We start from the raw sequence: 282,705 nt of genomic DNA, 5'->3' as shown, positions 1-282,705 counted from the left end.
TCGCACTGTGCGATGTCTGGGAGCGCCTGCTTTCGCATGGTTTGCGCTCGACAGGCTCGATGCTGCAAAACGTCGTCGAATTGGTTGGTGGAGGAGTAGGAGCGGGAGGAGCTGCAGTAGGAATAGGCAACGGTTCCGGCGATGGGTCGTTTTTTTGGGACTTTGCCTTTCGTCATCTAACGAACCACGAAAAGGAACGCTTTAGCAGCCTGCGGCATGTAAAAAACCGACGTGGCCGGGGTCGGGCGCTGTTGCGTGCCATACTGAACGAGCGGGCGCTCGAGCGGTACGTGCTGATATGGCTAGGTGATGAACAGCTTCTCACCGAATGTTACGAACCGTGGGCAGTTCTACGCGATGCGGAGGTACAAAGTTTGCTGCCGAACATGGCAGCCGGGTTGAGCACGATTCTTTTCGCCATTGCCATCGATTTGCCGGAGCTGAACGTGGCTTCGGCGGGCCGCCCCGTGGAGGACAAACCGGAACCGATCATCGCGACCCGTCGGCCAGTTGGGCCGGTACGCAAGATCAATGCAGTCAAGCGTGAAATACTCGAAGATATACCGCAACAACCCACACGCCGCACCGGGGTTTCCCCATCGGCTGTCGATACGACAAGCCAGCCGCAACCGAATCCAGCGTATGTGAACCGGAGCGACAGCATCGATATCATCCGAGAGCACACGCACAGCCCAGTCGAGCGGGAGGACACGCGTGGGGAAGCTTGCTCAGTCGAGGAGGCATTAAAAAGCCTTCATCTGACCCGAGAATCCGGCCGTGGGCGCCAGGAGAGCAACTACGGAGAGGATGAGGAACAAATTACACTTCGCTACCGAGCAGTTGCGAATAAGGAAGATGCGATTGCTTCCGGATCGGGGGCGCAATCGCCCGAAACGGCCGAAGACAGCATGCTATCGGGCTACGTCTGTAGTTATTCGATTACGACAACGACAACGGCGACCACCTCCACCGGGACGTCGGAGAGTGGTGAATCGGTGGGTGAGCAATGCAATCGGCAAACGCGAGACGACCGAGACGATCGGCTGAACGACCTGGTAACGCTAGCAGCATCGAATCGCCACGATCTGGACCGATACGACAAGCTGAAACATAAGTATCACGAACTCGAAGAACGCTGCCATTTGCTAGAGTCCCGCGTGGCCGAACTGAGTCTGTAAGTCTAGGATTGTACAGTAACGTATAAGTTCTGCCTCTTTGACTAAATCCATACACACACATTTATTTCTTCACAGGGAAAATCATCGACTGCGAATGCTGACACGATCCAATCGGCTCTCGATCGCATTCTTCACGTTCAGCATTCCGAAAGCGATTCAGCGTACACCAGGCAGTAGTCGCACCAGGCGCCCTTATCACGTCTACGAAATTCGCATCACGCCCTCCGGTGTCAGTGGGTCAACATCCGGTAATGAGAGCTGGTGCGTATATCGACGCTACAACGAATTCTACCGGCTGCACCGACGCCTGCAGAAAGAATATCCGACGGTCAAAACGCTCGACTTTCCGCCGAAAAAGAAGCTTGGTAACATGGTGCGTTCACTCTCTAAATACCTTCCTTACACTTTGGGGAGATTTACTTACTTTATGCCATTTCTTTACCGATGCAGAATGCAGACTTCGTGGAGCAGCGACGTCAGCGACTGCAGGTGTACTTGAACAGTCTGTTCGTGTCCGTGCTACCGGAGGTGTCCACGTGCAGTACGCGTACGCAACTCGAAGAAACGTTTCCGTTCTTCTGCGACCAACCGACGTAGCTAACCTGTGATGGATGATAAAAGCTTCCTCTTTCCTGTCCGCGGAGTATTGAAGCATTGGCGATATTTCGAATCATCGCCACGTGTTGCGAAGGTTTATTTCTATATTGTTTTTTTTTTCTTTTAAAACCACTGTCCCACGATATCACACGCTGCTGGAAAGAGTGCACGTCCGAAGATCAGAATATTCATCTTAGACGAATACTTCTTATGAATTTGTAATCCAACAGTGGACAGTTCAGTGCGCGTTTAAAATGTGGCGAAAACATTTATGGTAGGAGGATGTATATCTGTGAATTTGCTTATCACTTGTAAATGTAAACTAGGCTAAGGTTTCACGATATTATGGCTACGTGTTAATGTTACTCGAATCAATGAAATTTAATATAAATTAAAAAGAAATACTTTATACTTTTTTCCAATTTTGAACTTCATGAATTTGATCGACGGGTATAGCAGGCATCGCCAATGTTGAGGTAAGCTAATGTTTTTGTTTATTGTCATCTGATTTTCGATAGGGCACTCGCACCCCCCGGGGCTCTAGTGGTTTTGTTATTCTGCGAAACGTCAGAAACGGCTGTTCTACGAAAAACAACATAAGCATCAAACACCGGGTAATTTGAAGACGCTAAATCGCGGGACATGTCGATTGTCTTTACTAAAATGTTTACTACTTCCTTTCTATATCGAATAGACGAAAGATAACCGTTTGAATCAATTATACACACCAGCATAGTGTTGTGTCTCCTCGAACAAGTGGTCAACGTGTCCTTTCGATTGCGTCAGTAGTAAGGGGTTTTGCTCAGAAATCTAACGTGATTTATCCAATTGATTTTGATAGCAGTGGAAACATGTACATCATGCAACGAAGGTTTTCTACTATAAATCGGATGGCCCGTTGCTGGTTCAGGATACCATCTTCAGTATGCGAAGGGCAAATGAAAACAGCGTCGGAACCGCCTCGACTATTGCCACCAGCAGCACCATTCTGCAGCGTTCGACGATGGTCCAGCTCCGGGATGAATCCTAACGATTTCATCGCCACATCCCTGATCGATTCGGTCACTTATGAAACCGTCTGCTCGGACACGCTCGAATCCTTGTGCGATTACTTCGAGGAGGTGATAGAGGAAACAGCGGCTCTAAAACATGCAGACGTCACATACGGAGTAATCACCGCGCATACTAGAAAGCATCTTTCGACGATCTTTAACGATACCGTTTGCTATATTTTTTTTTTGTAGGATGGCGTGCTTACCGTGAAGTTTGGCCCACCGCACGGAACGTACGTAATAAATCGACAATCGCCCAACCGCCAGATCTGGCTCAGTTCGCCGACGAGTGGACCGAAGCGGTACGACTTTGTGCCGAACAAACGGACCATCAACGAGGGCTACTGGTTATATCGTCACGACGGTATGACACTGCATCAGCTGCTACAGCAGGAAATAAGCGCCATCGCGGGTCGTGAGCTAGATTTCTTTGCCCTACCACACAGCCAGCCTCCGAAAGCTGCTTGATGTGATGTAATGTAAGTATGAGCCAGAAGACTTCTTTCTGTTAGCAACCTCGTTTCTATGTTCTAGAGAATATTACCCAGTGCACAGATATAGCCTTTGTTTTGCTACAAATTTTCCTAGTTTAGAATCTGCAACCAACTTCATAAAAATCGAATCGATTGTCGTTCAAGCACGTGAAAAACAGAAATGAGTAGTCCAAAATGAGCTGAATATTGTGCATAACTATGTTCAACGATTTTTTAACCGTTTTGTTCAGTTATCAATTAAAAGGCTATTTTTAATGAGTGACAAAATACAAACCATAACATAAAAGTTCTAAAGAAGGGTTTCTTCTTTCTATGAATAAAATGCCGAACAATGGAGCGTGATTTCCTCGCTACGTACTCGTAAACCATAAAGAATAAATATATTTATTGTGTTTATTTAAACTCATAATATATGCATACATATGCTGCCGTGCATATGCATATATACATCTGTATCGAATATTTGTGATATTGTTTTTATGTGTTTTTCAGGTCAGGATTTATCCTTGCCCGGCCCTTTTTTTCCTGGAGCGTGTTTCTTTTATGCTTATTTCTGCTCGCGTACACAAAAATAAAACTGAACTTTTCGCTACCTTCCCATAGCATTTACCATGCTCTTAACACTATTCGGGTTCAAACACAAGTGAAGAACGTGCGTCTGTTTCCTATCGGCTGTGGTACAGGCTTCAGCATGTTTATATATAATTTCCTAATGGTAAATTTGTATTTCCATTGTTTTTACTATCCACCGTATTCTTTTAACGAACAGTTTAATATGTTTAAAATCGCTTTCTGTGACTGACATTGCTTGCGACTGCTGCTCGCTGCAGGTTCTGATTACTTTATTATATGTATCCCGTTTTATTATGCTTGTTTAGCACTGTAGATCGCTGTTCGAAGGTTGTTCGTTATGCGCTGATTTTTGTTTTGTTTTGTTGCCAGGCAATATATGTTTAATCTATTTTCTCTTGCGTTTAATATTACTGATGCTGACGTCTTTAGCTTCCCGGTTTTCTGGACCATACTGCCGGCATTTGATTTAACTTTAACCGTTTTTTTCTTGGCCTTCAGAAACATTCGTTCGATTTTATTATATATTGTTCTTTACACACTGGCCCCGATGATCTTCACCAGCGAGCCCTACAATCGCCGTGTGCGCCGACAGGTCTGATCGTTAAGTTCCACCCTATGCCCAACTCCGGATCTTGCTGCGCTGAAGCCGACGTAACCTCGCACTAATGATAATAGTGGTATTATTTTCAATATAATATATAATAATATTAATAATAGTTTTTACTATATTAATAGGTTGCATCATTACTCTAGTAGTGGTAGCAGCAGTAGCAGTGGAGGTGTATTGAACTCATATATGATCGTTACACTGTACGCTTGTAGCATAATTTAATGCTTGCTAATGTTCATCTTCGATAGTGCTGTGGGTTTGATTTGCTACTATTTACTTTCATAACGGATTCGGTTGATTTGATACACACTTGGAAGGCTAGTTGGAATACTAAAACATTAAGTTTGTGGCAATTCCGTGACATAAGTCCCAAGCGTGTGAGCAGCATCATAAGTACAGCTGAAAGTAAGACAGTGTACATAGAGAAACATAATCTTTAGCACACTTTCTTCCTATTGATGTTCGATAACGATCCGGAGTGTCTGAACTGTCTCTGATATTACAGTAGTGGCTTTGTTGCGACGAGCTGCATGCTTAGCAGTTCGTGTGTGTCCGGAAAGCCTATTAGTCTGAATTTACATTCAGGTTTCTCTGCAATTTTTCTCTCCACTTATTTCGGGGCATATTGAAGTGGGCATTGCCAGTGAACAATGTGTGTTTTTGTTTGATAAATTGGTTCATCCGTTTTCGAGATAGTCAGGAACAGAAAATATTAAACCACCCCAAACCGGGACGGCTCGAGGGGTTCATGTTTAAAGAAACATCCGGACTCGCGTGAAACAAAAAAATATAATCTAACTATTTCGAATAAAAGTTTTGCTTGCTCACTTTAATATCGAACTCTCGAAAACTTGGTTACATTATTTGACCTCTCCACCACTATTGCTATAAGTCGATCGGTTCTCGTGAAGCGTGTCTACTGGTCCGTCAGATTTTATGTCTTGTGAATGTTGCGACCATTTGGGATCAGCTAATTTTATTCAAATCAAAGGACAATTAAAAAAATGCCCCATTTGCTACGTCTCGTCCTTTCGTTTCTGGCTCGCTCTTCTGCTCTGAGACGCTGTTTCTTGCTAGCATTCATCTAATTGACTTGTATGTAAGTAAACTTTTCTGTTCATCACCAGCTTATTTATTTTAACCATTATGTCCATACCAAGGTAGCGTGATTTCATTTCCAAGTTTCCAATGATGTCATATGATTCGATGCATGTTGGAAACTGCAAAGACTTTTTCGTCATACTTGGGGCATGTTCTACGTCTCAGAGACGGATCGTGACGGTAAGAGTTCCCTACACATAACACTGCTACATAACAGATGGTACAACTTCGTACGACGTACGACGTGCAGCAAAACTGACTCTTAAAAAAAACTGTATTTATTTGTTGCAGATGTGCAGATACCGTAGAAGTTTTCATGATTTGACGCGGCACTGCATCTTTTTTTCTATACACAAAGCGCTTGCCACGAAGCACTCGACTTTACCATTTCACAACGCCCTAACGACGACGAACCGGTTCGGGGGCATTTGCTTCGAATACGATATACCGCGAACCATCCGTGGCTGGCTATCGAACCGGCCGGGATTGCGTTGGCACGATCTACTCGATCGCACGTAAACTTTCGGGGCCAGAACTTACAATATTTACAAAATATACTTTATAAATTTAGGTACATTGCTGTACGGCCCGGCCGCATAAACTATTAACAAACAGAAATATATAATTTAAAAAATTAGCTACGTTCTGTGACGGTTCATATGGGCCAAGATCCGACGTGATGCCGGTTATGGTTTTAGACACAAAATACAAAACAAATAATCACTTTGCTGGTCGGACTGTAGATGCCGATGGGGTGGAACGAGAACACCTGTCTTGGTTTCTCGCCCTTGACGCTTCCGGCAGCGCCAATATGCGGTAAAACAAAAAGCCCTGCGAATTTAAAACGTTTCCATCAGCGCCGGGGGAAGCTACTAGGGAGGGGGCACACGCTGGGTAATATAAGAACCCGAAACCGAACATGCAATCAGAACGAACTATCGCTTATATCCCGCACTACAGTGTAATGTACTAACGAAGGCCATCATTTTTCGGCGCACGCTCAAACTGTTGCGATGGCGCTCTTATGCTGCGGGGTGCACTACGACTACAGAATGACGATAACGGTGTACCGACGGACTACGACGGAGCGGAGGATCGCTCCACTATTGATCCGGTGCCGGTTTCAGCTCCTTGATCTGCTTGATCAGGTAGGCCTTCTCGTCGTTGAATTGTTCGTCCTCGGAACGATCGGTGTGGAACCGCGTCAGGAAGTCAACCAGCTTTTCCTGATTGCGTAGCAGTATGTCGAGGATGGGCTTCGGTTTATTCGGGTTTGCCACGAACACCTGGAAAGAAGGCACATGAAAAGATGTTTGTTTCTCAGCTGGATCCTCGCGTTCCGGCTAGCGGCATGCGCACCTTAAAGACGTGGAACGCCTCAAACTGTATGTTGCGTGATTTCTCTTTCAGCATATTCATCATCAGCTTTAGGTTATCCGGGTTGGAGATGTATTTCGTCATGACCTATAGGGATAGGCAGGATAGTGGAGATGAGTTGCACATTGAAACATTACTTGTGAACTCAAATCCGTTTGGTAGGTCTCGCTCAGCATGTTGCCAGAAATGATGCACGTGTAATTTTCGCCTGACCGTATTGCACTACCGATAAGTTAGACGTGCCACCACCTCTATCATTCAAGTTTTTTAGCAACCATGAAAGGTTTTGTAGGTGTACAACACAGGAATGCCCATATTCACAGTACAGCGGTTTCTCGGACCGGTCGGGTTTAAGAAAATCGGTGTTCTGTCAAAACATTCAATTTTTTACATTCGACCATGTCAAAAAACGCTGACGGTTTGCTTCCGGGCTGACGCGTAGTTTACAATGCCATCCTGGCAATCGGCACCACATTTAGAGCGGAGATAGCTAGGAACCGTCCGTGTTTGAAATACGCGTCTGGATCTGTGTGGCCATAGTTTTCCATAAATATGACCGGAACGTTCGCTTCACGCAGATTTCTCGTGAAACAATTATCTCCTCCAAATCAGGGGCTGTTGCCAGGATAAGCTTAAGGTAGTGTCGTAAGCGCTATGTGTTCTGCGAGGACACGCTCTATTCACAATTATCCAGTTTCTATGTCAAATAAACAATGTTAAAAGTACTTCGAACCACCTGTTACCAGTTTGTATTGCCTGCTAAACCACGTAAAAAGATATTTGAACAGTTGTTTACCAATTTTCGAGTCAAACATACCATCTACCACATAATCCAACCTGATCTTAATTCACTTGTAAGTCAGACAAAACATATAACGAGTAATTCTAACTACTTTAGCCCAGATTTTCCGCCAAACAAACCATGTCACACCAAATGTTTCGCACATACAACCCAATTTCTTCCACTGTTTATGTTAGACAAACCATTTGAATATTAATTCAAATCATTTTAAACCAGCCCGCCCTTCAAATAAAGCATGTTATGAGCAATCCACCAACTTTTACCATTTTCTATATCAGACAAGCCATGTAACAAGTAATTCAACACAATTTCATCCGGTATATCAGAGTGTTTCCCATTGCGTACGTTAACGCACCTATGCAAAAAGGAGATTGAAACTCTTTTTACATGTTATTTTCCACATTTTCCATGACATCCAAACCATGTAACGAATAATTCAAACCACTTTCTCCTAGTTCCTCTGTCATAAAAAAAAACATGTTCCTGCTAAAAACGTCCTACGGGCGGAAAAAACGTTCTACTTTTTTTTGAAAGATGAAACAAATGCAGGACGTCTTCGAGCCGTCGTCCTACTTTGTCCTACTTCCCATAAAAACCTCGATGTTTGTTTCACTTTAGGACGTTTTTACAACGATTGCTCGAAACCGCCAAGCGGGTTTAGGTGCTAGACGACGAAATCTAGTCGCGGGTAGCAATTTTTTCGTGTTTCCTCCTGTGTACTTTACTTTTTGTATGAGGTTTTCGCAGAAAGCCGTGTCGAGAAAGCTGATAGTTCTTGTCGTTGAGACTTCTACCGAAAGTGCCAGTTATTGCAAAATTTCTATGCATATTTCGATGCAACATTGCAGAGATCGAACTAGGGGGGTTAAGCATGGAACTATTGGAATAACTGTCATTTTCAGCAGAAGTGTTAAATTTTATTTCATCGCAGTGATATACTGCATCCGTGTTCTACTAGCAGTTTTAGAGTTAATCCAGACCGTGTTGTGCCTTGTTACAAATAATCCAAACCTGTTTTAATCATTTGTGTATCAGCTTCACCAATTTTCCTCTTCAGTAAGCATGTTGCAAATAATTCCAAACTGTTTGTACCATTCTGTATTGCAAACATGTAAAAAGTAACTCAGTCCACTTTTTACCAGTTTATAAGTCAACGAAAATACCTTCTCTCTGTTTATATTCATTCAACAAACCATGTCGGGAGTTTGGAACAAGTTGTGTTAAACCTTGTGTTTAAAGACTATTTGATGCCGGTGAGTAACGTTTGTATTGTTGGATTTAATATTATCTCGTTGCCGTCTGCAACCGTTTTCGGAGGCAGAACGAACGGAGTACAAAAGTAAATGACGCGCTTCGCTTTTCGGGCGACTAAGGATGAGCTTGACGGTGCCTACATACAGCTTCCATACTGAAATGCCTCTGACCGGGCACAACACGCAAGCGCAGAAGCGCCGGATCGCAGACTATGTATTCGTCTCCGGTCTGCCTGGAGACAAAATCTACGCTCCTTGTGTTTGAAAAAGCCCTAAAACCACGTTGATCGTTTCTGCAACCAGGCAGCTACGTTCTGGTAGACTTACACACACCTACTTGGGACGCAACAACCTCTGTTAGAGTTTGACACCTTAAGCCGCGTAAATGTTAGTCGATTGTTCATCATGTTGCCTTTTTTGTTTGCTTATTATGATGTTAACGTTTCATGTATTATCCAGTGCATGTTGAGTGCATGATTCCGGCGAACATACAAGCTGAACAGATATATACAAATATACAATGCGGTACAATCTGTGGAAAGCGGAAAGAAGGATCGTAGAGTAAAACATACGGTGAAATTGTGCCGATCGAGTAGCAGTTCACCCAGCAGCTTAAGGCTCTGTCGTCTCGTCACGTAATTCTCCGAGTTGAGGAGCTGCTCGTAATGGTTGAACACCTTGTCGTAGTTCTGCTCAAGGAACTCGGCGCACAGGATCTTGTGACGGGTGAGCAGCTCCTTGAAGGTCGAAAATGCATCCGATGCGATGTCGAACGTCGACACCTCGACGTAGCGGAAGAAGTTGAAGAACTCGTCCGAGTGGAGCATAATTTTCGCTAGCGCCTCGTACCGGGCGCACTCTCGCAGCATCGTGCCACAGTTTAGGGCAATCTCCTGGTGTTCGTAGCTGCAAGAAACGGAAACGGTCAGCAGCAATGATACTAACATCCGAATCCGACGGCTTATGCGCTTACCCAGCCATCAACGTGAACAGGATCTCGGGTTTTGTGCAGATGTATTCGACCGTCGGCGACCGGGTTCCAATCTGTCGTCTGAGGACGTTGTTGAAGATCTGGGCCACATCCTTCTTGCCCTCGAAGTCGATACGATTCAGATTCTGTTGTTTGGAGGATAAGAAAAAATAAGTATCCATTATTATGGCATACCATGTGGTCGCCTTCCTTGCAGGAGGATCCTGAATCCTCACCTGGATCAAAAGCAGCAGAAGATTAGTACTGTAGAGCTCGTGAGCCAGCTGTGAAACGACGATTTCGGTCTGTGGTTCTGCGTCAGATGTACCGTACAGCATATTTTTAATCAGTACCTGTTAAAAAATACAAAAAACAACATAGTTCAATGCATCAAAAACTGTAAACAGTTACATCTCCACCGGAGAAAATCAATTGGAGGAGTGGAAAAAAGAAACCTGAAACGGCGTACACAAACTCCGACTCCTCCCCGGCCAAAAAGTAAACAAGTACAACACAACAAATCTAAGACTGTTCTCCATGAGAATATATGGAATGAGCAAAGTCAGCAACTACAAAATCTTAGCAAGTTGCTAAAGTAACAAGCAAGAAACAAGAATACAGAGTGAAGGCCTCGCGGGGCACAAGTGAGAAGAGGGCATAAACAAATCTTTTGCCGGTTGAGATTGTCGACCGTATTGTGAATAGTTTTTCATCAGGGCGAACACGCAAAACCGTGTCTATAATAATCACTGCTGCGGTCATATATCTATGGTGCATGGTGCATCTACTTTGCATTTCTCTTTTTATCTTCTTTTAGTCGTGCCGTGCGGCACATGCTACTTGCATCAAGTATAGCAAGTAAAGGCAAGGGACATATGCAAAATGTCTTATATGAATGAAATATATATCCTAAGAATGCGGGAAACGGAAATAACGGAAGCGCGAGTTCATTGCACCCGCATGGACCTCACATCATCGAACTAGAGTTTTATCAGCGAAAGGATTTATCTTCCTATGGCCAATATAACCAACAAAATCGGTTGAGATACGAAGCTATATAGCGAGTTGATGGAACATAAGCGGAAGCCGTTTGAAGAGCGTGCAATTCTGACCGGGACTCGAAATTAGTTGACGATCAACCATAGGTGTACAACCGGAAATGCCATGAGAAACAAAGAGTCAGTTAGTGTATCTGAAAGCTCGGGTTCAAATCTCAACTGAGACGGAGTGACTATCTACGTACATAAAGGGTACAAGTTTAGTAAGCCCTTAACGAACAGGCATGACCAAAGACGGTCGTTACGCCACAAACAAGAAGAAGTGCATCCGACCACCAACAGTACGGCAACGCCCGTCGTACCCAAACAAATAAATAAATAAATAAGCAAATAAATAAATAAATAGATCTGCGAACTCTTAAAGAAATCAACATATTTGGGTTATTCCAATAAAACTAAGATAACAACGCTACGAGTGTGCTGCAGCTGCAGGAACAATTAACCCTCGCGCTGCAACGGAAAGCATTTGCGCTCAATCTTACCCGCCCGAGAAAGGGCGAGGTATTGGGCGGAAAAAAAGGTGAAATCGTTGCCGAAATCGCGAACATACACAAAAAAACCCCACCCCAGGGGGGTTGCACCCACAACCACCATGCCACAAGCGCCATCGACCGGTCGTCGGTTTGCCGTGGTCGGCTGACTGGCCCCGGGAAGGAGTATCTAGTCCGGAACCGGATCGGTCGGAAAGCGTTCGAAGAAAATGAGCTAAAAAAAAAGGAAAAACATACCGCCCAACAGCGAAGGAAGAGAAAACAGTATGGAAAATGAAAACGGAAAACGAGCGAGCAAAAGAAAATGTAATTTTCGTCACACCTGCAGCACGATCGTCGGGCGGTGGGCCAAATCGTAAAATGCGACCGATTTTCCATCCGCTGGGAAAAGATAGATGGTGAGAAAACTAAATAAACACCAGGGTGGTGGTGGTGGTGGTGTGCCAACAAGAAGCTGAAAACTGTTTCAAGATCAGGGTTTTAGCGAGCCGGTGTACACTTGTATGTGGGCGCGTAAGACGAGCTGTGATCAACAGCAACATATAACAAGCTGGAGGAAATCCCTTCTCGAGTTAAAAACGTAAAGAGAAACTAGTAAATTTAAAAATGCATTTCTTATCGTGCATGCACTCAAGAGTTCTGGAAAAAAATGTAAATTTTAAGACACATGGAGATTAGTGTTGAGAAAGGAGCGAAAGAGCTGGCAACCACGCTCCGCTCCTCGAAAGGAGCGAAAAAATCGCTCCTCATTTGTGAGCGAAGCTAGCTCCAAAAAATGTTGCACGACATTCTCGCTCCTTTGCGCTCCTTTCGCTCCTTTCGCTCCTTTGCGCTCCTTTCGCTCCTTTCGCTCCTTTTCGCTCCTTTTCGCTCCTTTCGCTACTTTTGCTCCTTTCATGCCTTTCGCTCAATGCGCTCGTTTCATTGCGCTCCCTCATACCCTCATCCTCATTTCGACAATTTGCTTTGTCCGTGCTGTCCGGTGCCGGGTTTGCACACCGTAATCGACTGTATTGTTCTATTCTTTTGTATGGCCGTCAGTGCTGTATCGTTATTTTTCATTACTTTTCGCGTTTGGGGGGACGAAACTTACGTTTTTTTCGACATACTGACGACTAATCTCACCGGTGTCGGTTCAATGCTATGCACTTGAATGCTTTGTTTAATTCTTTTGTATTGTCATGAAGTACGGTAGCACTGCTGCCATCGTGGTTAATCGTTATACAGTTATTGCTTTTCATAGATTTTGACATTGCTCACCTAGTTCGAATGACGTTTTTACAACATGTTCATGGTGTAGACACGGTATCGACCCCACTGGTACCCGTTTTAACTGTTATCGGTTTTCACACATTCCGCCAGCGCTCTACAACCAGGTCATAACAGAGCGCAAAGGAGCGGAAGGAGCGAAAGGAGCGAAAAGGAGCGAAAGGAGTAAAAAGGAGCGAAAGGAGCGAAAGGAGCGGAAAGGAGCGGAAAGGAGCAATAATGTCGTGCAACACTTTTCGGAGCTAGCCAGCTCGCTCCGCTCCTCTTGGTGAGCGAAATATGTCCACTCCGCTCTTCAAAAAGAGCAGATTTTCACAACACTAATGGAGATGTTCAACAATTATCCGTCTTGTTCCAGCCGGCAACAAAGGGAATGCTGCTAAAAACTACGTCTTTCCTCGGAATCGGAATCACGAGGAGGAGCACACTCCGCGTCGTTTGCAAGTAATGGTCACATTCCATTCGCACACTGCAAATTGAATTCACGTCATTACAAATAATGTTGATATCATTCGTCACCCTCCCATCCTACTATTTCCAATTCCCGAAGCCGCACAATGTTGAATATCACACGTTAACGACGTGTGAAGAAACCGTAGTGCATTTGATGGCCTTTGCGCTGAAACCGTGCTAAATTTCACTAACAAACTTTCAACCCTATATAATGATGGGGGGCGACCCCCAACTTACCAGATTTTTGCTGACATCTTCTTGGGCCTTCTCGGCTTTTTTATCACCCCGCTCCAGCGAGTTGACCGCCTCCTTCAGCGCCTTTACTAGCTCCTGTGGGCTTTTCTGTGATTTGCCAAAAAGAGGCATTTTGAAATGGTCGTTGTCGCGTTCACTAGTTGCTAAAACCCGACACTTATGCGTAAACACAGAGTTTGGTTGCTTTTGAATGCCCGGCCACTATTTCTGTTTGGAGAGGAAGGAACGAAAACTCATCAGTCCGGCAGAGAAACGCTTATTTCAAATCCCCCTCTTGTCTGCGCTCCAGATTGATTGATCCGCGGGGGGATCGTTTATGGGTGAAATTTTTGATAGCAGCGTGGAGCAACATAACAGGCACAGAAACGGTGGGGACTAAGGCGGACACGCAGCGCCTTCGAGTAACAATTTCCACTCAATCACCTTCAACCGCGAATGCAAACGAAAAACCACAACCGCACACTTCAGCGCACGATAAGAGAGTGAGAAGGAAATCATCATCTGCTGTGGCGCGGTCATGATCATGTGGGTTGGTTGGGATCGCGTTATAGTGAAACACAACCATTTACAAACGGGGCGACCCGACGTACGCTGCCAGTAGAAAGCCAACGTACGCTGCAATATAGACACAATAGACAAACAAATTGAGTCCTTGTCCTGCACGTTAGTTTTCCCCCTTTCAGCCGATTAACAGCCATCCAAACAACAAACAAAAATTGGGTACTAATGCTCTGTTCGGTATACCGACTTAATTGGGCATTCAAATTTTATTGCAAATGAATGTGAGAGCTTGCATTACCAATTAATAATTTCGAGCAGCAACTATACTGCTGTATATTATTTTCAAGTGAACCAGATGCATTTTATTTCCTTCTACTTTATTTCCATCTCTCTCAAATGCTGATGTTTTTTTTTTGTGAGATAAACTTGTTATTATCAGATGTGATGAGCGTCTGGAGATGTAAATTAAATACGAAAAAAAAGTTAAACGACTGTAACTGTTATCTGGGACGCCAATGAGTGCAGCTGTTTAGCAAGACAAAAGTTCTATAGCGCACAAGTGCACAGCAAACGCAAAAGCCAAGACGAAAATAATAAGCCCACGGTAGGGATTTAAAAGATTAAATTTGAAATAGCTAAATCGCAAATGTTTTCAGTGAGGAATTAAGAGTTCATGAACAACAATTAAACATCCTGCAATTTTGTTTCACTCAGGATTTCTTAAAATAAACTTAAACCTTTAAACTTGTTTTCCTCTAATGGCTAGATGGACATGGCATTTTAAAGATTCTATTCTTTATTTTTGTTTCGTTGTTATTCCTTGGTGTAATGATTGTCTTCAGTTGTGTTTGCAGATATTGAGGGTTGAATAGACTTTTTTCCGTTTGCGTGCCTCGCCTCGCGAGGACCTGCAGGATTGCAGGCTCGGGTGGGATTCGAACCCACGAAAAGGATGAGCTAAGCGCGCTCATAACCGCACGACTGCATCATACTCGATTATCCAATGTTATTAATTTTGTTTTTTGCAGACTGTCCAGGACCGGCCTTGGTTGAGATGAGGACCCAAGCTGGCGCGGCCGCTCAAGGGTCGTGCTTGAGCCGGCGTACGCGCGTTGCTGCCCTGGAACCCTATGCTATATCGAACCCCGAACATTCAAAGAAGGTTCACCCCTTCTAGCTTTGGCCGGAAGAGTAACTAGCCACGGTAAGTGGACGGTGGCTTTCCGGTGGGGCAAGGAGCCCTTAACTGTCTTCGATGTAGCATTATTCAGCTGCCTCGGTGAAAAATGGCTTTCTTCAGCTGAGTTTTCTATTCCGGATGGAAATCCGAGAGGTTCTATTGCAAACCATCATCATCAGCTGGCCGGAAGTACACACTCAGGGGAAAACGACGAAAGTGTTGGTTGGATGTGTAGGATAGAAGTGACAGATGCGAAAGCAACTGCACACACACAATACACAAATACCTGCACACACTCACACACGCGCGCACTCAGCAATGCCATACACGGACTTCTGATTGCTTCGGAAGGCTTTTAAAGCACGAAAAGATCATTGCGAGCATAACTCATAGGTCCGTAAGCATGAGTCGCCCGTGTGACGAACATTCTTCACCATTTGACACTTATTACGTTAGCGAAAATAACATCACTGGGCCAGACGAATCTAACAGATAGCTATCGAACTTCTTTTTGCGTAGATGACTGGGTTGTGGTTCACATAGATATTTTCTTAGATATTTTATCTTTTATGTAGCTCATACATACACACAATGTATACTGTAAGGCTGCTACCGAACACGGCACACAAGGCTACCCGTCACACAAACAGAACAAACAAACACAAACGCGAAGCTTTCGTAGCAAAACTACCACAAGGTGATGGGGTCAATGTTGAATGAAAATGATTATAATTATACGAAAAGCAACATTAGTTTTCCTGTGCAAGCAGTGCCGAGGATTGTTGCGTCTTTACTATTGCTTATTCGACCACCACACACTGCCCCCAGCACACTGAATTCACCCAGTACTTCCTAAACACTATTGCACACGACGAAGTACTTCAAAGCGAATGAAGAGAACTCTAATTCAGAACCATGAGTCAATTCCGATCCATAAAGTCCGACCGTACCGTGAATCCTGCATGCTTCCGACAATCTATAAACATTGAAATTTGTAAGTGGCAATATCTGAGCCTAGTTGCTCATTTTGTCAGTAGAGTAAAAATTATATAGTAAGAAAATTATGTAGTCCCTTAACTAAACTAATAATTTAATTGGATCTTAGGATTGAATCTATGGAACAGATAGCATTCGCAATAGGAATCCCTCGGATTCATTCCAAAAATATCGTTACTCATTGGCTGATGTTCAACGCACGTTCTATCTTCGTCTCATAGACGAAGCTGATTCAATTGATCTATAAACTTCGGCAATTCTTTTCATGTGCCTGTAATTTTTCTTAAACGCTGCTCTTATCAATCTAGTTTTGTGAATACATATTGGCAGGATCGTGATTATTTTCTATTTTGCTTTATTTCATGCAGTTAAAGGCGAAACCAAAGAAAAACTTTCTTTGCTAATGGTTTTGGTTTATTTGCCCAAAAGAACAAGATTTGGTAGATGGTAGTAGCGATTGCACCTCATTTAGTTATTCTAAGACATTGCAAAAAGCAACTTTCGAATATGATCCGCCGTCTGCCAAAGAATTCGCGAAGCATTTCAAACGAGCTACGGAGTCGAATTTTCATTCAAAACCGAACAGCTGTGCAGTTAGTTGCTTTGTTTTCAATCGACCTGCTAATCACGAAGGCAAGGTTAGGCAGAATTTTAGCATTTAAAAAAATAGCAGCTGACCTTCATGAAATTTTTTTGTCGCTTAGAGACCCCTACAAAAACATAACTAAGGCAAAGCAAAAGGTAAAATGCTGCCAGTCGGTAAGTCAACTAACAAAGTCGGAGCAAATATGTTTTTCGGCAGTAAAATTTGTAACAGTAAATCAATTATCAAAATGTGCGCACTTACTATTGAGCTCGAGCGTACGAAACATAGTTGTTTGTAATTATATATAATGTTTGTTGATGGGACACAGTGAACACATTACTTCTCCGTTGCTTTTTAACTTTTGCGCTTCGTGTAAAGTAAGCTTCAGGATAGATTTGAAGCTGCAGCAAGTAAAATATCAAGTGAATCAAATAAAATATATTATACTTTTATTTTGTTTTGCTTTTGTAAACTGGTTTTAGTTAGAGTTTTATTGACATTTTCAAGCAAAAAACTGAAAGAGTCGAAGCATTTTTCTTAAGCATCGTTTCGAAGCTACAAATCTTTGCTTCTCGTTTTTAAATCCCATGGCTCTCCAGAGCTTTCATGAAAGCTAGGTGGTGCAGAGAACTGCTTATGTAGACCACTTTATTCCGCTTATGCCAGCGCTACTGGAAGTGTGGTAGGTCAGCAGCGTTGCTATCTGTCAATGCTTGCGTGTCATCAAAGTTGTTTTGAATCTGCTACATCGTAAACAACCGGCCCTATGTTCCCTCTAGCTGGTAAGCATACAAGATTTGTTTAAATATCTTCATTCTTATTTTCAAATCTTTTTTTTATGTTGACCTACATCTCCTAGTCGGACCAGGCGTTTTTTCCGAAGAGACTTACATGGGACGTATGGCCTTAGTTGCCGGTCCTTAATCCCTTAGAGATCTACATCACCAGATAAGGTGTTTCCTCTTATGTTCCGCATTTATTGAAGGGATAAAGCATGAAAAGAACGCACTGGGGGTCCTTTGAGGACTCCTCAAACTCGTGGAAAGAAACGGAAGCGAGTCAAATAGTTCTTCCGATCAGCAAAATGGAAAAATTCCAGCAGATAAAGCTACCGTACATTATAACCAGAGAGAAACGGTTCGTATTAACTCCCGTCAATGTAATGTTTTTCGTGAATAGCTTGACCCTTACTTAGTTTGTTACGCTTCACAGAGTGCCACTCAAAAACCCGCTAGTGACGCAGACCGTCGAAGTGATGAAGCAAACTGAGATGATCCAGACGCTTATCGATACATACTCGACCAAGTCTGGTTGCAATTACATTTTGAATCCGTGCCAGCTTATGCCAACGGTCCATTTCCCCTCGAGCAATGTGGTGGATTTGACACGCGCAGAAAAAATCACACGCCCGCTGTGGTTCGTGAATCCAGCCAGCAGTGCGTTTACCCGTGGCGATCCAAAAAACTTCGTCAAACTATCGAAACCGGCCGTACTGCAAGCTCTGCGCAAGGCAGCCTGCGGTCTTCTGTGCATGGAAGGTTTCTCGGAAATAAACGAATCTGCCCTTATCATGATCGTGGACGGGTTAGACCAGTTCCTGCGCCTGCAGGTCGAGGCCATGCGGTCGGTGATAATGGAGGAGAGCAAAGAGGTTGGTGCGGTGGCCGATGTGCTGATGGTAGAACGAATGTACCACTCGGTTGGGCGAACCAGTGTGTGCGATTTGCACAACTACTACAAGCGACTGATGAGGAAAAATCGCACCGAGGTGCGAGAATTCAAGGACATCTACCAAGAATATGATAGACTGCTGCAGGAAAACCAGCTATCGGTGCAGAATATGCAAAAGCTAGGCGACTCGCAAGAGGATGACTACATGAGCTTTCTCGACCCGCAATCTCACTCATCCAATGGTACCACGATTGATGGGTCAACCATGAACATTATCAGTTTCATCAATGGCGAATCTGTCAATGGGTAAGCAAAGGCATGTGGAGATTAATACGAACTTTACACTAACAATTCATTCCTTTTTTCTAGTTTTAAGGATATTCTAGAAGGTGAGCTGCTAGAGACAAACAGCACGCAAGATTCAACAGATCAAATGAACAATCAACAGTTCTATCAGCAAGAAAACCCACCATCTGTATTCGTTCCAGCAGGCCAGAATAACATTTAGCAGTGGTTGAAATCCAACGTCCAACAACGTTTCGCGTAACGGCCCTCTTGCATCAAGATGTTTCCTTGCAGCTTAGGTTGAAGCTAGCCATTAAATTAAGCGTCGCTAAACTTACACTACGATGTGGATTATCTGCAAATATCATATTTTATCTCAATACAAGTAAAGAACACTAAATTGTATAATAAATATGGAACTCTTTCCTCTTCTAAATTTGTAGATATTTGTAGTACAAAATGTACAGATTAGTTGCTTGCCGTATGGATGAATTCTAGTTTGAACGGGTTCCTTCTTCCAATCGTTCGTTACAAAAGGTAATTTACCGGATCCGTATCTCAAACCAACAACAATACGTTTTTAAATAGGTGATCACATGTACGATTTATTTAGTTTATATTTTTGGTTAGGGGTTTATTTCGGTCCAAGCATAACATTCATAGAGTAAATAGGAAAAAAGGTAACACGGCAAAGAAATCATATTCACTCCAACCGCCTAAGGAACAACAAAAATTAAGGAATGCAGTTGCGGAAGTCATGTGTATAGTTTCATGGTAACGAAATTAAATGCTACCAGTTAATCTTCCTGGCCGTGAGATCTCAAACAGGTTGCTTGCAGTAGATTCACGCAATGTGTTTGTAAGCTTTGCGAGCGCTAATCGTACCGAGAGAAAAACAAGAGTTTCATGTCAGGTGAGTTTTCTGATTGTGAGTTCAATTGTGGTGCTACGGAATGCCGGCATTGGTAGCGGCGTTCGCGGAAGCAACTACCGCAGTGCTACGCCGATCGAGTAGTTCCGCTTCCTTGCCAATTTCTATCACACTGTTACTAGAGGATTGCGATACGATTTCTGCTGTCGGTATCACTCTCTTCGATGGCGAATCCCGTGTACGGTAGTTTCTAGTGGAAACCTCCTTCTGCTCGGCCAAGGCCATTTCATCACTGTCATCGCTGTCATCGTCAAAATGCACATCTTCTGCCCCAAGTGAGCCGGTGACCAGCAAATTATCAGCGGTTTGCGACGAGTTTGCGGCCGCCTGTGGTGCCGACGAGATTGATGTCCACCAGCTCGAGAAGGCACCCTTGGCAGTGGTGAGTGCATCGCCTACGGCACGGCTCGTGTTCTCGACCACCTGGTTCAGCTTGCGTCCACTTTCGCTGTTTTGCATTGTTCTGGAATTAACATTTTAAAGATGTTCTATTAGATTGTTCTTAACATTCACGACATATTTTAAGTACGTGTTAATTTAAATTTGAAACAACGAACAGATGATACTTACTGTGCCAGTCGTAGTCGCATATCGGCAACAGATAGAGTGCCGGCGAATGGATGTCCACCCGCCAATCCATCGAATGCCGGGACTGCTCCGCCACCAGTGCGCTCATACCAGTCCTGATAACATCGCGTTGCCTTGAAAGCGGCAATAAATTGTGCGTTGAAATGATCTATCTCCTTGCTTCCATCTATTGAAAAAAAAAATGCTGAATTAGCGATAATGTTTTCCAACCACTGGAGTGATCATGATCCCTTACTCGGAGTTAGCGAAGTCTTCAGTAGTGCCACCGTGTACCCGTACAGCTGATCTCTTATCCATGCCTCACTACCCTCTGCGCCTTCCTTCGGCATTTGTACGTGACGCACGATAAAGTCGGCGAAGCGTAGATCCTCGGTACTGAGTTGAATCTCGCGCTTTGTTTCCAAGTCTAACACGTCTATAATCGCCGCGTCGACGTCGATCATAACGTCTGCGAGTTGGCGCTTGTGCTGGAAAAGCACATTCGATGCTCCCACAATATAGCCCTTCACGGCCGGGTCGGACAATAGATCCATATACGGTAGCGAAATGTACGGAAGACATAGGTTGCCCTCGTGAAAAATGCGCAACGGAGCACCCCACTCGGTGGGTTCGATTGCGCAAAGACTAGAAAAATTCGATGCTATTGTATCGACGCTCGTTTCCCGCATTATTGCTCTGCCTGCTCGCGTGCCCGCTAGATTAATGCCCTCATCCAGCAGACCATCGGGTTCTACCGATTCCGACGGTGTAGCTGACGATACCGATGAGCTAGAGGTGCTGCTCGGTGTTCCGTCGGCATTTGCTTCGTGGGCGCTAGCAATGCTCCGCCCGCCGAATGCTGGACTGTCCAATTCTTCCCTATCTTCAACTGTGCACTCTTTTGTCCTATCAGATTCACCCGGCTTTGCTCTGTAAGTACTACCCGAGTTATGAACGAGGTTGATTTTGGGCACGGCTACAGCCTGAGAGACATGAGCGACTCCCACGTGCACTGGTTCCTCCTCGTTCGGAGTATCGAACGTCGGCATTGGGGACATCGGTCGAGACGTTCTGAAAAGCAAATAAGCGTAGTAAAATAGTTTTCAAACATGCTTTGTAAAAACGGACTTACTTGACGCATGCCACTTGTTGGAATCCTTTGCTAATCAGCTCGGGTTGCAGTGATGCAATGCCAAGGATCAGTGCCCCCGTAGGGTGCACTGGCGATCCGAAACAAACCACCCGTTTCTGCAGTAGCAGCAGCTTAAATAAGATTAGGATTTTGTGTCGCCATCTAGAAGGGTGATTGCAGAGAGATAAACACGAAAGCACAGCCGGGAACCATGAAAACATACGCAAAACAAGGGTAAATTTTAGCAGCAGATACAATTTGAGTGTGACTGAGAGAAGGGAGATGAAATATGGGATTCATTTGGAAAGAACGATAAACGATGAAATGAATCACAACTCAATCACGAAATTTGTGCGAATGACTCACTTGAGCAGCAATTCACGCAGTGGAATTCCTATGAAATAGAGTTGCGGTGGGAGCATTGATTGCCGTTCCGGGGATGTCAGGACAGCATTCAGCTGATCGTACGCCTTAACTAGTATGTCGGTGGTGGAGAAGTCGCCCTGTTCGAAGAATGCTTGCGCTATGAGCGATAGTTTGACCTCAATGTAGCCATAGATAGGTAGCGACAACAAGGTACAGACGGACTTCTGTACCGTGCTGCGTGTCAAATCGGCCGTCCGTATCTTCACATCCTCCAGCGCAATCTGTCGGTAGCAAGATATGCCGTACACGGATTGCTGGGGATCGGTCAGGCTGGGCAGATTGAAGCTAACGAAATCACTGTTGAAGTTGTGCGAACCATCGGGGAGGGCAAGCGTGGGCAAGTACTTCCATCCCGATGGGCATTCGCTCTTACCCTCGGTGCCGGCCACCAGTGGAGGATAGGAGAACTCCACCTGAAAAACGTCCAACCAGATACGATCAACTGTACTACAGATATTGCTTACACCATATGAAAAGCTTGCGATAGAAAATGGCTTACCTGGCATCCTTTTTTGTGATGAAATCCTACCACAAGTATGTGGAGAACCGGTTTGGCATTTTCCATTTCGGGTTCTGGATCAGTCCTTATCGTTAGTATATTACAGATTTTGTTTTGCAAACACTTTGCAAACGGTAGCAAGCTCTTTCGAGCGCAAATCGTTCGATTTCGGTATCGAACAGAAGCCACTAGGCAAATAGGCAGCGCCCAACCGATGGGCACGAAACGAATGGAGTTTCAGTTGTGATTTTCAACGATAGTTCAACGACGAACTCATCATCTTAATGCTTCAACGAAGGGAAAAGACCTAGTGCTCGAAATCCTCTAATAAACTTAATTTCTCTTTGCTTCCGTGTTCACGGCACATTACACATTCGTATTAGAACTTGACTGATCTATAGAAGCGCAAAATTTGTGAAAATACTGACAGCTGGTACTGGTATTCTGCTTTGTTTACCTCCAAGCGGTACCACGGTCCGTTCCTGAAGGGTGTTATCGCTTGCAATGTCATTACACAAATGAAGCAGCTGATTTGTTTGGAAAACAGTAAAAATGAAAAGTACATATTTACGACACCGGCCCTACGAATTGCGTATAAAACTCTCAATTCAATAATTTTTCCTATACTGGAAACACAAAACCTAAGATCACAACCTTTAAATTTAAAAAGCTCGACTTTAGTAACCAAAGTTGCTCATATTATAGTTTGAAGAAAAAATTTAAAAATTGACGGATAACTTTATTGAATGAGTATCATAAATTACGTTCTAATTACCATATCACTTAAAATAGTTTACTCAACCAGTCGAAAAAGGCAAACAACAAAAGTGACGTCATTTGCATTGGGAACGTCTACACTAGTGATGAGAATAATAGCTCAGTTTAGAGATTTGATCATGATAGTTTGAATTTTTTAGTCTGCCTCAGCACGGACTTCGATCGAATGTAGCTTTCAATTTGCATACATATCGAGTGAAACGAACTGAACCTTTTAACTGCCTATTATGTAAATCTCTGTTTGGAATTCGAACCCCTACTTTGGGTTCGACTCACTCGTTCATTCTTCGTCAGTATACACATCACTAATCAACACACTTGCTCGAAGTTGTCATTCCGATTCTCGATCATATTCAAAGGAGTTTGTTTTAATTTGGTGCTGCCTTGAATATAGTGAGTCACCCGAACCAAACCAAGGGCTACGACATCACTGGCACTTCGGTTTCCATAGGGTTTTCCGACATCCTGAATAGCACCCTGCCGCCGCGATGAAATTGAACGAGAAAAACCTGTGCATGTTCGCCACTACGCCTCCCGTGGACCTCGAGGGATGGCTTAACAAACGTGGTGAACTGAACAGAAGTTGGCAGCGGCGCTGGTTTGTGCTGAAAGGGAATCTACTTTTTTACTTCGAGAAGCGTGGCGATAAGGAACCGCTCGGTATGATCATCCTTGAAGGCTGCACCGTAGGTAAGTACGCTGGTCGCCTTCACTGCTGATTGGCATTTGGGAAAAATGTTCCATGTTTAACAATTGCTTTTCTTTGATACAGAACTAGCGGAAGACAGCGAGCAGTACTGTTTTCAGATAATATTTCACGGCCCACACAATCGTACGTACTTTCTGAGCACGGAATCGCAATCAAACATGGAGCAGTGGATGAAGGCGCTTACGTGCGCGGGCTACGATTACATGAAGATGATGGTAGCCGAGCTGCAGCGCCAGCTGTATGAAATCGAAGGGCAGTGCAAGGAAAAAACGCCCGAAAGTACACCCCAGCACGTACCTCCGAAGGCACCACCGCGGCGCCAAAATCCGTTCAACAAACCACTATCTACCGAGTATGCATCGAACGCAGGTAATAATATTCAAATACGTATTTGTTCACCTTCCCACGGCTTTCTTTCCAAACAAACCACCAAATATGTTTCTCCTGGGAAACGGTCCTTGGACTCTGATTCGATTTGTTTCATTTTGTTGTCCGGGAATTTTTGTAATGTTTCATCTACTGCCCGTTTGTGCATCTGCTATTTTTCCATGAGACGCGGGAAAACAGTTGTTTTATCCGTTTTTTAAGTTCTTTCTAAATGCTACCGGTACACAGCGTAGCATTCGTTTTGTGTCATTCGTTTGTTTGTGTCCTGTGTGGAAACACAATTTTCCTAACCCTATTGCCCTGCCGGTAGGATTGGGCAGCTACAGCCTAACGTTCGTGCATCGTCCTGAGTTGTGATTAACTGTATGTTCGTGTCGATTGACTAATTTCATAATGTTTTGGTACTAATCAGCGTGCTACACGCATAATCGGCACGGTATTTTCATTTCTGATTTTGGCGTTTAATAGAGGAAAACGCCAATTGCACATACCCATCATCGAACATCCCACTGGCCTTTCATGCATGAATCGAAAAACAGCCAAAAAAGAACAAATCGATTTCTACCACTACTCATCTAATGTAGATGTCAGCAGCAGTAGCGGCAGCCCCAACAGCAACGCCAACGAGCACAAACTCAGTCATACAGATAATGGCAACACGACGACACCTATTCCACTGCGCCGAAAAGCTCCGGCACCACCAGCGGTGTCCCAGCCGGCCAAAGCAGTTCTCTCCTCCACAGTCTCCAGCACTAATCCGTCGCTAGCGGGAGCAGCGACCCGGACAGCACCGTCAGAGTCAATTCCTGCTGCGGGAGCCAATTCCTTGGAGGAAGCGACTCGCAAGCTCATCGAGGACGAGATGGACGGAGCAAACCAGGGCGAGGGTGTGGTAAAAAGTCGCCGTCAGGTTGTCAAGGCAACGAAATCGAGTGATGCCATTGCGACCATGGCCATAGATCGCAACGACGGTTCGGCAGCAACGGCGGCATCACGCAGCGTTGACCAAGTCGATGGCATCGGTGAGCAGCATCGTCCGATTGATCGTGGCGCTGTCGCTTCGTTTTCGTTTGAGACGATGCATTCTGCCCTCGGCATACCGGTGCTGGCTGATCTAAGCAAATGGAATGCGGGACAATTGAGCCAACCACCGTCTGAGGCGGCTTCCGTTGAACTCACGACAGAGACGCTCTAGATTGTGGTGGAGACCCGGACTGTGCTTTTTGCACCATCCATAGTGATACCAGGACGCAGCGACGGCAGTGATATCGACGTCGTCGATAAGCACACATATTTAACCTCGAAAGAACATTTTGTTCAATGTTGACATTTTAATTTTTACCATGAACATTCTCTTATTACGCTTCGTAACGTAGTGCGGTGGAAGGAGCTGGTGAATATAGTGAGCTGGTATTCGTATACATACACAGTATACATGTAGTAGAACAATATAGATCGTTATAACGAATTAGAATAAGGGCAAGGCAGGAATGCAAGCAGCGTAGAAATAGGGTATCAATGTTTGTCGGAAACGCTAGATGAGTGAGCAGTTTTTTTTCCAGTCTTGTTTCCTCGATTCGCGAAAAAGGGCGTGATTTCTTTTTCAAACAAAACACTGACAAAAGTTTAGGTACTTACAATTACTGCCTGAACATGGTAGGTTCCCAAATGCTTATTCCTAACATGCTTTACTCTTTTTTAACATTCTTCAGTTTTGCTATCTTCATTCCGCTACCGTCTCACGTTGCCATTTTATCTTTAATGTGTTTATTTTTACCTCCATTATCAAAGCTTCTCACTGTCCAACACCAACTGCGAATATCGCTGTATGCTGAAAATTGTTTTCCTTCCATTTATGCCCCATATGGTATTAACCCCTTGACACCTCTGGTTGCTGTTTGTGCCTTGTTTCTTGTATGTTATTTAATAGTTTAAGTTTTAAACGCATTGATCCGACGATAATGTGTCGGCATTTATTTAAATACCTATTTTACTATTAAATTATACCTCTTCGCTATTACCCATTACCCATTCGCCATTCCGCCATCCATCCTACTTCTTCACCACCTGCGCGGTATCGGCTTATCCGGTTCGGACAGCGGTCAAACGGGCGCGAAAGCGGAAGCCGCTCGAGTCGCATCTGTAGATTATAGTTCGCTCTATGAGCATGTCAAAGGAGTATGCCACGTTGCCCCAACCAAGCTCACCAAGCGAGAACGTAAGAACGAATGGAAGCACCATCGCAAACATACACATTCGCCAGATCGTACCATCGAATAAGATTGTTGTAGGAAATTAAACAAATGCCAAAAAACCATTACTTCATCGGAGCGACATCAACGAATTCATATCGATAAAGTTCATAACTGAGGATGTAAACGCTAAGCGAGACGATACAGCTGAAGGTAGGAAAAACAGGCGCGGAAAGCAGCGATCCTTTCGAACACTTCCTTTCGACTGCAACGACTGGGAACGCAAGTGATGAGTAGTGTGCCAAAAGTAACGCTAGGTCGAGGTTGAGAAGTAGCTGCAATTTACAATAAACGATAGAACGTTTCAGTGCACGCGACAGAGACCGGTAGAATAGTGCAAGGGTTGCCTCGTCAAACAGCTAGGACAACGTATTTTGTTATCGATCATACGACGCTATCTATACCGGATGGCGAATGATTTCTTGTGCCAAATTACTGCGCTATACTTAGCATCTTATAAAACAGAGTGTTTCCTTTTATGGGCACCCAATGATACTTGCGGTTGGACCGAGAAGGACACCGTTGGTTGACAACAATAAAGTCAGTAAATAAAGCGCGAATTCGTACGATACTTCAAATACTAGATTACGAGTAACAAACATTTTTTGTTTCCGAAAGTTCACCTGTGGTGTGTGTTTTTCTTTTCGCAGAGAATGAAGTAAACATTATTAACTCATCTTTAAGTTTGTATCTCACTGATGCGAATCCGGAGGAGCCGGAGCAACCGTTTGTGCCCTTGGAATGCGACGTGGACCACCAGCAGATGGATGTTTCGCTTCAGTCGGAACAACGGCCAGCCATACTTTCGGTTATCAGCGGCGTCCTGCAGACGATTACAATCGACTACTGGTTGGTTTCGCTTATCCTGCTCCTCCTGGCAATCTCGTTCATGACGTTGTACTACGCACAGCGGATGGTCCCGGAAGACTGGGCATGGAAGGACCCTAGTCGCAACAGCTTCGAGCCCGAAGATTTACTTTCAAAAAAACAGATGCTCAAATTAAAAAAGACTTTCTGCCTAGAGGCGGTTAAACAGCTCAGTATACTCTTGCCCCCGACGTGCAAGACTACTGAAATATTGATCGCGGCCATTGGCCTAGCAGTGTAGGTCACTAACTAGCTACTACCTTGCACTACCTTGCACTAGCAAGAAATTATAAATTTATTCATATTAACCTGTCTTATTATCTTCTAATATTAAATTTCATTTTTCATTAACATACTATTCGCTGTTTTACTTGCTTGATTTAATGCTTCAACTTACTTGGTAATCAGCAGCGAGCAATAGTTTTTCATTGTTGCATACCACGGCATGCATTTCGTCCGGTGTTGTAGTAAACCGATGATTAATACTTGATGCGTATGCGACATGTGAAAATGTAACTGTTTACTTTTTATTTTAATAAATTTTCATGCTGCTCAGACTGTCCATTACTTCACCACTATGGTATACACATTGCCCTGTTTGCTCAAATTTGGTTCTTGGTTTTTTTATTCACTGGATTACGCACCTTCTATCGCAATCGCTTGTTCACCGCAAGTCCAGGTTCTGTCTTCCTTGCAATGGCGTTGAAGAAAACTTGGCTACGTTGACGTCCAATGCCGACGCAATTTTGGCAATCGATCGAGTGTAAAGGGGATTGACAAAGGAGCGGCGAGAATGGGGGGAATCGTGGTGCGGGACGGTAGGTTCTTTTAGTTTGGTGGCATGTGCAAAGTAAGACATTCGCGTAATGTAATATACTTTTCGTATGAAATATTATAATATTTCATACAATATATTTTGTCATAAAGCTAAATAAGAAATTGTATAAACTGTATGCATATTTGTAGTTATAATATTATCCTTAGCATAATCAGTGTAGTATCTTATTGCTCCCTATCCTTTTTTGGAGGTTTTTCTTCTTGCTTCTGTTGTCTTTCTGCACGTACTGGTATCATCATCATCAGCTCTTCATATGCTAACTTTCGCACTGTAACCGGACAGGGAAAGTTTTGTTCCGACAACCCTGTTCGTTTGCGTTTTCTCACCACGTGCTCCACGGGTTTCGCCTGCCAATCCCTCACAAACCATTGCTCAGAAAGAATACAATTCACAGAAGAATTGTAACAAGAACATGCTATCAAAAAAGTGTCTCAAAACCATGTACATTTGTGGGGCGTTCCTTGCTTCCTTCCTTTTCATCGCTTGTCCAGTGGGTTGGGCTTCTCGCTCCCTTGTGTTCGTGTTCCCTGTCACCAGTGTTTTTTTTTGTATATTAACTCTTCTTGATGCCGGCCGCCGTGGCATCTCATTCCGCTACCGTTCTGGTCATCTAAGCTATTTCCCAAGCGTCAAAAGGTCTAACGAATCCGCCACACTCCAAACTCGTCTTACTCTCGAATACCCTTCCAAATTCATACTGTATATATATATATATATATATATATATATATATATATATATATATATATATATATATATATATATATATATATATATATATATATATATATATATATATATATATATATATATATATTTTTATATTTTTTTTTTTATATTTATATATATATATATATATATATATATATATATATATATATATATATATATATATATATATATATATATATATATATGTGTGTGTGTGTGTATGTGTGGGCGTTTTAATTTACCTGCTAGCTTCAATGCTAGGCTCTTTGTTTTGACTCGTTTTTTTCATTATCAATATATCAATGGTTTTAAGTATATAATAATGTCTAATTAGATGCCATAGTTGCTTAAAGATTGCATTACCACTTTTGTTTTTAACTCATCGTCCGTTTTTCACCTGCACCGGCAAATGCTACAACGGCGGGCGCCAGCGAAAAAAGGACTCTTTGAAAGGCTCATAGAGCAAGAGGGCTCTAGGGTCAGGTGTGAGGCTGATGGTGGAGAGGGGGATGGAGGGATGGGAGGGGGTTGGGGTTTGATGGATGTGTGGTCGGTGAGAAATGGGAAGGTGTTAAGAAAAATCAGTTCTGGCCACACGGCGGCGCCATGACCCTGCTACTGGTTAGTCTACTTCAGCCGGGCCTGTAGAAAGCTGTACAGGATGCCGGCTTGCGTCATCACATCTGCTGTGCTCGATTCGAGCAGGTCCTTCTGCTTGGTGGCGGACGGCCCTGGCCGTAGCAGCGTCGGACCGAACACCATTGCCAGATTGTGCAGCGACATTTTGTTTTCTATCTCCTGCTGGTGTACCCTGGAGAGGAGCAATACAAAACATCAATAGGTAGTTAAAAAAATACGGTTATGTTAGGCTTACCGCATCAAATGATCCAGAAGCAGGTTAATGGTGGCCTTGTTTGATTGCGGCAGCTCGACAAAAATGCGCTGCAGCTCCTGGATGCGGGTCGCCTCGCTCAGGTTCGAGTGGCGATTGAACACCTCGAAGAACTTCGGATAATACTGGTCGGTGAACAGGGCCTCCGGCAGATCGCGCAGGTACGACTTCAGTATGCCGGTGACCGAGTGGATGTCGACCTCCTTCAGCAGCTGCTCCGCCTCGTACGCGTTCGTTTCGAACGATTTCTTCAGCTTGGCCACGTCCGATGCCGAGCCGGACACGCGATAGATGCCTACTTCGGTCATGCCGCGCCGCTCGACCTCGCGCACGCACGCGCTCACGATGAACGGAATGTCTCGCTTTTCCCGTCTGCATGAGTAAAATTAAGTAAGCATTAGGAATGTGTCTTTCCTTGTCAGCGGGGCGGGCAATGGAAGAACTCTTACTTGATCACCTGCTGCAGCTTAGCTCCGAATAGGGCGCCCGGTTTCGAGGTGGGCACACGACGCAGCGTTACCTCACCTGGCACGAACCGTATCACCGTACTGATGCTCAGCGTCTCGGACAGTTTGAGCACCTTTCGGGTGGCCGTCTCTTGCAGCCAGCTGCGGCTCAGCTACAAAGAAGAGAAGTAAACAAAACGTTAATACCAATATAACAAAAGACATAAATGACGCGAAGCGAGCAAACCTTGAGGATGTGCTTTGCCCGGAGTATTGGCCGCTGGACGTGATCCTGGTACAGCAGGATGCGCAGGTTCTGACTGCCCTCAAGTTCCAGCACGAACGATTCGTTCCACTGCGGGGTGGCGCTGCAGCAGACGAGCTTCGTCTTTGCCTTGCGGAAGTAGTGTCCGTACGAGTCGATCTCGACGCACACGAACAAATCGCACGGCTGTTCGAGACCGGCGAGCCCCTGGATGGTAAGGTGCAGGTCGCCCACGAGCAGACTCTCGTCGCGCGCGTTCCGCATCAGGTAGGAGCCCATCTCCGTTTTGATCAGCGCCTGGCAGGCGGTGATCCACGCCTGAAGGTCGTAAATCTGCACCGGCATGTGTCCGGGCAGGTTGCACGATTGCTGCGTGAACGAAGAGAAGGCAAACGGGGTAGAGAAATGGTACAAATCATATCGCGAGCAACAGTCCCACCCCCCGGATGCTTTGCGTACCTGTAGCGACAGAATCGACTCGATCCATTGCGTTCGCTCGAAGTCGGAGCTGAGGAAGAACGTGAGCGTCTTGCCGGTCGCCTTGTTGCCGATCTTGAACACCAGATTGGGCGAGGCGAGCACCAGTTGCGCCTCGAGGTCGGCCAACTTCTTGCGGTGTTTGTCGCCGGCCCGGCTGGAGCCGCCCGGCCGATCCTTCTCATCGAGCAGGATCTGATCACGCACCGTACACGCCTGCGACTTGAGGTGCACAATGTTGATCGGGCTCGTTTCCTTCGGGTCGTTGGATGATTCCTCGCAAATCAAAATGTCACGCAGCGGAATGAACCACTTCAGCTCGAACTCGAACCCGTTCCGCTCGCCACCGCCGCGCCCGACGGCCTTATACTTGGCGCACGCGATCACGTCGTTGAAGAGAAACAGATGGCGTAGCTTCCGGTGTCCGTCCGCCAGCTCGACGATGAACGAGTTCTTCACCAGCCGTCGCAGAGCCTTGTCTTCGCTCTAAAGTGGGGAGGGAGGAGAGAGATAAGCATAAAATCAAAACTACACATAAGCAACGACACCTTCCTGGTGGATGTTGCACTCACCGGGAACATGGATCGTGTTTGCACCACGTTGAACTCGGAAAGGAAGTTACGAATCGTCTTGGACGCCTGCCGCAGTGGATGGTAGTCCGGGTGCTGCTCGGGAGTCTGATTGAGCAGGTCCTCCAGGACGAGCGCGTTCTTTTGCACGCGCGCGACCGGCTTGTGCAGCAGCTCCTCCAGCGAGAGCTTCTGCTCGTTCTGGTTCTTGAACACGATGTTCGAGACAATCTCCTTGAACTGCTGGCTGTTGGTGCTGCACATCTTCACCGTATCGATCGCGCGCCCGTAGTTGTGCAGGAAGGCGCCATAGAGATGGATCTGGGCGGCCAGCTGGCGGAACGGTTCGCCCACGCAAAGGCCTTCGGGCGCCGCGCCCGGATCGCCGTCCGGTGCCGCTAGCCGGTCCTGCAGCTCGGCAAGGAACTTACTGTGCACCTCGTGCAAGTCCTCGATTTTGAAGAAGATCGTCTGAAACTCTTCCTCCGATATCACAGGTTGCGAAGTGGTTAGCGTCGCCCGGATCGCTTTCATGTACTGCTTCATCTTGTTCAGGCACTCGACGTACAGCGTCTCGCTGGTGATGATGCTGGTAACGATGTGCCGGATGATGGTGTTTCGGTTGGCGTTCTGCAAAGACAATCGTGATCGTGAGTCAATGGGCAGCCGAAACAAACAAAACTATGACCGGTCTTACCGATATCTTCCGGAACAGACCGCTTCCTTTGCCGGGTGCGCCGCCACCGACCGATTCGAGTGCGACCCCACCACCGGCACCACCACCGTCCGTGTCGGTTGAAATGGCCCGCATCAGCATGGGCGGTACGCCGTCCCCCTCGCCGTCGCTGTCGAGCGAGCTACTGTGATTTTCGTGGTGCTGACTGGAGCTGCAAGAGATTAAGCAGGAGCGGCAAGTTAGTTGGGCTAGCCGAACAACGATTGGCTCACGATTGCACTCACTGGATGAAGTACTCGATGTTCACGTAGTTGCTGCTGCGGCCCGGAGATTCTGGTTCCAGCTGGACGCTGGTCTGGCTGCTGTTGTGGCTGCGTGGATGCGACGGCATCAGCAGCGTGCTGGCGTTCTCGACCGCCGAAATATCGTCCCGGCTGGAGCTCGAGCCGGTCGTTCCCGTGCCGACGCCACCGGGCTGAATGTACACGTAATCGCCGTCGCCATTATCCAGCGGTACCGTGTCGTAGTAGTGCTCCTGTTCGCGCTCTCGCTCGCGCTGCTGCAGCTGCTGGTTGTACCCCGCACCACCCGCCCGCATGCTGTCCGAGCTGAGCGACGAGATCGATTCGTAGCTTTTGATCTGAAGAACGAGAAAAAAGTGTGATTAGTTTTCTTAGCTAATCGGGCCAGCTCTACTGCCCCCCATGCCCCCCCCCCCCCCCCCCCTTACCCGCTCGGATATGGTCCCAATACCGGTAGACCCTCCAGCTGTCCCAGGCCCACCGCCCTCGCCAACGCCACCTCCTCCCGTCGAAGCGAGCGACTCCTTCGAGCCAACCTGCTGCTGGTGTTGTTGTTGGTGGTGATGGTGGTGGTGATGATGGTAGGGGTGATTCTGCTGATGCTGCTGCCCCGCCGGTGTACCGACCTTGCCGAGGCTACCGGTGGGACTGTCGCTGTTGCTTCCACCCCCGCTCCCGCTCATCGCCGTCGGCAGCTTGCTCAAACTTCCGGTCGGCGATGCGCCGGCCACCTTCCCCAGCGATCCGGTCGGGCTGTCCGTGCTGGACGACTTCGATTTCAAGCTGTCCGACTTGGGCAACCGGCCGTGCGCACCGGCTAGCTTCACGTCCAGCGAGTCGGACGACTTTTGGCGGTAGATTTCCGATGGCTTAACGTTGCGCTCCAGCGAGCTGCTCAAACCACCGGCAGCCGCCGCCCCTCCCGGACTCTCCGGCGTGCCCGGGGTGTCGGACAAGCTGCTCTCGCGCCCGCCCGTCCTGCCATCTTTGCTGCGTAGGTTCTGCATGGCCATCGTTGGCACGGTCGGCGGTTCGACTGGGGCCGCCCGCCGGACAAACTTCGGTGGTGGGCTGCAAAAAAAAAACACACAAACAACATACACGGGTGTTCAATATAGTCACGTACGAATTCAAACATCACTTATTTCGTAACACTAGGTTATATGTTAGTGCTTAGTGTTTTCATTCAATTTTCAACAAAACGCCGTTTCATGCGCCACGAACGACTTTTTCCTCTCAAATTTGAAAGACTGCCGGCAATGAAACGGGCCACAGTGGACAAGTTGTGCCTGTTTGCATTTGATAGCAAATATGGCCACTCAACATTATTGATTAAATTGAGCTGTGGCGAGCTGGCAGTCAAGTTTTTCTGAATAAAAACGAAAAGTTAATTTACCCGTGTTATCAGTTATGGATCAGTGGTAAGAAGTGTTTAAACGCCTTATCGTCCGTTCGCTACATGGTTCCTATGTTTGCGATCTCGACAAGCCGCAAATTAACGCATTACAGAGCGTAGAACGTTGACTTTGCCCTTTTCGGATAAAATCATGCGGCACAACAAGCCGGGTAAGAGTGTTTGGAAAATTGAAGTTAGCAATATTAATATACGGAAATCCTTGGACCATTATGACCTAGTTATCCGTAGTTTTAAACAACCTGGGACGGCAACAGCACAAATAGCTTTCATTGGAAAACACAAACATACTGCTGGCATGCCGTGAAAGCAATTTTTTTTCATCTCATCTCGGGACATTTCGCCTTTTATTAAATATGAACAGTGAATTTATGTCGTGTGTGGGTTAAAAATTATTTAAAAAATAAGTAGAGTAAGCCTGGTTTCAGTGCTTTACCGCGTCAGGTTTTGACAGGCCAAAATGTATGCGATTTGACTGACGCTGACGTCTGAAAAAATATCGTACGATAAAGTAACTACCATCCCAAAAGTACGAACTGTACTGTGTCCACTATGGTTCGATTGAAAAGTGTACGGGGGTATGTTGGACATCGTGTATATTTTCAATCGCCATTGCCATGCGAATCGAAGCCGACATTCTTAGTGACGCACGTATTAATACAAGTTGTGTCTTCTTCCGCCCCTCCACACAAACTTGTTGGAAACAAATCACCACACGACAGAGGTGCACTCGGAACGGGTTGCATACGGACGAATCTCACGGTTTCACCTTTTAACGTACCCCAGCTTACATGCTTACTTGCTGGAGGGTTATGAGCGCTAATCATAGCAATATGCGTGGGGTTGGCAAACCATCTCATCGATCTGCGCGAGGTGCGTAGGAGCCGAGTGGAAAACAAAACCAAACGAATCTGTTTTCTGTGGCGATGCTGTTGTTTTTGTTCCGGTAAATGGCAAATGACAGTTCAATTTCTTGTGCGTCGCACACTTTAGCAATGAAAAAGTCACCCAAAAGGCGTGAGGAATCCCGTTCCGTTTGGGAACCGCATGCTGCTCATCCGGGTGGATCCATACTGGATGTGCGGACGGCGATGAAATTCCCGAAGAATGGGTTCTTCCGTTTCGAGCCCCGAATCCGTTAGCTCCAGTGCTTCCATTTCCAGAAGCGACACAAATCGATTCGTTCACGCTTTGCTCCGATTGCTAACTAATCCAGGGCGGGACGGTGTGGCATTCGGACGGACTGAACTGTGTGAAACGATGGGAAACATTGGGGAAGAAATTACGACACCAGCCAGCAAGCGGAAGGGCTGCTAATCAGCCGAAATTGTCGTCAGTAGCCCTTGGAACGAGCAGAAGCTCCGGTGGAACGGAATTGTTTTGCTGGTTTAAAGTTTTCGTCAATGTTTTGCCTACCGGCTGGTGGTGGTTGAAGTAGGAGTATAGTAGGTAAACATGCGATGTAGCGAACTCGGTGGGCTTTGGCGGTAGCAGAGCCAGCTGTCAGTCTCACCATTCGAGGCCGGTTAGAGCATTCCGCAAGTGAGCGATGAAGAAGAGCGGCACACGTCAGGCGTGACCGCAGCAGCTGAGGCGCTGCTAGTTCCATAAATTTACGAGATAATTCTCTATTTTTTTTTTCCTCCAGTACCAATCCGCCAGCTAGCCAGCCAGCCAGCCAGCCGCCAGCCAATTAGCTATCGCACGTGCCCCAAGCAGCTCCAAACAGCAAACGAACGAGAACGGGGGTGGAGGGGGAGAGTTAGCTCGCGCTCGCCGTGAAAAATTTAGCTGCGTGAGCTGCCACACACTGGTGGAAGCGATGGCGAAAATGGGAATACTGGGCCACGGCACACCTTTTGGCTGCTGCTAGGGTGCTACCGGTTCGGTAGACCGGTGTGTTGCGATGAATGGATCATGGGAATGTGACAAGGGGTCGGGGTAGACGGGGCGAGGGTGGGCGGATTGGTAGGTTGTGTACACGTTGCAGCAATTTCCTTTTTCCTTCCTTCTGCCACGGTGAACCCCGAACGGAAGCCCCGGTGGAAAAGAGAGCGTCGTGGGCGAAAAGATTTCGATTTGAAGAAAAATCGCGCACCTCGGAGAGAGGGGAGGGGGGAGATGAAAGCCACGGCCACTAGCATCCAAGGAGGCACAGTACCAACCAACTTTACATCGGAGGCCCGCTCGGCGCAAAGATAGTTGAAATGATTGATAAAACGAACGCTCTATTCCAATTGCAACTAACCGCGAAATACAGAGAGTTTCCACTGTCTATACAGCTTCGAACTTCCTTTAACAATCCCAGACAACTTTTCATGCAGGTAGAGAGAACATTTCAAGAGCATAAGGAATACTTTCAATCGGTTTAGCGAACTTTGTAATCATATAGTGGAAATGTGTCAGACAGCTAACGGAAATGTACATACCAAACGGAGAGCTTTGCAACCGGTTAGGGGAGCAAGTTGTCAACCTCACAAATGGTCTCGTTTGCTGTAGTTTGTATGTTTACTTTGATCCGCGCCGCTATCAACTACGTTTAATTGAATTAATTACAATGTATTTTTACTCGTCTACTAATTCAATTTAAATTTGTATCTTTGATACCGGTTGAGAATATCCCCTAAGCTTTAGAAATGTTCATTCTACCTGTTGAAACATTCCATTATACGGATCGAAACCCTGGAACATCGCACCGATACAGGGGTACGGCATATTTGAATCAGTCGGTAAACTGTTTCAATTCGATACAGGAATACTATAAACCTCCTCTGGAAGTTTGTAATCGTATTATTGAATGTTGCATACATTTCCTGGAGGTATGCAATCCTCCCCTCTGCAACAATGCAAAAAGATGTGAAGTTGTATATAGGGGTTTGAACCGTTCTTTCGAGCCTTACGAATGCCATGTTGCAACAGGTCTCAATGTTGTTTGTTTTCATTGCGCCAGAGTCTGGTAATATACTTTCAAACACAGGAAAAAGAAGGTAATGAAACCAAATGTTTTTGTTCAACTGACCCAATGATGACATTTGTAGGGTGCGACAGAACTCCACATCTAGTTTTTGCTTCAGAGATTCCGTACCTCCAGGAAATGTATGAACCGTTCCATAATATGATTGCAAATTTCGTAAGCAGGTTTTCATCATTCCTGTGTCGATGTAAAACATTCCTAGAACTGATTGAAGTGTTCCATTATATGATTCGGAAACCTGTATTACAGTTCCAGAATCTATGACGTGGCCAAGAACACAGTCTTATAATAATTTTCCAGGCCGACTGTTGATACGCCCTAGCGTGAATTTTCCATTTCTAGTTCTCCTGGATGTGCTGTTGCACCGGTCAACGCGAGCAGCGTTGTTACGGGCGAGGTGAGATTCGGGGTACGGCGTCGTTAAAATCGGAGGGTAGAGAAAAACAAACCGGCGCTCAACTGGCCTAATTCGGCACCGGCGTCTAACATTGGTGACCTCAAAAGACGCCACCAACCAGCACCACCACCACAAGAGGCAGGATGCAACCCGGACCGGGGGGGAGAGGAGTTCGTGCCCTCACCAACACACCGTTAAGCTGGTAGGCAGGAAGCATACCTACAAGAAAGCAAAAAAAACGAAGGAGGAAATTAACCGGACACCTGCTTCCACACACTTTGCATTACGCCCTGCCCTGGCCTGGTGTGTCCAGCGGAAGTCGGTGGTGCAGCTTTTTACGATCTCCTTTCGCGACCAGATCGCGTTCTCTGCACGGCCGCCAAGGACAGACCGCCCCTCTCCCATCATCCCTTCGCTTGATCGAAAACTTGTTCGACGGCTAGCGACAAACTCGCTCGTCTCCCGGCACGGAATGGGGATGCCCCCGTGGGCGAGCCGGTTTTTTCGGCAGGTTCGAGAGTATCCAACCATTAAGCATGTACGCGACAACACACACACACACACACGTCACGACGGCCGAGCAGAACTTTGTGCGAAAAACAATCGCCAAAGCATAGCGCCGATGTTGAAAACTTTCCTGCCCACAAAGCTGGCTGCACCTCATACATGGCAGTGAGTCACGACACAGGCAACATCGGGCCTGCTTGCGCCGCTTGGCATTAAGACGATATGCTTTCTCAACCAAGAGAAGCTAATCGATATCGTTGTCGTCCCTTCCGCAAATCAAAACCGATGCCGATGATCTTTGTAAAAAACCATTGAAGCGTTGTTTAGCGGGAACATTTTACAATCGCTCCCGGCCGCCATTGCCTCGTAACACGAGCCGAAAGCTAGTTATGTAAGCGCTGTAAAATGTCACCCACACTGCGGAGCGGTCGATCGTGAGGGAGGGTCTGAATGAATACTAGGTTAGTCAGTAAGTTTTGAAAGCGGAAATGAAAATATAGCTTTTTTGGAGGTTGCTTAGTATAGTCTCCCAGAAGATCAATGTACCTGGTCCAACGATCTTCCAACTTTGTTATGCCATCACGAAAATGGGTTTTTTGGCAGGTCCGCAAAGTACTCCTCTACGACGGCTATAAACCTTCCACGGAGGATTTTTTAGGTGTGAAAACAGCCAGAAGTCAAAGGGAGCTAAATCAGGCGAATAGGATAGATGTTGCAACAATTGACTGATTTTTTTCACGAACTTAACCATTTAACTGGTCCAGAAGGTTACAATAATAGTCAGAGTTGACTGTTTTACCAGTTTGAAGATATTATACCAACAAAATCCCTATTGAATCCCAAAAAAACTGACGCTTACACCTTCTTGGCCGATATCTGAACACGAACTCGCTGCGGACACGAAGAACCTGATTCTCGCCACTCCTTAGCCTCTTGTTTTGATTCAGGATCTTGAAGGTAGATCAAAGTTTCATAAACAGTTCATACGTTCTTTCCAGATCACTCCAAATGTTGCTTAGAACACACAGTTTTCTGAACCCCAAAAACCTCAGCCAAAATATGCCAAGTTGTTCCATGTGAGATGCATTTTTTGGATATCCTGAGCGTGACTCGCCAGCAACGCTTAACTCCAAAACCCATCAGTGAATGATTGGAAAGGAAGGAGAAGACTCTCTTAGTACTTTAATCATCTTTTTACGGAGCTCAGTTGCCAATAAACCTTCCAAAATAAAGAATTTAATTACAGACCGATATTCAGATGTTTTCATTATTGCAACGCTCCAATCCGTTAAGTTCATAACGCTTGTATACACGACTGAGTTGCCGGATCGAAGTGACATTTAGAGCAAGTTCATATGAAAGATGGAATATTAAAGGCTACTGCTCCAAGGCTGTCGCTCTCAAAACTTTTTGACTAACCTAGTACACTTGGCGTAAGTGCGATGCTGCTGGTAAATCTTTGTCTTCTTCTTGGTATCAACCTCTCCACCGCTACCTCATCCACGGAAGCTTCGTGCTTCCTTTTCCACCATGATCTTTGTACGGGAGCTCACGGGAGAGGCAATCATGCTTCTCATACTGTTTTTGCACAAGATGCGGCCTGCAGACTCCCGCACCGGTGCCGACGTGGAAAAGCTTACCCGTTGCGGGATGTAGTGCTATTTCGCCACCAATAAAAACACAGTTTCAAGACGTTGATGTTAGGAGCAGACGAGGGTGGAGGAGCACTGATGCTGCCGTTAAAGGTGGGTGGAAAACAAATAAAAGTTTACTTCCCATTCCGTCTGGCATTGTGGGGGAAACCCCGAACATAGAAGGAATATAAATAAATGACCACATGCCGGTCTGCCTCGGTGTGGGCCTCCGCTCTCCGGTGCTGCGAGGAAATCCCCCCGAGAATGACTACGTCCGCCAGGTCTGTTTTCCACCATATTTCATATCGGGGACTTTCCGCACGCGGTGACGTTCTTGGAAATGTCTAACATCTAAGCCATTCGCACGACGACGAACGCGAACGAGCGCCGATGCGCCTGAGGAACTAGAGCGCGCCTTAGCCAACGAAGGCAGCTTTCAGCTCAGGTTCTAAAACCAGCCACATAGAACGTGTGCCCTTGGAGGGGGCTGGGTGTGAGTTTCGTTGTCCTTGTATAGGCAAAACTTTCGCACTTCCTTTGTTACTTTTTGTAGTATCCCAAGCAGACACGGGTTGACACACCGGAGTATCTGCCGTCACACGCCTCTGACGAATGCGTCGGTGGTGACGTAAGCATGCTGGGCTTGCTTGGCTGAGCGAAGCAGTCCAACGGAATTGAGTCACACGAGGCGTTGTGTCATCTGTAACCAAACAATCACTCCGTCGCCTCTAAAACCCGATGCCGATGAGTTGAGTTTTCGCGCGACAACTGGGACACATCGTGCTGAAAGGAAATCTTCATCTCTGTTGTCTCTTTTGGTAGCGGTAGATCTCGGAGGAGGTACTGCCGACGGGGGGAAAATATTAAAGAGCCAAAAGAAAATTCCCAACACACACGTGGTGTGCAGAGCATCTCATGCACCAAAGAGCGTGAATTTTGATGTTGTTCTAACGCAACGCTCGGTTTGTTCGGTTCGAATGGGTTGGAAAAATCCCCACTTGACAGCCAGATGTGCCATACGCACATATCGACAACCGACCATTTTTCCCTTGACTCCTTTGTTGTCCGAATCGAGCCGGTCGATAGTTTTCCAACCATCCGATGCATTTTCTGCCCGCTTCTGCATATGGATGATGGAACGCAAACACGGTCGCGCACGTGTTCCATCAAAACACGGCCATCTTTCGCGCTTGGTGCGTGTTGCCGCAAAAGATCAAGCTATTGATACAAGTGTAAATTATTAGGGAAGAGTCGCTTCCGGTTTGTTTTTCTTGATGCTGGAAGACTTGCAACAGACGGTACGCACAATGTTTGCATAAGATTAAATAAATCCAGTGTTGTGTTTTGAGTACTGGTGCGGGTTTTAGCTCGATTCGAATTCCCAAAGAGTGAATGAGTGAGTAAAAGAGTTGCTAGTCGTCATAGAGTTTCGAAACCCAAGTAGAGATTTGAATCTCAAATAAATACTCGAATCTAGAATGGTGTATTTCAGATGATCTATGAATCTGAACGAATCTGGGCCTTGTAAGAGATTCATGAATCCCATCGGATCAATCAACTGGTGAAAAGTGATGATCTGAAAGTGGGAAAAGGGAATCGTGGAGCTTCGCGACAGAGCTGTGAAAGATTCATGAAGATTCATTAAGGTTTTGAAAGATTCAGAAACGTTTGAAGAACCTAATCCCTAAAGAATCGTGAATTCATTTGAAAGAATCCTAGGCAAAAGATTCATATGAATGAATCTCGCCACAAGATCCATTAAGAACAACACTGCTGGAATCTCAAGAGTGAGTCAACGAGTTAATAGTCCGCACAAAGAGTCGGATCTAGAACTGTGATTCGAATCCCAAACTGAGACATACAGATTGGGATTCGATTCCTAGTTTGGGTTTTGACTCTCTGCGGCAACTAGTAACTCTTTTACTCTCTCTTGGGTTTCGAATCTCTATGGCTTTTACTCACTCATTAACTCTTTTGGGTTCCGAATCCTTGTTTAGGATTCAAATTTCTGTGACGACTAATAACTCTTTTTGCACGTTTTAAAAGTTTGAGCTGGTGTTTGCACCTACCGTGGGGGAACCTTTTTCTTGAGGTCGGCAGCGCTGGAGGCGGATGTGGCCAGCAGCTGGGAGGTGCGCTCGGAGATGGAGGTGCTTCCGGTGAACGTGCCCCCACCGTCGCTGCTGCGATCCGCCGGATTCGGATGCTTTGGATCGAGGAAGGTACTGCTGCTGCTGGTGCCGTTGTTGTGCGGCGCACCAGTCAGGTTATGGTGAGGGTCGCCGGCCACCAGGTTCTCCATGCTACCCCCGAACCGTCCGCCGACACTGACCCCGCCGCCGGTGTTGATGAGCACATTCTCGTAGTTGTTCGTTGTCCGGGCGACCGGAGCCTGCGCGGCCACCGGTCCCGGCACTGCCCTCGAGCTACCCTCCTCCGGACCACCGTCCCCACTGCCCGCCCCAGCATCGCCACCGCCAGCTTCGTCGGGCGTACCGGCGGCGAGCCCGTTGTTGTCACTAGCACTTCTTGGAACACCGCCGCCGCCGCCGCCGCCGCCACCACCACTACCATTACTCTTCGACTCCTTCACCTCGATCACGGTCACGAAGTGGCTTGGCGACGACAGCAGCTGTTGCTGCTGCTGCTGCTGATGCTGTTGCTGCTGCGCCTCACTCTGACTAGCACTGCGTGTCCTAGTGGCGGGGCGCACCAAGCCCTCCGCCGGCGTCTCGTCGGGCGCAGAGCCAACACTACCACTCGCGTCCGAGCCGTTGCTACCGGTGCCGTCGTTGGCAGTTGATGGATGTTGATTGCCGTTGGTGTGGTGGCCGGCTCCTCCACTGGCCGTTGATTGCGACTCCGCTTGCTGTGACTGACTGTTGATTGAAGCGACGGCGCTCGAGCTGGCCGCCACCAGCTCGCTGACGCACCGGCGGCTGTGGAGGTTCGAGGTCAGCTCGTTGATGCACTGGTTGAGCGGGCTGTTACGGTTCGCCGGCGCCCGCAGCTGCACACCATGCTCGATGGTGCCCTCGGCCGGGGCGACGCCGCTGCCCGAAGCGGCCGACCCGTCGCCATCGTTCGCCGCCGGCTGGTTGCTGGGAGCCGCCTTGATGATTTGATTCTGCAAGCACAAAAGGTGAAAGCACAAATTAACAACAACCATCTAACTCCACCTCAACAGGCAATGTTGTATTCATCGTTTAAAACTATGGCCCTCGAAGCTCGAAGGAAAATGCAAAGAACAGGCATAGAGAGGTGGCAACACTTTCCATCACTAGTAGAAACCAAGCCAATACTTGGGCACAGGATAGGGTGACGGACGAATAATGCAGCCGTTTGATAGCGCGCGCGCGTCAATTTGTTCGATTCCTCGAGCACCGTGCGCTTTTCGAGACTGTTCCGGTATCTCGGTTCCACGGGGACGCGAGCGCAAAAAAAAAACGAGAAGAAGGCCATACCTATACCCTTCCTCTCGACGCTGCTTATCTTATCGGTTATCAAACATAAGACGTGCTGTTTCACACCTGTGGCAAAGCCAGCGGGCGGTGAATGGTTGCGGTGGGGGGGAATCGATGGTGGCTACGCAAATACATGCGTCATGCTGGGGGTCCGAGCACTATTGCTTTTGCTTCCTGCGAAGTGTCTACCCGAAATGAAACAACATGGCGTACACGGTTTGAAGTTGGTTGCGTTTCGTATTTCTAAGACGAGTGAGTGCACCGGGCACCAAGTTCCCACCCAGCTCGCCGCCATCCTCATACCCTCCGGGCACCGACCATTATCGAATGCAGTGAGAGGGGGACTTACGCCAAACGGTGGCGCTTCCGACGGCGCGTTATGGACACCTCGCGCAATTATCATTTCGTTTTTATCGTTCCTCGCTACTGCCGTGAACTTTCCACACCCATTGCGACCTGGCCATATAGCGCTTCGGAATGGATGAGACAGACACGCTGGTACTGGTACACAGCGCTGCGGGATTCATCATCATTGGTAGTGGTTGCAGCACTGCTTAGGTCCGCGGGATATATATCACAGCTGCCATTCTCGCACATGTCATAAAACTTTTCATTGGTATCGTGAACCCCTCCGTGCATGATCCAATGTCCGACCCCGAGTTGATCCAAAACCTCCCACAAAGGAGCATGACGGCACAGCTACACACAGGCCTGACATTTTATCTGCTACGCGAGAGATTGGGACGAGCTCCAGTACCAGGTACTTGGTCACCAGATATCGCCACTGTTCGGCTGAACTCTTTCCAAACCTTGCAGCTGCCGCTGGGTAGCAAGAGTTCTCCAGATGCCCCGTTGGCCAACATGGCCCTCCGTCAGCGGGGGATCTGGAATCGTGTTCTGCTGACGACGTAACTTCTGTGACGCGACAGCTCAGATAAGAGAGTTGCTCACAGAAAAAAAAGCCTTTTTCCTTCTACCAAAGATTCAATTGACACGGACGATGGAAACGATCGACGCCGAATTGCCTGCAGTTTCAGCACTTCGGACGTGGTTGCTCCAGTGTATGTTTGTGAATTCAACTTTATGTGTCATTCTTCTACAGAATTAAGTCCGTAGCTCCGGTCCAGTGGCCGTCCCTGCCACACACACTCTCTCTCTCTCTTTCTCTCTTCCACGCTCGGGGCAGCTGGTGAATCATTCAATTACGGCGCCCTTTCAGAAGACCACCGAGACGGAGGTCTCGATTGCGCATAGCGCTCAGTCAGCGGTTCTTAAATCTGTGGCGCTTTGGCATCTGCGTGCACGCGTCACCAAAACTCTCGAGGAAGGAGTGGTTCATTCACAGTCACCGACAGCGTTTTCCTTTAAGCAACGCTGACCTTTTAATGCACGCGCCAGCATTTGGTGTTGGTGTTGATGCTGCTTCATCCGGCGAAGTTCTCTTCCCGCCCCTCCCCCTAACAAGCACAAACAAACGGCACTGAGGTACTACTGTACCGAGGAGGACCACGCCTAAATGGCGTAAATAGTGGAGCCCGGAGCTGTGGCGCACGAAACGGAATGCGCATATCCCATATGCTGAGTTTCACACCCTGAGCTGTCGTGAGCACTGGGTGGCGTGAGCGGAAAGCGGAATGTCACTTCGACAGCTCGTCACATCGCGTCTGATAGGATTTCGATATGGATTGGATACCGATACGACTGGTGCGTTGGATTATTGCAATCCCCGCTGTGCTTTGGAATGGAAAACAACGATCATTACATTCCCAGCGTAGGTCGAACGATTTGTCGGTAGCTGAAGTATATTGAGATCTCTACCGGCTAACTACGACCATAAGCTTGGGAGAAACAATAAAGCTGCAACTCATCCCACCTTGATCGCTAACCGCCATATGGCAAGACTTCTTAAGCAGGCCCGAGCCTCTGAGCTACCGCTGGGAAGGCAACAGCTGGGCAGCTGAGTTTGGACAGCGATGATCAGAGCAATGGCGATCGAGTCTTAATGGGTGCGTAGTAATTGTAAGCACGTGCCAACGCGGATATTCAATCCTCCTCCTTCCCTCCCGCCATTGGTTGTTAATCACGATCAATGGTGCACTTTACGAATTTGTTTTGCCTGAGTCTTCGAGAACCATCCCCAGATACCTTTCCCTGTGTTTCTCGTAGGTTGATTGCAGGGTACTCGGTCCGCGGCATGGGAGACTTCGGTCAGTTATTTCCATTACAGGCAGTCAACCCAGCACCCAAAAGTGAACCCCCTCTTCATTCCTGCCAGCCATTTTAATCTACGATTTCCACTGTACCACTGTACCACTTACCCTTGAGCTCCAAATCTTTATCTTATCCGATACGGAAACCTTTTGGTTCGATTTCATGTTTCACGCAGAGACGCAGACCGTACACTGGGCTACATCGGGTTTGGTTTTTCTTTTCCTTCTTTTTTTGTGAGCTTACGACCTCCACCCGCACCAACCCTTTTCCTGCCCTTCTCTCCGGTTCGCTTGAAGCACGGTGCCTCTTGGTCACGCAAAATGCACTCACTACCGTCTCCCGCCAAGGGAAGTTGTCTGGTTTTCTCGTTTTCTGCGTCCGCTTTCCACTGGGCCGGATATTTCCGGCATCACAAGCACTCCCGCACCGCTAGAGCACTGTTAGAGGGTTTGCTGTGGAGCTGAGAGCAGTGAACACTGGTTGATGATGGCTGCGTATGGCTTTTCACCTGAACTGTTTTGAAAGACTGTTGCCTTGAAACCGCGTCGTCTCGCTACACGTTCCTCGAATGGCATTACGCGATTGTTTGACTTTCGAACTCAAACTTCTAACTGGGCCGACGACCGTGCGACACTCACGCCTCGAAGTCAGTCGAGGCGGTTCGCGAATTGGCGAGATAAAGTTTTCACTGCGATAAAAACACATGTGAACGGCGATAAACCTACACACACACACACACCCACACACCCGCATACGGAGATGGAAGAAGGGCATGCTAGATTGGTAGGTGCAAGGTAAAGGGAGGCCGCGAATAAGATAACTGATGGGACTTCGCTCCTGCGAGTTCGTTAGCTTCAATGGCGCGGGTTGTTGCAGCGCTACTGTATGCGGCTGCAATTTTTCACACCGTCCCGCCTGGCCTACATTAACAACCGATCCACCCACCGACAACCAACACCAGCATCCGCCCCGATAAAGCACCTTGCGCGCGCGCGCGCTGAGGGCCACTACACTCCATCCGCGATAGGAGGGATAGGACAGGACGTGTTCTCCCTCGTCAGACCTTGAATTAAGACTGATTATATAAATTTCCTATCCGTGCTGAATGGATGGGATGGATGGGCGGATGAGCTTTTTTTTTCTCTCTGTCTCTCTCCCGTTGCTTCCTCTGTCGGGCGGCTTGATGCCCTCCGGTACTTATATCCCAAACTTCCAAATTCCTCCAAAACGTACCGGTTGTTTAATTTCTTTTTCGAAAAGATTTCTTTACAAGAATTTAAATCCCAAATAGAGATTTGTATCCCAAGAGTGAGTAAAAGAGATATTCGAGGACTGGGAATCGAAGCCTACCATCGTCAGCTAAAGGATAAAGGATGTTTTTGCGCATAAAAGGTATAAAATAAAGCATAACCAGTCAATCGGCATGCATGGTTTGGTATTCTAAAAGATTCGCGACCTGCTTGACATTCCAATACCTGTTTGAAATTCGTATCCCTGTGTGGAAATCGATTCCTTGATACGTATTCGAATCTCTATGCCGAGTAGTAGCTCTTTCAGTTACTCACTAACACACTTTTGGGAATTATTTATCCCTATATAGCTCATTTTGTACGTTTCAAATCACAAGAGAGTTACAAAAAGGTTCGAATCATTGTGATGACTGTTCAATGTGGTTCAATAAAAGGATTGTTATTCTGCTCATCACTATATAGATACAGTTTCTTCCTTAATGGCACGACATCGTTAATCTCTCTCTCTCCAGGTAGATCTCTCTGTGACCCTATTCGACCAGAATTATTGTTGCTTGGAGTTGTCAGCTGTTCGTAAAAACCGGGAGTGTGTGTCAGGGAGTCGAGAATCGAACCCACGACTTCTGGCGTGGTGTGTCCTCACGCTACCGCTGAGCCAAACGGGCGCTCCAGCTTTGGATAGCTCGAAATCAATCCTTTTGTACAGATGTTCGGGAATTGAGCTGTAGTGCGATATAGGGTGTTGCTCTAGCTATCAGACGGGTCGGTGCAGCCACACATGCAGGGTGCGATAGCGGATGGTGGTGGTGGTTACGGAACTCGGGCGCTTCCTGCTTTGTTAAGGGAAAGTGGGATGCGCGATTACTGGCCCCGGGGGCCCCCCCGGTTGGCAGCAATAGGGCAACCAACCAACCCCCGATTGGAGGCGAAAGAGAACCAGCTGGCAGATAGGGAAACAAACAAAGGCACCGAAACGCGAAAAAAAAACTTATATGTTGATTGCAGCTAATGAGGAAGTTCGAACGAAACACACGGGGGTGGGGTTGAATTTCCGATTCGAAAGGTGGCGTTGGTGTACTGGCTGGAGCATCACCCGAAAACACCGCCACCGGTAAGTGCTGTTTGTAGCCGAAAATTGAAAGATGTTTGCTGTTTGCTGTACCAGTTTGTTCGACAGCGGCATTAGTAGGCAAGGCGTTTGCGCATTCCTCCCAAGGGTTGCTCGCTTTAAACACCCACGTGCGTTCGCGGTGAGCAGTTGTACATCAATTTGATAGGTTATGCGATGGTTGAGGTATTGGAGAGGCGGTGGGCATCGTCGTGTGATTAGGTTTTCTTTTTCAATATATGTATATTTATTTTTTCTTCTTGTCCTAATGTCCTTATCCACCCGGGCCCGTTGGGTAATTGGTTGCGTTGTGTGCAACGGGGCGGCGGCCTGTCGTCGGGCCGTGACGACCAACCGTGACGGGGAAGAAAACAAAAACAGAGCGACGTAACGACCCAAGGCACACACGACGTAACGAGTAACGCCACCTAATCTCGATTGGAAAACCGATACGCCCGGCAGGAAAAGCCAGCTCGCGAAGCCGCGGATTTCGAAAACCTTCCCCCATCCTACCCTTTACCGCTATGTGTGTGTGTGTATATGCGTGTGTTTTTGTGTGTAGGGAAGGGAGGAGGTGTATATTTTTTTTATTCCAATTTCGAGCCGTGGTTTAGCGCGTGATTCGGGTGTAGGGCGTGTGTGTGATAACGTGACGGGCCCGGGTGTGTGATCACTTGGAAATAATCCGCCAGCGAACGAACTCTCAGTGGCCAAAGAAACGAAAAGTAAAAACAAACCGACACGAACAAACGAACGAAACGAACTGAAACTCGGCAAGAAATGTACCGGACCGGAACGCAGTTCAAATACAACTGACCTCCGCCGAGATCCGAGGCCCCGAGCGGATGGGTACACACCATTTGCTCCTCCTCCTTCTCCTCTCCCCGCACACCCGGATTGCACCCGCGCCAGCCCCGCGGATCGCGGCCACGGCCCGCTATCTTTCCTTCCGCCTCTTATCTAGCTTGCCACCAATACGCCACACCACCGCGTTCCCCTTCCTTGATCTCGATGACGTACACTGACGCTGTGTTGTTGTGTTGTGTTGTTGCACACACTGGATGGATGATGGTGTACGTCGTCGAAGAGGAAGGAAGTTTGGCTGGCATTGCATGCATGCGGTGTAAGGTGGGTAGCCGCGTTGTTGAAGCTAATTCGTAACTTTTCGCAACCCTCGAACGCAAAGTGTATGCTGCGGGAGCGTTACCAACACCAACAATCTCCTACAACCGCGTGCCTCCAGCTGCTGGCTGGAAGCGACTTCGATGCGGAGGAAGAAAGCACAAGAAAAAAAGCTGGCAGCGATGTTCAACACCACGTTACATACACGCCAATAACCACGAGCAACGCGAGCTAACAACAAACCACCAGAGGGAAAACTTCAACCCGGGTGGGAGCAATGTAAATTTCACCAGCAGAGCAAGTTCTCCAGGGCGAAAGGTTAGGTATTCCATTTTTGGCATTGAATGCACTTTCTTTTACCATCGTCGGCGGGTGGGGGGGAGGTGTTTTTCCAACTTACTTTTCCACTCCAGCTAGGCTCAACCGCGTCGTAGGTGTAAGTGTACTGTAGCACCTTGCGGTGTACCACCAAGACGAAGGCGAAACAATACTCCCTGCCACCGAAGGGCCAAGCCCTCGCCTTTTTACAAGGAAGTGTGTTCGTCGGTAGGTTGTTGTTTTACGCGAGTTTTCGCTATGTTTAACAAACATTCGCTCGGGGCCGGGATGATTCATGTCGTTTTTAATTTTTAGACCCCTCCGCTATCAGCTGCTGAGCGAGGCAAGTTGACTACGGCAGCAGTGTGCGTGTGTGTGAGAGATTTGTTTTTCTTTCTAGCTTTCTAGCGAACCGAAAACATACACTTTCTTCGAGAAGGTCAAATACGAGATGACGTTACGTGCAACAGGTAGAAGTACTAATGCGGCATGTGTAGTACTAACTTTGATCCAAAGCAAAAGTCCAAAGTATGAAGCGGGCTTGTGTCAGAACAGCTACTGCCTGGAAACGACTTTAGTGTCCAGTTAGTCACCTCTTCACTTATTCAATGCTCATCTCCCGCACCTTCCTGCTGTAGCGCTGGATAAAACCCAGCTCACGGTTTCTAGGAACCCGTCACAAGAACTGGTACACCCGAGCCTACTGCTTAGCGGCCGGTTTTGCATCTCGCGAAAGCGACAAGTCGGGAACGCAAGAGAGTTCCGAAAACCGGGCCAGTTGATTATATCGTCCGTCCACTGGGAGAAGCCGCCGTCCCTTCGACGGTGGTGTTGGTTCCACCCGTGCTTATCATCGCGTCCCGCGGATAGTAGAGTGTAAATGGCGCGTCCGCGGCGATGTCACACACATGACGGCCCTTGCGCCCACCGCGATGTGTGTTGGTTGCCGGCGATCAGCTCACCTGCTGCGACAACGACGACGACAACAACGACAACGACGAGATCCACCGCAGATCCCGCACCGATGAGCTGGGCTGTTCTTCCCTCGCTAAGGGACTGCGGACTGGAGGCCATTTTCGTACCATGCATTCATACATCCAATTCCTGTAGTAGACTGGTCCAGCCTGTCGTACGTGTGCGCGAACGCGTTTGTGATCGAGCTGTCGAATGTGTCACACACCCAGTCCCCCGCACAGTGGTTCACAGGCAGGGGGGCGGGCGGTCCGGTCGTCTCAATTATTCACACAGTTTTCGGTTGTTTTTGATTAAAATCAGATATTGTTTTTTGATAAATAAAAACCTATATGTATCTGATTCATAAAACATTTTTTACTTTTCCTTGTATTTCACTTTAATGCTTCAAATATGGTCAATCAAACTATGATTTTATCAAGAAATTCACAGCAGGCAACTAACAATTTTTGAAAACTTTTTTGTCTGTGCCAATCCTTCCCCCACAAACCATTGCATACTGTACGCGTACTTTCAACGCAGTTGAATCGAAATATACAACTTTCAATCCCTATAACTCCGTAAGTAGCAAGTTTTTCCTGGATCACCTTAAAATTTCGTAGGCCCCCCTTGTGTGATATATCTTGTCGCTTTGTTAGTTTTTTTAAGTAACTGAACGTTGTGAAGCGACAATGACAAACAATATGAAAAAATAAATAATAATAGTAATGATAACATGTAAAATTTATGCTCTGATATGGTCCCGAAGAGTTTCGTTTAACTAAAAAAAAAGTACTAACTCATAGGTTTCACACTTTTTAAGCAAAAATTTTGAAGTTTTTTTATTGATTTTTGCAAAACCTGTGTATACTGTCATAATATTTCCTTTTTCACACATTAACCAGATAGCCATCAGCATTTCCTTTGGAAAGATGTATGACAAAATGTTTTATAAATATCTCAAATTTAATTTTTAAATCGAAGCTAATATTTGAAGACCAAAACACCTCAGTGTTTTGCTCTTTGAGAAAAATTGCAAGGACGATATCTCTTACAATTGTGCTTTGAAATACGTTATATTGTGAAGATTTCTGATGAAACTCTACTTCTTCCATTTAGAAGAGAGAAATTGAAAATTGATTTTATGAAATGTCAAACTAAAAGATCGGACAAGGAGCCACTGTGCCCCATGTCGATTGACAAAAGCAGACGCTAGATAGGAGGAAATCAAATCATTGGAGACTCGATTCCCTTTGCATGGGGTGACGAGAGTCTGCGCCATTTATGTCGTTGGTTAGTCGCGGAAAGTGAGCGGGAGCAGTGTGTTTTGGGTGGGTTTTTCTTTTATTACCTTAACTCTGTTTGTTTTCTTGTTCAGAGATGGCCCTTGGCGTTTGTATTCAGTGTGCATTGGGGAACACGAGTGTGTGGGGGGTGGCGGGGACATGCAAGTCCTCAAAAGAAGCACCTTCCTCCCCCACCCTCTACCATTTCACACACCTACTCGCCCACCCAAAAGGGAGGGAAACCCGCGACCAGCAAGATTGTGCACGCTTGTTCACGGTCACGCTCACTTTTACGAACAATAACGCACACACGCACCAAAACCCGCTGCTGCTGCTGCTGCTGATGCTAGTGTGTGCTCTGGGTGAAACTTCCAAGTACGTGCTAAAGCGGTCTAATTACCCACCGCCGAGCGCGAACGAGCGTTTCCGCGTCAGCATTTCAACCGTTGCACGTAGATGTGCCACGACCAGACCCTCGGCGAGGAGGGGGAACCGAACCCCCAACGGGGGGAGGAAGAGGCATGCAGCCTGGCGGACTGAGTAGCGCGTTTCGGTTGCGTTTTCTACTACTGAACGCTGAACGCTGAGGCCCGGACCCTCATGGAACGGATCGAAAATTATGCTTCCTAACGAATCCGATGAGCGCAACCAGCAACCACTTCCACCCCGCACCCCGCCCATGCAGCCCGCCCCCTCCGACTGGGCCGGTTCGGTTTTGAATCGCTTCATTATCACCCAATACCGCTGCACACACTTTCCCCAAAGGTGCTCTTCTTTTTTCTTTTCCTCCTTTCCCGTCCCACTTTTCCGTTCGCATGCTTTGCCCGGACTCGCTGGTGCGGCCACTAAACCGATTGCTCTCGTTGGTTTTTCAAAAGTAAACTTTTAAACCTATCAAACTCCATAACACAACCCGTTTAAATGTCCACCGGTTCGCATCGGCGAACGCAATGACCTCTTTTTTTCACCGGTCACGAGCCAACGACCGAAACCGTTATTGCCACACCGGTTGCCCGCCCGCCCCACCGCCAAAACAGCGGACTGGCCTGAGTGGCTTATGTTATCTGGCAAACACGAGACCGGTCCGATTTGGCAACGAGCTGCTCTCTTCCAATCGCTTATCAGCGTCGCTAATCGTTCATCGAGAAAAAAAATGGAAACGCAAGCCAAAACAGCGCACCGCAATCCAGTAAATCCCCGGGGGCTTCCTTTAAAACCATTTCCGAGGCTGCATTGTGCTTAATCGATTGGCAATGTTTTGCTCTTCGAAGGATTACCCCTCGGTTACGGTGTGCTGTCGAAGAATAAACGATACATCGTTCGGTTGATGCTTCCTGTACACAGGTTCTACGTGAAGAATGCCTTCCTAGCAGATGTAAGAAGTCTCCCAAAATTTTAAAAGAACCTCGGGAAGCCGTATCAATTTAACGGTAAGATAAGGGGAACATCCTGTGGCAAAGGTTCTGGTCAACCGGTCCCGAAGTGATGAAACGAAACGAGCTGGCGGGTGAACTTACCTCATCTTCCGGTGGTTTACCGCCGTCTGCCATGGTACCCGACCCGCCGCCGCCGCCGCCGAGCGACTCGCGGGCTCCGGTCCCGAGCAGGTTGGCGGCGGAGGCAGGTGAGTTCGCCTCGAACAGCGTCGACGGATCCCCGCCGGCCTCCCGGTACTTCTCCACATCGCCGAGCAGCCGCTCCAGGTACTCGACGTACAGCGTTTCCTGCTCGAGCTCCTTGGACAGCTCGGCGATCTTCTGCTTGTGCCGATCGAGACTGGCCCGGACGTCCTGCTCCCACGCGTCCGACAGCGAGCTCTGCGGAAACCGCTGTACCCACATTCTTTGGAAGTCACTGAACACGCTCATCGTTGCCAACACCCTTTTTCGCGATCGTACTCTGTTTCACCGCGCAATATTCGATGCGCCGAAGCTGCACTATTTCACGATGCTCGTCGGAATTACTCGGGGCGATGAAATGTTCCTACTGTAAGCGGTCTCTCTTGCAATTTCTTTTTCGCTCGTCAAACGTTACAAACTCGGCCCACACTTCATCTATTAATTCAACAACACAGAACAATTTAAAAACAAAACAAAAAGCTGCTACGAGTGCTATATCACACTAATCCAATCTGGTTTGCGGTCGGACCGTCCGATGGTGGAGCGGCTCCGTACCGGCAGCACGCTGTACTACCCACTGCCAGTGGTAGGTTCATCCTTATGGAGCCTGATACCGAACGCCACCGATCCGTTCTGTAACCCCGCCCACCCCCGCGTCGCACTCCCGCAACGGACTAAAATAGCATCCTTTCGCGTTGGATTCGGCTGCACCGGAGGCTTCGGCTACTGCTGCTACTGCGGGGACAAACGTCCATTGTCTGCGGATGGAAAAGAGAGGAGGGGAAGCATTAGAAATGAGTTAATTCTGCTGGAGGCCTTCCGTTTCCGGCTCTCCAGCTCATGGGTTTACGGTATGTTATGGTTATCTATTATCAGGTCCGATGCACCGATCCGAAAGGAAATTCGATAAACTTCGACTTCTGCAGAGCCCGCCCACGTAACGCCATACCCTGTAACGCCAAGCTTCCGCGGAAAAACACAGATCAGGGAGAGATCATCGCAGAAAAACCCGTTTTATGGTGCTGTATAGTATTTATAAACACGGAACCACCAAACTCGCTCCAAACTACTTCCTGTAAGACGTCGCGATTTCAACGTGCCTCAGACGATGGAGTATTTAACAGTCTTCACCCTTTCCTGCAACAGGCTGAATCGATGTGTGTGTGTGTTTGGTTGCAATTATGATTTCGTAAACAAAACACAGCTTCTTTTAGCATGCGGACCACACCGGCGGCAGCCGGATCAGTAGCAAACCGCTTGCCCGCCGGGCGGTTCCGGGGGTTCAAACTCACCGCAATCTGGGTACACTATTATGCTGCACCCGAGTAACGACCGCTAGCGAGGACGATGAACGCAGGCAGCGACTCGTGAAAGCACCGGATGGGGAAAAAAAACCTTTCGGCACCGCCTAGCCGGAAAACTCCCTCTGCTTGCCAAACCACACGGCCACACAGGCCATCGCACATGCGCAAACAGTTGCCAAGCTCCTCCACGTCACTCACCCACCCAGCCAGCCCACTTCCGTTCTCAATTCCTCCCTTCTCGTTCTTCTGGTCCACCCACCCACACGGGTTGTCTTCTCGCCACTCCCGAGGCAAAGACTGGAGTCGGGTTTGCGGGTTTCGGGGAGGGGAGGAGGGCGAGCCCGTCTGCCTGTCTAGCCATCGTCTGTCTGCAGGGATGCACCTGAAATCGATTATTCTTCTGGTGTATTTTCCCGCGGACCCCACCCCTCCGGACGCTGGATGCTGTCGGAATAAAGGTTGCAGATAAAAATGTTCAGCACGCCATGCACATATATCGGAATTTCGGGGTTTCGCATCTCGCGTGAGACAAAACAAACTTTAACCCCGGTGCGGGGCTCGGGGTATCCTTTTTCAACGTTGCCTGCCTTCCTTATCATTTTAATGTTTCTTTTAAAACCCACGAGACGTCATTTAAAGAGATATTTACTTTACTCAGCTAATTTTGTTGAACAAAACTAAACTTGATATCTTCTATATAAAAAAACCCCAGTCGCAAGCATTCTGTGGAATTTCTAGGTTTGCTTTTTATTTTAATTTTTACTTCGTCTGGCTCCCCCGTCCGGGAGCTGATCGCGAGCTGAGCAACTGTACTCCCGCAAAGGGACAGACATCTGGGAAGCAATTAACTGCTGGCAACGACTGTTCGAAGCGACACCGAAGCGCTGGTGGTGGTCTCTTGCTTGCTTCAGTGAATGGTGATTTGAGGGAATCCCGGGCAAGGCAAAAGATTGCAGTGCTGCATAGAATGTAATCTTCCGCATTAGGACCGGTTGATTTTGCCAAAAAAGCGAGAGAAGGAAACCTTCAATCCATCCTACGGTCCTAACAAGGCTGCGATGATGAATGGCATGGGCAAAGAGTGGTTACGGGGACTCCAAAGAAAGCCAAATAACACACACCGATTATCCACTATAGTTTGTGTAAAAGTAAAAGTATTATTGCAGCGGTCGGGAGAGTCTTGCAACCTCGATCTACCCAACTTGAGCTTTACAAATTAACCTTATCGGACTTTTCTCGTATTAATGGAGTTGATAAGGGAAGCCGCAAGTATAAGTCGACGGGGATGGGCGCCAACCTGTGCTGCAATAGATCAGTATGAAATCATTCCTCAACCAGCGAAAGGGTAATAAATCTAGAATTCCAGGAGCCATACATTAACCCGTGATCCGGTGCGGAGAAGGTTTCGATCAGCACGATAAGCCATCTGAGTCGGGCATAATTTTACAAAGATCGAGTGTTTACTTTGCCTTTCGCGAATGGGTTCAGTGTTCCAGTCCATGTTGATGCAGCATTTTCGTGGCGCGCTCCTCTTTGCGAACCTCTCCCGGTCGCAAGCGGGTGCGTAAAGGTTGCGATATTCTCGTGTAACCGGTTCTGGGACGTGTGCTTTGGGCAACAGCAACGGGACCCGGGGGGGGGGGGAGTCTGGCGTTGAGAGTTCCGCCTTACGGTCCCGCAAGGTATAAAAAAGTTTTTTGCAAAACAACACACGCCAAAGAAAATCCCCTACGCGGGCTGCACCGATTCTTGTCGTTGCGTACGTGGTCCGTTTATTGATGGTTGCTTCTGCTGTGCCTTTTTTTCGATTGATACTTTCGACGGTTGATAGTATGTGCCTGGTGCCTGGTTGAGGGAGGGTGTCGATATGGTCGCCTGCTGGTTACCGGGTGTAACAACCTACTGCAGCTCTTTCGTGCCTTATGTTACATGTGTTTTTAAGCTTACTCGGCGGTTGAGTAACATGTATTTTTGCACATTTGCATCCAACCTAGTGCAGGTAGGTTTCTCTAGCCGTTCGAAACGATCTTATGTTGACGTTTTATGTTGTCTTTGTTTTTTTTGTTGTGGCAACTGTTAACTAAATGGGGAAACGATCACCATCAACACACAAGTGACTCTCCAGCAGCACGGTTTTGGGAATTGGAGACTGTTTTTTAATGTCTTTTCCAATTTATTTTATCAATTAATAGCATAGTCGGCCGAAGCGCAGAGAATGGGAGGGTGAGGGGAAATGGTTCACGCTGCGTATGGTAATGAAAGGCAACGTCGTTCAATACCAGATATGCCGGTCCTGGTGCCTACACTTGAATGCTTCCAAACTCGTGCTCCACAAGAGCGAACATTGAAGTAGGGAAGCATTGAAAACTTCAACGTCATCCGATCGAGGAGTCTGCTAGTCCAGGTGTTTACGCCAGAGACGAGCTCGCTGCGCCTCGAGCCCAAGACTCCCGATTAAGAACTATCAGCCATTGCCAATGCCGCACCTACAATGCTACTTTCAATCTTGCCGTGACTGCTGTCTCTACGCGTTAACGGTGGGGGGTCACACATTTCGTACATTTCGGGTAGATCTCCCCATCTATCGGCCAATGCTGAAGGCGTACCGTAAATTAAATTGTTTACAACTGCAAACAACTAGTGAAATTCAACTCACCCGCCAGAAAATAGTTGCATTCGCAAATGCACCAACTAATAATGAACGTACGCAACAAACACGCAAACACGGATGTACACGCACTACAACTGGGCTTTTTTTTACCTTAATTGAACCAAGGAAGATTTTCGTCAGTTCCGTGTGCGATCAAGCGGCTGCGATAAACACCAGAACACCGCGAACCTCGAGCCTAGCGAACTTCACTTTATAGCATCACTTTATTTTATACAGCATATACGTTGTGTTTAATTAATGTTTTCCATTTTTTTTCCTATGCCCTGAATGATACACTGGCCTCCCGATGGGCCACTACCGTCCGCTTACAAACCGTCGATAAACGGTACTGGCTTTTGGTTGCGCTGCAGGAGCATGAAGCACCCCGAGCAACGTATTTCCCAGCTCGAGCGAGAGAGAGAAGAGAGAGAGCAAAAGAATGAGGCAGATAGACACCCAGGTGAAGTTGAATGAGAGAGATAGATCAACGGTGATGTTGATGACGGGTCAGTCGTGTCTCTCCGGCGTTGAGCAACAGCAATGATCTCTTTGGCAACCATATTTGCTCTTCTTACCTGAGCTGGAGTTTATAAACTCGAGTCAAAACTGGATCAGCGAATCCACAACGGGCGAATTTTTAACGGGCCAATATGTGCAAATTGTTTTAAAATACACATGTTTCGGTGACTATTTAAATTGTACATTTCTTTTATAATTCAATATAGAGTTGTTTCTTGATTCTGGAACACAATTCTCGCAAGCCCATCGCATTTAAAGCTCCCTGAGTTTAATTTGATTTCACGATCTACTGTGCAACCGGAGGATAACTACATCACTGGTTACGTGTTTACAATACCAGTGTTCAGCGGTCGTTTATTTCTTCAAGCACTGCTAAATTTGGTACTTCTTAAAACTTCGAAACTTAAGTTTTAATTACCACCGCCTAACCGATACCGAAAATTGAATCCGTGTCCAGATTATCTGCAAGCAGTGCAGAAAAACAATGATGCAACCGTAATCGGAAATCTTCTTCAGAAAACAGATTTGAGGTTTTCTGTCCTTGCCTTCGCAATAGTTATTTTACTAACAAATAACTTTGTACTAGAATTTTACATAGTACACATTCAAACTACGACTCAACTATAGCAATTTAGAAACAACTTTGTTGCTATGCACAGGAGCAGGCGTTGAATTTGAGCATTCGCAAGTCGTTGGTTAGTGAATGGAATGATATTTAGTAGGAACGGCAAACCATTGAAACAGTTCTATTGAAATTAATTATGTATGGTGGTTGTTACGTGAAAGATGTTGTAACAAGTTCTTTCTTTTAAATTTGATCATCAACGTTAACAAATATTATACATTCATACAGACATGCTCTTGTTTATTTATCAGTATAAATCATCAGATCGCATATCGGGATACGGTTTTCTCCCTCTAGCTGGCTTGAGATTAACACAAGAAAGTTCCCTTATCTTGCGGAATATCTTCAAGATAGCATCTGCAAGTTGGTAGCTAGACCAGAATCATCGCCAACCAAGTGCAGGCTTGCCGGTAAAATAGCAATTCGCCGCGCTTTCTGCCCAAAACAGGCACAGTACTACCTGCGTAGAACAAAGGAAAAAAAAACACATAATTAGAAATGAGTAAATTGGAATTCACGATTAAGAGCAACAAAAGTTAGACACGTATAAAAGAAACGATTCTACTGCATCAGATTAAATTTTGTCAACGTGAGAGAATCTTCTTGAAGCGCGCCTCAGCGGCTTTCAGCTGAAGAAATTTTTATCATCATGTGCAGATTACTGTAAACTAATTTCAAACTAGTTCGGAGAGAAACTATTTGCTTACCTGATAGATTTAACGTCGTGGGCTATGAAGACTTGCTAGATCCCTGCTTTTTCCGTCCAATTCGACTACGACAATAAACGATGCTCCTTAGCGACATCGTTTGCCACGGGATTCACTTAAGCGCATTGAATCAGTTGCTTAGCGGTGGGTTTGTCGGGATTATTCAAGGATTGATTGATTGGTGCAGGGCATTTTCAGATGCGCACATTTGCCTCCATAATAAACGAGACAAGGTCGCGTTACGCCAGAACATGTTACCTATCAAACGAGATACATAATACCGCCAAATATTACAATTGTTCTTCGTTGTGTACATGACAACTACCTTACCAATGCCAGGATTCTTTCTCAAGTGTTGACCACTTCAACGTGCCAATTGCACCGCCGCATCCTTCTTCGAAATAGTTTTGCATGGTTGCTATTGAAAGAAACATAATATGTTATTGTTAGAAAGAGGGTGAAAAATGCGGATGTTTATTCATGCATCTTGGATTCCGAGCATTCTCGACACGTGTTCCATTGGAGCCCAATGCGCGGATTCATTGCCGGTGCACAGAACATGCATACACTACAATTGTAACTTTTTTGATGGTACTACTTAGTTTTATTTATAAACGCGCGTTCAATGCAAGTCAATTTTTCACTTACCCCATATTCGAGCCTTTTAGAGCTATTTACGAGCCCACGCCGTAAAAGATGTTGCACCTTGGACGGTAGATCACGAAAAGAAGGATCATCGACAATGTGCGGCGCATCGCGTTTGACGTTCGTGTACAGGGCTGCCAACAGAGCGAGTTCAATTTCCTATAATTATAACATTTGTCATACCCTCAATGTCACAATGACGGACGATTTTATTGAAACTGTTTAAATTACATGAAGGAATAGACCGTTGATGTTTTCGCTAATAATTTAGTGCCAACATTACCAAATTATGAAATAATGTAATTGCAACAATTTAAAAAACACTGTCAACTTTAAATGGTATTCGTTTGGCTTTGTTAAATCTTCCGTGCTCTCGCAAGGAAACTTCTCGGGTTTCTTAAACATTTTCATCGGTAGCGTGGTTCTTTTGGCTTGGGTTCTGATGTAATTGGCCATTTGTTGATGTTCTATCAAGAATAACTTCGAAAAATAGTAAAACAAGGATAATTGTTAAAATTTATCTTTAGTTTCACAGTAACAAGTTTTTAAAAATAGCACATCGAAGGGTTAAGCAGTGCCGATTCTGTTGAAAACTTGGAATACTTTGGACCGCACCCGGGACCAATGAGCCGAAGCAAAGTTTACTCCGGTAGCTGTTGTTCCGTTGAAATTCACAATTTTTCGCGCAAACCAATATCGTTGCGGGGCTTTTTCAACATTCTCACTGTAATCTTAGTACAGTTTAATGAAACTAATGTGCACATCAGAGATTGGATTTCAACAAATCTGCTTCAGTATCCTTTCCAAGCGTGGAAAAATTTGATTTTCCCGTTAGCCATAAATTGTTCGAGTATGGCGGTAACGCGACGCCTTATGTTTTAGGCCAATAGTGTCGTCCCGTTCAAATCCTTCGAGATTGGCGTCTCAAAATTCGAGTACCATCGCGGCTGCAGATCCTATCCGCTTGGAGAGGGAGAGCGAGAATGAGAGAGTGAGGGAGCGATAAAGAGAAAAAGACGTATGGCAAACGCGGGTTAATTGTTGGCTCGAAACGTGGGTATGAGGTGCTTCAGCGCCAGTGTGCTCGATGCGGGTTCTGTTGCGTGCGTCTACCGTAGCTATCAGACCGTAGTGGCACCCGGACGAGTAGGGACGTGGACAAGCTGCTGCCCCGGCGTACATGTTTCGGAGGTGCTTCCCAGGAAAAAGGCCGTGCTAGCTGTGGGCAATCCCGCTGGGGGTAGTAATCACCGACGAAGAGTGTGTGTTTGTCGTGACAGAGAACCCAGCGTGAGGACACACTGCGCGTCACAGAAATCGAATGCGACCGGCCCCGCTTGTCCGTAACTACTATGGTGGCGAACTATCGATCGTCAGCGGCAATCGAACGTATTAGCGCCAGTTCTAACGGTCCCAGCCTTGTACGGGTGCTGCCCCCATCAGGTGCCTCTGCGTGCTGCGTTCCCAGTGTGAATGTGCCCGCAAATGCAGCCACCACTAGATAGCGCACGCAAGATCAACAGAGCAAGCCAACGATCGTCAATCAAACGGAAGGTTGCACGGGGGCCGTCCCAAATCATTGTGCCGTAGCGGAAAAAGCCGTGACCGCATAGCAGCAGCATCAGCCAGCACCGTTTCGAGGTGTACAGTTTTCGTACGTCACTCCCGAAAAAAAGACGTCCACTATCACGAGCGGAGCAACGGTTTTTACTTTTCTGTTTCACACACAACGCTAGGGAAAACTGCCGTCGGAAAAACTCTCCCCTCCTTCCGGGGTGGTTATTTAGCAAAGCAAAGAAGGCAAAACGCGGCAATTCTGTGTTCCATTTTCCGAGCAGTTCACGCATCTATATGATTGGTGTGTTGTGTGTGCGTGTGTGCATTAGTGTATGCGATACTAAGTGCTGAAATATCGGTTCGATTTTCTTTCTGGCATCCAATTTCCTACCTCCGGGGACTTTCAGGTCCAAAATCAGCGCCACTTTCCAGTCATCACAACATCAGTTTTGCTGCACTGGTACGCCTCAAGATACCGCGTGCGTGCGTGTGTGTGTACGCACGTACGGTTCCTCCAGCGAAGGAGAGCTGAGCGAACTTACGAGCAAGTGTACCGCCGCGTCGCGAGGTAAAACCACGACAGGTAGCGCGCGGCTTCATTTACACGGTGCAGCCGAAAAAGTACACCGTCAATAAAAGAAGCTTTTTCGGGCAACCACCGAGTTGTGTGCTGTGTGTGTGTGTATGTGTGTGCGTATGCGTTCGCGAGTTGTGTTAGCTTACGACCAGCGAGATGGCTAGCCAGCGATAGAACCGCGATAGGTGGAAAATTCAGCCTCTAGCTGTGCCGAGTGTCAAAATAAAGCGCATGAAAATTCGGCAAAGTGCTGCACCCGGGCGCCCTCCCCTTACTTGTGAGTAAAGGGAAAGAAGAGTTGGCACCAAAACCGGCAACAGCAAGAGGAAGAAGGTAAAATAAAACCAACCCAACACAGCTTCACGCGATGGCCGAAATTTCACATTGGAAACTGACGCGGAGTACGCACTGAGCTGAGGAGAAGCGACGGTCATGGAAACGGAAAATAGCGAGAGCCAAACCAAACTGTCAATCAACCGACACCGACCATCAAACCAACGAACCAGCAGATAGGGTTGCGGACCTGCATCCCCTCGTTTGGAGAGCGCGGCGCAACGACGGAGGCCAAAACGACGGTATCGAAACGGCTTCCGAACATTTTAAGTGACGATTAGCAAGCGGTGACCATTGCCTTAAAACCGGCATCAGTACAGCGAACGATAAGACAACCGAGGCGGATATTTTGAATTGGTGGTACTGTTACGGGCGGTTACAACAACGGAAGGTAAGTCCATGTTTATCCGATTTGCACCAACACCTAAGTCGTAATTTCAGCAAAGATGCACCTCAGTACCGCATACCGGGTATCTTGGAACGAGGTTTAAAATGAGTCAGGTGCTACTAAGCGATTTTTTTTCTAGCGGGCAATATTTATTTATCGATTTATTTATTTTTTTTTTAGAAAAAGTTTCACCTTACCACGAAAAACGTTCCTCGTGTTGGTCGAGGGGTTTCCCTATCTTCTGGCCTCTGAAAAGAAAAAGGAACCAACGTGAGCACGTTATCACGAAAAGACTGGCTTTATCTACTGGGGTCCCATGTGCTGGCTGGTCGTGTATCAATATTAGCATTTTGGATTACTATCCTCTTGGTACCACGGTACCAACCAGATGAAACTGCCCCTGTGTGCCGCGCCGGGCCGGGCTAGGGTGTGTATGTGAGGCTTCTCGTTGTGTTGTAATCTGGATCCCTTTTGGTTTGTTACAAAAGAACTAGGATAACCCACAGGATATATGCCACCAAATGGGGCGCACCTCCCGTGCGCGTGCGTGCATACATGCATGCATATGCGGGAGATAGAAAACAACGGCATCCGATGCTGATACAGTGTGTATAGCAACGCGTACTATGGGTACTTTAAATTACAAATATTGCAAGTACTGAAATTACAAGCACGATCGAAATGCGATATCGGTAGCCGAAAGTGACGTCATCTTCGATTCTGAGACGAACATTTAGCTACCATTTCCGTTGCTTTCCACTGCGACTAGGTTCACTTCACTTGCGGCTTATCTATCGTTCCTCAACGAACCGGGCTATCAGTCATCAGCATGAGACGTATCAAATTGCACCCTCGCGTGCGTTCGGGTCCGCCTCCTTCCCGACCCCGCTCAATTCGTCTTTTTGGCACGTCTGGCAACCATGCCCTTGGTTCGTGTTCTTGTCTCAGCGGATGTTGTTCCGCCGTCCATGGTGATTCATTGCGCCATTATTGGCCTAACATTCATCCACGTGATATTACGCGCGGCACCCCGCTTCAGTGAATCCCTATTTCTTGGCCTGTGATGGTTTCGTCTTCGTTTTCGTTGCAATGCAATATACAGGATGCTATTATAACAGTAGTAGCATTATGTCTAACTGCAGCACATGACATTCCAACAGCACCAGTTGATTTTATAACTGTGTCAGTAGAACAAATGGTGGTCCGCGACGGCCGAGCGGTAGCGTCGGTTAGAAAATCAGCCCATGAATGCTGGGACCCTCACCACCTTTTGACGCCCTGGGATCGAATCCCTACCGAGACTGGACCATCCCCTGTACGAGAGGACTCTATGTACACAAAGTGAAAAAATCTAGTAAGCCCCTTACGGGTAGGCATATGACCAAGACGGTCGTTAGGCAAAAAAGAAGAAATAAAAAAAAATACAAAATTAGAAATTGTGCAAAAGTTTCGAACAACAGGAACTGCACAGGATTATCCATAAGAAAATATTAAAGACACAATTTGTCACATTCCAGGCCTTAGCTAAATTAGGCAAACGTGCTGAAGATTGCGATTGTAAATTACCGAGAATCTCATGGGAACAAATAATAACGAAAGTAGAAGTCCATCTGTTTACAAACAAGGACTTTGCTGTTGCGAAAGTCCTATTTTAAGCAAAAGTTTATGAAAAAAAAAGTTGCTTCACACCGCAGTAAAAAGATCCTTCATTCATCAGGAAGCTACCGGTAACGCTATAGTATCCACTTCTTTATTTCATAAACTTTGCCGAAACCGTACCTATGCTGTGATTATCCCGGCGATGCCGGTTGGCCGGTTCAAAGACGGCAAAGTTATTAACAGCGTCAAAGCACCATCGGTAGCGTGCAGTCGTTAAAAGAAAGTTACCATCCGTTCCGCATTGGCGTTGGCTGCATTCGCTATCCCATGCGAATCGATTGACCTATGGCTTGGGGAAAAAAAGCCCTGGGTTAGATTTAACCGAACGAAGACGACGCCGAATGGCTGGGCTGGAGGCGATTTAATGGCTTCAATTTTCATGGCGATTTTACAACATGTGCAGTTACAACACGATTAACTATGTTTACTGTTCAAATTGGAAAGCCAGTAGCAGTTTCGGATAAACAAGGGGGGTTGTTTAGTGGATGTCGGTATTTGCCATTGTATCCTTTTTTTTTGTAAACAAACTTTATCAAGTTGTGTACATACACGCGAGTGTATTTTATAACCCCGCACCACATTAATCCAGCTAATTTATTGTTGGATTCACAACTAGGTCCAACACCAATTAATATTAAATAGAACCATAGAGAACCATGCCATTCGAAAATCTACCTATAAGGATAGCATCAGACGTCAGTGCTATATAAGAAATTGTTTTCATTCATTTTTATAGAATTTTGCTGTGTAATCTTGATTTTTATCGGGCTCCATCGTTCTGCTACCTCGATGTAAAGCAAAAAGGTCGGGTCGGAATTGTTTTCAACTTTTATATGTTAAAAATAAAATTAACAATAAATTCTGTAAAAGTGTGCGCTAGGCAGTCAAAAAGTTAAGCCTCATTAAAAAAACAATTGCATGCTTTTAAGAGGAAAAATGGCACCAGAATTTACCATAAAGTTGTAGTTTTTTTTTTTAATTTTTCCATAGTTTGTTTCTGTTCTGTGCTTTTTTCATTTATGTACGATACCAAAGTGTAAACATTCCCACGGTGGCTCATTAAATTGCTGGTATATGATCGACAGCTTGCGTTCTATTATTCAGACGCCTAGCGAGGCAAACTTTGCGAAACCGGACCATGTGTGTACGTCGTCGACGCCGCCGCCGCGATGACACCTCGCGAACGTTACGCAACACGGAAGGTTGCCATGAGATATAGAATGCGACGAAGAAGCACAGCGCCTCTCGGATCGGATCATCAAAACCCCCCGCCCCATCCCCCGGCAGAGACTGCCGCGCCTCTTCGCAACCAGCGTGCGACCCTCGGTTTGGTGGCGCCGACCATCACAAATACAAGCCCTCGTAGCGTGCGTTTATGTTTGTGACATGCCGAGACTTTGATGCAGCATTACAAAAAACCTTTGATATCCGCGAGGTTTGAGAACCCGCTCTTGTTTCGTTCTCGAGTTTCGCACAAGTCTCGAGTAGCGTGAGAACAGGTTTCGGGTGTGCGTTTTTCCATTTTTTTCTTATGTTCACTGATTTTACTGTCTTTTGTATCCTTCTAATAGTAATGTTTATCGTAGAAATTCCAGTGGAACATTACATTTGGTCAATTTAGATAAAAAAAATCGTCGCATGAAACGTGAATCCCAAACCACAAATAATGATAGCTCTTCGGTGTGAAACAATATGACCTACCCAAAAAGAAGTAGGGTAGCTTCTTCCAATGTTATACGGATATAATGAATGAGTCACATGACGTTCGACACACATGTTGTTTCTGAAAGCATCCACAAAGAAACCTTGATGGTCTGAAACATGTGTTATTTTTCCAAATAAAAACCTTGATGGTTTGAAACATGTTATTTTGACAAAGAAATGCTCTGTCTGTTGATGGAAAAATGTTTTTTTTCCGTAGATTTGATTGAAAAACACTGCTTTGGATTGGGAACATATATTCCTTGGAAACCGTTATGGATTATTATTTACAAATAAAATTATCGTTTGTGACGTTTTTTCTCAGTTCTGTTTAATCGAATAATAGCTTCCACCTTCACCTATTGCTGATTTGAAGAAAGCTTTGTTTAAAAAACTAAATTCACTTGAAACGTGATAACGAATGTAAAAAATTGCGGGCGGTGGCCTCCTAGCTATTATTTTCTCAGCGTTGAATCAATTACATAGTTTGTACGACTCACGAACGAGATATTGTTTCCCGCTTAGATCAAATCGAAACGTTTTCTGTACTGCTTGTTAAGACTGCATACATTTACAAAGCCCCCTCACTGTGGTTGTTGTTAATGTCGCAGTAGGAACCTAGAGGCGTCACGTTGTTCTGGCCCTTTGGGACTCGGAACATGTGCATTAGATGTGCGGTGTGGGTGACATGGGGTTCTACAGCCGGTTTATTCCCATATGCTATCGATGGCACTGGGCTGCCACCTGCCACTGCGTGGCGAAAGTTTTCCGCCCCCTTGATGGATTTTTATTTCGTTTCGGACACACTGTTTGGACTGCTTTGAATGAGTGCTTCTGCACTGTAGGTGGCATGGTCGCGAATAAGTAATGAACGTGCTAGTTTTCCTACCTAGCTAAAGTAAGCACTAGAAATGGGCATCAATTGTGAGTGCACACTGTGTCACATGGGACTGCGTAACGAAAGTTCTGCAAATACGTTTCCATTCTAGCAAGCTCTGCCATTCTAGGGGCAAGAGACATTACGTAGCACACGGAGCGGACTGACGCGCGTCCTGGGCTGGACGTTAGCAGAATGTGACGGTGTGAGGATTATGGCACGCATGGTGACGATGGGCGTAGAGGCCGAACGACGAAGGACGCTGTGCGGCTGCTTCCTGTGTACGCCGAGTAGCGGATTGCCTTATATGGCGGTCGGCTATCCGACGACTACCTTATCAGTGGCTTGTGAAATCATCGCCCTTCCCATTGTTGGGCGGAGGAAAACCGTTTCGAAGAGGCCATTGTTGGCCGGGCTGGGTCCATTAAATCGCTTGCTTGTGCCACGTGAGGTAACGAACGATTGCACACCTACGCACGTTCCGCAAACATGGCTCGGAAAGCCAAACAGGTGACCCAACAGAACGGGCCATACTTTTACTCGCTGTGCGTGTGTGTATATGGCCCATGGCATCATATGGCCCATGGCTTTGACCCGTATGATGATGAACCCGCATTCGGTAGGTGAACTGGTGTCACCATGCGAATGCTTCATCCTTTCGGAGATTGATCTTCTGTTGATCATCCAATTGTAATTCATCCGATTGTGTAATGGTGCCAATAAAAATAGGCCGCTTCGCCTCTTACAATGATAAGATTAGATAACTCCTACCGAACCCAATAGGTACATTACTATCTGGCAACAAAGGCACAAAGAATACGGAAAAGTACGAAAGGTACCGGGCGCCGATTGAAGGATGTATAGTTGATTCGATTGCATGTTCTTCAAGGGTGCTTGAATTGAATTACTGTTTGCTTGATAAAGGATTACGTTTACTTATCATGCTCTCGTACACATTCTGATTCGAAACATTCAAACATTCGAAACTAATATTTATTCTGTGCTCCTCATCCCCTTTTTCCCCCCCTTTTCTTGCAGCGGGGCAAAGGGAAAAAAGCCATTGGTCCACAGATCAAATACTTGCTGTGTGCGCGCTTATTTAACTGGGTATGGAATGTCATCAACTCATCGGGTTTTCGTTCGATAGCGTCGACGAATTTAATTGAGTCACCCCGTGGCAGCATGCTGAACGCGCGTTGAACGTTGTTTAAGCTCTATCAGCAACTTACACCAAGCACACGTACATGGCATGGGTGTGGTTGGTTGGTAGCGCGTACCAGAACGTTGATAAGTAGCTGCTGCTTTGGGCTGCTGTTTTAAGCTGGAGGGCCTTCTTTCTTTTCACCAGAAACGGTCCGGTCGGCCGGATGTTTTTTAAACAGTGTTGGGTTGTGTTTGATTAAAATAGTTGTGGAATGAATAATAATCAATATTTATAGAATTTGTAATTATTTTCCTTGAATTAGACTGCCAAGCTTGCTGTAACGGCCCACCAAACTATAATTTTACTCAGAATCTCCAGGTCAAGTTCAGGAGACCTTTTTATTTGCCTCATGCAACATTTTTCCATTGCCTTGTGCAAATCCTGCACCCACAGACCAGTCCATAGCGTACAGTATCACGCGTAGTTTGTAGGTGTGAACAAAGGAAGAGGAAAAAGCTTTAAGTTACCTCCGAAAATCCCAAATTCACGTAGCTTATTTTTTAAGGACATCACATTTTTTTAATACCCTGATATCGTTCAATTGAGTTCCGTTTAGTTAAAAAAAACTGGCGTTATACAACTCTATAAAGCGTGAATATTGGGTTTTTTTTTAAATATATTTTTGGAAAATGCCTGTAAGTTTCCATAAAATTTACGTTTTGTAAAGTTTATCAAATTTAATATTTAATAAAACCTCATTTTTCACTTAATGCAATTTTCAACAACAATATCTCTCACAATCGTGCATTGAAATAAATAATATTCTGGAGATTTCTTATTAAACTATATCTTTCTTTTAGGTACGAGAAATGTTTCCAAAAAAATCGTTTTATGAAATGTCAAACCAAACGAACGAACTCTGGGCCCCCGTGTCATGGGGGGGATGAGTAATAAGGTTACTCTTGGGATCTTCGCAAAAATCCGGCCTGGCCTCGATGGATGAATCACACCAGGAATTGATGATTCGTCGTATGGCAACTAGCGCTGTAACACAGCGTAAGCTGGCAGCGTTATCGTATGCAGTATGCCTTACTTCCTTGTTCAATCGGTTCGCCTATCTTTACCATATCACCTCAACCTAATAAAAAGCGATGAGTGGGACCGTTCTTGCACCCGCACCGTGTCATAAATGAAACAACAAATTGGAGCAGATCACCCATTGTCATCGGTATCGGGTACGAGCTTTATCGCCCGGCCATTGGGGTATTGAATCAGCCATTTATTGCCGTAACGCGCACGTGAAAACGCTCGCCCTGGTACCCCTTTGGCCCGGCTTGTCTTATCGGTGACGCGAGAACGGCCCTTATCTGCCGCTTCGTGTGCCCTGTGTGGACGTGTGTGCCTCAATAAGGTTGCATCATGGCACACCGCTAGCCACAGCAATGCAGTTACCCGGAACGAAAACAACCTACTCCTACTCACAGTCAAGTGCATGAAAAAGGTGAAGGATGTAGTCACAACAGCAAAACAACAAACTTTCATCACTTCATTCTTAGAAACATTTATTATTTATTCTACGTTCGTTGGGAGAAAAGCAATCGTAGCAGCTAGTGAAGTGTTAAGAAACAGAAGCAATTTGAACAGTCGCTAATGAATACGACCAGGTTTACGCGGAGTTTAGAGTGTGCCTAAGTTAACTAGATGTGCTTGCTGGGGCCAAGGGCGCTTTGGAAGGGGTAGAGGCCACCTTAACAAACTGACAAGCAGTAGAACAGCTCTCGGGCAATGGCTAAATTAATGAGTCGTTAGATAAGTTCCTCCCCTGGCAGGAAAGGGGGACCGCAATGTTAATTAAACCACCCGCGATGAATGCCACATGCGGGAACACTTACTGATGTGATTCATGTTTTCTTTTTTGTTCCAGCGACTCGTCGTGTCACTTGGAATCATCTTGGCAGTCTCATTCAGTAGTCACATGTTGGTTTTATTTCTGGTGTGACTTAAAAAATTAAGAAAAAACGGATAAAAAGCCGTCCACATGAAGATGTCGCTAGCAAACCGGTCTTGGACTCTCTGGTTTGCCTTATTGCGAGAGCGTAGCAGCCCGGTACGGAAAATAACCTTTTCCCCCCGCCGTGTACGAATTCCCCAAATCGCTCATCGTTCCCAAACCTTGGACGATGGTTGAAGCAACCAGCGAGCAAGAACACACCGTGTCTTGATTGCTGCGGAACAATATTCGCGCCAGTTCGAGAATAGACAATTTAAAAGCACCCACATACACAATGCAAATTCGCGGCCTTTTCCGCGGCGGTTCACCTATCAGCAAGTCTCGCCGATTTGGAGATTTGTGTAGGTACGTGTGAGAGCGGCCTTCAAGGTTGCCAGCATTAGGGGGTTTCGCTATACCAACAACAACGTCGACGTCGTCGTCGTCGTCGTTCTCCCGTATACCAGAACATCGCGAGAGCCTGCTCATCGCTAGCGCTATAGAGCGCGCGCGTCGTGAGTTTTGCCGCGATCCAATTTTTACTCCCAGGGCGATAACGACCCGGGGGGCCATGGTTGTTCCGGACTGGTTGGTCTCGTCAGGCGGCGAGGAGTCGGCGGGGGGAAACCATCTGACGTCCGTCGAAAGGCTCTCGATTTCATCGTTTTCTCAACGTGCAATAGAGCGATTGCATAACACTCTCCCACCCTCCCACCTCTGGCCACAGACAACCTCAGGGCGTCAGCAGGGCAGGTCCTTAGCATAGAGCAATCAATATCAAGGAAAAATTGCCGGTTGTGATGGGTTGAAGCGGGGAAGAAAATCCTCCGTATAGTAAGATCCCCGTTCTACGTCTGCCACAAATGGAGACGCCCTATCTATTACTATTCGTTTTTCGTCGAATTTCACTCAAACGTTAGTGTTTTTTAAATCAATTGGTATAATCACGGTTCCATCTTTGGCACGATGTTGATTTATCGAACAGTTTGCGGGTTTACTGCGTGCAATCGGGAGTCCAGCATGCTGAAAAGATAGGAGTATGAACCGTAACCTAATCTCAACATACTGTAAGCTCATCTGCATGGGCACCATGCATGCGATTACACGATGGGGAAACCCTTATGGGTCGGGGAGGTTTAGCCCTCTTGCCTTCCACGATGCCACAAAGCATATCCGCCTTATCTTATCGTTGCCCGGTAGGTCGTCTCTAAACAATAATCAGCGGCACCTTCCTTCCTGCTCCTTCGGTTCCGTGTGGTCGCATTTCGATTCGTTTTCTGCAACATTTCACAACCGCAAACAATATATTTCTATAATGCGTGGTTTTGCAATTAGAATGAGTAGTAAGACCGGTAACGCAAAGCTGAATCATGGAACGCTAACGTTTTTCCTTCTTCCTTGCCAGAATGCTCCAATGCTGATAAAGAAATAGAGAAGAACAATCATGCACCCGCAATCGTGTAATGCACACGTACGTGTTAAGAAAATTAACTCGTTACACGCCGGTACGATTGGGTCGATGATGTCACGGGAAAGTTTAAAGAACCCATAAAATTTGCCATTTGACGATGGCACGAACTGTCCGGATAATAGAGAGAGCTAGTTAGGATAAGCAAGCCTATTTAAATTTATTAATCAAATATGTTACTGGTTTTTCCACTTGCAGCAATATTCCACACACCAATTCAGCGACGCACGCTTGGAAGTTCTAACGGTTATATCAGCAAACATTGCTTGAACGGCAGCGGCAACACGCGTTCTTACTAGGTTGCAGAAGAAGTACGCTAAACAACTACTAAAGATATTCACAGCCGGGCCCAGAGAAATCCTGTGTGATAAGCGAACAATTGCTACTACATTATACGCAGTGGAAAAGAGAAAATAGCCAACCAACATGCTGAACTCCATTTCGAAACACCTTCTGCATTGCGCGCTACTGTTCGTGCTGCTAATCCTGTTCGAGATCTTTTCCGGTGGCATCAAGGTGAACGAGAATTCGTTCGTTGCCATCGACCCGTGGGCCGAGTACGGCACGGTGGCGACGATCGTGCTGTACCTCCTGCGAGTGCTCACGTTCCTGACATTGCCGCAGGTGATGTTTAACTTTTTCGGGCTCGTCATCTACAATGCGTTCCCGGAGAAGGTGGTCCTGAAGGGTTCGCCGCTGCTGGCACCGTTCATCTGCATCCGCATCGTGACTCGTGGCGACTACTCGGAGCTGGTGAAGTCGAACGTGCTGCGTAACATGAACACCTGCCTCGACACCGGGCTGGAGAACTTCCTGATCGAGGTGGTGACGGACAAACCGATCGGGCTGCCCAAGCACCGGCGGACGCGCGAAATCGTCGTGCCGAAGGAGTACCAGACGAAGTCGGGTGCGATGTTCAAGGCGCGTGCCTTGCAGTACTGTCTCGAGGACAGCGTGAACGTGCTGAACAACACCGACTGGGTGGTGCACCTGGACGAGGAGACGCTGCTGACGGAGAACAGCGTCCGGGGCATCATCAACTTTGTGCTGGACGGCAAGCACCCGTTCGGCCAGGGGCTAATAACGTACGCCAACGAGAACGTGGTCAACTGGTTGACGACGCTGGCCGACAGCTTCCGGGTGTCGGATGACATGGGCAAGCTGCGGCTGCAGTTCAAAATGTTCCACAAACCCTTCTTCAGCTGGAAGGGCAGCTACGTAGTGACACAGGTAGGTTGCCGATGTCGCCCATTCGATTCGACCGGTTAGAAGCTACATAGTTTGCCTTATCTCTCCCTCCTCCACGCAGGTTCACGCGGAGAAGGACGTCTCGTTTGACAACGGCGTCGATGGGTCGGTAGCCGAGGATTGTTTTTTCGCGATGCGTGCCTACGCCCAGGGCTACACGTTCAACTTTATCGAGGGTGAGATGTACGAGAAGTCCCCGTTCACGCTGGTCGACTTTCTTCAGCAGCGCAAACGCTGGCTGCAGGGCATCCTGCTCGTGGTGCGCTCGCCGGCCATCCCGCTGCGCAACAAGATCCTGCTGGGCATCAGCCTCTGCTCGTGGATCACGATGCCGCTCTCGACGTCGAATATGGTGTTCGCGGCGCTATACCCCATCCCCTGCCCGAATCTGATCGATTTCGTGTGCGCCTTCATCGCCGGCTTCAACATCTACATGTACGTGTTCGGCGTCATCAAGTCGTTCTCGCTGTACCGGTTCGGTTTGGTGAAATTTTTGGCCTGCGTGCTCGGTGCGCTCTGCACCATCCCGATCAACGTGGTCATCGAAAACGTGGCCGTCATCTGGGGGCTGATTGGCAAGAAAAACAAATTCTACGTGGTGCAGAAGGACGTGCGGGCGCTAGTGACCGTCTAGGATCTCGACCGGCTCCGGCGAACGAGTCGCGGCGGACTACAAGATCACAGCAATGGGAACATTCACGGCGACGTAGCTATAAGACGCTTTTTAGGGTGTACTAGGTTTACAGTTTATGTATTCCTTTCTCCTCCGTTCGTGTGGCGATCCGTTTCGTGTGCCACTGCACTCCTGAATCTTTTGACTATTTACGCGCGTGCAAAGAAGTGGTTTACGAATTTCGTATACCAAGCCTTCGAGTGGAGTTGCTTCGATACTCATACTCTTTACTTGTGTGTATCTTGTCTTTCAATTGGTTCATAATTTTTAACCAACACCCAATGGGAATACATTTTCGGAAAAGGCGGCTTCAAAACCGTGTGATAATACCTTTTTCTCGCAGGCTCGACGCAGGTGCCGCTTCCAGTCATGGAACGCATTTCATGCTAATTTATTGATATTGTACATTTCGAAGATCGTATTGACGATCTTTTCATCGACCTTTCTCGGTCGATTTGCCTAGGCATGGTGGTAAGATGCAAGGCGCAAGGGAAAGGGGTGACAATAACTTGCCCCTCCGATGTACCCTTCACACGCATTCTCTTTTGCTTAGGCAACGAGGTAATCGAGGAAAGTCCCGGGTTTCTCCGACGCTCGATCGGAGGGCTTATCCGTTAGCTTTATCAAAAACGAAACCGAAAGCATCACAACTCTTCGATTCGAGCTCAGTGGGCAAACAAACGTGCGAGTGACAAAATATTCAGCCAGCAAAATTTGCAACTCAAACAAAAAGAATCTACTTCAACCACATTGATTGTAGCAAATGTAGACAGTTGCTGAGACGGCAGCACATTCGTGAAGCTGATTCAACTTGATGAAATTTGCTTTTGTTTTTTGTAAAATCTTCATAGTTTGATGAACAAAAAAACACGCTTTGTGTGGCTGATAACATCTAGACGATGGGGGAAAAGGGATATTCCAAGGGCCGAAAAGCAATTCGTCTTGTGATGAGGCCACTTGTGAGTGATCGATTTGCGATTTGCACTTTTGTCCAACAGCATGTTGCTAGGAAATATGCCAAGCAGGCCAGAGCAATGTATAATTATGAACTGCTACTGTTCATATAAATTAAAACGATAGTAATAACAATAATGATACCTTCTATGATAAAAAACTAAGACTAGTTTCTTATAAGCATCGTTGTCATCGCCGTCATCATCATTACTACCTCCATTTCGCTCTATGATACAGAATTGTCGTGCAAGGAATAAGCAATCGCAACGCATGGGTTCCCACTTGTTGTTGTACTGCTTGAATGATATTAGAATTAGGATTATAATGCCGATGCAAACGAAAGCAATGCTGAAAAGGGTAAAACAACCAAAACAAAATGACACAAGTGAGTGCGAAGCGTTAGGCAGGACTGGATGGATGTTTTATCTAATTTAAATACATCTAGTCTGTACATTCTAGAGAAGTAAAACAACAACAAATAACGTACTATCCCAGGTAGACATATGCCGATATATTATCGGACAAATTTTTGAAGGGAGTCAAGCGGGGTAGCGCAACCGAATCCACAAGACTTGGCAACCCATCGCGTTTCTTGTTCGGTTAACTGCATATTTTATTTGAGCTTGTTTTCCCCCTTCTGCCTTCACACACACACACACACACACACGCATGGCTAGTACATAATTTTCCCGACTGAGGTAGGAAGGACCTAACGGAAGGCAGGTGCAGGTAGAAAGTGGTTCGCCGACAACACACTTGCGGTTACGATTGCGCTGACTAGCGCAAATCCGATTTCAGTAGCTTTAGCCGATATCTACAGTATATTTATGAAGCGCCGCGACGAGCTGTTTCACCTTAACTTAGAATCTCGGGTCGTACGCTACCTGCACTAGTCGTGAGGTTACGTTTGTTCTGTTATTTGTGTTCGATTCGTTACGTTTCAACTCTCCATTCGACGAGTCAAACAACAATCGGCAGCATAAGAACGTCTTGGACCAACCGCTCCCAAAGGAAAACGAAACGCACTCGGCATGCTGCGAAAGAGCTATTTATTGTAGTGTTTCGCTTCGTTGCTGCTCCTTTTTCATTGATGCTATCCAATGTTCCTGCCTTGATTGTGACAACACAATATGCCCCAAAATGGAATACGCTCCAGCTTAACTGAAACGATGTCGTTTCTCGTAGGTTTAAAAGCATTTGAATATATTGTTATTATGATTATTTCTTCCTTAAATATAGTCGATATATAGAGATCAGGTATGAAAAATAGACGTGGTACTGCATGGGACGGACATTCATCTTGAGGAAGATTTTCTTTCTAAGCTGGCGACAAAGGTTAAAATAGACGTTATCCCATACCACCCACGCCAGGCGAAAGAACTGCATACGAAGCTTAGCGAGCGTGCATAGCTAAGGGAGCAATCGGCTGTGCTTCTCGCTACAACGGTATTTCAAGTTCGTTTGTTCTATAGTAGCCTATCTTGTTTTTGTTTTACCATACGGACATTGAGGTGTATGTTTTAAATCGTGTCCGCTGTGCGCAAACGGTGGGTAATCGTGTATATATGATGCTTTACAGTTAAAAAACATAACTTACTTCAAGAAATTAAGGTTCTGCATTGGGCTAAGGTGATGTCATTTATGGGATTCGTTTCATGTTCATAGTGTTTTGTTGTTATGTGTGTACAATCGTGTCATGCCATGCATTAAGAGGAAAAAAAAACAAATAGCAGTGTACACGGAACGATACGGGGACATTTAAAATAATTCTAGTAGAGAAAAAACGTCTAGCTATTCCATCACACCACACTCCCATATGCGAACGATTCCCCAGGGGAGGGGAAATAAACCATATTAGTGCCACCAGCGAACACACCGTCTCCTCTAAATGCAATCGCCGGTGCTCACGCTCTTTCAGAAGTCGCTTAAAGTAATCCCATATCTGAGATGATGCCTTAGTGAGAGCGACATAATCCAGGGGGGCCGCAGCCGTTCCTTCCGAACCAGTTGAAAAGTAAAGGATACGTTAGATATTCCTCAAACCGCGAAAGGCTTAGGGATAGATAGCGAGAGAAAGCGAGAGTAAGTTGTGTGTATGTCATATTGAGTTGACGAGAAGCGCAAAACCGAAAGGATGCATTGTTACCAATCCTTTTTTTTCAGACACAAAGCGAAATCACTAAATAGAAAAGGTACTACGATTCAACCATAACCAAATGGATAAAATGCAACTTTCAAATAATAATTAAAAAAAAAACAAATATATGAAAAACATGTGTTCAGAGTTCCCCCGGACGTGTGGTACACTGTATGGGAATGTAAAAAAGAAAACACGCATTCTGTTGGCGCCACCCGCGCAACTGTGGCAAGTAGGACGTAGCATAAAACTAACGAAACAAGAAGGGAAGCAAATTACGATTGATCATCTAGAGCGAGCAAAAAAACGAGAGTACCGGACGCATCACTACATTACGGTTAGGAAACGTAGTTAAAAACAACAACAACAACAACAACAACAAAGAACAAAAGTATATAGTAAAGCAAGAAATTTAAATAATTATTAGAATCAAACATGCATTGCAATGAACAAGCAAACAACACAAGCAAATATATAGATTAAACACAGTCAAATATTCTTTTTTACACTCAAATAAACAACCATTTCATCGATTGAAAAGTTGATTGAAAAACCTGTGCTAACCTAGCTGTCTTGTGATTGGGGTGGTGGGTGAGTTTAATTCCGCTGTCGAATCGGGAGAGAACAAAACACCGGACCGGTTTTGTTGTGCGGATTTGGAGCGTTTATTGAATTAGAATATTCGAATTCTATTTAGAACAATTTATTGCTAATTTTCTTATCGTATAGAAATATTCACGTATTTATGCTGAATATGTCTATGCCTATGGGGCAGTCGATTTACGTTACGTTTCTTTTTTTTAAATTCACTTAAACGTAGCTGTTTGTGGTTATTTCAAAGGGTAATTTCGAAGAGGCAATAGTCCTAAACAGACACCGTTTCAATAGCTTCAATTGCTTCGCTGCAAGCAAAATGAGAACAGGTGTGCTGTGGGTAGTCGCCGTCTAGTTGAGTATAGCGGGCAGCGTGGCACTGATGCCGAGTAATTGCTGTGTCTGGCGCTCTTCGGCGACCATCTTTAGATACATTTGTCGGATTTCCTCCCGGAGCTCGGGCCGGGCGGTGCCACCACCGCGACCAAGCGGCGCATCGGCCAGCAGCTCCTGGTGGAGGAAGCCGGTGGCGGCTCCGGCCGCGCACGCCGTCATCGTGGCCATCGTGATGGGCGGGTAGCCGCACAGCTGGCGTCGGATCTGCAGGTCTTTTCGGGCGCTGAGGGCTCGTCCGCACTGGCGTTGCTGGCCCGCGACTGGCTCGCTCGCCAGGATCAAGTTCCGACGCAGACGGGCCCGCTCGCGCCTGGCCACGTGGACGGCGGCGACGGGGTGCAGAATGCGATCCATCTCTTCCACGTCCTGCTCGATGTTGCTCACGAGCGAACTGATGGAAGCCGCGTCCGGCGTAGGGTTTTGCTGCTGCTGATTCTGCTGCTGCTGCGGTTCCACCTTCGACTCCGTCGGCAACGACTCCGGTGGCGACTGTCCCGGCTCATCCCCGGTGTGCTCCGGCGATTCCGTTTTGATCCGCACCGCATGTTGCTCCATTTTGACACCCGTAGCGTCGGCACCGCCACCGTTAAGCAGTCCACCGGTGTTCAACGAACCAGCCTCGTAACCGCCGGCGTCGGTCTCCTCCTCCGTCTTTCCGCGACCGGTACCATCCTCCCGGCTGTCTGACTCTGCCTTCGGCGCCGTATGCTTCTCTGTCGCTCCCCTGTGGTACAGTGCGGTGCGCGCGGCAGCCGCCACCGAGTGGAACTCCTCCAGCTCCTCGCGCAGCCGCTCCTTCGCCTCGGTCAGCACACGGTGGGCGTAGCTGGCACCGGCCAGGCGCACCGAGATGCCGATGTCGAGCAGAATGTGGTGCGCCTTCCAGCGGTTGCGGGCCGACACCGGGAACTGGTGCGTGTGCTGCCGATGGCCCGGATGCTTCAGCGGATGGAGTACCTCCGTCGTCAGGCTGCCCCAGTCCACGCCGAGCGGGTCACCCAGCCCGGCCTTGCCGCGGTTCTCTTCCGCCTCCAGCTCGCCGTCGGAAATCTCCTCGAAGTCGAGATCCATCTCCTCCTTCAACTCCTTGTTGGCGTGCAGCTTGCCCGCGTCCCGTCCGACCTGTGTTTGTTCCGCCTCGCCGTAGCCTTCCGAGGGTACGTCCGCCGCCGTGCCTACCGTCATCTCCCCTGATCCCGCGGTAGCGAGAGCCACCGCTGCAGGCGGCACCGTTCCTCCGACGCCAACGTCCGCCTCCGGTGCAACACTGCTGCCGCCATCCGCTTCAGGGCCGTAAGCGCTCGGTTGAGACGAAATAGAACTAACGCTCGCCACCACCGTCGCACTCTGGTCCAGTTCCGGCTCTTGGCCCAGCAGCGAGATAGATCCGGTGGATAACGACTCGCACAGTTGGTTCGTTCCAAGTTCCTATATCATAGTATATCGGAAGGAGATAAGAAATAAAAAAACAGAAATCGAATAAGTTCTGCGAAACGAATGTTTGTTGTGTGTTGGTCGTAGCTACGGGGGGTAAGTGTTTTCTTTTCAATAGTCCTCGATTTGCCTACAACCTCACAAACATCACTCAGGGCCAACTTATCTATTAGGATAGCCGATGCGCAGCGAACGATGCATCGATGAATGAACAGAGCTCAAAAACAAAAAATGGAAGCCATGGAAGCGTAAATGATACTCGGGAGTGCAGGGTCTCATGATGAATGCGTGCAAATGTTCGAAAATGAGAATTTATGGCAACGTTATTTTTTTACGACAATATCGTTTCAGATATTTTTCTGATGGCCAAAGCAAATTGGGTAAAATGTTTTAACACTAGAATATATTGGCGTGGAATCTTGCCCGAACACTTGTCAGCGGTGTTGTTTTACTGCTCTTTTACAAAAGCCGTAACTTAATCATTTTTTAAGATGTTTCGAATCCGCAAACGGCTACCTTGTAGTTTATTTGTTGACCATCTTATGGCATTTTTAGTTTTATTTTATGTACCTCTCCATCATTTCGCTAGAACACATTGTGTTCACCTTTTATATTTTTGCAAAAGAAAAAATGTAAGTTCAGAAAAAAATATGCTAAGATTTTTTCTTCAGTAAATGCAAAAGATGAATAAATTCTTCTCTCTCCAAACATCCACGAATGGGGAGGTACATCCAAAAACCAAAAAATGCCCAAAGACAAGTCAACAAATATCGTGAAAAGAAGCCGTAATCTTTAAAAAATGATGAGGTTATAGCGTTTGAAACTGGTCGAACAGAGAAAGCTGAAATTGTTTTCTTCAACATAATTAATAATTGATTGTTCAGATTCGTTTTCGCCACCTTATGCCGTCTGCAAAGCGCTACTTGAAATGATACTTTCTCTTCATCTTGAAAAGCATTTCAGCAGGGGGGAGGGAGGGGGGATGGGATTGCAGGGTTATACTTTGAGCAAATAAAGCCGGAAAGCGACATGCCACAACTACTGCCCGGAGACGCTGAACTGAAAAAAGGAAAATACGACCTGATTTGCAATGCAATAAAAACATAACCCACACGCACATGCACACATCGACTTCAAAAGCAAAGCAAAATGAGTGAGATGAGCTAAAAGGTAAAAAAAGACGATTACAAATGATGAACGGGTTTCCAACGCTGCTTGAACATCCGTGAAATATTTGACGCCAAAATGGGCTTAAATGCCTTTTGTTGTCAAACGGCTTGTGGGCGTGTTGGTGCAAGGTGTGTTGATAAACATGTGTCAGCGGGGAACGGGGACGAGGAGCGTTCAAGCGGGGTTGGAATCCACCGGGCAAAAAACAAAGCTGGAAAATGCATGGCGAGAGAGTCCTTACGGAAGGCTCGTCGGATAGGTGGCGACTTCCGCCGACGATCGCGTCCTCGTACGATTTGTACCGTGCCTTCGACAAGAACGGTCCCCGGCGCTGCTCATCCTGCTGATGGTGCTGGTGCTGCTGCTGCTGGTTCGGAACACATCCGTGGTGAGGCCCCGATGGTGAAACGGTCGACGCATCGGCCACGTCGTAGAAGCGCTTCGGGGAACCTTGACCGTCGCCGCCGCTCATCCTTCCCACCACCGGCGGCGGTTCGACCGGGGTCCATTCTTTCCAGCCGATCTCCTCCTTCAAGAGCAACCGAAGAACCGGCGGAAGTGGTGCGAAGTGTATGGGGGCGGGGGGCGGGTGTTAGTAAAACACGACCATAATGAGCACAAATGAGGTTAGATGATTTGTGGAGAAAGCAAATAAGAAACAGCGATCGAAACCAGGACACCAACTAAAAGTCGAAAAAACCAAAACAACAACTGGTCGGATGGTATGATGTGTGGAAATCCTTCTACACTAAACCCATACGATGAAAGTGGCGACAGAAAAGCTAGTAGGTTGGTGTTGATGGAAAATTAAAAAAAAAACGAATTCCGATCCCGGCAAATACCATACACTACCGGTTTGAGGAGAATATGAAAGACCACGAATATGTTGTTTTTATGATCGCAAACTTTAACACAGTTCATATAAACAAAAACCCTACGCAAACTGTGAAAGTCTTTAGTGATGACAAGTGTAACAACATCTTATCTAGCCAACCAATACGATATCCCCAATTAGATTTGGTTTATGTTTTTAGCTAGCTTTGGAACAAGCCGGATTTTGGAAAAGCTTTTCCAACGCTAAATGTCATTGAATGTAGGAAATGTCCTAATATTTGTTTAACCGTACACGTAATTGAACCTTTGTACTGCTAAGCCCCATTAGAAGCTACGTTATCCGAGTACGGGTTGACGACAAGAAACGAAAACTGATTGGATTGCCAGGAGGTTACCCGGAAGGGTTGCCGAGAGCTGGCGACACTTACCTCTTCGCGCATTAGAATTTCGTCCGCATCGTCGCTGATCTCGCTGAGATTGTCGACTTCCATCGAGTCCATCGAGATCAGCGAGGTCACCGGCCCGAGGGAAGCGGCAGCCGGATCGGCGCCGTTGGCCAGCGGCGATGAGGCTACCAGCGTGCTTGGGGACGATACTGGCGGGATCCCGATGGATGGAGTGGCGTTAAACGAAGCGTCCGTGTCTGGCGTGGGGCTCGCCGGAGCGTCCAGTGGTGTGGGGCGGCGTTGCACCGTCGTCTGGTCGGTGCCGGTTCCTGCTGCTGCCGCCGCCACCGCCGTCGCCGGTGATTGCTGTTGCTTCAGAATGCCTTCGTCGTAGGCGCGGTCTCGCGTTTGTTGGGGTTGAGGCGGAGCGGCCGAAACGGTGCCAGAAGGTTGCGGCTGGTGTGGGGCAAACTGTTGCTGCTGCTGTTGCTGTTGATGTTGGTGATGATGCTGGCTATGGCCGTGCGTGTCGCTGTGTGGATGTGGCTCGTGGCGCGCGCCCTGTTGCTGCATACCGGGGTTCCCTGCGCCGGAGTTGTGAGCAGGCGAATGGCCATGGGAACCGTGATGATGACCACCGGCAGCAGATGGTGGCTGCATTCCGATCGACCCACCCGACACCGGCGGGGTCTGGCGGTGGGATTGTGGCCCATGGTTACCCAGCCCGCCAGCGCTTCCGACCCCTCCGGGTGCGTTGCGTTCGGCTGCTTGCAGATTGGCTTGCGTTCGGTTGAGGCTATACTTGTTGTTCGGCTGGAAGCGGCTCATGCCACCCTGTCCACCAACCCCGTGCCCGGGCGGCGCGTTGCCATTACTTCCACCGAGTCCGCTTCCACCGCCGCCACCAGTGCCACCACCACCACCACCTCCACCGGCGCCAAGGTGTGGCTTTCTTGGATGGCCATGGTACGGACCCTGATGGTGATGGCGTCGGAACATGGGCCGATCGTTGGGTCGCTGGTGCGGCATAAAGTCACGCTCGTGCTCACCCTTCGGCCCCAGCCAATCGCCTGCGGGGCCACCCGAACCCCCTCCACCTGGTCCTCCTCCTCCACCGCCTCCACCACCTCCTCCTCCTCCTCGTTCACCACCACCGGAGACTCCCGGTGGTCCACTGTTCGATTGCTGCCAGGAACGACGGGATGCTGGCCCGGGGGGTCCGCCCCCGTGTCCACCGAGACCGTGCCCGCCATGCCCGTGCCCACCACCTCCGGCACCGCCACCTCCACCGGTGGGAAGTCCACCACGCTCGACGCCGTGCTCGTGCTCCCACTGGCGCTCCTTGTACTTCCAATCGACCTGCATGCCACGTTCGGGGGGCATTTCGCGCTCCGAGTGCCACGGCTCACCGGGACCGTCCTTCCACGATGGTCGATCTTCCCATGCGCCGCGCGGATCCCCTCCTCTGCCGCCGCCGCCACCGCCGCCACCCATGTAAGGACCGTCGGTATCGATTGGCCCATGGGCATCTCCTCCACGCTCGTTCCACTCACCGCGGCCCATGTCACCGCGATCGCCGTATCGTCCGGAACTTCCGCCACCACCGCCTCCACCACCACCGCCACTTCCTCCTCCGCCGCCGCCACCACCACCACCACGGACGTCGGAATCCCATGGGCGTTCGTGATGCTGCTCGCGTCTCGGTGGTGGATCATCCGGGTAGTCGCGCACGCCGTACTCGTCGCGGCCACCACCTACCCCGCGCTCACCGCGACCACTGCCACCCATCGGGCCACCCATACGGCTGTCCACGTACGCCAGCTCGTCCCGCTCGGCGCGGTAGTCCATGCGCATTCCGCCGCCTCCCGACGAATCGCGACCCGTGACGGGTCCGTGCCGGACGTCGTAGTGCGGTGGAGGGCTGTCGCGACGACTCGTTCTCATCGAGGGCGGTGGGCCGTGCGCGGATACGTAGTCGCGCTCCCGCGACCTGCTCGACGTCCGCCGCTCGTGAAGCTCGTGCAGGTAGGCGCTCCGCTCGTACGAACGCTCGCGGTCACGCAGCCCTCCGCGGCGGCCGGGCGAACCGGGCGATCGGCTTCGGTCGCGGTCGACCGATTTGCCGGGCGAACGGGCCGCCGCCAGTGCGCGGGCCCGTTCCGCCGGCCTGGGAAGCAAACGTTCGACCGGTCGGTGGCGGTCCGGCTTTTCTAGCCCACCGTCGTTGTCTCGCCGCAGGTTACGTGCCTGCGATTGTTGCTGCTGTTGCTGCTGCTGCTGCTGCTGCTGTTGCGGGGACTGCTGCTGCTGGAGCGGGTGTTGGTGCTGGTGTGGGTGTTGGTGCTGATGCGGATGCATATGTTGATGCTGCTGCTGTTGCTGCTGCTGCTGGTGCTGCTCTTTGACCGACAGCCGGTCGCGTTCGCGAGGCCGATCGCCGCAGCGTACCAGCACGTCGTCACGCTCCTTGCTGCGCATCACTTCCCGCACGCGCCGCTCGCGCTCCTTTAGCGATTCGTGGCTGCGGCGGCGTTCATCTCGCGCGAGCTCCGGTGTGCGTTCGCGACGCATCGGCACCATCTCCCGGTAGCGTGACGACGAGAGGGGCGACGAGAGCCGTCGCTCGGGGCTTTTCTTGCCCTTGCCCTGCAGCGATCCACCGCCGCGCGACGAAACCGGCGACACTGCGACCGCCCTCATGCGCGGAGGCGACGCGGGACGCATCTTGCCCAGCCGCTCGCGTACCTCGCGTTCGCGCAAACGCAGCCGCTCCTTCTCGCGCTCCCGTTCCTTCTCGCGCAGTACCAGCTCCCGTTCCTTCTCGCGCAGTGCCAGCTCGCGCTCCTTCACGCGCACCCGTTCCCGCGCGACGAGGGCCGAAATTTTCTCCTTCTTTGCACTGGACGACGACGAGGAGCTGTGCAGCTTGGCCTTGGCGATGGTGTACTTCAAGGAGCTGCTCGACGACAGCTCGCGGGACACTTTGCGCGACACGTGGTGCGTGCTGCCGCTTCCGCCACTGCCCCCGTTGGGGCTTCCCGGGTGCAGCCGCTTGACGCGGATGGTCTTGGTGAGCAGGGAGCCACTACCGTTACCGCTACCACCACCTCCACCCTTCGCCTTCGCCATGCGCTTGCTCCGTTCGGATTGTTCTTGGCTCGCCGCCGCCGCCGCTGCCGCTGCCGCCAACTTTTTGGCGTGCTTTTTGGACAGCTTGCCCGACGAGCCGGCCGACGAGACGGTGCCGACGGTCGCGGTGGCCACCACCGTGCCCGAGCTCGAGCTGGAGTCACCCCGGCGGGCGCGCCCCGACACGGCGTGGCCACGCTTCTTCAGCCGCCGATGGTTGGAGTCGTGCGACGATGAGCTGGTCGAGCTGGAGGTATCCGACTCGGACGATTCCGATCCCGAGCTGCTGGTGCTCTCGGTGGTGCTCGACGACGTGTGGTGCTGCGGCAGCTGCATCTGCCCATGGCCGTGCCCCCCGTGCCCGTGCCCGTGTCCGATGTCGCCGCGTTGCTGCTGCTGCTGCAGCGAGTGCTGATGGTGCGACGAGTGCTGCTGCGGCTGGTGGTGCTGTGAACGATGATGCGAGCTGACACCACCACTTCCGCCGCCGCTCATCTTCTTCAACTTTTTGCTCAATTCGCCGCCGCCGCCCCGCCCGTCCTTCTGTTTCTTGCTCGAGCTCGAGTCCATCTCCAGCTTCAGCTCGTGCTGCAGTTCTTTACGCTTGCGCTCTAGTATGTCCTGATCAGCATTCTCCAGGGACGACTCGTCCCAACCGGTGGCACCGCGCGCCCGGCGACTAACGCGTACTTCGGCCTCCGGCTCGCCGATACTGCTCCGGTCACTGCTGAGACTGTGCACCCTGTCCCGGGACAGTCGCTGATGCTGTTGGTGCTGCTGCTCCTCCTCTGGGTGGCGGTGGTGCTGATGTTGATGATACTTCTGATAAGAATGCCCCTGCTGCTGCTGTTGCTGATGATGATGGTGGTGGTGGTGGTGGTGGTGCTGATGGTGACTGTGGGCAACTTTCACCTGCGAGTGATAGTAGTCTCCGCTTCTGGGCGTACTGTCGCCAGCACCCTCCGCGTGCTCGTAGTGCCTGTCCTTAGCCACTGCCGCCCCAATCCCAACCTCCCCGGCACACCGCTGCTCCGTGGCACCGACGCTGCTAGTGTGGCCTGTCGCGCTAGCGATGGCTTCCTCGTTACCGCTGCTGCCGGTGGCGCCGAGCGACTTGTTGACCTGCAGCTGCTTGGCCGCTAGTTGCGCCTGTATCAAGCGTGCGTGGGCCGCGACACTCTCTAGCACCGGGTTTCCGCTAGTGGACGGTTTCGGTTCCTCCGCTGCCGATACGATTCGTTTCACGATTTCCTCCTTACTCTCCTTTTACACGGACAAGTAAAGATGCAGGTGCGACAGCAATCGAAAATTAAAGAAAAAGGAATCAAACAGATCGATTAGCTCGAATAATATGCATTGCATGCCAAAGAACACTCACTGCGACGGTAATGGCGCCTTCCTGGGAGATGTACTGATGTTGCTGCTGCTGCTGCTGCTGTTGTGTTGAACCGGGACGAATGATTTTCTTCGTACCGAGGCGCTGGAAGACGCTAGGGCGATCCTTAATTAGGGTGGACTTTTTGCTGGCGAGTTCTAGAGTTATTTTCCGTTTAATCGGTGTAGACATCTTATACTCGCTCGGCCCAGTGTTGACACATTTTAGGGTGCCGAGATCACATCAGCTTCCACGCCGTTACTCTAGCCAACCGAGCCAGCTGGCGTTTGTTGTGTGATGGCGGCGTTTTATGGGAGATGGCGGATCGTCCCAGGGAAATAGCACAAACCGTTTTGCGTGGAACCGTATAAGCGGCGTGTAGTATTTATATATATATTGCTTGTATTCACAACAACAGCTTCTCTCGTAACATGATCAACCGGGTACTCCAGCTTCACCCTCTCCTCCCACCTCTTGCACCTTTTCACCCGCACAAACAATCACACTCCGCTTGCCACTACGTCCACACCTACTTTCCCTTACACGTTAGCGTAAAAACAAATTCTTGCCTCAGAGTTAAACAATCCAAATGCAAGTTTTCTGTAAAAATGTATCACTGCTGCAGGATACCTTCCACCAGTGTCAGCGTAATTGGTACCCGAATGAGCCCGAATCTATTATTGACGAGCGCGACATTCGACGCCCGAGTCTATACACAAAAAAATGTAGGCATTTGCACTTTTTCCAGTAACGCACTCGTGGGCTATGTTTATTAGCGGGCTGTTAACCATCGTACGCACTAACCTTTTTTTTCCACATTGCAAATGATAATATCAAACGATGTTCATTGATTTGCTAACCCACAAATGCGATGATGCCAAGCACCCAACGCGCTGAGTGCGAACGCAGTTTTGACAGATAGCTCCAATTCAACTTATACATCCGACAATTTATATTACCTGTCTGAGGTGCATAATATTTCAAGTTTCGAGAAAGCTGTCACGAGAAAGCGATGTATGCTATCAAGATTTGTGGAATATTGAGGAACTAAGGCGCTTAATTACAGTGATAAAGAGTCAAATATCGTGGAAAGTATGTAAATATGAACATACATTCGTTTGTTGAGTACGTGATGAAAGATCGAAATCAAACTCAACAAAATAAAGCCCATTAATACGATTTCGGCGAAAATATGTGAGTTTGTTTATCTAGCTCACTGAAAGTAACTTTTGTAGTTTGTTTTCGATATGTTCTTTCATAATTCTACCGGTTTATGAAGATCTTGAAAAAAGTTGTTCCTCATAGTTGGTGTGGTTTATATGGCTATTGTCAAAATCACACAAACGCCATTCGCCTCACCATTAACCTCCTAAATATCAGATACCTTGACTGTGATGGATGGTTTGACAGCTGGGATTTTCTCCAGAAGCTATGAATCGATACCGTGCATGAAACAAAACAGGTTTTGCGTTGATAGTAATTGCAGTTACGTTAAATTAATGTGTAAAATTAGAATATAAAATGTGTCAAAATGGGTACAATTGCATCGGTACTTCAGTGGTATTGCATTCAGTGTAATTACTTGAATCCAACCGAAAGCGTACGATGCCTTAGGTGTCGAGTGTTTCGCAAAGTAAATAACGTCGATATTATTAACCATCAAATTCTCTCAACCAACGACAACATTCCCGTTTCGTCGTCATGCGTTCGAATGAAAGATGTGAATAGGTAAGGAAAAGCTACTACAGACACTTTTTTTAAAGATAGTTTTATCGGTTTAGTTGATAAAACTATACGCTCCACAGTAGAAGATGTTTGTAAAGTAGAGCACACTTTTTTTTAAAAAGGGTTTGTCATTTTAATTTGTTTTCATTTCCTTCTATACTGTAGTAGACAATAAACTTTTCTCTTCGTGATGAAACCAACACTTTGGCAAACTGTAAAGAAATATACATAGTTGCTATTTTTTTAATATTTCAGAAAACTAGTTTCAAACGATTGTCTGTTCCGAGTAAAAGACAGTCTAGCGCTTGCACACAAAAATATCAATAGAAAAAAAATCGAACGATCCTTCGTTCACTCGCTCCCAGAACGCTGTTGCTGGAATCGTAAGCGGCACCATTCCCAGCCGAGCATCAATCGCAAATGGAATTGCCACCGGTGCCGTGCTTACAATCGTAGCGTGTCCTGGCACTGCATTAATTGTGAAGCTCTAAGTGTTATAGCCCCGGTATACAAGGAAACGATAAAAAAATCTTTGACGCACGTTATTTGCAGAAACGAGCACCACGGCGCAAACTGTGGCCACGAGAAGTACATTCCCTTTGCCTCGGTCAGCATTAAAGCTTATCGCAGCATGGACCATGTCGGATCGGCACGGTGTAGTTTTTGTATCTACAATCAATTCAGCTTCGAAAGCGATACGACGCAGAAGTGCTGCTGTTGCGGAGAATCTCAATTATCGCACTGTATGAAAGCAAATTATGTTAACCTCGAACGCGAACGCGGTACGTTTAGCGGTACCACGACGATCACCAAGCGCACAGGCGGATTGATTGTGGTCCCTTCGACTACACCACAGCTCATTGATAATTCTACAACAAATGTGAGGCTCAAGGCTAATACTAAAACGAAAATGGCCATTCAATCAGGTGGGTTGAATATATTATTCATCAACAGAAACGAATATTGATAGAACTGGACTATGTGTATTGACAAGAACTATTTTCGGTTATACCACTTGTTTGTTTATCAGCTTTTATAAATTTAAAATTAAATCAATCTATTGTACTATATTGTACCATATTCTATCAATATATTACACTCCCATTTACCAAAGTTTGATCTATGTCAATGTGTTCTGATGGTTGTTCAACATTAAACAAATAAGAAGTAGATAATAACGAGTAATTTTAAAAGCAAGGATTGTTTTTTACTTCATTGACAGCGCCGGAACCGATTTATGCAGTTATCAACAAAGAAGCTAAACGAAAAACCAAGCTAGCGAGTGATGCTGTAAATAACAATTCAACTGCCAGTAACATCACTCAACCTTTCACATCGAAGGACGCAGTACGCAGTGAAGATATAAACAATTCAGCAATAATAAGGTGCAAAAACGGGTGAGTTTTAATAGTTTGGTGTTTTCGAAAGTAAATAATTTAATATTACCGTGCATGTTATTGTTTGCTCATACAAGGAAACCGGAAGATATCGAGGAAACTGGCATCAGCAATGCTGGCAATGAGAAGGTAGCTGCTAAATGTAAATACAACAAACAGCTTTCCAACTATAAATATAATTTAGATAAAGGTAATATTCGAATGATTTGAACTTGAATAACATTGTGTAACACTGTCGTGTTTTTCCACAAAATCTCCATCAGCAGCTAATTTCGATGGAGATAGTCGTGATATCTTTACGGTGATGGATGAATATAGTACGCATCAGAATTCCACCATTCGGGAACTAGATAATATACCTGCAATCGTTAAAGTTCCAATAGCAAGTTTTGAGCAAGATTTGGACGATGAGTGGTGTACGAAACGTATGTATAGTGATATGTCATGTGCGATGAAATTGCCATCAGCAGTTTGTTGTTTTAAATATTCAATACAACCAGAGTGATTGTAATCGTAAGAAATAAGATAATTGAGACATCGATAACATTCCCAATCCGTATCTTATTTCTTCTGTTTTCAGCATCTCAACTTACGGACGAGCAGGAATGGACTTGCAGGAAGTGCACGCTTGTCAATTCCAGCGGGTCACTCGCCTGTATTGCATGTGGAGGATCGAAACTGCGCAGCATTTGCAATGTGGAAGAAATGACGCTGAAAAAGGGCGAGTTCTGGACTTGCGTTAAATGCACCCTGAAGAATTCGATTGTGCAACATGACTGCAGTGCTTGTAAATCGGCTCGACCGATTCTGAAAGCTGCTAACGGGCAAGTGAACGAGTCGTTGGCCACCAATCGCCTGATACTGGGGCAGTGCGATGGACCATCCAACAGCAGTCGGTCCAGTTCCGCACCGCATCCGCTCGCCTCGTCAATCGACTCTGGTGCTATTCCAAAGCAAATGCCTGTGGCTGGTGGAAACGGCGGTGGAGGGATTATGATCAGTGGTAATGTGGCTAGCACTTCCGGTGGTTCGGCGGTTGTCGTCGCGCTTAAGCCTACGTCGGTGATGCAAGTGTCTATACCCAAGCGAACGTGGCAATGTCCAGCCTGTACGTTCGAGAACTCGCTTGCGTGTGTGGTTTGCGATATCTGCTCGAGTCACCGGCACATTGATACCGGTGGGTTCATGTGGCATCAGCAGCAGCAGAAGCAGAAGAACAGTCGACTGGAGGAAAATCAGCGCCAGCTTGATGACTTGGAGGCGCTGAACCGTTGGAAGAGCATCATTGAGTACTGCGTTGAAAATGGGCAGGCTTTTGTGGACGACTCGTTTCCACCGGCTACCAAAAGCCTCTATTACCAGCCAGCGTCTAACAACGAGATTAATCCGGTCGCGCAATGGCGTCGACCGCATGACATATTTTGCGAGGGTGGACACCAGGCTACACCGCCCTGGGCCGTGTTTCGCACGCCATTACCTTCCGACATCTGCCAAGGGGTGTTAGGTAACTGCTGGTTGTTAAGCGCGTTGGCCGTGCTGGCCGAACGCGAGGATCTCGTGAAGGAGGTGCTGTTGACAAAGGAAATCTGCCCTCAGGGCGCTTACCAGGTGAAACTGTGCAAAGACGGTCGCTGGACGACGGTGCTCGTAGACGACTTGTTGCCGTGCGACAAGCGTGGCCACCTGGTGTACTCACAGGCGAAGAGAAAACAGCTTTGGGTGCCACTGATCGAAAAAGCGGTGGCTAAAATTCACGGCTGCTACGAAGCGCTGGTGTCCGGCCGTGCAATTGAAGGGCTAGCCACCTTGACCGGGGCACCTTGTGAGAGTATCCCGTTGCAGGCCAGTTCGCTGCCGATACCGAGCGAGGATGATTTAGACCGCGATCTGATTTGGGCACAGCTGCTCAGTTCCAGGTTAGTGAAGTTTCTAATGGGAGCCAGTTGTGGCGGCGGTAATATGAAGGTCGATGAAGACGAATACCAGCGAAAGGGACTACGGCCACGGCACGCCTACTCCGTGCTGGACGTCCGGGACATTAAAGGACACAGACTGTTGAAACTACGCAATCCCTGGGGACACTTTTCTTGGCAAGGTACATAAACATACATCATTTCTGCACCAAACTAAAATCACAGCACTGGTAGTATATATTTTTGATATAGATAGTAAGTTTAATTAGATATGTTAACTTTGTTAATTTTTCTTTAGTATGTTGCTCGTTGTTACAGTCATAACGGGTGTACTTGACATGATAAAATTTGTTTTTTGGTAGGGTTTGGAAATTAGCGCACTACAATTATTTAAATATGTTATTAGTTTCAACGGGTTCAATTTTCAACATTAAATTAGGCAATACATCTTGAGTATTTTCTAACTTGCCCTACGTATACATCTACAGGGGATTGGTCAGATGATTCCGAGCTGTGGACAGATGAACTCAGAGATAGTCTGATGCCTCATGGCGGATCCGAAGGTGTATTTTGGATTTCTTTTGAGGACGTCCTCAGGTAAGCTTAGTAAAATTATCGATATCGTGCAGGTTTTTGGGGGTGCCCATGTAATAATTCTATTCCCATTTTGACTCTGTTGTTTTCTAGATACTTTGATTGCATTGATATATGCAAGGTTCGTTCAGAATGGAACGAAGTACGTCTGTTTGGTACACTGCAACCCCTAAGAGCTTTATCGTGTGTGTTAATAACGGTACTCGAACCGACTGAGGCAGAATTCACTCTATTCCAAGAAGGGCAAAGGTAATTGGTGGAAAGCGGGTTGTTATATTTGAATAATTCATATGGTAATTTTCCCATATCTTTTCAACGTGCAGAAATTCCGAAAAATCTCAACGATCCCAACTTGATCTCTGCGTTGTGTTGTTTCGCACAAGAAATCCGGCTAATCCGGAAGTAGGCCGTCTTGTGGAACACAGCAAAAGACAGGTATACGTGCATAGATTCTATATGCATGAGCATCAGAGTATCGGCACACTCCTAACGCTCGTTTTTTACAGGTTCGCGGTTTCGTTGGCTGTCATAAGATGTTGGAAACAGACTTGTATATGCTGGTTTGCCTCGCCTTCAACCATTGGCACACGGGAATTGATGATTTCATGCAATATCCACAATGCGTGTTGGCCATTCATAGCTCTAAGCGCCTACTAGTCGAACAGATTACGCCGCCTCCGTTCCTTCTGGCAGATGCCATCATTAGCCTGACACTGGCCAAAGGACAACGGCATGAAGGACGTGAGGGCATGACTGCATACTATCTTACTAAGGTAATTGAGTGACCGCAGTCCGGTTTGTGATCCTTTTAATTGAAATGCTTAATCACATTCGACTCTTATCTATCTATCAACAGGGTTGGGCAGGATTAGTTGTGATGGTAGAGAATAGACATGAAAATAAGTGGATTCACGTAAAGTGCGACTGTCAAGAGAGTTACAATGTGGTGTCAACCCGAGGCGAATTGAAAACTGTCGATTCCGTGCCGCCCCTACAGCGTCAGGTAATTGTATTTTGTATGATGTTACAAAGGAAACATATATTGTCGCTAACATCCGATTAATCGTTACCGGTTACAGGTCATTATCGTTCTAACACAATTAGAAGGTAGCGGAGGATTCAGTATAGCCCACCGTCTAACGCATCGGTTGGCGAACTCGGGTGGATTGCATGACTGGGGACCGCCGTCTTCCACACACTATCCTCCAATCGAAAACGTATCCGAGCTTCACTCGCCACGAATGATAACCTAGAAAAGGCACCGAGAAAGAAGAAATGAGTGGGAGCAAAGCAAGGGCAATAGTATGGGACAGAAAACTCAAATATTCATTGATCAACATTGATAAATAAAAACTTAATAGCCATACAAGCTTTAAATAAGGTACATATGATACCAACAAAGAACTAAAATGTTGAATTGTGCACACATTTGGTTTTGAGTTGTGTACTTCAATGTCTTCTTTAATTTTCTTTAACTGGTTTTTTCTTGGTCAAAACCTGGGACGGTCGACGAACTAATTCTTTTTATTTTAAAACTTGATTTGGTTCGATTACAAATACTGTATTCTACAACCCTACCAATTAGAATCAAAACCATCGAGCTGCTACATAAAAATGACTGTCGATTTAATTGTATGTTCATAACAGTGATCGTTACGGTATGGTCTAGCAAACTGGTCACACGACGACAAATATCCTTGACTCCTTTACATCGTCTGTATTTTAACTTTTTACTTTTATTAGTATCACAAGGAAAATTTTTACAGTGTTATTATTTCGGTAGTATTATTCATTGCCAGGTTTATTTTGTTTTAGAAATATACCTACCCTTTATAGCTGTTAACTATCTGTTTAGTTTAGTTGTTTAGATATTATTACTCTATCCCATTGAATCCCTAAGCTCATCAACGTCTGGTTCCAGTTTTTAGTTCAAACGATTTCGGATATATTCTCAACTACAATCGTACTGGAGTTACCGACAAAGCGACACAAAACAAGTAGAAATCAATACAAAATAAATCGATTTGTTGTGTTGCCTGCCAATAAAACTGAACGCCCTCTTTTCGAACAAAGCATTGCTTTTGACTTTTTGCGCTTCAACTTTGTATGCACTTTTATTTATGCACTAAACTACAAAATCACAGCACATATATCGCACTGGCAAGTAAAAAAGGAAGTAAAAAAGAGTTACAGAGTTAAAAGTATAGAAAGTTTAAAAGTTGTTCTTTATTCGCATTATCCTGGAATCATGAGTATCGCCCATGAATGGGGCTAATATATTGGGGCTCTTCTCTTCTTCAAATTATTTTATAGTGTGGAATGCTCCATAAGAAAACATATTTACGATTAAAAAAATTTATGTATGAGTGACCCTAAAAATTAGATTTACTTTTTCCGCGTGTAAACTTAAATGTACGTAAATCAATAACTGTGGCCTTGGATATCTTAACCATCCTTGACTGATGATCAGCAAGTGAAGTCTCTCCGGATCAGTTCTTATCAAAATGCTTTTTTCTCCTCGAATCGTAGCAAACGGGTCAACATGGTCGTGATGCACGGTATCTGTTTTTGCTGGTGCATCATCGGGATATCCGGCGTGTTTGATTCGAAATCGTATGCGACACGTTGGGCGACAAACGTCAATAGTGTGAGGATATCGTACTTTCGGCCATGCGAATTGAGTTCTTGGCAAAGCGATTGCATGAACCAAGAGCCCTTCTGGGTGTTGCGCCACGAGTAGAAGCCCGGAATAGTCGAGTACGCGATAAGGAAATCCGCATGCGTCGGTATCTTGAATGTCATGGACGAGGAGCTATCCGTTTCTGTTCGATCCTTGGGAGACAACAGCATACCCCCGTCAAGCTGGTCGCCCTGGCACGCCTGTATGAAGAACAGCTTGGGCTTCCCGGCCAAAGACGGACAGTGGTTTGCCGTGAAATAAGACCATATGACATCAAGTTTGTACTGGCAATCCTTGGCATACAGGTAGCCCAGCTCCCCGTGGGACAAAATTGTTATGAGAATGCAGTCCGCATCGCTGTGGTCCATCTGGGAGGCTAGATGTAGTGGAGAGAATGTATGATGAAATGTGTTAGAGGACGTTTACCTTTTTACAACATATAATGCAACATTCGCTGCAATTGGGCATTCATCGTAAAAGGTAAAGCACAACAACCGAATGAGGCGCTTCCGAGAAATCATGTATGCCTTTGTTTGGTAAAGGCTTTGATTTCTGCGCAGCTGTTGGAGTTATGCGTCTCGTTAACCTTCAATTGCCTTATGGATAACTTACCTCGCTCGATTTCCTTCTGTAGGTCGCGAAGCTTTAGGTCCTTGTATACGTGCACGTCGAAGTCTAATCCCTTTAATGTTGCAGTCAGATTTTCGCAGTCTACGTTTGTTCCTGCTCGCATCTTCAGCTGCGGCACATCGAAGTTTTCATGATTGAAAATCAAAGCCAGCCCACGACGTTTATGTTTCATATTGTAGTCGGCAGCATAACGGTCAACGGGCATTCGTGCACAAAGCCGTGGATCGAACGGTTCGCTAAAAAAAACAGAAAGGCGAATTGATGGTTTTAGCATGGATATGGTTTACGATATAAGCATAGTTGTAATTGTTTGGTAAGTGGGAAAAGGAAGGTTTGCAGCTTCACTACCCCAAGGGTAATGTAAGGATGAATGTTTTGTTTGGGCCATCGTAGATGGAGAATGAAAAGCTGACATATAGCGCGAAGCCAAAAAACAGATGTTTTCCATAACATGCTGAGTTCGCCAATACTTACTGCGCTTTGCGCGTCCCCAGCGCATCGCCGACATCACCAGGTCGTTCCATAACACTTTCACGATCAACAAGTTCTTTGTCAACATTCTTTATGATATCAACCACATCCGGAATACTCATGTTGAAAAATGAATACACACACAAACTGCAGACAAAATCAACCAAAAAATATGCGGGATAAGTGTGATAGAAGCACTGAGAATAAGTACGATTACAAAATTTGAAATCAACGCCTCACACGGCTTGGTTTACTTTTCCCTAAAGGAACAACAATTGTTTCCAACAGCGTCGCTGATTCAGTATTGAGCATAAAACAAAACTGTACCTGAGGCAAAAGCAATGGAAGCATTGGAAAGAGACAGCCTTACATCGCTGCCGCTGATAATCTGACGCCCCAAGGGCTGCGGTGTTTACATTTATTGGGCTTATATAGCACCCTTTTCCATAAACCCAGGGGTGTAGCCTCTTGAGCCATGAAATATTGATGATATATAACGAGCTAAATGTTGGAAATTTTCGTTATAGTCGTGTTAGAGCATTTCCTTGCAAATTGTCGACCTCGATATGGGCACCTGTATTGTTTTACCAAATGAAATTGTTGAAAAAAAGAGAAACAAGTGGTGTTGTATCTAATAACCTCGGTGCAGCTGATATGCAGCAAAGCTGTCTGTCAATATTGACAGCGGCCTACCATACACCAAGTGTAGATCAGGATGACGACGGCAGTACACCGTTCTCGTTGGATTATATTCATTTTAGGATTATGTACTATTCAGAGCAATGGACATTACCTAGATCAGTTTTATTGCGGCCAGGATAACTGCTACGAGCTGCTGGGAGTGACGCGGGAAAGTACCAAGCAAGAAATTGCCAAAAACTATCGCCAGCTAGCACGGAAGTACCACCCGGATGTACATCATGGAGTTGAGCAGAAGCAGGTTGCCGAGGAATTGTTTAAGAAAATAGCCACGGCGTACGAAGTGCTGAAGGATGAAGAATCCCGCAACGACTACAACTACATGCTGGACAACCCGCAGGAGTACTACTCGCATTTCTACCGATATTATCGTAGGAAAACAAAGATCGACGTGAGGCTGGTGGTTGTGGTGACTATCAGCATCATTTCCTGCATACAATACATATCCCGGTGGCAACGGTACGACACGGCAATCAAATACTTCATGTCTCTACCGAAGTATCGTAACAAAGCTCTGGAAATGATAAACCAATCGCAAAGTAACGGCTCTACCAGCGGTGGAAAACGCATTAAACTGTCTAAGGCTGAGCAAAAGAAGGAGCACGACGAGCAAATTCGCAAGGTGATCGAAAACAACATGGACATTCAAGGAGCTTACGCAAAGCCAGAAATTAAGGACATTCTGTGGATACAACTGTTTCTCCTACCATACACTATCGGTCGCTATTGCTGTTGGGCGGGGCGATGGATCTGGAAGTTCACCATTCTAAAGCAGCCCTACGGCCGTGAAGAGCAGTTATACATCATTAGGAGGAACATGAAGCTGACTTCGGTACAATTTGATGCAATCGAAACGGAAACTGTGGACATGTTTTTGAAACAGGAGCTATGGATAACATCCAACTTTGAGCGATGGAAAACTGAGCAGGAAAATGAAAAGAAAAAACAGATGGCAGACAATCCCCGTTACAAAGCTTATCGTAGATATATGAAGAACCATGGGCCAGGGCGACTGACTTTTGAGGAATGATGAATTATTAATCCGTTTTTCACTTGTTCTGTTTGGACAAGTCGTGAACTTATTTATTGAGTTAGCGCGCAAACGTGTTGAAGGAGAAATAAAGTGTGAATTATTTTCTTTCCGGGAGATCGAACTCTTTCGAGTAACATTCAATCGAAAATCATGTATAAAGAATCATTATGGGACTAAATATCACGAAATCGGTTAAAATCGGTAGAAAGGTAACTCATCCCATCTGTGGTGACTTATACAAGTGTTTTTGAATTTACGTTCAAAGAATACAACTCCAGAGAAAAATGACCCTAATTCATATGCAAGCGACTAGTTTTGTAAAAATTAGGTCACACGTTTGTCGCATGAAAGTGAAATCATTTCGTGCGGTTCCTTGGCTGTATCAAATTAAAAATAGGTATACTGGAGACCTGAATATTTGAATGTAATGCATATTTTTCGTATGCTTTTGAAAGCCCCTACTAACTCTTGAAGTAGGTTTAGTAAATTTTGTAATACCTTGGATTTATTCATTTGCAGGATAGAACTTACGACAAAATTCGTTTGAGTCAAAGCAATACAGATGCGGGCATGATGGTTTTACGCATCTAATACCACGCTTCAAAATCATAAAAGCCATATGACCTCTACCAAAAGTAATCAAATAATAAAATTCTCATAACATAGTTTAATTTGAAACAACAAGTAAAATTGAATTAAACGATCCTGAAACAGTTCAGTTGCTCATTTAAACGCGTTTATGTACAACTTGGTTTCTTTATTTATCGTACGACCTACGGTGTCAGCAAGGATGTCAGTGCTCATGTGTCAGTTCGCCAAATGTCCCAAGATTTGCGGAAGATTAACTTTTGTTATGATGTTGACGACTGTAGGAAATTGGACGGCGTAGTGTTGACATCGAAATTCATTACTTGCTTAGCAGCGTTGAGGAGAGTGAGATTCTGAGCATCCATTATTTGCTGCAGTTTGCTGCTTGTAGTCGCCTACTAGTTCTACAAGGTCCTGTTGTAGCCAAATGCATTCGAACGTGGTTCCATACACAATCCGCAGGTAAATAAGGGTATCCTCACTTGTTATGAAAACTAACATTAGTGTGACAAACGCTCGTATTGCGTGGTTACTTAATCGTCTATAAGCAGCGCGTTTAATTCACCTGAAGATACCGTAGAACAAGTTGTCTAAGGTTCTTTTAACCATAAATTGAAGTGATTGCATTTCAGTGCGAGTTTCCGTTCGGCACATTGTCGAAAAGGGCCCTGCAATGTGGCCTCAAATTTCGGAACAGGTAATGCGAACATGCATACGACTGGCGGTGTAGTTATTTTTAAGTAAAAGGCAAATTTTCACACCACAAACACACCTCGACGGAATGACCCACCGTAATTAGAACATGCGTTCGAAAACAAAGACATAAATGTTGATTCATGCAGCCCCTTTCAAATAATAATGCGTAAAAAGTTTGTTTGAATCGTTTTTTTAGGCCAAGTTTTCACGTTTTTTTCTTTCGATTTTGGATACAAATAAATCCTAATTTACACCGGAATTATAACAAAGGGGATAGGGTTATTTTAAAACAATGTTGATTAATATTATGTACAATTATTCTTTTCGTTTCAGTATGGAAATCATACGACAAAAACTATCCAATTTGTCCGATACTATTCGAGATGGGTTGCTGTTGTGCAAAGCTGTAGGCTACTACGCATCATTACTACTATTTACTTTGGGTTTTACGCTGTGGTACGTTGTTTTTTCAACAAAACAATTCGTCAAATTAATGACATTGATTTGCTACATTTCTATGGTTTACAGGTTTGATTTTCGTCCCTTTGGCATGATTTGTGCTGCATATCTTGGAATATTTTGGTGCTGTCATTGTGCCACCCTCCAGTTACAGAAATCGGCGCGGCTTGATCAAGAAATTGCTAAACTAGAAGAAAAGCTTGCGAATCTGCGCGCTAGCAGTCCCATCAAGTTGTGCATATGGCTCACTTGTGTCGCATTTACCATCATCGCTTCGTTCCACTTTCTTCCATGGTGGTTTATACTAGCAACTGTGTTGGCGGTAGCATTTTTCATCAAATGGAAGTACGAGATAAAAATTGTAATGAATCATGAATCAGGTAAGACCCAGATTGGTATTATTGTCTTAAAAATCGTACCTATATCAAAGTTTGTTTTTAGGTACAAACCAAGAAACTCAGCTGGAGCTGGATGTAAAAGATTTTCTACCGGAAATAAATGAAATCAACCAAAGTTTGTTGAAAGAGGTTGACGAGCAGTGCGACGACGTTCTCGCTGGCACAATCGGTGCTCCAGATGGTAGAAAAGTAAAAAATGCAGCCGAGCAGGACGAGGAGATGTACTTAAACATGCTGATACCAGAAGCTACCAGCAACGATTTCGAATCGGCTGAACACAGTGGATCAAGCAGTGATGAAATGTTTTGTCCAGAGAGGGTCGGCAAAAGTTCATCGTTAGAAAGAAGTACCAAAACCAAGGTACCGGATGTTGGAAGTACGGTACGCGAGAAACACATTGAGTTTAAAGTAAGCCATTTCAACGCCAATAGTTCGTCCGATTCCGATGACAACATATCGCGTGGGCTATGCTTCAGCAATGACGACGATAATGCAGATGGTGACACCAGGCAAAACGATGCCCGCTATGACATTTTGAGTGCTAGTAGTTTGGCAGGGAATGTTCTTGTAAAGAACGCCTACAAACACATAGTAGACGCCGCTGCGTACCAACTACATCAAACGAAACTACAGCAGGAAGGCGCAGTTTCAAGCTTTGAACCTCAAAATCTTACACTTGCTTCCATCGGCAACACTATACGATCGATGCGGTTGTCCACTTTTGCGGTGCAAAAAAATGACGATTCAACCGACGAAGATGTAGATAGTGATTTTGAAATTTTGAATTCAGAAGAGTTGAACAATTTGTGAGCAGGCCTTTAGTGTCAATATTTGGAGCATTATCAGTCATTATTTCAGTTCCGTTTGGTGTTCTTTTGTCAGGCAGGAGTTGGTAACATTTTTGAACACTATTGAAACCTTATATTATTATATTTCTCTTGTTTTAGATTCTACATGTGCTCATGCGGTTTGTCATATAATAATTATTTTTAACAACATGCAATCGAATATTGACTAGGGCAATTGTTTGGGCATAACGTAGCGATCGTAATTTCCTTAGGCATAGTAAAAGTTAATAACGAACATAAGTGACGTAGCAAAGTTGTTTTAAAAACAATTGTTCATAAAATTACGCATATAAGTAATTGGAAGAGCAAACAAAATGTGTCTTTGCGTTGGGAGCATTGCGTCTAAGAAGCAAATCAAGAATTATGTTAAATATTTATCTGCCAAATTAATTTTATTTCATTGCAAACGGATTCTCAAAATACCACATGTTTTTTTCGCTTAGGATGAATTATGTTTACATTATTTCAATGTTTGATGGTTTGTTGCATTCAGACTAAATGGAAAAGTTTTATTTATTTGTGTACGTTATTTCAGTTGTACTTATAAATGACTGTATTTGTAAAAAAAAGTAATTTATATATTTCGGTTGATTATGAGTTTGCATGTCTCATTTGTCATCCAATAGTGCGTATTTTTTCTAGTCTCGTTCTAGTGTACTACCCATCAATTTTGCCCAATAGCAGTCGATTGATTTAGAATCGTATCCACCACTCTGATTGTGTGAATGAAATGTGATATAATCAAAAATAAAATAAAATTTAATTTCAACCTGCTGGATTACCCATAACGCCAATGCCCATAATATCCAGAAATCTTAAGGAATATTTTCTGTTGCACTTATACAATAATTTTTAGTTGTTCCGTTTCCGATACATTTTATACTCATTTGAAAAAAAAACTATGGTATCTTGTAAAGAAACGAGAATCAATTAGTCTTCGCAGAATGCTCAAGTACACATAAGTTCTTTTGGCTGTTATGAACAAACAGAGATAATAAATAACCATACAGATTAGATTTAACTCAACGTGTGAAAAGGACGAACTTGACTTACGATTACGATACGATACGTTTTTGATGTCGTTTCAAGTGAGACAAATCGCCCGAAAATCTTCGTGCTGAAATATTACTGAACATCTAATGGATCATTCACGATTTATGAAGGTGAATATCGAAATATTTTATAGAATTTCTCCCCGGGTGAAAAAACTATGAAGAGTACTGGTTATGCTTTCTTAAGTCACACAAATGAATATTTTAAATATAAATAAGTACTCATGGTGTTGAAAACCAGTACAGGCATGTACAGCTTGGACGTTCGACCTTTGACTAAGATCAGAGTAAAAATTAAGTTCTTGTCGTGTGAAAGTGCATTTCAAAAAGGTTGTAATTGAATAGAATTGTGAAGTACATGGCAGTTTTACCATAAATAGACCTCGTAAACACAATTATAAATGAAACAAAAATTACATTGGGCTGAAAAAGATTGTATTTTACTTTTTCGTATAGATGGAACTACTGGCTTATTACGGACACAGATTGGTTCATCATTATCATATTTCCTACCACCGAAGGTACCGCATAGAGCTGTGACAAAGGTGGTGCATAGGGCACAGGTTGTAGAAACTTCTTTATTGCTCTTTGTTCACATAAATATTTCAATGTTTAAAACTCATTATTAACACAAAATCGCTTTAACTATATACACAACTAATAGTTATACCGTTTACTACCACTTAGCTCAATTTTTAGCTATGGACAAATACTGAATCCGAGCCGCTTACGTTATCCTTTTTTGTGCCATTTCCAATCCTTACTTTTAACCTTGATGCTGCTTGACGATGTATCGAAAAGAAAAACTAAATCATTACAGATTCGTGTGCAGCGTTACTATTTCTCTTTCTTCTTCTCTTCTATGTCGGGGTCCAGTAGATAACGGTTGGCTGTAATAGTATAGCGCTATTATTGATTGTCTTGAACGGTGTACGTGCTGCAATTTTAGTTAATGCATAAAGAGTTTCAGTGTTCGTACCTGAACGATTTTCCCAACGGTTAAAATTTTTTTTCTTCTACCTTTCCAGTTCTTCTATGCTTCTATGCTATGTTTGTTCTTTCACTTTCACTCTGTGGAGTTGTTCCATAGTTTTACGTGTTCGATTCGTTTTTCGTAGATAGCTTTTTTTTTCAAAATCTTAGACACCATAGTGCAAAATAAGGATATGTGTGTATTAACTCATTAATATCCAAAACATTATATAAAACGGGAAAAAGTTTAGCTTTTCAGCCTGCCATGCTGTTGCTACATGCATATTCATTTTTTTTTCAGACTATGTTATCCTCTGCCTCACAGTTCTGTCACTTGTGGATTGAGCTTTGCTCCACACACATTTACAAAAATAATAATAATAATATTAATAATAATAATAATAAAAACAGGAAAGTACGACTTCCAAATGTTGAATAAGCCGCACCCTCGGATGTTGGTTCGAATTATTATACGTTCTCACTTCGCGGTTTTTTAACGTGTGCACTTAGCTCTAACATTCTGATTTGTCCTCCTCTACCAGTAGCTGTGTGTCTTTGCCGGTATCGTGCATGGACGGGTTAAGCTCCTTCGGACGCAGGTTAAGCTGGGGCGAGGTTTTATGTGTAATGCTGCTGGGGGCCAGTATGGCCGACACAGGCTCGATGAACGGGCCACTGGAGATCGAAGAACCGTCTTTTCTGCCGTTCGCTTTGCCTACATCTGCGGGTACTTCATAAATGTCTAGACCGAGCGGCGGAGAAAGAAACCGATATTCATGAGAATAAAACAATAGTTGGGTAACTCTTGCATGATACTAACCGGAAGGTATATCGCCGGCAGCCGTTGCATCGGTACCACCCTGGACGGCATCGTACATTGGGTTGCTGAAGTCAGTATTCTTGTTGTTCAGTGTGTCCATGCTGTAGCCATCGAGTGGCGCGGCAGCGGCGTTCGCTAGTCCAAGGCCGCCTGGCGCGGGAACCCTCTGGGTGGACGGGAATTCGGACGAATTGAACTCTACGTTCGTACCTGGACGGAATGATACGCTCTGCGATGAGCTCAGGCTCGGTTTGCCGCTGAAATGAAAAAAGAAAAAAACAACAGTGCACCCAGCGTTAGTCGTGGCAGTTACGAAATGTGTCCACTTCCTTCAGCATCGCTGGCGGATACTAACAAGGGGCGCTTTTTCACGATGACAAACAGCCCGATGGCGACGATGATCAGCATCACGATCACCAGCGGTATGAGGATGGCGGCCGTGCTGCTTCCGGCCGAGCCGAGTATCTTCTCGCTAAACACCTCGCAGTGGGCACCGGAAAACTCTGGCAGGCAGACGCACACCAGCTCCCCGCTGCTGCCACCGCTGCTCGCCCCGTCGCCCATCGCTTCGTTCGCTTCCTTGCACAGACCTCCGTTTACACACGGGCAAACATGTGGCGCAGGTCGTGGTTGTTCGGCAGCTGCGAAGGGACACAAATAGAAAATTAAACATAGAATAGTTAAAGCCAACCTGTCTGGCAAGATAGTAGAATCGTTCACTTACGTGCATCACAAACGACCTCGGTGGTGCTACGATGCGATGTCGGGGCGGAATTGTCCGGACAGGAGCAGCGACGTCCACCCGGCACGAGCAGGCACAGATGCGAACATGGGTTGCGATAGCAGGGGTTGTTCAGGGTGGTATTGTAACGTAAATCGTGGTAAACTGATGTGGAAGAGACAGAGAGAGAAGTGTTAAAATTGACCGAAATGCAAAACAAAACCGTCCGAGTCGCATCGTCTTACCCTTAATACTGGATGGATTGGCCAAATTGCGTTGCACCGCAACCTGAACGCCGCGTCCAAACTTGTCCTGCTTCAACAACTCTCCGGTGTCGCGCGTCACCCAGTAGAGACTCGACTCGAACACGTCCAGCGAGACGGGATGCTTCAGCAGATCGCCCTTGAGCACGGTCCGGCGCATGGTACCATCCGGCTTCATCACCTCGATGGTGTTGAGCTTCGTGTCGACCCAGTACACCATATGGTCCTGCGAGTAGTCGACCGTGAGGCCAGCCGGATGCCGGATCGCCTCGGTGATGACCGGCCGGCGCTTGGAGCCGTCCATCCACGACACCTCGATTTTCGGTGCGGAACCAGCGTCGGCCCAGAACATGCGGCCGAGCTGTGGATCGACCGCGATCGAGGTCGGCACCTCCAGGCCGGCCTGCACCAGCGCCCGCCGGTAGCGACCGTCCGTCTTCGCGACCATGATGCGACCGCGCGGCTTCGACCCGGTACGGTCCGTCTCGGCCCAGTAGAGATTCTCCGCCACCCAGTCGACGGCCAGCGCCGTTGGCTTCGTGTTGCCCTTCATGTTGAGGTCCTGCGCGTACCCGACCTTCGCCTCGCCGTTGGCCGCGTTCACCATGTACGAGCGCTTGATGGTTTTCTCGTAGCTGTCCGTCCAGAAGATCATCTGCGTCTCCGGGTTGTAGTCGAGCGCCTCGATGCGCTTCTCCCCTGCTATCACATCGAACTGTCGGTTTTGACCCGGATCGTACGCCCGAATCTCCGGCCCGCTCGACAGCACCAGCAGCGGCTCGTCCTTCACCGCCTTGCACACGCCCGACACGCTGTCCGAGAGGCGGAAACCGTCGCGGCACGAGCACTGGAACGTGCCGTTCAGGTTCGTGCAGAGCTGCGAGCAGCCGTGCGTGCCGGTGGCGCACTCGTCGATATCGATGCAGTGCTTCTTGTTTGTCGCGTCGATGATGAACCCGGAGTAGCAGGCGCAGATGTAGCCGCCATCGGTCAGGTTGACGCAGTGCTGCTCGCAGCCGCCCTTGGTCAGCGTCGAGCAGGTGCTCGTATGGTGACAGCCGAGCTCGTCCGAGCCATCGCCGCAGTCGTCCGCGTAGTCGCAGATCTGCGCCCGGTCGATGCACTTCTTGTTCGCACACTGGTACTGCGTGTACAGGTCGCACGGCTTCTGGCGCGTCGCGCACAGTGTCATATTGTTCTCGTCCGAGCCGTCGCCGCAGTTGTCCACGCCGTCGCAGATCTGGTAGCGTGCCACGCACCGGTGGTTTGTGCACTGGAAGCGGCGCAGCGTGTCGCAGTTGAAGTTGGTGCAGACGGTGGCCGCCTCGTCCGAGTTGTCGCCGCAATCGTCCGTACCGTCGCACAGATCCGACGGCAGCACGCACAGGTTGTTGGTGCACTGGAAGCGCGACTCCGGGCAGTAGCGGCCGCCCGGGAACCGGGGCGGACAGTTGATCTCGTCCGACATGTCGCGGCAGTCCCGGTCACCGTCGCACCGGAAGTACGAGGCGATGCAGTGGCCCGACGTGCACTGGAACGTACCGTTCTTGCACTGGAACCCTTCGCAGCTGTACTCGTCCGAGTTGTCACCACAGTCGTCCTCGTGGTCGCAGCGCCACCGGCTCGAGATACACTTGCCATTGTCGCAGCGGAACTCCGACTCGGAACACTCCCGGTACTTGCCCTTGCACTGTGCGTCCGTCTCGTCCGAACCATCGCCGCAGTCGTCCGCAAAGTCGCACATCCATTGTCTGTTGGGATGATGAAATGATGAAATGACCATCAATGTGTCAGAGAGATAGATTAACTGAACGGGGGTTAATACCCGATCCTCACTCGGAAGGCAAGCTTCGAGTGTTTTCGAAATGCGTTGTCCGAGTGTGACCGCGGGCAGTTTTTGCACCATCTCATTTGTTTCTTTTTTTCACTACGCCACAATGGTTTGGAGTGCAGCTTCTTCGAAAACACATTCATGTACGAATTAGTACATTTTTATTCAAGTATTTTTGGAAATTCTAGCTTTTCCAAAACCAAAAACGGGACGAGTGAATATAAAACATGAATGTTGCTTCTTTTTGTCCAAAAACATCTATCAACACATTTTGTGAGAAGTGGCAGCAATGTTTGAAACGAATTCACTAAACTAATTTGTTACTTAGTTCATGCTGGCGTAAAGTGCTCGAATAAAAGCTGTTTGTTGTTCCTAGTGTATATTCATCGATACAATAGAATAACCCAGGGGTCGGCAAAGTTTGGCCCGTCAACTGGTTTTATCAGGCCCCTAATAAAATATTAGTGCTTCATACAAAAAACCCATCTCATTTGAGATGTTCGATGAGATAAGAGTTAACCCTTATCGGATTTTTTCACGATGTCAGATTGGTTTTTTCCCGAAATGAAGATTGATAGAATTGTTGAACGAGTTGTTCAATACCAGTTGACTTTTTCGTATATATCCAAAGTCCCACGGCAATAATTCGTTTACTTTGTATCCAAAATCGGTACATACAAGGAATACAATTTTACGAAATAAAATTTGGCTCTCAATACTGAAATTTATCAAAGCTCAGCTATTTTAGTTACTCAGTATAATAATTTGTGTACAGGATCAATTTCAAGTAAAATTTAAAAAAATAATTACCAGTACAATAAACCAAAATGAATATGTTGATTAAAATCCAACGAAAATAAGTATGAAATAACGATAAAATTTTAAATAGTTTAGCTTAAACCACTTTTTAAGTAACTTTACTATTTAGAAAGTTGATACTCTGTTCAAAAGAGTTTAGTGTTATATTGAAAACATTAAAACATCGTGTATGGTATTCAACCCGCGTTTTCAGTTTCTCTACAACAAACACAAGCAGCTTATGAGTACCAAAAGTACTATCATAGTTACTATAGTACTGACCATCATTCAATAGATAATTCTTCAGAAGAAATATTATTTTTTCTTCTCTGTCATAAATACAAAAACACAATGAAAGTGCAAATTTTGAACCATTCTCTCAAAACGACAAGACCGTGAAGGGGTTAAATACGTGTGATGGACGCCGACGGCTAACATACCTTGGGATGCATCGGTTGTTGCCGCACTTGAAGTCCGTCTCGAGGTTGCACTGCGGGCAGTTTTCCGGCTGCTCGTCACTCTTGTCGCGGCAGTCGTCCTTGCCGTCGCAGAACAGCCACTTGGGAATGCAGCGGTAGTTGGACTGGCCCGGGCAGCGGGACCAACCGGTGGTGCAGTTGCGCTGCCGGCACATGTACGCCGGCTCGTCCGAGTCGTCGCCGCAGTCGTTGTCGAAGTCGCACATCCACAGCTTCGGGATGCAGCGCCCGTTCTTACAGCTGAACTCCGTCTCCGGGTCGCACGCACGTTTGTCTTTGTGAAATAAAAGGTGTTTTGGTTGTTAGGATTGCACGTGACAGCCAGCCGGGAGACGTGACGGGATACTTACGACATATTTCCGGATCCTCGTCGGAACCGTCCTTGCAGTCGGCGTCGCCGTCGCACTTCCAGCTGTCCAGGATGCAGCGGCCGCTCGCTTTGCACTTAAAGTCGGATACCGGGCAGGGTAGGTCGCAGTTCTGCTCGTCGGAGCTGTCCCCGCAGTCATCCGTACCGTCGCAGATCGTCGTCGAGGGCGTGCAGTTGCCGTTGCCGCACTGGAACGTGCCGGCCCGGCAGTGACGCGCCGGGCAGCTGTCCGGCTCGTCCGACCGGTCCTTACAGTCCGGCTCGCCGTCGCACTTCCAGAACCAGGGGATGCATTTTTCGTCCGCACCACCGCACCGGTGCTGACCGGATGTGCAGTTGGCGATGCATACCTTCTGATCGCGGGCCAGATAGAACTGGTTCGGGCAGGCGCACCGGTAGCTCGGGGCGCCCTCCTCGATGTACCCTTCCACGTTGAGGTAGGTGGACTCGAGCGGTGGCGCCAGCAGGCACAGGTGCGAGCAGCCACCGTTGTTCGTACCGCACGGGTTCGGGAACGGCACTTGGCGCAGCGGGTGGCTGATGTGGACGTCGTACGGGCGGTGCGTGGTGTTGCGGATCACCGTGTAGTTGGCGCCGGTAAACTTGTTCGCCCGCAGTATCCCCTTCAAGTTCCAGTCGGTCCAGTACAGGTAGTCGTCGAAGATGGAGAGGGCAAAGACGTGCGGCACCTTGCTGCCGGACAGCACCACGTGCCGGTGGCGGCCCTCCAGGTCGGCGAACGCGATGTAGTCCAGATGCGCGTCGGCCCAGTAGATGCGGTCGGTGAAGTAGTCGATCGCGAGCGCGTTCGGCCACGCAATGTCGTCCTCCCACGTGAGGATGCGCGTGAAGTTCGACCCATCCATGCCCATCTTGGCGATGTAGGCCTGCAGGTGCCAGGAGGTGAAGTACAGGTACCCGATGCCCGGGTGTACGACGATGGCGCGCGGGTCGACCACGCCGGAACGGAGCGTCTTGCGGCGCGTACCGTCCAGCTCGGCCACATCCAAGTTCTTCGAGTGCCTATCGAGCCAGTACAGCTTCCGCCCAACCCAGTCGATGGCGATGCCCTCCAGACCGTGCGAGTCGTGCTTGATCACCGCCTGCTTCTCGATACGCACGCCGTCCACCATTGCGCCGAACGGCGACTTGAAGATCGTCTTCGCCGTCACGTCGCAGAAGTACATCTCCTGCTGCTGCATGTCGAAATCGATGGCCACGACGTTCATCAGGTCCTGATGGATCAGATTGTACTGGTGTCCATCGATCGACATGTTGCGCACGTAGTACTTGTTGCTGAAGATCAGCCACGGTTCGATCGCATCCTTGCGCTTGCACGTGTGCTCGTCGTTCTGCCGCTCGTAGTACCGCTCGTCGCACTTGCAGTAGTAGCCACCCGGAGTGTTCGAACAATGCTGCGAGCATACACCCGGTGTCTCAATACACTCGTCGATATCCGCACAAGCCTTACCATCCTCCAACAATCTAAACACGATAGAAACACGATGAGAACGTAAGATAACAGATTTTCACAGCGGGCAAACAAACGACTTACTTGTATCCTTGATTGCAGTCACAGTAGTAGCTGGTAAGCGTGTCGACGCACTTGTGTCCGCACCGGTGTATCTCCACCTTGGCGCACTCGTCGATGTTGCAGTGCAGCGGCTCGTCCGACTCGTCCGAGCAGTCCGGCACCTTGTTGCACACCAGCGGGTAGTCGATGCACTGGCCGTTGTTGCACGTGAACTTGCCCTCTGCACACGTGCTGTTCTCCTTCTTGCAGTCCACCTCGTCCGAGTGGTCGCCGCAGTCGTCTTCACCGTCGCAATGGTACTGGTTGCGAATGCACTTGAAGTTCTGGCACGTGAACTCTTGCGGTGTGCACGTCTTATACTGGCTGTTGCAGTTTTTGCCTTCGTCGGAACCATCCCCACAGTCGTTGTCGTGATCGCACACCCAACCCTAGTGGAGTGATAAAGAAAAGGGCGCCGTCAGCGTTAATAGCTCAAGTTTGTCTAAGGGAGATCTATATGTAATCAAAACTGTGGTTCATTGGGTTTGTTATTTCGATAGGAAATAAAACATTAGGCACCCCTTACGGCTGAAATCCGGAAGGTTTATATGGCCGAAAGGCGTACCAAGGGTGTCAATGAACCAAGTGGCCCTACAAAAAGTAAAAGGAGTCCTCAGTCTTTTAACTCCTAGAACTCACTTGCTAGAAGTAAAATATATTCCATATAGCAAGGAATTCATAACTAACGTTGACAATCCACCAACTTCTTTGGGCCAGAAGGTTACTTCAACTGGCCTTATAGTTAAGGAAAACTGAGAAAAGATGGACCTTGTACGGATGTGTCGATCGAAGCCAGTTACTCAAACTAAACGGCTCGAAACTCCTATCAAACATGTTGTCGGAAAATCGCGACCACTTGACCATCATGGATGCTGTAGCTTATTTGAAGGTAGACGATGACAAGTGGTAAAAAAACCTGGTACTTTATGTCCCTTTTGAAGTATCTTACAGCATATTTTAAATGCTTTGGGGTCCCTTAACTCCCATAGAACGCGGAGAGACTATGTGCACAAAGCCAATGTTCTTTATGGCCAGACTTTCGGCACATGGAGATGTGTATGGTGTGCAGTGCCTTCCGGAGTTTAGAAACTTTATCAGAAAACATCATAAAGGTATGATCCAGTAGTTAGGAAATACCTGGCCACAGCAAATCATGCCCTAAGACCATCGGAGGAGTTTAATGCTATACCGCTACGGGCAATGGCGTCGCAAGGGTCATAATGGAGCATTTGATCTCATATTTTCGGATTAGCTCAGATCATATAAACTAGAGAGCCGATCGGATCATGAGAAGCTATTCCTTCTCCTCATCACTAAGTGAGCCAAGTATCCCGAAAATGAACACTTGTTGGTCGATATACCATATCGATTGATGGAGAAAAACGTATCCGATAGCTCCCCAGGGTTTTATAAACATATGATATTTTAATATTGTACCAACTGCTTGCTCGGAGCGGATGTCGAATGGTTACCTGATTGATGCAGCGTCCGTTGGCGCAGGTAAACTGATCTTCGGCGCACGGCTGGGGCGATGGGCAGTTCTGTAGCGTGATGTTCTCGTCGGCACCGTCCACGCAGTCCGGATCGCCGTCGCAGATCCACTTCTTGGGGATGCACTGGGCGCGGGCCCACGCCTTGTTCTCCTGGCACGTGAACTCGGTGTCCTCGTCGCACTTGCGGTCGTTGCACTGGTGCCGGTTGTCCTCGTCGGAGTTGTCGAGGCAGTCGTTGTCGCCGTCGCAGATGTAGATGCGCGGTATGCAGTTGCCGTTGTCGCAGGTGAACAGGTCGCCGAAGCAGGTGCGGCCCTCCGACTTGCAGTACTCCGGCGGCTCGTCCGCCCCGTCGCCGCAGTCGTCGTCGCCGTCGCAGTACCAGGTGGCCGGGATGCAGCGGTGGTTCGGGCAGCGGAAGCTGTTCTGCGGGCAGGTGCGCTGCGCACAGTGCAGCGTATTCTCGTCCGAGTTGTCACCGCAGTCGTTGTCGCCGTCGCACAGCCAGTACGGCTCCACGCAGATGTTGGTGCGGTCGCACTTGAGGTGGTTCGGCGGGCAGGTCGTGTTGGTCGGGCAGCGCTCGTGCGTTTCGTCCGACGTGCCGTTGTCCTTGCAGTCGTTCACCCCGTTGCACACCTGGCTCTGCGGTATACAGCGTCCGTTGGCGCAGGTGAACTCACCGTCGACGCACGGCGGGTACGAGCAGCCCTCCTCGTCCGACCCGTCCTTGCAATCGTTCTCGTGATCACACTTCCACGACTTGAAGATACACCGCCCGTTGGCGCAGCGGAACTCATTGGGGGCGCACGAGTGGAACGCGCAGTAGTTGACGTCCTCGTCCGAGCCGTCACCACAGTCGTCGTCACCGTCGCACGACCACATGCGCGAGATACACTTGCTGTTCTGGCAGTAGAACTTGCTCGCGTCGCAGGTGTGGTTCTTGGGCGCACACATGCGACCCTCGTTGACCGGCTTGGTGGTGTCGTTGCACTTGCACTCCGGCTTGCCGTTCACGCCCGGGTGGCAGCTCTGCGCGCACCCACCGTTGTTCTGCATGCACGGGTTCGCCTGGCACTTCTGGCGCGTGGAGCTGTAGATGTGTATGTCGCGCGGCGAGTCCTCCAGCCGCTTCACCATCTCGAGCACGTTCGCACCGGTGTGCTTCTCCGCCCGGTAGACGCCGCGCAGCTGCAGATCCGTCCAGTAGATGTAGTTCCGGAACACGGTGATCGCGAACGGGTAGATGGTGGCCGCTATCAGCACCTCCCGGTTGCGCCCGTCCAGCTGCGCCCGCTCGATCTTCTCCCGCACCGCGTCCGTCCAGTAGAGCATCCGCTCGTCGTAGTCGATGGCGAGGCCGCTCGGCTGCGAGAGGTCGCGGTCGACGATCGGGCGCTTCAGCGAGCCGGCCATCGTCGTGCGGAATATCTTGCCGGACGTGCCGAACCGGCCCCAGTCGGTGAAGTACAGCGTGCCGTTGCACGGATCCAGCACGATGGCGCGCGGCCGCTCGACGCGCGCTATCATCACCAGCTCGGTGCCGTCGGTGTTCATCGCGTAGATCGAGTTGTTCGAGCTGTCCGTCCAGTAGATCTTCTTCTGCGTCCAGTCGTACGCGATGCCCTCCGGGTTGATGCCGCGCGTGATGATGGGCGTCACGTTCGACTCGCTCGGCTTGTCGCCCTTGAGGAAGGCGATGCTCGACCACGGTCGGATCTGCGTGAAGAACAGCTTGTTGTCGGCGTAGTCGAAGTCGAGCCCGACCACGTTGGTGAGGTTGACGACCGGCGCGAACGGCACGTTGGTGGAGGTGGGATCGAGGTCGATGGCGCGGATTTCGGTGCGCGTCGCGAAGATCACGTACTCGTCCGTCAGCTCGCAGTGCCGCCCGTCGCTGGCCAGCCGGCCGACGGCGCAGTCGCACCGGAAGCTGGGCTTCTGGTTGTAGTCCGGTGGCAGGGCGAAGCACAGCTGCTCGCAGCCACCGTTGCCCAGCCGCAGGCACGGGTTGCCGTCGTCCATCGGCTGGTTGTTGATGTCGTAGATCGTGATGTCGCGCAGCTTCGGCAGGTTGGTGCGCACCCGCTCGGGCAGCGTCGTGTTGCCCGGGAACTTGGACGCCCGGAACACGCTGGCCAGGTTCCGGTCGACCCAGTAGACGTCGCCCAGGTGCACCGCGATCGCCATCGGGTTGGCGAGATTGCGGCGGATCACCTGCCGGTTGCCGCCACTGTACGACACCTTCTGGATCATGTCCAGCTTCGAGTCGACCCAGTACACGTCGTGCGTCAGCATGTCGACGGTGAGATCGCGCGGGTTCGAGATGCCCGACGTCACCACCGGCGTCCAGTTGGAGCCGTCGAGGTAGCACTTGCCGATGCGCGGGTACTGCCCGTAGTCGATCCAGTACAGCAGGCGCTTGATCGGGTTGACGGCCAGCTCGCGCGGCGCGTCGTTCGTCATCTTCACCAGCACCTTGCGGTGCGTGCCGTCCATCCACGCCACCTCGACGTAGTTCTCGTGCGGGAACACGTTGGTGAAGTACATGTTGCCCGCCACCCAATCGATGGCGATGCCCCGGACGCCGTTGCTGCCGATGCCGTCGCGCACGATGTGCTGCAGCTCGGTGCCGTTCGGTCGCACCCGGAAGATGCCGTTCCAGTAGCCGCGGTTGTACTCGACCCAGTAGATCCACGACTCGCGGTAGAGTACGTCGACGTGCAGGATGTGGTGACCGGTGCCGGTGATCGGTACCATCGCCTCGGTGCTATCCCGCAGGCTGTAGCCGCGCGTAGTGTCCAGCTGCGACACGACCGCGAACGTCTTATAGGGCGTGCAGGCCACCTCGTTCTCCTTCTTGTAGCCCATGCCGCAGGCGCACACCCGGGTTGCACCGGTGTGCGGGAGGCAGAGGTGCTCGCAACCGCCGTTGTTCATCGAGCACGGGTGCTGCAGCAGCGAGCGCTTGCGGAAGATGACCATGTTGCGCAGGTCGGGCTCGTTGTCCAGTATCAGCTTGGCGTTGTCGCCGTTCGGCAGGTCGACGCGTGCCAGCTTCTCGTAGGTCGGGTCGATGAAGAACAGGCGCGAGTCCAATACCTGCAGGCCGCGGGGTCGTGCGATGGCGTTCTCCTCGCTCAGCACCGTGCGCCGACCCGAGCCATCGTAGTCGATGGACAGGACGGCCGGCGGTAGCCGCGTGCTGTAGTACACCCGGCGCTTCTCGCTGTCGACGGCGATCGACTCCGGGTACTGGATGGCATCGTCGAGCACGCGCGGCTCCGTTCCGTCCATGCCCGCCATGGCCACCTTGGTCGGCACACCGAAGCCACCCTCGTCGATCCAGAACAGCTTGCCGTCGGTCGGATCGAGGGCGATCTGCTTCGGTTTCGCCACCGCCGTCCGGTTGCCATCGTTGGCCAGCACCACCGCGCGGTACCGCACCTTCCCGTCCACGCTGATGGCCTCGATGTTGGAGGCGATGCGATTGCCCAGGAACAGGTTGCGTCCGATCCAATCGAACGCGATCGTGCAGGCCGCCCCGACGAGGCCACTGTCGCCGCCGAGGAACTCCGTCCGGTTGCCGCCACCGTACGGCGTGGCGTAGATCGTGCAGTTTTCGTCATCCGTGTCGTCCGCCTTACCCTGCACCCAGTACAGCGTCTCGCCCTTGCGATCGTAGTCCAAGCTGACGCCTCCCTCGATGCCAACCACCGGGATGAGGCCGCTCGAGCGAGCATCACCACCGTTGAACGGTACGTCCACAATCTGGTTGCCCTTCAGCAGCATAATGAACGGATTTTCCTCCTCAGCACAGCGACCCTCCGATAGCAATCGGTACCCGGGCCGGCACTTGCACGCATACCCGGACGACTCGGACGGGCTGAGCAGACACACATGCTGGCAGGTGGCCCACTTGCACGGGCTCTCGTACAGCGGCTGCAGCGACGGATGGTGCACGTGCACCGAGAGCGGCTGCGAGATCAGATGGCTCACCACCGTCTGGTTGGTGCCGCGGAACTTGTGCGCCGACAGTACCCGGTTCAGCTGGCGATCGGTCCAGTAGAGCGTGTCCTCGAACAGCGACAGCGAGTGCGCGTGCAGGAGGTAGTGGCTGGCGGCCAGCACCTGCTGCCTGCCGGTGCCATTGTAGTAGCAGAAGTCGATAAAGTCCAGCTTGGAGTCGGCGAAGTAGACGCGCTGCGTCGCCACGTCGAGCGTGAGGCCGTTCGGCCAGTAGATTTTCGTGCTGACGATCGTCTCGCGCATCGTACCGTCCATGCCGATGCGCTCGATGCGCGGGTTCTCGCCCCAGTCCGTCCAGAACAGCCACTTGGCGGACGGAGCCGGATCGAGGCACATGCCGCGCGGTTGCGTGATGTTCTCGCGCACCAGCACCAGCCGGTTGGAGCCGTTCTCGTGCGCCACCTCGATCGTGTTGAGCTTGCTGTCGAGCCAGTAGAGATTCTGGCCGATCCAGTCGTACGCCAGCCCCTCCACCAGGTCCAACCCGGTGGAGATGATCTCCTGCGGCTCCTGGCCGCGGTCGAGACGGGAGATCTTCTTCAGCTTCATGTCGCTCCAGAAGATCGTGCCGGTGTGCATGTTGGACGCGGTCGCGACCACGTTCTCCACGATGATCGGGACGCGCTCGAGACCCTGCTCCTTCAGGTCAGCCACCAGGATCGAGTGTCGGTTCGAGATGATAAGGAACGCGGCCGAATGGTTGACCGCCTTGCACGTGTGCTTGTTCGGCTCGAGCACGTACCCCTCGATGCACGAGCAGAAGTACGAGCCCTTGGTGTTGGTGCAGCGCTGCGAGCACAGACCGGGCGGCTTACACTCGTCCAGGTCGTGGCAGGTGTAGTTGTCGGCCGCCAGCTCCTCGCCCGGCGGACAAATGCACAGCGCACCGAGTGGCGTCTTCTGGCAGCCGTTCGAGCAGAGGCCGGACTGGTGCTGGCACTGCGCCAGGTCGCACCCGATACCCTCGTCCGCTCCGTTCGGGCAGTCGATCACGTCGTCACAGACGGACGTCAGGTTGACGCACCGCCCGGTCACGCCCGGACACGCCCACTGGCCGTGCGGACACCGCAGCGGGGGCGTCACGCACGCATGCTCCACACTCTCGTCCGACCCGTCCCCGCAGTCGTCCTTGCCGTCGCAGATGTACGCCTTGTAGATGCACTTCGCGTTCGCGCACTTGTAGAAGCCGTTCGGGCAGGTGATCTTGCTGCAGTCCTCCTCGTCCGAGTGGTCGTCGCAGTCGTTCGAGCCGTCGCAGTGCCACGCGATCGGGATGCACACACCCGACGACCGGCAGCGGAAGTGCTTCTCCAGGTTGCACTGGTTCGGCTCCATGGTCGGGCAGCCGAGCTCGTCGCTGCCGTCGTTGCAGTCGGGAATGCCGTCGCACTTGTACGGCTCCTCCACGCACTGGCGCAGGTCGGCGCACTTGAACTGGTTCGCCAGGCACGTGATCGGCGGGCAGTCCTTCTCGTCCTGCTTGTCGAAGCAGTCGTCGTCGCCGTCGCACACCCAGCTCTGCGGTATGCAGTGGCCCGTCCGCGGGCACGTGAACTGGAAGTAGGCGCACGTCTTCTCCGCACACGACGGGCCCTCGTCCGAGCCGTCGCCGCAGTCGTTCTCGCTGTCGCACTTCCAGATGTTCGGTATGCAGCGCCCGTTCTCGCACGCGAACTGCGACGCCGCGCACGTCACGTTGCCGCACTCGAACTCGTCCGAGTGGTCGCCGCAGTCGTTCTCCTGGTCGCACCGGAAGTTCAGCGGGATGCAGCGGCCCGATTTGCACTGGAACTCGTTCGTGCCGCACGTCGGTTCTGTGAAGGGTAAGCATGGGAGGGTGAGAAGGATACGAAGGCAAAGGGGGAACTACACGAATCTTCACGACGAAACTCATTCATGTGAATGTTCTATGAAGAGGGATTCGCTCCACGAATCGATCGCTGAATCCGATTCATAAAGAATCTTCACGGCGAGATTCATTCATCTCAATATTCTATGAAGAGGGATTCCAACCTTGAATCCGATGCATGAGATTTATGAATCTCTAAAATTTATTAATCTCCTACATCAGTGATGTCAAACTCAGTTAACCTTCCTCCCAAAAAAGGTTTACGGGCCAAAACGAAACATTGCTTGGATTCGTGAAAATAGGTTCTTATCAGTGTGCTTTTAACTTAACAATGAATCATGTTTACACTTTTAAGTTTTTAGTATGTATTATATTTTTTGCCTCTTACAAATTTGCGATGAATCATATCCAACTGTTAATTATCACGCCGACAAAGAGTAAGGGTTTTACCCAGATTTTTCGAGACAAGCTAAAAATAAATAGCGTTCATGGAAAACAAAGCTGACGACCTACAAGAGCATTTTAAATGATATTACAGATGATCAGCAATCAGTTAGCTGTAATAATTATGCAGTTTGACTTATCTTAACTCTCTACTGGATATGATTTCGTTAGAATTTGAAAAACGATTTGTGAACGATGAAGATATCGCTTACGACGGAATTCTTAATCGCCAACTATTCATGATCCGTCATTCTCTATCATGAAAATTCAGATTCATTGATGCTTTTCAAAGAATCACTCGAATTCATGATTCTGAATCAGATTCACACAACACAAACATAGACCAGAGTTATGTCTTTCCGATAGAGATTCTTCAATCTGAATGATTCTCTGCTTGGCTTTCTCTCTCTCCTTGAAAAATGCATGATTCCCAAAGATTCATAAATGTTAAAAGAACAGAAAAGTAAAAGCCCGAAAAATTGTCACTTGATCCACGCCAATGAAAGAATCATGAAGATTCACGAAAGATTCATTATGGTTTCCAAAGATTTATCTACGTTTCGAGAAGATTCAAATCCTAAAAGATTTATAAACCAATCTGAATGAACCTTAGAGGAAAGAATCATATCAATAAATCTCGGCTGAAGATTCATAAAGCATAACATTAAACAGACACGCGGTGAGGATACGCCTCACATACGACGTTACTTACTGGTGCAGTTCTGCTCCTCGTCCGAGTTGTCCAGACAATCGTCATCGCCATCGCAGATCCACGACTTTGGTATGCAACGCTGGTTGTTGCAGGTGAAGTCCCAGGTGTTCGGGCAAGCCTGCATCGGTGGCTCCGCGTTCGGATCCGACAGGCAGGTGCGTTCGTCTTCGCCGAGCCGCTCGCCGTATGGGCAGCCGCATCGGACTACCAGCCGCACCGGGGACATCGCACCCGGGCCGGTTATGACGTCGGAGGTGGTGGTTTCGTTGCGTGGCAACGCGAAGCAGAGCTTCTCGCAGCCGCCATTGTTCACGCCGCACGGTTGACTGCCGTCGATCACCTGCACCCCGTGGCTGTACACCTTGACGCCGTACAGGCGGTTGGTCTGCGGTTCGCGTACCATAATCTCCTCCTGCTCGCCGTTCAGCTTGTTCAAGCGCACGATCGCATCCAACCGCCAGTCGGTGATGTACATCCACTCCTCGTGGATGACGATCGAGAACGGGTGGCGGATGAGCCGCGAGTTGACCGTCCGCACGTCCGTGCCGTCTAGGTTGGAGTGCTGGACGTGGTCCAGTAGGGCGTCGCACCAGTACACGCGATCCTCGCGGAAGTCGATCGACAGCCCGTTCGGCCAACCGAGCGTCACATTGCGGAACACCATCAGGCCGCTGCCGTCGGCGTTCGCGCGGCTAATGTTGGCCGGTCGGTCCCACTCGGAGAAGTAGATGTAGCCCCGGTTCGGGTGCACCACGATGGCGCGCGGTCGTTTCAAGTTCTTCAGCAGCGTCCGGCGATAGCTGGTGTTGCGCGTCGACAGCACGTTCAGCGTACCCTTGCGGCTGTCGATGTAGTAGAGGTTCTTCGACACCCAGTCCACCGCCAAACCCTCGACGCCCTCGTTCTGCGAGGCCAGCACGATCTCGCGCCCGGTACCGTTGCGGTGCACGCGGTAGATCACGTCCTGCAGCACGTCCGAGTAGTAGATGTGCTCGTCGACCGCGTCGAAGTCGAGCCCGACGAAGCGCGCCCGGCGCGACACCACCGGCAGGATGGCGTCGCTGAAGCCCTCGATGACCGGGTCGAGCACCTTGCCCTTGATGAAGCGCTGCTGCGAGTACATCAGGAACTCGAACACCAGATTGCAGTTCATCAGGTCGCGCGACAGCTGGAAGCCGGTATGGCACGCGCAACGATACCCGAGCCCGGACGGTGCACCCTGCACCGCCGTGACCACGCACATCTGCGAGCAGCCGCCATTGTTGTTGCCGCACGGGTTGGACACCTTGGGTTGCGTCAGCGAGTGCACCGCTATCAGCGCTCTCGGTTCGCGAATATCCTTCGCCTTGAATATCGACTGGATGCTGGCCGTACCCTCGAAGCGGTCGACCGACATAATGCCCTGCTTGGTGGCGTCGGACCAAAACACGCGATTCTCGAACAGCGCCAACCGGGACGGGCTGGGCACCTGCTGACCGCGCAGGATCATCACGCGCTGCTCACCCTCGTAGTTGACCGACTCGATGTAGTCGAGCAGCGAATCGCACCAGAAGACGCGCCGGGCGATGACGTCCACCGCTACACCGGACGCCTTGTACGCCGCCTCCGACACGATCGACTTGGCGTGCGTGCCGTCCATATGAGCGCGCAGTACATGGCTGCCGTCGGCCACGAACATCAGACCGGCGGTTGGATCGAGCGCCAGATCGGCCGGGCTGGTCAGGTTGGAGCCGAGCACGACCGCATGCCAGCGTCCGTCCAGCTCGAACACGTCCACCTTCTGCCCGACCAGGTCCGCCACGTACACCTTGTCGCCGATCCAGTCGATGGCGATCGCCACCGGCGCCCACGTTCCCGGCAGCGTCAGGTCGTACCCGCCGAACCCGCCGTCCACCAGCACCTGCGACTGCACCTTCCTCGTCTTGATGTCCGACCAGTATAGTAGGTTCTTGGCGTAGTGGAACGAGAGGCCGCTCGCGCCGGTTGCGTTCGCGACGACGCGCGAGTCCTGCCCGTGTGCGCTCATGCGCAGGATCGCCCGATCGTAGGCGAAGAACAGCTCCAGGCTGGAGGCGGTTGGCGCGACGCAGCGCGTCTTCTCCATCAGCGTGTAACCGGCGGCGCACGCGCACGAGAACGACCCGTCGGTGTTCGTACACAGCTGGTCGCAATGGCCCCACACGGTGCACTCGTCCAGGTCGGCACAGGTACGATTATCCGGCGACAGCGTTCGCCCGACCGGGCAGTAGCAGACACCGCCAGACAGGGACGGGCCGCACTTGTGCTCGCAGCCCAACGCTGGACACGACGTGATCGCTGTTGGCGTAAAGGAGAAAGCAAACGATAAGAGCACTGAGCACCTGCCACACACTACACGCTGTCAAATATATGCTCATACAATTTGTTCATAGAGCCGAAGTGAACAAGGCATAGTTTTTGTTTGTTTTACTTTTCCATTCATTGCTAATATTCAACACACCAATGCAAATAGGGGTCATTTAAACCCCGACACAATTTTTTATTTTAATATCTCAAAAAACTATAGCTAAAATAAAAATTTCAGACTTTTCTGTTCGACCAGTTCCGAGAACCAACTTGACTATGCCTAAAATCCTTTCTAAGGACCCTTATTTTTGAAGCGCTATAACTTTTGAACTATTTTTACAGATTTTTCAAATCCGTAAGCTGTTACTTTTTAGTTTGTTTGCTGACTATCTTTTGGCGCTTTTAATTTCTTTCTTTAATTTTCCAAAGCAATGTAGTTTAGTGTTAATAAAGCAAATCTACCCCCATGCACTATTTTGATGAGTTTAAAAAACCTGAGAACCTAACGCAATATGTATGGAATCTGTTAGGATTCGTCCTAAAGAGCGCGAATCAAAACCACAAATTAAAATGAATAGACGCTGAACGAAAAATGTAGCCTTTATTAAAACTTAAATTTTTATCGCGACTGGCTGACTTTGGCCCGACTTCCTCTATTTATACTTTTGACCCGGAGGCGATGGCCGACCTCAGGGGTCATCGATCGGCGATCAGTCAGCTGATCGCTAAAGTGACCTGTTTTTGGTGTTGTCATTTTCTATCGGGCTTTCTTTACTGAGCCGAATTAACAGCTGGCGTTAGGAATGAAACGTGTTTCTAACAGAGCCATTGTAAGGTACAGTGTGGTTTAGAGGTACGATTACCAAAAAAGATCCATCCTAAGTCGTTCCATTAATCCGAGTTAACAACGTCAGGAAACAAACTAGACGAAAATCAAAATGTTGTGTACGTTAAAATGGCCCAAATAGAATAATAATCTTTTAAGGAGGATACCAAGTTGTTGAAAAACGTCGCATTTGATGGATTTGACAACCCATCATTTGATAATTCTTTAAATACTGCTCTGCTACTTTTGCCACACGCATAGCGTTTGTACATTCCGATGAAATCTATTTATCCTGTAGCAATCTCATGCTCAGTTTTCATAAAGCGCAAGCAACCAGCCGGCTGGTGAGAAATGGATTTGCAAAGATTTGCGCACCTGTTATTAAGTATGGAAACTAGTTATTTGTTGATGACACGCAAATCAATATTGAATGCGCTTTCATTTGCATCGGCTCACGAATAGTAACACGTCTACACGAAACGAAACAAGGGGACAGCAAAAGTAATATTTTCGCGTGTATTTTCATTTTTTTTCTCTTCATGTGAATTAAGCCTCAGACTGTGTTTTTACTTGACATGTAAGGTGGTAAGGTCAACGATCTACAGTCATTAATGAGAGTTTGCATGTCGTGAAGACAAATAAAGAAAAAAGGTGTTTGAACAAGATGAAATGCCTTTTAACATATTTATCTTGATCAATAACTGGGAACTTGACTGACATTATAGTCTAGAACGACTATCAGGACAGTAGATTTCAATTTAGTTAATTTTTTATAAATATATTGTATCAAATTAAAACAAAACATGTAATTGCAATCGTTTGAGTTTGAGCGAATATGGCGATGAAAATAACGTGCCGCATGAAACGGGTTCAGAAAACATTGAAAGTTGGTGAAAAAATGGCTGGTAGTATGACTTCAACACAGGTATGCTATAATTGATCTATCCAAAACAAAGCTTGCAGTTAAAATAAAGTCCAAGAAAATCCAATCTGGTGTTATGAAGTAAATGATGTTTGGATTTGTATGAGAATATATTGGACACCGTGTACATCGACTTACAGCATGCAGTTTCCTCGTCCGTTCCGTCTTCGCAGTCTCGCTTGCCGTCGCACAGCTTCGACCGGACGATGCATTTCGCCACACCGTTTACGCCTCCCCTTGGGCACAGGAACTTGTTGTCCGGACACGCGATCGCCGTGCAGTTCGCCTCGTCACTTTCGTCCGAGCAGTCGTGGTAGCCGTCGCAGTGGAAGGTGGCCGGTATGCAGAGCGCATTGGCGCACCGGAACTGTCCTCCGTGGCACGGTGGGAAGTCTGGAAAAGGTGCGAAAACGGGGGGTGGGGTCATTGGGGGCGAGTGGCTCGCTGGGGACGCTGACGGGTTCTCCGGCACTTACTGCAGCCGACTTCGTCCGAGTTGTCACCGCAGTCGTTCTTGTGGTTGCACTTGAGCGCCGTGTCGATGCAGCGAGCCCCGTTGGCGCACCGGAACTGGTCCAACCGGCAGGCCATACCATGGCAGCCCTCCTCGTCCTTGCCCGTCCGGCAGTCCAGGTAGCCGTCGCACCGTTTCTCCTTGGGAACGCAAATCTCCGCCACGCGCCCGTTCTGGGAGACACTTTGCGCCGGTGCCCCGCACCGAATGTCGTCCGGTTGGCACTTTCGATACGCTGGCGAGGTAGAGCAAAACATTGTGTGAAGAAGCAAATCATATATTTCCCAGTACCTTTTATTACGACTTCTGATGATACTGCTCCTTTCGACAAGGCAAGTGTGTACCTATATTTACTGATGTGCGTACTGAGTAAGAATGAATGATTGAGTAGAAGCTTACGAATGAATGATTGATTTAAACCCAAACAGTTAATTTTTGTTACTCCTTTTGATTTGAATTCTTAACAGGGTGAGTAGAGTTGAGGGAACAGGGTGAGTGAGTACAAGAGTTGCTAGTCGCCATAGAGAATCGAATCTCAAATAAGGATTCAAATCCTAACAGTGAGTAAAAGAGTTGCTAGTCGCCATAGAGAATCGAATCTTAAACTGTGATTCGAATCCGAAACTGGGACTTAATATACGAACTATATATGAATACACATACAATTTAGGAGATCCCAAATTGGGATTCGACTCTCTATAGCGAATAGCAAACTCCTTTACTCACTCATTCACTCTTTTGGGATTCGAATTGCTGTTAAGGATTCAAATCTCCTCGACGACCAATAAATCATTTAACACATTTTAAATCACAAAAGAGTGACTTCATGATTCGAATCATCGTTATGATTGTTCACTCTGATTCAAATCTTTAAAAAGAGATGTTAGCCTCATCGCTAATATCTACTACTATATGCGCCGCGTTTATCACACTGGATAGCATTGAATATCATAGGTTGTACAACGGGTGTACGGGGTAAATCCCACCATTCTCTCCTCACCGGAAGCTCCTAGCGGTGATCTCATCAGGTGAACATTCATAATGATAGTGGACAGCGCACCGTCTATGGGCGGGCTAACGGTGAACGTGAGCAATACTTACTGCAGTCCGACTCGTCCGTTCCATCAATACAGTCGATCGTCATGTCACACTTGTAGTGGGGAGGAATGCAGTACGTCTTGTTGAACACGTACTGCCCGCAGCTTATCTGTCCCGGTTCACATTCCGGTGGAGCTAGTGGAAGGGAACGGAGTGGTTGGAGAAAGAGATGTTTCAGAACTGTCCCCCGTCGCTCCTCTACGTTGAGGTACATATGGGCAGGGATCAACAGGCACGGGTAACGCCTTGCTGTGCACTACTTACGACAGTGGTTCTGCTCGTCCTCGCCCTTATCGCAGTCCTTTTGATAGTTGCAAACCGACGTCTGCGGTATGCATTTTCCCTCGGGGCACCTAAACGTTCCGAACGGACATGGCACGTCAGTTTCGTTCCTAAATATACTGCCACCTGTCAAGGATAAATATGATAGTAATTAGCTCGGTTGCTCTTCTTTTGGATTTTAAAGTATCTTCTTTATTTCCAACTCCTGACTTATTTCCTGATCTTTCAAGGTAAGATATCATCGACATATCAAGAGAGGTAATAACCCCACACGAATACTTTGCCCATTTTCTAATGTTTGACTAAGCTCTTTTACACTCTAAGAAAAGTCCGCTTGAGATAGTCTTCCTTCGCTTTAAGGAATTCATATAAATCAAGGAATACTATCATTTGGGAAGCCATATTTAATGATTAGTGGATTGATTCTCATTGGTAGGCACTACACAACCTAGTTCAGATGTTAGGTCTAGGTTACATTTCAAACTAGCAACCTAAGATAACGAAAAGGCACCCCGAAAAAGGGGTTTAAATTGTTCTCTCTTTTCTTCTGATGTACGACTTCAGCCAAGGTAAAGTGCTGTACCAATCATCTATTACCGATTTTACTGATGGTGTTTCTCCGTTTTACGGATTTTGAAGAATACCATTTGATTAACAATCTTCAAGGAATGTGGGAAACTGTATGAATTGCACCCGCTTTTCAGAGTTGCTGAAGCGGAAAATATGAACGTTAAAGTACTTCATATACAAATAGTCAAAGTAAGGCTCAGTTGGTAGCGTAGGCTTCGATCCAAATGAGAACAATGTCAAATATGTGGTGACTCTTAGTCCGTAGGATTCATCGTCTTAACCTTGTTTGTCAGGTAGCTTACTTCATGGGCACGTTTGATTGACATGTGCTCCTCGTTTGCAAGTATACATTCGATAGACGTGGACGTGGACATCTGTATCAACTTGCGTAGAGAAATTGCACAACATCAAATAGAAAACTGCTGGTCAAATAATTAGTTTTACTTCTCGGGTCTGGTGCTAAAAAGTCCTGCCGTTGCATGCAATATGGCGGATTAGTGACCGCAGATGTTGCCTTGGATGGGTTATGTTAAAAGCTGCTGCACTCGCAGTAATGATATGGATGAGGTAAAAGCCCCACGCTAAGCGATGGGGAACGATGTATATTTGTGGTGCAGCACATTAATAAATTGAAATGCCAAAAAAAAAAACAGAGTAAGGGGGGAAATAAAACCGATAACGTGCATATATTTTGCGGCTGGGCAGGAGCCAGGTAGCTCATCTTGTACTGCACGCGCTTCATTTGCTACATTTCAATTTCGGCCACCTTGCTACTTTTCCTTTGAGCTGCGAGCGAAACGCTCGACTACGATGTAAAAGGTGGCCTAGGCTTAGTCGAAACGGCGAACCTCGAAAAGTCAATGAATCCAACCAGACTGCCTACCCGGCCCGTTTACTTCCCGTTGCCGGAGGGAAAAGTGAAAGTTTCGTAGGCACCCGGGTTTGTAGACGACGGGGCGGGAAAGAAAAGCAACACACTCAACCCCGGTAACGACCACATCGAGGTGGGGGGGTGGATGGTCGGACTTATCGATTCGTGGAACAGAGCAGTTGTCGGGCCACAATGGTAGGATTTTGATTTGGTTTGTTTAAAAGACGCGCACCAGTAGCCGTGTTTTTGCTTCTTCCGGTACTCGTCCAACTCGACCCCTCGTCGGCACGTCAACGCCTTTCACACCGGGTTGCGGGTGTGCGTGTGAACGTGCACGGGGAGGAAATCAAGCTCGGGAAGCACGTTGATCGACTTCCGTCTTGGGCCGAAGGAAACGGCGACGGTGAGTTGATAGGAAGTCGTGCGCTATATGAGCCCCACTTACGTATAGCAATGAGAAAACCCGACGCACAGCCAGCAAACGGGGTAAAACCGGAAAGTTTTGAACTCTTTCACAAACGTCTTCACGCGTTATACCACAAGTTTTAGCTCGTGTTGCATTTTGTTTCCCCCTACTTTGGCCTTCGAACTATTTTAAACGAAAAGTGGGTGACAGCAGCAACTAGTTCTAAAAAATTGGAGTCCCATAAATAAATGAACATGCAACATAAAAACTGTAGTATTATTAAAAACAAGTTCTTTTGGCAGCTAAGTCTTCGTTTTGCCTTCGAAAACCGTCAATTTAACAGATTTTATAAACGAATGTTATTAAAAAAGATTGTACTAAAAAGTGTGCTAAAACGCTTCAACGATTCGAGTCAAACGATCATCAAAATGCTTCTTTTTCTGAAAGCTGCTCTTGCCTATTGCAGTCTTTAGTGAGATTCTTACTCAAACAGATGTTGAACTTGATTTGTTAAAAGAGTTTGGGGTACGTAGACTATTACCTGAGGGACGTTCTTTGGTATTACGCGATTGCTATTGCTTTATCTGCGAAGAGGACAAAAATCGTCAAAAAGAAGTCGCGTCGAATCATCATATAATTACAAATTTACTTTAAACTGATGGCAGAGAATGACAAAATATTCCATTTTGTACACTGGGTTCCATCAACCACCAGTTCCCGGACGAATAAATTAACTACACAGCAAGGGATCTCTAAGGAGCATCTAAGGAGCAGAAGATGGTTTAAATATCACTGTGTAAAGCCCCGAGAGCTGGCATAATGAGGTACGCTTCAGCAGATAGAAAAAAATGATACAAATCAGCAAAAAAAAAACAACCATTCCAACGAGAATAGCTTCTCGCCAAAGGTTGATCGTGACGCTGCACTTCACGCGCAACCCCGAGTGCCGAGACGATTGCAAATGTTGCGAAATTTCACAGAGTGTACGAGGATTGTGTTTTTTGATTGGTAGAAAACCGAATCTCGTACATCGCTACCGCCGCGACGGATAATCCCACAGTTGCAGAGAATATAAACCTGTTGCAGCCGCCAGTTGGGGTTTTCCCAGGTGTGCAAGAACATTCTGGTATGATCTCCATAGCCCGAACGATTTCTAAATGTTACGTTATTCTATCACGGTTTCGTTCGCATTCCTACCACATCATCCACTTAAGCGATTTTTATCTTTTGCATAATCGTGTTTGTGTAACGTGTTCCTCGCTCTAGGGCTTAGGATTTGTTGAGTGTTTGGGAAACACATTTTCACCGTGCATATGATCAAGAACTCCAGAACTCCTGAAAAACGCTCCACAGTAAAACAAAGTTAAAGAGTTCACTAAATCACTGTACGATGAGCTAAAGCTTTAGAAAAAGGAAAACTCCTCCATCTTCTGCAATGCATCATGGTGGTCCACAACTTTTCCAACCATGTTGAAGGTTATACAACTGATCACACAAGTGCACTTACCTATTCCTAATAGTGATTCTGCATTAGCTGTGCTTGCCATGCAGACTGCCAGTAGCACCACAATGGCCGACTGAATGTTGGAGCAGCCGAAAACGTTCGGCCATATTGCAGTGTGTGGCGTGCGCCTTCGCCAGCTCGGCTTCCCGCTGCCGTCGTCCGGAGTCGACAGCTCCATCTTGCAAGCGCAGGAATCCAGAACACCTGTCCGAGTCTTTATTGTTTCTGGTATTTGGGGATCTGTCTCACCACTCCACACCACTCCACCCCTATTCCTCACGCACACCCGCGGCCGCCGGTGGTCCTACCGGGGGCTACCGGGCAATGGAGGGATTTACCGTGACTACGGTTTAGAGTCTTAGAGAGCTCGCCCTGCCGATTCTCTAGCTTTCACTCAAGGTTGTTCTAGTTTATTTCCACGTCATGCAAATTACAACCCGCCGCACGTAAACTCATACCCCCTGCTCGGTCACAACAAGGCTACAGGTAGCGATGCTAATTTGTAACTTTTCCGCTGGGAAACAAGCACATAAAGTCAATCTTCCGGGGTTGGAAAAATAAAACAACATGTAAGTGACTTCCGTTTTAATCCATGTACCTCGAACTGGAACTAGCGCTTACTCACATACCATTGCAAACACTCTCACAACCGAACACTCACAAGTCTGTTACACATGCACACACGGCACACTAGTGTGCGGTTTTCCGCATAGCGCACCCTCCTCCTTGCCGCTCGTGTACTACATCACTTTTGGGAAGGAAGATCGCAATTTCTCCAATACTATTGTTTGATTACTTTTTCTTGAGGTGCATTTTGTTCATATGCTGGTGATGTGATTTGCTTGCAGACCGGTTGATTGATCGTGGACAAACGGTGAGTTGATAGAAGTATGCTGCTTCGTGTTAGATTCGCTGAAGCAACCGCCTGGTTCGCCACTCCTGCAATGAGACGGAAGCAAAAAGAATATTTTGGTTGTTTTTCAGTTAAGACTACCCATCTTGTTTATGTGCTTTTCAGTTGACATCTCTATCGATGGTAAAGCGGGAGAATGAAACATATAGTACACACCTTACTTCATTAATATGTTTTGCAATATAGTAGGCTAAGAATATACCGAAAAAAGACACATAAATTCTCAATGCTCCACGAAACACGAGCTCATTGGCCAAATTGCAGAAAGTAACGGTATAATCAAACGCAATGATATTACTAGATATTACTGGTTCTCTACCCGTCTCTCTTACTCTTTCACCACATTAATCGTTCTTTACCTCTTCATGTATGCGTGTGTGTGTGTGCATGTGTGTGTGTATCATGTATGCCATGTATCATAATTCTTTCTCTCACGTTATTTATCTGTGTCTCGCCAGGTCTCCAAAACATGCAAGATAAATAAAACGGGTCGGGCGCACGGTTCGTCGTCTTCAGCGCCATTGAAGTCGCCAACGGGCGTACAAGAACGTGTGCAAAATGACTCAAACCACCCGGGCACTCCAAGAGGCGACGAACCTTCTTCCATTGGCTGGGCGGGCGCGCGCGCTAGCCACGTCAGATATGTACCGTGCTGGATGATGCTGGCTGGATGAGTGCAGGGGGGCCTGGTGAGATTTTTGTCTGCAAACGCGAACTTTACATGAGCCCCAAACTACTCAAAACAAAAAATGAATTATGGGAGAAAAATGTCTGTGATTTTGTGGCGACTAGTATAAACGCGCCGTAGTGATTTGGATCCAAGCAAACCACAGTTTTGTACGTAGTATGAACTACCACATAGACCAGAACCAGTTTTCCCAGCAAATTCCCAGCCATTTAGAATGTTTATGTGCGAGAATTCATGCCGTGAATGAATCTACTAAGAACTCATACGCACCGGAGCGAACCATGTAAATGTGTGCGGACGGATAAAACTACGCACAATTTCATTCTGCGTTCGCCCCAAAATCCTCACGACTTTCGTTAGCCACCGGATTGGAAAGGAAAGTGTAATATCGTACAGGGAAGCGGTGCTGCTGCAAAACAGCTGAAACTCACCACCGGTACACGGAATGCTTCGTCAAGTGCAGAAACGGCTCAAACTCCCTTCACTTTTGGAGGATGCTAACATGCATGAAGTTCATCGATCGCCAAAATAGCGAAATGCGAAGAGAAACGAAACCCAGGCACGGTGTTAGAGCAGTGCCCCGAACAATCGACGCCACACGTTAATTTTTTACGTTAATCATTTGTCGACTGGTTTCGTGGTGGGTTTTCCAACACGCATTCATCAACTCAGCGTTTGCTGAACTATGTCCGTCGATATTTTCCAATATGCGTAATTTATACTACGTCGAAGTCGATAGGCGCTCGACGTTATGAACGCTCGTCGCAAAACCCCAAATACGATCATATTTGTTCGAGAGCTCGCATTCGAGCCGTAGAATGTTCGAAAGGCTCGAAAGAAGCTGGCAAAAACACAAAAACCAATAAAAAAACGACGGAATCACGACATCCGGACCAGAGACGTCCAGAGATCGGGCATCGGGAACAGGCCAAACAAGCTCTCGGGAATGAGTTTCCGAAGTGTTGTTTGTGAGCGGCGCCGCCGCCGAAACGGCCATGATTGGTGGTGCGAGCGAGGAGGCACACATACGAAAGCCATGTAGAAAACCTGAATCTGGAGGCCCCAAAAGAGTTAGAGTCTTATGAGATCCGGTGGGGAGGGGGGCGGTTGGTTTGCGCCGCTAGAAGGAAAGTCCGCCAGACGACTAAAACCCGGAAAGTAGTACGAGATGTTGTAGGGGGGGGGGGGGGGGGGGGGGGGGGATGGCTGGTTGTGGGAAAAAATAGGAAAGGCATCGATTAAAACGGGTCACAAGGAAAAGAAACCAGAAACTAGTTTCATTTAACACTTTCTTCAACTTCAACTTCTTGGCCCTATGGTGAATACCCGTTTTGGGATCGAGGAGCGTACATCGTTGAACCACGAGCGATCGTGTGCTGATGATGATGGGGACGTTGAAATGGAGCGATCGTCGATGTTAAGGCTCCGGATGTTAAGAGATCGCTGCCTCGCCTCGGTGTGGTCCCAGCACTGCTACAAATACCTACAGCCTAGTCGGCCATTGCGACACACATCGAGAAAAACGAAAAACAGTCACGCAAGTTCAATGAATGGTAGGATTTGTTCACGAAATGTCTAATATCGCACTTCCGGCGCTCACCGGTGTTTGACCGTTCCTGAAAGCCGTTCTCCAAATCTCACGGAATGACAAACGACAACTACGTCACGGTTTGATGGTGGATAAACACTTCCATACACCAAGAGTTTTGTGAAGACCCGTCCTCTAGAGTTTGTACGACTCGACGTAGCTTTTTCGAGAAAATCAAATCATCCACCCCCAACCCCCACCCCGTTATTTACCACCCTCTCCGCAATCTCAAATAACGTCAGAGTCAACCTGGAGCGTCGATGTGTATGTGTGTTAGAGATCATGAGAATTCCTTCCCAAATCTAATGTCTTAGGGATTCTTCTGGGTTTTTATTGTGTGCGCGTCTCCCTTCTTCACCCTTCTTCGCAACTTCGAAACAACCCCTCGGGGGAAGTTGTATGTATGAATGTATATACATACCACATACAAAGCTATACATAACTCGAAATCATGGGTATTTACATACTATTCGACGGTGTGTGTGTTTGCCTACTCGTGTAGGTGAGTGTATATTTGTGTCGGTGTGGGGGAGGTTGAAATTTTTGTTTTGAAACATTATTTGAATTGTAGGGTCAATAGAAGAATAAGGGCAAGAGAGAGAGAGATAGAGAGAGAAAGAAAAACAGCCCTTTTTGCTAAGTGCAAGGGGTTTTACGGTTGTTTTTTTGTTTCGTTTGCGTCTATCGCCCAAAAAACCGTCCTCTACGGTGTTGACAGCAAATGATTGAAGTGTTTCTTTCAGGCACAACGAGACGTTTCCGCAGTTCACAAGGGGATGATGATGAACGGTGATGATGCTGAGGCGGAGAATAAAAAAAAAGAAGGTATCTCATAGATACGCGCGCACACAACGGGGGCCCTACCACAGTCAAACACCTGTGTATACACTGTGTGCACCACACCGTACGGTGGTGTACATACGGCTACGCACACCTGGACACCGCGTGCACCGTGCGATTCGGTGGGTTTTCTTAGCGCAACACACCGCAACGGAACCCGCAGTGGCATGACAATAAAAAGCGCAAAAAGTTGGTACCGAGCATGTTTCGAACACGCACAGGAGCGGCCCGCAACTCTGCGCCAGAGTTTCGGCAAAAATAAATTACACCAACGTGAACGGGAACTAACACCGCGTACCCGCGCCGCCGGGGGATCGACCGTTGTTGAAAAGCAACTGCACCAAAGTGGCACCAGCGACACAATGGGGATTACAATAACAGCCAAATAAGAGATGAGATGAAAACCAAATAAAATGCATACAGAACGCAACGCAACCGCACCTTTTCGCCCCCGGTCGTATGCCCCCGTTTGCCCACCTGTTCGTGGCGATGAACGGCGGATTCCGGATTCCTTCACTGGCCGCTTCACCTTGGCTCGGAGTGGGAAGGTTTGTCCGTTTGTGTTTGCCTTCCTCTCGCCGTTTTGCGGTGCACAACACAGCTTTCTTTTATTTACTTTTTCACATTCCGTGTGGCGAGCGCTGGCGAGCGCGCGAAGGTACGCGATCGGGCCCGTCCGGTAGTGGGTTAAAGACTGAACCCCGCAACCCAAGCGAAAGTTGCTGACGGTGAGCCTGCGGTGCGCACTCACCGGTCCGGTGGAACGGAAAGCTCGCGGATCTCATGCACGCAGCGCGCAGTGAGAGTCCCCGCGAGATCGCCCGGGCGCATCTCGTTTGCTCGTTCGTTCGCCTACAGCGCGCTGCGGCTGCTAGCCGGTCGCGGTCGCGGTCGCGTCTCTTGCCCACTTCAACTTTGTGTTCCACCTACCTACCCCACCCCTCCCTCCCGTTCAAAAGCCGGGGCTCGCGCGGTGAGGATCGCTTTAAATCTCTTTCCTTCTCCCTTTCTATTTCTGCGCCTCGAAATGTCGCTGCCTGCTGCCCTCCTGCTTTTACCAATTTCTTTGTCTCGTTTGCACACCACCGTTGCGGGTGATGAGACGACAACGACGACGACGACGACGACGACGACGACGATGAAATGATGTGATGAGACCGACGGTGGACGGTGGAGACCGTGTTCTACCTACATCCTGTTAATCTGCTCGAGTACGGACGAACGGTCTGCGTCCGTGGCGCAAGTGGCACCGGAGGCAACCGGAGGCTGTCACCAACCGTGATGTACAACTATTGCTACATACACATGTGCCGTATAAGGTCACTGCCGCTAGGGGTTGGTGCATGGAGGGCGTGAAATGCTCACCAACACCGTCATGGCCGCACGGTGGTTGCTCCAAACGCGCCGCGAACCCCATCACGACCGGAGACATCTCACACTGCAATCGGTGCACTCCGAATTTTCTCTTTTCATCCGCCGATGTTTTGCTGATCCGTCCACCATATATCGATCCGCTTCAGCCCTTTTACCCGCTCGATCAAACGGGAGGGGGGGGGGGGGGTGGGGGGGGGGATGAATTTCGCATGATTGTGGTAATCTGTCGACGCATGGTACACCTCTCTTTGGGGGAAAGTTTCTAGCGCACCTCGCGGGATGATCGCGGGTACTCACACCGCGATTATAGGCGGCGCACGCAGAGTGCGCTGTCTTTGAGTGTCTACGTATAGCCTCCACCTTTCCGATGGGGCGGAATTTCGTCACGGTTGGAAATTTTTGTCACCACCTGGATACGGGCTCGAGCTTGGTGATCTCCTCTCTGCCCCCCCCTCGGGTATCGGTAACTCGAAGCCTCGATTTTGAGACTCGATCTTGCCGTGGTTTATCTTTTCGCTGCAACCCACCCAGCATTCGATTGGTGGATGGGCATTTTAAACCAAAACAATCCGATAAGCGGTAATATGCTGAAATCAAAACCCGGCACTACCTGAACGGAGCACTGAGTGCCTATTGTGCATTCATGCCATCCGGGCCACCCGCCGTTTTGGAGAGATCGTCGATCCGTTCGAGACTTACGCGATACACTCTCGGCACACTCATACCACCGTGCGGCGTCCGCTAATCTGCCGACCGGGCGGCGATGCGAACGGGTTGTGCTTCCGCATACTCCGCACACGGTACACCTGCGTTACAACCATTTTATTTGCGCTATCCTTCTCGGTCGACAACGATCGCATCCTACGTCGCTTCTTGTCGATTGTCAACGTTGCTGTCAAACTCTTAAGGTCGCTTGTTAGACCTCAGCTAAAGTTACTTGTTAATGATGAGATGCAACCAGCTATGGATGATTGTTTTTGTGCGGTACAGCACACCTGGGCAACATCCCCTTTGCTGATCACACGTTGCCGAATTTAAAAGTAACGCACGAAAGAATAATAGAACTGTCAACTTTTTGTTGGAACTTCATTCCGACAAGGAAAAGAAAACGGTAGGGAAAATGATTAGCGTACCAAGTTGGTGGACAGATGCAGCGCAGATATCAAAAATCAACTTGACTGGAAGCAGGTTGACACCGCTGGGCCTTCGGATAACTGGCGGCAGCGCATGCCACATCGGTGTATATGTGTATATATGCTGCGGCTCTATGTGAAGCTTACACGCGATCGTTGCGGAAAACGGGAGAGGACAGTGTAATTTATCCAATAACACCCAACCACGTACACTACACACCGAGCGACCGAGCTTACGTTGGACCGGATCTGGAGATTTCACATGTAACCCCCGTCGTGTGGCCCGTGTGTCTATCTATCCATTGTGTACATGCTGACGTCATTTGACGCGCCGCGCCGCCGCTGCCGTCGGCCACCATCGGCTCGAAACCCGTGCCTACATACTATTCATATCCATTTTGCGATATCCATCACTTCAGCTCTAACTGGCTGCTCCCGGATATTTATCCTCTGCCTCGCTCTCGCCTTTCTTTCCCACGCACACACCGGCGTATCGGCGCGATCTGCTGGGATAGGGCACAAATACCAGCGAATGCCTGCACGGTTCCACTGTTGGCTCTTTTCACTATTTCTAAATTTTCCACAAACTTCCTCAACATCGTCGACATGAGGCGTACAAAAATTCTGAAATTCTCCAACCATCATGGCGTTCATGGAGGAGAATGGTTGTTTACAACACTCATCGGATCATAAGAAATAAACCCTTGGATCAGGCGGGATTAGCGGGTAAAAGCTCCCAAAGGCTCAACATCGGCTATCCTGGCGAAGATCTGACATAACGATGGTTAGGGACTAACCATCTATTAAAAACACTAGGTTGAAAATGTATTCTCCAGAAAATCCTCCAATAATTTTTAACAATATTTAAAAAAATGATTTAACTTCAAGTAATACTGTCAAAGTAAATAAGTTGTTCTAATCGATTCGATCGAAAGCTTTCCAACAATATGACAAGGTGGTATCTTACTAAATCCAATCGAGTACCCTTAGGATCTTTGGAAAAAGTCTGTGCAATTAGGCTCGCTTGCTCGAATGTCGCACTCACATGACCACAAGGGTGATAGTTGTATAATGGTGGCCCTATATCGTTCTAATAGTCTAGACACAACTCAAAACACATTAAGTGCACGAATGAGCAGCTATAGCAGGTCCAAGTGGAATGTTAATTTATAATCTGTTTGCGCATGGTTTTGTGTGAACGAAATCACAGACATCGCTCGCAGTAAAACCGCGTCGGTTGGCCATTGGACGAAAGTGTGAAATTGAAAGTAGCGCTTGGAGCGTTTCTAGATCATCCGGGAAGATACGAGTCGATGTTGTCAGATGACCGGAGTTGCTTGAAATATGACCAACGGTGTTTGTATGATCGTTTTTTTAGGCTTATCAAAAAACTGGGTTGCATCTTGAGGAGTTTTCATGAAATTTCAGAAAAGTAGCTTGCAATGCAACGTATTTAAGCTGCCTCGCCGAATGGCGTTGGAACACTGTTGCATCAGCGCGGTTCAGTTCGCCTGAACTTCTAATTCGCAGACGAATTACGAATGGGTTTAAATGGAAGTGATCGAGGAAGTTGGGCCGAGGAAAACAAAGCTGCTAATGGGAAAAGCCACCAGTAATGAATGCGCCTGTGTACATTCTTGCTCGCAGCTACGAAAACGCACCGCCATCAGTGCCGGTACCACCTTCCAGCCAGCGTATGCCTCGACGTCCAACATTATGTAAACTTTTCGGACTTCCCGTTTACATTTTTGAGAAACCATTCTCCGCCTTTCCATCAGCTACCGCACCCCCTTTGGCAGCTGTCTAAGGCTCCTACAAGCGAAGGTGCAGCCCCCATACAGTAAAGGTGAAGTCGTTCGGCGACCCGTTTGGCTGCGGGCCTGAGTGTGCGGTATGGTTGGCCGACCACCGGACCGGCCAGCCGTTGTTGCATTTGGTGGAATTTTGCGCCTGAAATGTCATCTTGCCACTTACTGCCCACTCCTCAAAACAATAACTTTCTAGTGGAAATGATTCGCCGGTTCAACCAGTTTCCGCTAGCTTTCAGCACGGTAGAATTTTGTTGATGGTGCATCATTTCCGACGGGGTGCCCGGCACAAATCCCGGACGCAGTACGGCTGGCAAACAAACAAACCAAATCCAAAGCAAAACGGCAGGCAAGGTGCTGTTTACAGTTTACAGCTAGGCAACCATTCATAAGCTAACCTTCGCTGGGCATGTGAGTGTATTTAAAAAAACCCATCGCGCGGTCAGCGTTGCTGGTCATATCAATTTGGTCCATTTTTTCGTGTTAGCTTCAAATGCTAAAAGTTGCTTTCCCACTACTGCTTGCAGACTTGAGTGTTGACAGCTTGTTTATTTTACTAAATCCGTGTTCAACTCATTACTGCGATTGTGGCCGCGTTTAGCGTAACACGCCCATCCCATCGAGAATCCCTCGATGGCGCCATCTTTGTTGTAATGGCGGCACCATTTATTAGAATCGTCAGTTTGTTGAGCCTTTTGTTTTACGACGACAATTACGACGGCCATTGATAGCCAGCTGTCATTAGTTCTAAAAGGTTTTTGTCCCATAAATAAATGAAAATGCAACATAAAAAATGATAGTAATATTTAATATTACTTCTTTGGGAAGTTAAGTCTATGCTTAGCCTTCAAAAACCGTCGTCTTAATAAATGTTATAAACACAGTTTATTAAATAGATTGTACTAAAAAAGTGTATTAAAAACGCTTGGCAGTCAAAGGAAGTGTGAAAGGAAAAAAAAGGCAGAGCAGATATAAATACACATACCAAAATTCCCAATTTAGAGATTAATTTTTTTAAATATTGGAACATTTACTTAAATTCAAATAGCTGCAAATGTATGTAACATAGTGCACCTAAATTTGGATGCACATAAAAGCTCTAAAATAATGTACTTAGTGGAAATTGTCTTTGAACATGGAACGCGGAAATGCATGTTGATACTGGTGAACAGAGTAGACTAGCTGAGCTAATGGAAGATTTTATAAGCGAGTAACAAACGGAATGTGCATTAGGTGAGTAGCTTTCCCACGCTTCTCAATAGGACCTTACTTTGAGATCAGTACGAGCGATACGCAAAAAAAAACCGTACATCTAGGTAATAATACTCGATGAGTATACGCTTGTTGGCTTGAAACCTATAATAAGCAAACCTTCAGGTGATAGTACGGAAAAGACCTGCTGTGCAATGAAACAGACTGAAGCTGTTAGCAGACTGCAGCCTAAGCTCTTTGTTCCCCTCAGATGTAAATCCCTCTTAGTTTTATTAACCATCTTCAACAGGTTCTAGCAGTAATACTCATCGTTAAAACCCTGTTCAGCTTCGCGATGTAAAAATGCCGGTCGTGGAATGAATATGAAATTAATTAATTAATAAATTCCAAACCTTTCATCTGAAGATTAAATTAAGTAGTTTACAAATGAGTTACCAACTGGGAAAAAACAGTTAACGCTGATTATTCTGATGAATAGTATTTAGTAGTAGTAGTAGAGAATATTTATTATTCATAAATTTATTCGATTCGCTTATAATAACTAAAATTAAATTGATATTGGAACCTTAATACAATATTTCTGGAGTCACTTATACGGTGACATTATGGATATTCAACTTGCACCAGCGGAGATATAACCATTGGTAAAATATTCTAAAAATCCTGGTATGATGATATGGTGAACATTCATTTCTTTTCTCTATATATTCTAATATCACGCAAAATAGTTTTTTTTAATATTGTTCTTTGCTTCATTTCAGTTACTCTAATACTTTGCTCTTCTTTCTGATTCTATTGCACAAAATACTGCCCGTTCACCTGCGTTCATACGTGTATAAGGATTATCATACGTGTTGAAATTGATTGTGTTTATCATCTAAACTCTGAACTCCCGCAAAATGGTTTAAAAAAACCACTTGCAAACGATTATGACTTAAAGAGGAGGAAAGTATAATTGGCATATAATTGATATCGACATGTGATATGTAAAGATACAGCGTGACCTTGACTCTTAAAGTCACTTGCTCTATGCTATCGGGGACTCATCCAAACCGATTCTGCCTGCTTCGCTTCGCCGAGGCTTTGTCACCTTGAAGTGTTCGATGATGGCTGTTGCTGGCGGCTTGCGGTTCGGCAAAAATGATGCGCCTTTGCCCGTAGAAACCGGTTTTTTTTTTCGTATTCCCAGTACAGCGATACAACGGACACAAATAAAGCATGAAAAAAGCAACATGAGAGCGCGGAAAATGTACTACACCAGCGAACATGGCAGGTCTAACGTGACTACGAGGCTCGGGAGCAGGAAGATATTTAGCGGTACGACGGTAACGGAGTCCTCTGGCACGGTCACGCAAGTAACAGTGTATACTACTGTGTCCAAAAAGTAAGGTGACATTGGATGTTAAATTTTGCGCGCCAAAAATAGCCCCTTGTTTTTATTTTTCGTATGTCACTATGCATGTTTTTGACAGCTGTGCCAAGTTTCAAGTCAAAATATCAACCCGGCTAAGAGCAGCAATTTTTTAAATTTGGTGCTACCTGTGTAATCCTCGTTGGGTAAAGATGTCTAGCACGAGCAACTTTGTTGAGCAGCGCTCGTGTATCAAATTCTGTTTGAGAAAGCCTTAAATGCACTGTACCACTTGTACACTTGTTTTTTTGACATTGTTTTGTCACCGAATGCTTTTACCAACATTCTCAACGTCTCTGCAGCGGTAATGTCGTTTCTCAAACAGAATTTGATACACGAGCGCTGCTCAACAAAGTTGCTCGTGCTAGACATCTTTACCCAACGAGGATTACACAGGTAGCACCAAATTTAAAAAATTGCTGCTCTTAGCCGGGTTGATATTTTGACTTGAAACTTGGCACAGCTGTCAAAAACATGCATAGTGACATACGAAAAATAAAAACAAGGGGCTATTTTTGGCGCGCAAAATTTAACATCCAATGTCACCTTACTTTTTGGACACAGTAGTACGTCTCGACAGCCAAATGAGATGCGTAGAGGTGATGCGCTGCGTCGAGGGTTTATACTTATTTATTTACACAGAGCTGATTGGATTCAAATAAGACGAAGATTTTACATATGGAATACTTTGGAAATCTTAAAAAAAACATATAGTATAGCTCATTAACACACAACACAACCATCTCAAAATACGAAAACCGGATTCGTTAATCAATTTGAGAAACAAAACATGGGAACCATGGGCAATTTGTTCGTGGAGTAGGTACAGTCTGCTGCAAGTAAAATCGGACGCTTGAAAAATAAGACGGTCTGCTGTCTTTCCGCAAGCCTACAGCATTCCCGGAACCGAATATTGACCTTCAACGTATACAGTTCTATTCATTAACTCTTTCACTATGTAAGTAAATTGAAAACGAAATCAAAATCGATTGTTTTACTGAGATACGGCTCAAAATATCCGCGAAGACCCGAAAAGCGGACACGCAAGTAAAATCGGACAGCTAGGTTTCTTTGCCGTTTGGTGCACTTCAAGTGGTCGCATGTCGTTGTACCTGCACATTTATTAGTTGGCCACTATTGTTCTTTGCACTTGATTTATAGGTACCCAAATTATCATACAAAAAACCCATAAAAAATAACGATAATCTGACGAGAATGCAAACAAAGATTGTTACTATTTCACTGTGGATTATTTGTAATGTTTTAGTTAAAATTTAACTAAAAATGATTTTTTATCATAAGTTTCTAACATAAATCACTTTATGCAATGCAAATAATCAAAACAGGTGTTTCAAATTCAGCATTTTCTCAAGTTTTCACTTGTAGCTAAAAAAACTTGTAGCCGTTTTGGCGTGCTTCCAACTTATTTTTGTAATTTTCTTTACATAAACTCTTTAGTTTACGTCTTTCAATTATCACAAGAAGTTTTAAATTGGTTTGTAGTCGTACAACCACCACCATAAGTTCCTACAAGTGCTTTGTTACCCACAAGTGTATTGTTATTGGATGACGGTAGTGAGCAGTTTGGGCAGTTGAATAATACCCATAATCTAGTATCCAGCAATGTGTGTTTTGGATTATAATCTTGATAGAATACAAAATATTACTTCAAATGTTAGTTATTAGGTGCTAGGTTTTAACTTAATTTTGAAAATATTGATGTAATACACCTTGTTCATGATGCCGTGTATGACATGCAGCTTCCCAGGAACTTCGACGGAGCTACGATACCATATGATTGATCAATCATGTCCAAACTTCAAGATTTTTTTAACTGATATGAAAGCTAATGGTTAATACCTTTGACTGTGTTAATATATATGATGAATTTTCTTCATTTAACCATTGTTTTCTTACTTTAAGAACTCTTCTTCCCACGTTTCCAAGTGGGTTACTGGGTTATGCTTCATTGATCTCGTTAAACTCAGGGCTTCAGTAATGAAATTAACAAACTTTCATTTCACAAGATTATCCAATCCTATTCTGGTTTCCTCGTAAGTAGTTTCCCTTCATGTTTGGATCAACTTACTGATCATAATCTGGGCCATAATCCCATCTGATACTAACAAGTTTAAGTTTGTTGCTTCTGTATAAAATTTGAGTATTTTTGTTTCTTCATTGTGTTGTCTACCTTGCAACTACAAAGAACAATAGTGGCCAACTCATATTTGTGGTACTAGAACAACCTAAAGTCATTTGCAGTGCGCCAAACGGCAAAGAAACCTAGCTGTCCGATTTTACTTGCGTGTCCGCTTTTCGGGTCTTCGCGCACATTTTGCGCCGAATCTCAGTAAAACAATCGATTTTGATTTCGTTTTCATTTTTCTTACGTAGTGAAAGAGTTAACGAAAAGAATTGTATACGTTGAAGGTCAATATTCGGTTCCGGGAATGCTGTAGGCTTGCGGAAAGACAGCAGACCTTCTCATTTTTCGAGTGTCCGATTTTACTTGCAGCAGACTGTAGATGTTTGCGAAATCTTCTCTCGAATACATATATTTTGTTACGTATATTCGGATCAGCTTACACTGTGTTCGATCAGTTGCGTTGAGTATGTTGTCAAGACTTGGACACGCAATTCCAGCCCGGTTAATCCATCACAATCTATAGGAGAAACACCCGGCGAAGACCTGTCGGGTAACCCAGTGGTCTTTAATGCAAGCAGGAAGCAGTCGATGTTGGAACATGCAATAATTTCTTAAATTTGTCCTCAACGCCGCACAGTCCGCTCGGTCGGCTGAGTAAATTTTGTTTTGACTTCCGTTTTTCTGCTGCTGCACCAACCAACTTACATACACACACGCTTTTCCCCTGCCCGGACCGGGGTACCGTCCAGCCGCGTAATCCTCCCGTAGTAAAACGCTTAAGAGTAATCGAGCGTAGCATAAGAGCGAGAAGCAGCAGAGTCTATTAATTGAAGTTTCTTTTCTGTCTTCCACCAAAACCACGATGATGATGATGACGGCGACGACGACGACGACGACCATAACGACACCGTCAATTGACGGGATTGACTTTCCGGTATGACCTCCATACCTCCGTAGCCTCATTCCATGCCTATCACTCTATCTCTCTCTCTCTCTCTTTTCCTCTGTCCCGTTCAAACTTCTCGCCACATAAAGAATGAAATCAGAAAAAAAAAGAAAGTCGTGTACCGTTTCCAGGGTAAGTTATGTGCCGAGAGTGCAATAGCCCATCTGTCACATTCTCTTGCGATCATCCTGCCTTGGGTACTCCTCATAACGGGTGTGCATGGCTTGTTCACGTTCTGGCAGAAGATTTTTGCTACTCCAGGAAACGTGGAGAAAGGTTTCTATGTGCAGTAAGACTGTATACAAGTTATTGTAAAGTTAAGCTACAGCTATCTGTTGTTGCCAAATGGTCAGCAAAGGCTCTCGACGAACGAGAAAAAATCAGCTGACTGGCCGAACCTCCATGGGGTTGGCAACCAGTGAAAAAAAAAACCTATCGCATCCCTCTTACGACCACACCATTACTGTGCAAAGCTGCTCCGGAACTACTTGGCGTGAAGTATACTTCTGCAGCATATGCTTAAGTTAATAGAAATTTGCCATAGGTATGCTAATGAGCCTGGGGGGAAGGGATATATGGGTCCGAAAACTGGAAGCATGACATTTGGCATGGCCAGGTAGTAAAATCCTTAGAAGCTGACAATGCAACGCACCGAAACTGGAAGCGAATTTCATAAGTTGTGTATTCGCTCACGCACCGGTGTTTACTTCCACCACCGTGCGATGGCCGAGGAACTTTCTTATTTTCTCATGTCACGTCGGAAGGTTCGACGGACCGGTCGTCTCCACACACCGGTCCCTTCGAATTCACTCAATTGCGAAAGTGAAAAACTTCCACCCGGTGGCCACACACACACACACACACACACGTACAAACCGATGGATGGGACCTTTAGTTTGACGGAAATATATATACCAGACAAGAGACGAGTCAATATCGGAGTGTAACTTTTAGTCCGAGCTGTTCCGTTTCGCATATTCCATCGAACACTTCGACGGTTTTTCGTGTGCTTTTAGAATTAATTCTCTAAATACTACGATTTTCATCTCATATTTAATATCATGCGTGAAACAGAACTTGGTTTTACGTGAGTACACAATAGCACAAAATAGTAGTCCTAACAGTTATAGCCGGTGTTCCGCTGTAGAATTTCTCGAAAAGTGTGATACATCTCCGTTGCCATGAGATATATGATTTGAAAATTCGCAATTGCAAAATCTCTTAATATATTGCAAACCTATACCTATCGCCTTTCGTGTTTTGATTCCTCATGGAGTTCATATTGGCTCGGTGAGTGCATTATGACCCCAACCGTGAGTGCATGTTACGGTAACTACACAATGACCACAACCCTAGAGCATTTTTCCTGCACCGCCACTCACGGTGCGTGTACTCGGCATTAAAGAATGATAAAATTGCCTCCACTAGAGATCGCGTGCAGGGTTTTAGAAGAAAATCACAGCAGCTTAGGAGCGATACGTTCCCAACCGCTGACGGGCACTACGCAGCATAAAGCACCCCGCGGCGGGCCGACCGAAATAGACGATTTGGCTGTAATTGAATCAGAAGCACTTTTCAGGAAACCTATTATTCAATCAACGAGGGACCACAACAACGATCGTGATGACGATTTCTGGGCGATCCACAAATTTCTTCGGAAGAGCCACGTTGTTGCGCTACCACTCTCTAACTACTGGATGATAGCTTCATACGATACGTTCATTCTCTTGTTTGTGTTCTTTTCCCTTTTGCTGCGTGTCCTCTTAAAATAATGGTACAGCATCCATGCGTCGGATAATCGTTTTGCATGTTTATTGAATGCTGCTCCAATGAAATGTTCTTAACACTCAAATCTAAATAGCGCTACAATTTTGACCACTAAAAAGCAATATAGCAACTAGCAATGTGTGCAAGTGTTAAAGACCGCCAGGTATTAACGCACAGTCAAGCGACGATTAACTATTATCACAAACAAACAGAATTGTCTTACCTTTCCGAGTTTGAGTGAGAAAGAAATCTCGGAGCTTCCTGTGCACAATTTACGCAACGATGCAAATTCATTTCAGAAGTATCTTATCGGAAAACAACGAAGGGGCATTGTAAAGATTACCATGGGAAAGGAGGTAGTAGTAGTATATATGTTTTATAGAGGTTTTGAGCCGGGTGGCTTCTTTCACCTCTAAATGGGAAAGGAACTTACAATATTCACGTTTGTTTTCCAGTCTACAAGAACAGGGTAGTATATGCGTTATCAGTATAAGTGATGGATGTAAGCAGCTAGTATAAGGTTCTGATAATAAAGAGTCAGTAAAATGATAAGGATGCTACAAGTTGGCGACAAGGATGGAATATAAAGGATGTTACATATAGTAAGTATTAAACGCACATTACAAATCATTTTAACTATTTTTGTAGAATGGCTAAATACATGATCTTTTATTTATACTATTCTTCGTTTCTCCACATGAATTATGAAATTAGTGAATACAAAACAGAAAAGTACAAATTGTGTATCTGTTGTGGTGCTTTCTTCCCACGAGGGGAATTTATGCGATGTTGTGAGAGTTTATCGTTTGCTGCCGCGACTAATGACACTTTTCGCCGGGTGCTGGTACGTTTTGTTGTTCATGTTTTGCAACCTTGATTTGGTTAACATGTTTACACATACACATCGTTTTCGAACAATCGAATGAATTTCAGAAGAAAGCAAGAGAAACATTTCTTTTCATTGCATTTAACGTTTGAGTTTATGAGCTTAACAATATTTTTACATATTTTAACTTACAATATCGGGAATTCTTACTATCTAGCAGTATTGTACAATTGTATCAAATTTTAACGATAATTGTGCATAATCGCTATGCTTTGTTCCGGAACAGTAAGCGTTCTAAACAACATTAGGCATAATCACTATATACAACAAAAGTTCACTACTCGTTTGAGGATAAACAATTTAACGAAAAGAACAAACCAATAGATTGAATGAATAGTATCCATGAATGTTTATCTGAGTTGTTAAATGATACAAATAAGAGAATGCTTGTTGACAATTTCCCAATCTACACAAAATTCATCGAATCCAACAATAATTTCACCAAATGCATAACGGATATACTAGGAAACAAAAAGAACGATCAATAATACCGAATTGTGCCATAAAGTTGAAAATCATAATACAAGATTTTCTGTATTTTCTTGCAAAGTTAATGGGGCATAGTATAAATCGTGTCGTGAATGGGGCTAGAAACAAGTACCTAATATGTGAATTAAGTTCGCATGAGTTGAACTGTTGGGACATTTCACACGCTTTTTCGCTCGATGAAACACAAATGGAGATACGAATGAAGGAAACAATTACTTATCAAAAGTCAAACAAACCTTGATGAAGTGATAAATCTTCACAAAACTGCAATCGAGCAGAGATCGATCCTATTTCTTGCAAAGTTTTTGGGGCGTGGTACATGCTATTCTCGCTCAAGAACACCGCATCGAATCATGAACGAGCGCCAAAAACTAATATCTAATAAAAATTGCAATAATATAATAAAGTTAACCGATAAAAGTTCACATCAGTTCTATCGATCAATGATCGATATTTTTCGGTTCAAAGTTAGTGGAGCATGATACATGCTATCCTCGATCTGAAACCTTGAATCGAATAATTCGAGCTTAAAACAACTGAATGAGATGAAACTTTACTTACATTTCTTGTAAGTTATTGGGGCGTAGTTTCCATAGGGACATAGGTCACATTGGGGCATAGTTCGCATTGGGGCATAGAACTCTGTATCCGAAAAATGAAGTGATTTTGCTTCTTTTTTTTTAATTGTTTTTTTATTCACCCAAATGAAGGTCATCGCCTTCAAAATACTCCCCTTCTGATGCAATGCTTCCACCTCTTCACCCACTCCTCAAAGCCGGTGGAAAACGCGGATGTTGGGCTACTGATAAAACTTAATGAGTAGTATTTCAATCAGGGATCGATTGCATTTCTTGCAAGTTATTGGGGCATAGTTCACATTGGGGCATAGTTCATATTGGTGCATAGAACTAAGGCAGAAAAATGGGGCATATTTTTCATTGCCAAAATAAAAAAAACTTAGGATACTGCATAAACTTTACAAGAAGTCTTTCGATCAATGATCGATTGCATTTCTTGCAAGTTATTGGGGCATAGTTCACATTGGGGCATAGTTCATATTGGTGTATAGAACAAAGGCAGAAAAATGGGGCATATTTTTCATTGCCAAAATAAAAAAAACGCATAGGCTACTGCTTAAACTTTACAAGAAGTCTTTCGATCAATAATCGATTGCGTTTCTTGCAAGTTATTGGGGCATAGTTCACATTGGGGCATAGTTCATATTGGGGCATAGAACAAAGGCAGAAAAATGGGGCATATTTTTCATTGCCAAAATAAAAAAAACGCATAGGCTACTGCTTAAACTTTACAAGAAGTCTTTCGATCAATAATCGATTGCGTTTCTTGCAAGTTATTGGGGCATAGTTCACATTGGGGCATAGTTCATATTGGTGCATAGAACAAAGGCAGAAAAATGGGGCTTATTTTCCATTGCCAAAATAAAAAAAACACTTAGGCTACTGCTTAAACTTTACAAGAAGTCTTTCGATCAATAATCGATTGCGTTTCTTGCAAGTTATTGGGGCATAGTTCACATTGGGGCATAGTTCATATTGGTGCATAGAACAAAGGCAGAAAAATGGGGCTTATTTTCCATTGCCAAAATAAAAAAAACACTTAGGCTACTGCATAAACTTTACAAGAAGTCTTTCGATCAATGATCGATTGCATTTCTTGCAAGTTATTGGGGCATAGTTCACATTGGGGCATAGTTCACATTGGGGCATAGTTCGCATTGGGGCATAGAACTAAGGCAGAAAAATGGGGCTTATTTTCCATTTCCAAAATAAAAAAAAACTTAGGCTACTGCATAAACTTTACAAGAAGTCTTTCGATCAATGATCGATTGCATTTCTTGCAAGTTATTGGGGCATAGTTCACATTGGGGCATAGTTCACATTGGGGCATAGAACAAAGGCAGAAAAATGGGGCATATTTTTCATTGCCAAAATAAAAAAAAACACTTAGGCTACTGCTTAAACTTTACAAGAAGTCTTTCGATCAATGATCGATTGCATTTCTTGCAAGTTATTGGGGCATAGTTCGCATTGGGGCATAACATTTTAAAACTTAGACTTTGGTTGGTTACTGATAAAACGGTACAAGAAGTCTTTCGATCAGGAATCGATTGCATTTCTTGCAAGTTATTGGGGCGTTCTCCATGCTTTTCAACTCTACAAAGATAAAATAGAGCCAAAGAATAATAACTAAATCTTAAGATTATGCTTACAGACTAATTGTAGCATGGGCATTTCCTCCCAGCTTCACGTAATCGTGACCTTATCCCGGGTCCAGTCGGCAAAATGGGGCAAAAATAACAAATCAGACTATAGAATTCTGATAAAACTTTACAAGAATTCTATCGATCAATGATCAATTGCATTTCTTGCAAGTTATTGGGGCATAGCTCACATTGTGGCACAGTTCATATTGGGGCATAGAACTAAGGCAGAAAAATGGGGCATATTTTTCATTGCCAACATTAAAACTACGCATAGACTACTGCTTAAACTTTACAAGAAGTCTTTCGATCAATGATCGATTGCATTTCTTGCAAGTTATTGTGGCATAGTTCACATTGGGGCATAGAACTAAGGCAGAAAATTGGGGCATATTTTTCATTGCCAAAATAAAAAAAAAAACGCTTAGGCTACTGCTTAAACTTTACAAGAAGTCTTTCGAATAGTGACCGATTGCATTTCTTGCAAGTTATTGGGGCATAGTTCGCATTGGGGGATACAATTTTAAGACTTAGACTTTTATTTGAAACTATGCAAGAATTCTATCGATCATGAATCGATTGCATTTCTTGCAAGTTATTGGGGCAAAATCCATGCTTTTCAACTCTACAAAACCATATAGAGTAGATGAATAATAACTAAACCTTAAGATTATGCTTACAGACTAATTGTAGCATGGGCATTTCCTCCCAGCTTCACGTAATCGTGACCTTATCCCGGGTCCAGTCGGCAAAATGGGGCAAAAATAACAAATCAGACTATAGGATTCTGATTAAACTTTACAAGAATTCTATCGATCAATGATCGATTGCATTTCTTGCAAGTTATTGGGGCATAGTTCACATTGGGGCATAGTTCGTATTGGGGCATAGAACTAAGACCGAAAAATGGGGCTTTATTTTAATTTAAAAAAAACGCTTAGGCTACTGAATAAACTATACAAGAATTCTATCGATCAATGATCAATTGCATTTCTTGCAAGTTATTGGGGCATAGTTCACATTGGGGCATAGTTCATATAGGGGCATAGAACTAAGGCAGAAAAATGGGGCATATTTTCCATTGCCAAAATAAAAAACAATTTAGGCTACTGCTTAAACTTTACAAGAAGTCTTTCGATCAGTTATTGATTGCATTTCTTGTAAGTTATTGGGGCAAAATCCATGCTTTTCAACTCTACAAAACCATTTAGAGTCAAAGAATAATAACTAAACCTTAAGATTATGCTTACAGACTAATTGTAGCATGGGCGTTTCCTCCCAGCTTCACGTAATCGTGACCTTATCCCGGGTCCAGTCGGCAAAATGGGGCAAAAATAACAAATCAGACTATAGGATTCTGATTAAACTTTACAAGAATTCTATCGATCAATGATCGATTGCATTTCTTGCAAGTTATTGGGGCATAGTTCACATTGGGGCATAGTTCACATTGGGGCATAGAACAAAGGCAGAAAAATGGGGCATATTTTTCATTGCCAAAATAAAAAAAAACACTTAGGCTACTGCTTAAACTTTACAAGAAGTCTTTCGATCAATGATCGATTGCATTTCTTGCAAGTTATTGGGGCATAGTTCGCATTGGGGCATAACATTTTAAAACTTAGACTTTGGTTGGTTACTGATAAAACGGTACAAGAAGTCTTTCGATCAGGAATCGATTGCATTTCTTGCAAGTTATTGGGGCGTTCTCCATGCTTTTCAACTCTACAAAGATAAAATAGAGCCAAAGAATAATAACTAAATCTTAAGATTATGCTTACAGACTAATTGTAGCATGGGCATTTCCTCCCAGCTTCACGTAATCGTGACCTTATCCCGGGTCCAGTCGGCAAAATGGGGCAAAAATAACAAATCAGACTATAGAATTCTGATAAAACTTTACAAGAATTCTATCGATCAATGATCAATTGCATTTCTTGCAAGTTATTGGGGCATAGCTCACATTGTGGCACAGTTCATATTGGGGCATAGAACTAAGGCAGAAAAATGGGGCATATTTTTCATTGCCAACATTAAAACTACGCATAGACTACTGCTTAAACTTTACAAGAAGTCTTTCGATCAATGATCGATTGCATTTCTTGCAAGTTATTGTGGCATAGTTCACATTGGGGCATAGAACTAAGGCAGAAAATTGGGGCATATTTTTCATTGCCAAAATAAAAAAAAAAACGCTTAGGCTACTGCTTAAACTTTACAAGAAGTCTTTCGAATAGTGACCGATTGCATTTCTTGCAAGTTATTGGGGCATAGTTCGCATTGGGGGATACAATTTTAAGACTTAGACTTTTATTTGAAACTATGCAAGAATTCTATCGATCATGAATCGATTGCATTTCTTGCAAGTTATTGGGGCAAAATCCATGCTTTTCAACTCTACAAAACCATATAGAGTAGATGAATAATAACTAAACCTTAAGATTATGCTTACAGACTAATTGTAGCATGGGCATTTCCTCCCAGCTTCACGTAATCGTGACCTTATCCCGGGTCCAGTCGGCAAAATGGGGCAAAAATAACAAATCAGACTATAGGATTCTGATTAAACTTTACAAGAATTCTATCGATCAATGATCGATTGCATTTCTTGCAAGTTATTGGGGCATAGTTCACATTGGGGCATAGTTCGTATTGGGGCATAGAACTAAGACCGAAAAATGGGGCTTTATTTTAATTTAAAAAAAACGCTTAGGCTACTGAATAAACTATACAAGAATTCTATCGATCAATGATCAATTGCATTTCTTGCAAGTTATTGGGGCATAGTTCACATTGGGGCATAGTTCATATAGGGGCATAGAACTAAGGCAGAAAAATGGGGCATATTTTCCATTGCCAAAATAAAAAAAAACACTTAGGCTACTGCTTAAACTTTACAAGAAGTCTTTCGATCAGTTATTGATTGCATTTCTTGTAAGTTATTGGGGCAAAATCCATGCTTTTCAACTCTACAAAACCATTTAGAGTCAAAGAATAATAACTAAACCTTAAGATTATGCTTACAGACTAATTGTAGCATGGGCGTTTCCTCCCAGCTTCACGTAATCGTGACCTTATCCCGGGTCCAGTCGGCAAAATGGGGCAAAAATAACAAATCAGACTATAGGATTCTGATTAAACTTTACAAGAATTCTATCGATCAATGATCGATTGCATTTCATGCAAGTTATTGGGGCATAGTTCACATTGGGGCATAGTTCATATTGGGGCATAGAACTAAGGCAGAAAAATGGGGCTTTATTTTAATTTAAAAAAAACGCTTAGGCTACTGAATAAACTATACAAGAATTCTATCGATCAATGATCAATTGCATTTCTTGCAAGTTATTGGGGCATAGTTCGTATTGGGGCATAGAACTAAGGCAGAAAATTGGAGCATTTTTTTCATTGCCAAAATTAAAAAAAAACACTTAGGCTACTGCTTAAACTTTACAAGAAGTCTTTCGATCAATGATCGATTGTATTTCTTGCAAGTTATTGGGGCATAGTTCACATTGGGGCATAGTTCGTATTGGGGCATAGAACTAAGGCAGAAAAATGGGGCTTTATTTTCATTGCCAAAATTTAAAAAAAAATACAAATAAAAAAGCGTAGGTTACTCAATAAACTATACAAGACGTCTTTCGATCAGTGACCGAATGCATTTCTTGCAAGTTATTGGGGCAAAATCCATGCTTTTCAACTCTACAAAACCATATAGAGTCAAAGAATAACAACTAAATCTTAAGATTATGCTTACAGACTAATTGTAGCATGGGCATTTCCTCCCAGCTTCACGTAATCGTGACCTTAACCCCAGTCGGCAAAATGGGGCAAAAGTAACAAATCAGTCTATAGGATTCTGATAAAATTTTACAAGAATTCTATCGATCAATGATCGACTGCATTTCTTGCAAGTTATTGGGGCATAGTTCACATTGGGGCATAGTTCGTATTGGGGCATAGAACTAAGGCAGAAAATTGGAGCATTTTTTTCATTGCCAAAATTAAAAAAAACACTTAGGCTACTGCTTAAACTTTACAAGAAGTCTTTCGATCAATGATCGATTGTATTTCTTGCAAGTTATTGGAGCATAGTTCACATTGGGGCATAGTTCGTATTGGAGCATAGAACTAAGGCAGAAAAATGGGGCTTTATTTTCATTGCCAAATTTAAAAAAAAAATACAAATAAAAAAGCGTAGGTTACTCAATAAACTATACAAGACGTCTTTCGATCAGTGACCGAATGCATTTCTTGCAAGTTATTGGGGCATAGTTCACATTGGGGCATAGTTCATATTGGTGCATAGAACAAAGGCAGAAAATTGGAGCATTTTTTTCATTGCCAAAATTAAAAAAAACACTTAGGCTACTGCATAAACTTTACAAGTCTTTCGATCAATGATCGATTGCATTTCTTGCAAGTTATTGGGGCATAGTTCACATTGGGGCATAGAACAAAGGCAGAAAAATGGGGCATATTTTTCATTGCCAAAATAAAAAAAAACGCATAGGCTACTGCTTAAACTTTACAAGAAGTCTTTCGATCAATGATCGATTGCATTTCTTGCAAGTTATTGGGGCATAGTTCGCATTGGGGCATAACATTTTAAAACTTAGACTTTGGTTGGTTACTGATAAAACGGTACAAGAAGTCTTTCGATCAGGAATCGATTGCATTTCTTGCAAGTTATTGGGGCGTTCTCCATGCTTTTCAACTCTACAAAGATAAAATAGAGCCAAAGAATAATAACTAAATCTTAAGATTATGCTTACAGACTAATTGTAGCATGGGCATTTCCTCCCAGCTTCACGTAATCGTGACCTTATCCCGGGTCCAGTCGGCAAAATGGGGCAAAAGTAACAAATCAGTCTATAGGATTCTGATAAAATTTTACAAGAATTCTTTCGATCTGTGATCGATTGCATTTCTTGCAAGTTATTGGGGCATAGTTCGCATTGGGGCATAACATTTTAAAACTTAGATTTAGGTGACTGATAAAACTATACAATAAGTCCTTCGATCAGGAATCGATTGCATTTCTTGCAAGTTATTGGGGCAAAATCCATGCCTTCCAACTCTACAAAACCATGTAGAGTCAAAGAATAATAACTAAACCTTAAGATTATGCTTACAGACTAATTGTAGCATGGGCATTTCCTCCCAGCTTCACGTAATCGTGACCTTATCCCGGGTCCAGTCGGCAAAATGGGGCAAAAATAACAAATCAGACTATAGGATTCTGATTAAACTTTACAAGAATTCTATCGATCAATGATCGATTGCATTTCTTGCAAGTTATTGGGGCATAGTTCGCATTGGGGCATAGAATTAAGGCAGTAAAAGTACTGATGAAACTATACAAGACGTCTTTCGATCAGGAATCGATTGCATTTCTTGCAAGTTATTGGGGCATTTTCCACGCTTTTCAACTCTACAAAGCCATATAGAGTAGAAGAATACTAACTAAACCTTAAGATTATGCTTACAGACTAATTGTAGCATGGGCATTTCCTCCCAACTACGCGGTGACCTTATCCCGGGTCCAGTCGGCAAAATGGGACAAAAGTAAAAAATCAGACTATTGTTTACTGTTGAAACTTCACAAGAATACGATCGATTAGTGATCGATCATATTTCTTGAAAGTAATTTGTTCATGGTCCACGCTTTTCAACTCTATGCCCCCACTTACAAAACCATTTGCGTGGGCAGTTCCTCCCAGTTTCATACAACCAGGTAACCTCATCCCGGGTTCAGTCTGCGAAACAGCGTACAAGTACTGATCAGAGCAATTTCAGCCCGATAACTATATCGATCAGCGATTGATTTTGTTGTAGCCCCGAAAAAACAGCGTAATTGTAACGTGTAACGTACATTACGTCGCAAATTGCCCTCTCAAATTAATGCATTTTTGAACATTCCCTAATTTGTTTCCGTTCTACGCTTTGTCCATTCGAGCGTTCTGTAGCGTTAAGGGCTGGTGTCATAAAATTCATTTAACTTTTTTAGAATTTCGATAAATAACAGAAACACTTGCGTGCGATAAAAATCGCCCGATAGAGCACTGAGACTAGGCCTAATTAAAGCTTTGGTTTAGTTTGCAAAAAAATATTCAACCGTTTTCAAGATACTCGAAACCGAAATTAAAAAGCCGGCATTTGTATAAATGCAGCTGAGTTACAAAAATACGTGTAGTATATACTAAAAACAGAGGGTTTCACATTTGAGTTGTAATCGATGAATTCGTAAGGAATCTAGGAAATGTGATTTTGGTTCATTAAGTTACATTCAATTGCACGGAAAGAAAAACAAACGTGAAAGACCAAATGTCTCATTTACAAACATACATCTCATTATAACCACATCTTTTTTCCGAAAGAAAAGCACCCGTGAAAAATCTCATACTTGTTTACCCTTATGTTTAATGGGTGCAAAGAAAAGTATGTTTTTGTTCGGAAAACCCGGTCGAATGTTTGTTTTTCGAGATATTTGAAAAATAAATTTGCTAAAGTGGGTAAAGTTTGTAAAGCTAATGTTAGTGTTGTTAAATATATTTGAAGATTTATCCTATTTTGAAATTAGCTGAGTGCAATATACCATAAATCAATATATATCATATCAATATTCCGGGCATATCGATATCAATTCCGGCTGATGCTGATCATTCTCGCGATGAAGTCTTAGGAGATTAAGGGTTAATATACACAAAAACAAAAAATCGCATATCCCCGTCACGCCGCGGATGCAAAGCTAAACATACCTTAACTACCTACATTTGCCTCGTGTATATTCTGCTGCTGTAGCGAAAACCACGTCCAGAGCGCGATCGCTGAGAGCCACCGAAGTGATTGGTATCGCGATAGTGGCTATTGTTTCCGGTTCCACCGTGGCCAAAATGTTTGCCAGCCGCGCCTAGGCTACTGCCGCCACTCTCATGCATCTGCGACGAGTTCGACGAGGACCAGCCGGAGCTGCTTCCAAGACCACCGCCCCCATTGCCGCCACTACATCCGCCGGCACCATTCTGCCAGTGGCCGGCGCCCGACCCGACCGACGAAACATTGCCTCCACCGACGCCGGACCGGCCGCGGTCGGAGTAGTTTCGCCCCCGGCTGCGATTCGAGCCACGGATCGTGATGATATCGCGCGACAGCTTGTTGTACCCGGTCGGGCCAGTCGGCTGGGCGCCGCATGTTTCGAGCGCAAGAAAATCGTCCACGTGCAGCGAGGGCGGTCGGGAGGTGTTCGGTGGTCTCGATCTGAAAAGATCACCGCGGGTCGTGGGAGCGCGCGAGAATCCGCGTCCACGCAGGGGAGTCGCTAAAAAGCCAGAATATAACAGATAAAGCAATCAGTAACACACTATGTTTATTATTCCAAATTCATCAATCAAAAAAAATCATCAATTCAAAAATCAGAAATCAAATTCATTAAGGTATTAGAGAGCATGATATAATTGTTGTTATAAATACCAAATATTTTCTTCTCGGGCCGGCCAGTGCTCGGTTCGACCTCGACGCGACGGGTCCGGAAGCACGGTGCGGTCGTCAGCCGGTCCCGATTGGAGTGCGGCGATGCGGACAGATGCAGCAGTCGCTTGCAATCGGCGGTAAGGTTCGTTTCTCCCGACAGGCACATCTTCGCAAGGTCCTGTAAATCGCACGGAATTTGCTCACGCTGCAGATCGTCATCGCACGGTGCGAAACCTAACCAATAGTTCAGCTTCAACTGATCGTCACAGTCCTCGCTCAGCACGTACACGTTCCGGGAACCGTATTGGGTGACGATGCCTTCCGCTTGAGGCAACGGGTCGACCGCTACCGTACTCCAATCGGGAGTACAATTTGATTCCGTTTCCGCATCGTGATTGTTCGTCGTTGCCAGAAGCTTCTCGTATAGAAACGCTAGGTTGCTCGCTAAATTGTCCGCTGCCAACGATGGCAATTCATCGGCCATCGGGGACCGCCCCACGGGTTCGTCGTTATCGATATCATTAATTCCACGAACGTTGGTATTCTCCTCCCGGGACAGCAGCAGCTGTTTTAATGTTTTATCGGCTTTAAACAGCACTAGCATGTCTTCGATATGCAAAAGTGCTGGGCGCAGATCTTCATCGCCTTCCTCCTGCCGGACATCCCCTATCGGCAACAGTAGCTTGAGCTGCGTAATGGGCAGCTTCACCGTGCGCTTCAGCGCACTTGCATCGGTGCTATCCTCGATCGTCGCCAGCAAACGCCAGAACTCGCTCAGCAACGCGAACAGCGGTCGATACTGTTCCGGATTGTCCTTCGCTTTGCGAACAAATTTGCGCAGCACCGTGCACCAACCGTCTCGTTTGCGCATCAGGTTCGACAGCATCGACACGAACGTGGTACTGTGAATAGGAAAAAGAAAAAAAAAAAGGCAATCACTCCATTGGTATACTTAAATCGAAAAGAAATGACACCCAGGTAAAAGGCTCTGGGGGATATCTTACTCGTTCTCCGTTAGCAGTATCATTGTGCGCACGGCCGCCATGAGCACCCCAACGCCGATGTCCACGTTCGATACGTTTTCGGCGCACGTCGCACAGAACAGCTCGATGATGTCCTTCGGTGGCAGCGAGCAGGCCAACTGCAGCGCCGGATCGATGCTCGGCCCGAACATGAGCGCGATTTCGCTGTCGAACAGGTTCTGAAACACGAGGTAGATGTGCTCCTGCGTTTGCTGGTGGGCCGGCGTCTGGCCCGGCTCGAGCAGCACCCCCATCAGCATGTCCATGATGCGCCCGGGCAGTATCGAGAGGACGGATATCTTAACCGACGGATGGCAGGCGAGCGACGACAGGAAGCTGAGCAGGCGCGCGTGGCTGGTGCTGGAGAGACCGCCTGGCAGCAACGGCTCGTGCACGATCAGGTCGGCGATGGACTTCGAGATCAGTAGCGTCATGTTCGGCGCCAGGTCGGACAGCTGCAGGCACACCCGGTTCAGGATGACCAGCAGCGGCGTGTAGCTGGAGGTGCAAATCGTCTGTATCAGCTCGCCAATCGCCAGACTCTGCGGATGCAGATGGGCCGACCAGAGCTGCCGCTCCTTGATGATCATCCCGATCTCCGCATGCGTCGGCACCTGGCGGCATTGTATGGGCAGCGGGACGGGCAGCAGCTCGGAGAACACCAGCAAGCCCGGAATGAAGTAGTTCGGCCCGGAGAGCGTAAAGCGCACCAGCTCGCCAACCATCTGCGTCCACAGGCTGCGGTGGATGTTGTTCGTGTCCAGCCCTTCCGCCGGCGTCGGCTGCGTGTACGCGAGCAGGATGCGAATAATTTCCTTCTGCACCTGGCGCGCGTCCGCGCTAGCCGGGGCGGTGGTCGGCACGCTCTGCATCAGCGCGTACGTACGCAGCAAGGGTTCGATCAGCGTCAGATCGCGGAACTCCGTGTTGCGGCACTCGATCAGGTCGGTGACGAGCTTGCGCAGGATGTAGACGAGCGGGGACAGCATCTGGGTAAGCAGCACACCCTGGTGACTCGCGAGACTCGAGGCGTGGATGGCCGGCTGGTCGAAATAGTGATTCAGCTTCTCAAGGATCGACATCAGCATGGCCTGACCGTCGGTCGAGTAGAACTGCAGTAGTGTGTACTTGAACTTGAACTCGGCATGCCCCATCGGTTGGTCATAATCATCGTACGGCGGGATGCCGAGTAACCGTACCAACCGCAGCGCCGTAATCAGGTCGCCAGGGAATGAGGTCACGTACTCCAGACTACGCTTCATCAGCTCTACCAGAGGCGCGATGTCAACGTAGGAGAACAAATCGTGCAGTTCCAGCGGCTTCAGATACACTGCAAGCTCCTGCAACGTTGCACTGACCGACGGCTCAAACTGCTCATGCTGCTTCACCAGATTCAACAGCGCAGCACCGTGCTGCGCTAGGTAACTAACTGCTTCAGCAAACCGCACTACGATATCCAGCAGGTCGATGCAGTAGCTGATAATTGGCGACTTGTGCTTAACGCTCGGTGAGGTACAATCTTCCTTGCTTAGGGTGCGCTTTTCAACTTCAACCAGATCCAACAGTAACGCCAGATTTTGCTCCATAAGTAGCACTTCCACGACGTACCGCTTACCGCTGCCGCACGCCAGATGGTACAGTGACTGCAACGATTCGACCACAATGTCGCGCTCGAGCGCTAGCTCGTCGACGTTCTGTAGCAAATTACACCCGGATCCCCTTAGCGACAGCATTTTGGTGCTGCCCATTGCGTCGAGATGGTAAAGTGCCTGCAGCTTGTAGGCCATCTCTAGTCCGAGCAGCTGCGAACGGTTCGAATCGGCCGGTAGGTATACGTCGGGATTGGATGACAGCGTACTTTCCCCTTCGGTGCCACTCCCGGCCCCGGCTGGTTGATAGGCGAAAAGCCATTTTAGCAGCACATTGGTGAACGGAATGCAATCGGCCAGGTAACGGAGTTTCGGTAGATTCTTGAGCATGCAGGCAATGAGGTTGAAAACGATTTCGCACAACGATGGCGGCGTAATGTTCAGGTCCAGCAGCAGCGTGATCGACTCGACCAGTTTGTGTATCTTGAAGAAATGCACCAACGTCCGGTGCACGTTGATGGACGAGGCGATATCTTTGTGTATCTCGAATTTCGCCGAGACGGGAAGAAACCGCTTCGGTTGGGAGAGCAAGATTTCGTTGAGCGTTATCGTTTTGGTCAGCTCCGTCAGGCACTCCTCTAGCAGGTCCACACATTCTTTGTCCAAATGTTCGTTGGACTCATCGACGGTATCGTACAGCTTCATAACGGTGGCGTGAATGAGCTCCAAGTTTTCGTACAGCATGATTTTGCGCATGAGCGACTTCAAGGAGAAGCTGATCCGGGTCGACGGGTTTTCCTTCACTAGGTCGAGCAAAATCTGAAACCCATTGTACGACGGCGATAGGAAGTAGTGGAGCGCGTAACGCGTGTCAAGGCACGCGTACATCGACCGAATGATGATCAGTTTGATCGAGAGTGCCATGTAGTGCTGCGAGTATAGTCCCAGGAAGCGATCGAACAGGTTGAAATCGTCTTGTGCAAGCACTAGGCGCATGAAACTCTCGTAGGGGCCCAGAAATTCGGCCAGTCGAATCGCACTCTTCATGTGTCGCAGTTTGTACGCCGGCTGCACCTGACCCATCGCTCGTTCGAAATCAAGCCCGACGCGAATGCAGTTAATCAGGTTGTCCACGCCGCACCATCCGGCCGCAATCCATCGTTCCAGCAGGTGTTGGAATGCATCGCGCGCCTCGTCTTTGGCAAGCAGCTGATGGAAGCTGTGCACCAGTTGCTCCGCATAGTCCACAAAGCGTTCCTTCCATTCGGCGGATTCGTTGAGAAAATCGTTTGTCGCTGCGCGGCTGTAGCGATTCTGGCCGAGCAAATGTTCGACGGTTTTGATCATCTTCTGCTCGACGGAGCCTAATCGGCCGAACGGATCTTCGGCACGCTCGTACCGCGCGAGGACGGCCGTGTACGGATTGAACTGTTTGCCGTATTCGTCAGCAAAATCGTAATCATCCATCTCGAAGTCGAAGTCTTCCGGAATTTCTTCATCGCTCAGAATTGGCTCAAACTGCTCCGTCACCGACACATTATCTTCCTCCGGTTGCATCGGAACGCTCGTGGTGGGCGATGCTACGGGTGTTACGCAGACTGCCGGTTCGGAGGCGGCTGGAGGGGGCGATAAAATTTCCCGATCGGAACCGAGCGGCCCCAGCTGCGGTGGCAGTGCCGGTTGCTGATGCTTATGCAGTTCTTTATGCTGCTGTAGCTGCTGCTGCTGCTGTTGGTGGTGGTTGTGATGATGGTGATGGTGGTGATGATGATGGTGGCGATGGTGCGACTGGTGGTGATGGGATTGCCACTGCGGGTTACACTGATGATTGTGGTGATGTGGTGTTCCCACATTCATCGCGCCACTACTGCGAACAGAGCTGCCGGCCGCAGTCGGTGCATGTTTCAGTGTTTGAGCGAGGGAATCTGCCGAATCAACCATGATGGATCGCCTGAAGCTGCCACGGTCAAAGCTACCATCCATGTCGTCGTCTTCATCCGGCGACGATTCATTGCGATCCGGAGAGCGCGGTCGAAGCGGCGACTCGAGCGGCGAATGTGGCCTTCGTCGGCTTTCCTTGTCGTGCCGCTCAAATGATGGTTCGCGGCGTAATCGTTCGAATGAATCGCTCCGTAATCTTCGCGAACGATGCGAGGAAGAGGGCGGTAGTGGTGGGTGTGCTGGCTCAACACATTCCGGACTGCGAGACCATTGATCGCGCGAGTGCTGTTGTTTGCCCGGAACAGGCCCATACTCCTTGCACAGACTCGGTGAACGGGAAGAAAATTCCTCCCGGCTACTGTGGCGTCTTACCCGTGGCGATAGATCGTACACGTATTGTGACGGGTGGATCTGATGATCGACTGAACGACCCGATCCAATGCCGTGACACTTGGAACGCTTCTCCGGTATCAAATCTTCCCCTGGAAGGATTTTCCCAGCCTCCAGTGGTTCGTAGATCGGTTCCGGTGGGCTGGCAGCACTTGCCACAATAGTAGCGGCTGCTGCAGCTGCCGCAACACGTCTAGCATACGGTCTTGGATCTTTCGGAGCATCCTCGCTGTCATCGTCCGGATATTCTTTTTGCACAAAGACTGTTTCGTTCGGTTGTATCATTGGCGGTTCCTGAATCCAATCGCCAACGCATCCGGGCTCCGCGATACCTCCACCCACGCCTCCTATTACCATCACATCTCCCGCATGAACTCGATGATGGTGATGATGGTCGTGCACCACGATGGTGTTCAGTAATTCGTTCGGCTGTGGGGTCGTTTCTCGTGGAGAAACGATCGGTTCGGCGATGTTGGTCGTCAAGATGCCGTACACGGCCAGCGTTAGCGTAGTATACCATCCTTTCAATACCAAACCGTCGGTCGGAATGCGACGGACAAATTCCTCACCATACCCAATACCGCACTCCAGATGAATACAATTATTTTGATTGTAATCAAGCCCTCCTAGGCTTTCAAAGACTGGAGCGCCCGGTTTGCTGAGATCATTTACAAATAGCTCGATGTTAAAGTTGGATGGATTTGTGGCACCCAGACGGACGCCACCGGGAAAGTCTGCATGCACGCGTGCCCCAAGCGGAATAATCCGTACCTCCGTGATGAAAACCGGTTTTGGAAACTGCACCAAATCAAGATTTTGCTGCATAAACAAAACGGGATACAAAGGCAAATTTATAAAAAAAAACCACACACACATTATGAGACAGAAGAGAAGTAAAATAGAATTCCATTGTCTTCGCTACCCTAAACGCCATTTTGTGTACATTTCAAAAGCAATGACATCACCGGAGGGACAAAGTGGAATTGCATCGCATTTAGCTGTATACGGACGCCTGATACAGGAATGGGGTTAAGGGATTATTTCACTTTGGATTCGGGGTAGGAACGATAGTGCCATATTGGATTAATGTAAGCAAAGTAAAATCAACTAACAACATACCTCATAGCCATCGTGAGAGAACGTATCGAAGAACAGTAGCTCTGGTAGATCATCAGTCATGGCGATCTTCTAGGAACGGTGCTAAAATCGATCTTAGCACTACAATTACCAAAAGACACAACTAATTAACTTATCTAACACATGCTGGCTTCGAACCAAATGATTTTAAGTACACCAAAGACTGACCGGTGCAGTAAAGGTGCACTTTTTAACACCACAGCGAATCAGCCACGCGCACGGCTCGACAATCAGGAAAATTGTGATGGCGGCTCATGGATTCCAGGCGTTCCTTTTGGTATCGCCTTTTCATGCTAGAGGGCGCTTTAGCCCGGTCAATTTGACGTACAATAGTTCATCCATCAAGAGATTTACGTTCATTTCAAGGGGTTTGAAGATAATGAAGGTGCACCTATTGCTTAGCATTTGTATCAAGGTTTCTAAGACGAAGTTCATCTTTTTCTAACCGAACCCCCTTTCTCAAAACAAATCGCATTGATTCCATTAAAAACTAAACGAAATTTCGATTACCATGTACCCATTGCTTGCGTACTAACTATTATTAATTTGCAAATGAGAAGCATACTATTTGTTTATTGAAATATGGCTCCAAGGTTAATATACCTGTGGTTGAGATGAACAAGATGCTTAAGCGATTCAGGCTGTGACATCAATACAAAATAGCTGACTAATGTGAATGTGCTATACAAATGAAATAATTTCTAATAATTGCGATTTGGTCAGTTTCTACGTAATTTGTTTCCGTTAGAGCAAATTCTGGTAAAAGTCCGTTGGTAGACGTTCCTTAAAAAAGTAAATACGAGTGCGATTTAATGATAAATGATTAACTAGCGTTATTAGTAACATCGAGCATTGATATGTTCTACGATACATTCAACATATCTAAATAAAGTAGCGAGAAAAGCATATTGACAAAACATTAAATGAACATTAAATTTAGTAAAATAACCGTAGTGAACGCTTAGCATAATTAAATGCAATGGCATTGCTCGATAAGTACGTTTATGAGTTATTTGGCTTCATTTGAAAAAGAACACTGTATGAATTTTCATTTTCAAATATCTTTCTAGTCGACTTCGCAGCATTTTTCCCCCAAGATGCAATCAAGTGATTGGACTAAAAACATGAGCTTGAATCTACCAGAGTTAATAAACATCAGTGAGTGTAGTGTTATTCAGGTTCTTATATTTTATTACTCTAACACTCTGCGTCTAGTATTCTATAAGACCACGTTGAATATACCATACATCCATTAACTCCATATGCTAAATTGAACTCATTCAGTCTCGGCTTTTGAAAAATTAAATACCGTAGTGAGACTCGCGCAGTTAATTTAACCTGTACGGTCAATATTGAATTGCTGGCAGTCTTAAGTACTGTGCCTTGAAAAATCATTAAATTAATTTTTCAGCGTTGAAAAGTCGTTATATGCAGCCAATTGCATGCGTGAAAATTGTTTTAAACCCAAGGCGCTTTAAAAAAAACTGGGCACAGTACAATTTATATGGTTTGTTTCTTAAAGGATGTTTTACCGATAGTACTGGCTGGCAGATTGACTCCATGAGGTTGTGGTTGAAGAAGAGGATTGATGTTGCTGTTGCTGTGGCGACATTGTTTGATGGCCGAATGGTGAATACCCGGTGTTGCGGGGTTGATGTTGTTGTACAGGCGATTGCTGGGACGTGGTTGATGGCATGTGATGCTGTTGCGAACCGCCTAGATCAAATAACGAACGACCGAATCAGACACAGGACTTTTCTACTATTCAAGCAGCTTACCAGAAATTCCGGTTGAATACGGACTATAGGTGTAATAATTATCCCCCAATTCTGTGCCTGGAGCGATATTACTACGATGTTGCAGCATTCCAGAACGAGGGGAGTTCATATGTTCGGAGGAATTTTTACGCATTGGTGCTGTCCCACCACTGCCAATCTTTTCTGCCATATGCTTGGTTATTGGCGATAACTCCATAGGATGTACCGGAAGCGTGGCGTTTTGTGGCTGTTGAAGGCTTGTGGCCGGAGGTTGCGGCGGTAGGGGCGGGTTGGTGACATGCCGATGGTTGATGTGCGCTTGCAGGTCGCGTTGCGACAGATACGTGCGACGGCAGCCTGAATTTCCATAGCGAGTACCACCGTGCGTGCACATAAACACTGTGCCGAGACCAGTCTGTTCGACTCGGATTACTTTCTCCTTACAGCGCGGACAGACCTTTAGGGTGTCGGATCGTGCGCAACGTAGGCAAAAGACGTGTTTGCATGGGATCATACGGCCATAAATTAAGATCGGCTTGTCACACTGGTCGCAGCAGTATATCATCGGATTCAACACCTTTTCACCTATGAGATTCACTTTGTGGTTCCAGTTCAATCGTAGCATAGGTTCCGGAGGACCCCGCGAGATTGTAGTGAAGGTTGGTGCTTCGAGTTGCGAAATGTCCGCCTCCATGTCGATTATCAGCGGTGCAGTATGAGTGCTGATAGAAAGCGCTTCTAGATCCGGTTCAATGGGAACCGGGGCCTGCGATTGCTCTGGTGGCGGTTCATCAAGAGGTTCAATTTCTGCAACAGTTTGCTTAGTGATCGATTTTGACGTTACTTTCTCCGGAACTTCATCGTCACTGTCGATTGCCGGCGAAAACTTAGGCGAAGGTATATCTTCCTCTTCGTCAGAAGATATAACGCGTGTGGCTTTTTTACCTCTTCCACGACCACGACCGCGTCCACGCCCCCGAGTGCCCCGTGTGCGTCCACGGCCGCGCCCTGACCGCTTCGATCCACCATCATCCGAGTCCATTTGATTTGATGATTAAAGCTGATTTATTGCCGGACTAAGCGATTCTCTAAATATGAGCTGTTTCTTGTCCTGTGAAAAACGGATATAACTATTTACTCTTGTTTGTCCAGGATTTATGAAAACTTACTCCACAAAGTTTCTCGAATTCGATATGCTGCGTTTTCTGCTAAGCTGGCGGTATCAACCTGTAAATAGTTGAGCAGCTGCTACAATATCTATCCTAAAACGAATTCACTCATTGAACAATGAATACAAAAACATTTACAGGCGTATTCTCTGTTTGTACAATCGTAATTTTTGTACAGAGCTTAATAAAAATGATGAATATTTATTTTTGTATTCACTTGAACAGCAAGCTATGACGCCGAAACACCGCGACTTCTATTTGTCAGATTTCTCTAAAAGAAAATTCATCTGATCAAAGGAGGTTGGAACGATTCAACGACTGTCAAACTTTTGACATTTTCTTATTTAGGTATCCTACCAAGGGTTCTTGAACAATAGAAGTACAGTGAAATCTCTCGTTATTTCCCCAGCGAATTGTAGCTTTTGCCAGGAAGAACACTGTTTTAACCATCTAGTGTTGTAGTAATCAAATTCAATATGAGTATCACGACGAAGACTTCCTTTTCGTTAGCTCATCTTGGATGCCACTCCTACTCACATAAAACTCGATTCAACCAATGCACACGTTCACATTGCAAATTAGAAAGTTGCATATTTTTTATGATTTAAAAAGACTGTTATCTTCGTTACTGTATGTTATGGTTTGTTGGTTTACATAAAATGATTAAAACTTTATTACTAATTACGTACAAGGTTACAAGTTAAAATTATAACGCGCGTGTGTGTGTATCCGGTGTATTGCGGCCAGCGCTGCCGTACGTCCGTGCCCGTGCGCGGTTGGGAAGCGAGAGAGCTCGGGGCCGATCTTCTCGAGCGCTCCACGGTAAGGACTCTCCACATCGAAAACCCAGTCAACAAGGACAGGGTTGAGCGGAAGCGTTACGCGCGCGCCCAAGGTGCCTACACAACACCTCCCCCTTTTAAGTCAGCCGATACGCGGTGAACCTACGAGGCAGTCTTCTATTCCTAGAAGAACGTCGTGGTAGTAGCGGCTGCTGGTAGTTGTCGTTCGCTGTGACAGGAGGCGGACGTCGCGCCTCTTGCTGCGGTGGCGCTGCTAGCGATGCTGATGATTCGACCTCCGGTTGGGATGAAACCGAGGGCTCCGATGCTCCAGGTTGGTGGGATGTCTGTCGTATCCCGGGCAAGTTCCACGCGTCCAGCAATACGTGAAGTGGAAGTTGATCCCAATCCTGCTCCGCATGATCCGAAGAAGCCGTAGTGCGTCGACGGAGTTGATCCACGTGCCGACGGAGCTTCCTTTGGTTTTCGGTGATGACCTCGAACATAACACGTCCGATGCTGCGGACGATTCTCCCAGCGATCCAACTCCAAGAGTTCCTCCGGTACACCTTGGCATAAACTGGATCGCCCGGATGCCATTTAAGAGAACCGTTCTCTGCCGTAGACTCTGATGATGCTGAAGGGCGCAGCAAATGATGAATGGTCCTGATCTCCCGGCCCAACATTACCTCCGCTGGAGTGCGCTGTTCCAGGACTGCATTCGGTGTGGATCTGTAAGTATGAAGGAATAGATCCAAAGCCTCTTCGAGTGATGTGGCTCCTACTCGAATCTTCTTTAAGGCACGCTTTAGAGTATCCACAAACCGCTCGGCTTGGCCATTCGATTGTGGGTGGAATGGCGCGGTTGTGATATGTTTTATACCGTTGCTGCTACAGAACTCCTTGAAAGCTCCGCTAACAAACTGCGTGCCATTGTCGCTGACCAGTGTAACCGGTGGTCCGAATCTTGAAAATATTCCTCGCAAAATACTTATCGTTGACGACGCTGTGATGCTTCCAGTTTTTATGATTTCGGGCCACTTGGAGAATGCATCGATTACGACCAGGAAATATGCTCCATCGACTGGTCCCGCGTAATCGATGTGAACCCTGTCCCAAGGTCCAGATGGTTTGGGCCAACGCGATGATGTCTCTACCGGTGGAGACTTAGCTGCGTCTTGGCACGCCTCGCATGCAGCGACGCGATCAGCAATGTCCCCGTCCAATGATGGCCAGTATACAAAACTGCGTGCGATTGCCTTCATCCTCTGGATGCCCGGATGTCCTCGATGTAGTTGAGTAAGGCATCTTTTCTGTAGCGATGTAGGGATCACCACCCTCTCCCCGAAAAGGATGCAGCCATCCACGGTTGTAAGTGCTTCCTTCCTGTTGTAGAATCGAGCCAAATCTGCGCCATATGTGATATTATTTGGCCAGCCATTCGTGATGTAGCGATAAACCTCACGCAACAGGGTATCGTTTCCCGTAGCCGTTGTGACTTCTCTAAAATTGATTGGGAAGGCGTTTAATGAATGTACGACTACGGAACTAATGGCTTCCTCGAGCTTTATACTCGCAATCATGTACTCAGGCTCCGGCTTCGCGTGCTTGCTGATGATTTGTACACTGCACACCCTAACGGTTTTAGTAGACAGTTGTGGTCGGTATTGTTCTCGACGTACGTGGTACTTTTGTGAGCGGCAGCGTTCCTCACAATGACCGATCTTATCGCATTTTTGACACTTATGGGTAGCCTGCGGACAATCTTTCACCCAATGCCAAACACCGCAGCGCCAACATGCGCTTGGTGGCTTAATATTGTTGGCTGACCGATCATCACTACTGCCCCAGCGGGAACGTGGCCCCCTCTCGCGCATCTTCTGCTCATGATGCCGACCGTCATTTTGTAAGGCGAGCACACGTTCTCCTGCTTCCCCGACGATCAATGCATTGTCTAGTTTTAAATTTGCAATACGATTGCACTCCGCGGATAGTTGCTCAAGCGTTACATCTTCTCTCTCTTCTATGCGAGTAAGTAACTTTAATCGGAAATCTTTGTCCGTTTCCTCCTTGAGTCCGCAAACAAAAACTAGACATTTAAGTTGTTCTTCGCTCATCTGATTGAGTTTGAAGTCCACGCACACTCGGTTGACCCGGCAAGCGTACGCCAAAAAATCCTCTGTGTGAGATTTCAAAAGCTGCATACACTTGTAGCGCTTGCTCAAAAGGGATTCTGCCCTCCCGAAAATTGATTTTAGCTTCTCTACTGTAGCCGCCAGCGTAAAATCCCGGGGATACCGGGGAAGGATAAAACTTACATACCGGTCGTGTTCTATCGTCCCCAGCTTGCGCATGAGCAATCTGACCTTTGCTGCATCGTCGATCCTGGCAGCGTCCTTGGTGAAAAGGTCTTCGTATCGTGAGTACCATTGTTCAAACGTTACCCCGGCGTCGGCCTCGAAGCGAAACTCGGTGATGTTCCCAGCCAACGAGTCGATTATTTGTTCCGGATTATAGGCCATCGGCTGGTGCTGCTCCTGCGGCTGTGGTGGCATTTGCGGGTAGGGGGCTGGATGCTGGTGGCTCGTCATTAATTTTGTTATGAGCTGCTGCTGCTGCTGCATTTGCTGTTGCAAAATTTTCACGATTTCTATCATCGGAGGGTCTCCATGTGGGCACGCGGTCGACAGCGATGGCGGATTGCAGCTTGGTGACGCCTGCGGGAGCGATGGCGGATGCTGGCTTAGTGACGCCTGCGGGAGCGATGGTGGATGCTGGCTTAGCGTCGCTTGGACACTCGGTGGCTGCTCCGTCGTTGGGGCGTTTGGCCAAAGCGGCGTGCCGTTTGCCGTTTGCAAAAATGCTGGAACCTCGGCGGGCTGCGATAAACGGCGATTCTCATCCTCCATGTCCAAGTCTGCCGGACTTGAATCTTCACGGCGTCTTTTGCTCTTCGGCGGAATTTTTACACACGCACTTATTCACTTTCACACACAAAAATCTTTGGTCTCTTTTTCCTCGTCGCCACTGTTATGGTTTGTTGGTTTACATAAAATGATTAAAACTTTATTACTAATTACGTACAAGGTTACAAGTTAAAATTATAACGCGCGTGTGTGTGTATCCGGTGTATTGCGGCCAGCGCTGCCGTACGTCCGTGCCCGTGCGCGGTTGGGAAGCGAGAGAGCTCGGGGCCGATCTTCTCGAGCGCTCCACGGTAAGGACTCTCCACATCGAAAACCCAGTCAACAAGGACAGGGTTGAGCGGAAGCGTTACGCGCGCGCCCAAGGTGCCTACACAACACTGTATAAGCTTAACTATTAACAATATGAATGAATCAAATGAATAAATTAGCAAATCAAACTTTTTTACAATCAATAAACTCACATTGGGAAAACCAAAAAAGTACAAAAATCCAATCATCTTTTAGTTTGCTTTAGTTGCATTAAATTGAATGCAGGTAGTAACGTATTTAAAATTCCTTTATTATGGATTTACTTTTCTCTTTTACAGTTTACTTTTCTCTATTATATTGCTCTATTAGTTATACATCTAATATATTTCTCTATTATTATTAAGCTACCACAATTTCGTATGTACTTTATTAAAGTTGATAAACGGCTGAAGTGGTACTTTCGCGAACTGATGTGTACCGGACCGGCGAGGCAAACCCAACTCCATTATCTTTAAGTCGTCGCTTAAGACAAACAATAATTAGCCCAATAACAATTCCTACACCTACTACAATTCCTACTGATAATAATGTCAAGAAAATAGCTCTGGGACGGAGGAATGCCGGTTTTTCGTACACAGAACTTTTTGTAGTTTCATGTATGACAACATCGCATACGTCGATGTACAATAAGTCGGATAGATGCAACGATATTAACATATTAGGTGTCTCACAACGGGACTCCTCTTCAGAATCTAATTTCAATCCAATCCGTTCGAGCACATACTGCAAATCGCAATCACAATGCCATGGATTCTGGTCTAGAAGTAATACTTCTAGGTAATTGGTATAGTTATCTAATTCATTCCGATTAGTTGAGGAATCGTATGTATCTTTTGGTGGAATAAGATGTTTTAGGTTTGATTGAGATAAGTCCAGCTGAAAAAAATATATAAATAAACATGTTATATTTTTATATGCAGGGACACATCTTTTCAAATATCTTTGGTAAGTGTCTTACCTCTTGTAAATTTGCTACATGCTTCAATACAGTCAAATCAAAGACTTCTAACCCAGTGTTATTTCGACTCGTCAAACTTCGTAGCATTTTAACATTTTGAAATGTATCCACGTTGATGCTGTTTAACATGGTCATACTGCTTATGTTTAAATGAAGTAGGGTATCTAGTGCTGTAAAATGATATAATACATTAATAAAAGAGACATACGTTAAACATTTATGTTCAGCTTGTACTTACGTTTATCTATGCTCAGCGTAGAAATGGGATTCTCCCCAATGTTTAGAACTATCAGCGATGTCGTATGAAGCACTGCATCTGGGATAACTGTTAATCTATTTCCTTGAAGGAACAGTTCTTGTAGATCATGCATGTCGACGAATATTTCAGAGTCAATCTCCGTGAGAGAAGCATATGACAAATCTAAATATTTGATGCGAATCAGCTGCTTTAAAGCAACGGCAGTAGAATCCGATAGTTGCCCAAGGGCGTTGTTAGCCAAAGATAGATGGCTTAAGCTGGTGACATATTTGAATGTATCATCGTTTAGATGCGTTATCATATTATTTCCCAGGTCCAATACATCTAATGATAATATTGCATGGTTTTCTTCTGCATTATATGGCCCACGGAAAATATCAGAACTGAGTGCATCGCCATCTAACTTATTCCAACTTAGGTCTGCTCGCAAAACGTTGGGGGTATCTAAAAACACGCCACTCGCAAGACTATCTAATTTGCAATGACGGCAGCTGAATACCAAGATTGCACTAGTAGGAGGTAGTTGCTGTAGCTGAATAATGTCGTTACCGGATAAAGAAAATACTATCTCTCGCTGTGGGTTGTTCGTTTCAAAACGTTCAGGCCAGTTGTTCAACATATGAAACAGGTTGCTTCGAGAGCAATCCAGAAAATCATAGCTCAATGTTGTTGCGGAATTTTTTTCTACCATGCAAGTGCACTTGTCACAAATTGATGTACCATCTTCAAAATCAGCAGCATTTGCAGCAAACGCATACATCACAAGCACCACTAACTGTAAAGGTAAATTGTGTTAAACAATTGATTATTAACATGAGGCTGGTAATAAAATACGAATTCAAAACTGAAAGTTATACCATGGATATACTCCACATTTTGATGGGAATGATTATTATTTTATAGCTGGAAACAGTTTGTTACGATGTTAAACTCAGGTGTGTCACTAACACTCTACTTTCCTGAATCACAAACTTCCAACCGCATCTTATCTTATCTAAGGTTGGGTATCCTTATCTATCTGGATGGATATCACGAGTAGCTAGTGAGGGTTTGTACGATTTCAAATTTAACGCTCACTGTGTTAGTGAAAATTGTTTCTGCAGATATGAAATGTAACAAATGACGGCATAAATTAATAGTATTTTAGCAACATGAATTCAGATATCTTGTCAGATATTTTTTACAGGTTTTTAATGTATTAAGTTTTATTTTTGGTAAGTTTGAAGATTGTACCGAAACTCTTAAATTACAAATATTAGCTGGAAAGTAAAGTATTTTTTGGTTATGGTAATGGTATTTCAAATACCAAGATATAGCGATTTGATGATTGACTAACAATGACAATATGGATAAAGTAGGAACAACGCATGACGTATTGGTCAAATAAAAAAACTACTTCAGAGCGCATGCCTGTTTTGAACTTCTATCGCAAAGAAGGTAAATGGCACGTAGTGTTTTCCACGGTTCTTGACATCACGGAAACAAAATAATGCTACAAAATGTCTACATCAGGATGTGAAAACTCTTCGAAACCAGCACAATCGGGTAATCCGGTAAAGTAATGATCTACAGCCGTTACTTCCAGCTGAAGTCCATTGGTGCATTCGATACGAAATCCGTTCATCACCTCTAGCTGACGGTGAGTCTTATAAGTGTATGTCTCAAAGATACTTCCGTTGACGGCGAATTTGAACTCTTGCTCCGCCAGACCAATGGCTAGCTTGAATTGTTGATCGATGATAAAAGGAAATCCCCCGGAACGTTCTTCTTGCCGAAAACTGCAAACGGAAAGTACAAACAGTTTGAGTAATATTGAAATACAGTGTGATTGCCAAAACGGGGATCAAAAATCAATACTGGAATACTTACTCTAGTGCTTCTGTGGCATGAGAATTGCGAACCACCACATAGTACGGATCAAACCGAGGGTTGAAATGTAAGAGCTGCTTTTTACTGCCATTCTCTTGAAACTTAATGATAAAACCCCCACGTGGATTGCCAAAAGGAATTGCAGTTATGATTATGACATGACCTGTGAAAGAGGCATGGTCAAGAAGTTATTAAAATAAAGATTAAACGAAGCAGTCAGTAACCCCATACCTGGCGTGAATGGTTTTGGTACATCATTTGAAAAATAATAGCTATTATCACCCGACTGCAATGCCGGAAAAGGAAACGGGAACGATTGGCGATGGTCAGCACACATAACTTGATGGACATCTTTCGTAATCGTTACGCATTTTATTTCAGACAGCGGTCCTTTGATGGGAAACGAGCACACATGACTACCATCAAATGCGATATGGAACTGTTGATCGCTCACCAGGATGTACACAGTAAATAGTTTACCTAAATGGGAATTTGGTTGTGGCGAATTCATGATTTGTATAAAACAACTGTTAGTATAGATCTGTTATTTACCAGATGTTATCTTCTGCATGCCTCTTGACGCCAGGTGACAGACCTGTTCAGGATCGCACCAGCCTCCAGCTAACTTTGCATTCTGTACTATACATTGATCTTCGAATCGAATTGATAAATGTAATAATATCACTGCTTCCATTGTTTTGTCCGATTGCAAGTTAATGTTGATTCTAATTGCAGAAATAGTAAAAAATGCTCGTTATTAAAAATATTGAGGTAAATGCTCGAAATATACCATACCTTTCAGCATCGTCGATTGACTTCACGCGAAAATGAAATATGTGCCCAGTGTCCACCGGACTGCTCAAAATACCAGCGAAGGTAGTTAACATTGCGATTGATGGACGTCTCCTGATTATAGTGAGTAACCAACTTGACTGAAAAAGAATTTCTAGGGGTGATACGGCTGGTCGATATTTTTTATCGTTGCTGATAGCTACGTGGTGCTGCGACAAACACCTTCTCCAGTATCGTAGATCAACCGTGTTAGCACTAACACTATCATGAGGATATGTTTAAATTTTTTTTCTTTAAAAATATATTTATATTATGTTATACGATACTTTATGAACCATGATCCAGGAAGTAGAGTAGATTCTATAAGAATAACTCGCTACACGGTAAGAAAGAGAACATTATTTGAATTTAACATTTGGAACAGGCAGGCAACTTTATGAAAAAGGTATTAACTTTTCCATTTTGTGATATGTCAAACTCTATTGTAACATATTGTGATATGTTTGTAGCAAAAGATAAGCATACAAAATATGATGTACTATCTGTATTATTTATCCTTTGAAAATAATACACGTTTAAATCATCTATGCAACGTAAATGAATTCCCTTACTTGCTGTTTTCACTGAATGAGTTTCTTGAAATAGGTGAGACCATTCCTGGACATCAGTTCTTTACATTTCCTTCGTTGAATTCGATTCCATCATCGATGGATGGGACGATGCGCGTGTACAATGCAACGCTATGGATTCGACTGGAGTTAAAACTGAAAGCAAAGAAAGCTAATAAAGGAGCTGCAATAACGGGCAATGATAACCACTGGATTCATGGTGCAAACAAGGCTCTCGTGTTGTGGGTATTTCGCATTATCAACGGCTCTAAGCCTGCGGAAACGATGAGCAAAGAAGAGGTATGTTGGAAAAAACATGAAACTATCCCCTTAATTATTACACGTGTTACAATTGTTCATAATTTTGTAACAGGAATTCTCGAAGCACACGGAGATGATTGCGAAACATACCATTCCCTTAGAATCGGGACTCGGATGGCAGCAGATCGATCTGACGAGTGCCGTCCGACAATGGCACGGCGAAAAGCGTAACGATAGTCTTAAGTTGTTTGTAGACTGTTCCGGCTGTGGGAACAAAATACGGGTTCATATTTTTGAGCATGCATCCAATCATCATCATCTGCATCACTTTTCTCGTGTCGGATTGTACGACAGCAAAAGACAGAAACCATTGGTCATGATGAATGGTGCCCCGAGATCGATGGTAAAAACAAAGTATGCTAAGAGCCAGGAAGGAAAAGCAGTTTATAGAGAAGTCACAGATGATGACTACAATCGTCCTCATTTGTTCGTCAGTATAGCTACGACGCAGGTTAGACGATTGCGACGGCGTGCACTTGATTGCAGTGGTGCACCCAATGAGCAGTGTTGTAAGCAAAAGTTTTACGTAGATTTTAAGGCGCTGAAGTGGGACGACTGGATTATACGGCCACACGGTTACTATGCAAACTACTGCAAGGGAAGTTGCCATTTAGCAGATAAATTCAGCACTGAGTATCACTACGTAATTGATCAATATCGTCGGCAGGGGAACAGTGGACATAGAGGATTGAGTAAAATGCACCACAAGTCGGGAAGTGGAGCCAACGGCGGTGGTGGCTCTGGTTTGGCCGGCATTCATCAATGTTGCGCCCCAGTGAAGTATTCGCCGATGTCTCTTATATTTTATGGCCCTGATGGACGCATTATTAAACAGGACCTGGCAAAAATGATCGTTGAAGAGTGTGGCTGTCCGTAAATTTAAATCGAAACGGCTTTCTACGATGCAACGTTGTCCGAAGGATGTAAGGAAGATAAATGTGATTGTACTTATTAGTGGCCAATAAACTTATGAGACTCATTTAGAAATTGGAATTTTTAAATTACAGTTTTGTTTTGCCTTATACCTGGTTTGGTATGGTATCTTGAACTCACGTTTCTCTTTGTGCGCCTTCACTCCCATGGACTGCATGTGAATATTTTTCAACTCACCTCGTTCATGCTCACTGTGAGCAGGCATTTTGCTCATCTCATACAAGCGTCATCTCGCTTCTAGAACAGATCTATCGTTCTGTTTATATCGCTATTTATATTGTTGATTGATGCTTGAAATCACATCGGGATACTTTTTCTGTTTCGGTAGCTGTTGCCTAAGCTTTATGCATGTTTTGGAAAATAGTAAACTATTGCGGAGTACCTGTAAAGAAACAATTTCACAGCAAAGTACAGAAAACTGTCACTGTTACAAATATAAACAAAACTAGTGATGGGGCAACTGGCAGTTCCTCACAAAGTGGGTTCATGGGAATTATACGTCCACATGTAAAAATACAAAAATAACAAGAAAAAAAAACATTTTTATCATTTTAACCATGAAAACAAATGATCTAGTGACACATTAATTGTTGGTATTGTTATTTACCGTCCCTTCTTCCTCGACACCGCGCGTATATTCATGTACATCATTTCCGCTTCCAATAATACAAGCAAGAACAGTAAATTTTCTGTCTGGTTATTAAATACCTTCAATGCGATTTTCTTTTTATAGGCGAGATCCTTAATAATCCGTTTAATTTAGTTTACTGGGGGATTACACTAAAATTACAGCCGATAAATGCGGATGAACGCACGGTGTAGCGGTGACTTAAGGAATAAGACTTAGTTCCGGTAAATCAGTGCGAATTTTCAACACTACAACGGAATGTCATGGTTTAGAAAACCACAAACAATTAATACGTATTTCTATCAAGCAAGGCCTGAAACTATCATAACCAGCTTTTTTGTTACCATTTGGATGCTAAATGTGTATGTCTCGATTCGGGTGAGGAATGCAAATGTGATAAAATATGGCGTGTTGTATGACGCATAAGTAGGTCAGAATGTTTCGTGAATAAAAATGTGTTCATGGCAGATTTGTGGATTCAGCTAAAAGCCACCCAACCAGTGCGGATAGCTTGAAGAATTTCTTTCGAAACGCTCCATTCTTCTCATAGTCGATCAGTGATAACATCATCAATAAACATGGAGAAAATGGAGGAAATAAAGTATAAAGTGCTAGAGCTTATAAACAAGGTAGGTACCAGCGTGTTGTTTTCAATGGACACAGTGGCATTTACCTTTCTATTTTCTTAATCTATGTCTCAATTTTTAACACATAACATCGTTCACTTACCCATTTTATCGTTTTCTTTAGAAAGAGGTCAAGATACCGAAGATGGGATTTACGGATTACTATACGAATCAACAAAGAGAACAGATGTCACTTCGCAACGCATCCGCTATCGGCTCATCGGGCAGTAGTAAACAGTATCCAATCAATACAACCGCTGCCCCCACTTCATGCTACGATTGGGCGAAGGAAATCGCCCGTGGTGATATTGCCAGCGGTGATGCAATCGACGAACCGGGATTCTGTGTAGGGGATTCTGATGCCCTCGGATTGAGTAAGTTGTCAGATCAAGAGGTGCTCGAGTCAACGGAAGTGATTTATTTCGATGGCAATAGCAACACCGGACTACACGAGCTTAGGAAAATAGCCGAGCAAGATAAAGAGCTCAGCTGCAAATCGATAGAAGCGTCCATCGGTATTCTGAAGCGTCAGCACCGTGTAATCTCGAAGAAGGTGTTGCAGTTGATCCTTGAGCAGCGTGTCGCGTGTGATGATGAATTTCAACGGATCCGCGATACGGAGCGAATGCTGCGCGAAACGGTGTGCATGTGCCGGACTGCGCGGCTTAAGTTGGATACAGCAAAGCTGCTACTGACGACGACGAATCTGGAGATATTGGCCGCCTACAAAAAACGCCAAACGTTGGTGAATCTCCTCCGCATTATGAACGCTCTGAAAAGCATGCGATCGATCGACCAGCGGCTGCAACGGCGGCTCACAGATGCTGACTATGGGGGTGCAATCGCTATTTTGCTGGAAAATAAAAATCTATCCCGTCGATTTTACCAGTATCGGTGCGTCGAGTCGCTGTCGCACAAGCTGCAGGACACACTGTTGCTCACCGAAGTGCAGCTTGACTGCGTGCTGAGTGAAATACCGTCCGAATTCGAACCGACACGTTATCGTAAGCTGCAGGAAGCGTACCATCTACTTGGGAAGGAACTGATTGCAATGGATCAGCTGCATATGAACTTCATATCCTCGGTACATACGGCCGCCTACACCGTGCTGAAGCAGCACATGGACGTAAACGTGGAGGAGAGCAAGAAACTAACGTACGAGCAGATGTGTGACTGCGTACCGGCTGATAAATACGTACACTGCCTCACGGCACTGTGTAGGGCATTCTGGAAGATACTTGTGTCCTACCACCAGATACGTTGCTGGCATCAAAATCACAGCTTGTACGAAAAGGCTCCGGCCGCGATGTGTAGTGGAGAGTCATTGCAAACGCAGACTCCAGTGCAGCAGGCGTCCTCGTTCCATCAGGAGTACATCCAACAGAAGCTGGAGAGCGGTCAGTTTCGGCTGTGGAACGACGTGCAAGGCAAAGTGTGTGTGTTTATCAGCTCCAGCCGGCTCCACTCGTTGAAGTACGATCAGTTTGTACAGATTCTTGCTATCGTTCAGCGTCTAAAAAAGGTTGGTTTTGAGTTTTGCGACAGCCACTCGGAAAAGTTGCTTGGTGCCATGCAAAAGCAGAGCATGGTATTTTTCAAGCGCTATCATATTGCCTGCCTGGAAGAGGTTGGTTTATTTTTCGACCACGAAGTTTGGGTCCCGATTAGCAGCTTCCACGACGTGACCCAGCTGCAGGAATACAAGAACTTCCGGCATGCACTCGCGCGCACCGCCGCTAATCGTGCGGGCGCTTCTATGACGGGCGTTCGCGGAAGCCTTTCCGGGGCGTCCAAGAGTGGAGATAATGTAGCAGCGCGGGGAGCGCCCGGAGTTGATCTGATACCAGATAGCACTTCCTCGATGCACTCGCAGGACGAGAGCTCGCTGTACGGATCCTGCGTCTACTTTCTTCGATTCACCGAAAAAAGTTCCCCATTCGATGGTGGTTTCGATAGTACGATGCTAGAGGAGGATATTTTGGCGGGCATAGCAGACGAGTCGTCCTACTACTACTCGGAGGATAGTAGCGACAATAATGAGCAGTCGCCATCTTCACCCGCCCCGGTCGCCGCTTCTTTCGAGGGCGTTTCGGTCGAGGAATCACCTTCATCACAAAGCCATTCCAAAACCACAGCTACTTCCAGCACGAATGCGGGCGCTTCTACGGCATCCAATGTGCCGGTGGTAGTTGTTAACACATCGCTCACGGTGCTGCGTTGTATCGGACGGTACCTTTACTTCTGCAAGTTGCTTCACCGCATCACACCGCACATCGTACGATCGATGGCCGAGCTGATCGATTACTACATATTTTCGGTACACGATCTTTTCTCGGCGGACTTGAGCATACCACGTGATAATCTGTACAGTGCGCGATTGCGCGCCGCCCTGCAGCGTATAAAGGTAGAGCTACTGCCCTTGCTGCGCCGTAGCTGGCCACTGTCGGATGAGATGGTTCGAGCGGATTTGAGCGATCCGGATACGATGTACGGAATCCATAAGCGTATCGTGGCTACCGAGAGCTGTCTCACATTGGTAGCTCAGTTTCGTCAAATGGAGAACTATCTCGGGGGACTGTTGGCAACGCCAACTGGAGATGTTGGTCAACAACCGGGCGATACGTCATCGGAGGATGGTGGTTGGACGCAGGCATCGCTTCGAGAGTATCTCGTACAGACGACCGAATACGTTCCCGACATACGCAAGCCCATTGTTATGTGCTCTACGGCGCGAGTCGTCGATCTGCAGGGCATACTGCAGATGATGACGAAGGTGAAATGGGACATTAATTTTGTGAATGTTCAACACTCTGCATATGTCGACACCATAAATCGGGTAAGAAATAATTTACTTTATCTTTCTAAAGCGATACCCAAAAATATACTCACCCGTACTAATGTTATTTTTGTTTTTTGTTTTGTTTTAGGGTGTACAGTATTTTGCCATGAAGCTGGAAGATGAAATATCCTCGGTAACTTTGCCTCGAGATGTGCTCTGGGATAGTTTTGTCCATGTTCTGACGCATCTTCTTGTTGAAGGGTAAGTAGTACTTTATTGTTTGGTATTATGTAATATTATTTTACTATTTTTTTCTGTTTTCTGCTTCAGGTTCTCTAATGCCAAAAAGTGTTCTGCTGGTGGGCGAGCACTCATGCAGTTGGACTTTATTCACTTCTGGTCGCTACTGGAGATAGTATCTGGCGGCAGGCATCATGAACATCGTTCTTATGTTGAGCAGTATGTCAAAGCGTACTATCTACCAAAGGATTTACTGCAGGAGTGGCTTCTGGAACCACATGGTTATTCTACTAAGCATTTGGTTGGCCTCGTACAGTGCGCTTGCAGTAGTGACAAAAAAACGCGACAACGTTTGCTAGCACTGGTAGAATCGACCCATGATAATAGTTCTATTTCATTAGCAACGTCCGGGCAGGCTGGAGAAGGATCGTAGAAGGTGGCATTTTTTGTTTAAATTGGTTCCTTGGTTTGCAACATATGGTTCCAATCTGTTTTAAAACATACCTAAATCTCTGTTACACTTTTCTGTAATCTCAATTGACTCGAAATCATTCTTACGTTTAATAGATGGCGCTATCAGCCGCTCATACTTTTAACGATAATATGTTCGCGTAATAAATTACTATTTCTGCTTTTGTTTATGAAAAAATAATTTATATTTTCGTTGTTACGTTTGAATTTGATAGCGATGAGCCAGTCGAACGATAAATAATAATTCCACTAAAGTATGCTTTGTGAATGTGTTTCTGGTTCATGAGATCTGCAAGTCTGTACTGCAAATATATGAACGACTGTTATGATATGTAGAAATGTTGGAAATAAAAAAAACACATACACCTATACCAAAACACGCAACATACTGATAAATATCTCTTCGTTGGATAAATGATATTGACATGTCGAAATATCTCTTATATATGCACCTTTCATGGTAGAAAGTAGTATTTCATAGAGAAAAACAGGCTGTAGATAAATCGTAAAATCAATTGTTTGTATTCTTCTCATAGCATTTAGCTTCAAAGACTAACTGTGAATATTTACTTTCGCAACTTTATTTCGTACACAACTATTTACGTTGCGCATCGCTATATCTTTTTTAAGGGAGAAGTACAAACATTACAGTGATATGAAGGAACACGAACCTTCATCGAAAAAATATGTGGTTCGTTATCTTGTTCGAAAATGTATTTACTGTTTTCTTTATCAAACGTTTTCTTGTGATCTAGGAGCATGACTTTGCAAACACCGCTATGCACAGGAGGTAGATTTATTTTAATGTAACCGATTCTGTTTCTTCCGCAAGACCTTGTAGCCTGTGGAATACCTTGGATGAGGATTAGCCACAATAACAACCCCGATGACTACATTAGACTATGCGATCTACTGCAAACCGTTTCCTTTAGGCCATATAACAGAATGTAAAACCTAGTCCTAGCGCATATCGCATGCAAATCGGCACGAATAACGTGGAGGTGCGTTTATCGATCTGTTTCAATTGCATTTTCTGGCCCACGCTTTCCAGCAAGTGGGTACTATAAACGAGCGGTCGTCGAAACTCTGTTGGTAATGAGAGTAGAATAGCTGCTAGGGTGCTATAACCGGATGCCGTTTCCGATTACTAATGTTACGTAAATTTTGTTCGCACATTCTTGATTCAGTTTCCAGCAGTGCACGCTGCTAAAGCAGAGCGGCCTGATCCACTACCTGGTCCATTGGACCGCTACTGGCCTCAATAATATTCATATTTATTGCCCGGTACGCAGTAATCCGTCCATGCGGCTACAGTTTTAACGACTGCTGGTACTGTCACATTGCGCGTGATCACTTTGTCCTGGACCCAGCGTTCAACTTAGGATTCCACGCCTGAATCATATGGTAAATGGTAACCGTTTCATTTGAAAACTGGTACTCCGCAATGCTGGTACGCCCAGGTACAACATCTTCTCATAGGAGTTGTTCATGGAATTTGCCGCAAATACTGATCTATCGAACAAGCACGAGAAATCTAACGATCTGAACTAATCAAATGAAAGTCAGGTTCGTTAATAGCCGACATAATCATTCTCGGTTTTTCCAATCGATATTGGCTATTTTAATTCTGTTTTCACTTCATGAAAATGTTGGAAATTTTATATGTTTTACTAAATCATTTTAAATTGAAAATACTGCAATGCGCATGAAAATGTTGAGATAAAAGAAAAAACCTATGAAAATTGTGCTAGGATTTGCATGTCAAACGTTAAATTAGATTTATTTCTCAATAGGAATTTTTCATTTCATTTCACGAGGAATGGTTAAATATCCTTTGGACAGTTGGCAGTCTAGGGCAGATGAAGAAATTTGCAGCAAAGTACCATGTGTTTTACAATCCTTACACCACTCCTTAATGTAACTCTCCTTGCATATGGCATCCATTTTTCATAATGTTTGTGCTTGAGCACAGTTGCGTTATGGTGTGCTTCTTAACACTAGAATACATTGCTTTGGAATCTTGTTTGTAAGCTTTTCAGCGGTATTTTTGTCCGCTCCTTTTAGCGCGCTATAATATTGTGATGTTTGGAAAACAGTTATTTTTCATACAATTAATTAATTTAATATTTTCGTCATTATTTTAATATATTTTATTAATTATTTTAATATATTTCGAGATATTAAAATCAAAAATTGCTTACCATTCAAAATAGCAATTATTTGCATTTAAGTGTTATGTATCGTAGTCAACAACCTCGCGAACTAAGTAAACAGACACCTTTCCAATGCTTTCGAAACAGGTTCAAATATCTCATCTGAGTGTGTATAAACACTTTCAAAATGATCTCACTTTTATCTTCTTCCTGTCCGCTAGCGCTTTCCGTCCGTTAATTTCCATGATTTTCCTTGGCATCGGTAGTAAGTCTTCTCATAAGTGGACAGCGTCGGGGCTCGGTTGACAATCCTATGCATCATTTACCAATGAAACGGGCTTCAGAGTAAACGAAATGTCTAATTGACTATAATTCAAGCGCCTGAAGTACCCTTTCATTCAGACAGGTTGGTTGGCGCTCCAGTTAATTGTTTTTAACCACAAGGAATTGACCTCGGGCGCCTGCTACACGCCTAATTATAGTGCGTGTTGCAGATTGTTCAACAGATCAATTAAAACGATAGCCATGCGCCACATCGACTGTGTGGGTGATAATTCTAATAAATAAATTGGTAAATGCTCGGTGACCATTTAATTTTCCAGCGTGACGAGAAAGTGTTCAACGGTCCCGAGTTCTAAGGAAAAATCTATCTTTCTCTATTCCCACATCATATTCTATATTTTCATAAAAAGGTAATTATTAGGTAAATTTTCATAAAAAGGTAAAATTTTAGGCAGATAATCGGTATGTAGTGCTACAATTTTGGAATTTATAACAGTAATATGTAAATACTAATGATTTAAACCTGATTTCTCACCGCATTTGTTGATAAATTGTTTGTTTAGGTCTATAGGAAAAACCAAACCATGGCCTAGGCAGAGAGAATGAAACGGCTTAACGAGGAAGCAAATATTAAAGTAAATGATGGGCATGTCCCAAGAAAGGAAAATGGCCAGCTGGAAAATCAGGGGAGTAAGTTCAAATGGTTGTACCCCGAATCGAAAAAGAACCCGAAACGTTAATAGATGATTTAATGTTTTGAAGGTGTTGTTAAATCCCTATCAATTTTGTAATTATTGCCATGTGTTACATCTAAAAATTCATTTTTATACTTTTTTCGTTGAATTTGGTTTTTTCCCCCTTTATAACCTTTTGTTCGTTGCAAATTAAACTCTTCAATGTTATTTACACTTTCTACAACCATTCTATTAACAATAGAATATCAAATATATGATTTAGCGCTCTCGGTTTGCAAGATTTAGATATTAGGAAACTAATTTAGCTTGTTAAGATTGCTTAAGTGAATATGATGAGTTACATATAAAAGCAAACATGCAAATAGTGGAAAAGGTAGATATAGAAATAATTGGAACCATCTCATTTGATATAGATAAAAAAACAAACCAAAGCTGTTTCAAACTACAGCAATACATTCTTCTCCTGATATTTCCCAAGTAGACCAATTAACTTTCGTTACAAAATATTTGTCCGAGTTAGCAAGAATAACAAAATACTTTTATGGATTATATTTCTTTTGAAAAACATAACAACTGTATGACAATACTGCATACATGTACACTCGATTCAAGCTCTTGTAAAACAAACAAGTTCAACAATGGTCTTTGGTATGGAAACTATTTTGTATAGCTTACTCCACCTCTGTCATACCAGTCTAATGTTGAAGCTGATAAGTTTGGTATGGTTTGGTTATTTACCAAGAACTTCTATATCTGGCGAAGGAATAAGAGGTGGATTTGTGTAATTAGCCCAATAGGAAGAGAGAGCCCTAATTGAAGCGTGAGTTATCCGGGCGATAACACATAGCAGATGCGCTATCGCAACCAGTACTCAGACGCGGACTTTTCTCGTTCAGAATTCATTGCCAGAAGCCAGAATAGCTGCTCCACAAGAAACCTTGACCAATTACCATATCCCCTCTCGGTATCGATCGCACATTGTGACACGCGTCAGGTTGCATTCGCGTGTCGCTTTTAACTTGCCATATAAGGAAGTCGTAGAAATCATGTTCTGGGTATCTTGAAGTACCAGATTTATATATATTTTTCTCCCCAGATACTAGAGGCTGTAGTTGGGGTATTTCTAAACATCGTACACTTTATTAACGATGACAAAGATCCTGCGAGTGAGATCGCATCGGCTGCAGTTGTTCGATCGCTGCTCCCTGTCGCAGACGGCGATGATACGATGATGTACTGAGCAGCTGGTGAGCGAAAAACGAGTGCTGCGTCTTCCTCACCGTTCACTGAACTCTCTGCGCGGTCGGGGTTGGATGGCCTCTGCGTTTTCTGCGTTCCTTTCCACCTTTCCGCCGCCGCAGTGTACCAGTGTCAATCAAGCAAGGCCGAGGCGCAGCGACCGTCGGATGCTGCAATGGGGGGCAAGCCCATCGCCAGTCGACGACTCCCGACGCATATGCGTGCAGCATAGGCGATAAACGGTGCTGCATCGACGATCCGGCGAGAGCACGGGCCTCTTAAACCAGTTTTTGGAGCCCTTGATCTTGAGGACAGTTTGTGCGTGGCGAACGACGGGGAGGTGGGGGGAACTTCCGACTAGTGGAGAAGGGTGGGGATTGCAAGGGTTGTGCAGTGCTCGATGACTGTGCGCCTAGCCATATGTGTTCTCCGCTTGGAAATACCGCACGCTGTACTAAAAATAAAACGAATATGATCGTTCCAGGTATCATCTATTCCTTTTGCATATGACGGGAAGTCGTCCCCCCCCCCGCCCACCCCCTCACCCTCAATGTACATGCAGCGAAGGGTTTTATTTTTACCCTTGAACTTGGCAGCAGCTGAAAGTGGCTCGGTGAAGGGCAGCGTAACGTACGTAAACCCCCGTTTGGAGAGCTTCAGGTTTTGTTTTTGCGAGGTCCGCCTGCCGATATATATCTTCCAACCGAGGGAAGAAGTACAGTATGTCCCATAAAAAAATGCGAAATAATTTTTTTCATACAAAATGATAAAAAAATAGTTATAGTCAATAGGTCTACCATTTTTCTCGATCACGTTCTCCAAACGGGCACGGAATCGAGAGCATACCTTCTCAATGTATGAGTCAGATTTTTAGAGATCCATGCCTTGGCAATTGAAGCTGTCAGGGATCCAACAATGGGGCTAGAACGTTCACCATCCTCAACCTGAACATATGCCCAGATTGTTTAATCCAAACGATTCAAGTCTGGGCTGGTGCGAGGTCAAGGGTAATTTCCCAAAATTCTATGTTTTTCTTCAGCCACGCTTCAGCCCTTTTCGAGGTGCGTCACGGTGCTTTGCATTATATTAGAAAATGACGTGTTTTTGTGCTCCAAAGTTGGGTTTCCTCATTGGCAGAACGTGGTCCTTTGAAATGGTCATATTAACCTCGGTATTAAATATTAATTCAACTTTGCTAAAAACTGGAAACATATTCAAGCTATTTGGAGCAACCACCCTAAAATCTATGACTTTGGCCGCATATTAGGTTGTAAACTTGAATTTTAGGTTCTCTAGAACATCCTCAATCTTCTTCGGCGATATAAACTTGTCTGTACATGTGTTAGATACGGGATCGATGATGAACATTGTTTTCATCAGAGAATACGATGGCGGTATTCTTTTATTTTAATGTTGACACCAAATGTTTGGACATTGGATTCGGTCTGTTACAAGGTGACACTTTTGCTCTAGAGTTTAGAAGAACATTTCAAGGTATGTTTGATCAACCGATGCATGGTAGATTTTTAAATATCTGCTTCCTTAACCAATTTCTGGATCGATCTGATACGATATTATCTCACCTAACCTCTGATTGATCAGATGACCTACGGCATGTGGGTGGACCGTGGATGGCCACTTCCTGGCTTTCGGAGACGTGGTCCATCAAGCAGTGGCGGGTTTAACGGTGCGCGGACTGAGCGGCCGCTTCAGCGGCCAAGCTTGTAAAATTCATACCTAAACAAATACTTGATAGAATTCATTAATTTGCTCTTATGATCGACAAGTAATAAATTGTAACAGGTCAATAGTGGATAATTTTACTGTATCCTATAAAAGTTAATGCTAAGAACCATAATAAAATAAAGAAAAATTTGTTCCGGTATATAATCAGAGTTGAAGAGTAACAGAGGATACATTTTTTATAGTTTATTAATTGTAAACAAGCATGTGTTTGCATCAAAACAACAAAATATTAGAATATATCAAGCATAAGAATAAAATAATGCGAATGAAAAACTTAAACAATTTCAATATAAGCAATGCGTTTGTTCTGCATACCATTTTTAATAAAAATTCTTTATTCCATAAGACTTGTTAAACAACGTATAGATAGAACTTCGAGGAGTCAGCCAGAAAACTTTTTGATGATAAAATAATATCTTACATTGATTTTATTGAAAAGCATATAAACAAGACGAAAATCTGTCACTTTTTACGGTAGTGCGGGGGCACCAAGAATGTAAATCCGCCACTGCCATCAAGGAGTGTTCGTTAGAAAGGGTTAACGGTAGCCAGGTGACATCCCACAATCGGTACAATTTAAGTCACAAGCTTTTGGGCGAATACCAAACTAGTTACAATCTCCTTTATGAACATTTTGCTCAACTTAATTACTCGAGAACCACTGTTCTGATGACATAGTCTCAGAGTGTACTACCAGATGATTACACACACACATAATAATAATGTTTAATGGTACCCAAATATAAGCATTGAAAGCATTCGCATATTTTTATGGGACATACTGTAGAGCTCGGGCGATCGCTCGCCCTGGCAACAGCTACGCGGACTGAGCGACCGACCGGGTGAAAGGCGATCGCCTTCGCTGCTACAGTGATTTGAAATGGAAATGGAACGAACGCATATTATATTGGAGCGGCCCCCTGTTCTGCCCGCGGTAGCGTTGGTATCCCTGACTGGCTAGAATTAAGATGGACTCATTGATGTTTCGATACCGGAAGCGTCCGGAGCGGTTCCCGGCATGGGGACTTAGACAAAATGACCCGCAATTCTGCACACCCAGAAGAAGCAATCCGTACCGAAGTAAACCTGTTCTCGGAGCCGCGATGGTAAGATCCGGGATATAGGTGCGTTGTGAAGTCAGCCAAACTTGACCCTAGGCATAGCGAGACCCGAACCAGCCTTCCGGAGCTGCGGATCTTTATAGCGAGGATTGAACCTCGCCAGCCCCGTCGCTTCTCCGGCGCTTCCCGACGTTCTTCCTGCTTGGGAGCGGATCCCCTGCGCAGTCGCAATTTCGATCGCGCTCCGCCCAACAGCGCGCGGAGCAAGTGCGAGTGCGCGGAACCATTCGAGTTGGAGCGTCCGGAGTGCTTCGCTGCGCTGCCATTGTGCTCTAGGTTTTCCCCCGCACCCCACCCTCGTCCCCGCACGCATTCCTTGATGGTGGTCGCCTCCGGGCCCTGTCCTGATTCGCCGGCCACGTAAAACCTTCACCGCGCGCGCACTTGGAAGAAACCATCGGATGCGGAGCGAAGGGAGCTGCGAATCACCACCATCACCACCGGAGAGAACGAGAGCGAGCAAAACCGTTTGGCGTGCGACCACTTTGTTCTCCTTCGACCATCCCTCCCCCCCGCCACACACTCCCTCTGCCCTCCTCCTCGTACTTCGCTTCCTGTCTGCCTGCTCTACCACACCCTGGTCCGAACGTTCTCCACCACCACCACCACCGTCACCACTGATCACCTTTCCTTTCCCTTCCATACCCCCTGTCCCCCCGTCCCCCTCCCCCCCGCAAAAGCCAGTGGATCGATCAGGTGACTAGGGGGGGCAGGAAGGGAAGGAGGAGAGGACGAGTCGGCAAACCGCGACAGTAGTGAGAATGGAAACAAACTATGTATATCGTGCCAATTTAATTTCTGTTTCACTTAGCGTTTGTCAGTGCAGAACCGTTCGCGCTGTCGAGTAGATGCCACGGGAGTTGGCTCCGTTTGGGTTTATTTTTTGTTTTGTTTTGTTTTGTTTTTTTTTTCGTTGTTGCTACTGCTCGCTGCTGCTAGTTTTCGAATCGTGGCCCGCGACTTCACTTCCGATTTCAAAGGTGCGCGCGACCCCGCCTCGTGGTAGTGGTTAGAGGGCCCTTCCATCGGCTCCAGCCGAACAGGTTTATCCGGGCATCCGGCGCAGTCACCGTCACCGTCGGCCCGTGCAAGTGGTATGCGTTCCGTCATACGCCCGGTAGCAGCACTATAGTGCACGTGTGTGGCGCTCCGAGTCCGAATCCTGTGCCGACGTGCTCGTGCCGCCCGAGCACTGCCGACCACTCGTAGGCGATCCGCGACGCCGAGTGCTTGCCTGGGTGGTTTTGCTCTCCACTCCATCAGCGTGACACCGGTCATCCAGCAGCCTGTCTAGAGTGCCGCCGTAAGTGTCACCCGGAATCGCGTCCCGCGTGTCGGCTGGGTCCTTACACCCCAATCGCTTTCCCTCGGTTACAGGTTCTTTTTGTTTTTCGGCAAGTAGCAGCGCGTGACGTTCCATGAGAGAGAGAGAGAGGGGGGAGGAGTCATCCACCAATCAACCTATGTGCTCCTCAGCCCAGCGTGCTCAACCTGTCAACAGCTTTCGCCTTTCCATCCGATCCTGTCAACTTTGTGCATTGAGCCTTTAGGGTTGCAGTCAGTGTCAACAAAACAAAAAAAAAGGAAGTATGCCGACACATGCTCGCACCCGTTAGGGTTCGGAATATGGTCAGTGTCGCCCAACCGCATTCGTTAACCCGTGGCCCATTTGCCCAAGGCATCATGGTAGTACGCCATCTCGAGCGGGCACAGGAGTAGCAACCAGTACCAGTCATGTGCAGCACTCAAACCACTCGCGGTGTGTTGACCTAAAAGTTTCGAGGCGCCCCATCAGTTCAGGCTCAGTCAAATTTTAGTGGTTCAGTGGACCCGGTTACACGGCAGAAGAGTCTTCACTCTAGGCCCTTAGAACGTCTAGAACCGCAGCATTCGGGTACGGTGCGTTTGTGCGCGTGTATGTCGCGAACACGAGAAGAAAAAAAGGAAACACGGGGGAGGGGGGGTACAGCGACGAGTCTAGCAGGAATGTTTTATTAGGAACCAAGAGACCGAGACCGAGAAACGGACAAGAAGATAGTTCCCCAAAAAAGTTGAACTATCGAAACGGTGAGAAGAAACCCAGCAGGAACGAGTGGATAAGGAAGAAAACAAAGGGAGTAGCTATTCTCTGGACACCCTTGCGCCTTGCACTTCAAGTATAACCGGGAAAGTGACAATGATGCTAGCTGTACTGTGACGTGACGTGCAGTACAGACTACTGTTTCAATTCTTTGCCATACTTCCTCGCCGCCGGAAGTAACTGGTTTCAACAGAAGGAAACATTAGGATCGAACGCCCGGTTTGTGTCTCAGTACTCAGAGTGTGTTTGTGTGTGCGTGTGTATGTGGATACCACATGGATGTGGTAGGATCACAGCATCCAGCAGCAGCAGTTCCAAATTGGCCGCGTGTTTTATCCTTCAGCAGGACCCTTCCGACCCGTTAGCAGGACGCGCTCGAGCTCAACCAACCAGCGCAAACTCGGCAGTATTTGCCAACATCCAGATCCCCCCCCTCAAGGAGCACGGGCAATTAGGAGAGCTCATCTTAGTTGTCACGGGGCCTGATTCTGACCGTGTCCAGCAAACATCAGCAACTGGAGCAGCCTCATAGAACAACCAACCCTTATCATACTGCCAGGAGGATGGAACAGATCGTTACTGTGATTGTGTGCTTTTCATTGGTAAGTCTTAGTTAGCGCCCTTTTGTGAATACCTTACATAGCCGAGAGTCTACTGCATGGGTACGTCACCAGCGATTGGGATTTTCTGGAATGAGTTACGGGAATTGGGATTTTCTGCTATTCATTAGACCCTCTCCACCTGTTTTTCTCCATCTCGTTCGGGTCTTGCTTCTTCTCCTTCTTTCTCTGATCCTCTTCCATTCTCCTATTCTGCTAGTACGCGAATATTCTTTATCTACTTTCTTTTTCACATAGTTTTTCTCCTAATTAGTTTTACTTCTTCTCTTGGCCTATTCCGTGAGTACTTCTATCGAAACGCATGACACTGAACTTAATCGGATTGATTGTTTCATTTTGACACAAGGACCTCAAGAAACGGGGTCTCATCTCATAGCGCGTCCGGTACTGTCATGCCAAATCTACATACCACGACATGCCATTGCATAAGGATAGGATCGATTTCCGAGCGCTGGTATGCGGCTAGGAAACGGCACGGCCCAAGGTCAGGCAAGGGAAGAACGCAACGCTTCAGCAGCGTTTTCCTTCGGCGCGAAAGAACGCCTCGCGCTTAAGTGGGCTAGCTCCAAGGGCTGCGGAAAAGTGCCCACTAATTGGCCTATGGGTCGGCGAATGGAAGTCGTGAAGACGGCCCTCACCGCATGTGCACACACGCTTTTCGGTGCATAGTTGCACGCGAGACGGTCGCAAGAGTTAAAATCACCCTCGCTTACTACACACCTTGCCACCTTGCCACCTTCTATTGATTCGTTGTGGCAAACCATGCGTCGCGGGTGGACATGAACTTCTAAAGTAACACCTTGCTTGCCGGATTCTTGGGCTTCCAAAAACCCCAACCCTGGCTGGTTCCTCAATGATAAAGATAATCACAAAACCAAAGAAAGTCAATGTGTCGGATGACGAAAAAGAGAATGTGTGCCAATGTGAGATCGATAGGCAGGCGAACTAGAATGAGTGGTTTCGCCAAGTGATTCCTGATGGTATGCTAAGCGAATCGACGCACAGTGCCTCTGGGAATGGTAATGCGCCCAGTCGCACACATCGAAGGAATGAGCCAGCGGCTTTGATCGCGTTTTTTTTTATTATGCCACGGTGTCTCTTAGATAGGAGAGGACTCTTAGCGGGTAGAGTAATTAGTATTCCACCTTGATTTAATTTTTTTTTATTGAAACCTGCTCACAAGCGGCTTTGTAGCATTCGTGGTGGTGGGAGCGGGACATAGCTGGGCGTCAGAATGGATTGTCGTATGAAAGTGTGCAGGTACTTGAGTTCCTTCGAATAAAGTCTGGAAGACGAAAACAAACTGTCTAAAGAGTGGCTTAAGGACTAAGGAGGGAATTTGTTTGGTTACTTTCAAAAAGTCCAATCTTATCCATCTGATGATTGTTGACTTGGCACGTTTTGCTTTGTCGTAAATAATACTCCACCTGGTGATGCAGAGCAATGAAGATCCCCCGTGGATACTCAATTTGTCATTCGCTTGTAGTTGGTGACAAAATTACTTGAATGTTATTGTTCGCCTTCCTTACTCGTGTCCTATTGAGTTTATAGTTTTGGGACCAGGCAAGGAACTGCCATAAAGTAGAACGCAGAGGCGGTGCGTGGCTGTTCGCTGCCGACCGTAACGAATACTTCAACAGCGTCCAAAACGCCCAGCTCGGTTTGTAATATGTTTCGCCCCGTTCCGGGGCCGACCGAGCTGGTCGGTACGGTTTGAACTTGAAAGGAAAAACAGGTTTCTTGCGTCTTTTCTACTTACACATAGGAATGCCGGAACGTGAGCATACATATAGAACAACGGCGGCAAAACACCAACGCCCAACGCCACGCCGCACTCGCAACTCGGTGCATTTTCGCGACGGTGGTAATACGTCGGCACTTTTGCGAGCTCCAAGACAGGCCGACCACACCAGCACTTACATTTCCGTTTGCTCTATTGTTGGGGCGAATTGGGCTAAGCTAAGATCGTTGGTTCCTGAGCGGTTTGGTACCTATATGAATGACCCCGGCAGGTACGGTGGTCCTTGGACCGGAGGGTGTTTACATCCGGGACAGCTCACGTTCCACGTTCCTTCCCCTGCACAGGACAGGAAACACACTGCAAACTCTCGTTGTTTGGCAAAACGATTCCAGTGTGGGTTTTAAATCAGGCCTGATGGTTGTTTAAATACGGTTCCCTGGCCAGATACGGCGATAACGGTGTTGCCGTTTGTAGCTGCAACCGCAACAGCCGAATGGATTGAGTTCGGCCCCTAGGACCTGGTGGGATAAGTGAGGCGTGCGTGCTTGCACTCGGAACCTGTACCCGTGGAAGCAGTGTCATACAGCATCGAGAGCAAGGCCGCACTGAAATGAGTCCAGCAGAGTCGGATTCACTCGCCGGGGTTGGATTTCCGACAGCGATTCTAATTCTAACGGCCCACCGAAGCCTGGATTGAGGGAAAAAGGCTGTAGAAAGTGATGGAATGAGATGAAACAAGAGGGAAAGAAAGAGAAGAAAAGAGCGAGAGGGAGCGAAATATGAATAGAAGGGGCCAATCTAGCCAGCTACTGTTACCATTGACATTGGCCAACTTTTCCTTCGAACAAGCGTTGGTCTTCACGTTTCATAAACCCATCAGAGGTCGGTGTATAGATGGAATGCTGTTTATCAACATCTAAAAAAACCTCCAGCATATAAAACCGTGTTAGGATAATTGAGAAGGACGAAACGCGCTTAAATAGATCCGTTGAATCACCTTCCTGCGCTTTATCCATACACGCCTCGGGTTATTATTTTGGGGAGATCACGATCCTTCCGATTGAAGATTGAGGCCGCACCCAGATTTACAAATGGTGACGCGTCCTTTTTTTACGTGCGTCATCCACGTGGCATGCCAGCAGCAAATCACATATAGATCGGTTCGCTTCAGCGCTTGGAAAGGATGATTTGCGTCACGATTAATGGTTTAATGGCGCTTTAGGAAAGCCATTCCAAGAGGACAGGATCGATTTGGATCGATTTCGGGAAGCGTGCCGTACCACTGCGGAAGTGTCGATGTATGACGTAAAACGACAACAGCGTTGCGCTTTGCCGAGTAACAGCGAGCGAGTGAGATTTTCTTGGTAAGATATCGTGAGGCAATAATGCCCCCCTTGAGCTCTAAACTTTTATTTCCGGCAATCCACGCAAGAAAAATAATTCAACTCTCCGAAAGATTTTCTTCTCTCTTTTCTACTATCAAAAAATTGTGAAATGACATTAAAACTCACAGATTGTCAATAAAACGAAGAATTTTTATAGCACTTTTTACCACACGAAATTTAAAATCATGTGGCAAAATGGAATAAAAGGTGTAGTGGAACGCACGCCCTTAATAATTATTTCATTTTTCAATATATATCAAGGCATCATTTTTTTAGTAAAATTTTTGTAAAGTAAAATGAACTTTACTTCATATATTTCAATATAAAGCATCGATAATTCATCATGTTTGCGTTGGAAGCAGAATATGTGCAACTTTTAGTTTATTTAGTTGGAGCAGTTTCATACTGAGAACATTTTGAAAGCTTGAATGTTTGCCTAACTGATGATGTTTCAATGTTTGTCTCCACAACAGGAACGTAAGAATTATTCCAATCCATTTCTTTTCAGTATTTGTTGAGTAACATTTGTTATAGCTTATTGCATTATTGTAGGGATTGCGGAATTTTATGTCTGTATTAAATCTTAATACAGAGCCGTGAAATTTACCTTACATTCTATTACCTTTAATTGTGTTCAACTGTTTAATTCAGTTAAAAAGGTACCGGTGCATTTTACCCCACCGGGGCATCTTACCACACTTTCCCTTACTTCTATCGAGCCATATCGAGCGACTTGCGGCGAACCCTTGCATTGTGTTACTCTCCGATGCGATTGTCTTTACGTCAGCACGTGCAATAATGGGGTCGTGGTGAATGATTCCTGAATTGTGTGCCCTATCCTGTTAGTCGAGTCGAGCATCAGAGCTCCAAATGGGTTTGTTTTCTAGATCAAGTGTTGTTGGAGCGGACAAAATATGCGCCAGGACGAACGATGTACGGCCGACAATGTGTTAGCATACTACTACTCTCTAATATTTTAAGCTCTGAGTCATAGCGAAAAAGCAGACATAAGGATGAAAAAGATAGCGGTTCTAATGGCTAACCCTTTTTCTTCAAGCTTCATTGACTTATTAGTGGCAGATCCAAGGGCAGTAGAAAGACCGCAGAACGACATGGCCGTTCGCCTGTCCCGCATAGTTCTGATTGATATTTTTTGTAGTCGTATGTGATTCGTCGCTTACCACAGTATATCCTTCGATTTAAGTTCTCCCGGGTGTTGCCGCCATTACCGCCGCCTCGGGTAATAAGAAACCCGTCCAGCGTCTGGGCAGCTTTTGTTTCAGGCAACTAGAAGGGGACTACGCGTATACGCTACATACATATATATAAATGTCTATACATATCGCATTCGATATATGCCAATAATGTATAACCAGTTGGGCCGGAGGTTTCATTACTGCAGGAACGAGACGTTTTTACTTGCTTGGAGAAATCCGAATGGTCATTCCAGTTTGGTTGTTGTGCTTCGCGGCTTTGGCAACGAAGCGAAGATCTCGGCAGTTATTTTGAGCCCGGGCCACCGCCCTTTCCATTATCTCTTTCTCTGTTTATTGCGACCGGGTGGGCAACAACGGCACGCTGAAACCTTTCCTGCCTCCGGTGCACCTCTCGGTTGTACCTCGACGCGTTGCGTGCCTTCACAAAAACGACATTGAACGGCCTTGAATGGCCGTGAAATTAATGTGGCCGCTTCTTGCCCACTCGCGCACGACCCATCAGTTCTCGCGCGCGCTGGTTCACGTCCCATAAGGTAGTTTTCGCCCCGTGCCTTTTCGTAGTAGGGGCATTACACACTAGAACGCATCGCAAATGTTTCATACCAGTGGGTTTTTGGATTTCTTTTTCTTTTTTTTCCGCTTTTGTTGCCCCCTTCCCTGCTCCGCTTCCCCGTTTTTCTTCTCCCTTGTTTGTTTGTTCGTCGCAACTCCGAAGCAACCGCGTTCTACTTCATGGTTTGCTGTTATTGTGCTGGCATTCGATCTTTTCGGACGAAGGAGCATTTTGGTCGATGCCGATCTGGTAGGTAGCCCGGGCTCCCCCCCCCCCCCCTGATTGACCGGTTGTCGCCTCCCCGAGCTGACGCTACCGACTGGTGTGAAGTTTGACCAGACCTGCCGGACGCCATCCGGTAGGCTCTAGGTCTTTGTTGTATTTGCGAACCGAAACGCCATGGTTCGTCGCCGGCCGAGGAAGGGACGACAAGATGGATGGCTTTGAGAAGGGAGTCGAATCGGTCGCCGCGGCCTAATCGGTGGATCAAATTAGTAATAGTAATTTAATCGAATGTGATTGATTTTTGCTTTCCATCCCTCACACCTGGTAGCTTTTTTTTTTAAATTCATTTTTATTCATCTGTATAATTAGTGTGCGGTTGCTGATTTAGTAAATTATGCTGATTTTTAAGTGGTGAAACAACTCACTTGTAAAATTTCTTAATTTTATTGCTAAGGTAAACAAGGTTTTTTTTATTTTATTTTCTATGCTGTTGGTTGTCGTTAGTGTTTGCAGGCACAACAAGGCTAAAACAAACATATAAATGTCATATCATTTTCAACCGAAGCTTCGGGCACACCTTTTCGCCCGTGCCACAATTGCATGATTTATCTGCCGGGAATCTCGCCTTCTGCTTGGGTCAGTTTCCTGTCCTTACTTAATGGTTGCTCTTCGGGGAGGGAACAATGTTCACCGTGCAAATTATAGAGTATTTTCGGAGCGGTTTTACGGCAGCGCCGGGAGTGTGGAGTGTTGCTGCAGCCATGGAACGCAATGATTTGATGCGGAAATGCCAACTGCCTAAAAGAATAACGAGCCCGCCGACTGTTGACGGTTAGCACTAACTTGTTCTGTTGGCGTGGCACCGTGGTGAGAATAGGTGGACACTTCGGAACAAAAGCGAAGTGTTTGTATGTTAAACGTAACAAGCTTAAGTGATAGTCAGATAGTCTACTAAGAAAAGGCCTTAATTTCAATGCAATTGCTTGTTCAATATTCTAGCTGTTGTATGCTAAAGTTGGAAGAGTTAAAACCTGTCATTTTCGAAAATGTTTTTGAAGTAATTTGGAAATACGTGTGGGTTAGTCAATTTAAAACGAATTAAATGTTTTCTTAGAGTTATATCATGTTGAAAAGATGTTTAAGAATGTAGCTATAATATTGTCATGTATCATTTCAACTGCTTGAACATGGTAACATGGTTTTGCTGAAAATAAAAAAAATTCACACGTTGGTAATGAAAATGAAGAAAATCAGATTTTAACTACATAAGAAAACACATGTACTGAAAAATTCATTTTCCGGTTTTTGAAATTTAAGTTAAGACCTTTCAACTGGTGTGGTGTGTGCTTCATGATCCAAAGCTATGGTAGCGTATCAATCGAATAGAAAGAAGGCGCTAAAAGTAATGCTATGACGACGTAAGAGACATAGCTTTTTCAAATATCGCATGGAATTGTTGTATTATGTCAATTCACTGCATACATTTCTAGTACCACGCCTTTACTACCGACGCGCCATCTGAATTTCCAACGGAAATAAAAATATTTTTTTCATGTTTTTTTAATCAGGTTCTGTCAAAAACATTCAAAACCTTCGAGAAATTCATCAAAAATTTGAAATGTCCACTTGATTGTTCTACCGTATCCCACTGTGCTTTGTTAAGATGAGAGTACTGATATGGTATTTCGACCCTTTCCGGGGTACACAGCTTGACTTGCTCGGGAACGATTTCTTATGTGATGATGTAATCGAGGAATCAGTTCTCAGACTCATCATTTTCCATTTCTTTTCACAGCTTTTCACCAACGTTCGAGTAGGCAGTGTGTCCGCATCGAGTGACATAATATCTGGAAGGGAGTTCCTGTCGATTCTCCTGACACCGACCAGCACGAAGGTTGAGCCGCAGAACCCATCCACAGCAATGCGGCAACACCAACAGCAACCTGTTAGGAATTTCCGAGGTGTCCGGAAGTTTCGACACTTCTTCTACGAGCAGCCAGAGAATGATGATACGATTCTGCCGATCGAGGCGCTGTTTACCTCAAAGGAAGACATGTCCCCTAGTAGTACGCAATTCTATGGTAATCGTAGGGATCAGCGCCAGCAGCCGACAATCGCCAGTGGAGAACCCAAGCGCCAGTCTCCCGCTGAGGTTGGCTACTCGGAGAGCATCACCTTGCCATCCGCAGCGCAGTCGGAAACGTTGCAAACGAACGCTATAGATGAGTCGGAAACAACAACCGTTTCCCCGCCTGAGGCAACAACATTGGCTTCCGCTCCAATGGCTCTAGAGTTTGCAGGTGCCATGGAAGATGACATTTCCAATACCACCGCAGTACCTACGGAAGGAAGTACAGCTTCACATGGAAGTGATTCCTCGCCTCCTGCAGTTACTGATGTATCCCTTGATGAGCAGTCCATATCGACTGAAACGGTGGTGCCTGTACCGAGGTCGAATGTTCGTAGCGCAAAGAGTGCAAAGGTGACTCAAGTGTCGGACGAACGTGGCCAAGGCATGTTGCACTCCTCAAATTCCCATCGAAGCGAACTGTCTGTAGAAGAGCTCGATCCGACAATCAACAGGGACGAAACCGTTCTGGAGGGACAAGATTCAGTAGGCGAGGTACTGCGGGCGACTCCCGCTTCTCCGACGACACCAGCGCCATCAGATATAGACCATATGCAAGGCAGTGCCGGATCACCATTTGTGCAACAACGCAATCGAATGCAGCGGAAACAAGACACGAAGGGGACGTTCCAGTCGATCGTCTACCACGAGCGGAAGGATTTGATGAAAAGTTCGTCCTCGTTGTCGTACAGCTACCTGGGGGAAACGACACCGACGGTCAAATCCTGGCGAGACGTTAACGACGAGTACTCACTGAACCGGAAGCGATCCAGTTCAGTTGCACCGTCCTCGTTCGGTGGCAACGTCAAGCCGGCCGACATTGCCCCTGAGCAGGAGACCCGCAAAAGTATGGTATATTCCGAGCCCGCCCGGTTCTACTCCGAGCCAGCGCAGTTTTACTCCGAACCGGCGAAGGTGTACTCGGAGCCGGCCAAGATCTACGGCGAGCCGGAAAAGGTGTACTCGCAGCCAGCCCAGGTGTACTCGGAGCCTGCCAAGGTGTACTCGGAGCCGGCGAAGGTGTACTCCGAACCGGCGAAGGTGTACTCGCAGCCGGCCAAAATCTATTCCCAACCATCGAGCTACTGGCAGACGGCCTACGCCATCACCGATTCGACGGACGAGCAGCGCGCGACTACAGTCTCATCAACTGCCACGAGCGATGACACCTCACCTGCTGGTGTGATACCGTCCACCACCACCGGTGCGCCGCAACTGCAGCAGCTGGACTCGAACGGGCTTGGGCAGCACCAACGGCAACGCTTGGTGTTCAACGAACTCGACAAAATTCCCTACGACCAGCTGAACGCACCGACGGTCGACAGTGACACCGACTCCATACACAACGCCATCGGGAAGTTCGTGCCGAAACAAAGCCACACCACGGGCAGCGACGAAGGGGAGCTGGCGGGTCAGAAAATGTTAGACGCTGCCCATCGCGTCGGTGCCGACACGGTGTACGAGACAAAACAACCGGATGACCAGCAAACGCCTGCAGCTGTCCAGCCGCTGACACCGGTTGTTGGCTCCGGCGATGACGCCAAGGTGGGGTACGTGGTGGAGGGGCGCAACTATCGGAAGTATCGTGTCGAGGAGAAGACACCGGACGGTTTCATAGTGGGCGAGTACGGCGTACTCTCGCACAACGATGGCAACCTGCGTGGCGTTCGCTATACGGCCGACTCGGACATCAATCCCCGTCTCATATACGACGCACTGCTGAAATTTCTCTCCCTATAAGCGACTGCGGCGGACGGAACAGCCACGGACTCTTTCTCCTAGCACTCCGACCGTGTGCGAATGTATATTTGTGTGTATGTGTATAATATGTGCGGGTGGCGTTAGGGAAGATTTATGTTGAGTCATACATAGCCAAAAAGTTAGGAAGAAGCAACGAAAAACCAGTAAACTATGGACGCGCCGTGGAAAACTCTCGTCCACACGCCGAGAAGACGAGCAAAACAACACTAAATAACTGCTTGTATCAATTGCATCCAACTTATACAAACCTTCGAATAAGATTACGAAAGAAAGTAACTATTGAGGAAAATGTAGCGATAGAGAAAGTTATAGAGAAAACAATAGATAGAGAGAGGGATAGTTAAAGAACGAGAGAAAGAGCAAGAGAGAACGAGAAACAACGAGGAAAAGTTTGTAAACAATTGCTTCAAGTATAAGTTGGTGCCTGGGATGTGTTTGCTGAATGTTGATGCCATATTTTCTTAAGCTGCGTGTTTTCTAAATACCAGTTAGCCGTGCTATCGGGAACATTATCCTTCATTTGTTTGTGCGTGTGTGTGTGTGTTTTGTTTTCAAAGTTACTGCTATGGCCCGGAAGCTTTCCACTTCATCTAAGCCGATCGTGTGGACTTTTTTTTTCAGTTCGTTTCAAGCAAAAATTGTGTGAACATACATTGTTGCGGGGTGTTGTAACAATTCTATTCTGGCACGTCAACTCAACTGAAGCAACTGTATGGTTTTGACGAAACATCTCCCCCCCTTATGTGTGTGTAATTATAAATAATTCGATTACACTCCTTTGCGAAAACCCGCTATGATGTATCCAATCAAATGACATACCATTTCACAAACTGCCATGCAACCATACATGTTTTACGCTTGACACTTTCCTTAACAATCGATTTTAAATGTGATAATAGTGTAGACATATTTAACTTAACTTAATTAGGTTAATTTAACAACCACATGTTTCATTCACGCTGCCGGAACGGAGCATTTGCTCAACTTGTTTTTAACAAATGAATAGCTCTAGCCCTCTAGGTAATGTCTGTAGCTTCCCGCTGCCGTCGATGCTACTCCTACGTTCGATGCCCGTGCTGCCGTCCTCGATAGAATAGTGTAAACAAAATTCGATATAATGCAACACACAAACCGACTCTACTCAAAAAGGGACCGAATTTCTTTTTTCTACTTTGGCGTTCTTTGATGTAATAAGGTTCGTAAATAACAGTACGCTACAAAATGAACGTGTTCATTGGCATATGTATTAGAATTTAGGATAGTGGGGGGGTGTAGCACTAAGGAATCATAATATGCTGCGGTAGATAGTTATGATAAAGATTATGCAGTGGAGGGGGGTGGGGGAGATGAGAAGGCGAAAGTGGAATAATTTTAAAAATACTTAGAGCGAATCCTATGCAAGTTTCGTTTCGTTTTGTCAAACGTGCGAATGTTTGCCGAATTTATTCCATCGCTGTAATGTGAGCCCATTATCAACTCTTCAATTTGCGTAATAAAAGTTTTAATCGTCCCTGGTAAATTAGCAGAGAATTTATTTAGCAAACAAAGCCATTGGACTCGTTGTATCACAAAGAGAGGGGATGCACCAAGGTGGGGTCATACAGTTTCAGTTTGTTTTATTTAAGATAATGTTTCTACAATATTTGTATCTTAGTGATTTCTCGGTACTGGATACATATCCTTAACTCCATATTTTTAAATTATATCGATGATCAGTGATCATATTGACAAGTTAGATTTGAAAAAATGAAAAAAAACCCTGCAATTGTTTTTGATTTATAACCCTAACCTTAACCTAATAAAAAAGAAGAAACAAAAAGGACGTGCACAACTTACAACTATAATAAACAAAATAACGATAATAACAATGATTAACAACTAATCTACGGACTACTACACGCATTTAGCGATTGTTGAACAGTGAGTTCAGTAAGTAATTCTTACTTGTTTGGCATTTCATCTCATACTTGCTACTTGTGTGGTCGTACAAGTTGTATTATGTTGCTCATGTTAACCAGAACATGTTCTTCTTAAGCCACTGCAAATGTAGTCAATTGTATGCTTGCACTGTGATAATTGTTTCTGGAAGAGACCCACAGTGAGCCTGGTTTGTTCACACTCTTGTTTTGCACATGAATTCCTTCAGGTTATCAACAGTTCCTGTTTTCAAGATGCAGAATCTTATTAAAGGTTGGTAGCAATTGTTCGATGCAAGAAACAGCATTGCAAAAAAGGAAAGCTTATGTTTCAAAGCTCCCAAGATGTTTCATGCGATTGACGTAGTAAGCTATAAATCCAAACCGGTATCGAAATATTCGATTTGAAAGGTAAGTACATTTGAAATGCTACATAGAGCCTTCATATCGAGCTGTAAATAGGGCATCGAAGGCGAAAAATTGAAAAACTTCTTGCGCCAACATAAGAAAAGCATAGAAATTGCTTGCAATGTTGTGTACAACGATTACTCAACGCCAAGCAACATAAGTTATGGCGAAAGGTTTGTGTCTTCGCTCTATTGGTCTCCAAAAGCTAGATGCGGACGGTAGCAATGAAGTTGATTTAATCAAGGATTGATTAAATAATCAGTGGCAGCATTCGTCCTTGAAGAAGGAAACGGAAAAAGCCTCACAATTGCTGCAATTACATACTGATAGGTTGCATTTGAATGCACTTTGGAGCAGCTTTACTATTTGAGACAGTCTGGTTCGATTTCTGTTCGATTCTGATGTCTTTTACAAATTCGTTTGTCGTTAGCGGGACCGAAAACAAATGACTTTCTTCTGTAGTTGGGTAATCCAGATTTAGATTCATGCAGCTGATTGAGTTTTTGCTTCCATTCTGAGATCGATGAATCTGTTAATTACGGAACAAGTCAACAAAATACGAAGAGTAGACACCTTTGGCTTTTTGTCGCTTGATCCACGTCAATCAAATAATCACCAAGACCTGGGAAATAGTTAGGAAAGATTTGTGAAGATTCTTGAATGTTTCGAGGTTCACGAATGTTTTGAAATTAGAGTTCCTAAGGGTTCTACATCAATTCGAATGAATCCGGGGTGAAAGATGCATATGAATGAATCTCACGTAAAGATTCATAAGATTTAGCTCTACTATCTTTTCAAACGAGAAGAACACTTAATATCTAGAATATATTTACTTGGTGAACAAGCTGCGAAACTATTGATCAGGAGTTTTGTACACCTGCACCTGTGCCTAATATTTTGGTGGTATGTTTTAAGGCCGCATTATTTATAGATGACCAATTCCTCACCAAATCTTGAATATTCTGAAGGCACTACTATCAAGTGTTGACACACTCGGTGTGTGTACCTTTTGCGGAGCCCACCTGCCTGCTGCTGTTGCGGTTTCTCGGCCGGCTCTCGGTGCGGTGGCAATATTATTCGCCACATGAGGTCTATGGGTCACTCGAGCTTCGATTGCGATTTGAATGTATATTTATGCATCTCAAAGTGCGGTCCCAGGGGTGGGCAGGGCTGCAGCAACATGTGCCCGGTTCTGCGGTTATTGCCTATTGTTTGGAGTTCTTGACGGTCCTTGCGAAGGTCCTTGAAATCAGCGTGCGGTCTGCGCCGTTAAGGACCTGAGTGTTTAGCGCGCAAGTCCTGCGGTGCGGGGAGTGGCTCAAATTACACAGCCTCTCCCGCTCACCACCCACCCCTTGGAAACTCCACTTCGAGCCGTGGATATTAAGCGTATCGGGTGTCGAAATGTAACCAGTAGCACACGACCGTGCTGAGCTGTAAACCGGGCAGGGGGCCCAGACACATTGATTTTTACCAACAAACTCCCTTTCAAACACCGCCAAACTGTGCGTGATCCTCATTGTAAAACGGGGTGGGTGTCGAAGGGGATGCGACCGAAAAGGGGGAAAGTATGCCAGGAACCTGAGCACTAGGGCACTCGCAGCAGGAGTCGGATATCGAAGTTAAATGAACAAATGTTTGATTGCGCAAAAACATTCGCCTTCGGCAACAAATAAAACAGCACGCGTTGGCGACCACTTTCCTTTGGCATTTGGGAAAAAGTAGCCGGTTTGCGTGTGCCACCAGGACACAGCTGGCGCCAGTACAGACGTCAAGTACCTTTGTTTTTTTTCCGTCGAGAAGTCGTACTAGTGGCGAGTGCGCCTGTAGGAGTACGCGACGCAACATTGGGATGGAGTTGGAGTTGATAGTGAAAATATGCGCCACTGAATATGAATGAGTTCACAAATGAGCAAATAGGTAGGCTAAATCCTGGTAACCATATGGGAAACTTCAATCAATGCTAGAGGGTGTTTGCTTGCAAGGAACCCTAAAGGGATGAAGTGCGAAAATTGTGCCGGATGGTGACTCCTGATTGGTTTCTGATACGTTTGAGTTATGCCTGATTTTCCTACAACCCAGATTTGCTTGATCCTACTTCGTGTAGGAAGAACTAGGTCTGTGTTTACGACACTGCGAAAAAGCGCCAGTTCACGGTGTTCAATATAGGCTGATACAAATTAAAACATCAATTATGACATACAACTAACTTCCATTGCTATTTTCTCTCACATTCGAGGTATTGGACTGGGCAAAGTGGTCATGTTTTGCTTGTTTATATAAGATAGAATATATGGATACTCAAAATATTTCATTGGATTGAGATATACTAAAGTCTTCTTCCGTACTATTAAGCCACTCTTGCTAGATAAAAAAAGTCAGTCTAACTTGCACGTTAGCAGATAAGCATCAAATAAGCAGTGTTAAAAGAACTTTCAACACCTTATCATCCTTCACCTACATTTTTATATGTTTGTCTTCTCGGTGTGCTCTAAATACCCGATTATAGAATTAAGAGCGTTGACCCAACCGTTTTTGGACGCAAACTAGCGGTAGTTTTGGACTATTTTGAAATATCCCTCCCTAAACCATCGCGACCTTTACGAAACGTCCAATTTTTCTGTTAATATATGTAAGATCTTTGGACCTATTAGACCAATATCTGTCACTTTGAACAGTCTGAGGACAATTGGTTTTTAACGAAAAAGACAAACACTCTGTTAGCATGTCACCGAAGCGTTTTTTTTCACCTTATCCTGGAACTACGTCATCGTTTATTGACTATAAAAATGTTTATGTCTTATCTAAACACAGTAGAATATATATAACAAATATGTAGAAAGTTTATGAGCTATGGAGTGAACTCTAAGACTCGATGAGAAAAGTGTATGAGAATATATGGAACGCCGTGTGCTTTCAAATTTTGGGAAGAATGTTGTTCTGCCGCAACTCCGAAGTTTTCCTCCTTACGTAGATTGTTACCGAGAAGGAATTGACTAAGTACCTTCGATTTAAGTGACATCAAAGCGGAGAACTAAGTGGAATAAATTTCCACGAACATTGGTTTTGCAGTGGAGAAGTTGGAAAAATGTAAAAGTAATATCCAGCCAGACATATGACATAATGGTCGCATACAATACCAGTAGCATGCCCGGAAAATGATGCATTTTTCGAACTCCCTCTCCTCCCCCTCGGCAACCCCGTTTCATCCGAGTCGTTATAATGGGCGCCGGTGACTGGTGAAACTAATGATGTTTATCGCATTTATCGTTAGCGCTGCAGTTGCTGCCGCTGCCCCTGCTCTTGCTACCAAAACGTCGTCGCCTGCGTTGCCGTACCTCGGATAATTAGTATGATGATGTGGCGGCGTAACGTTCTCGTTTTGCGCCTTTTGCGAGCACCGGTCCCGGTTCTTTTTTCCCCGGCGTTCGGAGATTTTATATTTGATATTTCACTGTTCGGTTGTTGGGGTTGTGTCGTTTTGAGGCGGGTTTAACGAGCACTTCGTTACGCAGCGGCATCAGGCGGGCGAATTGCTGGGAATGATGAGCTGCCGAAGAGGTTGTTGTTAGCTGATAGCGATTGCTGATAGTATCGCGGAAACCTCGGGATACGCAGGAACAAATTAGACGCCCGCGGAATGCCTTGTAAGAGATTCCGTTTATTTTTCCTCCGTTTGTACGATAAGGGGTTCTTGCCAACCCCGGCGGTATATTATTGGATCGCTCTTCCTGATTGCATCAAGCTGATGCGTTCTACAATTGGGAAATGGGATGTTTCATAACAACCAAAATTAAATGTTTTCGGCCTCGTTACTGACCTAAAGGAAATGATTTGATTTAAACTCTATATTGGAATTCCATGTTTTCTATTTCGTTTGACGACGTGCTTGATTACAGTTTGTTATGGTGGTAGAAGAAAAATGCAATCTTTCATTGCAATGGAATAACATTTGAGCTCCTCATTGCATTGCCTTCGTCTGCCAGTGAAGTAAACAAGCCATAACTTCATATCAGTGCAACATTGTAGATGTCTTGTGTCAAGTTTTATTTGATTGCAGATAAAGATTGCATCCCGTCTTCTAACACTCTTTACATAATGTTGCAATGCTTAATGCTAACTTTGTTCTTCGTGACCCACATGACTATAAAGTGTTAATACACATGACTATAAAGTGAATCTTTCCGTTGGGAGATGACCTAAAATTGTAGCTTCAAACAGTACAAGTACCGTATTTTCCGTGTATAACGACCCCCCTAAACAATTATTCAATATTTATCAACAACAAAATTTCTTATTTTCACCAGTTCAAACATTTTTAATCCTGTTGTACCCTCCACTCTATGATAGGAGATCTTTTTGGAGGCGATCTAAAATGCTTCTCTGCTGCATGATTTATATTCACTTTTGTGTTTACAGTTTACAGTTTGTTTATTTCTTATAGTGGACAATATTGGAGTGTTATTTCACTAGATTTACATAGGTTTCGGTTTATACCACAACTCTATACATAAAAAGTTGTTGCTGCCGTTTGCGAATATGAATTGTTTTTTATGAGTATGACTTTTGTGTATTCAATCACATCAAACTTGAAAATGGATTTATACGAAGTTCTCTTCGTATGCGTGGCAATGCTGCTTAAATTGTGCGATTTTGAAGATGAATACCAAAAATTAATTTTAAAATCAATCAGTTGTCCACAAATATGTGATAAACAAAGTTGCCAAAAAGTCTCGAAACGTCAAACTTTAAATCGACCGGTTAACGGGGTTATTATAAACGGAAAAATACGCTAGTTAAAGTACATTCAAACCGTATAAGTGTTTCGATTTCAAAAATCTACAAATAGTCACACTCCCGGGATCATTTGTAGATTATTTATGTTCTTTAATTTTAAAGTTAAAAGTTACCAGCGGACGAGGGGGTTTTGTTTGAAATCCGGCAACCGTTTTTCCCCGAGGAATGTGCGAACAAAGTAACTATGCTGTAACGAAAACATATTCATTAGTGCCCCTCGGGTTGAGGGAAAATCTCTTCGATTTTGTGCCCGATTGGTTGTTGGGGGCCATTTTTTTTCCTTTTTTTTTGGGGGGGGGGGGGGGGGGGGGAAGGTTTGCGCCGTTGGCCCGTAAAATAGTAACACAGTAGTTCCTTGCCGTTTTATTGGCGTCGTCGTGGTGTTTTTATGGTTTTTTTGGTTTTTGGTTCAGGAAACTTTGGTCAATAGCTTTGGGTCGGACGAGGACGCGCAAGGGACCGAAAGCGGATGAGATGAGCGGGGGGAAAACTTCGGCACACAAAGAAGCGCTGATGCTGTGTGAGGCAGCTGTGTTTGATCTATCCACGGGCTCGATTCGATGCATCCCGACGTCGGCGTCAGTTGTCGTGCTACCGAATTCGTCTGGGTGCCAGCGGTTCGGTGTCCTCGCGTTTGTGCGTGGTTCTGTTTGTGTGTTTTGAGGCGGCACGAAGCGAAGCGGTTGAACAACGCACGTAAAATGGGAAGGCAAGAGCGGGACGGCACGATACGTCGAGCCGAGGTGCCTTTCGTTAGCTCGCGCTGGTTCTAAGCTCCGCCTCTTTCGGTTCGATCAGGAGGCGTTCCCTTTGTGGTGCGGCAAAGGAAAAATAGCTTACGAGAACGAGCAATCTTAGGTTTGTTGTACGAGGGGTTAACAATGCTACCTGGTGGGGCATTGCTCCTCTAACCCAGCGGTTTTCCAATCCTGACTCCTTTCCACGTAGGTAAGAGTTCAGTTCGTTCGTAAGAAAATATATCTGACTAACAAAAAAGAAAACGAAGGAAAAAAGCAAGAAGGTAGACGCGCAATGTAGCTGACTGCCTGCTTGCTCACTAGCTGCTTATTTGGGACCGCTTTTCCATCAACGCATTCGTTCCTTGTTTGAACTGAAGCACTCCGATTTTCCGAACAACCACAGCCACGGCATGACGAGGGCTTGTAAATATTTAAAAAAGGTTTAAGTTGAAAACACGACTCGAGGCTCGCCGGGAATATCACACTCCTATTCTGTTCCCCCCCCCCCCTTTAACTCCCCTCTCACTCCCTCTACGTCACCTTATCAGCATTCCGTGAGTCTCGTCCCTTTTGCGGGACGGAACAGCACATCTGAAGAGAGGCTACATGAACAAAGTACACACACAACAAAAAAAAAAGGCCACTCCACTTGAAGCCATCCACTTGCATCCCTGGAGTCCTGGCCCCCTCGACAATGGCGAAATGGCGAAACGCAAACACGCCGCCCGCCAGTAATCACCCGGACTGAGTAGTTCGACCATTTTTCGTGTAAGAAGGTCCCCCCCCTCTCACCTAGGGCGGAACAAACAATCTCATTTGCAGAAGCGGGAGGATGCCGGAACAGCTAAAGCAGCGGAAGAAGATCTCTTGCGCCATTGAAAATCTTCCTGCTTATTTGCTGGTTGTAAGGTTGCTTCGGTTCGGGAACGTAGGTTATTGATTTTCAAACCCAACAGTGCCAACGGAACGAGTTCGCCTGGGACGTCTAAACGCGTCCTTTGTGCCCTCGAGAGCTACGGGATTGTGTTTGGCTCTCGAGGCAAGCTCTTCTTGCAAGCCCCTTTCGGATGGTCCAACGCAATACTTATGTGTGCATTATGAACGCTAAACTCACCGATACAACGGCACTGTAACGCACAATCGCGTTTTATAATTGTCACTGTTTGATACTCCATTTTCCTAAGTTGTACATAATACTAGTCTTACATGGTAAATTTAGTATTGTTCAGAAGCTAGTCTTTTTTGTGGACTTTTATGGTTGAATCATTCAGTACGCAAATGACTTCTATTTGACAAGCACTACTATCACTGCGTCTTTTGCAATTATTATCATAAGTTTGCTCCCGTTCGAGAACTTTTTTACCGATCAAAGCAATTTGTTGAAAATATTGGAAAACATTGAATTCTCGGTACGAAAAGGGGTAAACGATCCAGTTTAAGCAACCACACAGGAGTTCTCACACTAAATTCAGATACATAAAATACATTCCAAGTAAAATAAAGCGTTAACATATTCCACACGCATCTCTTTGGAATTAATTTTAGAATAAAACCAAGGTAAGCTTTTCATAGATTTTCCAATGTTTACAAAATGCATTCAGTCTTTCCAGACCAGTTTGACAGTTCGAAAATGCGGTTTTCTCTAACATTCGAGTTGGTGGTTTGTTTGTTTGTTTGTTTGTTTGTTTGTTTTTTTTTGTGTTTGTTCAAATGCAGAATCGTTATTATACAGAGTAATGGACCGTCCATACTGAGTTGGGAACTGATAAGTTTTCACAAGTGCCATCAACGTGTGCGAATCTTTCAACGAATTTTCCAAAGAAATAATAAACGCGCTTTTCACATTATAAAAAGAAAAAAAAATGCGATATAGTGCCAAAATAAATGTATGCAGTTGCATAGGGCTTGGCAGAGTCGAAATCGGACGCATTTGTCACGAACAAAAAAAAAAAAAAAAAATACGAACCGTCATATGTAAGTGATGAGCACTGGTTTTAGGTCGGCTTGCTTTTTTTTCCTCCTTGCACAAGGTCCAAAGCAAGCTGGAGTGAATGATTTAAAAGGAGAATAATAATTATACCGAAACCTAAACAAGCCACGGTTTTCGGCCTGACAAACGCCGGAGGAGGCGGGATCCGACGCGAGGGAAGGAATGGGAGCGGGGACACACGGGAGGCGGCACAAAAAGCTAAAAATCACGGCTGACATCGATAACAAAACAAATCAATGGAAAATAAAAAGGAAAGATTAGCCCTGCGGGAATTCTTCTGCCCTTCGTCCTCACGCTCCAGCTTCTGTTCCCCCCTCTCTGTCTCTCTCTCTCTCTCTCCGGCCTCTTCCCGGGTTCGCCCCCTCCCCACACCCCTTCCCTTGCCCGAGGTCTCGAGCCCGGTCGGTGGGACGGTGTTTGTTTCCTTTTGCGCGGCTCACTCACCCTTTGTTCCGAGCGAGCTGTCACCTTTCCTTTAATCTAGAATGGGAGTGACAATTAGTTTAAAAATAATGTCCTGCACGAGTATTCCGGTGCACAGAGGGCTATTTGTAGGGGTCCCTTGGAGCGGGCCCGGGCAAATACCCGGCCCCGGCCACAGCGTGAAATGAATGGCAGACGAATATAGGCGAGCGAAGGATACGGAAAATGAAAGCTATATTCGATTTTTCGAATGATGACGTACGAATGATAAACATAATAATTGCTTCATTGTCGGGTTTTCCAGTTTTGGGCAGCGCATGTAACGATATGGAGGCATATTTCGACGTCGCCTCAGCCAGACGGTCGAGGTGGAAAAGAAAATGTTTGTTAAAACTTGACATGTGTGCAAATACACGTCCTGTTGTATGCTTTATGCTTTGGTTTTTCACTTCTTTTCTCGATAGACCTTCCGAATACCCTGATATTTCTCTATTTGTTACTATGTTGAAGACTTCTTTGAAGAGGCGCATACAACGATCCATTGTGCATCTGGAATGATTTTCACTATTCGAGTTTTACAGGTAACCCATTTCGTAGTATAAACTAGTTTTAATTTTCATCATTCGCTGTTAAAATATGCTTTTCTTATACAGAACATTGTCTTGAAACATAAAGAAAGAACGAATGAACATTTAAGACCAGTTTTTGAGAACAAGGCTAAGCGTAAAAGCAATTCGAAAATGAAAATTAGTTGTTATCTACATTACCGGGTACAGCTACACCCATCAGTGTATCGTTACACTGCGAAACCGAGTCGATATCTTCGATAAGGTAGCCTTAAACTTCGTTAGAAGAAAATTGTTACACTGGGGAGGCGCTTGGTTTTAGTTTGTTTTTACGTATCCTGGTAATTAAAACAAACCAGTTTCCATTCTTATAATTCACTAATGAAATTGAAAAACACCTTGTTGGAGTTTGAAGATTTGGTTTTGAGGTTTTTACGATTTCCCAGTCAGGTTGACTATTTCTTTTCCGACGTTTAAGAGTACACTCTACTTGGTTGAGCTTATAAACTGATTTTTCCGAAACATTTACCAATTGAATAAAATCTTTTTCTTTTCTTTTTTCTTTTAGCTCTCTTCTGTTCAATATTTTTGCGTCTAGTAATTCCTGAGTGTTTTTTTCTGATACCTGATATGAGAATTGTAATTGTTTTCTGATGACACAATTCCTTTTCCTAGAAATATACCAGGAAACTATTGAACGAGGTGTTCAATAGCAGGCAACTTTCTAATTTAATCATATTTGACTTTTTAGATCACATTTTTACTATTTGCAAATGATCTAAAATTTTCACACTATTGTAACAGTGGTGGTAAAAATATCCTTTAGTATAATAATTTGAGCAGAGTATTTATTTCCAGTAGAATAAAAGAGATGAATTGAAAATACAAAAAACAAATAGTTATAAGGTGAAAAGTGCAAAACTCGACGGAAATGGGGTTCAAAATATATTATTAGCTATGATTGGTGTTTGTCGATTTAAAACGGGTTTTATTTTCTGTTTCAAAACATGTAATCATCGTTTCTAGGTTACTGACCCGCGGTTTCGGGTTCTTTTTCATCATCTGGCGCCATCCAGAAAATTTGTGCCAACTCTTGGTTTAGACAACAAAATTTTACAGTGCTGTCCAATTTATCTGAATACTGTAACGCAAAGATGAGAAATAATTCTTTCAAATGAAGTTATTTTATTAACTAAAGTACAAACTTCATAGTCGTATCAGAGGGTATGAGTTAGAAATGGATATTTTCATAGCAAACAAGGGCTTACAACAGATTGTTTAGACCATGATACTCTATTTCCAAGAGAATATCAACGAGCTTTTAGGACATAAGCTGCCTCGATGGAATTTAGCTCCAGAATTCAGTTGTATCCGATGAAAACTATATTAACACCATAATTTTGGATGTGTCCTGAACATCCCGAAAGTGTCTATTACATCGTCGCCCAGTTGTAGTTTCGGCGAGCTTCTATAACGAATAGGTAAATACCCTGTGAACACTCGCACTTGCACACCTCGTAGACACTGGAGAAATATTTCGGTGGATGGCTCAAAATCCACCATTCGTTTGCGAACGGCGGCGGGGGGGAGGTCTTACACGGGGTCATATACGTTATCTAGTGTGACACGATACATATACATCGAACGACGCTGCTGGCTTTACCTTTGCCCACCGCAAACCGCGAAACCTTACCGCCCCTTTAGTACAACCCACTTCATACGCCCCGAAAGACGGCCTACGGAATCAATAATATCGATTTTGGAAGCCACTCAAAGTAAACAATAGCGCGCGCAAGACCGTTTCCGAGGCGAGGGTAAGAAGAGGAAGAAGAGAAAGAAAAAGAACACATCCAAGTGGGCAAGCGGGAGAAAAGGCGTTTGAAGGAGCTACAAGGGGTTTTGCATCTTTCTTTTTCTTTTTTTCCGATCGTTCGTCCGTGCGTGCGACAAAGAAAAAATAACACCCTCGACGGTAAGAAAATCCCGCACCGTGACTTTCCCATCCCCGGCGAGCGGCGAGATGTTGCGGTGAAGGAAATTTTCCTTTTTCGCCGTCCCCGGGCACCAACTTTACCATACAATTAATTGAAATCAAATTCATTACACATGTTTACCGTTTCCCGCTGGGAAATCTTTCCCGGGGATGGATAAAATCTGGCTTGCAATGTCAAGAAGGGGGAAAAGCGGGCGTGTTCGGGATTGGGTAACGGGGGGTGGGGGGGACCACCCTAGCGGGCCCCCGGGTAATGAGCCTACCACGGGGGAAAACCGGCGGCTTTTGTGCCCGATGACAGCAGGGCGAGTGGTTGCATGGTGGCCGGATTTTTCCTTGGGGAATTTTCGGCGCAAACTTTGGCAGTACTTTGCCGCTATGGTGAATAACCTGCTGCGAACCTGCGAGCCCCGCTGGGAGCGCTGGGAGTCGGGGGAGAAGTGGAACCGTGCGCGTTGCGTTTCACGATTACGCTTTTCCCCGGGATCAGGTTTCATGCCTCATGCACTCGCAGGCGGTCGTACTAATGTTCGGCTCGGCTTTGGGAGTAAGAGCAGGCAAAGGTGATGAGTGGTGGATGGTTGGACTGGTCTTCGGGTCTAAGGACGAGCAGGAGCAGAAGCCCAGAAGGAAATTGATACACTGCACATATCCATCGGACTTAGGCAAGAGCTGCACTAATGTCTCTATTCCTTCACCTGGACAACTCCCGGAAAACACCAGGGACTTGGAGGGGAACTCACATGGAATGTATCGGGTGCAGTGCGTTGCATCATTTCATCCAGTACGTTGTCTATCTAATGAAAATTGAGTCCATCCGAACTACTGAGCCCTTGAGCCAACTCTGCTCCTTAAACTGTACACGCTTTGTACGTCGACGACTCTCCTCCGAACGATCCTGTACAGCTATGCTGAGGAACTGCTTATGGCTTTGCTCTAAGACGACTCATTTATAAATACGCCTACTGTGCGAGGGATTGAAGCTGTCGGTATAAAATTGAGTAATTTTCGGGTTTGATTTCACTTTGGTATAACTCTTGTATTGACATTCTCCGGAATGGACTGTGACGTAAAAGTGCCCGAAGACTAACACGGTGTCGGGAAGAAGTACGTTCGGGTTTGAAACAGTCGGCTAGAGGCTAACGCTAGGTGCTGGGAGTATCTATCGAATCGACTGGAGGTAAAAAGATCGAACTTTGCTAGCAAACCTTGGTACTTCCAGCAAACATGCAGTGCGCTGAAGCAAATTAAAAGCAGCCGGATTACCGACCGTCGGGAAGCGTTGGCAAGGATTGTACAGCGAATGGGAGAAACGAAACCGAAATGCTTTCCCCCGAGGAGTGCAGGACAATCGGAATGTCTGGTGTGATCGGAAAGGTGCACGGTTGCAATAAGATCTACAACAATGGCTACGACGTTTTTGGCTGGGAAAGCTATATTCCCGCGAGGTGATGTCTACTTGGAGCATGAAGTTGATATTACAACCGTTGCCGCTAAACTTTACCTTGAAACTAGGTGGTGTTGTTTGTAAAGCATCAGGCTTTGAAATAGTTCGTCAGCTTCTGTAACTTGCCGAAAACGTGAAAATAAACACGGTAATTGAGGAATTCCTAGAAAATTGCACTGCAGCAGCTATAAACATTGATAAATTTATGTTTTAAAACTAAACTGAGGTTATTTATACAAATTTTCTACTTCTTTTCCTAAGTTCATAAGTAGTTCATCTCTGTAGTTCATCTTTCTTTCACATTTTTTCCTTTACCAACCTTTTATTGTATCACTTCACTTCATTTTCTGTTTTTTAAGCAGTTTTATAACATAATTTTTAGAATAAACCATTTTCTTCATATTTACATTCATTCTAAGTAACCACATTATTAAACAGGCTCCTGAGTAAGAGACAAACTAAGATGCGTTAGAGACAGAAGTTGATGCGCTATTTCAATCGTGGAGAGGGAAAAGGTATGTGTCAACGACTATGTTTTAATGATTGTGTTTAAATTTATCTTCTACTGAACTCATTTACATAGTAAACTTTGCAAATTGTTTTACTCTGTGATTATGATGAGTTCGTTTGGTCGTTGTGGCACTCAATTTTAATGCCTTTTTCTAGTGATAAAGCTTTTGAAAAACTCACCGGTTGTTATTCAGTGTAATTTATCTCTTACCTTAATTTCTGAGTTCCTTTTACTGAACTTACTTTACAAATAGCCTAACTAATTATTTAAGTACTGTGAGTGAACTCTGTTGGTAGTTTAATAAAATATTAGTACGTTATTCAATTCTTCAACTCGTGGTTCATTTTGAATTTCCAGTGCATAAATCTAGTGTTCAACTACTTTGATACTTTTGCTATATTTTTCAAGATGTTCTTGTGGATTGTTTGAAGTTTTTTAAGATATATGTTACGACATATCTTTGCGCAAGTATTACAAACTGGGGCCGTGTAATCGATTATCACTTTGATGTATGTTTTATATTGCGGTTTTAGTTTTAATATTTTGTTTAGAGTTTCTTTTGACAATTTTAATTAGCTTCTTTCTTCTTTAACATTCCTGTTTCTACGGTACGGAAACTACTCGTGAACAGTAGTTTCATAGGAAATGTGTTTACATGGATCACTGGAGTTTGTTTATGTTTCTACGAATCGTCGACCAACGATTTTATTATGCTTTCTGCAACGAAACGTAGGATAAGTTGAGATTTAAAACAAGTAGGTGAAGGTCATAGCGGAAGTTGTAAAAATTTCTGAGATTCTAATGAGGTTAGTGGGAAAAAGTACAACTTAAAGTATGCGTTTTAAAAATAAGAAATAACGGAACATTCATTAAATCGATAGTTACGAGGCAGCTATTAGCGGCCACGTAAATAAATGCCGACAAATGTCAACTATTTGAGTAAACAGATCACCGCCACCTCCTTGTGCCAACCGAGGGGGCGGGGTGCCTTTTCGGGAGGGAACAAAAATTAAGACATTCGACAAAAAACGCCGAAAACATTACCGTTACGCGTCGTTTGAGGCGCGCAGCGAGTTATGTAAACAGCAAGCGCTTTTCCCGCCTCCCGCGCCTTTAAGAATTTCCCGCACCCTGCTTCGACGCGTGTGGATGTGGTCTGGTAAGTAATTCCCGGCTTCTGCCGGCCGGGGGTGGCCTTCGACCCCTTCGAAAGCGAACACCAAGGCGAGCCCGTGATGATTATGATGATGATGATGCTGGCAGCTCTCACTGGGATTTTCCATAGTTCCATATCGAAAGAGCAAAAATCATATCCGGATCCCATTTCCCACCCCACCGGGAATAGTGTGTGTGTGCTGGAAAATGGTTTGCCGTACGGATTGCGCTCCGATCATGTGTGCGGTGAGCGAATTAATTCGATAGGTAAATATTAATACCCTCCGCAGCGGCACGTCCTCGTCTCGCAAGGGGTTCCCAGGGGCCCGAGGGGTTAGTCGGGGTTACAACATTAGGCTGCGAGCATAACGAGCCACGGGCCCAATTTGTCCAGCATCCGGGGCGCAATCGAACCGATAAGTTTTGTGCAGTCGGTTGCTTAACAACTGCAGCAGCGAAAGTGTTTGTCGTTCCACAGCTTTGGCTTCCATCCGGAAGATGACTCAAAATGTGAATAAGTTAGCACCTCGAACGTTTATTTTTACTGACCATCCATAACCGCCTTCGGGGCAGCGTGGCTACAACCCCTTTGTGCGAGGACGGATGTGTACCCTCTGGCCGGTCGCCATGGAGGGAAACCGAAGCTCGAATCGTGCGTCGGTACGAAGGGGGAAAACTTGACTACAGCCGAATAAAAAGTATTTTAAGAATTAAAACTCTAATAAATTCCAAGTAGCACCCTTAGCACCCAATCACGGTGGTGGCGGGGCCGGTGGCATATGGTTCGGCCGCCGAGGGTTGGACCAGATGATTTTCCGTTAGACTCGTTCGTTCGTCCTTCCCGGTTTTCCATTCTTTTCCGCACGTTTTCTGTCAATCGCTTCGTGACGTTGGCTTAAGGGTGGGAAAAGCGTGTGTGATTTGAGCCCTCCGTAAAGCGGTTCGCTCGTGACTTTCCTTTCCCCGGTGCTGGAAGCTGCCGGCAATATGTTCGCGAAGCTAATTTGGTTTTGCCTCGGCACGCTTGTTCGTACAAGTTTTCGACCAAAGAGGAAGTAGCAACACATTATAACACCACTGTTTACTTTGCCTACGCTCGGTGTCACTAGTGTAATTTTGTACAGATGCTGCTTTCTTCATACTTATGCACTCCGAGTAATCCACTTTCATACGCGTTCGTTCATTCCTGGCTGATCATGTTTAGTTTTTAAATGTTGGTAGACTTAACGGTGTTGTTGTTATCATATAACCCCTTCGACATCTATAATAATGTTAATATTACTATTTTCACTAGCTCCTGAAATTAAAATTGAACAAGTTCGTAACAAAAAAAAAGCGAGTAAGGAAAAGTGAGGCAAAATGCCCCGGTTTTAGCATAATTAAGCCATTTAAGATAAAACGAAGCAATAGAATATGTCCAGTGACGTGTTCCATATATCCTGTGTGAATTTCAGGGCTCGACAATTGCATTTAACAGTGAAAGCGAGACAAACCCAAATATGCCTGAAATCATGTAAGATTTTCACTCGAAAATTTAATTTTAATTTTAATATTTAACTAATGTTAATGTTGTTTAAAGACCATTTTATATTTATTTAATTTTAACAAGTGATGAAATGAAATATTACAAACAAACAGACATTTATCAAATACCTCAAAAAAACCTTAACGAATAATGAATAGATTTGAGTCAAAAATTCTTGTATTCTGCTTATGGAGACCAAAATGGAAACATTCTCATGAGAGGGCAAAAAAGAAAAAAAAACATTAAAGATTTCCATACCTATGCAGTATGGCACATTTCCAACTTTATTTACTCAAGGTTAAATAACTCACAAATAATTAATTTTAGATGTTTCATATGAAAATATATGATAAAAAACCATTGTAATTGTATTCTACGTTGCGTTGCGAATTTCAGATACTCAAAAATATAAAACTATGACGAAAATCTCTGACAATTTAAAGTGACGCACGGAAAACAGTAGTGTGCATGTTCTTGTTTTGATAGCAATTTAGAAATTTTGAAGCCGCTTTTTCATTTCTTTGGTAATAGAAGAAAAGGGTAGAGAATCAGTGTTTTGATCTGCTTTAAGTAAATGATTCCCTCTGTAGGGGAGCATTTTACCTCGTGTTACCTTATTACGTTATTTCTATTATTGTTTGTCTCATAACTAAAGTTCAAGTCCACTTTTGAAAGCTATTTACCATTTATCAGCGAATCTGTTCTCAATTTTCATCGCGCAAGCAAATTTTTCTTCGTGGAAACCCTTTTCTAGATACCGCCGAGGCAAATTTTGTTCGCCAAAACCGATTTTCATCTCCACTTGGGGTCGAGAGGTATGACCCAAAAGGAGAAAAAATCTTCAAAAGCCTGTCAGGAGAATGTTTTTCATAGAAGACCTCCAGATAGGCAATGTTGGGAAATCAAAAGTACCCCGAAATGCGAGCTAGAGGTCTGTTTTATGTATGTCTCTGTATACGTAGGAATTGTGTGTTCTGCCTTTATATATTAAGGGATTTTGTGTTTGTGTGCCCAAGGGTGTGTGTTTCTGTTTGTCGAGACACAGAATGGGCCGAGTAGCGTATCATTCACACAAGATTAGGATGCTAATACGGTTTTTGTTCCTCGAGAGCGAGCGGGACTCCGCCAAGGGACGTCATGGAAACGCGATGGTCTCAAGCGTCATCCGTATCTCCCTTTTTGCGAGTGTACACACACGCACACACACACACACACAGGGAGCAATGTGTGCAACAACTGCAATGAGAAATAAATGCGAAATGGAAAACCGTATGTAGGGTTTGGGCAAAAAAAAAAAAAAAAAACAGAAGTGGAGAAAAATTGCAGCCGAGGTGCAGGCCGGGATATAGCCCCGAAAGAATGGATATCGTAATTGAAGGACCTTTTTCCTCGAGGTCAGTGCGCCTCGGTTTCGAGGCAATTGTGTTAAGTCCCGGCCAGGCCCCCGGCTAAGCCAAACCGGAGGTTGAGATCGAAATAAAAGCCCTCGGTCTCGGGCTCGGGGCAGCGGTACCTGAGGGCGGTGCGGTGCCAGGGAAATTAATTGCCTGGCTCCCGAAGTCCCGGGAAAGCTGCTGCACCACCTTTTCTGCCTCCATCCTGCCGGGTGTGTGTGTGTGTGTGTGTGGGTACACCCAAAAAATAAAGTAGCAATTCCACTAATTGAATGGTTGCTGGATTAGGGTTGCGGAGCCGGAGCCGTTGCCAACTGAGGCGCTAGCCGAGGGGCACGATCTGCAGCGAGCTTCTTCGGAGTTCTCTAGCACTCCGCTGCAACTGCTCTGCAGCACGGATCCGTGCTAGATCGTGCGTGCTCCGTGAACCTTGGCACTCCTTGACCGTGGTCGACTGTCACCGGAGCCCAACTAATCGCGTTTCTTACCTCGAGTACGTGCCATTAACTTGCAGACGACATGAAACACCGCTCGGAGTCAGTGCATAGTTCCAAATCGATAGGAAAGGCTTTCGAAAAGGGGTTTGCCAGAAATTAAGGTTTTTGATTAAGACGGATCACCTGAGTTGCATGATTTGCTACAGCCGGCAATCCATGTCTGAATACTGTTATGTACGCTTTACGCACTGTCAGTGCGAGTCCTCTCAAGGCAAATAAACGGATCGGACCCGGGTCGGTGCACTTCCCCGTAGGAAAAAAACAAACCTCATTATGCGTGCTACCAGAGAACAGCATCTTTAAAATCTAATGTCAAGCATAATGCTCTTACAAAGCCCGAAATCACAGCCACACCAAGCTCCATAATCCGAACGTGCTGAAGCTCAGCCATTATTCGTGCGAGTTCACGCTTCACCCGATCCCCGCCGAATCTAGCCGAAAAAACCGATTTCTCCTAATGCCTCGCCAAGGTCAAATCGGTCGTGACAGACCCCGGGCGAGAAATGCGACCAAAAACTCTGGTTCAATAATTTTCCGCTCCGACTATGCCAACCGAAGGCTGGCAACGGCCGGGACAGCGCCTCTGACGGCGAACAGGTTCATATATACCCCCGTCCGTCAACTTCGCCGCCCCGGGGGACGCGCCGTATATTTTCACATTTTTGGATTAGCTTTATTTATCACCCTTAGCTTAGCGCATTTAGCAATTTTCAGCAAACAACTGAAACTGCACGCCGTCGGTGGTTTGGTGGGGGTTTTTCGCTGAAAACCGAACTCTTTTACGAGCCGAGAACCACGCTGATGAAACAGCTGATGTTTTAATGTTTCGGTTATGTCCTCTTGATTTGAATAAGTGAGGCAATCGAATGCATGAAGTTCTAGCTTGCTAGTAGCATGAAGGAAATGCAACTACACCTCAGGACTAGAGGTTCTTTTTCACCGCTTAGCACCTCTCTAAGGCATATGGATTGAGAGACTCATACACGTTCTTGCTTAAGTTCCTGCTAAAGCTGATTTAAACTTCCAGTGTGCGTTAATTGTCGCGTTAAACGCTTTCTGAACCTCAAACCAGCACTTGTAAACACCATTTGTTGTTATGTGTTATTTGTTTGTCTTGTCTAAATCCAATTGTTTTGCCGTTGTATCGTGTTTATTGATAGTTTGCAGACCTATCTCATTAACTTTTTTTATCTTCTTGGTTCCTTCTAGTTGAAAACAAGTGGTGTTACCTTGCTTCAGAAAGTTGTGTGCCGTCTGGTTGGTAACGCCATTTATCAGCTTCGGTTCAGAATAGATAGCCCTATCACGATGGGAGAAACTTTAGCGACCAGGTGAGTGGCCGCCGACCGATGACCCCTGAGGTCGGCCATCGATGCCGGGTTGAATTTATAAATAGAGCACGTCTCGGGCAAACTCCAGCTGCGACTGAATACAGAGTTCATAAAAGGCTACATTTTTGGTTCGCCCGGGTAAGCGTTAGGACGAGTCCTAACACCGTCTATTTGTGAAACAGCGTTTATAAACTTTTAGTCCAGAGGTACTATGGTGGTTGAAAGGTGCTGCCATTCATCTGCAGCTTTATACCAGACACTACAACCAGGCTATATGCCCGTAAGTTATAAATGTTACACCTAATCAACTGCCAAAAAAAAGGCAGCCTAGGTCGCGTGAACTCCTTGCTGACGGCTTAAAGCGCTTCGTCGAGGAGGAAAAAGACGATTCCGAACCCGAAAAGCGAAAACCCGAAAAAAAAAAATAGTTTACGGCCGATCGCATCGGATCGCACTTCTGCACGCCAAATCGGCTCAACTCCATACAGCGTTTCAGTTCTGTTGCAAAAAGCCAACCTCAAGTGCTTCGGCTCGAGTCCTCGGGATCCCACAACACACACGCACACGCACACCATCGGAGATAAGCACGGCGATTGGTTGATAATTTTATCCGTGCAGGCTTTCGTTAAAAACACGGGTACTTACACCGGGGCCACAATGGTTGGAGAAAACAATACGAGCCAGAAAACCAGTCAACCGGAAAAGGGTCCGGGACATTTTGGCGATGGGTTGGAGTGTACTTGTACTTGTACGAACTTCAATCAGCAAAGCGGCACGAAAAGGGAAGCTGAAGCAGACGAGTTTTCAATGCGATCGAAGTGTTGGAAGGCATCTGCGTAGCTGTTGCTCCATTTTTTTGCAACGACCAGATCAATTCGAACTGTCAGTTCAACAGATTTTACGTATTTTCATCTATAGGCACTTTGATTCTTACATTTTTAGTGACGCTTGGGATTAATAGCTAGTTTTGGTTTGATTATTCCTTTTTCTTTACGAGATATCAACATGACGAATTCTTCTGTCAAAGTGCGTCCTCAAAGTTGTCGAAATGCGTACCAAACTTGACCTTTCCCCTCGTGGCCACAGCGAAAAAAAAGGTCGCCTGGATGGATCAACCATGGAATGTTAATGTGTTTTTTTCTTCTCTCTTTTATCATAATTGAGTTTGAAATTTGATATTTTAATGGCTGCTGCTGCTGCTGCTCGAACTCCCGGTACGAACGTCACATAGGTTCACTTAGGGATGAAGTTAGACAACCTGTCGCGCATTGGCTGTGAGAGAGAGAGCGAAGCGTAGGTAAAGCAGAGAAACATAAAAGGCAAGTGGGAAGACTATCCGTGCACGAAAAAAAGGCTGTGGAAAAACGAGTCCTGGAAAGGAAGTCATTCCGTCGCTAATCACTTTAAATCATCAAGAAGCTACCCAAACCTGTGATTATCACACTTTATCGAACCGCTAGAGACCGAGGCAAACGGAATGGGTAAGACGACAGGCAGCGGCTACAACGTGCGTAGGACATTAGCGAACGGAGAGGCCCCTGGAAAAGAAAGGAAGGCTGCCTGGTGAGCAGGCAGGACGAAAACTAGCACGAAGCATCTCCTATTACACGGCTGTGGTGCCGAAGCAATGCACCTTTCGGAGTGGTTGAGTCACTGATGAGAATGGTAAAATCTTGTATAATACCTGTCATTCAGCGTTGACCCGTTGGGATGGCGTACGGAGGGGGGGCGGGGAAGTGAACCCCGGAGTAGCAACCCAGGAGGCTGCAACCGTGGGGAGGACACTCGTAAAAGTGGGTGTTTCTGGGCGCAGACCTAATCACCGACACCAAACGATACAGCGCTGTCGATGGTGAATTGCTGCAATCTCGTATCAAACGAAGGAGAAGGGCAAAACAGCGGGTGGGGGCGTCTGCGGATTAGAACCGCAAGACGGAACCCGGCCCAGGATACGCCACAGCGATCGCTTTGCCACCGTGCGATACGGTGGGTCGCTTTATTTACCAATTTGACAACACACAATTACCGTTTTATGCTGATCGCAAGGACACCGAACAGGCTGGGCGTGATGTTTGCTGATGAATCGCAGTGCAAGGCGTTCGTCCAACGAGCCTGAACATGGACGAGCGAATGTTTGACAAAGCGCGAAACAGGTAGGGGAGATCAGGGGGGAAAATATATGCAACAATGAGACAAGAATCGCCCACATAACTTTACTAAAACTATGGCATATAACAACATATTTTGAGATCTACATAGAATGCAAACAACCACTGTCAAGCGCAAAGCAACATTTTGCAAACGGTAATGTCAGTCAGTTGTCTAAATGTGCGCAAATGTGTTTTTTTCTGTTGTCGAGTGATAACTCGATTTGCAAAAGTTTGCGCATCTGACATTGAGCGTATGGACCATTATTGTTTTCGGTAAAGTATTACGCATGTTGCCAAGATTTTGGTAAATATATTATCTCTCTACTGTTTGTTTGCAGTTTACCAAGCGAATCAACTCTGAATACAGTTGCATTTGCATTGGCTTAAAAATGTTAACGTGGAGGCGAAAAGTCAAAAACTGATGTTTGCGCATGTTTTTGAAGTCTTTTGCACTTCATGTAATAGCAGTACAATTGAATTCATCAGCTGTGAAAATCTGTGCAATTGTGTTTATTGGTTATCGAGTGGATAATTCGCAAAAGTTTGCACTTTGTTAATAGAGCACGAGCGTTTCATTTGCATCGGCTTACGTCCAATATATTAACGTCCAAGAACTGTAAACAAATTACGGTAAAGGCGAAGTACATGTGTGTCCGTACAGTCTTTAGCTCTTATAGTAGGAGATGCTAGAGAGATCACATACTTATCAAAGTGCAATTGGTTTGCATTTGCAATCAACTGTCCACGTTGACAGAAGTATTACTTAGTTTACATAACGCGCAAAAGACTGCAAATACGTTTTTTACATTTCGTTTAAACGTTAACATTCGGGAGCCGACGCAAATAGAAAACGCTTTCAGTTTACGATTGCACTGTAAACACTAACTGTAAACAAATAGCAGACTGTAACTGTAAACAAAAAAACGATATACAAAATCGAGAATAACAATATGCTCACATTCAACAGCAGGTGTGCAATTGTTTTTCTAATCGGTTTATCATCCGACGATCGACAAACACATTTGCGTACATGTTTATAATTGACAGACCGACTGACAGCATGTTACCGTTTGCAAAGGTTGCTTAGCACTTCGTGTAAACTAAACAATCCTAATCGTACAAATGAATAGTGAAACCGAAACGCGTTGTTTGTTTTGTTTGTGTCCAGGTTTCGGTTCGTTTGTGCTATCGGTTCTAACGCGCTCGGCGAAACTTTTTCTATACCAACATCTGGCAATGTCTAGCGCTAACTCGTGCGAAAGCTTTTTGATATGGAGTCAATGATCGCTTGTCAATGACGAGTGTACTGGAGGGATCGCTGATCCGTGGGAAGATGGATTAGTTTGCTTGCACAAATGACCTACCACAAGGTGGGTCATCCATACAGCACGGAACCAGCGATGAAAGTGTCCAGTAAGCCGGGTGACAGTAACAATTATTGCTATTGGTTTATAGGGCTCGACACCACCGATCGGTGCACCTGGAATGCCAGGATAGCTGCACCTCGTTTACGACGTCCCGGTTGAAGGAACCCGGGGATGGTCACTGATGACACGCGCAGCGAGTGTGTGTGTGTGTGTGTGTGTGCGCCACCGGCTTGATGCAACAGGACGATTGGAAAGGTGAGGGTTAAGGCGAGGCAGTGCTTCAGCAGGTACCGGTGCATTCCGATCGATCACCTTGTTACCACATTTTATTGCAGCGGGTTTTATTGCACTCTCCGTTTTATTGCACCAGTTGTCCGGTAAGCCTGGGTGTCGGTTGGACGGTTTCCTGCCGTGAGAGAGGAGCCAGCCCGAGCACGCGCGGGCGGCCGGGTTATGTGTTTCAGTATTCTGGTTTTGCTTTGTTTTGTTAAAAAATTTCATGGGTGTATTGGCCCCGTGAAGTGTGACTGCGGTATCTCGGGTGCAGCGTCGGAGGTCAGCCTCCTCCAATCCTCCGAAAGATGGCAGGAAGTAGTAAAACGAACTGCTCGACATCGCGCGGCCAAACCAAAAGCGATAAACGTAACGCGAACGTATCGACACTAAATGTCGACTGTTGTAAAGTTTTGCATGCCTGCTATCGCTTCATGGGAGCGCAATCTGGTTGAGAAGGGTTCGAGTGAGCGAGGTTGGGAGGCAGAGCGAGAGCAAGAGCGCGCCGGAGAGGCAGATAGAAAGATCAATTGATGATAACGGCGGTGTAATTGACCACGATGAAAGGAAAACAAACCCGGGACCTTACATAATCCGTTTCGGGGGGCCCTGCTGGACGCAACGGTGACATCTTCAACAGCTTGGTTGCGAACAGCACCGCACTCGGTGAAGCTGAACTTCGGTTCAGTGGAGTGAACGTGTAATCTGTGCAGGTGCCTTGTTTACGTAGATCAGCACGGTTTAACTAGCGGCCCCGCGAACGCTTCTGGAGGTGCCTTCTTATATTTAACGACCACCTATCGTGCCTTTATGGGGATCGTAACTTAAACCGGTGCCGGTGCCGATGGGTTGCGCGGGGTAAAAAATTATCATACGCCATGCGATTAAGTAAGATGCTCGGTGCAGTATGCATGATGCCGGGTGTGGAAGGCAGAGTTACGGTTGGCGCAGTTAATATTTCCACCAGCGTTGATGAGGCTGTGTACCGGGTTTACCATATTACGATGCTGCTCACCTACACGTACTGGTTCTAGAGGGTAGGCAGTTCCTGGTTGACAGGCACCGAGCAGCGCGAGATCTTCCTCTCCGGGGCGGATGAGTCCACCGAATTCGGCAGGTTCCGCACCCTCGCGGTTTGTCATCAATCTTACGGCACTGTCTCTTCTTCCGCTGTCAATCGGTGATACATCATGCACACAATCAGCGCGTTTTGGGGGGAGATCCCCTACATCCCGGAGGCTACCCGGATACTCTACTCTCCCGACGCCGGATGTCGTTGGGTTGAGTAAACCTTCCGCGCAGGTCCGGAGCTGGAGCTGTCAGCTTGATCCCATATGGTTGTAGGCATAAACAATGGCAATCAACGCAATCGCTCTAATTCGATCGAGGCCCATCCGAGGGAGGAGACGCTTCGCTTACAGGCGCTCGTATATAGTTCCTATAAAGTTTCGTTTTTTGTTTCCCCCTGGGAGGGTTCACACAGAGAGCCACAATCCAAAAGCGTACCTCAACGCCACACAGTCATATTCTACATCCCATCGCCCGTCAAACTTTCTGTCGCAACTTTTTCGGCTGGGATTTTTGATTTGGTTCGATGCGGATCAACTTGGGTCTGCCCTCCACCTCCAACGCCAAGCCATGGTTTAGGTCCGCTCAGGTATGTCGGCGACGCCTGAGACCCTGGTTCTCCGTGCTTGCTGTACGTCAGACTGTCCTAAAGGGGATCTGGATCTGGCAGGATTTTCGAGCCTCACCACGGATGAGTTGGTTGTTTGTTTCGGTTTCGTTGGTCTTCGCCTTCGTCTCGCTGCCTTCGCTTCCTGTCGTTGCGCATTGTGCGCATGCTTCTTCTGCGCTCGAGGACAGCATCGACATCCGAAATGCCTGCCAACAACGTTTCCGGTCGTATATTGGTTCGTCGTGTCGTCTTAAAAGGGCCACGCTCGATCGCAAAGGGAGGACAGCTTTTATGTTGCGTGTTGAGGAATTCGGGAACGGACTGGGCTGGTTGTCTTTCCAGTTCCACTGCGTGGAAACATATTTCCCCGGTTTTTGACGTAATGCGCGTCCCGTGGCCGAGGAGGGTTTTATGGGAACGCACGCCTTAGTCTAAGCTACTCCTACTACAACCTCGGCTGTTTATAATTTGATTTTATTATTGATCTAAATAAAAGATTTTCTAAATTCCTTGTCAGCTTTCTCCGCCACCTTCCCCCGTCCCCTGCACGCACACACCGTTCGAACAGTTCGTTGGAAAACAGTTTGTTGTTTTCTGCTTTCACTCATTTCTCGCACCTCGCAGCTAAGCCGTGGGCTTTCTAGGACAGCAGTTCGACATTTCATCGACACTGGATTAAGTCGTTGCGGCCGTTTCCTGTGCGCTGCGGCGCTGGTTCTACCGGCCGCCTTTCTGCCACATTACTGGACCGCCATTCTGTCCCTTCCCTTACCTTTCTCCTGGGTCGGTTTGGCTCGAAGAAAATCGGAAAAAAGGGAGAAACAAAGCACTCCGGTGCAGCCATATAGATCTTTGTCTTTTTCTTCTTCTTCTTCTTTTCTTTTCGTCGGATCGTCGGTGGAGGTGAGTGGGTGAGGTCAGGCGCAATATTGCGCAACGGCAGAGGAAACCGGACGCGAACGCGGACGGCCATGGGAAAATGATCACAATCCTATCCGGCCCCGGGGGGATAACAATAAGAAAAAAGGGACGACAAACGCTACGGAAAATCGGTTAGCTGTGTTAATAGTTTTGACAGGCCGGGTTCCGGAGGTGAGAAGAGGGTTATAAATTATCCGACCGTTCGATGGCTAATCGAGTCGTTTCGAACGAATGTTTCCCGTAAGTGATTGTTCGGTTTAGGGGTCGTGTCGTGAGGATGAGTCATCGTGGAGAAATGCCTGGTACCGTAGGCAGTGTGTGGCCGGTTGGGAGCGGTTGAGCCCTTGTTCAACCTGCAAGCGTCCGAAGGTCTGTGCGGTGATGATGGACTCCCAAACTATAGCTAGACAATCTTGGCTACAAGCAAACCGATATCAGATTCGCGTTCAGAAAATGCGCGAAATTGGTGAGGTGAGGGTACAAGAAGAATGCCAGGCCTCTATCGGGAGACCTGCCTCACGGACGTGGGAACTTACCGGACCCTCGGGTGGTGTGAATGTAATACATTCTTAAACCTATCGTAAGTTGCAACCATCGATGCGCCCTACCTGTTGCCAGAGTGCTGGAAGTGTAAAAGGTCACTAAAACAACACCTAAAAGGAAGGACCCCACAGAGGACGTAGGACCCACGGGTTGCAGTCGATGCGAAAAAGGATCACGAGATCGTTTGCTAATAATGAGAGCTGGCGAGAAGCAAAATCCATTACAATTACAGGCCGCACTCGGGCTCGGGGCAAAGGGACTCCCAGGGGACTGCTAGAACGCGCCCGCAAAAAAAAGGTTCGGTCGCGCCGAACTCGGGTACGCTCAGCCGCCTGATCCTTACGGTTTGCATATCTTGTCTTTATCCCTTCGAAACAATACGCTTACCCAGCCTTGAAGGATGTTCTTTTGTTCTGGCGGATCATGATTATTACACGCATTTTACACGTCCAAACCATCCTTGGCTGGGGGAAAACTCTGAAGAAGTAAACGAAAGCAAACCTATTCCAGGGACGGCAATCGTTGGTAAGCCACACACAGCCTTGCGGAGATTGATGTTTGTTCATTGACAAATAATTGAAGATCACGAGAAAGCTGCTTGGAACCACAACGATTGAAAGCATTAAGCAGTTTGAACCACATCACCATTGAAAATGTATTTCTGAGAGTAAACATTTAGGACTACTCTGATAGTCGAGCTGATCATCGCCGCCTAACATTCGTTGCTGAGGCCTAAGGCGGCTGTGATAAATCTCTAAAACCTGTCGAGTATGCTTTTCATGCGCTTTCGTCATTCAAACATACTTAAAACCAATGAAAGTTTTGGTTAAAATGTCTATTACCTCTGAATCACACTTTTGACTATTTTAGAAAATCTTCTTTTGACAGCTGCTTCGACTCAAATAAAAATAAAACTTTCGATTTTATTCTTCTGCAATTCTAAAAAAATCCGGTTTGTAAGCACACGTATAATATTGTTATATTGCGTTCTTAAGCTAGAATCAAAAGGAAGCATCTTGCAACAGCTTACAATAGTCAGACGAATGCACTAATGATAGATCGGCATCATATGTATATGTCATCTGCAAAAGTCAGGAAGGAACTACAGTTGGCCGTCAGTAAGCGCAACATACATTGAAGGCTAGCTATATGGTCAAAAATGTGAGGCTAAACTTGCCGCAATTGGAGAAACGTACTATTCAGACATGAAGTCCATGAAGTCAAGATAGGACATGGCATATCATTGGTGGCTTCAGAACCATCTACACGCCGGCACAGTGCGTATGCCATGGTCTGGGCTTGCTTATGGCGTCAGGTTGAGGACTCCTACACCCTAAAACATTGTCTCTAACGAAAAATGATGAGGGATGCAAGACAAGCCTTGCAAAGGAATCAAATATGCTTAAACTGAGACGCACATTGCTGAATTTTGGTCCGACACTGTAGCTATGACTTAGTGATGTTCGACAAGTTCGACTATCACCTATGGCTTTTGAAATACTAATGTAACACTTTGAAAATGTCAAACTTTTTAAGAACTTCAAATCACGAAAGCCATAAACTCAACAAAATCAAATCCAAAGTCGTATAAGATTCTCGTTTGTGATGTGCGACAGACTCAACCGATAAAACCGAGTAAGGATCGTGTCGTTTCAGGACAGATGGTTTTAAAATGTTATTACTTACAGTTCATTTATTGGCATTCTGCCCGAAGGATCGATTCTTTTACATTGTCAAAGCTTTTAATAGACGAGTGGAAGGAGAGTGCCAATGCCAAAGGAGCAAGTGATTGCGGATGAGGATGTAGAACAGAGACATGTGGTATGGAAATTAGATAATAGGGTTGTAAAACGACACATTCAGTAACTGTTTCTCTCTCCCCACGATCTACCTAAGGATGAACGAAAGTGTAGGTGCGCGTTTGTATCAATTGGGATCGTGGGTCTCCTGCACATCTCCGACAACATTTTTGCCTACCGCCACAACCCGTTCTGCAACGGTTCTGCCGGCGGATTATCTGACCGGCCGCACGGAAGGGGCCTCTCCCTAAAGGAATAATAATCGCCTCATAATCTCTGCACCTGGTACGCCTTACTTGTGTTGTCTTCTCAAATTGGTCATTCATCATAGTTATCATAATCTGTTGACATAACACCCCGCTGTTTGCGGGCGATCGCTACCTTCTTGTAAGCTGATCTGTATCATCTTCTACTTGAGGTCGTCGGTGATCATCGAAAAACCGCATGGATAACCCTTCAAGCCAGCTCCTGCCAGCATGGGATAGGTTCCGAGGGTAACGATGTTAGTACCGGGGAGGGATGGGAAAAAAAAGGTTTACCACAGGATTTTGCGATCGTATGAATCGATCATCGGACCTTCCGTTGGCTACCCGCAGTATCGGTATCTTTTCGGCGTTCTTCTGGTCATGGATGTTCCCGGGGAGGGCAAGAGGGGTGAATAACATTGGAGCAGCGGTTCGACAGAATGTTACATCGCGGGTGTTATGCATTTTTAATCGTTATTCTACCGTTGCAAGAAGAAGTCGCACTGTTGTATGAGGTACAACGTCTGATTGACGACGTCTTGACTTAGCTTCGTTTGGTGAGAACTCAAGTAGGGTTATCGAAAATCAACAATCACCATTCCACATGCCTACCCCAAAACAGGTAAGAGGTAGCTGTTGACAGCTCCATTGACAGGTAACGCCGTCCGATACTTGTCGGCTGGCTTTTCGTCTCGCGCTGACCGGTGGCCATCTTGATTCGCACGAACGGGTGCCAACAAATTGACTGTAGTCGGGGCCTAAAAACCGTTCGCGTGTGCATTAGGCATGGGCGTTAGGTGCGTCCAACATGCGTGACCTGGCCGGTGACAACATTTGACACTTCAAGCCACGCAACCTGAACCGAACCGAATATTTCGGCAACCGGCATCTCCGGCACCTGGGTTTCGTTACGTCGACTGTTCGTGACCTTTGGCTTTATTTTGGGGGAAATGGGAGCTCACGCACGCACAATCATCGAATCTCTCTCAATCCAACACGCGTAGGTTAATTCTCATAGGGGTTCTTCTGCTGTATGTACGCTTCCGATTCGACTGTCCCAAGGCCCAAACTCCATGTCGCACCGGACGTTGAACCGTTCTTCCCAAAGGTATCCCCACGCAAGAAGCCTTTCAATTTATTTGATACTCCCGTACCATCAGGTTGCACTTGCTGCTTCGCTTAGGGCTTCCTTCACTTTGGAGACAACAGCAACGGTACAGGCGGACAGTAGTCGATCAAAGTGCTGTTGCTGCTTAGAGCCAGCGGGAGGGCGTGGGATTAGGGTTGATGAGAAGCGTGAATGCAGTAGGAGAACACAGGTCAGGCTTCAAAGAGGAGTGTTGGAACCTTCTCTGCGGTACAATGGCACGGTTCATCGATACTAATCGATAATCTAGATCGGCTTGCATAAACCTCTGTTGCTGTTACTTACTGGCATTTTGCATTCGCATACTCTCCAATGTCTGTCGTACAAACAACAATAAAAGCGTCTGGAATATCAATCCCGATATTGCCGTCAGTCAATAAAACAGGGAGAATTGCGTTTGGAAGATTGTAGTTTCAGCTGGGACTTCTGTTTTCGACATGCGTTTCGGTATGCGCGATACAACCTGATCAGTGCTACTATACGGCCAGAGGCCCAAGGACTAATGAGTTTGGGATTAGGTGATTGTTCGTCCAGTCGAGGCCGAGTATTTAAATCTGATTTTATGATGCGCTATTCTGGAGGTGGAAATAACAAAAATTGTGGCCGTGGCACCTCTACCTGCCCCCGACCCCCTCCCCCCCTTGCGAGGCTACTGAGAGTTTGACTGTGGCTTATTTTTCGGCGTGTGCTTGGCGCTCTATCGTCGTTAGGAGCACCCCCGGCTGTGGACCGTGTTAGTGATCAGGCTACTGCGCGCGAGCTTCTGAATAGTGGATGTTCTTAAGCCCCTAACATGCCCATCGGTATGGGAATGGGTTTCTGCCCCCGTCCCAGCCTCATTATATCCGAACGATCGCCCCACGAGGGATCGGGAGGGTTGATATCCAGCAGTCGGAGGTGTTGTTGGAGCACATACCGGGCCTCCCTGAGCAGGATAGATGTAAAGCGATCATTGGTTGGAAGTTATTTTTTAGTCTTTCCCCAATTTCTCTTTTTTCCTTCATTCACATGCGACACACACACACAGATACACAAATACACACCAGGAAAGATCGGGAATCGGGACGGACATGTTTGGAGGTAATCAAGAGTTTTATTTAATTTATTCGAAACTGCTACTGTGTTTCACGTTTACCGCCTTCAACTCCCCCCCGAACCGCAACTCCTCTCCAGCATAGCCTCTAGTTCTTTCCCCCCTCAGCCTCCATTCCCCCCTCTTCAACGAGTCGGCAGCGACAAAGTCACGATCGGTGCCAACCCCAAAATCCCGGCACCAAACACCACAAACGACATCATTTTTCCTACGCTACTGCTCCTGACATCTTGCGCCTGTTCCGAAGGCTGCTACCGTATTCGAAACATTATTTCCATTCGGATGCTGGAGCGGGCTCTCCCTCCGCCTGCTTCCCCCATTCCTCCAGGCCAGCTCGGCCGCTTTGTATTCATGGAAATGGTACGTTACAGCATCGTTTTTCTCCTGGCCCGGGAGTGAACGGCTTCAATTTGCGGAGCCGTAAAATCCTTTCCGGGGGCGCGCGATCGGAGCAACACACCAGGGGCAGGGAGGGAGGAGTGGTGGCGGCGGTTGGGACTAGGGCTCCGGGGAGGTTTCGCTGCGGGGCGGGGGTCAAATCTGACAAGCGAAACGATGGCGCAGGAGCGCACGAAGAAATCATAAAGTAAAATAAAATATTTATAATGCTTTTATTGCAGTTCGCTCGCTTCGAAAAACTGCACAAACCAACACCGACCCGTCTTCGCGGCCATCGCCGCCATCGTCTAGGGCTCGCCCCGAGGGCACACCGAGCTACCGAGCCGATCGCCTCAAGATGATGAGCGCACCTTACCCAAGCCCTCCCCCCCTCTCCCCAAACGGCGACGTTCAGGTGGAGAAACAACAAGGGGATTGAAATTAATTTTTAGTGCGTTTCGGAGCTTTAGAGCTACATCATTACTTCCCCGGCTACCGAAGATCATTTCCATAGTGTGGTATTTCCTCCGCTTTTGCGTTTGTCTGCCTGCTCGCGTCCAATCAGCCCGCTTTGCTTGACTCGTTCGTTCCTGTTTGTTTCGAAGGAAGGAAAAGAAAAAAGGTTAAGAAATCTTCCGATATGAAACAACAGAAATTTGATTCGCTGAGACACATACCGTGCACTGCTACCTCTTACAGGTTGTCCGAGTCCAACCTGCTCGAGTCCAAACGAAGGCGACATGGTTCGTTATTAACTTTCATGGTTTTATTCTTTTGCGACACTCCGCGAGTTGTTAGTGGTTTTTTTTTTCTCATTTTATAACATTTAGTTAATTATTGCATTATTGTAAATTATTTTCGCGTTCAGAAAATGAAAATGCTGTGTTCTAGGTTTGTTATAGACAGGGGTATTGAAGATATGGATGTGGATTAGCTTTTATGTTACTTTGATGGTTTCTTTTTCGTTCTTTTGCTGGGTTCCATTTCTTAATGCTTACTTCACTTCAGACCAGTTACCCCTGTTGTCAGCAACAACTTTGTAGTTAACCTCACCTTTATAGAAGAGCGAATCAAGAATTGCATCTTGTTATCATTCAAAATCGGTTTGAATTTTTCTTTTACGAGTACTCACTTTACCTTTCATCCTAAGGAAATGATAACGCAAAACGTTTTCCTTTAATTATGTATCTCACTTGTAGTTTAGTATTGAATTCTACTTTTAAGTTTTGAGATTTCTTTCTCAAAAGGAACCCCCAAAACCCCCTCCCCCACGTTGGTTTTGCTAGATGCGATTTGCATTTTCTCGTCAGTTTTACTTTTCTCGTTTTATCCAATCCGTCAATGCGTTGACCACGATGTCGCGGATGTCGAGCACGACGTGATGCTGCTGTCAATGCTTTGGACACGATTTTGGAGTAGTTTCGAAAAGGACGGTTCTCAGGGTTGTCATTAGAACCACCGAGTTCACATGTCTTCTCCATCGATTCTTTTACCTTTCGTGACATTTGTGTTTCGATTGCATAAACTTGCCCTGCTATGTTCAAGTGAGATCGTACCTTAACGTTATACGATTTGTTCAAATAGAGACAACGTTAAAAATTTTGTGTGACAGCTGATTGTTTGTTGTTCAATATAGAAATAGGTGGTTGTGGTTTATTTCAAACATGAGGCAACAGGGGTTTTTGTAAAGGATATGGTAATTATAAAATAAATACTAGGTCATTGCAAGATAACGACGGCTTTCTTGACGCAGCTTGTCTAATCAAGGGGTAAAAACTGAAAAACATAGAAAAATAGATGAACTTCAAAGTTTTCTCGATGTTTATAACCGTACTAGTATGTTCTATTTCGGGATTACTTTATTTTCTTACTTTTAACTTTTAACGTGCTTTTGCACGCTTTTAAGTGAGATAATTTTCCTTCTACAGCAAGTGTTGTTGATTCTTCTACGTTGTGTTTTCTGCTGTTTTATTTTATCCTCTTTTCATTTTTGCTTGTTCATCTAGTCTGCGCTTTTAGTGTACCTCGCGTGTGCATGCTAGTGAGCAACTTCTTTCCATGCTTTTTTAAGTGTTAAAGTTAACAAATGCTTGGAAAAGGTAAACAAAAAAAAGGTAACTCAATCTTAGCTTACTCAAATGAACTGAAAGAATGTGCAACTAAGCAAAACAAAGCCAAACAAAGTGTAAGTAATTAAGCCGTTATTAACTCATAAGAGCTGCGCATGTCTCATTAATTGCATGACCATTTGTGAAATGTTATGAAATCGAAAAATAAGGATTTCAACGTTGTTTTACCCTTAGTTTCTAATGCATGGGAGCGATCGAGTGTCTCCCCGGATGCAGAACGATGCGATTGCTCTTGTTTACATTCTTGTTTACATTTTGTACGGGGGATTTTGGGATGTGACAGTGCGCGCCGGATAACGCCGTCGTGTGTCTCGCATATGACCTCATTTAGTGCATGCGAGATCGTGCGGCGTATCCTACTTATAGGCGACGCGCACAATTACGCCAAAAAAAATGGTTTCGGGATTAGCACTAGTAGATAAAAAAAAAAAAACCATTCCGGGTAAGCCCCGAATCCGAACGGATTCGAATGGAAAAGTTCCAGTTCGGCTCGGGGGGGGTGTTGTGGTGTCACGCAGCAGTCAATGCCGCTTCTTTTTTCGTTGTTGTTTTGTTTTCCGATTGTCTTCTTCGACCCGAATCGCTGACACTCGGTCACGATCGCTCAAAAAGCTCGTCGATGAAGCCGCAGCTTCATTGCATCTTCGTCTCGTTTGAACCTTGGCTGGCCCGCGCAAGAATCTGGCCATCGTCTCGCATTTTCCTTCGTCCCCATCCGGTTCGGGTGCGGGAGTTTTGCGGGAGCGGTTGCAGCGGAAAGGGCAGCGGCAATCTACGAGTAAAAATAACACACACACAGCGAGAGAGAGGCCCCCAGTGTTTCCTTTCGAATGCTCCTTCCTTTCTGCCCGGTTTTGGGGCCACTGCCGAGCGGTGGCAAAAACCTTCTTTTTTTTTTTTTTTTGTTTAAGACTTTTATTTTCGACTGCCGGCGGATGATAAATTATGACTTTATGATTAATATTGTTAATCAGCTCACGAAGTGTATGTGTATAGCAATAAATTTATTAACATAAAGGCGTCTTTCGGCTGTTCGCGTTGCTCCGTTCATTTAGGCGCTCATTCGTTAGTTCGTTTGTCGGTTTTTACCGCGCTGGCTGCGGTTCTGGCCCTCGGCCCCGTTCGTTCCGAGCCGTGCCACCGTTTCCAACCGTTTCCATTCCCCTTCCCCCACCCGCACCTCACCACACCTTACGCCGCGACCGGACCGTGTCCAGACCGAGTCTCCGGCCGACATCTCACGGTTCGCTCTCCTCCTTCCGGCTTCCACCGGCCCTCCACCGGGCGGACAGATCGGATCGATCATTCCGGTAGGACGACGATTGTGTCAGATTTGTCGCTTGGGCCTCGCGAACATAGCTTCCGTGTGTGATGTTCCAATCATGCCGCCGCCAGTTAGGGGGAAGGGGGACAAGGGGTCGCGGCGCTGCCGGTGAGCGGTGATTGGTAAGGGGAAAGGAGTGGAAGGGATGCCAGGGGTCTAACATTTTACCGCAACCTCCCCCCCCCTCCCCGGAGCCACCACCCCAACCCAAAGGTGGGAGGGGAAATAAAGGAACCCCGATTTTTCTTCCAAAATTTTAATATACAGCTTTACTGAACTAATCGTCGTGCATGCTCTCGCCGAAGTTGTTGTGCCGATTTGTTTTTTTCTTTTTTATGTTTTTTGCTGCCAATTCCAGTGGTGAGTGGAGAGAATGTATTAAACTATGACCCGCCAACAAATGGGATGCGTAGGAATTAGCCTAAGGTGGAGGACGGCCATCACGTTTGCCAACACGCAGCTAATCATGTTCTTGCCCTCCCCGCGAGATTAATTACTACGCCGTTGATTGCGCACAAATATCTTGAAAGATTTAATAGGTTAAATTCTGGGCCGTTGAACTCACTTTCGCTTCGAATGTCACATTCTGCCGCAGCCATAACTGCGGCGTTGCGTTTCATTCTATACTCACAAATGGGTTTTTGGTACATCGAGTACAACAGTGGGTGGCAATTAAAGTCGGACAATTCACAATCAAATATCCTCTTCTGCGAAGTTACTAACGACACCTTAATTCATAAAGGGTTTCTTTTTAAGAACATGCACGAAAAAGATACTCGGAAATACTTCATTTCGAAACGTTTACGGAGAAAGGTTTGTTTTGTTCGCACTCGGACAACATGCAAATGTTTTGTTAGTAGCTAGTATTCTGTTTTACTTAATTTGAAATAATTTAAAATTTTTCATTGCTCCTTTTTATACTTTTACTGCAAAGCTGTTAGTACTATTTGTTTTTTTTTTGTTTTAGCTGAATCATTTTTACTAAATCTTGCTTATAATTGAGCAGAGCTTCTCAAAAAATAACATTTTGGGATTACTACAGCTTTTCTGATTCATTTTGAAATTATTTTTGATGAAACAACATTTTATAGCTCGAGTCAGTTGACTATCAAACATTGTAGCCAAAGCAGTCAACGCGTTCAAACAAGACAGAAAAGTTCGAAATCATTATTGTCTGTTAGTAAAGAGTCAAAGTAGGAAGGTAGGTGTCCCTATCCGCTTTATTTTACGTTCCACCGTGGTACAGAACTTCAACGCTAAAAAGAACATGTAAGATCGCTACTATTAATGAATTCATGTCTAAGTAAAGTTACAACCACTATATATATAATGTACAAATAAACCAATAACCTAAGAAATGATGGGTTTCACTTAGGCTAACTAGTTCCAAAGTAAATAAATAGGTTAAGTGGCCAGTAGGGTTAGGATAGGTTAGTAAAAATAATCTATAAACAGATGTTCTGTAGGAGTTTTAGTCCAATAACTTTTCCTCTTTTGATTTAAATTCGCCGTAAGGTAAATATAAAGTTTAGATTGACGTTTCGACGGAACTAGGAGACCCACTGTTATTGTGTGTGTATTCAATATATGAAACAAAAATATATACTAACGTAAGCAACTACGTTATCCACTTTAGGGAATGCCTTTAAAATGTTGTTGAATCAAAAATAAACTTAAATTGAAACAGAAAAGCTGTAGCAATTCCAAAATTGTATTCTTTGTTCAATTATAAACAAGACTTATCAAAAACGATTCAACTATAAAAAATATACCACAAACAGTTTGGCAGTAAAAGTATTGAGATATTGCTTGAAATCAGTTCAAAGTAAGTAAAAAAGGTTACTAGCTAGTAACAAACGCCTATCGGCAACGCTTTCAAATTAGAAAATCGCTATCCAAGAAAATAGAACTTCAAGATAGCCCGATTGTCAGGTGTCCGATGTTGAGCGGCCGCCACTGTACATGCACCGCCGGAAAAGGGGTGGCGTTTGCCAAATTAATTAATAACCTGAGGTTTGGGGGTGCGTTCAATTACATGAAAATGGTTTGGCATTTGCAACACCCATCGCAACCCCGCGGCCTAAGTCGCCGATGACACGCACGTTGGATGCCGTTGGCACTTCGTTCCGATTGTTGATTGGCGCTGTATATCGGGTTGGGTTGAGAGTGGGTAAAAGCATGCGGGAAAGGCCCCAGTTAAAGTGGTGTGCTTTTTTTTTTCTCGTTTTCGTTTTCTTTTTCGTTTTCGTTTGGTTTCCCGTCAGCGAGGTGTAGTTTAAATAACCTAACTTTTCCTTCGCCGAGAGTAGCGCCGTCAAAAATGACCGATGAGTTTCAATGAGAGTTTTAACTAAACAATCGCGGGGGGAGGGAAAAGTTATCTTTCGTTGCGGCCCATCGAAATGTTGCCAGCACCGGTAGTTAAACGCTAAAGCCCAGCTGCAGCACCGGGGTAACACCAACCGGGGGAGTTTTTCCTCCACCTAGCAACGCGCTCCATTATAGGGTAGCCATTAGGGAAATCGCCGAGCAGCGAGTGTGACGAAAGTCATCTCGAAAAAGTCGAACATAATTGAGAACCGAAAAATTCATTAAAAACATTTGCTCCCTGCGCAGCAACTTTGTTGCCCGCAGCGAAGGGTTCGCCCATCATCATCATCATCACCATCATCACCACCGTGCACCGTTTGCCCCCAAACGGGTTTTGCCAATTTCTACCCGAAAATTCGCGAAAACTGTTCAATGGCGGGTAGAGAAAAACGCTAAAAACAGGACAACCTTTTTCGTGGACCTCAACCCCCGATAGGAAAGGGTTTTTCGGGGCCCCTGAAATCGGCCGGGATTCGCTACCCGGGCCCGTTGTTTGGGTTTTCGGGTGAGCCTCGAGCCCATACACGGACGTGTGTGTGCTGTTCACAACCCCTTTTCCGTCTACCCCCGCCAACCATTTCGCCACCAATTTTTAACGACAGCGAGTTGGTTTGCTTTCACTTTATTTTTCCCCCGGTTCCCATTCTCCAGTAATTCCTACTACCTACGCTGCGTGTGTGTGTGTGTGTGTTCCCCGCGTGCCAACCAATGGACCTGAGTGGTAGGTAGGAAACAATAAAACATGACGTTCCATACAGTGGGGGAAACGAGCGAGGGGGGCGGTAACAGTAATTAAAAAGTCAATCGATTTTCGAAGCACCATGAACGAGGATTTTATGAGCCCGAAAGGAGTGGAAACAAGGATGTTCAATTCTTCACACCCTCGGTGGGAGTCATTCTTGATGGCGAATCTTATCCTTTGCCGATGCTCGGTTGGCATTAGGTTTGCAATAAAAACGCTTTACCGTCTTAAAACCATGAATCACGACGCACGTGGAAGGAAATTATGCTTCCGAAGCGCAAGCTGCAAGAGTTTGTGGTGCGTTTGCCCTCTTAACACGTTTAGTACCGCGTCACACAAAAGTAGATGACAGCAGTGATTAGTTCTAAGTAGTTTATGACCCATAAATAAATGAAAATAACAAATAAACATAAAAACTTGAGTAATATTTAAAACAAGATCTGACGGAAGCTTTATTAAAACGTTGAGTACCACGTCACACAAGAGTGGGTGACAGCAGTAATTTGTTCTAAATGGTTTTTGACACACATATAAATGAAAATACACACACAATACACATAGTACACACAAATAAATGAAAATAACAAATAAACATAACAAACTAGAGTAATATTTAAAACAAGTTCTTAAGGAAGCTAACTACCGAGAACCATCAGTTTAACAAATGTTATAAACAAATGTTATTAACACATTGAGTACCACGTCTTACAAAAGTGGGTGACAGCGGTTATTAGCTAGCTAAATAGTTTTTGACCCATAAATAAGTGAAAATGAAACCTAAGAACTAGACTAATATTGAAAACAAGATCTTAAGGGCGCTAAACCTTTGCTTGGCCTTCGACAACTATCGGTTTAACAAATGTTATAAACAAATTTTATTGAAAAGGATTGAAGACTGAAAGAGAAGAGAAAGACTACCAAGCGTTTTAAGCACCCTTTTTTAGTATAACACTTTTTAATAAAATTTGTTTGTAAAATTGATTGAACCGACTGTTTTTTGATGGCTAAGCAAAGATTTAGCTTCCCAAAGAGTTGATAATAAATATAACTTTATGTGGTATTTTCATTTATTTCTGGGGCAAACACTTTTTCGAACTAATGACAGCTGGCTATCAAAAATGATAACCATGGCAGTCGACGGTAAAGTCGGCGTTGAAGTTGGCAACATTTATGCTATTATTGCAACTAAGAATTGACGCGTGTTAAAACACACACAACATTTCCCCGTGCCGTAGGGTGAAGAAGGGTTGGATGGAGGGCCAGGGAAGGAAATTGGCATCATCAAATGGGACCGTCTTCAAAATGGCGGAATATGGAGCCCTTTTATTGCTGCTGCGATTTCAAGCCCTTTCCAAGCGGATGCCAAAGTGAAGGGCGCTTTTTTGTGTGTGTGTTTTTCGGGATGTAATTTTGTTGTTGTTGTTGGTGTTGTTGTTGTCACTGCTGTTGCCATTGGTTTTCCTCCGGCTCCGGCATGGTAAATGTGATTGTGGATGCGGTTTGGCATGTATTGGGGATAACGGTGAGGCATTCCCATCCACACACAAAAAAAAAAAATAGGTACAAGTATCCTCACTTGAGAGGAGTTGAAGTGTGTGTGTGTGTGTGTGCAACACTGGGGAAGGCATGGGGAAAACCCTGAACCACTGAAAAGGAAAGCGGTCACCAAAACGTCCAACCGTTGCCAAGGGTTTTTTTCCAGCGACGAAAGAAAAACGGTTGCTTCAAGCGAATACTGCTAGTTTCCCACCTCCCTCCCTCCTCCCCCCTTTTCCACCTCCCTTGCCCCTTCCTCTTGGGGCTCCATTTTCTTATTTGTGGTCCTTGCTCCGCAGCGGGTTCATCCTTAATGGATGCTCGGAAAAGCGAAGAAGAAAATTTACCCTTTTCCTGCTCCTCGCCAAACCCCCACCCGTTTTCCTCCCCGCATTTTCCCGCGTCCTGCGGCTGGCTGTGCTGGAATTTTAACTGTGTGTGCGTGGGTGTGTGTGTGTGTCTGTTAATTTTCCTCCCGGGTGGGTGGATGAAGGAGGTTTTTACTTGGTAAAGGGAAGGGAAAGGAAGGCTGGGACGGGGGGGGGGGGGGGGAGGAAGTTGCTGTGGTATTGTTGGACACCATTTTCACCCCACGTGTGTGTGTGTGCCACAAGAATTGGTATCCATTGCTAGTGGCGTTACAGTGCGCAGAAGTTGCTGCATGCGCAGAAAGTGTTCGGAAAACAGATCGAAAATGCTACACACTGACGGCGACCGGGGGGATGTATGTATGTTCGTGGAGGGGGGGGCGGTTTGGGGAGGGTTGTTGGTAGGATTTGACTCGAATCGAACAAAGGAAAACGCTGTGCCCTCCAGAGCGAAATTTTGGCTGCATTCTTTCGACAGCGTGGAAAATCGCTAAGAATCTCTCGTTTTGCTATTGATCGACCGTGTGCTTTTTTTGTGTGTTGTTTTCCTCCTCACATGTTCAAAAAACATGTGCGTGTGTGTGCGCATAAATGACACACAATAGGTAGTGCGAATAAATATTCGTTGTAGTGCGAAGAACAACCGTGTCAACGTGAAGAAGCTCGACGGAAAGACATCGTGGAACAGCGAGGGAGAGAGAGAGAGAGAGGGAAAGAGAGAGAGAAAATCAGCGAGAAAGGTAAACCTAGCTACACACACACACACACACACGCACACACGGGGGTTTTGTACGACGTGTTGAGCATGTTTCTTGTGATTGCACTGGGAAAATGCTACCTCACTTTAGTACAACGTCCCTATTGAGGGATGAGGGAGAGGCAAATAGTGCGAGAGAGAGAGATGCTAACCGAACTGCTGGGGAATCGGTGCGTAGGTTTTGGCCGCCCGATGCCTTTTTTTTTTGAGGGAACAGCGTTGTTAGGAAAGCCTGTTCCTTTATCCTGCGCCTGTCTCTCCACAAGCCCGTGTGTGTGTGTGTGTGTGTGTGTGTGCTTGTGTTCTGTATTGCCCGAAGGAAGCAAGAGTGAGACAGCGCTGAAGAGTGAAAAGAGTGTACGTTTGGCGTCGCTCGTGTGCGGTTTGAAAAAAAGGGCCGAAAAGGGAAGCGAACTGTGAGGCGGTTTCGGTGAGGAGCACGAGAATGAGCGTGAGAGAGTGAGCGAGACAACCATCGGTTCCGCCCGGTGCTGCTGTCCCTGTCTGCGCGGGTCGCAGGGTCTTGTGTCCGCCCGTATTTTACGTCGGACGCGGTCGGCGAGCAGCGCGATTCGACGTCGAGCTCGCGCTCCAAGCACGGGCCAGTGTGCGTGCAAGGAACCGTGCCCGACACACACGCACACACACCGCGCACACACACACCCGCAGCTCGCGTTGGGCAGCCCTCCCAGCCTAGGTCTCGTCGTGCGTTTTGGCAGAACTTATGAGGTATGGTTTGTTTTTCTACTTAGTTCGACACAGCCGTTCGGCAGGAGTACATGTGCGCAGCGGATTAACATTAATTATCGTTTTTATTGTTGTTTGTTTAATTAAATCATCGGTCGCCTGTGCCTGCGTTTGTTGCAGCAAAGCCAGCCACACAGTCCGTGCCCGGTTCGTGCGCGGTTCGTGACGATTCACGCGCGGGAAAAACGTTCACGAGCGAGTGAGTGACAGAAAGCGCGCGCGGGCCGTGAAGCAGCAGTGCAGTGTGTCGCGCCCAGGGTGTTGCGGCCTCTGCCTCAGAGAATCGCCGTGCTGAATTGCTCCAAGCTAGCTTTCCAACAGTTCGCCTAAAACACGAATATGTCCCACGATCAACTCCACAAGAAGTAAATCCGGTGCGTCGTTAGAGTCCAGCCTGTGAGACTGTGTGAGCCCCTCGAAAATCCCGTGAACTTGGAACGTTGCTTCCATCGCCGCCATTCGACCATTCGCCCAGTATATTAGTGCCCGCTGACGTCGACCTGCCTCGATGTTCGCCTACGAAGTTTCTGCTGGTGTCCACCGAAACCCCTAACTCTGCTCGGCGTCGTAAGTGCTCCAAGCGACCGCGTTATTCCCAAGTGCATGCCAGTGTAAAACGGTGGTTTCCGCGAAATAAAAAAAATACTATACCTACCACCAGTCTATCAGGAGTGGATGCAAACAGTGTGTGTGTACCCCGCAACGCCGGGAAAACAGTGAAATTTACTGCGAACGCTCGATACAAGCAGCAAGAATCCAATCAACATCCTCATCTATCAAAACGCCAACGCAACTCGGCGGCACAAGGTGAGTCCCTAACTGTCTGGTATATCTGGCGGCGGTAAACAGCGGCTTTCAGGTTGTAAGCGGAACCAAATTACAAATTCTGGAGGAAAACGTTAGTCCTAGTCGTAGGAATCGTTAGATATTGAACTCATATGCAGGATACGCTGGGGGTACTCTGCGACGGAACGCCTTAATTTCTAGCTCTAACATCGGTTTTCGGAGGAGTTGGATTTTGAGCGACATTTGCACGACATCAATCAACCTCGCGCTGGGCAGCGGTTTTTGTTTTGTTTTGTTTTGCCTGGAGGAACGCGCGATCCCCAAAATCCGATGTCAACAATCAATCCTTTGCGGTGGATGTGGTACTTTTCGTTTTGTGATAATCTTTTATCACTTATCGCCAGTCGTTCGAGGATCTGATTTAGAACAGATTGGCCTCTTTGAACTCCGCTGCGGGAGAGGGTTCGTCAAACGCAAAATCTTCCGTTGGCGTTGAGTGCTCCTAATGTCTGGTTATTACTGGTACCACCGGTACACAGCACCAGTTTGACCAACAGAATCGTTTTTTTTTCCCACCATCGGAAGGACGGAAGGTGGTAGTAATTCATCCCAGCTGTACATTGAACCTCTTGGTGGAGTTTGATCGGCGGTCGTAAGAATTGATAGCGACCTAGAATAGGTGCCGGGTCTTTCAAAGCACTCCGAATTGTCCAGTTTTTCCGAAGGGTGATCTTCCTGAAGATGTAACCGTGAGGAACGGTACAGTTCAGTGATCTTTTGTGTGTACCCAAGGGGTCCACAGAAAAGGATGCCTGGGATTTGTTAGCCTGTTATCCCGAAATTGGCCGGCTCGGACCATAGGACGGTACAGGTTGGCACAAAGAGCCACAAAACACACTCGTATATTATAGGAAAAAAAATCAGTTCACACACGCACAGACATCCCATAGGCCATTCCCAGGTTATGAATGGGAAGCGAAGGAATGCCGCACCGCATCCCGGGAGTTGCCGTTGGGTTGGTTTTTATTTTTTGGAGGGCTCCGGAGACCCGACGGACACTTGCGCCTCGAAGGCGAACGCGATGGAAGCGTGGTGAAGAAACTATTCAATTCAAAGCTCAATCCCTCCCGGTCGCCGGAAATATGGGAACGAACGGTCAGATTTTTAATCAATGAAATATCAATCAATTCTGCGCCTCCGTCGCGCGATCCCCGACACCAGCGGATGAATGAACGACACCTTGCGCTGGCTGAGGCGGAAACGTCGGAGCACGGATGACGGCGATGGTGTGATGCCCGGACGAGTTTATGAGCCAGAAATCGGGCTGACCCGAGACGTGCTGGGCTTTCTGGATCAAACGTTAGTTTGGTTGGTTGGTTGGCTTTTTCGTTTCCTTTCTTTTATTTTCGGAAACGTTCGGGTTCTACTTTTTGTGCCCGTCGTTCGCTGGCCCCTTGTCATACTGGGTCCGTATATGTCAAAAATCTTCATGTGTCATACATTTCTCGCCTTGCGCCGGACGGCCGTGACGACCATTACTCTTCCACCAGATAGAGTTTTGTGTTTTTTTTTGTTTTGTTGGTTTGGGAAGCAGCACGGAAGCGAGACACAGGCACAGAAGACACCTTGCTGGAAGCTGCGACGTCGCGCTGACGTCCGTGTCCGAGGGATTCACATCGAGGCGCTCGACGTTCTCGACCGTTTCGTTGGACGCCAACTCCAGAACGGCTCGCTTTGATTTTTGACTGCTCGAACGAACCCGTGTCTTGCTTCACAAAAACCTCGAGAAGTTTTCTTGGAGCTCCTCAAGTGACAACGCGGTGATATTCGATGGCAGCAGCTTCCTTCCCAACACTTGTTGTTCGGCGTTTTGCGGCAACTATCGATGTGGATGTGGGTGCGTGCGAATCGCTTCCATCACTCCCATTTCCCAGAGGTCACCGGCGTGTGTTTCCTATGCCCCCCCCCCCCCCCCCCCCCCCCCCCCCCCCCCCCCCGGTGTGGCCGGAACAGGGTACGCGAACCGATTCTACCGGCGGAGGTTGTCCTGTGACGTCTCTTCGGGTCCATAACCGGGAGGAAGGCGAACGATGCGGAGGATGGGGAAAGAAAGCTGGCGGAAATATTTTATACCTTTTCGTGTATCAACTCTTTTTTGATGGCTTTTCGAATCATCTCTCGGTTTTTTTTCTCTGTTTTGTCGGGTAGAGGGGAGGCGGGGGCGAGAGCGCGCGCGCGCGAGGCGAGCAAAACAAATCTTTATGAATGCTTAAGTGCTCTTTATCAACGAGAACGAACCCGGCGATGGAGTGGGCAGGAGGGAGGGGGGGGGGGGGGGGGGGGGGGGAATAGGAAGAAAACAACGCCGAAAGAAAAGAAACTACATCGTTCAACGATCAATATTTTTTTTTCCCCCGACGACACGATTCGATTCCGTGCCCTCACCGTGCTCACCTACAACACCAGGCCCCGGGAATATGGAGTTCGGTTGTTAGCTTCAACAACCAACATCGACATTTTACGGCTTAAAAGGCACGATCCCCCGAGAAGATCAAAAGAGTTTTGTCAGAAACTTAAACTAAAACGAGAGACAAATGGCGAGAATGTTCAACGCGAATTTAACAAACGTTGACTGCCGTGTCACCCCAAAAGCGGATGACAGCTGCAACCTAATATAGTAGCGCACTAAAACTGAAATAAGTCTCAGTAACTGCGAACATGTGTTCTTTGGGGAGTAAAGTCTTTGTTTCCTAAAAACTAAACAAAATTTTACTAAAAATGATTGTATTAAACAATGCACTAAAACAGTAAATGTGTTAAGGCATTAAACACTGAAGAGATTGACTCATTGCTTGTCCAAAATCATTTGAACAACTCAACAACAACATATAAACCTAATTCTGTTGCGAATCTTAAAATATACCAAACATTAGTGCTAGGGAAAACAGTTCATTAGACAAGTGTTAAACGTCAGCCGATCCGGCTAGAATACACCTCCGCTATAAACATCTATTTAAACGTACGTACACATTTACCGACGTGACAGCCGAAACAAAACCTCTAAGCACACGTGTTCGTCGCTTATCGGCGACTGCATAATTATGTCATTTTAAGACACGATAGGCGAACGAATGGAAATGTCCGCCGTCTTACGATTGTTTCTGGTGTTTCGGTTCGGTGTGTTCGGCGGAGAACCTAGCTCTGTTGTTTTTCTCATTAGTTTTACTGTAGCGCGCGCGTGTGTGTGTGTGTGTGTGTGGGTATTGTTTTCTTCTTTCCGCAAAGCTATCTAATCGCGCAACCGCGTAACACCGAACAGGGAAAAAAGAAAACTGTGCCTGATCGATGTTCGATTTGCTTTCCCCCTTACGCGTACGTATCCCCTTCCGATCCCGATGCGTTCGATCTCTCTAGGCCCGCGCTGGTGTATCAACCCCAACCTGGTGTGTGTTTTTCGAGCTGGAGCTTTTAGTGAAATATCGCACCGGCATCGGGCCGCATTTTTTATTGGGCCTAATCTAGGCCTTTTTTCATAAATATATAAATGTGTAGAGATTGCTGTCGTTTTGCTGGCCGTTACGCTTTGCTATCGCGCATCCCCCGCCATTCTCCCCCGTGCGTGTCAACCCGTGCCTGCTCGTGTTGTGGTTAGAAAAACATTAGCGGCAACATCGGAGCGATCGGATGAAATAATAAAACACTCGAAACACTGTAGGGAACTCGCGCACTCGGACGGCCCGGTTGGCGCGTGCTCTCACTTAAGGCTCCATCGAATGTGTGGCTCGGTTTTGGGCCCAAAACGAATGGGAATGGGAGAAGAATCGTACTGGACCGCTTTTTCAAGTGTTGTTGCGTTTGGCTCGAAGGTTCGTCGCTTAGCTTCTTGAGAGGGTCTTCGAGCTCTACCCTCGAACCTAGTTGCTTTCTCGATCGCGCAAACGGTGAATAGTGTTTGAATGTTGTAGTTTTTTTTTTTTTATTTCAAACAACCCATCGTCGAATGATCATATCGAACACTTCAAAGGAGATGAAGCTGAACGAACAGGTTTTGGCGGGCGGAAAAGACGAGGAAAGAAAAAAAAAACAGTGGTGTATTTTATTGTAACACTTTGTACGTTTAATGTTGCGGCCGAACTGTCGGTTGAGAGGAATAGATAAACCAGCCATCCAATTGCTTGTTTAATTTGTTACCTTGTGATTGTGTTCCGTGTGGGTTCGCTCTATTAATATCTTGTAAGTAAGTTGTTTTACAAATCGGAACTGCAGGTGCTGGTTACTCCGAACCAACAACACCCGAAGATCGGTTGCCATTTACCTCGAACGTAGGGTGCGGTCCTCTATCAGCACTACGGGCCACAACACAACTTCCCCGGGGGAAGAGGAAACAGAATTACACATTTTAGAAAATAACCTAGAGAGAAAGAAAGTGGAACACAAGAACAAAAAGCGCAAATGGGCGCAATCTGGGGGGGGTGTGCGGGGTGGAGGCAGCAGTGAAGCAATCAAAAATAAAAGGCATTAACGTGCGGAGCATCAGATAATCTTGTGATTTAGAATATCCAAACGTGAACCGCGAGCGCGAGCGTCTTACTTGACAGGGTTGACATTTTTGACACTTCCGTTGTGCCGTTCCGGGGCACCCGATCCATCGCTCATCGGAGTGTTGCTTAGCCTAACATTTTCTTCTTCTTTTCTACGGGGACATGCTCGTGTTTTGAACACACCATCCATCGATGTCCACGTTCGTGCCTAACTGGTGTGTGTTTTTTTTGTGGATGAGGCGGAACAAATAGATCTTCTAATGATTACTTGTTTTTTTTTTCTCTTTCGAAAAATCGAACTTGATCGACAGTTGGTCGGATGATTGGCCACAAGACGGTGAACGCGTGTTGCATGGCTGTGGGGTTTTCACACATCTGTTTGATGTGCTTAGTTTAGAGACGGAAAAATAGATTGTTACCCATTTACACAGGTTGAAGACTCACACTCTTTTTCCTTCGCCTCAATTTGTTGCCCTTTCGGGGGGAAGTTTAAACAGAAACACCATTTTTGGTACAACTCGGACAGAAAATACAGTTCCGCAAGCAAGGTTCGTCGCTTTTCGTGCGTTGCAGTCTTTTGAATGCTTTGAATGCCCGCCTGGAAGCCAGTTGATCTTCCGATCGGATGCCGTCGCTTGTTTTCGCTCTGTGTTGCGAATATCTATGTTTTCATCCCTCCACTCTTCCCTTTTCCCCCTCTTCCCCCTTTTCTTCTTGGGCAGAAACACTGTAAATAATAATATCTCTCGGCTCTCTAAGAATGAAAGTAGTAAATTTGTTCAAATTGTAAAAACCAGCGCACCAAAGAGCAGGAAGTGTATATAATTCATTTAAAAACTAAAATAAGAGCGTAAGAGATCATTTGAATGGTGTTTCAAAAGGCGTTAAGATGAAACAATTTTGAAAATCGATATATAAATTCAGTACAATCTATAGCTGTGGGGATTTGTTTTATAACTCCACCCTAACGGAATCACAAGTGTGATGAGGGATTCCATTTGCTAGTTTCTTTAAAAGCCATTTGATCCATTGTCACGTTCGTGTCGTTTGTTGAAGAGTGTAATCTTACGAAATTAATGTTTAGAGTCGCGCATTACTGGACACCAGTCCAATTTATGTTGCTTGTTCTAACCGAAAGAAACCGTGACGTTCACCCCCGCTCTGTCCGAAATATTGCAAGTTGTGCGAAGCTGATTATTTGTGCAAAAAAAACGGGTAGCAAACAAACACTAGTGATCGTAAAGTGGTGGAAAACGCTGCCCGCGTGGCCGTTCCGACCGGAGTGACAAATTGATGTGCGTTCGATCAATTTTTGAACGCCGGCCGCGACACGAAAGGCCAAACGGATGCACTGCACGTTGTTTTGATCGATCGCTTCGCGAGCAAACATTTTGGACACTCACTTTGGACAGCACCTGGCGGCAAGGAGCTAGCGAAAAAAAAAGGCGCGTCTCCCACCGCAAAAAAAAACCCCCCCTCCGATGTGAAACTGACCGACGGTGAAGCGAGTGTGAAGTGTGGAGAACCCCGACCAGGCGGCAACCGGAAAACCCGGACCGCCCCCCCAGTGACAAACGGTTTTAAGGAACGGTTGTTCCTTTTTTCGATCGCGCCGGCCGCGGCTTTGCGGCGTGGGCTAAAAGAAACGACGGCGCTGCCCATTAGTGGAAGTAATGGTCGGTGTTGGGCAGGCGCGCCTAAGATCCTAAGAGCGGTTTAGTTTGCGTCCGATCCACTTGCGTTTAGAATACCGACCTCCCTTATCATGTTGTGGCTCGTGCTTTCGGTTTTTGCTTTTTCTGTTGGTATATTTTTGTGAGTGCGAAAAGATGAAAGAAAGTGGCTGTGTCCGTGTGCGTGCGTGCGTGCGTGTGTGCTAGAGTGAGAAAGGCAGAACAATATAGAAGGATTTGGATTTGGAGGAAATAGCGATTGATAAATTCCAGAGGAAGACAAACAAGATGTGCTGGTGTACGAAAAAGAAAGAGGGAAAACCGATGAAAAATGCGGCACAAGTATTGAGTATCTTATTGGCGGATCTGCAAAGAACTACAAATCGTTGCAGTGTAGTTCCGCGTGACCAGGAGGCTTCCCGACGCCCGTCCCCTGGTTTTTTTTTTGGTTGGCGGAACCTCCAAAATCGCGGGCGGCCAGTCCATTGGAAGCCAGCCAAGCGGCGGCTGATAACGGACACGACAGAGAAAATAACAATAAAACAACCGAACCCCCCAAAACCGAACACCGGGGCAAATAAATTTGCCGAACCCGCGTGCGTTCCGGGGTTTTTTTTTTTTTTCGGTGGGGTTCGTCGCTTAGACCTTTATCTCCCGCGAGAGTGTCAATTTAGATTCCCGGCTGGATGGCCGACAATCCGGCGTGGATGGCCATCCAGGCCGGCCTTTGTCTTTGTGGTTTGCGCGCAGTTGACGCTCATAATTCCTGTCATTTTCTGCCCGCGTCCCGTCCCGTCCCGTCGTTTAGGCTAGGCGACGAACCCTCTCTCCAAACCAAAACGGCCGAAAAAGTCGTGCGCTCGGCATTTCAAACCAAGCAAACCGGTATGCCGGGTGGCGACATTAGCGGGTTTGCGCATCACTTCCCCCCCCCCCCCCCCCCCCCCCCCCCCCCTCCAATCGACGCAAGATAAGCCCGAGCCAAGCCGGTGCCGCCGCTGCAATGGATGGAGCCCATTTTTTCCCGACTCGTGCGCGTTATCGCGTTGGTTGGTTGTTTTTTCCCTTCTCTTCTTGTTCTTGTTCGGAGGATTTGGCTGTTAAATGTAAATATTACCGCAGAAGCGAACACGGCTAGCCTGGTAGCCGCGGCTTCAAAGGCCGGGCCCCGCTCGACGACACGATGTTTGGCAATTGGAGAAGGAGCCGAATGAACACACAAAACAATCACACACACACACACACACACACGGGCACGCAAGAAAAACGAACCCTGACAATCTTACCGTAAAACGAGAACGGAATCGTCATCGTAGGAGACGAACCTCATAACATGAACCCGGGCTATGTTAGCAGCTAATCCCGGTGGTGGTGTTTACGTTGTTCCGTATGCAAAAAGTGTTCGAAATTTTCCGAAAAAGATGGATTTCTATCATTTAGCCCCGTGACATAACTCCGAGGAGAGAGAGAGAGAGAGCGAAAGTGTACTGTTACAATGTGTTTGCCCCCTTTCGACTCTTGCGTGCCGTTTGTTTGTAGGCTCATGTTTTGCTATCATCAATCTCTCAAGCCTCCGGATCCGTGCATCACTTTCCCGAAACCGAACATTCCTGCCAAAGGGAAAACCCCCTGTGCAACGTACGTATCGAGCCGAAGGATCGGATAGCAGCCTTTTCCTCGGGTCGTTGAACAATGTGACACCTTCGGGGATCGAATAACGATCGACTTTTCGGTGTCGAGTGGCCGCAAAAGGAGCGATGCTGTAGGAGAAATTTGTTTCTCAAGTTTTTCCCCATTTTTGCCCTTTTTTTCCCCCCCCGGGGTAACATTAGCCGCACTCGAAAGTGTGCCTTTTTTTGGATGAGGTTTTAATTACCTGGGTTTGCTCTTTTCTGCTTGAGCGCGAGTTAAGTGCTGGCGAAATGGCACCAAGCACCGGGCAGAGGTATATCAACGCCATCGAAACTTCCGGCAAGAAGTCGAAGGGAGGAGAAAAAGCCAGTTGATCGTGGGAAATCAAAGGCGCTGGTCGAAATAAACTGATTACGGCTATGCTCGTTTGTTCAAATTCGCTCGTTCGATGTTTCCTTCCCGCGCGGAAGATTTTTAATTTGGCGAATGTATGCGAAGTGGCTGCTTCCGGCTTGAGTGGGGTTTTCGCTAGCTTCACTGCTTTCCGCCAACCGACGGATGTTGCCGAACCACGTTCAGGGTTTCTCTTAAAATGTTTGTGAATGTTTTAACACTAGCATACATTGCTTTGGAGTCTTACCCGAATGCTTTTGGGAGTAATTTTGAGCCCTTTGTTTAAAACGCTGTAACTTCACTATTTTTAATGATTTTTCGTATATTTGTTGACTATCTTGTGACGTTTTTCATGTTTTGATGTCCCACTCTATCATTCCGCTAGTTCGGTTTAAAAGAAAATACTTTTTTTTTCAACTTTTATTTTTTTAAATTGTTCATGCAAATTCAGAAAAAAGGGTACGCTATAATGTTTATATATCAGGACAACTTTAAAAACTAATTTCATGTTCTTAAGATAACAAATGAAATTCTAAGATGTGGATTTTTAAACTTTCCATACGTTGTTTTCGTCATGTGTTTTGTTCCTTTATTCCGTAACGTAATTTGTTATTGCAATAATATGATTTTATTTTTTAAATGTTCCTCTACATACGAACTTTCTAGTGCATACTTTTTTTTCTGGATTTACATCATAGATTTTGAATGAATAAAAGGTGGAAAAACACAATTCCAACCTTTTTTGCTTTACACCGAGCTAGCGGAATGATAAAGAAATGCATCGAAAAACCAAAAACGTCAAAAGAAAGTCAACTAATATACTAAAAGTAATGGGTTTACGGGTTTGAAAAATCTTTACATATAGTAAAGTTATAGTACTTTAAAAATAAGGGTCAAAATTACCTCTAAACCGCATTCTACTGATAGTCAAGTTGGTTCTCCGAGCTGGTTGAACAGAAAAATCTGAAATTTTAGTTTTAGATGTACTTTTTCATTTTAGGAAAAGCTTTACTGCTTTTTTGTAAATGTATTCAACCGTTTTCGAGATACTTAAATCGAAAAATGGCCCCTATTTGGATGCTAGTGTTAAACATCGTTGTATTAGCCGAAAACGATTTCAATTTTTAATTCGCTGGCAATTTAGCATGTTAGCTTCAAACATCGGCATTTTTCTATTTTATTTGTTCAGCAAAATGCAGTTCACGTGAAGGTCCGTAAACCTCCCACGCTTGGGCGAAAGAAGTAAGGTTTGGTGAAATAAACCGAAAAAAAAGGGACCCAAAAGCGTACCCGTTTCGGTACGTGGCAAATGGAGAAAGGAAAGAATCGGCCGAGAAATAGAGCGAGAGTGAACCAGGGGGAAACAGAACCTCCGAATCAAATGGGAAAAATGGAAAGCGACGGCCAAACAGGTTCGCATGCGGAGCGGGGCGCAGCGGAGGAGGAGTAAACTGCCGAATCTGAAGCATAAAAGCAGAACTACATAATTAATTATAATCCTCGGTAGCCGGCCCACGGGATCATAAATATTTATTTATATATATTTGTGGCTCATCCTCGCCTTTCCCTTCCCCCGCCTTCCGAACCTGCCCCATTCCCATGGGCTTTTTCCTTTGGCTTTTCCAGCCATCGAGGCGAACGCACCGGTGTGTTTTTTTTTGTATCACATACCAAACACACACACACACACACATGCACGCACACAATACCTTATACTATCACTCACTGTTGCTCTCCTTTTCTCTATCGTTGTTTATTTCGGGAGGGGGGTGGTTTGGGGTGGGGGATGAGAAAAACGAATGAAAATGAAATTACCAACCAAGTACCGTGAGCGCGGCCCCCCGGGTTGGGTGTGCAGCTGAGCCTTTGCCCCCCAGCTCCTTTCCCCCCCTTCCCTCACAAAAAGGACGGAAGCTGGGATGTGCCGCGCGAGTGATGATCAATTGCTTTTAAATTAATCTTAATTATTAGATATTTTACTCTAGTTTCGAATGCCGAAGCGGCGGGGAATTAATTTTAATATGAGCCGCGCGGTGGAACATTTACACCTTTTTGGCTTTGACTCTGCTTCCGTGGACGTCGGCGATGACCGCGCGCGAAATGGTGATTGTAAAAAGATTTGTCCCGCTTGTTCTCACTAGCTCCGAGGGTTTTTGCGGTTTGTAATATCATGCAATTTAATTACGGTACGCCCGTGTCGATATTTTATGCCTCTGTCTGTGTGTGTGTGTGTGTGTGTGCAACTGTTGTCCTTTCGAAGCAGACGGCCGCCCGGTGTACGGGTTTAAAACACCAAAAATCGGCGTAATGAAAATGAATGCATGCGAAATGCTTTTTAATCCTTATAAAATTCGACTTTGCCACCGAAACGTCAGCGAACCGGTAGCGCTTCCAACAAACGAAAAAAAAAAAAAAAAATACAAACACCCTGCCCGTGTAAGGAACCTTAATATCCTTTTGCACCGCGTCGCGGAATACCAAACTCATCATCATCGCTGCTGGAGGTTCGTCGCTTGGGTTCAATTTTCTCGTTCCCAACGGCGAGAAGAGACCTGCCTGACATTTGTGCTTTCGGGGAGCTTCTAATATACACATCGAAGAGCGCTCCCATGTGTGTGTGTGTGTGTGAAGAGGGGAGGGGGAGGGGGGGATGAGTGATCCGGGACCGCGTGACAGTAATCAAGGAATTCGAGCGGCGTCGGTGGATATCAAAGGAATTCTCTCTCCACACGGCGGCACTTTACCGGCCCTACTTGATCATATTGTGTTGATTTCCTATAGCACCTCGCTGCCCCCTCCCCCCTCCCTTCCCTTTCCCAACGCACCCTTCCGCCAACCACTCTCTGCTCGTTCGCTCTCGAAAACTGCTTTCTTGTTATTTTCTTGCACACGTTTATATATACCTATATATATACACACATTCAATTGTACATAATCGAAAGGCCATGTGTACATACATATACATTTCGTACCGGGCGCGCTTTATTATTATTTTTTTTCCTTCATTTTATTATCACGCCGACGGAAAAACCGGTCGGTTTGCCTTCGTTCCGTCCGTTCCGAGCAGGTCCGCACAGTGAGTCACAAAGGGTTCTCCGGCCCCCGGAGGTGGCGGAACTTTTCTCGACAGCCGACCCCCTGGAGGGGGAGGAGGAGGAGGGGTTGGGGTCGACGATTGGACACGACGATTCTGGAGTAAAAATCGAAAAAACGCTGCCTCGCGAGGAGCGCTACCGAAATGTGAACATGACGATTGGCAGACGAAAGGAATAGGGACTTCCGCCACCACCCCCGGGGGGGAGGGAGAGGGAGGAAGGATGGAGGGGGGGAGGGATGAGAAAATGTATACATAAATAATAATAAAAACGAGATATAAATTATGAAAAATACGACGATATTATACGCTACCGTATTCATATTTTCCTCGTTCTTCTTTCGATTACCATTTCTGGTAATCCAGGTGAGGGGGTGGGAGAGGGTCTCTTCGAGGATCTGCTCGGTGCGGGGAAACTCTTTGTGGGTGCGTTAGCCCTGGAGCCGTGGATTTTTTTTTTCCTTTTCGGAAAGCCCAAGAATGTTAGAAGACCGAGAAGTCCGAGTTGATGAGTTTGGGAATGGGAAGTTAAAAAATATTGATCAAAAAAGAGAAAAAAAAAATATATATGTATATATGCCCGTATAATGAAATGTCCGAGCACGAGATGACCGACGAGGCCGGACCTGGTAGCCGTTTGTTGTGGACCCCCGTACGCGGCTTGACGGCGGATGTTAGGTTTATAGTGCGCTGAGAGAACGCTGGACGCGGAACAGCAGAAGCAAATATTTTTATTGCGTCGCTCCGCCGATGCCTCCGCCCCCCCCCCCCCCCCTCCCTCACATTCTCCCTCCATCTTGTCAACGGGTGTGTGAAATGTTTCCCCGAACAAAGCGGCTCACATTTAGCCACGGCGAGGTGCGAATGTCTAATGAGATACAATCTTTTTTTTTTTCGGGGCACCAGTGTACGCCAACGCCTTCACAGCCTCCGGGGTGAGGGAGGGGAGGGTGGGAAAGGAGCAAACCTCCCGGGAGGGGGGGAAGGGCCTGTGCCTACCATAATTGGATATTTTTATTATAAATTAATTTGGGCAGCAGCAGCACGGATTGCAAATACTCTTTTTCCATTTTCCATTTGTGACGGCCACTCGCCACCTCCACCTGCACACACACACACACACACACACACACACACACACACACAGATATATTGGTGTACCGCAAGATGCACGATCTTTCGTTCAGGGTTCAATGAATCAGGCCGCGAAAAGGTGTGTTTATGGGTGGGCGAGTTCGCCAAAAACCCGAAGCAGCTAAAGCGTGGCTAAAAGGGAGTTTTTAGGAAAAGTTTGATTTGTTTTGCTGCTACTTTAAAAAATGAAGAAGACAAATAAAGGTAGCAACCGAGCAAACGGGAAGCAGCACGGACACACAGCGCCCCCCCGCGGTGCCCGCGGAACGTTGAACGCGAGTGAAAGAGGAAAGAAAACACGGTGGTAGACGGTAACGAACGAAGACGTTGGATATAAAAATAATCGTAAAAATAATCAACGGCCAATATCAAGATTAGGAGATACAAATTTTTTATCGCCTTGAAAATCCCTGCCATCGGAAGGTGGTGGTGAAAAGGAGGGTGGGGGGGGGGGGGGGGGGGGAGGTGATCGGGGAGAACGAACATCTCTCTGCCGTGCGCCGGTGTCGCTAGTTTTGTTCTTTTCCGAAACACCGCAAAGCCCCCGGAGCGGCAAGCAAGTAGCAGCCTTTTTTGCATATTTGTCCCGTTTGGACACCACCCCCCTCAACCCCACCCTCCCTCTCGGAGGACAAAGGGTGAAGAAAGAGACCCCCGGTTGGGAAATGGAATGGAAGAAGTTTGGAAGAGTTGGGATTAAATTTTTCGAATGTGTGTTCGAAACCGTAATTTTGTGATCATCGGTGGCGCGGTAATTTTGTGTGTGTGTGTGAGTGTTTTTTTTTGCCTCCGACAGCCTCCGACGTCGGTGTGGATACTCCTCCACCACACATGCGAGCTAAACCGCACACGGTAGCGCTTTCGGAAGCCCGTTCAACGGTGAATCGTAGATCGTAGATCGTCGTTTGCGAGGGCGTGGGAGGATCTGAGCAGACCGCAGCGATTTTGGTTGTCTGGATGTGTTTTTTTTCTTTTCCTTTTTCCTAATAAAAGGTCGCCCGCGAGGTATGCATTCTCATTTTCGTGGATACAACGCGGTTTTAGGCGGTTTTCTTTACGGTGACTTGGGTAAGCGACGAACCTCGTCCAAATCACCGCCACGGGTCAGTTTTGCGTTTGGTCTGGCTACAGACATTCCAACTACCGCCCAAACAACCGTCAAAGTCGAACCAGCAACTCACCAGCGGCCCGATATGATATCGATCACCAATTAGCTGAACGTTCCGGACGCGATCGAACGTTTGTTTCATTCAAGAGGTCTGCTCGCCGGGTAAGGAATGCGGCTTTTTGTTGTTGTTGGCTGTTGTTATTCAACTCAACGTGTGATTGATGTTGTCACCTTCGCCTAGATACGCCGTTTCGCATCGCGTCAGCGTGCTCTCTTTCTGTCTAGCTCCGAAATTCAGAATTCGGCAGAGTTGTCATTTAGAAAAAAAAAAAAAAATGACGAGATTCATGCCTGAATGGAGGGTGAAACGGGTCAGACGAAGCGGTGGTGTGTGTGTGTTTGTGTGTTGGTTGTTGTTGTTAGCCACTCCATCATGCTCCTCGTTTATTCCTACTTATGTAAGCAATCTTAATTAATGCAATTAGTTGCACCGACCTTCACCGAAGATGAAGGGGGTGGGGAGGGGGGAGGGGACGAATGGGGGGCACCGTTCCCGCACCTGGCCGTCCTAGAAAACGACCAGGAGCGGGCGCAGGCGGGCTGGTTCTTCAAGCGACGCGATTGCCTCGGATGAAGAAAGTTGTACTTGTTTTGATTGATTTCATTTGAATAATCGAAACAACACGAAACGGCACTCTCCACTCGCTCTGGCCTCATCCCCCACCTCCCCCTACCTCTACCTCGAAACGGGAAACCGATCGGTCGGTTGCATCGGTACGCCGGCGCCGGCCACATCAACATTCCGTCAGCGAGCCAACCATCCCTCGGGGTTCGTCGCTTAGCGCACGCAAAGAAAGCATCACCTGGGGTGGCTGGGGCGGCCCGGGGCAGTGTGGGCACGGGATGGTGGATAATAAATCATCGATCGCGTCGCACAATCGCACAGTCACAGGACGACCGTCAGGCCCGTCCCGGAGACGAGGTTTTTTAATCTAAACGACGGCGCTCTCCGTCTCCGAACTGTCCGAGAGCTGTCGAGGCAAACGCACGACGTTTACGACGGCAGACGGCGGCGGCGCGTGAACACATATACACACATTCCGCCGATCACGACGGCGGCGGCGGCGACAAATGCCCCGAGAGGTGCAAGATAAACCTGTCCCGGAATGTAATGGTGTCACTCCGGTATCCTCGGATCATTGCCTGATTGCGTCCCGTGCTTGATTGCCCGGCGTATTGGAAATTGTGGCTGGTGTGTGTGTGTGTGTGTGTGTGTTGTGGACGGTGGGGGGGGGGGGAGTGGAGGCGGCTGTCGCGCCTTGATAATTATGGAATTCGAGGAGGAAGCCTGGCGAAGCGGGAATGTCGAATGGAGGCTGCTGAAGCTCGGGCAGAAGAAGCAGAAGTGAAAACCTGACATGCGTTCGTGGATCTTAAAGAAAAAAATACCAACAAGAAGGAAAATAACAATCATACAAAACGGGATGGGAAAAAAATATGGGTTGCTTGAATATTTTATTGATTCGATTCGGATTTCGGTCAACGGCAGCGCGCGCGCAGGACCCCAGTTCCATTGCTGTACACTGCTTTCTCTCTCTCTCTCTCTCTCTCTGCTGGCCTTCGGGAGAAGATCGACCCGAAAAGGGACACCACCTGACCGAGGGCAAACACCGATTTTCGGTAGTTTGTTGCTTACGTTTCAGAAATAATTTTTTCTTTAAATAAATTCTTCTGGTGGAACTAATTCATCTCTGCGGAACTGACTCACTGAGGTGAGCTAGCAAATTAGTAAAACCGAGTAAGTGTACCTGAGAATCAAGGTTCGAACCCACGACTTCTGGCGTGGTGAGTTCTCACGCAACCACTGCACCATGAGAGCTCATATTCAACTCGCAAACCAGGTCCCGTTTTAATCAGTGTGTTTACTACGTGCGACTTAACTGACGTTACTCGATTGCATGAGCCCGGGAGATCCTACCGGATAAGTCGCTTACGATCGGCAAAGGGTGTGCGCGTGTGTGTGTGTATGTGTGTGAAGCAGTCCACGCAGGGGACCTGCGGCTACAAACTACACTTTATTGCCACCTGATTAGCTATTTACACTTTTCACACCTCATTACGATGCCTCCGGGGGGGGGGCGGTGGTGACGCTCGGGGCACGCACGGGCACCCCTCCCCTGCTCCGGGTTCCTGCTCCTCTTCGCTGCGGTTTGCATTAAGGCAGGCGCCGCGTTGTTGCGTGTTTTGTTTTAAAATAGCTGCCTCGTTTGCTCATCGATTTTCCTTAATAGCTTACGGTCCGGACCGAGGAGGTGGATGAGGTGGCTCGCGCGCATGCTTTCAAGATTAAGATGTGTCCGGGCCTCGTGCCTCTTCCTCGTTCCTCGGCCGCAGAACGACGCGGTGAGTGGTATCATGAGGAGGAAGAGGTCGTAAACGAACCGCCGCGAGAAGCCATCCAGCCCTCGCCAGCTGTAAATGACTCATATAAACACACGAAGGGTTCCTAAAAGGGTCTGACGCTGATCGCTTCTCTAAATTGGCATCTCTTGTAAGTTTTTCCCTGTTGAGTCGGGGACGCACACACACACACACTCTGTTGCTTATCAATGACCGTTCGGGGTAGGAGGAGATTGTTCTGCCCACTCGAATTGATTGATTCTACCTCTCAACGGATCGAACCATCGATCTGCGAGCTGTGTCTTATGGAGCTTTCGATTTCAGAATCTTTAACGGTTCACATCTCAAAACATTGATGAATCTTTATAATCCTTCATGAATCTCAATGCATGTTTTATTTGTAGAGGCTAGAAAACAAAAGGGGTTACACGTCATCCATCGGAGGGATCTATTAACCTCTAAATAGATGCATGATTCATGAATCTGAACCTGAATTACACAACTCTATATGCAAACGAATGCGTAAGTGGTCGATATGGTAGAAAAAAAGAAACATTTAAAATAACTAAATAAATCAACGCAAACTCTCGCTCTCTCTGGGGTTTGAGCCGTCACCCCGCCCGGGGTGTTTCCAGTCAACCCACCCGCACCTTCTGACCTCACACACACACCGGAGGTCACACGGGAGGTATTCCGCCGGCGGTGGAAGCCGAAATGGAAACACCTCTCGAGCGTAACTCTCCCGAAATGAATAAGGAAAGCTAAAAACAAACAAATCAGCCGAACGAAACAAGACATACAAAAAAAAAAAAAACAAATGCGAGGAAAAAAAAAACAAAAACAAAAACTCATGAACATGCGGAGGGAAAAACACATCTAACCATGTTTGATCTCGGCTGATCAGATTAGGCGAAATTAATTTGATCTCTTAATTTTATTAATGACCTGCGAGTGAGCATTCTCGTTTGAACGTCTTCAGGTCCAGCGTGCCTAGCCTGCCTGCCTTCCTTTTTTTTACCTCATTCTTCCTCCCCCCCCCCCTCCCCTCCCCCATCCACTTTCCCCTTTCCTTGTCGTTCGCTATCTCTCTTTCTCGCTCGCGAGGACCAACGACGACGACGACGGCGTCGGGGTTTTGGTATCGATTACCCTTCTGGGATGGGATCCCGCTGGGGTTGGAGATCCAGCGTGGAGAAGACGGTGACTAGCCGGCGACGGCGGCGGCGGCGGCGGCGGCAGAGATCAGTCACACACCACCGCGACCTCCGCAAACGAGGGAGATCGCCGCCTCGCATCATCCGGTAGCCGTGCGCCGGACGAATCGGATCGTTTATCTTCTCCGCCGATATCTGATTCATATTACATCGATTTAAATCGTGCGGATGAGATTGATTAAGTGATTATCAGACACCGCCCCCCACCCGAGTGCTTCCCCGCACACACACTCGCGCTTTACGTACGGACCCTGTTGTTTCTGTGTCCGTGTGTTGCCCGTTTTTTCGTTTCCGGTTTTCACGTTGCACTTTTCACTCCGCTGCATTTTTCAGTTTCGTTCTCATGAATGTTTTACGTTCCTTGTTTCGGTTTGTAACGGTGGCACCGGTGGCTTTGTTAGTGTGTTCTCTGTGTGTTTTGCATAGTTTTGTTTCGTGTTGCTTCATTCGCGTACGAGCTCGTGCTTTGCAATTATGATTGTGAGTGAGCGACGTCATCGAGCCTGATTTATGGTTTATAGTGCGCTGAAAAATGGTTCCTGGTGGTTTGGAAGAGTGGTATGTAGTCCCAAACACGCCCGGATCGATCACATCCACCGAGAGTCCGTTTCGGTTTCGTTCCGAACCTTGCGGTGAGCTTCTTTTTGTGGCGCACACGTATAGACACTTTGTTGACTGATATCCCTGGGCAGCTGAGGTACACGGGTACGTGCCGGTTTCGAAAACTCCAACACTCCGTGCCGATACGGTCAGAATTCGTCTCTCCTTGCGAAGGACCACCCAGTCGCTCGCCACTTTGGGATATTTGGGACGACCCCGAGGTAAAGGTGCTGCGAGTACTATTCAGCCAGGTCTCTGCCTCTTGAGCTCGGAAGTCTTGAGCTCGGAGGGACACCTAGCTAGCGGCTTTCTACCGGCATCGGTTGGACAACGACGATTCTCGCACCGGCAAACCCCTACGGGCACAATGGCGCGCTGTCAGCCCGTGTGTTGGCATGGCGTCAAGGCGGCCACTCCACGCCGCGAAGTGTGTCCACTCTTGCCGCGCTCTTCACCAAAAGGGGGAGGGGGGGGGGGGGACCGGCAAGCAAAAGGGGGAAATAATGTTGATTCATATTCATGTGCCATGATTTCACATGGTGGTTAATTGAATGAAATTTATTTCATCTTCGCGTCGCATTTGATCGCTGATTGCGGGATGACCTCGTAAGAAGAAATGGATGGGAGGGAGGAGTTTGAAGTGGGGCGAAGACCCCACCCGTCGGGGATCGTTCGCTGTCGAATTCGCCGCCAACGGAATCAACGCAGGACAAACTAAAAAAAAAGAAAAACAGATCAACACAACAGCAACGGGTACGGCGAAGGAAAGGAAAGGAATGTAATGTACAATGTTGACGTTTTCGGGCAAATGTTGCACTGTCAGCTTACGGTAGTTTATAATTTTGCTGCCATTAACCTTCTGCGTGCGCCCGTAGGAGAGCAGAACCATACACCGCCGCCGCTAGGACGGTTGGTATAAAAGCAAAAACGTACAATAAAAATAGACGCGATCAAAAGGCAGCAGCGTTAGCGTTACGTAGCGTTAGGGTTGACAAATGTGTCAGACTTCGTGTCCAAACAGAGCGGACCGTCTCCCGCGCTCGCTCGCTCGCCCGGTGTGTTCTGTGTGCGGCTCCTACGGGCCACAGTTCAGCTGAGGCCACAGGCCTCTCCGGGGGGAACTGGGCATGCTAGCCTCAATGCCCGACACTCTATTGTCACAGTCACGGAGCAGGAATGTGGTCACGTTTCTCGCCTTCCTTCGTGACGTGCAGCAGTTCTGGGCCCGGGATTCTGGATGGGTTTCTTTCGGCGCTTGGCGAAAGCGTACATCGGCATCGGTGAAGGCCAGGTTTACACCACCCGGGGACCTCAATGACCTGATCATACGGCCAAATAACGCACCGAACTGTGGTGAAATATGCTTCGCTTTGTTTTCCAACCCCTCGTTCTTATTTTAAATCCATCTCTTTCTCCTTCCCTCTGGCTCCCTCCTTCTCTCTCTGCGTAGAGGAAAGGTAGGAGAAAGAATAAAATCTATAAAACTTCAAACAGGCAAAGACGCAGCGATTCTGCGGCCGATTAGCTCACGTCGGTTAAAAGGCTAGAGAACGGCGGACACCGGTGACGGACAGCGACGGACGCTGATGACGAAGACTTGGGTCTTCCATCTTGCCATCGCTGCCTCCGCCCTTACGCACCCCTAATTGCCCTTCTCCGGGTCAACACCGGGTGACAACAATGTACAAGCGTACCGCGTGAGGGTTTTTTTTCGGAGCCGCAGTAAGGCAGTAGAGCTTTTCGATACCTTTTAATGGATTATTGATGTTCGTCCGGGGCGGCCGAGAATAGCTTCTGGCGGGTCCGGATTTCGGCATTCCTCCGGCTATCCAGGGTTTCGGGCGCAAGGGAGTCCGGGTAGATGCGGGAAAAACAAACACGGCCCACGGTGATCGTCGAGCTCCGGGGAGATTATCCCTTTGCACCAGGCGGTAGCGAGGCGGCGGCCATTGTTCCGCTCAACTGTGGCACGATTAGTCGGGAGCGCAGGGAGCGAAACCGCATCCCCACGAAGGGGATAATCCCCGAGTAGGTCAAGGCCGCATGTGAACGCATGCAAATCTCTTCCCCTTAAGGAGGCGTAAAATCTGCGTGCGGACTGTGGTGCCTTTTGTGTGGATGGGAACGGTTTTTGCGGCTCGTTTGAGTTCTTGGCGTTGTTTAAAATCGTATGTACCGGCTATCAGAATGGGAACTAATTCCTTATCTTCTTCCTCCGTTTCTCTTTTCTTCCAGCCAACCCACCCATCGGCACATCATCTTCGCGCCAGCATTGTGTGTGTGAGTGTGTGTGTGTGTGTGTGTGTGAGTGAAATCACAGCAGCACCGTGAGCAGCTACGCGCACCAGTACGCGTCTGTTGGGGGTCGCTACTGCCAACAACACCCACCAACCGTGGCGCTGCACTCGACCGAAGCCCTGATGGCGGGCTTCCTCAAGTCGTCCGACCTCGGGCCGCACCCGCACGGGTACGGCACCTCGCACCATCCGCACCATGCCCATCCGCATGGACCTTTACCGCCCGGAATGCCTATGACATCGTTAGCCCCGTTCGGTCTTCCCCACGGGCTAGATGCTGTAGGATTTCCGCAAGGTATGTGGGGTAAATATTCTTCTTTTTTCTTCTTCTTCTATTACACACACACACATCCCCGCCTTCCCCCCTCCCTTCCCCAAACCCCCAATGTAGTGAGCTTGTGAAGCGCCCCTCCCGGGACTACCGTGGACTTGAGTTGAGCTAAATCCCTTCTCATCCAAACAAAACTACATTGAATGGATGTAAATAATCTGCCGACCACGATCGGGAGGCCACACTCCAAAACTCCGGTAGCTGCCTTGGGGCCGGATTTCGTTAATTTCACAGCCAACTCGACGAAGTCATCCTGGTGCTCCACTAGAGATGATTGATTTGTGGACTCCCGAGCTATCTCTGGGAGGCTATCCCAGGCACCGGTCCACTGTAGCTCCCGGTAGCGGTACTAGTAGCGGTGGTGGTAGTAGTAGTAGTAGTAGTAGTAGTAGTAGTAGTTGCAGTAGTCTTTGTGCAATCTCCACTCCTTTTTATCTGAAACACAAAGTAACGAAAAAAGAAAACATATCCGACGCCGAAACGGAAAGGAAGGAAAAATATTTCTAAAGCATAATCAGCATCGGTGTGCGGGGAGGCAAACATGGGGGGTGCGCTCGGGGTGACAGCCAAAGAAAGGAAACTGACCAGGCACGCAACCATACCCCCCCCCCCCCCCACACACACACACGTACAGAGAATTACGCTCGAGTGATCACCGTGACAATAATTCATCCGTCATTTTTGGACTACTGCGCGCCCGGGGTCTTCAGCGCGCAGCCTGAAGACCGCCGGTTTACCTTTTGTCCGGATCACGAGTTCCTGCGCATTTCCCTCCATCAAAGGGCCGGCCTGCCGACAGCAGTTTTTTGGCGGCGGAGGGGGGGGGGGGGGGGGGGGCAACAGCAACAAAACTAAAACCGGAGAGTTTAAAAGAAGGCTTGCTTGTTTGGGTCAATTTCTCGCTCGCTTCCCCACCTTCCGGCGGCGATCATCCTTTTGACAGCGATGGTGCAAGCTACCATTTGCCGCCGACCGGTAGGTGTGTGTGTTTGTGTGTTGGGTGAGAAATTTGTCCAACTGCCATCACCGGTTTGCGGACGGATTTTTTTTTTTTTTGTCGGACGTTCTGCTTTACATCGACGTGTTGACGTCGCCTCTTTGATTCCCATCACGTCGCTTCGCCTTTTGAGGCTGATAAAAGTTTCCGATTATGCACACACACGCGCGCGCGCGCACAAGCATACGCGAACGCCAATGGCGATCGTCGAATGGGGGAATGCCGGAGCTGTCAACTTCGGCGTCTTCGAGTGATTGACTGGAATCATGGGCAGCTTTTCAATTCGAGGCTGGATGTTTTTCCCGTGAGATTTTCAAACTTCTGGTGTGTGTCGCTTCTTAAAGGCAAAACAAAAAAGAAAAAAAAAAACAAACAAACACAACCAACATTCAGATGGCGGTTCGGTGGTCCACCCTTGCGTCACGTCCACTCCTCAATGGCGGTTCCGGACGAGTGACAAATTAAAGTTTAATGAGTCGAGTGCCCGGGGAACGGCCCACTTGGTCTGTTTTTTTTTTTAATTTCTTCTTCTATTCTGGACCGTTTCGCTTCAGTGCCCGGTTGGGTATGTTCCCCCAGGGGAGGGAGAGGGGGTGGGAGTTTCACCGTTTTAATGGATTTTCACGGTCCGCCTGGTGCACGCAGAAAGGCGAGCGGGCTAATTGTGGAAAAATGTAAAACTGTTTTTCCACACGCGTTCGTTTGTTTGAAGGCACACGAGAAACAAGATGGTGGACGCAAGATGGAGCAGTGCCGGGAACACCGACACAGCTGGGACCCAGGTTCGTGCTGCAGCTGCCATTCCCGCTAGTTGAAGCTAAAACCCTCCCCTGGCGGAAGAAAGAATGTTCCAGCGCAGAGAGTGACGTTCTCCGAAGTTCGCTAGGAGAATTATAGCCCATCAGCCCCCGGGCTCCCCGTTTCCCAGCCGCTTTTCAGGCGAAGAAAGTGGGCCGGCAGATACTCGAAACACTTGTACAGCACCGTACGTGTAGCGATGACAAGTACTGCAACTCCGAACATCGTCCTCCAATCGGTAGCATTTGCAAACGCCCCTTGTGTTCGCTGGACCCCATATTTGCAGCATTCAGCTAGTACACACATTTTTCCTAAAGCCTTCGGGTCACCCCCTCTTATACCTTCCCCCTCCCCCCCTCCGTGAGCAAGCATCCTTTGTTGCTGATGCAGCACTCTTCGCTCTGCCGTTTGCCCGTTCTCGAACTCGCTGTGCTGGCACGACGAGATAAACCGCTTAACGGGGTGGCAACCAAAACAGAAGAACCTTCGCTCTCTTTCCCTCCCCCCTCTCTCTATCTCTCTTGTTGCGGCCTGAAGCCTAGAATAGCTCGTGGTTGGGTTTTCGGTGCTGAAATCGCTCTCCCTTTGCGATAGGGTGCGCAGCATACAAACGCATTCCCCCTTTGCGTCCCAAATGCGAGGTCTCTTTTGGCGGGGGCCTTTTTCCCTTCTCGCATTTCCCGACCAGAACGCCCAGAATCTGGTCGCTCAAAGCAGAGCATCCAAAGGAGCAGAAGCAAACTTACTTGATGAGGATCTTTTGTAGTCTTCTAGTCTCTTTATATAAAATTTTTCCCTTCTAACGATCGTTTCATTCCACTGTTACGGCGTTACCTCCAACGTGTTGGGAAGTAGATACATTATGTCGTGATGGCAAATGTTTTCGTCCCTAAGGCAACCATTTTTTACAAGAGCACATCAACTTTTGTCTTTTTTGTTGTTGTTATAAAGTTTTGTTTTCAATGCACCTCCTTTGGATAACTCGTATCAGTTTTTGTCACGGAACTCAACTTCTTTTGCGAAAACAAGAGAACAAAAGTTATGTGTGGTTATTCTTGATGATTCTCTCTAACAATCTAAAACTACACAAAATTAAACTTGTGTCTATTACCGTGAACTGTTAACTGTTTTTTTCCCGATTACGTGTGTTTACAGGAACCAACCGTCAGTTGTCTCATTTGTTTTTCTTCCGGCGCTATATTCTCCATTGTTTTATCTTACAAACTTTTGTTTTATTGTTAATTTTGCTTATTTACTTTTTGTGGATCACTTTTTATATAAGTTCTAAAGCAAATAATCTTTTTCTAGAGTAAATTCAAGTAAATACCCTGCAAAGGAACAACATTTAAAACTCAGACATTATGAAGCAGAAATTGATGTGTTTAAGATTAAAATGGTTACGTTAGGGACAAAGTTTGATACGCTTTTGCATTCAATGGGAGAGTTGCAGGGAAAAATTCATCTTTTGGTGCACTCTCTGTAGGAATATGCTGATGGTGAAAAGACACAACATAAAATGGCATTAATTGGTAAAATGAAAAACGCTTCTTACGGGTTTTCGTGCCCGGAACAAACGAATAAGCAGACACCGACGGTGCTAACGTCGATGGTAATTATCGACCAGTTATTGTGGCTCGAGCCGTTCGATTCGTGACCTTTTGCGATGTGACACTTCAAGGTGTGCTCGGTACGTGGGAGTTGGACCCGCCGTCGTAAGGATTCCCAGCCCGGTCCCCGTTTTCCGTTTGGCGTTGTTGTAGGGTTTCCGCTCCGGCCAGCCCAACCTCACCGAACGAAAACATCGTTCGCGTTGCATAAGTCCGGGACCGATTCGATTGGAAAGCCGGGCGGATGCAAATCCCGTCCTTGCTGTCCGGCGCATACACATAATACACCTTAGAACGCGAAGGGGGGAGGGGGGCTGGACATGAACAGCGCAAGCCAAATGACTGCAGCGAGACTCTCGTTACTCACGCAAGGTGATAGTAATACGAGCCACAACCCTCGGGGGGTGGTAGGGAGGGAAAAGGGTGGCAGGGTGGCTCCTTAGGCCGAGGCCACTTTTCCACTCGCTGTAATCGATATCGATCCATCGACCGCCGCCCCACACCTCTTCCCCGTCCGTTAGCTTGCCTCTGATGAGTTTCGATTTTTAAGGTTCACTTCCTAAAAGGGCGCGCGGGCGCGGGAAAACCTCCTCGCGGGCGGCGGGTTTCCATCGGGTTTTCGGTGAGTGGCCCGGTTATAACACCCCCTCACTCACTCCCGACCAAACCACCGACGGGCTTGTACCGAGGCACTGTTTGCATATCAATTACCCGGCCTCTCGTGTCCAAACCAAACGGAGGAGTCGGAAGTCGGAGCGCTCGGGGGGTGGGGGTAAAAAAAACCCATACAAATTGCCGCCGAGCACGTGACTTCGGTCGGTCGGACGCCTCCGGGCGCACTTGCCCTCCCTCGCGTTGGGACGTGTGCCTTTCGGGACACCGCTGTAACTTCTTGGCTTCTCTCGAGTTGAGCAAATATTTACACGACACTTTCGGTACGGCCGTTTCGTTTTTAGGCTTTTACCGTTTTATAGTGCGTTGAGGAGGGGGAGGAGGGGGAAGAGTTGCAGCCTCCGAGGGGCGGGAAGCAAACAAACAACACCACACAACACCACAGCTAAGATGGCGCGTCGTTTGCTGGCGCCAGCGCCAGGGTTATACGCTTGCGTTACTGGCGTTACTTGTGTTACGCAGCAGCAAACGAACACCGTCGAGAGGAGAACGAACCGAGCGAGAGAGATCCGACGATCGTCGGGCCCGCACGCACGCAAAAACGGTCACACGTCCTGTCCTGATTGCGCCGCTCGGGGTTGCCATTTTGTTTTGCGCTTTTGTTGTCGCGGGATCGGAGGCACGTCCTGCTCCGGGCCACGTCCGGGGTCCTTTCCGCGTCGTGCCGTGCCTGCCATCCACGTTCCACACGTTCCCCTCGCTGTACGAGCCGAGGACCCCTTGCTTCCCGAGCCGAGCGGCAAACACGCAAACAACCCTCGATCATCATTATCAAACCCTCACCCTTCCCGGCGCTACCATCCCCGCAGGGGCAATGGCGCCGGCTGACTTTGCGCCGCCGGTACATAAATCAGCGGGACCCTGGGCGTTTATCCCCGCGCCTATGGCACCCCTCGCTGCTGTCCTGAGAGCGAGCGAGAGATCGTTGGTTTGGAAATTAATTTCCACACTGCAGCTGCACTGCGTCCAAAATGGCAAACGTCGGAAGCCCCGGACCCCCGTTTCGGTTGCAGTATTCCAACCGGAGTGGCGTGATTTCGATTCAGACTGTTATAGAAAAAAACCAAGAAGATTCGTAAAAGATTCATGAAAGAGTCATCAATGATTTGAGATGAAGGATTTCTCGAAGTTGAATAAGTTAATTCGAATGAATCTTGGGTGTAATATTAAAATGAAAGAATTTTGCGAAAAGATTCATAAACCCGTCGCCATCTCGAAAGCATGGTGATGTTGTCTCTGAGGCACACATTTTTTTTATTGTTCATCAGCTTCTGCCTCTAATACACCAGCTTTATTCTCTCGCCGAAAACGAGGAAATAAAAAGCGATTTTGCGAATAAAATTGGTGAGTTTGGTGATGTAAACTTGTTTGCGTAGCTGAAAAAAAAGGTCACTTGTTTTGTTTGTCAATCGTTTGTTTGATTTTGTTAAACATTTTGCTTTTTTTTTATTTTTTCACATGCCGACTGCCATGGCCACCATTTTTGAAAGCCCTATTAGTTCTTAAAGGGTTTCGGTACCCATTAAGAAACGAAAATGTAACATTATTTTTTTTAGTATTATTTAACATCAAATGCTTTGGGAAGCGAAGTCTTCGCTTGACCTTCAAAAACCCGTCGGTTTAATAAATGTTCTACAGTATTTTTATCAACACGTTGACTGCCAATCGTTTTTAGCACACATTTATAGAACAATCTTTTTTAATATAATTTGTTTATAATATTTATTAAACCAACGATTTTTGAAGGCTAAGCAAAAACTTTGCTTCCCAAAGAATTAATATGAAGTATTACTATAATTTTCATGTTGCATTTTCATTTATTTATGAGTCAAAAACTTTTTAGAACTGATTTTTGCTGTCACCCACTTTTGGGTGACATGGCAGTCAACGTGTTAAAAAAAGATTGTACTAAAAATGTGTGCTAAAAACGCTTGACAGTTAACGTGTTATAAAAAAAATTTTTACTACAAACAATAACCTTCATTTTTACGTTCATTCGAAAATGACCACATTTTGTGACAAACCCAGATGAACACGAGACAAAAGACAATTGCGTTAGAGACAAACGCACAGATGCGTCAGAGGCGGAAGTTGATGCGCTATTTCAGATCGTGGGTGGATCGGAGGCAAAACAAGCTTGTTTACAGCGCTTTAACGTTACATCGGAGCCTAACGACCTTCAGGTTGGTTCAAAACCAACACCCCGTCGGACGCCGAACGTGAATGATTTCAATGCAGGCGCTCGCCACCAAACTGCATCTTGCAAAATGTTTGGAGTTTGGCGAAACCCGTGCGCGTCGGGTCGTAAAAACGGGCTTCTTTTACGATGCATCCCTCAGGGTACCCCTACCCCCCCGCGCCTTTTTGTGTAATAATTCTGCCCGGCGCGGGTCATCGGCCGCCGGAATGCGCTCTCGGGATCATTTTTCACGAAATAACTATATTAATATGGGGTTTCATTTAGTGTACATGTGAGCCGTCTGTGTATGTGTATGTGTGTGTGTTGGTGGGTTTGAGAGCAATAGTGGTCATTTTTATAGCACCAGAACCAGCCGGAGAAACCGGTACCAACCTGCGAAGACGAGGCTACTCCCCGTTTAGTAGCACCGTTTGGGAGCTTCGACTTTCGTTTTATTGCAGCGCGCGGAGCGGACCGAGTGAGGAACTACCAACCTATATATATATATATACATATACCTCGCCTATAAACCAATTACACCTCCGTGCTCCGGAGGGCTGTAAAAATGCCTGCCAACTGCAACACCGACGTGACGGCGACGATTAGCGACCGCGGAGGAGTTGTGCAAGCGGCGGATAAATTGAAAACATAAAATTTCTCGTTCGGCATCGCCCGGTGAGCTTATCGTAACCTTATATTTTAAATTTTTAGTACCCAGCCCGCCGTAAAGTCATCGCAGCAGCATCGCCGGACAAGGGACAAGTGCCAACGCCACAACAGCGCTCAACGTCGGGTGTGTGTGTGTGTGTGTGGCGTGGGCAGGCTTGTGTGTGGTAATGCGCTAAATTAATGCCGGCGTTCTGCTGGCTTTCGCCTAACCTTACTTCACTTCCTTTTCTGTCAATTACAGACCTGCTCTGGTGAGATTTGCTCTTCATTCTCATCCTTCTTTCCCAACAGGACCCCCGCTCTCCCAGGCGAGCAGGAGGAGGAAGCGCTCCCCGGCGAATGTTTGAAATTTATGAAGCCATTTTTAATTTAACCAACTCCGTTTTTATTAGCTGTGTAAAATTTCGAAGCAGGACATCGCAACCGCGGCGGTCGGGTTCCCGATGCAATCAGAACCTCGTTTCGGTTCGAATTATGTCAGCTCCAATTGTGCGTGTGTTATGATTTCATTCGCCACCGTTTTTTTTTTTTTTTGGGTAACGACTCCACAGTGCCAACGAATTCGAATCGAAAGCGAATCCGATAAGCGTTAGTTTTACGAAATATTTTTTGGTTTCCCTCGATTTTTGCGTTTCAGATAAGATTTTCTTAGTTCGCCCGGTTTTCTCAAGCTAGAGCTTTTAGTGCTAACGGAAAACTCATCTCCCATAACACTCAACCCCACGAAGCAAGCCGAAGCTCACCAGCAAAGACCGTACTAACGTTTGGCTTTTTTTCTTATTTCTATTTTTCCACAAACCCCCCACCCCCCCGCAGGTGTCAATCCACGAAAACAGCGTCGCGAACGGACCACGTTCACCCGGGCCCAGCTCGATGTACTCGAGGCGCTGTTCGGCAAGACTCGCTATCCGGATATCTTCATGCGCGAGGAGGTGGCACTCAAGATCAACCTTCCTGAATCAAGAGTACAGGTAAGTCGACGTCTCTAGCACTTTCAGTTTTTCCTACGAGTTTCCTACGATCGAACGGGGGCATGGGCCACTTTTTTCCAACCCGGGGGAGTTGTGTTTAACATTAGAATATATTGCCCGAATTCTGCTTTACACCGAGCAAGGGGAATGATAAAGTAATCCATCGAAAACTCTAAAACGTCAAACGATAGTCAACAAATAGACTAAAAAGTAACAGTTTACGGGTTTCAAAAATCTTCAAAAATAGAGAAGTTATAGCGCTTTAAAAATGGGAGTCAAAATGACCCCCGAAAAGCATCCTCGAGTTCTCGAAACTGGTTGAACAGAAAAATTTGAAATTTTTATTTTGAATGAAGCTTTGGATTTTAAGAGAAGGCAATTTTTTATTTCACAAAAATATTCTGCCGTTTTCGAGATATTAAAATTGAAAATTATGTTGGGGTCAAAATTACCCCTAAAAAGCATTCTAAGGATAGTCAACTTGGCTCTTGGAAATTTTTGTTTTGGATGTAGCTTTGGGTTTTAAGAAAGTTGTTATTTTATTTTTATTTTTTAATATTCAATCGTTTTCAAGATATTAAAATCGAAAATTGTGTTGGGGTCAAAATTACCTTTAAAAAGCATTCTAAGAATAGTCAAGTTGGATCTGGGAAATTTTTGTTTTGGATGTAGCTTTGAATTTTTAGAAAAGGCTTATTTTTTTTCGTTAAAATATTCCGCCGTTTTCGTGATATTTAAAACGAAAATTGCGTTGGGGTCAAAATGACCCCTGTTTAGATTCTAGTGTTTAACTCTTAGTTTAACCGCCGGTGTAACACCTTCGCACCAGGCGTTACGGGGCCCGCAGGGCGCAACAACGGAGGGTGTCAAAAGAAAACCATCCGCCTCCCCACCCCTCTCCCCCTCTCGTTTACTGGCGGCCGCCATCGCTGTAGTGTTTTCTTTTTGGGCGGTGAGAATTTTCCTCCGGCAAAACATGTGCAGCAAAAACCCATCGGGAGGTTGAGGTGATAGAATTTTCCCATTTCCCACAAACGGATGCAAAAACAATCGCACGCACACTCGATTCGTTTACCCTCGGGTGTGTGTACGTGTGTGTGTGTGGGTCGCATTTCCATCGGCGTACCGAAGAGGGGGTGCGATTTTCCCTCGTGCCGATTGTTGTTGTGGCAAATTAAACATTTATGGAGCCACGCTCGGAGGCTTGCTTTTTTTTTTGTTTGTCCAATCCCGGTTTGCGAGATTTTCCGCCTGGCTTGCCGGGCGTGTTACCCACCCCCGGGCCTGTGTCCTTCCGGGACACGAGAGTCACCATACCGCCTACCCCCTCCCCACCAGGGATGTGGTGCTTTGTTGATTTAATTTTAATTTTAAATCAATTACTCTTGAGATGCTCGCTGGCGGTGAAACTGAAGCTGAGCTGTTTTGGGGGAAACGGGTTTTTCCTTCCCCCTTCGGGGTGGAAACGATAGGGGTGCATAATAGAGTGATAATCAAGGATTGTGTATTCATTTCAACGACGCGGTTTACTGCTTGGATGCGCCCACCGAGAGGAAGGCGTCTCCGTTCGTAGCGGAAAACCGGAAAGAAAGCGGGGGAAAATCGAGCGAACCAGCAGATGAGAGGCTCTGTGTCGCGAGGTAGCAGTAGGAACAGCTTGATTACTAATGCAATAAAAAGGAATCACTCTGGTTTCCTCAACTGACATCCTTTTTCCACCGAATGGGACACCGAGAGGTAGTGATTCCGTTTCAACGTTTTTGTCAACGCGTCCCCGAAGGAAAGGGACAATGCAGCCGTTGCAGTTTCGGATGGTTTGTTTGTTTTGCATAGGACGAAACATGCAACGGTAACATCGGGGTGTCGGGCGGGTTTTGGGACAGGGAACAAACAAGCAAGCCTTGTGTAAACAGGAGGAGTTTTCGATGCAAACGTTAGCACAATAAACGCATCACCTCCGCGGGAAGCGGTTACAACTTCATCCAGAACGAAAGTTGCGCCCATCCGCCCATCAATCATTATTTGCGGTGTCCAAGTGTGTGTCCCGAAAAACCCGGTAGCATGAAGCAGAGGCGAAAGGTCCCCGGACTCCTCGCCGGGGATTCATGGAATCGTTAACACCGTTTTCGGACCAAAATAAAAATAAAAAAAAACGGCCAGTCCTTGCCAATTATCTGCTCGTTGCGGTGCGCACATATTTTCGCATGTCAACACATGTGTAACAGGGTAACCCGCCGGGTTTTTGGGACAACACACACACACACACACACACCGTTTGCCCTCGGAAGGTCGAAGGATGCGTGTCTTGCAGCTTCTTTTCTTTTCCCCGAGAAAATACGTGGACGTTGTCACCGGGCCGCAAACATACGCTGTTTGTTTTGATTTTTGCCTCGCACGTTGTGAGCCTTTTCTTTGCTCCGGACCGACGGAGGTTCGCCTTTCACCACGCATCCAATGCTGGTATGTGGAGAGCAAACAAGGGCTTTACCGTTGTCAACGAACGGTGTGTGTTTTATTGGCGCAAAAATTGCACGTTTTTGTCTCCGGCCAGCTGCTGTTGTTGCGGCAACATTCCCAACGCCGAAGGTTTAATGCCCCGTTGCCATTCTCGGGACACATTTCGGGGCGAGACTAGTGAAGTGCAAACAGAGCCGGAGCGAGTGTGTGAGCTGGTTCAATTCACCAATGATGATTTATTTTGATTTATTGTAAATCATTTTGATTTGTTTTTGGTGTCTCCAGCCATTTTCCATTGCTCTAAATGTTTCTATACCTATTTTCAAAATTGAACTCATTATTCACAACAGTTTTCAATCCTTTATAGATGTTTCAGAACATAGTCTTCATGCTTTTCAAAAGCAATAAATTCTTCCCATCTTTCCGTTATTATCCATAACTTCGGTACATATCTCACAGTAAACGTTAATTGCGGTAAAGAATCCAAAAATAATTACACTAATACATGAACAATATGGTGTGATAGGTATCTGTCATTTCCTTTTGTACAATTTAAATGTTCTAGTTAATCGGATATCAAAATTTCATTATCTGAATTTAATCTGCAAATAGCTGCCGTGTGATAGCTTCATTTTTCAAGGCCATGGTTTGCGAAATCGCTTTCAAATGATTAAAACTTTCTATGAATTTGAACAGCATTGAGAAAAAATTAAATATGTAATAATGTAAACTTTTCTCGGTGGCCCGTGAATTGAGAGCATTTTAAGTAAAACGAAAACACTATTTAAATTGAAAGAAGACATACGAAAACATATTCGGCCAAGGTTTTAACTTGGCCTTTTTTTAATGGAAAGAAGACATACGAAAACATATTCGGCCAAGGTGTGGAAATTAATAATGGTTAAGTAATATCAAAGTGAATCAAAACTAACCTTGATCAAAGTATGTATACCACAGCGAGAATAAATAAAATCGGTGGTTACTTTTGGTTGATGCGTCTCTGGTTATCACACTCGGTCACCAATGTCGACCAGGGCGAGTTCATCGCACTGTCAAAAGAGAATGACGTCCGAGTGAAAGAGGGTCCGTTGTGAGGAATTTCCTGTCTTTGGAAGTGGTTCATATTGCCAGATTTTACTTTAAAGTAAAAATGTCAAGGAAGTCAAAAAGTCATCAACGAATTTTGACAGTCCACCAGATTGAAAAAGTTATTATAATCTATGAAATCATCACATTCGACTTTAATTTATCGATGCGTTGCTCCATGCTCGTGGTGATTCGAGTTAGATGAACTCTAACTAATCACTCATTGTGATGCGATATTCGAATGACTTTTATGACACACGAAACAGTTGAGTCATTCTAAGTGAGTTAATGAATTAACTTTGAACTCACTAGCTCTCAACTAGCGTCCCATCACTGAACCGTCATTCCCATCGCTAGATGAAGCGCTAATCGCACGGAGGAGACATTCCCAAGTGGCAAACCAGCACGCTAATGGGCGCTTGGCGCTGGGCCCAGCCAGGATACACCCGATACGCAATCAGCCTAACCTCTGCTCGAACGTAACCCGATAGCGATCGGAACTCCTTCCCCCCTCGCCAGCTTAATTGTTTTCCCTTTCGTCTGCCCTAAAAGTACTCACCCACTCCGGTGTTGCTGTTGTTGTTGTTGTTGTGTGCGGTGATTTTGTTGCCCTCCGTGTCCCTCCCAGCAGCCATATTAGCAGCCGTGTTGTCTAGCGCTGGCGGGACCGGCACCATTCTCCTCGGCAAAGATGTTGCACCGGGGACTAGGACACGGGAAAGCGATTACAAAATCATTATCTTTTGCGGGCGAAGCGCACACGGCGGGCCGGGTGCGGGGTAAAAAAGCCGAAACGGTTCATTCCGGTTCGCTTGACGCATCCATTCGTCGGGTTTACTCTCTCAGGGGAAATTCATTTCGTTCCGTTTGGTTGCATTCCATTTTTCGCCACAGTGTCTTCAGGGAGGGGTTGCTTTGTTCCTGTACTAAATCTTTTTTTTCTCTTCATTTGATTCTCTTTCTCCTCGGGCGTCCAGGTATGGTTCAAGAATAGACGTGCCAAGTGCCGACAGCAGCTACAGCATCAGTCGTCGTCCAACCTGAACGGGAGCAAATCGTCGGGCAGCTCGAGCGGGTCGGCGGGGCGTGGCGGTGCGGGCCAGAGCGGGGCCAGTGGAGCGTCGGGCGGGAACGGTGGATCCGGGACGGGTGCGTCCGGTGCGGGCGGCAACAACAGCGGCAACAACAGTGGCAGCAAGAACTCCATAGTGAACGCCAACAACAAGCCGACGATCAAGCACACGCCGATGAACAGCGGACACAACCCGGGTGTCAACGGTGGTGGTGGTGGAGGTGGTGGTGGTGCCGGCAATCAGTCGAACTCGGCTGGCCCGAGCCACGGGCAGGGCGGGCCGCAGAGCCTGAGCGGTCACAGCAACGCGTCGCCGATCCTGCCGATCACCCCGTCAACCTCCGTCAGTCCGCCGATCAACGTGATCTGCAAGAAGGAGCAACCGTCGTCGTTCCACCACGGGGCGGGCGCGGGCGGCAACGAGGGACCGGGCGCGACCATGAAGGCGACCGGGTACGACCTGCTGAAGGACACGGAGCTGAACCTAGCGCATCACCACCACCATTCGCCCGCCGCCTACGTCAACATCAACTCCCGGTTAGGGCAGTCGCTGAGCTCGGCCGGCGTCGGTGGCGTCGGCGGCGGCGGCGTCGGGGTGGTCGGGAGCGTGGGAGGCGTGGTCGGCGGAGTGGTCGGTGGAGTCGGTGGCGTCGGCGGCGGAGTCGGTGGTGGCGGGGGGGGCCTCGGCAATGGGCCGTCGGCCGGCAACCTGACGCCGCTCGGGTCGAACTCCTCCATCATGACCACGCCGTCGCCGCCGATCACACCGCAGACGTCCCACAATCCGCTCTCGTACGTGCCGAACCACGAGACGTACAACTTCTGGCACAACCAGTACCAGCAGTACCCGAACAACTACAACACGCCGTCCTACTACAGCCAGATGGACTACTTCCAGAACCAGAACCAGGGCAACTACAACATGGGACACACCGGCTACACCACGTCGGCCAACTTCGGGCTCGCCTCCACGTCCGCCCTCGCCGGGCCCATGAGCTCCCAAACCTTCAGTCCCAACGGGCTGGACTACATGAACCCGCAGGATAAGTACGTCAACATGGTGTAAGGGGCGCGAGGAATTTCAGGAACTTCCGCCGTCACCACGAGTTCCCTTGGCATGAGTTCCCCACAGGGGGAGGGTTGTAGGACCATATCACACACACACCACGGGGGTTCTAAACAAAACGAGAGACCATATCAAACATCCCCCCCCGCCCCCGCCCCCAATTCCCAGTTCCCCGTCCTGATACCCCATTCGCTCACACATTGAGAGGTCCTTAGCTGCCAGCTTAACCTTCGCTCTGGTAAGTGATGCGTGTGTGTTTGTGTTCTACACAGTTAGATTCCCTTTCCTAAGAAAGCTACCACGCTTTACCCACGAGCCATGCCATGGATGCGAGGGGCAGGCAAAGCTGTACAAGCCCTTCTGCCACCGGAACTCACCGAAAACACACATATATGGACATGTCGAGCGCTAAAGCAAAAAAAAAAAACACGAGGGAAGGTTAGAGAAATGATATCAAATAGTTCATATCAGTATTTTCGCTCGCACGGACGCTGTTCGCGCGTTCGAGCTGATGGGTGTCCTCTCGCAGTATGGCACACTGTTGGAGCGGGTGAAGGCGCGACTCCCTGATTGTATGATGATAGACTAAGCAAAGTACTACGAAATCAATGTGTATAGGATGATTTTTAAATTAAACAGATATGAACTGATCTTAATGATATCGGATATCGGGGAAGGAGGATGAGGAGGGGTTTTGCGATTGTGTAGGCAACAGGCGATGGTCCCCGTTTTTTAACACAGTCGGGTGTTGTTTTTTCTTTTTACTTTACAGTCCATATCGATTAGTTTTACATTCCTCCCGCCCCTGTAAGTGTCATATAGGCAGTTTCGCCCGAAACCGGCGCCCGAATTCGCCGGTCGCTCGCGGACTTCTACAAACCGAAATCGAATTTCAACGTTCAAGCGAAACTGTGCAATTTTTATTCGTTTCCAACACGAGTGCGGTAGATGAAAAGTTTCTCAGCAAAACAAAAAAAAACACACACACACACAAAGATCAAAATCAACCGACATTTGTTTGATCTCCCGGGCGGGTACGGTTAACGTCTCAGCGGCAGCACGAGAAGTGAGAAAGGCTGGAAAAAAGGGCAGGGCAACACTCAAGACACTTGGTTGAGTAAGGAGCGAGGACCCGAGTGGTGGAAGAAAGGGGGAGGAGGGCGAGAGCTTTGCCACTTTGGTTGCCAGTTAAACGTACATCATATGTAATATGTTTCTCGATACGATCAGTATTGGGTCGAACTAGCAGGACAACGGAGTGAGGTTTGCATTACAAACAAACTTTTCCTGCCAACGCGAAAAAAGAAGAAGAAAAAGAGAAAAACGAAAAGAAAAACCTCATGCTCGGCTTTAGGTAGAATTTATTTTGAACCCCTAATTAACAAGACAACTATTTTAACTGTACATCGGATACTATTTAAGTTCAAACTAGATGGTAAGAAACGGTGCGTCGGGAGGGAAAACGAAAAAGAAGATAGTACTAGAAGAAGAAGAAAAAAAACAAACAAACCGGAAATTAAAGTACTGTTTCCCGCGAAACACACACAGACATACACACGACCGGAGCAACGAGCAAATGCGCGCAAGCGAACATATGAAAATGATACAAGAAAAAAATCTGTAGCACTAGGTATACTGTTTTCCCATTTTTTCACCATCGTGAGCGAGCGTTGGGTAGTGTGAATGTAACAAAGCGTGTGCGTGCGTGAGGAAAGCGAGAATGACCGAAGCCGAGCGTAAGAGTGGAAGCATTAGCACGGGCGAGACGCAAAAAGATTAAAAGACACTATTGAACGGAGTATAGCAAGCAAAACTAATAAATACAAATCGTAAACGCGTAAAAGGGTGGAGAATGTAACGCAGAATGACTGTAAAAGGAATGAAATAAATTGAGAGCATAGTTTAAAAACAAAATCACTGGTACTATTGCAGCAAAATGGTCGAATTGAAGCCGTGAACATAAGAAAATCATTCATTCATTCTAGAACAAACGAAAAACAAATGGAAAAATACACACAAACAATAAATACTAAAACATACCTTCACGAACACAAACACTCACGCAGACACATACACGAACACATGTACACATGCACAATCAACTCGAGAAACACACATGCTAAATGTGCTACATCAAGCAAACACAAATCCAAATAGACACGAGAAAGAACAGCGCGAGCAAACCGGCTCGCTACCGAACGATAATCTAGATCGCGGAACGAAGGAAGGCGGCCACGTAATGCGTAAGTGGAAAAATAGTGTGGAAAAACAGTTGAAAGTTCGCTGAAAACAAAACAAAAAAAAAAAAACAAACAAACCAATACGCAACGGCATAACGAAAAAGAACCCCCGAACATACTCTGCGAAAATACACACATAGGAAGTGAACAATCTTCTTGAATAGCCAATGTCGGAAAACAGCGTTAGATTCTCTTCTTTTCGTCCAGTAAAAAAAAAGTCTGTCATATCCATTGGCTTTCCTCCACTATTACCAGGCTCACTGTTGTACATAGTAATCTATAATATTATTGAAAAACTATATTATCTCAAAAAGGATAAAATGATATAAAAATATATTGAACAAAAAAATTGAACTTGCAAGCGCGTTTTTATTTTTGGGAAACCTGTTTACATCTTTAATGCTTTGTTGTATGAGCTGTTCTTCAACTGATTTATCATACTTCATACCTTTTGAATTGTTATTTTTCATTGTTTCCTCGGCTTCTTGTGTTTGATTATTCGTAATTGATTTGATTTTTCTTCATGTTTGCGTCCAGTACTTCAAGTGTTGGAAATGATTTTCCTGTTTTCTGATGTGTTTCGCCAAATGCAAACGGAAGACGGGTCTAGGATATATCGTCGACTGTGAAAATGTGTTGAAATGTGACATCGGATAATGTGATGTGCAAAACAAAAACAAAAAAAAAAAGAAACTACACACTTTATTTATTCTGGGCACTTTGGCTCCTTAAAATCCGTCACGCACCCACACACACACACACGCACACACAAAAACACCGAATTTCGGGTTTGGGAAGAAGAAATGCGAACCGTCGGCAAAACCTCAGCGTGGCTCGAACCGACGGTCCACTTTTCTACCCCTTTTTTATCTCAGCTGGCAGTTAGAGTGGTTTCTTGAGTGGTTTTCTTACGGAAGGGGCAAAACGCGCCGCGTCGTGCAGAGAGGGAAAGAGAGAAAGAAAGAGAGAGGGATAGAAGGATGCGGTTTACGACGGTGGAACGGGGGTGGTCTAGGAATAAAGTGAAGGAGTGAGCAAAATTATGAGCGGACAATGGTGGAGCGGTTGGTGCGGGGGGGGGGGGGGGGGGGGGGAGGCTCGTGGGGATCTTGTCAATTTCGACGAAGTCGAGGCGCTGGAAGCATTTTATCGACTTTTAAAATTTCCATAAAAAAATCATTTGTTTATTTATTGTTATTGGGAGAACGGTCGGATATGAGGGTGTGTGTAGCCGGCGGCAAAGTAAGATTGCGCGAACACGGTTTGGAAAGGGGAACGGGGAGGGATGCCGGTGCCAGAAGACAGGGGGAAGGGTGGAGCAGTGGATGGGTCTCTGCCGCTGATGGGAAGGAAGGCAGGAAGGAACGCACGGAGCGGAAATTTTTCTGATAGTGCGTCAGTGATGTCATCAGGCGCAAAGTTTCAGAAATTCGTATCCCTCCCTCGTCTCCTCCGAAGGTTCCGTCAGTCAATTCTTTCATTTCCCGCTTTATCATCTACGCTATTTCGAACGGGAACCACTGCGCCAGGGTCGAAACTTTCGTCAAGAGCCGGAGAGAGGCAGAACTTTGGATATCCAAAGTGCGTCCCTTCGTCTCCAGGCACCTGTTCACAACGGAACAGCTACGAGCTGGTGCAACTATTGGCAATTGATACCTTAATTGCTCAACGCAAACCATTCGCAGCTGATCGTTTGCACCGGAGGATAGGTGAGTCTCTATGTCTGGTATTCATCCACCAACACTCAAAAGGCGAAAAAGTCTGTTTGCCAAGGGATCCTGAGACAGTTTGTTGACAAACTCGATTGGTCATAGGACAGGTGACAGTTAATTGATAACTAAAGGTTGGTGTTAGTTCACTGACGCGTTAGATTTTGACAGACAATATTAGGGTTAGTGCGGTAGTTTGCAGGTAGTTTAGGCCCATTAGAAAGAAGTTCAATTATTACACTGATTTCAAATCAAAATGCGTCCTAACTTTTTTGTAGTTTTAATATTGATTTATTCTAGTTAAATACCAAATTTCGGACCGCTTGTATCAATATTTTTACAGAATATCGTTAAAATCTGCGATACTGTCACATTTAGTTCGGATACCTTGATATTCACAGATAGTTCGGATACTTTGAAATATAAGGAACCGCTGCGTAAAAAATCGGAAGTAATGTTTTTCTTAAGCTTTGAGTGTTTTTAGGAATTGTCAAAACGTTACTTGAGTTTTTGGAGTATGAGAAATAATGTTCATTTCGATGTAAAAGTGGGGAAATATAGATTGCTATGTTTCCTGACATTGACACCTGGTTGTCAGATACTTTTCACATGAAAATGTATTAATCCATGAACAAGTGGATATTATAATATCAAATTGAACATTTAATCTCACTTATTTAATAATGGTTCATGTAAATAGCAGGTTCTAAATCACTTTAAAGATTATTTAAACCATAAAACACATAAAGAAGCCTTTTTTGGTGTAAGCCACAATAGAAACAAAGTGAGTCAAAAGGCAGGCAAAAAGTGCGTTAGGGAATTGATCATTTTTTCAGTGAAACCATCAAATAAACTCAAAAATATGAATTTTAGCGCATGCTTAGATAGCTGCTCAACATTACCGTAAAAAGTTTAACGCTATATGGTCGAAACAATAAGAAATATGGGATTCAATAGATGAAGTTAGTCGTCGGATTTTAGTCCCAACGATAAAATCCAAATCACAGTCGTTTCGGATATTCGAGCTGTCAACGAGTTGGATTTTATATATCCGGAATTGAGGTTTTCATCTCGAAAGACATATAAAATTCAATTCATATAATTCTAAAACTAACAAAAAAAACTTGCGAATCTCTCACGGCCTATAAAATAGCGTGCGACAAAGCACTGACATCAGCCTAATTAGTTCGGAGTTAGATTGCAAGGATCGCTAGTGATAAGTCCAACAGAAGTAACTACCAAAGACTATAAATATTGCGCCTCAATGAAAATTGTTTAAAAAGACAATTCATTTTGGAGAAGTAATAAAGTTGTAAGAAATTGCATTGACTAAAAACATTTCCCATCAGCAACGTATTCTAAAGACTTAAGCATCAGTATTTCGGTTACTCTGCCTCTAATGAGCCGTTAGGACCCCGACTACTTGTCCCATTCCCAAAATGCAGCGTTCGTACACCAAACCGAGGTCAGACTGTTGCCATTCTTCGACCACGTACGTTTCTTTGGGACTCAACAAGGTATGAGACAAATGTGTCACCAAAATATTACCTCGATGGGCCATGTTCCAGACCTTACCAGAGGTGGGAATGTAAAGGCGGTTGGAAGGTAGACGAACCTGGGACCTTATGACTTCCGATCGTGTTGGCGTAAAATCGGAATTGGTCATGGACGGCGGTTGAGATGAAACGGCGTGCCGCTTGCTTGTGGAGTTGCGGGAGTCACCACTCTGAGGGCGTAAGGATTGCGCAGGCTTTACGGCGAATCTATCAGAGGCTCGTGAAAAACGAACGTTTGCGAAAATGTTCGTCGTGGAAGCTCGGGTATTTGGTGGAAAAGTCGCTCAGCTAAAGGATCAATAAACCGGAGTGTGCGAACAGGAAGGAGACAACACCGAATCCGGAACACGGCCACGATCGGCTCACAACGTGGGAACGGAGTGTTTTTCGCGATTCAATAGACAGGCGACAGGGGCAATAGATTTTCTCCGGCTCGGGTCGTGACCAAATAAAAATCACACTTAAGCACCCATTTGATCTTTCTCACTTTTTATTTTTCGTGGCTCTTCGCCTTTTTTTCGATCTCCTCGGGGCGAGGGTGCGGTACCTCCGCGCCGGAAGCAGACATAAATGATCGGTTACAGTGCCGGACACCGGCACGGCAGGAAGGTATACACCATAAAACACAAATCCCGAAAATTCGACCGACAGGCGGAAACTCGTTCGGAAGAATGCCCTTTCCTCGGTGGAGAACGCACACACGCAGTGCGTTGTTGGTCTTTTTTAAAAAGTATATTAATATTTTTATCCCTTCACCTCCTCTCCCTCCACCCTTACTCCCCCGGACGCTGGTTGAATCAAAATATCGGGAACTATACCGCTCTCCTTTACGAACGTTTTCCTCATTTTTCGTTTAAGCTGACATTATTGCATCCCGAAACCTCACCGATGTGGACGGATTTCCGGCCATCTCTACGGGGCCCTTTGCTGGCGGGGAAGCCGGGCAAACGGTGGTAATAGAATCAAATGAAATATGCACACACACACACACACACACACACACACCTGGTAACGGTAGGAGAAGCCCGTCCATCGCGAATCGCGTCGTGTGATGACAAATCGTCCGCCTCTGTTTTGATGATACAGCGCGAAAACGATTAGTTTGCTTTCGAGTTCGAACCGTTTCCGCTGGTGATGAGAATAACCACTCTTTTGAAAGATTTGAATCAGAGTGAATCATTAAGTCACTCTTTGGTGATTTAAAACGTGTAAAATGATTTATTGATCTTCGAGGAAATGTGAATCCGTAAAGGGGTTCCAAACCCTAAAAGAGCGAATGAGTGAGTAAAAGAGTTGCTAGTCGCCATCAAGATTCTAATTCCGAGTAGAGATTCGAATGCCACATAAGGATTCAAATCCCAAGAGTGATTAAAAGAGTTGCTATGCGCCATAGAGAGTCGACTCCCAAATAAAGATTTGAATCCCAAGAGTGAGAAAAGAGTTGCTATGCGCCATAGAGAGTCGAATCCCAACTTTTATGTGTATTCATATATAGTTCATATATTAAGTCCTAGTTTGGGGTTTGTATCCCAATTTGTGATTCGAATCTCTATGGCGACAAGTTACTCTTTTACTCACTCTTGGGATTCGAATCACTACTTGGGATTCGAAACTTTTTGACAACTAGCAACTCTTTTACCCACATGTTCTCTCTTTTAGGATTCGAATCCCAGTTAAGGATTCAAATAAAAAAGGAGTAACAAAACCTATCCGTTAGGACTTTAATCAATCATTCATTAGTGAGATTCAACTCAATCATTCATTCATTCTCATTCTTCGCACATCACTAGTTTCCACCACGTCCGAGAGATCTCAGAGCCTTTTTTTGTGTCTCTTTGGGAACCTTGCAATACCGAGGCGTTAACTGAGGCGAATGGGTGACAACCAAAAAAAAAAAAGAAAAGGAAAGATCGATCCTGGGGGAAGAACCGAGACGAGAGTTTCGCAATAAATCAATAACCACATCAGCAGTTGGAGTTTTTTATTATTTACCTTTGCTTGCTTTTTCCGGCTTAGCTTAGGAGTAATGTCGAAAGTGCTGAAGGGTTTTTTTTATTCCTTCCAACATCTTTTCTTTAAATTTGACCAAATTAAAGACCGAACAATGCGAAGAGTCGGGTCCGGACCCGAAAAAGTGTGCCCGGGACAGGAAGCCCTAAGAGAAAGGACCCCGGTCCTAACTCCGGCCCGAGCCGGCAAATCGGAAGTCTAGCGTAAGCGGAGGCGATAAATTAACGGATTTAGCCGCGCAGGCGCTACTGGGACTCAACTGGGGTCCGGGTGCGGGTCCGGGTCCGGCCACCCGGGCGACGATTATTGCCTAATTGACTGCCGACGCGGTTTTGCCAACTGCACCGGTGTTACGCACGTCGCGGTTTCGGCTTTACCGAACGGAGCGGATACGCTCACCGCGGGGTGCGCGATAAATCCGCCGAAGCTCCCGAGCCGGCTGCTCGTCGCCATTCAAGGTCGCACACAAGGTGTACGGACGGCCAAGCTATCGCAGCGGAGATGCAATCGAGCAACACCCTTTCCTATGCCAGCAAGTTCTGAAGCCAATTGAGCAGCTTCCACGACACTCTACATTGAACTCAAGCGAACATTTGATCTGGAAGTAGCTCAGTTTAGATCAGGGGTCGACAAAGTCCAACGCACGGGCCGAAATACGGGCCAATTGTCGAGCAACATAGCAAAGTAAAAGACAACTACAATCTTCTATGATTTGTTCCTACTAGAGTTATGTAATTCCGATACAGATTCATGATTCTGAATGACACTTTGTTTTGTTTTCGAGATTCGTGATTTTTTAAATGATTCAAGATTCATGAATCCCAAAGATTGATTAACACGTTGAGTGCTATGGCTATCATTTTTTATAGTAAGATGTCATTAGTTCTAAGACGGTTTTGTCCAATAAGTAAAGGAAAATGCATCATTAAAATTTAAGTAATATTAAAAATTAATTCTTTGGGAAAGTAAGTTTTTGCTTTGCCTTAGAAAACCGTCGGTTTTATACATGATACAAACAAATTTAATTAAAAAAAGAGTTTACTAAAAAACTGTGCTTAAAACACTTGGCAGTCAACGTGTTAAAGAACAGAAAATAAGGCCCAGAAAATGGAAATAGAGTTGTTTGTTTCGAGAGTTGCGGCTAATTCACGCAAATGAAACAATCATGTAGATGCGTGAAACATTCACGAAAGATTCATCAATGTTTTAAGATTCGAATCCCAAAACATTCAACAATCAATTTGACTGATTGACTGATTTGATTTCATACAAACGTACGTTAAAACTATTTAGCGAGGTATTCAATAGCAGGCGTCTTCCTGAACCTTAAAACATTTCTTTTCAATAACTCTTCCACTAGGTAAGTAAGTTGAAAACAAAATCAAAATCTATTGTTTTACTAAGATACGGCAGTAAAATCAAGAGTATGACAGTAAAATCATGCTAAAGTAAAATATTGTGGGTGGAGTGTTTATTTTCAATAGAATAAAAGATTTTAATTTGATGTACGATAAAAAAAAAATTATAAAGTTGAAAAAGCACGAAATTTAATGAAAATAAAAATCAAAATCGATAGTCCATTTCAAAAGTCGAACCGATACTTTCCTGGAAACTTGTGCCGACCCCTAATTTAGGGGCAGTATAATGTTTTGTAAAATAGTGCCGTCTCACAACACAATTGGATTATTTATTCGTGACCGAAATAGCACAGTTTTGACACAACATGTAAGAAAAAATAGGGCAAGACATATCGAAGTAAAATGTTGCCATTTGAACACGCCGTGATTTTTCTCCTTTTGGGTCGATTTTTTTTCAAGTTTTCATATTGGAATTATTTTTATGATTTTTCAACAAAGTTGCTTGTTTTTATCAGATGCGTGATGATGTTCTGAGTTTACTTCTGAATGAAAGTCAATAAAGAATATGAAAATAACAGAATGATCTAACTTATCTAAATTGTGTTCTGATTTAGAGTAGGTACCGTGTTTTTGGGGTTTAAATATGTGATTGATGCAGTCACGCAAATTAAAGAGATCAGTGCAAAGATTTGATTAAAGAAGCGAAACAATTTTTGCTTAACATTATTGGTGCCTTTCCTTGTTCAAACATTTCACAATTGTCAATTTTAAATCGCCTAAAAAACTAGACAGTTAGAAGGTAACAAATTAATTGCTTGTGAATTTGGTTCGTAGGAAATAGTTTTCGTGGAAAATGATTTCTCTGTGAAAAAGTTATTAATAGTTTCGCATGAAATAAGGCTTTGCAAATCAGGCTTTTGACAATGGAAACTTTACAATGACATTATGAAAAATTAGACTTTGATTTAAATTCGAATTGAATGTGGTTTAATCTAAATGGAAATTTGGAAAAAATTGAAATATAAAACTGAATTGTATTACATGTCTTGGAGCCTTCAACTTAGAGCTGCTTTGGTCCCCTTGAACACAACATAAAACAACTATTTTTGCAATGTTTTAACTGTGTTTTCTACTGTGTGGAAAATTAGTTCTCTCTGTTCTATTCTGTTGAATTTATGTTGATGTAGAACTAGTATATTTTCAAGAGACCGATGTTTAGTTCTCTCTTGTTTCATAAGCAATTGGAAAAAGGTACGTTTTGCCTTAGCGGTGCATATTACCTCAACCATCCCTATGAAGTTAGGCTATTTAAGTTACCAAATAAGTCAGGTTCGGCTCGATAACCGAAGTGTCGTAATGGCATGCCAACATACCGGAGTTGAGCG

The 282,705-nt window shown here is 46.2% G+C and overlaps 22 protein-coding genes across 22 annotated transcripts in view; 12 read left to right on the top strand and 10 right to left on the bottom strand.

The window, feature by feature from the left end:
• LOC131290809 (sorting nexin-29) overlaps positions 1-1,864 on the top strand; it is a 2,279-nt gene extending 415 nt beyond the window's left edge. The window contains exons 1-3 of the mRNA XM_058319986.1: positions 1-1,174; positions 1,254-1,551; positions 1,629-1,864. The exon at positions 1-1,174 is cut by the window's left edge and continues 415 nt beyond it. Coding sequence (XP_058175969.1) covers positions 1-1,174; positions 1,254-1,551; positions 1,629-1,775 — 1,619 coding nt within the window. The 3' untranslated portion in view covers positions 1,776-1,864. The remainder of the gene's footprint in view (positions 1,175-1,253; positions 1,552-1,628) is intronic.
• Positions 1,865-2,626: 762 nt separating this feature from the next.
• Positions 2,627-3,582, top strand: LOC131291034 (frataxin homolog, mitochondrial-like). The gene is made up of 2 exons (XM_058320225.1): positions 2,627-2,944; positions 3,020-3,582. Exons 1-2 carry the CDS (start codon positions 2,627-2,629, stop codon positions 3,293-3,295), a joined length of 594 nt encoding a protein of 197 aa, XP_058176208.1. The 3' UTR covers positions 3,296-3,582.
• A 2,313-nt stretch (positions 3,583-5,895) lies between these two features.
• LOC131290525 (protein Mo25) lies at positions 5,896-13,734 on the bottom strand. Its single transcript, XM_058319677.1, has 6 exons — positions 13,516-13,734; positions 10,244-10,360; positions 10,011-10,153; positions 9,610-9,943; positions 6,965-7,069; positions 5,896-6,891 (listed from the first exon to the last, which is right to left on the bottom strand). The coding sequence occupies exons 1-6, from the start codon at positions 13,642-13,644 to the stop codon at positions 6,709-6,711; spliced, it is 1,011 nt and encodes a 336-aa protein (XP_058175660.1). The 5' UTR covers positions 13,645-13,734; the 3' UTR covers positions 5,896-6,708.
• A 3,959-nt stretch (positions 13,735-17,693) lies between these two features.
• On the top strand, positions 17,694-19,157 carry LOC131290857 (uncharacterized). The gene is made up of 3 exons (XM_058320042.1): positions 17,694-17,933; positions 18,009-18,773; positions 18,837-19,157. The coding sequence occupies exons 1-3, from the start codon at positions 17,791-17,793 to the stop codon at positions 18,973-18,975; spliced, it is 1,047 nt and encodes a 348-aa protein (XP_058176025.1). The 5' UTR covers positions 17,694-17,790; the 3' UTR covers positions 18,976-19,157.
• A 188-nt stretch (positions 19,158-19,345) lies between these two features.
• Positions 19,346-22,671, bottom strand: LOC131290593 (late secretory pathway protein AVL9 homolog). Its single transcript, XM_058319751.1, has 6 exons — positions 22,308-22,671; positions 21,749-22,221; positions 21,383-21,544; positions 20,507-21,321; positions 20,254-20,437; positions 19,346-20,146 (listed from the first exon to the last, which is right to left on the bottom strand). The coding sequence occupies exons 1-6, from the start codon at positions 22,371-22,373 to the stop codon at positions 19,699-19,701; spliced, it is 2,148 nt and encodes a 715-aa protein (XP_058175734.1). The 5' UTR covers positions 22,374-22,671; the 3' UTR covers positions 19,346-19,698.
• Positions 22,672-23,542: 871 nt separating this feature from the next.
• LOC131291033 (probable serine/threonine-protein kinase DDB_G0272282) lies at positions 23,543-25,548 on the top strand. Its single transcript, XM_058320224.1, has 4 exons — positions 23,543-23,774; positions 23,857-24,162; positions 24,491-24,512; positions 24,649-25,548. Exons 1-4 carry the CDS (start codon positions 23,573-23,575, stop codon positions 25,373-25,375), a joined length of 1,257 nt encoding a protein of 418 aa, XP_058176207.1. The 5' UTR covers positions 23,543-23,572; the 3' UTR covers positions 25,376-25,548.
• Positions 25,549-29,475: 3,927 nt separating this feature from the next.
• LOC131291453 (uncharacterized) lies at positions 29,476-52,979 on the bottom strand. The gene is made up of 13 exons (XM_058320666.1): positions 52,625-52,979; positions 48,292-48,314; positions 41,964-42,528; positions 41,471-41,882; positions 32,904-33,546; positions 32,458-32,813; positions 32,195-32,384; positions 31,501-32,127; positions 30,911-31,414; positions 30,434-30,820; positions 30,190-30,359; positions 29,723-30,112; positions 29,476-29,659 (listed from the first exon to the last, which is right to left on the bottom strand). The coding sequence occupies exons 1-13, from the start codon at positions 52,977-52,979 to the stop codon at positions 29,476-29,478; spliced, it is 4,806 nt and encodes a 1,601-aa protein (XP_058176649.1).
• An 18,276-nt stretch (positions 52,980-71,255) lies between these two features.
• LOC131290578 (beta-1,4-mannosyltransferase egh) lies at positions 71,256-73,139 on the top strand. The gene is made up of 2 exons (XM_058319736.1): positions 71,256-72,104; positions 72,184-73,139. Exons 1-2 carry the CDS (start codon positions 71,301-71,303, stop codon positions 72,754-72,756), a joined length of 1,377 nt encoding a protein of 458 aa, XP_058175719.1. The 5' UTR covers positions 71,256-71,300; the 3' UTR covers positions 72,757-73,139.
• A 3,675-nt stretch (positions 73,140-76,814) lies between these two features.
• LOC131291032 (fl(2)d-associated complex component-like) lies at positions 76,815-85,579 on the bottom strand. The gene is made up of 8 exons (XM_058320223.1): positions 85,223-85,579; positions 84,854-85,092; positions 83,055-84,763; positions 82,363-82,955; positions 81,876-82,248; positions 80,743-81,818; positions 77,508-78,304; positions 76,815-77,411 (listed from the first exon to the last, which is right to left on the bottom strand). The coding sequence occupies exons 1-8, from the start codon at positions 85,394-85,396 to the stop codon at positions 76,832-76,834; spliced, it is 5,541 nt and encodes a 1,846-aa protein (XP_058176206.1). The 5' UTR covers positions 85,397-85,579; the 3' UTR covers positions 76,815-76,831.
• Positions 85,580-86,713: 1,134 nt separating this feature from the next.
• On the top strand, positions 86,714-92,235 carry LOC131291373 (calpain-D). The gene is made up of 12 exons (XM_058320574.1): positions 86,714-86,932; positions 87,185-87,855; positions 88,152-88,326; positions 88,404-88,516; positions 88,590-88,751; positions 88,907-90,421; positions 90,728-90,836; positions 90,927-91,082; positions 91,157-91,268; positions 91,340-91,606; positions 91,690-91,836; positions 91,913-92,235. Exons 1-12 carry the CDS (start codon positions 86,736-86,738, stop codon positions 92,084-92,086), a joined length of 3,798 nt encoding a protein of 1,265 aa, XP_058176557.1. The 5' UTR covers positions 86,714-86,735; the 3' UTR covers positions 92,087-92,235.
• A 1,077-nt stretch (positions 92,236-93,312) lies between these two features.
• Positions 93,313-94,909, bottom strand: LOC131291281 (caspase-like). The gene is made up of 3 exons (XM_058320470.1): positions 94,618-94,909; positions 94,126-94,379; positions 93,313-93,889 (listed from the first exon to the last, which is right to left on the bottom strand). Exons 1-3 carry the CDS (start codon positions 94,734-94,736, stop codon positions 93,333-93,335), a joined length of 930 nt encoding a protein of 309 aa, XP_058176453.1. The 5' UTR covers positions 94,737-94,909; the 3' UTR covers positions 93,313-93,332.
• A 420-nt stretch (positions 94,910-95,329) lies between these two features.
• LOC131291279 (dnaJ homolog subfamily C member 25 homolog) lies at positions 95,330-96,467 on the top strand. The gene has a single exon (XM_058320468.1). The coding sequence runs from the start codon at positions 95,330-95,332 to the stop codon at positions 96,341-96,343; it is 1,014 nt and encodes a 337-aa protein (XP_058176451.1). The 3' UTR covers positions 96,344-96,467.
• A 720-nt stretch (positions 96,468-97,187) lies between these two features.
• On the top strand, positions 97,188-99,712 carry LOC131291030 (uncharacterized). Its single transcript, XM_058320222.1, has 4 exons — positions 97,188-97,396; positions 97,964-98,086; positions 98,159-98,469; positions 98,531-99,712. The coding sequence occupies exons 1-4, from the start codon at positions 97,362-97,364 to the stop codon at positions 99,295-99,297; spliced, it is 1,236 nt and encodes a 411-aa protein (XP_058176205.1). The 5' UTR covers positions 97,188-97,361; the 3' UTR covers positions 99,298-99,712.
• Positions 99,713-101,871: 2,159 nt separating this feature from the next.
• Positions 101,872-126,237, bottom strand: LOC131291277 (low-density lipoprotein receptor-related protein 2). The gene is made up of 15 exons (XM_058320466.1): positions 126,063-126,237; positions 122,691-122,834; positions 122,430-122,561; positions 121,291-121,563; positions 120,953-121,207; positions 116,742-119,057; positions 109,687-115,550; positions 108,197-108,603; positions 106,622-108,126; positions 106,233-106,545; positions 103,146-104,914; positions 102,904-103,065; positions 102,535-102,820; positions 102,180-102,436; positions 101,872-102,101 (listed from the first exon to the last, which is right to left on the bottom strand). The coding sequence occupies exons 1-15, from the start codon at positions 126,235-126,237 to the stop codon at positions 101,872-101,874; spliced, it is 14,088 nt and encodes a 4,695-aa protein (XP_058176449.1).
• A 25,967-nt stretch (positions 126,238-152,204) lies between these two features.
• On the bottom strand, positions 152,205-159,251 carry LOC131291296 (protein virilizer). Its single transcript, XM_058320494.1, has 5 exons — positions 159,019-159,251; positions 157,434-158,718; positions 153,962-157,166; positions 152,958-153,859; positions 152,205-152,805 (listed from the first exon to the last, which is right to left on the bottom strand). Exons 1-5 carry the CDS (start codon positions 159,076-159,078, stop codon positions 152,255-152,257), a joined length of 6,003 nt encoding a protein of 2,000 aa, XP_058176477.1. The 5' UTR covers positions 159,079-159,251; the 3' UTR covers positions 152,205-152,254.
• A 1,274-nt stretch (positions 159,252-160,525) lies between these two features.
• LOC131290793 (E3 ubiquitin-protein ligase Hakai-like) lies at positions 160,526-161,870 on the bottom strand. Its single transcript, XM_058319967.1, has 2 exons — positions 160,815-161,870; positions 160,526-160,752 (listed from the first exon to the last, which is right to left on the bottom strand). The coding sequence occupies exons 1-2, from the start codon at positions 161,833-161,835 to the stop codon at positions 160,565-160,567; spliced, it is 1,209 nt and encodes a 402-aa protein (XP_058175950.1). The 5' UTR covers positions 161,836-161,870; the 3' UTR covers positions 160,526-160,564.
• Positions 161,871-166,349: 4,479 nt separating this feature from the next.
• LOC131291029 (connectin-like) lies at positions 166,350-168,072 on the bottom strand. The gene is made up of 4 exons (XM_058320221.1): positions 168,055-168,072; positions 167,177-167,972; positions 166,939-167,108; positions 166,350-166,856 (listed from the first exon to the last, which is right to left on the bottom strand). Exons 1-4 carry the CDS (start codon positions 168,070-168,072, stop codon positions 166,350-166,352), a joined length of 1,491 nt encoding a protein of 496 aa, XP_058176204.1.
• A 506-nt stretch (positions 168,073-168,578) lies between these two features.
• On the bottom strand, positions 168,579-169,989 carry LOC131290734 (galectin-4-like). Its single transcript, XM_058319903.1, has 5 exons — positions 169,862-169,989; positions 169,619-169,791; positions 169,298-169,546; positions 169,067-169,229; positions 168,579-168,975 (listed from the first exon to the last, which is right to left on the bottom strand). The coding sequence occupies exons 1-5, from the start codon at positions 169,951-169,953 to the stop codon at positions 168,690-168,692; spliced, it is 963 nt and encodes a 320-aa protein (XP_058175886.1). The 5' UTR covers positions 169,954-169,989; the 3' UTR covers positions 168,579-168,689.
• A 555-nt stretch (positions 169,990-170,544) lies between these two features.
• On the top strand, positions 170,545-171,748 carry LOC131290733 (inhibin beta chain). Its single transcript, XM_058319902.1, has 2 exons — positions 170,545-170,766; positions 170,840-171,748. The coding sequence occupies exons 1-2, from the start codon at positions 170,566-170,568 to the stop codon at positions 171,662-171,664; spliced, it is 1,026 nt and encodes a 341-aa protein (XP_058175885.1). The 5' UTR covers positions 170,545-170,565; the 3' UTR covers positions 171,665-171,748.
• Positions 171,749-172,649: 901 nt separating this feature from the next.
• LOC131290732 (syndetin) lies at positions 172,650-176,438 on the top strand. Its single transcript, XM_058319900.1, has 4 exons — positions 172,650-172,977; positions 173,099-175,810; positions 175,902-176,014; positions 176,084-176,438. The coding sequence occupies exons 1-4, from the start codon at positions 172,927-172,929 to the stop codon at positions 176,424-176,426; spliced, it is 3,219 nt and encodes a 1,072-aa protein (XP_058175883.1). The 5' UTR covers positions 172,650-172,926; the 3' UTR covers positions 176,427-176,438.
• A 9,905-nt stretch (positions 176,439-186,343) lies between these two features.
• LOC131291028 (uncharacterized) lies at positions 186,344-195,389 on the top strand. Its single transcript, XM_058320220.1, has 4 exons — positions 186,344-186,382; positions 193,317-194,429; positions 194,481-195,089; positions 195,135-195,389. The coding sequence occupies exons 1-4, from the start codon at positions 186,344-186,346 to the stop codon at positions 195,387-195,389; spliced, it is 2,016 nt and encodes a 671-aa protein (XP_058176203.1).
• Positions 195,390-258,665: 63,276 nt separating this feature from the next.
• Positions 258,666-272,447, top strand: LOC131290382 (homeotic protein ocelliless). The gene is made up of 3 exons (XM_058319534.1): positions 258,666-258,846; positions 266,612-266,766; positions 271,287-272,447. The coding sequence occupies exons 1-3, from the start codon at positions 258,666-258,668 to the stop codon at positions 272,445-272,447; spliced, it is 1,497 nt and encodes a 498-aa protein (XP_058175517.1).
• The last annotated feature ends 10,258 nt before the right edge of the window (positions 272,448-282,705 follow it).

The sequence above is a fragment of the Anopheles ziemanni genome, chromosome X, assembly GCF_943734765.1.
Source record: "Anopheles ziemanni chromosome X, idAnoZiCoDA_A2_x.2, whole genome shotgun sequence".
In the NCBI taxonomy this organism is placed as follows: domain Eukaryota; kingdom Metazoa; phylum Arthropoda; class Insecta; order Diptera; family Culicidae; genus Anopheles; species Anopheles ziemanni.
Note: the sequence above shows the minus strand (reverse complement) of the source record. Positions and strands in the feature narration are given on the sequence as shown.

Bases quoted from the DNA above. Each gene is read 5' to 3' on its own strand.
- LOC131291029 (XM_058320221.1), bottom strand. The intron at 167,109-167,176 runs GTAAGTACAAGC...ATCATTTTACAG, and splicing joins TACGCTGAGCATAGATAAAC to CACTAGATACCCTACTTCAT. The intron at 166,857-166,938 runs GTAAGACACTTA...TATTTTTTTCAG, and splicing joins ATGTAGCAAATTTACAAGAG to CTGGACTTATCTCAATCAAA.
- LOC131291296 (XM_058320494.1), bottom strand. From the start codon at position 159,078: ATGACTGATGATCTACCAGAGCTACTGTTCTTCGATACGTTCTCTCAC. The intron at 153,860-153,961 runs GTAAGATATCCC...TCCTATTCACAG, and splicing joins ATACTGCTAACGGAGAACGA to TACCACGTTCGTGTCGATGC. The intron at 152,806-152,957 runs GTATTTATAACA...CTGGCTTTTTAG, and splicing joins GCCCGAGAAGAAAATATTTG to CGACTCCCCTGCGTGGACGC.
- LOC131291373 (XM_058320574.1), top strand. From the start codon at position 86,736: ATGGGTACAATTGCATCGGTACTTCAGTGGTATTGCATTCAGTGTAAT. The intron at 87,856-88,151 runs GTGGGTTGAATA...CTTCATTGACAG, and splicing joins GAAAATGGCCATTCAATCAG to CGCCGGAACCGATTTATGCA. The intron at 88,327-88,403 runs GTGAGTTTTAAT...TGCTCATACAAG, and splicing joins ATAATAAGGTGCAAAAACGG to GAAACCGGAAGATATCGAGG.
- LOC131291034 (XM_058320225.1), top strand. From the start codon at position 2,627: ATGTACATCATGCAACGAAGGTTTTCTACTATAAATCGGATGGCCCGT. The intron at 2,945-3,019 runs GTAATCACCGCG...TTTTTTTTGTAG, and splicing joins ATGCAGACGTCACATACGGA to GATGGCGTGCTTACCGTGAA.
- LOC131291032 (XM_058320223.1), bottom strand. From the start codon at position 85,396: ATGTCTACACCGATTAAACGGAAAATAACTCTAGAACTCGCCAGCAAA. The intron at 82,249-82,362 runs GTCCGTGGTGGT...GGCCGCGGTGAG, and splicing joins AACGCCCATGGGATTCCGAC to TGGAACGAGCGTGGAGGAGA. The intron at 78,305-80,742 runs GTAAGTGTCGCC...ACTATGATATAG, and splicing joins AAATTCTAATGCGCGAAGAG to GAACTTGGAACGAACCAACT.
- LOC131291028 (XM_058320220.1), top strand. From the start codon at position 186,344: ATGGAACAGATCGTTACTGTGATTGTGTGCTTTTCATTG. The intron at 194,430-194,480 runs GCACCGTCCTCG...ATTGCCCCTGAG, and splicing joins GGAAGCGATCCAGTTCAGTT to CAGGAGACCCGCAAAAGTAT. The intron at 195,090-195,134 runs GTCGGTGCCGAC...CCGGATGACCAG, and splicing joins TGTTAGACGCTGCCCATCGC to CAAACGCCTGCAGCTGTCCA.
- LOC131290733 (XM_058319902.1), top strand. From the start codon at position 170,566: ATGGATGGGACGATGCGCGTGTACAATGCAACGCTATGGATTCGACTG. The intron at 170,767-170,839 runs GTATGTTGGAAA...ATTTTGTAACAG, and splicing joins AAACGATGAGCAAAGAAGAG to GAATTCTCGAAGCACACGGA.
- LOC131291277 (XM_058320466.1), bottom strand. From the start codon at position 126,237: ATGGAGCTGTCGACTCCGGACGACGGCAGCGGGAAGCCGAGCTGGCGA. The intron at 115,551-116,741 runs GTAAGTAACGTC...TACCCTTCACAG, and splicing joins CGAGGAGCAGAACTGCACCA to AACCGACGTGCGGCACGAAC. The intron at 108,604-109,686 runs GTAACCATTCGA...TCACTCCACTAG, and splicing joins ACGGACGCTGCATCAATCAG to GGTTGGGTGTGCGATCACGA.
- LOC131290793 (XM_058319967.1), bottom strand. From the start codon at position 161,835: ATGGACTCGGATGATGGTGGATCGAAGCGGTCAGGGCGCGGCCGTGGA. The intron at 160,753-160,814 runs GTAAGCTGCTTG...TATTTGATCTAG, and splicing joins GTATTCAACCGGAATTTCTG to GCGGTTCGCAACAGCATCAC.
- LOC131290734 (XM_058319903.1), bottom strand. From the start codon at position 169,953: ATGTTAACTACCTTCGCTGGTATTTTGAGCAGTCCGGTGGACACTGGG. The intron at 169,547-169,618 runs GTAAATAACAGA...ATTCCCATTTAG, and splicing joins CATGCAGAAGATAACATCTG to GTAAACTATTTACTGTGTAC. The intron at 169,230-169,297 runs GTATGGGGTTAC...CCTCTTTCACAG, and splicing joins ACCAAAACCATTCACGCCAG to GTCATGTCATAATCATAACT.
- LOC131291279 (XM_058320468.1), top strand. From the start codon at position 95,330: ATGACGACGGCAGTACACCGTTCTCGTTGGATTATATTCATTTTAGGA.
- LOC131290732 (XM_058319900.1), top strand. From the start codon at position 172,927: ATGGAGAAAATGGAGGAAATAAAGTATAAAGTGCTAGAGCTTATAAAC. The intron at 172,978-173,098 runs GTAGGTACCAGC...CGTTTTCTTTAG, and splicing joins TGCTAGAGCTTATAAACAAG to AAAGAGGTCAAGATACCGAA. The intron at 175,811-175,901 runs GTAAGAAATAAT...GTTTTGTTTTAG, and splicing joins ATGTCGACACCATAAATCGG to GGTGTACAGTATTTTGCCAT.
- LOC131291281 (XM_058320470.1), bottom strand. From the start codon at position 94,736: ATGAGTATTCCGGATGTGGTTGATATCATAAAGAATGTTGACAAAGAA. The intron at 94,380-94,617 runs GTAAGTATTGGC...TGTTTTTTTTAG, and splicing joins CTGGGGACGCGCAAAGCGCA to CGAACCGTTCGATCCACGGC. The intron at 93,890-94,125 runs GTAAGTTATCCA...CACTACATCTAG, and splicing joins ACAGAAGGAAATCGAGCGAG to CCTCCCAGATGGACCACAGC.
- LOC131290578 (XM_058319736.1), top strand. From the start codon at position 71,301: ATGCTGAACTCCATTTCGAAACACCTTCTGCATTGCGCGCTACTGTTC. The intron at 72,105-72,183 runs GTAGGTTGCCGA...TCCTCCACGCAG, and splicing joins GCAGCTACGTAGTGACACAG to GTTCACGCGGAGAAGGACGT.
- LOC131290593 (XM_058319751.1), bottom strand. From the start codon at position 22,373: ATGGAAAATGCCAAACCGGTTCTCCACATACTTGTGGTAGGATTTCAT. The intron at 21,545-21,748 runs GTGAGTCATTCG...TCACCCTTCTAG, and splicing joins CTGCGTGAATTGCTGCTCAA to ATGGCGACACAAAATCCTAA. The intron at 20,147-20,253 runs GTAAGTATCATC...TGTTAATTCCAG, and splicing joins ATGCGACTACGACTGGCACA to AACAATGCAAAACAGCGAAA.
- LOC131290525 (XM_058319677.1), bottom strand. From the start codon at position 13,644: ATGCCTCTTTTTGGCAAATCACAGAAAAGCCCACAGGAGCTAGTAAAG. The intron at 10,361-13,515 runs GTAAGTTGGGGG...ATTTTTTAACAG, and splicing joins AAGATGTCAGCAAAAATCTG to GTACTGATTAAAAATATGCT. The intron at 10,154-10,243 runs GTGAGGATTCAG...TCCAAACAACAG, and splicing joins TTCTGCTGCTTTTGATCCAG to AATCTGAATCGTATCGACTT.
- LOC131290382 (XM_058319534.1), top strand. From the start codon at position 258,666: ATGGCGGGCTTCCTCAAGTCGTCCGACCTCGGGCCGCACCCGCACGGG. The intron at 258,847-266,611 runs GTAAATATTCTT...ACCCCCCCGCAG, and splicing joins ATTTCCGCAAGGTATGTGGG to GTGTCAATCCACGAAAACAG. The intron at 266,767-271,286 runs GTAAGTCGACGT...TCGGGCGTCCAG, and splicing joins TTCCTGAATCAAGAGTACAG to GTATGGTTCAAGAATAGACG.
- LOC131290857 (XM_058320042.1), top strand. From the start codon at position 17,791: ATGAAAAGAACGCACTGGGGGTCCTTTGAGGACTCCTCAAACTCGTGG. The intron at 17,934-18,008 runs GTTCGTATTAAC...TACGCTTCACAG, and splicing joins ATTATAACCAGAGAGAAACG to AGTGCCACTCAAAAACCCGC. The intron at 18,774-18,836 runs GTAAGCAAAGGC...CCTTTTTTCTAG, and splicing joins AATGGCGAATCTGTCAATGG to TTTTAAGGATATTCTAGAAG.
- LOC131291033 (XM_058320224.1), top strand. From the start codon at position 23,573: ATGAAATTGAACGAGAAAAACCTGTGCATGTTCGCCACTACGCCTCCC. The intron at 24,163-24,490 runs GTAATAATATTC...CCCTGCCGGTAG, and splicing joins CGAGTATGCATCGAACGCAG to GATTGGGCAGCTACAGCCTA. The intron at 24,513-24,648 runs GTTCGTGCATCG...GGCGTTTAATAG, and splicing joins TTGGGCAGCTACAGCCTAAC to AGGAAAACGCCAATTGCACA.
- LOC131291030 (XM_058320222.1), top strand. From the start codon at position 97,362: ATGCATTCGAACGTGGTTCCATACACAATCCGCAG. The intron at 97,397-97,963 runs GTAAATAAGGGT...TTTTCGTTTCAG, and splicing joins GTTCCATACACAATCCGCAG to TATGGAAATCATACGACAAA. The intron at 98,470-98,530 runs GTAAGACCCAGA...GTTTGTTTTTAG, and splicing joins TGTAATGAATCATGAATCAG to GTACAAACCAAGAAACTCAG.
- LOC131291453 (XM_058320666.1), bottom strand. From the start codon at position 52,979: ATGAGCGTGTTCAGTGACTTCCAAAGAATGTGGGTACAGCGGTTTCCG. The intron at 42,529-48,291 runs GTGTGTACCCAT...TTGTGCTTGCAG, and splicing joins AGAAGGAGGAGGAGCAAATG to AATCAAATCATCAAGGCGGC. The intron at 30,360-30,433 runs GTTTGCTCGCTT...TCTTCTTTGTAG, and splicing joins GGGCAAAGCACATCCTCAAG to CTGAGCCGCAGCTGGCTGCA.